Source organism: Eptesicus fuscus, chromosome 23 (assembly GCF_027574615.1).
Source record: "Eptesicus fuscus isolate TK198812 chromosome 23, DD_ASM_mEF_20220401, whole genome shotgun sequence".
In the NCBI taxonomy this organism is placed as follows: domain Eukaryota; kingdom Metazoa; phylum Chordata; class Mammalia; order Chiroptera; family Vespertilionidae; genus Eptesicus; species Eptesicus fuscus.
Genome location: NC_072495.1, coordinates 13,273,695 through 13,549,389, shown reverse-complemented (window position 1 = coordinate 13,549,389; position 275,695 = coordinate 13,273,695). Strand labels below are relative to the sequence as shown.

The 275,695-nt window shown below is 55.8% G+C and overlaps 10 protein-coding genes, 1 long non-coding RNA gene and 1 other non-coding gene across 26 annotated transcripts in view; 6 read left to right on the top strand and 6 right to left on the bottom strand.

Moving 5' to 3' along the window:
• The window catches only part of RANBP1 (RAN binding protein 1), an 8,012-nt gene extending 5,912 nt beyond the window's left edge, over positions 1-2,100 (bottom strand). The window contains exons 1-2 of the mRNA XM_008142593.3: positions 1,930-2,100; positions 543-679 (exon numbers count right to left, since the gene is read on the bottom strand). Coding sequence (XP_008140815.1) covers positions 543-679; positions 1,930-1,944 — 152 coding nt within the window. The 5' untranslated portion in view covers positions 1,945-2,100. The remainder of the gene's footprint in view (positions 1-542; positions 680-1,929) is intronic.
• A 244-nt stretch (positions 2,101-2,344) lies between these two features.
• On the top strand, positions 2,345-8,794 carry TRMT2A (tRNA methyltransferase 2 homolog A). 2 transcript variants are annotated; one of them, XM_054712829.1, is made up of 13 exons: positions 2,345-2,755; positions 2,939-3,498; positions 3,769-3,877; positions 4,121-4,302; positions 4,505-4,619; positions 4,717-4,832; positions 4,908-5,019; positions 5,640-5,762; positions 5,950-6,025; positions 6,350-6,466; positions 6,623-6,719; positions 6,828-7,095; positions 8,589-8,794. In XM_054712829.1, the coding sequence occupies exons 1-12, from the start codon at positions 2,717-2,719 to the stop codon at positions 7,057-7,059; spliced, it is 1,878 nt and encodes a 625-aa protein (XP_054568804.1). In that variant the 5' UTR covers positions 2,345-2,716; the 3' UTR covers positions 7,060-7,095; positions 8,589-8,794. The 2 variants fall into 2 exon arrangements, with proteins under 2 accessions (XP_054568804.1, XP_054568805.1); XM_054712830.1 differs by lacking the exons at positions 3,769-3,877; positions 4,121-4,302.
• DGCR8 (DGCR8 microprocessor complex subunit) lies at positions 8,208-34,699 on the bottom strand. Of its 5 annotated transcripts, none has more exons than XM_028146992.2 (15): positions 34,582-34,698; positions 30,126-30,340; positions 28,711-29,708; positions 28,109-28,268; positions 25,844-25,986; positions 25,407-25,689; positions 22,161-22,358; positions 21,798-21,899; positions 20,944-21,042; positions 18,978-19,060; positions 14,064-14,164; positions 13,635-13,741; positions 12,342-12,469; positions 10,940-11,053; positions 8,208-9,975 (listed from the first exon to the last, which is right to left on the bottom strand). In XM_028146992.2, exons 3-15 carry the CDS (start codon positions 29,428-29,430, stop codon positions 9,892-9,894), a joined length of 2,322 nt encoding a protein of 773 aa, XP_028002793.1. In that variant the 5' UTR covers positions 29,431-29,708; positions 30,126-30,340; positions 34,582-34,698; the 3' UTR covers positions 8,208-9,891. The 5 variants fall into 5 exon arrangements, with proteins under 5 accessions (XP_028002793.1, XP_054568801.1, XP_028002798.1 ...); XM_054712826.1 differs by lacking the exon at positions 34,582-34,698 and adding an exon at positions 32,770-32,852; XM_028146997.2 differs by lacking the exon at positions 20,944-21,042 and having other exon boundaries at positions 34,582-34,699.
• A 6,978-nt stretch (positions 34,700-41,677) lies between these two features.
• TANGO2 (transport and golgi organization 2 homolog) lies at positions 41,678-61,741 on the bottom strand. Of its 4 annotated transcripts, none has more exons than XM_008142596.3 (9): positions 61,722-61,741; positions 53,649-53,745; positions 53,005-53,093; positions 50,635-50,754; positions 49,663-49,777; positions 49,003-49,073; positions 46,196-46,349; positions 44,724-44,828; positions 41,678-42,808 (listed from the first exon to the last, which is right to left on the bottom strand). In XM_008142596.3, exons 2-9 carry the CDS (start codon positions 53,702-53,704, stop codon positions 42,688-42,690), a joined length of 831 nt encoding a protein of 276 aa, XP_008140818.1. In that variant the 5' UTR covers positions 53,705-53,745; positions 61,722-61,741; the 3' UTR covers positions 41,678-42,687. The 4 variants fall into 4 exon arrangements, with proteins under 4 accessions (XP_008140818.1, XP_054568809.1, XP_054568807.1 ...); XM_054712834.1 differs by lacking the exon at positions 61,722-61,741 and adding an exon at positions 60,902-60,921; XM_054712832.1 differs by lacking the exon at positions 61,722-61,741 and adding an exon at positions 55,114-55,243.
• MIR185 (microRNA mir-185) lies at positions 56,493-56,568 on the bottom strand. Its single transcript, NR_129142.2, has one exon. It is a non-coding gene; the product is annotated as a microRNA mir-185 (primary transcript).
• Positions 61,742-66,429: 4,688 nt separating the features above from the next.
• Positions 66,430-89,857, top strand: LOC129148141 (uncharacterized). Its single transcript, XR_008555323.1, has 3 exons — positions 66,430-66,629; positions 72,246-72,299; positions 89,698-89,857. It is a non-coding gene; the product is annotated as an uncharacterized LOC129148141 (long non-coding RNA).
• A 4,613-nt stretch (positions 89,858-94,470) lies between these two features.
• ARVCF (ARVCF delta catenin family member) lies at positions 94,471-115,333 on the top strand. Its single transcript, XM_054712825.1, has 17 exons — positions 94,471-94,680; positions 103,281-103,439; positions 103,629-104,161; positions 105,193-105,692; positions 106,254-106,437; positions 107,287-107,404; positions 107,793-107,964; positions 109,667-109,738; positions 110,973-111,100; positions 111,426-111,576; positions 111,789-111,987; positions 112,063-112,174; positions 112,277-112,367; positions 112,737-112,790; positions 113,266-113,351; positions 113,944-114,063; positions 114,483-115,333. Exons 1-16 carry the CDS (start codon positions 94,471-94,473, stop codon positions 114,049-114,051), a joined length of 2,877 nt encoding a protein of 958 aa, XP_054568800.1. The 3' UTR covers positions 114,052-114,063; positions 114,483-115,333.
• Positions 115,334-116,150: 817 nt separating this feature from the next.
• COMT (catechol-O-methyltransferase) lies at positions 116,151-139,833 on the bottom strand. The gene is made up of 5 exons (XM_054712507.1): positions 139,773-139,833; positions 122,846-123,125; positions 121,809-122,002; positions 121,317-121,448; positions 116,151-116,960 (listed from the first exon to the last, which is right to left on the bottom strand). Exons 2-5 carry the CDS (start codon positions 123,123-123,125, stop codon positions 116,760-116,762), a joined length of 807 nt encoding a protein of 268 aa, XP_054568482.1. The 5' UTR covers positions 139,773-139,833; the 3' UTR covers positions 116,151-116,759.
• Positions 139,640-186,486, top strand: TXNRD2 (thioredoxin reductase 2). 3 transcript variants are annotated; one of them, XM_054712506.1, is made up of 18 exons: positions 139,640-139,716; positions 142,963-143,028; positions 145,752-145,808; positions 146,313-146,457; positions 147,438-147,512; positions 148,925-149,003; positions 149,376-149,438; positions 154,302-154,372; positions 163,016-163,035; positions 163,830-163,921; positions 166,226-166,400; positions 177,067-177,203; positions 180,211-180,306; positions 180,757-180,849; positions 182,481-182,552; positions 182,727-182,824; positions 185,032-185,240; positions 186,201-186,486. In XM_054712506.1, the coding sequence occupies exons 4-17, from the start codon at positions 146,372-146,374 to the stop codon at positions 185,153-185,155; spliced, it is 1,281 nt and encodes a 426-aa protein (XP_054568481.1). In that variant the 5' UTR covers positions 139,640-139,716; positions 142,963-143,028; positions 145,752-145,808; positions 146,313-146,371; the 3' UTR covers positions 185,156-185,240; positions 186,201-186,486. The 3 variants fall into 3 exon arrangements, with proteins under 3 accessions (XP_054568481.1, XP_054568480.1, XP_054568479.1); XM_054712505.1 differs by lacking the exon at positions 139,640-139,716 and adding an exon at positions 139,841-139,955; XM_054712504.1 differs by lacking the exon at positions 139,640-139,716 and adding an exon at positions 139,841-139,955 and having other exon boundaries at positions 142,960-143,028.
• Positions 186,487-195,964: 9,478 nt separating this feature from the next.
• GNB1L (G protein subunit beta 1 like) lies at positions 195,965-246,763 on the top strand. Of its 4 annotated transcripts, XM_054712818.1 has the most exons (9): positions 195,965-196,152; positions 196,417-196,514; positions 203,528-203,645; positions 222,964-223,097; positions 223,564-223,689; positions 226,779-226,941; positions 231,100-231,198; positions 233,979-234,194; positions 246,212-246,763. In XM_054712818.1, the coding sequence occupies exons 4-9, from the start codon at positions 222,985-222,987 to the stop codon at positions 246,461-246,463; spliced, it is 969 nt and encodes a 322-aa protein (XP_054568793.1). In that variant the 5' UTR covers positions 195,965-196,152; positions 196,417-196,514; positions 203,528-203,645; positions 222,964-222,984; the 3' UTR covers positions 246,464-246,763. The 4 variants fall into 4 exon arrangements, with proteins under 4 accessions (XP_054568793.1, XP_008140826.2, XP_054568792.1 ...); XM_008142604.3 differs by lacking the exons at positions 195,965-196,152; positions 203,528-203,645 and having other exon boundaries at positions 196,469-196,514; XM_054712817.1 differs by lacking the exons at positions 195,965-196,152; positions 196,417-196,514; positions 203,528-203,645 and adding an exon at positions 212,608-212,659.
• On the top strand, positions 198,081-200,012 carry RTL10 (retrotransposon Gag like 10). The gene is given in 9 exon segments (XM_054712847.1): positions 198,081-198,099; positions 198,837-198,943; positions 198,945-198,989; positions 198,991-199,062; positions 199,064-199,315; positions 199,318-199,624; positions 199,627-199,802; positions 199,804-199,869; positions 199,947-200,012. Coding segments are annotated over 9 exon segments (1,110 nt in total).
• Positions 246,764-262,911: 16,148 nt separating the features above from the next.
• Positions 262,912-271,160, bottom strand: TBX1 (T-box transcription factor 1). Of its 2 annotated transcripts, XM_054712815.1 has the most exons (9): positions 270,977-271,160; positions 270,301-270,420; positions 268,731-269,106; positions 266,705-266,806; positions 265,708-265,879; positions 265,037-265,192; positions 264,323-264,390; positions 264,139-264,239; positions 262,912-263,797 (listed from the first exon to the last, which is right to left on the bottom strand). In XM_054712815.1, the coding sequence occupies exons 2-9, from the start codon at positions 270,332-270,334 to the stop codon at positions 263,328-263,330; spliced, it is 1,479 nt and encodes a 492-aa protein (XP_054568790.1). In that variant the 5' UTR covers positions 270,335-270,420; positions 270,977-271,160; the 3' UTR covers positions 262,912-263,327. The 2 variants fall into 2 exon arrangements, with proteins under 2 accessions (XP_054568790.1, XP_054568789.1); XM_054712814.1 differs by lacking the exon at positions 270,977-271,160 and having other exon boundaries at positions 270,301-270,904.
• Between the last annotated feature and the right edge of the window lie 4,535 nt (positions 271,161-275,695).

The window sequence follows — 275,695 nt, the reverse complement described above, 5'->3', positions numbered from 1 at the left end:
AGCTTCTCACTTAGGGTACCAAGAAGCACATTCAGAGTAACTTTTAAAAAGTAACCTCAGTAACTGTAACACTTCCCATTTTCGTTTGTAATTCCAGGCATTGTTTTGTGCATTAAACACAATGAATCAAGGACTCACAAGCTTCAGAATGCTAAAGTCCATGTGCAAAATAATAATAATAATAATAATAATAATAAAAGATAGTAATAATAGTAGACTCCCTGCTCAACCCAGGGAAAGGGGCTGTGGGAGTCGGCAGGACAGGGGGAGATGCACCTTTGTGGATAGAGGAATAGCCACAGGACACCAGGGAGTGCCTGTGCCCTCCACAGCACTGGCCACAGAGCAGCAGGGGTACCCAGTAATAAATGATGTAACAAGTGGATTGCAATAGCAGCCTTGATTAGTCATCACACAATCCCAGACCCTTTCTTCAGCCTCGGTCCAATTATAGGTCAAGCCAAGGCCTGGGCACCCATAATAAGCACAAATTCCGTCTTAAACAAAAGATATCTACTTCTGTAACAGGATCAGTTACTTACATTTTGAAAAGTTCCTCTTCATCTTCTTCCAGGGTTTTAATTTCTTGCTCAGGAAGAGAAACTATAGGCTCAAACTGAGGGTCGTGGTTGGATTCGTCTGCATTCTCGGTGGAGGTATCATGGTCCTCATGGGTGTCCTATGGAGGGAGGTGTGGAGAGTTGGCGGATGGCCTGCAAGCCAGGGCTCACCAGTGTCCAAAGTGGGCATCCCCACCAGCGAATGGCCTCACCACAAAGCAAGAGATTACGCCTACAGCCTTTCACACTAGGAAAGGTTTGCATGTCCGCCCAGCACAGGGTGAGACTCGCTGGGCTTCGGCACCCTCCCCTAGATGCATCAATCACATCTGACCGGGGTTCCTAAAACTCAGCCACCTACTAAACAAGTGGCCTGGGAGAAAGCGCCCCATTTCTTTGAGCCTCAGTGTCCTCGTCTGTAAAATGCAGATACTAATATCTCCAAGTTTAGATTAAAGGGCACAATGATGGACTGAAGAGGACAGTGTGACAAGTAAAGCAAAAAGCAACCCGTTGAGTTTGTACTGGTTGAGAAAAATGTGTGCTCTTGCCTCCTAGACGAAAAAGTTGGGACTGCCAGCTTTTACAAGGAATTCACAGTTCTGTCAGAAACTTTATCTTGGTTCGGAAATTAAAGTCAAAAGAGCCATAAAATTCTGGTCCACTTTAGATAGGACACAAAGGATCGTATCTTAGGTACAGAACACGCGGCTCTGATCCACAAAACTGTGAGAAACCCGGACACTTCATGAACAGATTGAAGCCGAGAAAGAAAAGATAAGCCTTTGCTGCTTTCCTTGGTTGGGCAGCACTGCGGCTCTGCCGCGGCCAGCTCCGCAAAGCCGACAGCCGCTGCCAACAAAGCAGCCCCCACCCTGGGTCCGCACGTCCAGGACCCCCCCCCCGGACCGCGAGCGCTTCCGCCGCAGAGGCCTGTGGCCGTTCGAGGTTAGGCCAGAATGAATGAAGTGCTGCGTAGACCACAGAGGGAGGGATGCACGATCTCGGTGGCAAGCCCGCATGTGGGCCGAGCCGGAGGAAACCGGCCTGCGTCCTAGGAGAGCGGTGAAGTGAACACGAGACCAATTAAGATTGGGCGGTGGGGCCGCCCCAAGGTCGCGTAGACACCCGCAGACCCCGGGCCCGAGCCCGCAACCCCAGGCCCCGCGCATCCTGGCTCCGAATGTCTCGAGACCCCAGGCCGCAGTCCCCACAGCCCGACCCCGCGCCACGGCGACCCGCAAGCGCCAAGATCGCAGGCCAGCGGGGGTTGGCGACAACGGCGCGGGCCGCCCACGTGGCCGCCGGTAGCGGCCTCGGGCCCCAGGCCCCCGCCCATTACCCCCCCCCCCCCCAGGCCCAGCCGCACCTTGGCGGCCGCCATGGCGGCGCGGCGGCGGCGGCGGAGCGGCTGGCTTGGTCGTTGCTGGCTCCGGGGCCTCTCGGCGGCTACTCGTAGCTCTTTCACTCCGCGTCTGGCGCCGGCGCCTCCCGCCCGCCCGCTCTTCCCTCCGCCCAGCGACCCGAACCCTGACCCCTGACCCCGGAGGCGGGAAACGCGCCGCGATTCAAAACCAGTGCAGCTTTATTGGCTCAGGCGACGGACATTATCATTGTCCGGCCCGCCCCGTGCTTCCCGCCAAAACGCCCGCGGCGCATGCCCGGCCCTCCCGGCAGCCCAGAGAGCGTGCGCTCCCGACGGCCCTCGCGCGCACTTCCGCCCCTCGGCCGCGCGCGGTCTAGGGCTCTAGAAAGCGGGAGCCAGACGCTGGAGTCGGTGCTGGCGCGTGGCGATGACGTAGCCGGAAGCCAGGATGATGGAGGCGCACCGCCTAGTCTGCATGCGCTAGCCGACTGGACAGGGGCCGGCGAGGCGAGCCACTAGCGTGAACCCCTGGCCGGCGGGCGGTGCACCCCATTCCCGAGACCGGGACCTGAGCCCCGAGGGTTGGAGCCTCGCCCTCGGGTCGGAGCTGGGAGGCGGGCTCAGAGTGCCAAACCCACGCTCTGCGAGCTTCCCGTGCGCCAGGCCCAGGGTGAGGCGGTGGAGACGGCCCCTCAATCCAGGCAGCAGGACGGACCGTCCGGACGATGACTGACAAGCTCGACCACGAAGCAAAGTGAAGGGAGATCCCGGCTAGAGACGCGGGGCGGCGATGGCGGACTTCATGAAAGGAGATGGAGATGGGGGCGCGGTGGGAAACCACTGGGGATGGGGGTGTGAGATGGGAGAGAAGGGATTGGAGGGTGAGGATGATAGAAAGGGTGGGGCTGGGTGTAGGAAGCACTAAATGGAGGGCTAAATGTGAGGCGATGAAGCCTGGACGTTCAGGACCCAGAGTCCACCCCTCATCCAGCCCCTGCCTGTCTCCACACAGGGCCCTGGGCCAATGGATGGCTGCGGCCAGGACAGCAGCAATGCCCTGGGCATCTCTGCAGCGCCAGTCCCCCACGAGAAGGAGGAGGAAGAAGGAGGAGCTGGGACAGCTGCAAAGTCAGGCCCTCAGCCAGGGCTCTACAGCTACATCAGGGACGACTTGTTCACTTCAGAGATCTTCAAATTGGAGCTGCAGAACGTGCCACGCCACGCCAGTTTCAGTGATGTCCGACGCTTTCTGGGTCGCTTTGGCCTGCAGCCCCATAAGACCAAACTCTTCGGCCAACCTCCTTGCGCTTTTGTGACATTCCGCTGTGCCGCTGAGCGGGACAAGGCCTTGCGCGTACTGCACGGTGCCCTCTGGAAGGGCCGCCCTCTCAGCGTGCGCCTGGCCAGGCCCAAGGCTGATCCCATGGCCAGGAAGAGGCAGCGTGAGGATGAGGGTGAGCCTCCAGCCACATGTGTGGCTGATGTAGTGACCCCTCTTTGGACGGTGCCCTATGATGAGCAGCTTGACAGGAAGCGGCTGGAGTGTGAACAGGTGCTGCAGAAGCTTGCCAAGTGAGTGTGAACAGTCACCCCCTTGACACCGGAGCTCTGTTCAGCTCCATGCTTGGTCAGACCTACCTGTGCTCTGAACAGACCTCCTTGGCATCTGCACAGACTCTTGGGGAGCTAGCCAGTAAGGGGATAATGAGGGGATAATGTGTTACCAGTGGGGATAATGAGGTACAAAGTGAGGGTCCTAGGCACCTAGGTGTTTGGAGAGTAGTTGGAGATGGTTTGGGGGCAGCGGGCTGAGTCTAACCCTGGTCCCACCTCACTCTGCAGGGAAATTGGGAGCACCAACCGTGCCCTGCTGCCCTGGCTGCTCTCACAGAGGCACAAGCACAACAAAGCCTGCTGCCCACTGGAGGGGGTCAGACCGTCACCCCAGCAGGTCAAGCCCACAAACCTTTACCCCAGGCTCCTAAAGAAAACTGTCCTCACCCACCCCTCTTGCTTTGCGTTTACTACTCATGTTGGTCACTAGACTGCTAGCTGGATTGCCACACCCTCTGGGGAGCTGGGGCTTCTCACACATTACCCTCTCCCACTCACTGCGGTTCCCTCCATGAACAAGTGGTGGGCTGCCAGGTTAAGGTCCGCTGTGTCTCTCTGCCTCCCTCTGCTCACCTTGCAGACCGAGTATCGAAACAAGTGTGAGTTTCTGGTGGGCATCGGAGTGGATGGAGAGGACAACACTGTTGGCTGCCGGCTAGGAAAGTACAAGGGCGGGACATGTGCTGTGGCGGCTCCCTTTGACACTGTGCACATCCCTGAGGCCACCAAGCAGGTGGTGAAGGCCTTTCAAGAGTTTATCCGGTGAGGGCTTGCAGCAGGGAGAAGGTTCCAGAATGTTCTGTATTATAGCAGAGAGCCTGAGTCCTGCTGGGGAAAGGTGGGGGTGAGGGTCCTATGATTGTGGTGGCCTGGTGAGTGTGGCTAAAGGAGAGAGCAGGAAGGTTGCTTGCCCAGTTCTGGTCAGGAGATGTTGGGGACTCAGGGCTGCTTATCGCTCCTACAGGTCTACTCCGTACTCGGCATACGACCCAGAGACGTACTCAGGCCACTGGAAGCAGCTGACCGTGCGCACCAGCCGCCGTGGCCAAGCCATGGCCATTGCCTACTTCCATCCTCAGGTCTCGGGCTGGGTGGCCCTGCTGGGTGAAGGGGTCCCAGCCACAGTGGGTTGCATGCAACACAGCCTCACAGGGCCTTTTCTACTGTTTCCTCCAGAAACTGAGCCCCGAGGAGCTGGCAGGGCTGAAGGCCTCCTTAGCGCAGCACTTCACAGTGGGGCCAGGCAAGGCCAGCGGGGTGACCTGCCTCTACTTCGTGAAGGAGGGACAGCGGTGAGGAGCCTGGATGGGAGGGTGGGATGAATCCTTTCGAGAGCTAGCAACACTGACTGGCCTCACCACCCACAGAAAGACTCCCAGCCAAGAGGGCCTGCCCCTGGAGCACATTGCTGGGGACCAGTACATCCATGAAGATCTGCTGGGGTTGAGCTTCCAGATTTCCCCTCATGCCTTCTTCCAGGTAGCCGAGTGCCCTGGGGATCATAAAGACACACGGAGGGAGGCCCGATGTGATGCCAGGACATAATTGGGACAGTGGGCTAGAGTAGGTGACAAGTGTTCGCCTGCAGAAGTTTGGGGGAGAGCATTCAGGCAGGGGAGCCAAGAGCTGCGAGGTAGTAAATTTCACTAACTAGACCTTTGTGATAACCCTGCTGGAGCCACATGTAGGGAGTGAATCTGGGTGGTGCCAGGGCTCTGGTGAGAGTTCTGAAGTCTTCTGTGCCTGACGTTGATGGGGGAGGGTCCCACACACCCATCACTCAGAAGTTCCTAAGTTAGGGATGTGGGGGGTCAGCATCAAGTTGCTTTTAAAGTCAGGGCCCTGAGTGAGGTAGCCCAACATCTTGTAGATGGAGGAGCAGTTGGACCACTAGCTCTGGGGTGCTTCAACAATTAGAGGTGGGGAAGGGGTGGGATCAGGCCTAGAAAAAAGATGAGTGAGCCAGGGACTGGCCACAGGCCTTAGAGAGGGGGAGTTCCCTGGGGGATGCAGGCACTTGGTGGGGCGCTGCAGGGGGGAGGCAAACTTGGGCAGTGGGGCTGCTTTGACATCCTGGGTCGTGCTGGCCCACCCTCCAGGTGAACACCCCAGCTGCTGAGGTCCTCTACACAGTCATCCAGGACTGGGCCCAGCTGGACATGGAGAGCACAGTGCTGGACGTATGCTGTGGCACTGGCACCATCGGCCTGGCCCTGGCCCGGGTGAGCCTTCCCACCCACCCCAGCTGAGGATGCCCTCTCCTCACCCAACCCTCCTGCTATCACCACTTTGTGACCCCCCTAGCCTGTCCCAAATTCTCTTCTCCTCCCAATGCCTCCTGCTACTCTCCACCCCAAGCCCCTGGGGAGGTGCAGGGCACCCTCAGCCTGTACCCTCTCCTTGATTCAGAAGGTAAAGAGAGTTGTGGGGATTGAGCTGTCCCAGGAAGCTGTGGATGATGCCCGGGTGAATGCCAACAACAATGGTGAGAGCCAGTGTACCACACAGTGGGCAGTCCCCACCGCTACATACCTCAACACCACACCTAGAATCCATTACATGGCTTGGGGGGGGGGGGGGGGAAGGGGGGACACGTGACAGAAACTGCAGAAGGCACAACAGGACCCCTAGTGTGCACCCCCAATGCCTGCCTGGGGCTGCCTGATAGGGAAGGAGGGTGAGCAAGCTCCCTGGCCAGTGAGTTTTCCTAAGGCATCTGGTCAGGGCCTTCAGGACACACCAGGCAGCTCAGCGGGCCCAGTGTGGCGGAGCATCCTGGATCCCAACAGGCTTGCTGTACCATCTGCAGAGTTGAGCAACGTCGAGTTCCACTGCGGGAGGGCCGAGGACCTGGTGCCTGCCCTGGTGAGCAAACTGGCCTCCCAGCAGCTTGTTGCCATCCTGGACCCACCCCGCGCCGGCCTCCGTGAGTAAACCTCCATTTGGGGGTGGTACAGGGAATGGAGGACAGTGGCGTCTGGGTGGACCACCAGGCTGTGCAGCCTCAGGCCTGATGTCCACATCCATTGGGCTACCCCTTCTTTGAGGTGGGAACCTTCCCTTAAGGAGTCTACCTCCTCAGATTCCAAAGTGATCCTGGCCGTCCGCAGAGCTGAGAACCTCAAGCGGCTCCTGTACGTCTCCTGCAACCCCCGGGCGGCCATGGGCAACTTTGTAGAGTGAGTTAAGGTGGGGGCTTGGGGTGGAATGGGGCCAGCACCCAGCCCCATGCCTCCCACAGGAGCCCAGCCATGTGACTAACCTGGACTACTCCCTTCCCACCACAGCCTCTGCAGAGCCCCATCTAATCGGGTGAAAGGCACCCCCTTCCGGCCAGTCAAAGCTGTGGCTGTGGACCTGTTCCCGCAGACCCCGCATTGCGAGATGCTCATCTTATTCGAGAGGGTGGAGCACCCCAATGGCACAGAGACCCTGGAGCCCAAGGACCCACCAGCTCAGCACTCATCTGGGCCCCCAGATGACACCCAGCAGGAATCTGGGTCCTCCCCTCCTTCCTAGGCCCTGGAGCAGTGGAAACCAGCCTTTCCAGAACAGGTCTAATTGGCATCACAGGGGTAGAAACCAAGTGGCTCCTCAAATCCTTGCCTCACCCCAAAACACTGAGGTAGTGCTTCCAACAGGACACAAGACCCAGCTGTCCTGCCTAGGGCCTTCCCATTACTGTGGGTTACAGGCTCTTGCACCCTGCACACAGGTACACACACTCATTCTTTTTGGACCACAAGGGCCAGAATAAACAACTGCTAAACTACTGATGTTTCTGTGATGAGAACCCAGAGCTTCGGTATACAGGGGTTCTGCCCCCTCACTGCAGTGCAAAGGGACGGAGGTAAGAGGGCACCTTGGGGATAGGTCTAAGCCTGAGCCTCATTCTGCTAGCACCCTGCCAGCCCTGCGTACAGCCAATAGACCCAGCTGTGTTGGGGCAGTTCTCCCAGCCCCTCCGAACAGCAGGGCTTGGTGTTTTATGCTTAACTCCAAGGAAAAGCAGATTCAAATTTCAAAAGCCAAGTGTAGGGGGGGAAGGGGGCATGAAGAGCACAGGGCAAGGGGCTGGCCTTGCCTGTCTACCGCGCCCGCCCCCCCCCAACTTCCCTGCACCAAAGGGAGGACCCTCAATTTTGTTCCACCCCCAAGTGAGCCCTGAAGAAGCTGGGCTGGGATGCTGCTCAGCTACTATGGGGAGCAGCTGTGTCCAGGCAAATGCCCTAGGCTCGCTGGGGATTGCTCCAGAGAGGTTCTGGCAAACTGAGGGTCCACAAGACCTCTCCCACAGCTGGAAAAAAACACCAGTCAGAACCTTTGGACAGTTTTGTTTTATGTGTCCAAACAATCCAGGCTCACTGTTACAGCCACGGCCCAGCCACCATCTAGGAAGTATATGATGCACAGAGGTGGCATCATCAAAGGCTCTCCCTGCCCTCTACCCCCACAGCACAGCTGTGCACACAACACGCACACCACACATGGGAAGAGAAAGGATGTGGTGGGGCCACAGAGGCTCACCCACTTCTAGGAACACGTGCACAAAGCTTTGGTTCATAATGGCGCATCTGGCTGTTTTAAGGGCAAACCGTCACAGTCAATTATTCATTGCTGCAGACAGGAAGCAAGACAGAAGCAAGAGTATAATTACAGCAACAATCTTGATTGAGGATTCTGTTTTATAAAGGTCAACACAGAAGCTAACCTTGGTCACATGGGTGCTGAGGGAGGGATACACTGGGTGGCCCACAAGGCCAACATTGTCTTCCCGGAAGCAGATACCACCAATTGTCTTCCTGGAAACAAAACACCATCCACAGGGGATGTGGTGGACAGGCACACCCAAAGAACGTAACAATGCAACCCAGTGCTGGGCTCCTGTATCTGGCAGTGCACCATGAGTGTGTGGCAACCTGTAGAGGTGCTGGGAACAAGAAACCAATGGCTAACCACCACTACCTTACATGTGGGGACAAGCAAGGGCCCCTCACACCCCCTGGGACTCAGGACAGGGTCACATCTAACCCTGCACCTGTCCACAGGGGCCACCTGGAGAGCACAGGCTGCTGGTCAGAGTGAGCTGGTTACCAGACCTGGCTGCACAGGGCGGCTGCCTTGGAAATCCAGTGAAGCTACCATCCATGTGCTTGCACCAAATCTGGAGAGGAGTGCCAGTTTGTGATCAAGAATGGATTGCACTAAGGGTCCTTGTTCCCTCTTCTTAAATAAACCCACGTGCTAAAATTCATTAATTGTTTATATCTGCTACATGATTCCAAATCTATCTTCTACACACTGTAAAAGTTTCTTTCCAAATGCTAAAATATCATAAAAGCTTTAAAAACTGAAGGGTGGACAGAGGGATTTGACTGTGCAAAAATCTTTAGTAAAAAGTTGCCAAAGGCCAGTGAAGGCAACCATCCTAGGTATCTAAGGTGTGTTTTTAGGGCATTAAGACTTATTCAGAAGGCCCTGACCGGGTGGATAGCTCAGTTTGTCAGAGCATCATCCTGATATGATATGCCAAGTTTGTGGGTTTGATCCCTGGTCAGGGCACATACATGAATCAACCAATGAATGCATAAATAAGTAGAACAACAAATTGATTGTTTTTCTCTCTCAAATCAATAAAAAATATTTAATTTTTTAAAAGACTTGGAAAAATGGATCACAACCCAGCTCAGAGCTTGGGGAACAAGCCAGGCAGAAACACACTGGCTGAAAAATAATCACCTTGATGATTTACCTGCTATCTCTGAAAAATAGTTCTGATACTAAAATTGTGTTTATTTTAAACCGAAAAGGTCTGAAATACTCTTTCCTGTTATATCATTTTCAGAAAAAAAGGGAAAACACAGGAGGCAGGAAAGGGGATGGTGTGCCAGCATGCGCCTTCTGACCAGGTCCCTGCAGTGGCCTGCAGAAGCCCTAGGCACAGGGCGCCATAGCACTCGGCCATCACTTCTCATTTCATCTGTCATCCAACTATCATTTCTTGTCAGTGCATGTTACATACTAAAATTCATGAAAATATTCGTAAAACCAGTCTGCAGCAAACCTGTAAAAGCATAGGTCATCTCCAAGCTCAGCTTCCACCTGCACAGGCAGGATGAGCTGATGCTTGAACACGTCCACTCAGACCTGTGGGTGGCCCACAAGGAAACGGTATAGTAGAATGTGGCCCTGGCTGTCCCCATACACTGGAGCCCCACCCCTCTGGCCCCAGCCTCAGACATGTGGCTGCAGGGGAGGAACTTAGATTGGAGATGAGAGGCTGCAGAGTGAGCAGTGCATGGTCTTCCTGGCAACAGAGCTGGCAGCCCCCATGCCTGGTCCACCACCTCCTCACACGTCCACAGTGCATAGAGGCTCGCCACCAGGCTGAGCAGATGCCACAATAGACATCTTGGGCTTCTTTCGCGTCTCCTCCTAGAAAAACAATGAAGGTCAGAGATGCCAGTGAGGTGGGAACATGTTGCAGCCCAGCTTTAGGCAAGAGGTTCCAGAGGGAGATGGGTGGGTGGGGAGTGAGCCCAACAGACTGGTGCCAGGCAGCCTCTGGAGCAGGAGGGCACCCGTGCTTTGCGATTTCAGGCTGGAAAGAATAAAGACCTGAGGAGTGGGCCGGTCAGGGGCCTGGATGGGAGGATAACCCTGGACACCATCAGAGTACATGATTCCCTGGGTATCAGGACAGTAAAAAATGAAGAACCAAGGAGGTTACAGCCACCAGGGATACGCCCCTAGTGGGTCTCTCGCCTCACCCCTACCTGAGGGCAGCAGTGAGGCATCCCCTGGACCCAAAAGGTCCACAAAGACAACAGACACCTCCTTCAAGGTTTATACAGGCCCAGGCTGATACCACAGCTGAAAAGATCTGAGCCCAGAGGCCCCCTGAATGGGTGGCTTTAGAAACTGCATGGGGACTGAGCCCTACCTGCGTTCTGTGAAACATACTCCTTCCTCAGAACTGCTAAGGACTCCAAGAGGAAGAGGTCCAGGATGGCAGCCTGTCACCCACAAGGACCCTGAGTGTGTGTGGGGAGGGGGCAGAGGGCTGGCCAGTGCACTCTCCCTGCCCTCAAACAGCCAGCACTGGAAGTCAGTGTACGAGAGGCTGGGCCCTTCACAACCACTATCAAGCCAGGGCTGCCAGCTCTCTAACTTAATTATATAAAATAGGGATTTAGCATAAGTATCAAGAATGCTGAAGCTCAAGGAAAAGCAAATCTAATCTGGATGGCTTTTCAGGTGCCTGGGCACTGCCAGTGATTGGTTCCTATGGGACAGCTTCCACCCCCCCTCCCCCCCGCAGTTGCCATAGTGTGACACATCTTGGTACCCTCCCCTGCCTTGGGGGCAAGGGGATGGAGGAGCCATGGCCTGTGCTCACCCTCTCCTCGGCGAGCCTCTTCATCTCCTCTTGCAGCTTGCTCAGGATGTGCAGGTTCGGCTTGTTCTTCTTGGCATACTGCTGCAGCTCGATCACACTCTTGTCTGAGGTCTCCTGGGGAGCACAGTGCCTCCATCTCAGGTCTGCCCTGGATCCCACACCAGCTGCCCCACCCTCAACCTGTGCAGAGAACATTGTGCTGCCCCCCACTGCCCCATCCTCAGTGGACAGAGAGCCACAACCTGCTCTGGGAAAAAAGCACCTTGGTACACAGCTGTTTCTACCCCTGTCCAGACCCAAGGAAGCTAGACACTGCCTTAGATACAGCAATCAGCCAGACTTGCTGTGCCCAGAACACTCTGACTGAAGTGGTACCTAGGCTGGGAGGCCATCAGCCCCAGCCACTGAGCTCTCTGCATGCCCTAGACTTTCAGTGCAAGATCCAACTGTCCTAAGCCCCTCCATCTCTCAGGACAACTACTGTATCTGGGGTGCCAGACCCCACCTGTCTTCCAAAAGCCGCATGCTGGGCTGTTCCCAGGCTTGACCCCTCGCCCTCCAGCTTAGGAAAGGTTCCCACCCATGGGCCAAAGTGGGCTTTCCAAACTCCTTCAACCTTAGCCCGAGAGGATACACAGAAGGCGGGCATATATAAAAGGCAAGGTAAGTTTCATGTGCACTGCATCCAAGTTTTCTCAAAAACACATATCCTGGGGATCCTCTAAGCAAGTTGGGGACCCTTCACCTCCCTCACCCCGCCTATCATGCCCAGAGCAAGAGCATCTTCAGGGATGGTCTGAGGGTCTACCTTATGATCTTTGGAGTCACGACCTGTAGTTCCCAACTCTACACTGACCATCCCTCTACTTACTGGGGTGCTGATAACCCAGAGCGTTTCTATAAACATCAGGGGGGGAATTAAAAATGTAAACACTCACCTCCTAGTACTTCCCTCCACCCAACAAAGCATCTGTCATCCAATTATCTGCGATCTACCTAAAGGTATTGGTTTAAATCTCAAGATCTTGGCAAAAGTAGCAGAAACAAATGACACACAGGCTGTTGAATTAAAGCTCAGTAACTGTGTTCATAGCCAAGAGAGCTGCCCTTGCATGCTCACTCTCCCTCAGCCACTGTGTGGCCTCAAATTAGCATAAGGCCTCCCATCACTAGACTAAGGTCTCAGGGCTGGCAGCACTCACCATCTGCACTTCTGCTGCTCTAGTCTCCTCCCCACACTGCCAGAGCCAGGCCCAGTCCCCTTGGGCAGGATGACCCACCCCAACAAAGTCACAGAAAAAGCCCAGCAGAGAACCCAAGAAAGGTAGCCATGAACAAGTGCAGAGCTGTGACAGTGGGACCCCAAGCATGTACTCCAAGGTTGGGAGAAAAGTCCCGTTACCTGTTTGACCATCTTGCTGCTTTCACGGCCATACATGCGTAGTAAAGACCCCCAGTTCTTGACATGTGGGTGCAGGAGCTGAAGGATTTTCTGAGAGGCTAACTGCTTCCCAACTCTCTTATTTTTACCTGTGAAGAGGGGAAGGATACGCAGAGAGGGAGTCACAAACATCCAGCTATCCGTAACAGTCACCTTGCCTAAAAAGGAGCTCATCTGCCCCCGCCCCCCGCCCCCGCGAGCTGAGAGCACGTTCTACAGGAAGTCGATGAGAAGTGCTCCACCAACCAAGCTGAGCACAAGCACCTCACAAATTCCAGACCAGGACCCTCCCCATCTCACTTCACAGAACAGCCCATCAGAGGCTCTAGGTCAGGACACGATCAAGCACACAGTTCAAGAGTCCTTCCTCCCACCACAACCCCATATTTCCAGACACACTATCAAGCAGCAATGAGGTGTCATGAAGCATGTGGCCTCAGGTTCCTTGGAGGAGGCAGAGGAGGAGGGTTTTCCCCGAAGGCCCAGGCCAGCCACACTTTCAGACAGGGCTTCCCAGCTTGGAGGAGAGAATCCTGGCACCAGGATCCCTCTTCTATTTCAAGCTCCACCCACCTGCTTAGGAGCACTTCTCAGTGGGACCGGTGTCTGCTGGAGTACAAGGCACACCAGGTCTCAACGTGGTTCTGAATTTTCCCAGGGTCAACTTGTGCACTACCTTCTAATTTATACAGCATTGGTTTTGTGTATATAGTAGTAACACAAATTTTTCTTTTAAAATAAAGTTATATTTTAAAAGGCAGTCATTCCAAAACTCACATTAGGTAAAGAGCACAGGTAGTGCACACAGACCAGAAGGCAGAGGGGCAGCACACACCCAGCACAGGAATGCAGAACATAGCAGGGTGGAGACTCTGCTGCTGTTTGAGCAGCATCGACCACAGGGACCAAGAACTGTAGGGGGCAGAGATGGCAAGAGGGGAACACATGGCCTAACCAGAATGACCAGTCCTAGCCCAGGAGAGAGGACAGAGACAGCACAGACAGGACTACCAAAGTCGAGCCTCGGGCTGACTGTGTTCGAGATGTTGACGTGAGATGCTGGTGGACAAAACTGGAGGCAGCCAGTTTCCACAGCTGGAGCTCGGGAGCAACAGTAGGGCAGTGACTGGGGACCAAGGCAAAGGAGCTCAAACTCCCAGAGAGACCACAGGTCGGGGTGGCAGCAAGGCAACATCCCCCAGTGGTCATGTGCCAGCATGGTGGGTGGCAAGGAGGAGAAGAGGGGGTCCTTACACCAGCCGCGCACTGTGTGCTTGCCGCACGCCATGACATATTCACTCTTCTGGTTTTTACCAGGAACCACTTCAAACTTGATGGATGTGTCACCCATTCCATGGTTTCTAAGGAAAAAACAAAGACAACAGGTGACATCAGCTGAGGAGGAGGAAACAGTTGCTTCCAGAAAGTTAAGGGCTCTCTCAAGACAATGCCAACCCTTTTCCCAAAACTGCTTCTCAGCTGGAGAGTGAGGTTCTCCAAGTACACCCAACCTGATCCCATGGGCTCTCTGATGGACCGCCAGGCAGAAGCTTCTGTGCACGCAGGGAACAGGCTCTCGGGCTTTAGCAATGCTTTCTGAGTCAGGATCAACAGCCAGTAAGGATGTTGGGCACCCAAACAGAAGCCCCCGACCAGACTTAGGACGGGAAACTCCCACCCTACCTTTTAAGGCACTCGTGGAGGATCTGATAGGGAGACAACAGTCCGGCCTTGCTGGTCAACTCGTAGACCCGCGAGTCCTCGATACTGATGTGGTTAAAATACTACAAAACAAAGCAGCCACTCCTAAGTACTGGCCTGGCAGAGCTGCTCCCCATGCTGTCTGCTTCCCCCAGAGGCTTACTGTCCTCCTTATTACCTCACAGAGCACCTCGCACCCCCCACTTCACTGCCCAGCCGGCCCTCTTGAGACAAGGACGAGTAGCTGCCCTACACCAGGCTGGAGAGAGGGCATGGGTGGGGTGAAAGACCCTGGTGCAGTGAGAACCTGGCTACATAGCTAGCCAGCCCACATAGCCTTTTCTGAACCTGAATCTTCAGACTTCACATAATTAGTCTGAAATCTAAAGATAAATAACCTTTGGAGAAAAACTTGAACATCATCATAAGTGAGATTATAGAAAAGAGAAGGTAAGCAAAGCAAAAGCTACACTCTAATTCTCCCCGAAGGCTACCAAGTGCCAGGTCGGGCTCTAGTCATAAGCACAAATGTCGTCCTGGATTGTAAAGTGATCACTGCGACCAAAGAATAGAAAGGTTAAAGAAGGGTTAACAAGAAACCACTTAACCAATCAAGGAAAAAAGGAAAGTTCTGCACAACAGAGACAGGAGCCGCCCCGTGAATGGATGCCACTCAGGAGCAAGGCTCACTGCCCCAGTGGGGGCTGTGTCAGTCTCCTGGGGCTGCCATAACCAAGTACCACAAACTGGGTGGCTTAAAACAACAGAAATTAACTTTCTCTCACTTCTGGAGGCCGGAAGTCAAGGTGTCAGCAGGCCCTGCTCCTTCTGAAGCCTCCCAAGGCAGAGCCAGCCTTGACTTTCCCAGCTTCTGGTGGCTTGTGGAAGCAGAACTCCCATCTCCACGTGGCGTTCTCTCCATCTCCCTCCCCTCTGCTCTGAGCAAGGAGGTGGGGTTCCTCTACCTCCACTTCCTTCAGTGAGGACACAGGCTCACTGTGACTGAGTAGAGGAAAGGAAGGCACTGTTTCTGAAGAGTATTGTTGATTCTGTGAACAGGAAATCCTCTTGCTATCATCTGGCTGCTTGTTTTCTCACAGGTCCCCACAAGACGCCTCCATCTCAAGTGCCCATATCATTGTGGATCAGTTTCCAGGAAAAGTTACTCACCAAGATGTAAGGCTCTGGGGCCATCCTTAATGGCTGGTCAGGCAGCCAACACATCAGCAATGTCTGGTTTTCTCATTCAGCCTGTGAGGACTAACTTTCTAACCAGTAGTCAGCACCTGGGCTATGGACCTGTAATGAGGCTGAGCAGGCGGAGAACTTACAAACCCTACAGCTCCAGGTTCCTCCTGACAGAGCTAAAGCCAACACACACACACACACACACACACACACACACACACACACACGCAAGCCCACGCTAAGAAGCCCCAAAATACCCAACAGCCTCTGCCAAAGGTCAACACCCCAATTACCAAGTAGCCATGGCCACATGTTACTGATGGTTAACCTGCCAGGGGAGTGTAGGTACTCCAACTCAAGAAAGCAAAGGCAAAGGGCAGAAGTGACCCAATGAGAAGAGCAAGAGCCCAGGTACTGGCCCAACGGACAGTGAAGAACCATGAGAACCCAAGAACACCACAGATAACCCAAGACCCATAAGTTTAAAAATTTAGATAAAACAGACCAATCCCTGAAAAATGCAAACTACCTGCATTGCCCTATTCCAGCGATTTTCAACCTTTTTCATCTCATGGAATACATAAGCTAATGACTAAAATTCTGTGGCACTCCAAAAATATATTTTTTGCCAAATTTTAAAAAAAAAGTATGATTTTAATTCATTCACACTGGAGGGTGATTGTTGTATTGTTGTATGGCTGTTGTCATTTTTTTATTTGACAATCTATGGGAAAAGAAGTCAGTGCCCCTGACTAAATAATCAGGTACTGCATGTTTTAAAAATTCTTGCAGCATACTGTTTGAAAATTGCTGCCCTAAAAAAAACAACTGCTGCCCTAATTCTATTTCAGAAATTGAATTTGTAGCTAAAAACTTTTCCTCGAAGAAAACTCCAGGTGCAGATGGCTTCATTAGTGATGACTACCAAACATTTAAGAGGAAAAAATGACACTGATTCTATAGAGATTCTTTCAAAAAATCTGAGGAGGGAACAATTGCCAACTCACTTTATGATGCTGAGCAGTAGTACCCTGATATTAACACCAGATCATGAACGTACCAGAAATTAAACTGAAATCCCTCACAAACCAGGTGTAAAAATCCTAAACGGTATTAGCAAATTGAAATCATTAACATAAAAAAAATGTATATCACACCCAAGTAGGACTTATCATAGGAATGCATTTTTAAATTTTAAATCTCACCCAAGGACACGCTTTTTCCTTTGATTCTAGAGAGAGAAGAGAAAAACAACAATCGACTGCCTCCCTCATGCATCCCAACCTGGATATGTGACCTGACGGGGAATCAAACCTGCGGCCCCTTGGTGCATGAAACAATGCTCCAACCAACTGAGCCACACAAGCCTGGGCCCAGGAATGCATTTTTTAAAAAATCAATCAGTTAACATAGTCCACTATATTAACAAAGAAAAACCTTATGATAATGTTAACAAATACAGAAAGGAGATTTGACAAAATCCAACACCCTTTCATGATAAAAACACTCAACAAAGAAGAAATAGAAGAGACCTTCCTTGATCTGATGAAATGACCTGACAGCTAACATCATACTCATTGGCAAGAGGTTCCCCTAAGATCAGGTACAAGACAAGGGTGTCCACACTCCCTACTGCTATCAGCACTGTACTCAAAATTATAGCCAAAATAATAAGGCAAGAAAAAGAAATATCAATGAGTTACATAACCTACATCAAATTTAAAAATTTCCAGAAAGATACAATGTCCCAAAACTAGCTCAAGAAAGAATAAAAAAACCTGAATAGATGTATAACAAGTAAAAAGATTGAACTAGTAATTAAATAACTTCAAAGAAAAGTCTAGGCCCCAGTGGTTTCACAGGTAAATTCTCTCAAATGTTTAAAAAGTTAATACCAATCCTTTACAAACTATTCCACACAATGGAAGAGGAACACTTTCTAATTCATTCTTTGAGGCCAGTATTACCCCATACCAATACTAGACAAAAACATACAGGAAAACTACAGATCAGTATCCCTTCTAAATAAATATAGCTACAAAAAGTCCTCAATAAAATACTAGCAAGCCAAATCCAGCGATACATAAAAATATGGTAATTATACATTGCCCTGGCTGGTGTTGCTCACTGGTTAGAGTGTTGACCAGTGCAACAAAGGGTCATGGGTTCAATTTCCCGTCAAGGACACGTACCTGGTTGCAGGTTCGTTCCTGCCCCTAGTTGGAGCATATTAGGGAAGCAACCTGTCAATGTGTCTCTCCCACATCGATGTTTCTCTCCCTCCACCTCCCCTGTCCCCACTTCCCTTCTAATCTCTCTAAAAAAATCAATGGAAAAAATATCCTCAGATGAGGATTAACAACAAAAAAAGATACATCATGACCAGTGGGATTTATCCCAGGAATGCAAAGTTGGTTTAACATTCAAAAATCAGCCCAGCCGAAACCGGTTTGGCTCAGTGGATAGAGCATCAGCCTTCAGACTGAAAGGTCCCAGGTTCGATTCTGGTCAAAGGCATGTACCTTGGTTGCGGGCACATCTCCAGTGGGGGATGTGCAGGAGACAGCTGATCGATGTTTCTCTCTCATTGATGTTTCTAGCTCTCTATCCCTCTCCCTTCCTCTCTGTAAAAAATCAATAAAATATATTTTTTAAAAAACAGCCCAGCCGGAGTGGCTCAGTTGGATGAGCACTGTCCTGTGCAACAAAAGGTTGCCGGTTCAGTTCCCAATTAGGGCACATACCTGGTTGCAGGTTTAATCCCCTGTTGGGGCATGTCTGGATGTTTAAAAATAAATAAAATATAACAGCTTAAAAAAAAACACATTCAAATATCAATGTAATACATCACCATATTATTAAAGTAAAAGACAAAACACACACAATCATCTCAATAGATACAGAAAAACTATCTGAGAAAATCCAACTTCTATTCCTGGCAAAAACTCTTAGCAAGCCAGGAGTAGAAGTAAACATTCTCAATCTAATAAGATCCACAAGTAACACAGCATGTTAAGTGAAAGAAGCCAGTCACAACGGACCGCATATGTGATTTCATTCCTATGAAAATGTACAGAATTGGCAAATCCAGAGATAGCAACTGGCAAATCCAGAGACAGCAAGTATATTAGTGGCTTTTAATTAGTGTTGAGGGCTAGGGAATGGGGAGAATTGGGAATCATTGCTAAAAAATTTTAAGGTTAGGTTGTTGTGATGATTATATAAAAAAAGCACTGAACTGTAGTTTAAAAGGATAAAATTCATGGCATATAAATTATATATCAATAAAGTTGTTAGCTTCAAACTCTTCAGAGTTTGAAAAGCCCTTGTTACAAATCACATTAACAGATTTACCAAAAAAAAGTTCACAAGTAGTTTTACATGGTTCTTAATATAAGACTAATTTAACTTTTGTAGACCCTGCCTCAAAGGTTCATTCCCACCACAGATCTACTATAAGGAGAGAGCTGATTTACTTCCAAATACATTTATTGCTCACAAGCAACTTCCTGCTACCAATTACAAGACACAGGGGACAAAAATGACATTTCTTTCCTGTGCTTGCACAAAGATAAGCAAGTTTCCCCTTTTATAAAATATAAACAAACAGTATCACCTTGAATGATTAAATCATTGAGCACACCCTGCACTGACAGGGCAGGCTGAGTTGAGAACTGCAGTTCCAAACAGGGCAGTCATGACACTCACCTCAAGCTCTTCACTGTCTTTGGGCTTCTCCTCAGAAGTCTGTTTAACAAAATCAGGGATGAGGATTTCCAGCGTAGCTCGAGCTGTGAAAAGAAAAATCTTGAGGATGAGGGTTTAGGCCCAGCCTGCTTTCCAACTGCAGAGCAAGCTTCACACTGGCTCCTCTGCAGGACCAGGGACCCCACGACTCAGGGGAGCAAGGGCCCTAGGGAGCAGCAGTACTTTTAGAGACAGAGACAGCAGAGGGTGGAAAAGAGCACATCCTAAGAAAAGCAGGCGGTGACAGAGGCAATTTGGCCCTGAGGCACTTGTAGCAGGTTAGGGAGAGATGTGCATGTCAAAGGATTCGTGTGACATGGAGGCAAATGGCTCAGCAAAACCTGGACCAAGTAGGGAGAACTGCAAACTGAGTAAGCTACATGTGTGTGGCAGGGAGAAGCAGCCAGACCAGATGGATTTTCTGGAAAAACCGTCTGCAGGACAGAGCACAGGGATGACTCCATGTTGAGCATAGGTGCCAAGTGAGCAAGGCTGCCACTCACCAATGGCATGGGAATGTGGGGCACTGAGGGAGGGGGGAGGGATGTGTGACAGTCTGGTCCTGTAGGGTTATAGTACTAGCAAGATATCCAAGTGCAGCTGTCTAAAGAGAAGCTAGAGTCTGGGCAGAAAAAGTGGGTCCCTGCTCATGGGGAGGAGTGCAGCAGGGTCCTGCCACCATAATGTCTCCACCCCCCATGCTGGACCCTGCTCTATGTTAACTGCTCCATGACTTCGGTAACACCCAGCCTGTTGAGCTGAAAAAGTCTTTTGGGCCCAGCCGGTATGGCTTAGTGGTTGAGCATCAACCCAAGGGCTCGTACAGGAGGCAACCAATCCATGTGTTTCTCTCACATGGATAGTTCTCTCTGTCTTTCCATCTTTCTTCCGTTCTCTCTAAAATCAATGGGAAAATATCCTTGGTTGAGGATTTAAAAAAAGAAAAAGTCTTTTGACAGAATTTCTCAAAAATGGACAACAGGCCTTCCTAGAGAACGGGGCGCACTGTATGAGCCCAGCACAGCCTCACAGAGGAAGGACAGACAGTAATGTATTATTCCAATTGTATTCAGCATACACCATCGAAAGAAAGCAACACCAAGGGAAACGCTAAGTCTCATGAGCCAAAACACTTAAACTGACCCAAGACCTAGTGAGACTTGAACAAAACTGACATACGTCACATTCTGTGAAGGGCAGAGCTGCTCTAGAAGACAATGGGAATGGTAGAAACCTCAAGAATCGGCCATTGGGTACCAGAGTCTGGGGTGCACCAACACCTACCCTGCAATGTGGGCCACTCCTAAGAGGCCAAATAGCCCTGAGCTGGGGCAAATGGCTTCTGGAAAAGAATGCCAACAACTACTAGTGCTGAGCACAAAAGTGAACAGCACATACACGGTCAAAAAGAGCAATGGGTTTTAACCAGAAAAAAAGCTTTCCCCTGGATCTACTGTGTTCAGTGAGTGGCAGACCCAAATGTGCAGTTTGAAGGACTCAGGAAATCGTCCTCACAAATGTCAAAACCACTCAAAGAGAATGCCAATAGCATGCTGACTCACCTGTTTCTCATTTCCTAGCATGCCCACATTTTGCTCCATTTAAATACAAACCCACCCTACAGCATGTGCCTAGTGCAGCCCAGTCAGCTCTGTGAGTAGGGAGGAAAAGGGTGGGAGATTTCAGCCTGGCTGCCAACGAGTTAAGAAGGGACTTTCTACTTTTATTTCTCAGGTTTTACTTTCTATGTCTGAATCTTTCCCAATGAGCGCATATTTTTTAAAAATCAAAATAGATAATTACAGAAATAAAATGGATTTTCCCCAACCACACCACTCCCACCCCTGTTGCTCAGCCCTCCCCAACCAAGAGGAGGAGCAAACACAGTGGGTAGCATGGGGCTCTGACATCTAAGCAGGCACATTACCAGCTTTATTCTTCGCAAGTTTTTTGCTGCTTGCAGTTCCAGATCCATAGGTCACACCATCAATGGTCACCGAGGCGCCAAAAGGCTCACTTGGATTCTCTTAAAATTAAAATTACTGTTTTAAAACACACTTGCCAAGACATTAAAAGCCAGCGTGCACACGCACACAAACACACACACACACACACACACACACAATGTGCTCACACCAGCAGACAAGATGGGGCCAAGACTGCTGCTGGAAGACAGAGACCTGAGGACTCCCTGAGGCATGAGATGGGGCTGAGATGGTCAGCAGGCAGAGAACACACCAGGAAAATTTCAAGGAAGGGGAACCACGGGATAGTGAGCTGGAGGTCAGAGGCAGAACCACGAGGAACAGGGACCAATGTCTGTGAAAGACTGAGTACTGTGAGGGGCAGGGATGCACAGATGTAGTGAGCCACAGAAACATGAAAAGCAATGAGTAATTCCTAGGTTCTGGCTTCCAAGGGGAAGAAAAATTGGTTTTCAAGGACGTGACAAGGATGGACAGGAGACAGCTAATAGGAAGGGCAGGCCTGAAGCTCCTTCATCCACCTCGGGGAGCCTGGAGACAGTGGGAGGCCTTCCTCAACAAGCAAGGAACAAAGGAAGAAGAGGGAGGGTGGAGTGTGAACAATAAAAGGGGAAGCAGAGACAGTAACCCTTAGTCTGGACACATTCCCATAAAAATGAACTGCCTATCTGCAATACCCTTCTCCTTGTCCTTCCCTTTCATTTCTATCCCAACTAACAGCCAGTTCCCATCTCCCCAGCCATGACCAAAGTGAGGTGTGTGACTTCAGTACTGAGACGAGGAAGGTCAAACTTACCACATTCAAAGAAATTATAAACCGGGCGGACCTTGAGGACACGCTGCATGTACTCGTGCAGGATGCAGACCTCGGATTTCCCATTGGGGTTAATGACAAATTCTGTGACAAGAAGGACCATCTCAACAACAGTGTGAGGACCCTACTACAAGCTAGCACTCGGAACCTGGCACCATCCAAGTTACCAAGTCATTCAATTAGAGGCTCACTGCCATGAATGTGTTGGAATTCTGCATTCATAGGGTAAACATAAGCTTTCAATTAAAATGCAACTCACACACAAGGTATACATTTTAAGAACATCAAATGAAAAATAACAATATAACCAGTCTGCCTATGTTACAATTTACAAGCCCCACTCACCTTTCTTGGTGGGTGCATCTTGCACAGATAGAGTAATGAGCTTCTGATTGGCCGGCAGGATGGGCCTCTCAGACTCCGCCTGTTTCCGTTTCATTTCTCGGTTAAACTGCCGCCGCTCGGCCCAAGTTCTGAATTTCTTCACAGTAACTTGCTCAAAGTCAAAACGCTTCTCCAGGTAGCTCCGAAATTCTTCAAGATCTATATAAGATTTACCAGCGAACCATATTACTAATGTTCAATGTAAGTCGTTTCCTCTGTCCAGTGAACTGGACAGTGATGGGCTGTCCCACCAGACAGGTCCCACCATGCAATACCCACTGCTCTTTCCGTGTTCCTTTTGAAGGGCATGGAAAGCAAAGAATGGGGTCCCTTCACGCAGCCAGCTCAAATTATTCTGAAAGGTCCTTATGAACAAACTCCTGGGATGTTCTTTTAGTTAATTTGGAGTAAGAACAAGGATTTAAAAAAAAGAAAGCTTTAAAAAAAATCAGATGGCCTTCAGAGCCCATCAAAACAGGTACCTAACTGCCAACAGCAGGCAGGGGAGCCTGGCACCCACCACCCATCTTGCTTGCTCTCCCCTCCAGCCACGCTGGCAGCCTCCAGATTCAGTCACACACCCAGGCAGCTTAGGTCTGGATACTCAACATGCCTCTCCCCAGTTGGTCCCTGGCTCAGCCCCACAGCTCATGCAGGTGCCTTGCCACAGCTGAGTACTCTACCCACCCACCCCCCACCCACCCCCGCACCATTCAATGAAGTTTCCAGGGGCCTCCCACTTTTATTGTTACACCTACTATTATCCCCTTCTCCCCTGGACTTCCTAGAGGTTCCCAGCAGCCTCAATAGTTTCCTTACCTACCTCCTAGCACTCAAGTATACCATGGCTCATGCCCAGACCTAAGAGCAATGCCAGCAGAAGGTGGAGAGAGGGGTTCCGTGTAGGAAGATTGAGATGTACACTGAGATGTAGATTTTTAAAACAAAAGGCTACAAAAAACATACTTGCACCTACTTAATTATAAACTGAAACTAGTACTTCTTTGCATACGAATGCAGAGAAGTGAGTCTGGAAGTACCAGTGGTCCCCTCTCACAGGAGAATGAGGTTAGAAGTGGGAGGGAGGTGTTTTAGAAAAACAGAAACACAATCATTTACACGTGCATAAAAGATAGTACAAAAAAAATAAAACACTGTCTCAAAGGGAGAGCTCCCTTCCAGCTAGGTCCCAGAGAAAAGCCTTGACACGCCCACAGAAGACAAAGGAAGCCGGCTTGCATGAGGGAGGAAGGCAACACCAGACAGACAGGTTGAGGGGAGACTGAGATCCATCCATCGGGGGAACCCGGGGACCACTGAGACTCTGCCTTTCCCCAGATGTCCAAGGCTCTAACCAGCATGCCGTTTCTCCCCCATCCCCCAGAAGCCATCTCCCTAGCTCTTCTAAGGCTCCTTACATGGAATAGTTATGAGACAAGCCAGGCAGCAATACACACAATCAGAAATCCTAAAAAGGCAAAGTCCTCTTTGAAAAAAGATTCAACCCAACCAGTGTGGCTCAGTGGTTGAGCGTCGACCCATGAACCAGGTCATGGTTCAATTCCAAGTCAGGGCACATGCCTGGGTTGTGGGTTCAATCCCCAGTAGGGGGCATGCAGGAGGCAGCCAATCAATGATTCTCCCTCATCATTGATATTTCTATCCCTTTCTCCCTCTCCTTTCCTCTCTCTGAAATCAATTCAAAAAACATCAAAAGCCCTAACTGATTTTGTACAGTAGGTAGAGCGTCAGCCTGCAGACTAAAAGGTCCCAGGTTCGATTCCAGTCAAGGGCACATGCCTGGGTTGCAGGCACAATCCCCAGTAGGGCAAGTGCAGGAGGCAGCTGATCAATGATTTTCTCTTATCATTGATGTTTCTCTCTCTCCCACTCCCTTCCTCTCTGAAATCAATAAAAATAAAAAATAAATACATCAAAAAAAAAAATTCAGCAGGTGGGCTAAACAGTTTGCCATGACTAAAGAGACAACTAAGACTTGAATGGGTAGCCCAGCTCAAGTGGCTCACTTGGTTGAGTGTTGTCCTGTGCATCAAAGGGTTGTGGGTTCAAACCCCAGTCAGGGCACGTACCAATTGATGTTTCTCTCCCTCCCTCCCCACCTTCTCTCTCTAAGCATGTCCTCAGGTGAGGATTAAAAGTAATAATAAAAGTCCAACAGGTGTTGCTCAGTGGTTAAGCATTGACCTATGAACCAGGAGGTCATGGTTCAATTCCTGGTTGGGGTACATGCCCAGGTTTCGGGCTCCATCCGTGTGGGGCCTTCAAGAGGCAACAGAGCAATGATTCTCTCTCATCATTGATGTTTCTATCTCTCCCTCTCTGAAATTAATCCAAAATAATAAAAGGCTAATACTCAAATCAACTGAACGGCAGAACGACCAGTCACTATGACGCACACTGACCACCAGAGGGCAGAAGCTCAACGCAGGAGCTGCCCCTTGGTGGTCAGTGCACTCCCACAGGGAGAGCGCCTCTCCCGTGAGCCTAAGCTGTCAGTCAGAGATCCCCCGAGTGCTCGGACTACAAGAGGGCACAGGCCAGGCTGAGGGACCCCTCCCCTCTCCCGAGTACATGAATTTTGTGCACCAGGCCTCTAGTAAAAATGTATCTTTTAAAAAGTAATAATAAAAATTTGTTTTAATTAAAATGTTAAAATTTGAATGGGTGAAACTAAGCTAAAAGACAGAAGAGATAGTGAAAAACACCAACACACCCCCACAATTGCAGGATTTAAGTGTGAAATGCCCACAGAATAGTGACAGTTTCCCAACAATGGGTCCGTGGATTGAAGCAGCCAGTTCTGAGTACATAAAAGATAAATCAAAACGCCACATCGAATACATCCTACTAAAAAAAGCAAAACTTCAGGAAAGAACATAAAATGACTAGAGAAAAAGGTCAGCCTGCACTAACAGCCAAAGCCATGAGAGCATTGGCCACATGGGCCCCACAGAGCCCAGGAGCAGGGGCCTGGAGTGGGCCCTAGGCAGGTTCTCCAAAGAACAGGGAGATGGGCCTTTCCAGCCATGTTGTGGGTAGACAGAGGTCCCCAGCAGTCCCTTCCTCACAGACATAACTAAGAACAGATGGTCTTCAGCAGAAGGAAGGGGACTCCACGGAATGTAGTGGCATCCCTGCAGATAGTACAAGGCAGCAAAACGGAAAGAATTCACTCTGGAAACTTACCAACTGATTCGTCTTTGCACACCTCAACTTTGGCCTTCACCTGCCCCAGGGCCCCAGGGGCAGCCTCAGCCCCCAATGGGTCCTTCTCATCTGGGGGCCCCGTGTCGGCCCCCATGGAGTCAGGCTCTTCCAGGGGAAACTCCAGCTCTGCAGATCGACTGAGGGGCTTGACAGGGGACACCTCCCCACTAGGGGGAAGCTCACTGTTTTGCTCCCTTTCCTCGTTGTCCTTCATTTTCTTGTAATGCAGACAGGGGATGCTACTCAGAGGAGGATCATGTTTCTGTGGATAGTAAAATTGTAATAGATTATAAGGATGACTCCAAAAGTGTGAATTCCGATGTCTTTCACCTGCCTCAGCTTGGCTATGATGCAATGTGTGCACATTATTATCTGCGAATTTGCAAGACTAAATTCAGGACTGATGCATCCCATACCCGTATGCTTCCCGTTCCCAAGAAGTACGGCCTGGACCAGGTGACCACCCGAGACTCTCTGTGTAGGTACACGGGGACTCCGGAGTTATGGAATGTCATGATCCACCCATCAGGCAATGGTTCTGTAGGTGGGCGGCCACGACCTGCATAGAAGAATATCCTACAATCACTTGAAAAACACAAAAACTGTTGGGATTTTTTTTTTAATTATGACATAAGGCAGGTAAAAACAGTAAAATGGACCAAATATTGAAAAGAACCTCTAGAACTAAGCAAGTAGGGAAGTGCCCCATCTCCAGACAGAGCCTATCCCAGCCCTGTCTGTTGCTTGGCACCTCCCAGCACCTCCTGGACAGCTGGTGTCAGGATAGCCCCTGGAAGGGAGTATTGCAGGTCAGAAGTGCACAAACCCTATCAGGCACTCTCCCTGGTGAGCCAGGCCAAAGAGCTGCCTTACATCAAATGAAATACAAACCAAGCACACTATGGGACCACAGGTGCATCCAGGCCACTCATGTATAACAATGAGTGGTCATAAAGTTGCACCGGCTGTCTGAGAGCTCACATGCTGCTCATATGCAGTCTGTAAGCAGGAGGAGCAAGCTACAACTCCTGGGCGGGAGGCACCACTGCCAGCCAGGCTGCCAGGTGGAGAAGAATGCAGAGGGAAAGCCAGTGCCCCAGCAGGTAGGTAGAGTGGCCAGGCATACTGCTGGCCTGTGCACTGCTCAGGACGGACACAACTTTACCTGCTCAGAATGAGGCTGCTGAAGCCACAGAAAGAGCACAAAGCAAACCTGCCAGAGGCACCAAGGTGAACACTGCCCCTCAACCCATTCTCAGAAGCTGACACCCAAGTTCATCTCCGTCTGCAATCAGTGAACCTAACCTATTCCAACTACTAGTCAACATGGGCAGACACACACCTGCCCACCACTGACACATCCACTACATAGCCAGAGGAGACTGCATACAACCTACCCCTCAATTTCCTCCCATCACACCTCATCACCTTGTGTACCATGCACCTCAGACTAAGGTGTCACCTGTCTGCCCACCTGAGTCCCCATGCATCTCTTCCGCCCCTCTGCTGTCCAAATGCCCAGCCCTACATCTCCACCTGAACACTCAGAGGTGCCGTCAGGACAGAAACTGACAGACTCCTCTCAGACTGGCACTGCATTGGCAAAGCAGCTGCGCGAACAAAACTCTGGACGTCTCCCTACTGCTCTCCACCCTGTCCTCAAATCCAAGTGTAAATCCTACTGCCTGCACCTTTAGAACAGCTCCACCTGTACACCAGGAGCTCCCACCCTGCCTATCTGAAATACACGTGCCATGCTGCAGCCACAGGAGCTGTACTTTTAGATAAAAACTGTGTAACAATATCTGTCTGCTTTTTTTCTCCCTCCAGCTACGAAGATCCTTTTTTTCCAAGTTATCAGCATCCTTTTAACCTTTAAAAATATAACATATTTCTAAAGGAGAAAAAAACCAGCCGTGGCCAGGGTATCTCAGTGGTTAGAGCATCATCTCGCACACCAAGGGTCGAGGGCTCATACCTGGGTTTCAGGTTTGCTCCTCACCCCATGTCCGGGCGAGTGCAGGAGGCAACCAGCGGATGTGTCTCTCTCATATTGATGTTTCTCACTCTCTCTTCCCCCCTCCCTCCCTTTCTATTCTCTCTGAAAAATTATGGAAAAAATATCCTAGGATGAGAATTAAATATAAACAACAACAAAAAAACCCACAAATTAGATTTAGCATTTTTACTGAGAGCAATTATGCCACAATAAGATTTATTCTACCATGTTTTGTTTTGTTTTGTTTTGAACACCTGCTTGTTTCTAATGACTACTCCCGAGAGCAACAGAGTCTAGAACTTGGACCTTGACTTTCACCTACCACCATGCTGAGCACCCACCTCTGGCCTCGACCTCCACACACACTGGTTGCCTGTCTTGTCATCTCCCAGAACACACCAATGTCCCCTCCTCAGGGGTCCACTCCCCACCCCATCAGAAGTCCCTTCCCAGTTCCTCTGCAAGACACTAGCTTCTCTGTGGTTTCCACAGCACACACCACGATCTGCACCTGGGTGGTAGTGCTTCTGGGTGCGTCCTTGTTTCTTGTCTGTTTCCCCTTCATCAGACATGATTATCTTGCCCTCAAAAGCGTGCCGAGACTGTCATCTGGTATCCAAAAACCTCTCAAACCTGCTCTTCCGCTGCCCTGCACTCACTCACTACTTTTTACCCAACTTACTTTTGAGCACTGTTTTAATCTTGGTCATCATTGGCTGCACACTTGTCTCTCCATCCGATGGATGGTCGCTGTCTCCTCCATATTTCTCATCCACTCTCCTCTTTTTGGGAGCACAAAGGCCCTCTTCCAACAGAGCATCAACGTCGTTGTCAAAATCATCCTGCAAAACATACTGTTCAGACACTACAGCCCCGGCACCTACAGTCCTGTACCACAGGCAAGTTTAACAACACTAGTGAGAACGGACACAGAAATGAGGCACTCTCGATGGGACCTAGATGTGCCTTTATGGTGCATGATCATCTGAAAAACAAACGGGACAAAAAACAAAACAAAACTGAAGCCAAAAGGCTTGGTCCAGGCACACACACCATCAGGGAGCACATCTCAGCAGCACTTTCCAACTCAGGTTGGTAAAAGGCTGACGTGTCAGCCAAACTTTTCATTAGTTTAAAAATGTGCACTCTTTATAGCTACCCCTTTTCCACCTCATATGAACTTTATTTCCTCTGCAACATCAGCTTACAAAAGATGCTGCTGTTCCCAAACACCTCTCTTTGGGTTTTGTTAAGAGGACTCCAAAGGAGAGGTCACCGACATACCTCGTAGGAGAAATTCAAGGCCTCTTCATCCACTCTGTCTCTTTGCACGATTGCTTTAGCCGTGAACCCGCCTGCTCCTTCTTCATCTAGCTCCAAATTGTCAGTAAAATCTTCTAACTCATCGAGCACTGCATACTCCACTCTCTTTTCCTGATCCAGATCATTCTCCTCATCCTTCTTATCAGCACTCTCACCCCCTATGCCTACCCCATTACCAACACTCCCGCCAAAGGGACAAGCATGCATGTCTCCACTGACAGGGCTAAGGGCCAGACTGCACTCGGCGCGAGCGTCGCGCTCCACTCCTGTGTACAGCACCTTCCTGTCCTTACTCCTGCAGCTCTCGGTAAAGCTCACACTAATCTTTACATCCTTAAGCAACTTAAGGTCAGGGGAGAACTTCCGGACCGCAGGTGCGTGCCGGGCGGTGCGCGGGCTGTAGCCACTACAGTTCGGGTCTATGAGGAGACGGGCTTTAGAGAAGGATCCTTTGGAGAGAAGAGAAGCTCCGTAGAAGTTGAGTGGGTCCTCAGCAGGGGGTTCGGCCTGTCCATCACCACCAGAGCCAACGTCCATTACCTCTGCATCACTGGACGTTTGCAGGGGAGGTGGTGGAGACTGTTCACGGGGCAGCGCTTGGAGGGGGCAAGCACGTTTCTCCATCACCACTTCTCCTGCGGGCTCACGCGGGAGAGGAGAGGGACTCTCATATGTCTCCATAGTAAAAGTGTTTAAGACTATGTTAAAAGACCAGTTTTTAAAAACCTTACATAAATCTATACTGCTAACATGCACAAGTCCGTCGAGACCCGGTGCCGTCCTGCCCGCGCTGCACACACTGGCGGCTTAGTCAAGCTGGCCACATTGCTCTTTTCATTAATGTAGACAGCTTTTAGAACCACTGCCTCAATTATTGGAAATCACAATGCACTCAGCTTAAATGACTGACGACTAAGCGAGTCTGTCTTCATGCCGAAGTGGCACCTTTCTTCTTCTACCTGCAAAGAGATTTAAAAACATCGTCACAAATGACAGAAACCTTCCGCTTCCCTGGTACCAAGAGTCAAGTGCTTTTAACAGTATAGCAAAAAAAAAAAATACTGCCTAAGAGAACCTTTTAAGCTTTAAAACAAACTACCTTTACTTTATTTCTTTATAACCTAAATGATAGTAAGCCCAAAGTTAAATATTTTATTAATTGTCCACTGCAGTTCCTATTTCAGAAGCATAAAAACAGTATTTAATCTTAAGGCTCAAAAGGATTAAAAAAAAATATCTACACTAAACTGCACCGCAGCATTCTACTAACTCAGTTTATTAGGTAAGCAAGCACGTGGTGTAAGGCTGCCCTTTCCAGAGCACACATAAGGTGTGTGGCCTCCCTCCGGCCTTCAGAGCAACATCAATCTACTCACCTGCTAGGGCTGGGTCAGTCAGAGGGTGAGCGCGAGACCCTCAGCTCAACTCTGCAGCACTAGGGCCTCAGAGGTACGGCCGGGCGCTCTGCTACCCTGGAACCCCAGGGCTCTCCTGGGCCCACAAGGTGGCACGTGGACCGGGACAGTGATGCAGCGTGCTGAAGTCGCCAGAGGTGGCGTGGTTCTGTTCCCAGTAGAGGAAGGGGTGGTGGCTGTGGGAAGGGAGCCAGGCCAGGGTTGGTGGGGCAGCTGCAGGAGACAGCTGGAGCCAAGGCACAGGGAGTTCTAGGTACCATCTGGAGCCTGGCTCCATCCTGAGGGCAATGAGGAGCCACACAGGGTGAGTTGACTCTCATGCCACAGTTTAATCCTTATTTGAGAAAAGAGACTAACCACTGCACCAGGCACAGTCCCTGTGCCCAAGGGGTAGGAGTCCTCTAGGCCAGAGGGCCAAGGCGTGAAAGAAGAACAGGAGCCTTCAGGAACAGTGAAGACACCATACTAACCACTCTGCTGACTGGGTAGAAGTGGAGAGCACAAACAAGAGGGAAGTGAAAGCAAATGAGGCTTTCCCTGGAGGGACGCATGTATTTCAGCATTCGGGCAGGAGCCCTGTCCAACAGGTGCTGAGGTCACCGCTCTGGAACTAACTGGTCCTGAGAATACGGGCCAGAACATTCGAGAGGTGGTAGTCGTCAAAGCCACAGAAGAAAGGCTGCCCAGAGAGGGAACACAGACCAAGAACAAGGTTGAGGACGCAGCTCTGAGACGCTTCACTCCAGAGGAAGCATGACAAAAGGACTGGTATAAGGCTGAGAAGGCAGCTCAGAGGGGCAATCCAAAACCCAGAGGTCTGCAGGAGGCCTGAGCATCAGAGCAAAGCACATGCAGGCGCATACACCGTGCAGACAGTCACACACATAAATATGCCATGCACAGGGTGCAGATACGCATATGCATGCCTATATATGCACAGGGCAGCATGACTGGTTGCATAGACAGGAATCAGCAGACAGCACATGTTTAAAAAGTTTGTGGTGAAGGGACTGAGTATGGTGGTTGTATTTTGAAGGTGGCACAACATAAACACCAGAGACTTGTTTAATCAAGTCTTTGAACAAATACTGGCTGTCTACTCTGAGAAAGGCACTACCAAAGAGACAAGGAAAGTTCCCACCATCTGGACACAGCTGGAAGGGCAATGATCACCATTGCTGTCACTCTATTTCCAAGATTCTAAGATGTCCTTACTGTTCTGGTTTCAATGGTAATTTAACACAATACCTCCCCAGAGGTGTGTCTGTCAAAGGTGCTAAGGATGAAGGAAATGCAACACATAGATAAGGACAGATAGACTGAACTGCAAGTGAACACTGAGGAGGCTGCAACCAGAGGCACCAGGAACACTGATTAGAGTAAGACCAGTTTCCTGGCAACCAAGAAAGATCATTTTAAGAGAAGGACAAGCAGGTCAGCATGCCCAGTGCTACAGAACACAAATCAGACCAGGACCAAACCCCTCAGAACCTGGCAGGTCTCGATCCAGACTTGAGCTAGGGCCAAATGTGACTCTTGAGGGGGAAAAAAAAAACACTAAAATGAAGAAGACATAAGGAGATGGGGGGATTGAGGACAAATGGCTATAGGAGAGGGAATGCCTACTACCATATTAAAAGGCTAAGAAGCAGCCATGTAGAAGCACAAAGCCAAGATGACAATGATAATAACTGAAGGAGGCCTTGAAGAGGTGCGTAGGGTGAGGTTGGAGAGCTGTGGAGAGAAAATGTGTGCTCCTTGGAATATCAGGAAAACCTGCCCAGCCCAAGGAGGCAGCAGCTCAAGGTGCAAAGCCCCACAGTGGGGCAGCTCTGAACAAGTTCCTTACTTTCCCTCGGCAAGCTTTCACTACTCATTCAACAAGTGTTTGCCGAACACCTTCAATGTGGCACACACACTATCCTAGATGCTAAGGACACCAGACAGACAAAATCCCTGCCCCACAGAGCTCACGTTTTAGCAGGAGATGGTCAAGTAACAACTAAGAAAAACTGGTAAGTACTCAAGAGAAAATAAAGCGAGGAATTGAGAAAGAGAAGGCAGCTTCAGAAAGAATGGACAGTAAAGACCTCACAGCCATTGTCCATCTGAAGGGAAGGAGAGTGTCAGGTGGGTAGTGGGAGTGTGAGGAGGGGACATTCCAAGCACACAAAGAACAAGGCCCTGGGGTAGGAGTGTGGTGTAGCAGGTGAGAGCAGTGTGCTGAGGGGAAATGAGAGGAGGCCAAGTCTGTGAGCGCAAGCAAGACCAGGACTCTGGCTCTTATCTTTGAGATGGGCCACTGGACAGGAAAGTCCAAGCAGTGAGGTCACCTGATCCAAGGACAGCAGTGGCAGCCAATTCTCAGCTGGACCCTTTTCTAAGCCTCTCATGAACTTATATTCACCAGTGCTCACACAGCACTGAGAAAGGTTAAGCAACTTGCTCAAGGTCACACAGCTAGAAAGTGGCGGAGCTGTTTTACCACCCAGACAAGCTGGCTCCAATCTGAACTGCCTCAGTTTTACGTTATCTTGCAATGTAAAAGAATCATGAGGAGAGGGGCAAGGGTGAGAACAAAAAGAAGAATTAAGAGGCTTATTACCAGACTTAAACCGGAGGTGACAATAAATGGTCCTGAAGGTTGTATGGAGGCCTGAGAAGAATCCAGGTGGCTCCAAACTCAAGAACAGAGCTGTCATGAACTGAGGTGGTGAAGGCAGCATGAGGAGAGTTTTGGTGTAAAGATCGGGTGTTTAGCCCTAACTGGTTTGGCTCAGTGGATAGAGCATCAGCCTTCGGACTGAAGGGTCCCAGGTTCAATTCCAGTCAAAGGCATGTACTTTGGTTGCGGGCATATCCCCAGTGGGGGGTGTGCAGGAGGCAACTGATCGATGTTTCTAGCTCTCTATCCTTCTCCCTTCCTCTCTGTGAAAAATCAATAAAATATATATTTTTTTAAAAAGAGATCGGGTGTTTAAGTTTGCACATGGCTACTTAGCATCAAAGTAACAGAGAGATGTGGAAGAGGCAGCCAGAAAGCTGAGGCTGCAGCTCAGATGGCAGGCTGGGGCTGGAGATGGAGATGTCAAGGAGAGATGGCATTAAAGCCAGGAGGCTGGATGAGATCACCACGGAGGGGAGGGCAACTACAAAACAGGCCATGACTGGGCAAACCAGTCAGATGTTTGCTACCCGCAAGGCCATGGTTAAACTATAAAACAACATTGGGGAACTGTCCCACACAGTGCCTGACCATGGAGAACTCAAAGGATGGTTCATCCTGCCGCGGGCCTCACCACTGCTTCCGCTGCTTGAACACATGCAAATCGTGCTTGCCAAGTGGACAGTAAGCCAGCAGCAGACTTAGAGCAGGCTTCCCCGAATACCTGACACGGGGATAAAACCAACACACTTGGACAGCACCCTCCGCTTACTGGGCTGGCACGGAGGCACAGCTGTGGTAAGTTACAATGCTGTGGCTGCTGCCTTTAGGTCAAGCCTCTCCTGCTGCGGCTTCCCGCCCAACCCAGCAGCAGTATGACCTCATCCATTCCTTTTGTCATCCTCCAATGGGCCTCATCCTGTACTCACAGGCAGCACCACCGACTGACCATTCACTCCCTCTGGTGAGCGAAGGCCCGTGAGGGGGTTGCCCATAGCCCGGTGACGGAGAAGTCCATTCTGCTGCCAGGAAACGGCGGGTCCCGTCCTAGTGGTTGGCCTCCCAGTCACCAGCACTAGACTGGACTGCCGAGCATCGAGCATCGGGTAACGAGGTACATGCAAGCATGCAACAACGGTTAAATCAAATTCCTACCATGAGCAACCCAAGTCCATGAGATACTTGACAGATATCACTGTCAACAGGTTGCCACCTGACATTCATTTCTACCACGATCATTGTTATAATAAAACCACATCCAGAGTATCTATGTGATACCCAATCCGTGAGTATTAAGTGGAGAAAAAGACTTGGGCGACTTCTCAGATTTCCCGCAGGGTCCTAAGCAAGCACTACCATGTTCATACCTTTCCCGCCTGAAAGCAATGCTAAGGCTTCGGGCCCACAGGGTGAGGGGTTTCTTTACACTCGGACTGTTAACCCGGGAGGAGAGCGACCGACCTCGGCGCCACCTGGTCCCGGGGCCCGCCCCCCAACCGCAGAAACTCACCGTCCCACTCCCCCGCCGTGCGGGACCCAGCCCCACGCTCTCCCAGGCCCTCGTCCCTAATACTTCACAAAGGCCAAGACTCCGCGTGGCCAGGCCCGCCTCACGCACACCCGCCCCGCCCCGCCCCGCCCCTCCGAGCCTCCCGGCCCGCGGCCCACCGCCCGAGAGAGTTAAGGGCGCACCCTCGCGCAGGCCGCAGCGCCCGCCCGGCCCGCGGGGCGCCCTTCGCGCCCAGCACCTACCTATGGCGCCCGCGGCCTGCCCGAGCTGCCCGCAGCCCGACCACAATAGGGAGACCCTCACGGCCCAGCCGCCGCCGCCGCCAACCAGAAAGGCCACCCAGGCTCTCCCCGGTCGGCGGGACCCGCCTGCCGCGCGGGCGAGCGGAGGGCGGGCCTTGGCGGTGCGCGGCCAATCCCTGGGCGCGGCCGCCCCGCATTGGGGAATCCGCGGAGCGGGCTGTGGAGGCCGCCAATCGGCGGCGTAGGGCTCTCGAGGCCTCGGCGTGCAGCCCAATAGCGCAGCTGCGTGGGCGGGACCAGAAACTGAGGCCGCGGCCGCGCTAACCGTCGCAGCCCGGGCGGGGCTTGCCGCGCGGAGGGCGATCGCCGCGAGGAGCGCCGGGAACGGGGCGCGCGGGGAATGCCGGGAACAGAGGAGCGCGAGGAACGCCGGGAATGGGGGGCTTGGGGCGGGTTACGGGGGATGCCGGGAATCCGGGAGCTCGGGAACGCCGGGAGTTGAGGGCGCTTGGATGGTCTCAGGGCTCCGTCCGTCTCCAGTCTAGGCAGTGCGGACGAGAGTGTCCACACAGAAATTTTCCAATTAAAATCATTAAATGTAATCATTAGGGATAATAGGACAAGTATCCTCAATTGTCTGGCAGTTTTCCATTTGCCAATACTGTATCAGGAGCCTCAAGAAAGGGAGGATACAGTATAGGAAATGAAAGGACCGTTCTTCCTTAGTTAGACCAGAGTTCCAGTAAATAAATGTAGAAGGAATGATGGAAATAGAAAGTATCCCACTTGGCAGACAGCACTTTAACTGCTTCAGACATTCATGGATGCTAAAAAAAAAAAACGGTGGGCAAGCCTTGACTGATTTGGCTCAGTGGATAGAGCGTCCGGCCATGGACTAAAAGGTCCCGGGTTTGATTCTGGTGGAGCGCATGTACCTTGGTTGCAGTCTCGATCCCCAGTAGGGGGCGTACAGGAGGCAGCTGATTGATGTTTCTCTCTCATAGATGTTTCTAACTATTCCTTTCCCTTCCTCTGTAAAAAAATCAATACAAAAATTATTTTTTTAAAAGGTGGGCAAAAGTATGAGAAGCTGTTGGTGGGGTGTGTTTTACAGAGGTGCAGGTTCTTTCCCAATTGCAAAGGGAAAATAGTAACTTTGCAGTGGAAAAACCTGAGAGACACCACCTTAACAAAGTGATCAAAGTCACCAGCAAATGTATACACATCCAAACTTATCAAGTTATACACTGTAAGAATGTGCTGCTTGTACATTAATTAGCCTATATAATAAAGAGGTAATATGCAAATTGACCATCACCCCAACACACAAGATGGCTGCCCCCATGTGGTCAAAGATGGCCGCTCCCATGTGGACACAAGATGGCAGCCACAAGATGGCCAGCAGGGGAGGGCAGTCGGGGGGGACCAGGCCTGCAGGGGAGGGCAGTTGGGGGGGACCAGGCCTGCAGGGGAGGTCAGTTGGGGGGACCCAGGCCTGCAGGGGAAGGCAGTTGGGGGGGGACCAGGCCTGCAGGGGACAGCAGTTAGGGGCAACCAGGCTGGCAAGGGAGGGCAGTTAGGGGTGACCAGGCTGGCAGGGGAGGATAGTTAGGGGCAATCAGGCCAGCAGGGGAGCAGTTAGGGGGTGATCAGCTGGCAGGCAGAAGCGGTTAGGGGCAATCAGGCAGGCATGTAGTCGAGTGGTTGGGAGCCAGCAGTCCTGGATTGTGAGAGGGATCGGCAGTCGGATATCCCCCAAGGGGTCCAAGATTGAAGAGGGTGCAGGCTGGGCTGAGGAACACACTCTCCCCCCCCCCCCCCAAGTGCACGAATTTCATGCACCGGGCCTCTAGTACCCAAATAAAACTGAAGGGGGAAAGAAGCACCAGAAAAGGGAAAAATTGTGTGCCTCCTGAGGACATGTATCACTTGGTATTTCTGCCCAAAAGGCTAACCCTGAATGTAATCATGAAGAAAAATCAGACAACCCAACTGAGAGATATTCTACCAAAAAACTGGCTGGTACTTTTCTAAAGTATCAAGATCATGGAAGTCAAAGACAGACTAAGGAACCATCTTTGATTAAAGGAGACACAACAAATTGCGATGTGGGATCTGAATCAGAGATTGGAAGCTGGATTAGGAAAGGGATATTAGTGGAGCAATTGGTAAAATTCAAATAAAGTCTGTAGATCAGTTAATAATATTTATCAATGCTAATTTCCTGGTTGTAATCATTTTATTGTAGTTAGGTAAGGTGTTAACATTTGGGGGAAGTGGATGAACGATATTGGAATTCTTTGTTCTGTTAACATAAAACACACACACACACACACACACACACACTCAAACCTGTAAAGAATTTTTGTGAGTAATTTAAGCCAAACTATTGACAATTGCCGGGAAACAAAACCTCAATGTATTGGTATAATGCTCCGGAGAATGGCAGGTTTTTACCTTGTTTTTATAAACTACCATCAAAAGAGGAGCCATAAGTGGGTTACAGTACTTGAAATCCATTGGTGATAGATTAGGGAGGTGGGAAAAAGCAAAGCAGTTGGCGGGTGGGGGGGGGGGGGGGGGAGCCTCTGGGATTAGATAAAAAGTGAAATGATGGACACATGCTTCTTTTACATAGATGGGTACGGAATAGGTAACAGTCAACAATTAACATGATAACAATAACAATAGGGGATTTGTGGTCTCCCCTGGTGCCATTTTTGGGCCCCGAGGGGTCCTGAAAAAGGGAAGTTACAAGTTACCCTGACATTTCACAGGTATGTTATTTTAGATGCAGAAAGACAATAGGCTCAATAAAGATCAGAAGTTGATCTTTGTCCGGGGAAATACTGGCCTAGGAAATGACTACCTACTATAAACTGCTTTTAGTTAAAATTTTAATTTCAGACCATCCTTGTGGTTACTTTTGGTCTTGGAATTTGCAAAACGGCCATGCAGGCCTTCCCTGAACTAGTCAGGTTAGCATGTGGCCTTTTATTTTTTTCCATCCATAGTTCTATTTTTTGAAGTTTGTAGCAAATTGAAATTCCTTCAATGGAAAGGTTAATAAAAGCAGGGAGAGAGAATATTGCAGGTGAAGAAACAGGAAGCCTACACCAGTCCCTTTCCTCCCTTCCTGCCCCCTCCCATTCACCTAGCTGCCAGCACCAGGCACCTCACAGTGGGCATTGAGCTTCATGAGGTTCTGGTTCCTGGACTTGGTCAGCTGCTGACCTTGGCCCAGTGCAGTCAGGGCCCATGGGACTCTTGCCACACCACCATTCAGCCTTAGTCATCTCTACACATTTTATTGCTTGGTGAATTGGGAACTCCACCTGCCCCAGTTAGACTTGAGACCTCATACCTGCACCCTATAGCCAGTTTTCCACAAGGCCAGGGACCAACTGGGTGACGGACAAGGACCCTCACCACCAGCCCTCCCCTGGCTCCAGCCTCAGAATCGCAAAGATTGAAGCCTGGAATCTGGAACTCCAGCCCAAGTGGGGGTAGTCAACTTCCCTCTGGGCTTGTTTTCACCTCAGCCTGGCCACCCATGAGCCAGGTCTCTGCTGAAGAGCCTGGATGATGCCATCGGCTGGCACCTTAACCAAGTGATCATGGTCACCAGCAAATGTAAACACATCCAAACTGTGAACCCTGAGAAGAAAAAAAAAAAAAAAGATATCTACTAAGAAGGGCTCCTGGTAGCTAACTGGGCTCAAATCTTAAAAAAACAGTCTAGCAGCCATTTCTGCACATGAGCCTGTCACACAATCTGCACTTCACAGAGAAGCGGCTACTAAACTCCCTTCCTGCACTGTGTTTTTGCAGGTTTTATGAAGGAGTTCGGAGAATCCTATTTCAACCAATAGGACTGAGGCTTTCCCTGTCCTATTGGAGCTGTGAAGTTCCAACCAATCAGAGTGGCCTTACTCTAACCAATCAGGACTGCCTTTGGGACCAACCAAACTGCAAGGTTTAGAGTCCTTGCAAGAGGACAGACCAATGTGGGGACCAGGAGCAGGGACTTCTGTCCTTATAAGCCAACTCCCTTCTGGCTCAGAGAGCACACTTTCCCTTTTCATCAAAGACTGAAGACTCTCCCTGGCTGAGCAGAAACACTGGAGATGTCTTGCAGGGCACAGCAGAGCGTCTTGCAGGACAGAGCAGAGCTGTCCAGTTGGAGAGGGGCCTGGCCCCAGAGCTGCCCTACAGCTGTGCTGTTTTCCCAGCCACACTGTGTCACAATTTAGCTGTTTTGCACTGAATAAAGTTTCCCTGTCACCACACCCCAAATTGGGAATTCCTGTTGGCATTGAATTAGCACCAATGACCATCAGTTGACAAAAATTGTCAAAAGATGGGGTGTCGCCCTAACTGGTTTGGCTCAGTGGATAGAGCGTCGGCCTGCGGACTGAAGGGTCCCAGGTTCGATTCCAGGTCAAGGGCATGTACCTTGGTTGCGGGCACATCCCCAGTAGGAGGTGTACAGGAGGCAGCTGATCGATGTTTCTCTCTCATCAATGTTTCTAACTCTCTATCCTTCTCCCTTCCTCTCTGTAAAAAGTCAATAAAATATTTTTTTTTAAAAGGGAAAAAAAAGATGGGGTGTCATGGGCAGTCTCTGCAGACCTGCCAGGACAAAGCTGAAGATCAGGCTGCATTCCTGAGCTGGTCATGCTTGCTAATAGACTTGCCTCTGCATCAGTCAGCTCCACACCTCTAGCCTCCATGTCAGCATATCTCAACTTGGCTGTCTTGGAGCCAGAGAGTAGGAGAAGCTCATCCGGGGAAAAGGGCATCTGAGAAAGGGATGAATTCCCCCCTTCACCCAGGAGAAGAAGACCCCTGTTGGGGAACTCAGGGCTCAAATGCATCTGGTGGCAAGCGGAGAGGACTGGCGAAGCCATGCCAACATCAGGCCCAGGACTTCCTGGATGGTACGCCCAAAGTGCTTCTAGAAGGCATCAGATTCCTATGGTCCTTGTACCCTTCTAACAGTACAGGGGTCTCACTAAAAGGCACTCAGTAAATGGAGGCTTGAGCAACATCAGCACTATATCCTTGATTCAAGGCATCGGGATATAGCAGTAGGCGAGAGAGGAAAGGTCCTAACTTCCTGGAGCTCTCCTGACAGGGAAACCCATAAACAATCAAAATACATAGTATGTCAGACAGTGCTAACTGATACAGAGAAAGACAGAGCAGGGAGCAAGGCAGAGACAATGGCAAACTTAGATGGGATGCCCCTCCCAAAAAACACTTTAGCAAAGGTCTGCAGAATGTGATGGAGAGTGCAGTTGGGATACTTGGAAGAGGAGTTATTTAGGCGGAGGAGACAGTGAATGCAAAGGCCCTGGGGCAGGGGCAGTGCAGAAAATAGGGCCATAGCAGTGGCAGGGGCTTGATTCAGTGAGGTGAAGGTGGGAGGGGTGCCAACAGCAGGATGAGACCAGTGTGGGAGGACACTGTGGGCCTACAGGGGCAGGCACACACCTTGTCCTCTTGATGCTCTTTCCTAGCCTCATGGCTCTGTCTCCCAGTTGCTCTGGGGACTGAGGGACTGTCATAGTGCATATCTAAGCCTTGGTTGTCTCATCTGTCAAGTGAAGGTCACAGTTATATTATTTTTCTAGGACTGCCATGACAAAGCACCACAAATGAGTGGCTTCAACAACAGAAATGTATTCTCTCACGGTTCTGAAGGCCTGAAATCTAAGATCAAGGTGACAGCAGGGCCACGCGCCCTCTAATGGTGCCGGGAAAGGATCCGTTCCAGGCCTTTCTCCGAGCTTCTGGTAATTTCTTGGTGTGTGGCAGCATAGTCATCGTCTTCATAGGGCGTTCTCCTGTGTGCATGTCCAAATTTCCCCTTTTTTATAAGGACATCAGTCATATTTGCTTAGGGCCCACCTTAATGGCCTCACTTGATCTTGATTACCTCTAATACGGTCCCATTCTGAGGTCCTGGGGTTAGGCTTACAGCATATCTTTTGGGAGGCACAAAATTCAACCCCTAACAATCACAGAATTACACCTTGAGCTGCCTCTTCCTCCAGGGACCCAGGCTACTGGGAAGCCCTGACCAGGCTAGACACAGAGGAGTCCATGACACAGGTGGGAAGTTTTCCCTTGATGCCCACCCTTAGGGTGGAGGTGAATACCTTTGAAGGCTCTTCAGTGGCTCTGCACCCAGCCCGGTGGTGCCTCATGAGGGTGGGCATGCCTGGCTAGGGTGGATGCTGGTGTGGGCATTGGTCCACGCTGTGGGGCAGCCTGCTGAGGCAGATAAAGGGTGTCGGCACTAGCAGTGCCTGAGCTGGAAAGCCTGGGTCATCTGGCTCAGCCAGACACGGCAGGGACTTGGGGCCAGTTTCCTCTTGGGCCTGGGGGCATGGGCTGTGTCACCTATGCAAGCCCCCTCCAAGCCTGGCTCTGCTCAAGCACTTTTCTTCTGAGTTCACAGTGAGCCAAGGAGGGCATCAGACCCCTGAGGGCTGAGGAGGAAGGACTGAGCAGCCCAGTCGGGCCTGATGCAGGTCCACACCCCATAAGCTCTCATTTCTCTGCGAAGGCCAAGTTGGGGGTCGGCTACGGAGGCAGGGGGAAGCCTGGGTCCTGGCATTGGACATGTGGGACCCCCTTATGCTTGGCCCCAGATGGGGGATAGAAACTCCTGAGTGCTTGCCCAAAACCCTGGTCCTGGGGTTGAGACAGACTCCATTCCCCTCTTACCTTGAAACCCACTCCACAGTCCACACCAAGTGCCGTTCTGACCACACTGCTCCCTCAGGGGGTCCTCAGGGGCTCCCCACTGAACCTGGATAAATCCCTGGCTCCTCGGCTTAGCTCAGGAGGCCCTGTCACTGGCACCTACTATATCCCATATACACAGGCTCTCTCGTACCCCGGCATCAGCCCAAGGACCTGCATAGTGCTCTCCTTACCGCGAGCAAAGGAGAAAGTGGAAAGAGCCCTGTACTAGCATCTACGCCGCAGGAGCTCCTGCAGGCCGGAGAGCAGCAGCCACCAACCCCTCGCATACAACAGCTCCATTTGGCCCCATCACACAAGTTAAGCACGTGGAATGCATGGACTCACCATAGCCTCAGAGTTTTATTGTCAACATCTCACATTCAAGTACAGATTCCTGTGAAGTTTGATTTGCCTAAGGAGGAGGGATGGGCCGGGGCTGGCTGTGTCCCCTCGCTGAGATGGGCCTGCCCAGAACCTACAACCAGTGGGCAGGCAGGGCCTGACAGGCTGCTGGGTGCCCAGCACACACAGGACTCCAGTCACAGGACAGTCCCATGCACACAGGGCCACTGGACTCACCAACCAGACTGTGCTTCTGTTATGAGAGAAGGTTTTCCTTGGTTCTTTCCCAGGACCCAGGACTCAAGACTCCAAGGACATGAGCACTTATGAGCTCAGTGCTAGGAAGGCTCTGCTGGACCTGAAAATGCCTGTTTGTCCTCCAAGAGCCGGTCTGGTTGTCAGGAACTGGACTATGTCCAGGAGAGAAGGGGACACTTCTAGACAAAGGTCTACTACTGTTGTTTTGATCAAAGCCAAAGACCCACTGGCCAGAAGTGAGGGTGGGTGTGAGAGGCACGCCTCTGACTGTCTGGCATAAGCACATGTGTGTGTATGCCTGGGAGCATGTGTGTGTTCCAGCATGTGTGCACACATCTATTGCTTTGCCTGTGACTGTGTGTGCCTGTGTGTGTGTGTGTGTGTGTGTGTGTGTGTGCCCCATGGGTGTACATGTGTGCCTGTACACCTGTAGGCATGTATGTAAGCATGTGCCTTGCGTGGGTGTCTCTATGCGTGGGGAGGGGGCAGGGCCAGGTGCATTCACACATGCACGGCACACCTGGACCTGCCCCTGACCTGGCTGTGGGACTCTTGCCACTCCCGCTGGCGTAAGGATGGACTTTGAGCTGGATACGGGGACACAGACAGATCACACACAAATCAGAGGGCCCTGGTCCTGAGGGATGTGGCCAAGTCACACACAGGCAGTGCATGTGCTGTGGAAGGTTCCCATCCGGTCCTCAAGGCAGGGCCTTACAGGAGCCCGCTGGCTGCACTCAGGGGTCGGTCTTAGCTCTGCAGCCTAAACTCGTGGGTCCTGGTCTCCCAGCGGGAAGGGTCTTTGTCTAGCATGCTGCGCTCTGTGAAGGTCACGTGCCCATCCACGTCCACGAGGATGACCGTGTTGGTTCTGAAAGAGAGCACAGGGCCCATATTCAGCCCGCTGCCCTCAGCCCCTGCCCGCCTGTCAGAGCCCCAACTGGGGTCAGATCTGAGGCAGAAGGGGCAAGTCCACCACACCTGGGGCCTGTGCTGGGCACTCAGCACGGCTAGAGGCAGGTCACAAATGAGCAGCAGCCTTGGGAAGTAGAGTGGCCCTCCGGGGTAGCTGGGCACTGAGCCTGGTGGGGCCTGGAGCTCCCTGGCTGACCCCCCAGGACGAAGCTTGATGACTCCTGTTGCCTCCACTCTGACACACCCCCAGCCTTCCCTGCCCACCCTCTGTGGTACAAGTTCCAACCAGCCACCACTCTCACCAGGGTGAGCCCTGGGCTCTCAGGCAATGGCCCAGCACAACTGTGGACATTCGGCCACACTCAGCTCTTCCAACTGGTCAACCTGTCAACTATTTGGGGACCAGGCCTCTTCACCTAGAAAACTCCTGTGTGCCCTCCTTCGCCCCGCCCCCCCACTACCCTGTTCCAAATGCTCTGGCCCTTCCCACAGTCAAGGTGGGACCCAGCAGCCAAGTGAAAGGGAGTAGACCTGGCATTCTGCCTCACATGCCAAGTACACATGAGCACATGGTTTAGCAAAAAAAAAAAATAATAATAATAAGCCTATGATGGAGGAGGGCTTGAGGGAACTATGCCCCTGCCAAGGAAAAAGCCGCCCAGCCAGAAAGAATGCCATTCAGGCGTGCAACCCTCCTGGGCCCTGGGAGCTTAAGTGCCAGGCATTCACACCATCCACTCCCCCAGCCAGAGGGCTTGAAACGGTCATTTCCTGGGGGACAGAAGACTCAGAGGGGCCTGCCACTCTCTCGGTAAGCTGGTCACCAGGACTTCACATGCCCATTTCCCTGCCTGACGCCCTCAGCATCAGCAGAGCCTCAGCCATGTCACCATAGCAAGGTTGGCACACATCCTCCTGGGAGGCAGCAATAACCCAACCTCTCCCACCTGCGGGGAAAGGAGGGGCTTGGCTCACTCAATCTCAAACCTGAATCCAAAAACCAGGTATACGTGTGACCTCACCCTGACATTAGTCAGTACTGGTCACGGCCTGAACGCCTCTTCCCTGAGTCCTTGGTAGCCATGGGCCCCCAAGGGCACGGCCCATCCACCACAGTCACTGCAGGTCCCCGGCCTGACACAAGGCTGGTGCCCCTGGGGCCTGATGCCAGCTGAGCCTCGGCAGATGTGGCTTGCCCATGAGGCTGTGCTCCACCTCCAGGCCAGGGAGCCAGGCACGTGGCAGCAGCACTCCTAACGCATCTGGCTGGACCCCAACCTACCCTCCTCTGTGCATCCCAGCCACCTCTAAGTGCAGCATGTGGGCTGCCCTCTGATGATGGAGCCACTCTGATGATGACTCCCAGCCTCACACCCAGGAGGGAGGAAGACAAGAAAGGAATTCAGATACCCATGCCAACAGCTTCTCCCTCCTGGACATTATCATCTTGCGGCTGAGACCTTTTCACCTTTCCTGGGATACGGCAACATCCCAGGCTGAGGTGACCGAATCCCGACCCTGGTCACGCAGAGAACATACAAGGCCCAGGGACACAGGCAAGTGAAGGGAAGAGCCAGACAGTGGGACCTCCAGGCTGACAGGGGTTTGCCCAATGCCATCTTGGCCCCCTTGTGGCTGTGTAAGAGGGTAGGGGGCAGCCTAGGACCCCCTCTTGGGAAGCAATGGCAGCCTCAGGGGCCTTGTGCCTGGTCTGCAGCACCCCTGGGAGCTGGCATCTGCTCACCCCACAGCCCCCCGAGCTGAAATGGCATCCATTTCTAGATCAGGCAGAGGCTCTGGGGTCCACAGAGCTCGGGGAAGGCCAGGTTCCCGGTGAGACAGGACCAGACGCACCCAGCAGCCCGCCGTACCTGGTGCCGTAGCCTGGGCAGCGCACGCACACAGCCGCATACTTGCTCAGAATGGGCTGCACGTACTCCCTGCCCTGGTCCTCGATGGCCGGGTCTGGCAACTGCCTGGAAGGACAAAGGTGGGGTCACCTCCCCCACCCCCACTGCCCGCCCGCAGCCTTGTAGTGCCTGAGGAGCTCGCCAGCCTTGGAAGGTCTATTTTGTGCACTTTTCTGCTCAAAGGCTCAAATCGTGGTCAAGACTTTCACTTGGGACTCCGTGGCTGGGCCTAGGCGACCAGACAGCGGTTACTGGGACAGCGCCCCCTGCCAGGGCCACCAGCAGCTTTCCCAGGACCCAGGACCCAGGACCCAGGACCCAGGACCCAGGACTCAAGACTCCGAGGACATGAGCACTTATGAGCTCAGTGCTAGGAAGGCTCTGCTGGACCTGAAAATGCCTGGGGTCTGTTGGGTCAGAGCTGTGCAGGGTCCTCTGCAGGGGGGCAGAAGCCACCCTGGGAGCAAGCGTGCCTCCTCCTCTCAGTGGGGCCTGGATCCGTGGGGGCGCTGCGGGCAGGGGCCAGGCTGAGAGATGCAGTCACCTGGCCACACATGCTCCTGCTTATGCCAAGAGGTGCCCTGTGGGCATCTCTCCACATGACAGGAGCCCACTCAAGCCCTGCAGCTTGCTGGCCACCACAGCTGTCAATAAAAGCAGCCAGGGCCTCTCATGGGCCAGCAGGGATGACAGGCAGGGACCAGGCCGGCCCAGGCAGGGCTTCCCGGAGGGGTCGGCTGTGCTGAGGCTGTGCCCTGGTTCATGGTTCAAAGAGGAGAGGGAGGGGGAGCCGGGGCAGAAAGGGGGCTGTCGGGGAGAGGAGCGAGAGGCAGGCTGTGGGCGGCTCTTCTAAGAGGCCATGGGCATCTGGGCAGGACACTGGCCAGGCCTGAGTGGGGTAGAGGAGGGATGTGCGGGCTGTGTTGCTGCGTGGGAGGAAGGTAGCGTGGCCAGCACCTTGACACACACCCCTTCCCCCACTGGGATGGCTGAAATACGCCACTCCATGCAGAGACCTCTGAAGTGCCTCAGGGAAGTTGGGCCGGAGACAGCTTCTCCCCAGGTAATATCTGGGTGGGCCTCTACGCCACAGCTCCTGGGGGCAAACAGAGGGGAGCCTCCAGCTCCTGTGAGCACCACCCAAGCCCACATCAAGCTCTGAGAGCACCGAGCTTCCCAGCACCCTAGCCCACGACTGCCCCGTCTCCCATCCTCAAAGGCCCCCGTCGGAAACCTTAGCTGTCCACAGGGACAGGTGGGAGGGGGCAGAGGACAGCGTGTCAGCATGTCCGTCAGGTTCTCCTTCAGCTGAGGAGCTGGCCCCAGTCACCTCCACGGGCCTCACAGGGCAGCAGAGACTGCCTGCCTCTCTGCCCCAGGGCCGGAGTGATGGGGAGACACTCTGCTCACCCCAGCAGGACCCACCCACTCACGCCTCCTCGTTGTTGAGCACGTCCAGAAGCTGGGCCACGAGGACATCCTTGGGGAGTGCCTGGCTCCGCTCCACAGCCTCCAGGAAGAGCCGCTTCCCAAAGCACAGCTTCCTCCAAGGCGTATCCAGTAGCGCATTGCTCAGCCCATAGGTCCCTGCAGGGAAGGGGTCAGTCCACCAGTGCAAAGGCCCCACTGTCTGAAATTAGGGTAAGCTCCCGCCCACCTACCCAGCACCAGGCAAGGTGCCAGGATACAGCTGGGGGGCACTGAGGCCAGGCCACCCCACATGCCAGCATCTTCTCTATGGGTATTCCCAACCATCTGCATGGCAAGAGGTGGAAAACTCAGCATGGTAGGGCACCAAGAGGAGACTGCAAGGTACAGAGGCCAAATGGCCTTGACAACAAGGAATGAACAACCTGAAATCCAACTGGGCAAAGGAAAGGGGGAAGCCACCTCCCCATCTCACTCTCATCCCTCCCTGAGCTAGGAAAAGGCTTCAATGTGTGGGTCCACCTGAGCAGGTCAAGGGTGGGAAAATCACAACCAGAGGCCAGGAGGGTGACTGCCCCAAATCGGTCCTGGCTTAGATCAGCAGGTAGAGAACCCACCACATCACGACAGCTCCCCCTCGTGGGCACGGGCAGGGCCTCCTCTACATGCTGGCAGGGACCCTGGCTGGGGGAGCCTTAAGGTCTTGACACAAGTTTCTCAGAACAAGTTCTCGGTGGTTAATAGAAGGCATCACACACACGCACACACACATGCACACACACACTCACACACAAACACACACACACACAGAGAGAGAGAGAGAGAGAGAGAGAGAGAGAGAGAGAGAGAGAGAGAGAGAGAGGCATGGCCTTGAGGTGGAGAGGCTACAGCAGGTAGCAGGGGTAGTGGAGCTCAGAGTCATGCATCCTGAAAGAGACACACTGAGGACGGGGAGTCACCACCCTCTCCAGCTACCAGACTTTCCAGGCAAGATCTTGACTAAGTATGGCCTGACTTACCTAGGCCATGTTCAGCAACTTCCAAGGAAGACAGCCCTGGCTTTGCCAGGCCCCCATAGCCACGCCACCAGCCAAGAGTACCACTTGCGCTTTATCTATCAGGAGTGACGGGAAAGGCCACTCATCAGTGGTACTGGGCATCTGGGCAGCCACATGCAGAGAAGGGAGTGGAACCCCTACCTCACACCATATACAAAAATCAATTCAAAATGTCCCAAAGACCTAAATGTAAAAGCTAAAACTCTTAGAAGAAAATATAGGGGAAAAGCTACACAACCTTAGATTAGGCAATGATTTCTTAGCTATGATACCAAAAGCGCGCACACACACACACACACAGAAAAGAAAAAATATAAAATGGACATCATCAATTTACAATAATGCACTTTAAAACTTTCTTGATCAACAAGAAAGTAAAAAGAAAACTCACAGAAGGGTAGACCATTTTTGTAAATTATGTATCTGATAAGGGACTAGAAGCTACAATATATAATGAACTTCAACTTAATAATAAAAATACAAACAATCCAATTCAAGATCTGAATAGACATTTCTTCAAAGAAGATATAAAAACGACTATCAAGCACACGAAAAGCTGCTCAATATCATTAGCCAAGAGGAACATGCAACTCAAAACCACAATGAGACACCACTTCACACCCACTAGGATGGCTGTAATAATAATAAAAAAAAAAACCCACACAAATAGACAATGACAACTTTTGGCGAGGATGCGAAGAACCTGGAACTTCATAGACTGGTGGGAATGTAAAATGGTGTAGCTGCTTTGGAAAACAGTTAGCAGTTTCTCAAAAGATTAAACAGTTACTTTATGATCCAGCAATTCCACTCCTAAGTATATACCCAAGAGAAATGGAAAACATGTGTCCACACAAAAACTTGCAACAAATGTTCCTAGCTGCATTATCCACAATAGCCAAAAGGTAAAAAAACAAAACAAAAAACCCAAATGTCCATCAAGGGATGAAGAGAGAAACAAAATGTAGGATATACATGCAATGGAATATAACTCAGCCATAAAAAGGAATTAAACCTAATTCATGCTACAACATGGATGAATCCTGAAAGCATGCTAAGTGAGAACAGGAAAAGCCACAGAGACAGGAAGTGGTTGCCAGGGGCTGGGGAAGAGGAGGAAGGGAGCAACTACTAATGGGTATGGTTTCTTTTTGAGGTGATGAAAACGTTGAATAGCAGTGATACTGACAGCTGCACAACTTTGTGAACATATGAAAATCCACTAAATGGTACACTTAAATGGGGGAACTGTGACATGTGGGTTATATCTCAATGAAACTGTTATTAAAAAGACAGTGACATGGACCAGGCGAGGGCAGGCTCGGGGATGAAACAATAGGATGTAGGTGAAAAGAATTTCCTCCAACCAACAATTCAGCAAAAAAAACAAGCATCTCTAGTCACAGAGTCGCTAGCACTGAGAACTGAGGGCAGCACGGAGACGGTTTCCAGATGCTTCCACAAAGGCCTCTGGGCCAATGCGTAGAATTTGGGGGTGGGAGGGGGTGGCACTCTCTGTCCTTTTGTGCCAGCCTTTTAGTTTCCCGTTTTCCCAGGGCAGTCCCAGGCTCAGCGCTGGGGGGAGGCGGCCTAAGCTGAAGGCAGCCTGTCATGTAGGCCATAAGGTACACAAACAGCCAAAAAGCAGTCCCAGGAGAGAAATATGACCGGGACCTGGTCTCTGAAAGGTACAGAGGTGTCCCCACAGGAGCAGCGTCCACCCTGTCACCACCCACCAGAGCAGGCAGGCTCACCTGGCGCCAGGACAATGGGTTCGGGTTGGCCCTGGTTTCCGTAGTAGCAGAAGACATCTCCCTTCTCTGTGCTGTGAACAGGAGGGCGGAGAGGGTCGTACAGGGGCCACGGATCGTGCAGACCCCTCGCTGCCTGGCAATCTCCACAGCCCTATCCCCAGGGGGTCCCAGAGTGCTGCAGGACCACTGCCAGCTGTGCTTGCACCTTCCTTCTCCAGCCTGGGGCACCTCTGCCTCCCAGAGAGCAGTGCACGTGAGGCATGGTCCCAACACAGGGGGCTCCCCAGCCATAGGCATGGGGAGAGGACAGGGGCCGAGGGGCGGGTGTCGGCCGGGGGCATGCCCTGTACTAGGAGAGCCCTGCAGTCATGCTCCAGTTCCCCGGTGGCAGGAGCCAACAGCCCTCACACCGTCACAGGAAGCCCCTCTGCGAAGCTCTGCTTCCCAAGTCCCCACGGCAGTGGGTCTGGGAGGGGCTCAGCCCTCAGGACGCTCACCAAGCCGACTCCGAGAGGCTGCCACAGATGCCACCATGGCACCCGAGCTGAGCAGCGGGGCAGGCACCCTACTCCCTGCTGAGTCCGGTCCCAGTCCTGTGGGGGCACCCAGTGGGCTGCCACCACCCTCCCCCCACTCCCCACCCTCCCGCAGCAGACTCACCTCAGGTCGGCTGCTAAGAGGTTGAAGCCGTTGTACAGGTGACCCTCGGTGGAGACCTTCTTCAAGTAGGAAAAACTGTCCATGTCTGTGGTCAGAAAGTGGGTCACCAGTTCACCTGTGAGCAGGGAACAGACGTGGCTGAGGCAGCAGGCTTAGCCCCCTCCCTGGGGGAGAAGGACGGCCCCGCGTGGGCTGGCTACACCTCACCGACCCCACAGCCAAGGAGGTCGACGTAGAGGACTCTGCTTTTATTGGTTAAAAAAAAAGTTTTCCTGCCCTAGCCGGTTTGGCTCAGTGGATAGAGCGTCGGCCTGCGGACTGAAAGGTCCCGGGTTCGATTCCGGTCAAGGGCATGTACCTTGGTTGCGGGCACATCCCCAGTGGGAGGTGTGCAGGAGGCAGCTGATCGATGTTTCTCTCTCATCCATGTTTCTGACTCTCTATCCCTCTCCCTTCCTCTCTGTAAAAATTCAATGGAATATATTTTTTTTTAAAAAGTGAACATTTGTGGTATGGAAAATAAATCCTTATAAAAAAAAAAAAGTTTTCCTCCATTATGCCCCCATATGGAAGTCCAGCATGAGGGGGAAAGTCTTTGGTAGGGACAACGTGTGTCCCTGCAACTATCCTCCCACGGGCATCTGCTCTGCAAACATTGAACAGGTGGGGACAATGACACACAGCCAGAGTGACACATGGCCTGGGGACAAGTCTGAAGCACATTCCCCGGGAGACGTGAAAGGTCAGTGTCATGGGTGTCATGTGGGCCAGACTAAGGGTGGTGCCCACAGGGACTGCCAGCCAGCGGGTTACAGGACCCAGGAAACATGCCCTCTTCCCCGTTCTAGCTCCTCCTCCTGTCTCTGCACATGCCCAAGGAAGCCCCCACCCCAAGGCCCACCCCCCCAGGCCAGCCCCTGCTCCCCTAAGCTAGCCCCCAGCCCCCCACCCCTGCCCCCCGCCCCATGGTACCTCGGCCCCTGGCATCTGGGTCCTGCCGCGGCTGCAGGTAGTTGGTGAGCGCTGCCAGCTTCCCGCGAGTGCTGATGCCCAGCCATGTGCCTCCTTCCTTGCCTTCCTCCATGTCGAGCCCTGGACAGACGCCAGCATCACCACCAGCAGTACCCACCCCCTCCCTGCGTCCTGGCAGTCGAACCTCATCCCACAGCCCTGGAACAGGGGATGTGACTCCACAGGGCGGGGCAGCAGGACACTGGAAAGACGCCCTCCCCATGCTCCACCCCGCAGGCCAACTGATGCCAACAGCATCCTGGAGCTCGGGTTGGCCCTGGGCCGGGAGCAGAGCCCCAGCTCCATCACGGAACCTCATCCTGCATCCGGGGCAAGGGTGGCTGGCTGTCCTCCTCTGGCAGAAAGCGCAGGACGCTCACAGTGAGAGCTTCATGGGGAGCCCGGTGCACATCCAGGCCTGCAGCGCACCCACCCACCCGGTGCACATCCAGGCCTGCAGCGCACCCACCCACCCGGTGCACATCCAGGCCTGCAGCGCACCCACCCACCCGGTGCACATCCAGGCCTGCAGCGCACCTACCCACCGCCTGTGCCGTTGACTTTGCTGTGTTTGCCCCTAAGCTGCGTGCAGCGGCCCCTGGGCCCACCCAGCACTGTGCTGCAGCTAGGGCACCCTTCCACTGGGCAGGGGCTCCTTATCAGCACGCCAGGGGCCTCCTCCAAATCACTACAAAGGATGAACAATTTGGAGTGGCTGCAGCTTCCCAGCCAGGACTGGCACTGATTCAGGCGCAGGGTGCTGGCCCAGGTACCGGGGTAGGATGGAGCCCAGCTGGCCAGGATGGCCCAGGCAGTCTAAGCTTTCATCCAAACCTCATCTACAGAAATCCTGGAGAGGTGCCTCCTGCCCCTCTACCCCAAGGCAACAGCCCCTCACCCCATTCATCCCGACAAGCCCCCCTCAACACACACACACACACACACACACACACACACACACACACACACACACACCAGCCTCCCTGTGTGCAGCAGCAACACACACAGCCTGCCCTATCCCATAGCCCCCTTCTGTTCTATCCTAGCCCAAGATGGCCGGGACCCAGCCTCTCCTCCCTCTTGCACTCAGTCATCCTGAGTCCCCACTCACAGCCTCTCGGCAGCTTTCCCCACCACCTCCGAGACCTCCTGCCCAGGACAGCACCCTGCCCCGGTCCCCCCCACTCCTGTCCTCCTGTCACACCGCACCAGGACAGTCTAGCAGTGCTTCCCTCGCACCACTGCCCAACCCTCGTCTGCACAGGAAGCTCCACAGCTGAGCTTTCAGACGCTGCAGGCGGAGCAGAGCACACGCTGCCTCCCTGGGCCCGCGAGGCCACCTGCCCAGCACACTGGGCACCCTGTCAACTCTGCCAGGCTCCCTTGTGCTTGCCTGGCACCTGGCTCCCAGGCAGAGGGACTCCCGGCCTAGCCAACGCCTGTCTGCGTGCCCTCCAAGTAAACCCCTGCCCACCCCATGGGCGGGAACTGCTCCCTGTCCGAGTGGCTCCGGGAGGCTGTCGGCTGCGTGGGCAGGGGACCTGGCTGTCACCTTCATTTCTCCTCCACAGGAACCCCTCATGAGGCTCCCACCCAAAGGTGCCCCAACCAAACCTCTGCTCCCCAAATTCAGACCAGCTCTCACTGGAACAAGGGTGCTTGTATGTAAACAGAAACGTGTGCAGAGATAAGCACATGTGTGTGCGCACACATACACACACACGTGCGCACACACACACACAACTATGATGCTGCACAGAGTGACAGAGGGTGGACTTGGACCTCATACCAACACAACTGCATGTCCACAGGGAACATGTGGATCCAAATAAAACCAACTGATCCTTCCAGCTACTTCTTCTGGGGATCCGCAACACAGGAAGCCACGGGGACAGTGCGGGGTGGACAATTCCGGGGCTGGTCAGCCCAACCCTGTCCCGGGACCGAGACTTTGGAGCCGACCCCATTAGACCCACGAGTGTCCACTTATTCATTCCGAATTTACACAGGGAAGCAGCACCATAACTGCTAGAACCGTCGGGGGCTGGCGCTTCCTGCCACGCTGTGGCCACCCACCACGAGTGAAGACTCACAATGCCCTGACCGGTTTGGTTTGGCTCAGTGGATAGAGTTTCAGCCTGCGGACTGAAAGGTCCCAGGTTCGATTCCGGTCAAGGGCATGTACCTTGGTTGCAGGCACATACCCAGTAGGGAGTGTGCAGGAGGCGGCTGATCAATGTTTCTCTCTCATCGACGTTTCTAACTCTCTCTCCCTCTCCCTTCCTCTCTGTAAAAAATCAATAAAATATATTTTTTTAAAAAAAGACTCACCACTGAGGATCTCGTTGTTGCTGCCCCAGAAGTCTGCCACCTTGGACGGTCGGTGGTAGAACTCGTCCCTGTTGGATGCCAGGATGAGCCTGAAGAAGAAAGCACGACTGAAACTCTCAGGTCAAAAGAGAGAAGCCGCACTTTCCTCTCTCTCGTAAACAAAGAAAATTTGCCTCAGTAACAACATGGGCAAGTCCCAAAGAGAACAGGAACCCGCACCCTGACTACATGACCCAGACCTCTTCCGGCAACACGGACCAGCCAGTGCAAGTGGGGCTCCCGCACCCCAATTCTGCTGCCCCCTGGTCCTCTGTCAGCCCACGGGGATGTGCCGCTGCCTGGACCCACTTCACTCCTCCGTCCTGCCCACACAGTCAACTTTAGAGGCTGAGTCTTAGTATATTTGTACAATTTGTACATCGACTCAGGGTCCTTACGGCCGAGAGGTGTTCCCTCCAGCACCCATGCTGAGGGACCACTGTCTGAGAGGCACTGCCGGGCCTGGGGGCTCGTCCCAGGGCCGCCCTCTCCCCTCCTGGGCAGCAGCAGCATGCCTCTCCTGCTTGGGTCACCTGCATGGGTCCTGTGGACTGTGGGGCACCCGAGGCTGAGCGGATGATGGCAGACTCAGCGTGAGGGGTTACCTGTACGCATTTTTGGAAACAGGGCGAGGATCGAACTTAAAGAAGATGATGCACATGGGTCCCTGAGGGTGGCTTTGCTCACACAGGGTTACACAGTCTGTGGGAAAAGGGGGAAAAAAAATGATTTGAGTAACCAGCAGATAACAGAACCACACCGTCCCAAACCTGCAATGGTCATTGAACAGAACCAGCTCTTACTGCCCCTGGCCTTCCCTAGACATGCCAGTCATGTGCCCAACGGCATGACGCTCACCAGCACTGCACAGCCGTCTCCCTGCCAGCACCCCATGGGCAGGTGGACGGGCAGCAGGGGCTACAGCCACGGAGTACAGAAGAGACAAGGGGGGCCAAGGCCCCAGGCTGTCACCACGAACACAACCTCAGCTGAGAGCCACTCTGAGGCAGCCTAGCTCCTGGGACCTCCTTGCGGACAATGCCAGGGTGTTCCCACCACTCCACTCACTTCTGCTCACTGGTCTGGCTGGGGTGGGAGGTGGGAGCGGGGCGGGGGGGCGGACAGGAGGGAAGGACTGACTCCACTACTATCTCCACTGGTTCCCACAAGCCCTGGAGGGACCCCCAGGACTTGACCCCCGTTCCTCCTGGCCCCTTCAGGCGTGGGCAAAGGCGAGGGCCTCAGGGGAGCTACCTTTGCCCTCAGTAAAGCCTGTAGCTGTGCAGGTGAGGTGTCGCCATGGTGACTAGCAGAAGTGCAAGGTCATAGCAGTGGTTCTCAACCTTTCTAATGCTGCGACCTTTTAATGCAGTTCCTCATGTTGTGGTGACCCCAACCATAAAATTATTTTTGTTGCTACTTCATAACTGTAATTTTGCTACTGCTAATGAATCATAATGTAAATATCTGTGTTTTCCGATCCCACAGGTTGAGAAGCGCTAGCAGGGTCGCCTAAGACCATCGGAAAACACAGATATTTACATTACGATTCATAACAGTAGCAAAATTACAGTTATGAAGTAGCAACAAAAATAATTTTATGGCCAAAACCGGTTTGGCTCAGTGGATAGAGCGTCGGCCTGTGGACTCAAGGGTCCCAGGTTTGATTCCGGTCAAGGGCATGTACCTTGGTTGCGGGCACATCCCCGGTGGGGGGTGTGCAGGAGGCAGCTGATCGATGTTTCTAACTCTTTATCCCTCTCTCTTCCTCTCTGTAAAAAATCAATAAAATATATTTTAAAAAAAATAATAATAATTTTATGGTTGGAGGTCACCACAACATGAGGAACTGTATTAAAGGGTCGCGGCATTAGAAAGGTTGAGAACCACTGTGCTAGGGGATGTACAGCCATAGGAGATGGGCTGCTGGCCACCAGCCTGAGCTGACAGGAGCGGGCTGGGTTCCCACCCGTGGGCGCCCTGACCATCCCAATATTTGTGGGCAGCCTGATGGAACCAACATTCTTGGTAAAAACTCAAAATGCTTGAGAGAATGTGAAAACATCTTACCAGCAGCCAAGAGCTAGCTGGTCATGTAGAACTTAGCCAACATCTTGGAGAACGGAGGAATCCAGAGATGGGAAAAACAGAGCTTGGGGCATGCCTGCCCTGGGGCACTGACTCATCTGGGCAAACCTGGCTCTGGTGACCCTGGGAGTGAGGGACAGAAGACAAAACCCAGGACTGCCTCAAGACGGACCTCGTAGGAAAACCCCCCCCCCCAAGGGAAGCTGGAACCCTGAGGAGCAATGTTCAGAGGGCGAGGGTGGGCTATATCCACAGCCGCCGGGGGCGACGGGGGCGGCCTACAAGGGAGGAAGTCCTTGAGACGCTCCGAGAGCGGAGCCAGGGCCACACCAGGGGTCCAGGAACCCTCAAGCCAAGACCTGGTTTGAGGAGTCCCACACTGGCAGCGCCCCTGGGCACCTAGCAAACCAAAGTTCTCATCTTCACCCCAGACCTCCAACAAGTCTCCCAAATAATTTCTAGGACAAAGCAGTACACAGTCAGAAAGAACCGCATAACAGAGCCAAGCACCAAGCACAAGAACCAGCAAAAGGAGATCCCCCCCACGCCTCGTCAGCTAACCACACCCTGACTGCAGCAAAAAGGGAGCTTGGGAATATCCACAGAGAAAAAGGGGTTCACAAAGCACCAGATAGAACTTTCCCAAGTGGGAGGCATAGATGACCGTGAACTACAACTCAGCAATGGACTGAACAGCAGGTTAGACACAGCTTATGATATGAGTCAGCAGAATCATCCAGAACATAGTGCAGGGAGACAGGAAGCATGCTGGGCCTCCCAGGACCCCAGGTGTCCCGCCCACCAGGTACAGCTGACAGGGTTCCCAGCATTGCCACTGGATCATGGTCCCACACAGAAGACACAAGTCTCCTCACCCCAGAGGAGCTGGTCTCTCTCAGGCATAAGAATGCCCCCAAGCAAGGCCGGCTGCTGGTGTCTGTGGCACCCAGGCTGCCACAGTCAGTGGTAGGAGCCCTGCCAGTCCATCCCTGCTGAAATCCCACGGGCCCAGAGCCCCACGGGGACAAAGGGCTATTCTGAAGGCTGTTTCACTAAGGATGTGCCACTCCGGACTGTCAGAGGAGGAGGCCATCATGTCTGCCTGGACCTACCGTGTCCCTCCCTGAGCGGCACGCCTGGCCACTAGGTGAGGCCACTGATGCTCACAGGCCATATAGAGACTCGGCCGCAGGACCCCGCTGTCCTAGCTGGCCCAAGTGAGTGGCAGGTCAGCCTCCAGATGGAGCAGGGAGGGTTCTGTGGTCTAAGGAAAGGCCCACCCATGGGTCTCCAGGCAGCCTTGTGCCAGAGGTGTGGGCACAGAGCGCAGGGCTGCAGCCTCGACGAAAACGCAGTCATTGGGAGGGAAGGACCAGAGGAAAGCCAGCCCCTGGGGAGGGGACCATCAGGAACTGCCTTTCTCTCCAATCCCTCGCCCCCCCCACTCAGCCAGGCCCGCGGCCCACAGGCCCCTCCCCTTCCTTGCTCCACTTCCCACCTGCAGCTGGGGCGGATCCACATGTGTAGAGCAGGGCTAGCGCTTCCCCCGTGCACCGGGGGTCCCTGGGGACACCTCTGAAGTGGGAAGCAAAAGGAAATCACCCTCTTCAAACTAAAGCCAAGAGCTTCCCATCCTGTCCGAGTGCAAGTCTTCCCAGCTCACAGCTCGGCGAATCTGGCTTTGCCCTGGTCTCACCACCTGGTAATCCGGAAGCACAGGAAGGATGGGGTCGCAGATTTGGCGCTGGTGCTGGCTACAAAGCACAGAAGCTTTCTAGGCACTCACAGCCCATCTGCTGATAGCGCTTTTGCGAGTTCTCCTGGCCTGCCGCGTCCTGCTGCTCACTCCCTGCCTCTGAATCACCCCCTTCCAGCTGGCGCCTCCTTCCTCCTCTCCTGCCTCAAGGAGGACCCACAGGGCCGTTCCCAACAGCCACGTGGAGCCAGGTAAGCTGCCTCTGGCAGAAGGCTCAGGCTCTTCAACGCGTCAAGCTTCAAACCTGACTCGGTGTGGCGTCTCACAAGAGCACAGTGAGAAAATGACAGGCAGGCAGGCCTTGGCCAAGTCAGGTCAGAGTAATATGGCAAGGGATGCAGCGATGACTGCAGTGGCTCAGGCGAGGGCCACGGGGAACATAACCGGGCGCCGCGATGGACTGGTCCACAGCCCGCTGACCAATAGTGAGGATCTACTTCCCTGCTCCCGCCCCCCCTACCCCCAGCACCTAGCACAGACAGGTGGGTGAAAGGCAAGGTGAGCCATCAACCTCATGGAGGCCACTGGGAGAGGAGGCGAGAGGGGCCGAAGGGCCACCGACAGGGCCTCGTTGTCACTGCCAGCCCGGATGGAGAAGGACCCAGCAGGGGGACCGGCAGACCCCAGCACCGCTGGGGGTGGTCCAGTCCCTACCTGGCTGCCCGCCTCACCATGCGGGGCGGCTAACAGCGTAACGCACTGACTGCTGCCACCCACCCGGTGCCTACCAGCACCACCTCCTGCAGCGTTTGCACCAAGGGCCTCTCCCTTCCCCTTCCTCCCAGCACGCCTGTCCTCTCACACCCGAGGCAGGCTCACTGGCCCAGCCTCTCGGTACCCAAGCCCCAGGCTCCATACCTCCTGCTGGCACAGCCAGCAGCTCCTGGGGGCCAGCGGGGTCTGTGGTTGTGGTTCCCACTCCCGGGTCGCCCGGGAACACACTCTCATCTGGAAAATGGCCAACTATGCCCAGCCAGCAAAAGCCCCATCTCCGGTCAGCTGCGTGCTTTCACATCTCTCTCAGCCAAGTATGACGTACAGGGTTTTCTCACAGGTGGGATTTCATTGCCCATCTTCCCCATGACTGGCTGTGCGGGAGACTGGGCAGGCGCAGACCCAGCCCTGGCTCACATTGCCTCAAAACAGGGACCACGCACTGCTGGGCTGCTGCGACTTCTGCACAACAACAAGCTGACACCGAAGTCACACCAGGTGTGGACGGGGCCAGAGGGGTGAAGGGGACCTGCTCCCTGATGGGGATCACTTCCCTTTAGCAACTAAAAAGGCAAACAGGGCATCTGGTCGGTGGGGAGATACTAGGTCAGAATGTAGCAATGAATGGTAGGGACGAATGCTGGTGAATGACGAGGTATTTTTGCCACAACACAGAGCCAAGGGGGCGAGACACTCAGGAAAGTGAATCTCCCGGGTCACATCAAATCAGCATAAAAAATAAAATAAAATCAGGCCCTAGCCAGTTTGGCTCAGTGGATAGAGTGTTGGCCTGTGGACTGAAGGGTCCCTCCTGGGTTTTATTCCAATCAAGGGCACATGCCCGGGTTGCAGGCTTGAGCCCCAGTAGGGGGCGTGCAGGAGGCAGCTGATCAATGATTCTCTCTCATCATTGTGTTTATCTCTCTCTCTCCCTCTCCCTTCCTCTCTGAGATCAATAAAAATATTTTTAAAAATCAGTGTCCTGCTCTAGCTGGTTTTGCCCAGTGGATACAGCGTCAGTCTGCGGACTGAGGGGTCCCGGGTTGGATTCCAGCCAAGAGCACATGCCCAGGTTGTGGGCTCGGTCCCCAGTGGGGGGCATGCAGGAGGCAGTCCATCGGTGACTCTCTCTCATCATTGATGTTTCTATCTCTCTATCCCTCTCCCTTCCTCTCTGAAGTCAATAAAAAATATATTTTTTAAAAAATCAGTGTCCTACCCAGCTGCACATGCTAAGGCTCTGGACAGAGGTTAACTGGTCCCTGGAGTCAGGTCCAATTTCATTACGCCGAGCACTTTACACACTTGGGAATACATTTTTAAGTCTAGCCAGCCTGTCTATCTAGTCTTGAGGAGCCGTGCAGAGGATGGGATCGCTCAGGCTTCACACATGATGGCTGCAGAGCCAGGCACCTCCTCCCCGCCCTGTAACAGCTCCCAGGGGCAGAGCTGGAAAGCACAGGCTGGCTGCTCTTTTCACATGCACATGCCTCCTGAAGTCCTCCTAGCGGTTGCCAGCAGAAGAGGTAAACACACATGGGAACACAGTGTCGCTGTTCCCAGGCCTTGGCTCAGAAAGCCCTGACGTCTGGAAATATTCTAAGCAGCCGGCCCGCTGCAATGCTCCACCCTCCTCACCACTCAGGGACGGAGGACTCCTCGATCTACACTTTTGTCGTTTTGCCTGTGAAGTGGCGTTTCACCGTGACAAATGTTCTACAGTGATACGCTCTCCTAAGAGATTTGAGATGTTTTAGGAGCACTGATTCAGCCTCACGCCACGTGTCACTGTCCCCTCACGGTTCAAAGAGCAGCACAAAGGAGGGACAAAGGTGAGCACTGAGGAATGCTCCAGTCGTGAGGTGGCCCCTGCACCTCGGCCTCTCCTGCGGGAACACTCGCTTCCCCACAAGCCAGCCAGGCCTCACAGTGGCCCCTGTGGCCTTCATGGTTAACACAGGAGGAAGGGGCCACCTTCCCCACCAACCCTTCAAAAGAGGACGAAAGCAAGCACTTAGAGTTGGCATGGTCCTGAAGACCCCAATAGATGAACCCACGTAGAAGCCGTCACCAGGAGATGGGGTTCGGTTTTTTACTTTCAAGTGTGCACATATTATTTTGCAACCTAAAAAGAAAGTTGAGCCCTGCTCAGTGGTTGAGTATCAATCTATGAACCAGGAGGTCACGGTTTGATTCCCGGTCAAGGGCACATGCCCGGGTTGGAGGCTCGATCCCCAGTGTGGGGCATGCAGGAGGCAGCCGATCAATGATTCTCTTTCATCATGGATGTTTCTATCTCTCTCTCCCTCTCCCTTCCTCTCTGAAATCAATAAAAAATATATTTAAATAAATAAATAAGTAGAAAGTTGATAGAGAAAGGAAAAAGCTGCATTGGTAATATGAAAGGGCAGCTCAGTAGTTCTGGGGTGACCTATTTTCATAGAACCCATCACCAAACTCCATGGTCCAGACCAACAAACGCCAGGCTCTGCAGTGCTGTCCTCACGTGCCGAACGAAATGTTGGCAAAGGATGGACTCTGTTCTCAAACTGGAGTATCAGTGTCAACGTAGCCCCACTTCTAGAAGCCTCCCAGTTTCCCTGCCCCGGGGCTGTTTCTCTCCAGACAGGCTCTGGGGTCCCCTCATCTCTTCACAGAGGTCCTCAGCGGCACCACCTGCAGTGCCCTCGGAGAGCCTGCCCTTTCTTACAGAGGCCAGGTCCGAGAACACGGCACGCGGCTGCACCCATGGGCAAACAACCAAAATGATAGTCATCAAATGGCTGGGCCGCCGAACAGAGGGGCTGGCCTATTGCCTTCGTTCAGGGAAGGACTATCATCACCACACGCTGGAGCAGGCAGTGGCCTGGTTTGAAGGTCCTGCAGTCTGTGGACACACATGAGAACATGAAGCTGCAGGACTGGGGTAAATAGTCAGGGCCCTGAGGGTGGGAGCCCCAGAGCAAACCACCCTGTCCCACGGGAACGCTGGGATCCTGGAGAAGAGGGCTGGAGGGGGACACAGGCTCTGCTGTGTCCACCTGCCTACACAACGCAGCCATCCTCTCCAGTTGTCACCTGACAGGTCACGTGATGCGGGAAGGCTCCTGGGAGAGAGACCCAGAAGGAGCAGCGGCACTAGGAGCCAGCCCCGACTCCATGTGACCTTGGGAACACCATTTGCCTCTCAGCCTGAGTTTTCTTCATTGTGGTCAATGAACACTTGCCCCCAAAGGTTGCCCAGAGGACCATCAACCAAGTGTGAGAAAGCACTTTCAAAGCACTACCAGCTGGAGACACCTCTTACAGCTGCCACCACATCACATCTGCCTCACAGAAGAGGGTGCCGAGCCCAAGCAGCAGCAGCAAAACAGTGGTCAGCAGGTCTGGAGCAGGACAAGCCAGGCCTGTACCCAGCATGTGATATATCCGCTGGAGGATGAGAGCCCAAGGCTCCGGGACCTGTCCAAGGGCAGAAGGTTCCCTCTAGCTGTGGCCCAGAAGGCAGCCAGGAAGCATGGAAGGTGCTAGGGTGGGGAAAGGGATCTCAAACGCTAGCAAAGGGGCCAGGCCTCGCCCTGGGTGCAGCTCTACCCGGCTCCCACCCCTGATGACCTGGGGGAGGGTCTGACCACCAGAGCCACCCCAGGAAGGCCTTGTCCAGGCGAAAGGATAACCCAGCATTTGCTGCCTACTCAGACATGCATCAGCTGTCACCCCGCTGGCCCCGCAGCGGGACGCAAGGAGGCAGCAGCGTGACTCAGGGCTCCGTAGCTGACCGACACCGTGACCACGCAACTCCCAGCACGGACAGTCTCTCTTCCCTGCAGCGAGACCAGCCCTGCCTGCCAGCAGGCCCCGCATCCCATCCTGGCGGGGATCCCTAGAGAAACGCCTTTCAGTTACGCGCGGGGCCCTCCGTCAGCCGGGGTTGGTTTGGTCTCCCCGGATCTGCCCGCTTGATTTCCACTCCACGCCTCAGGAAGGGGACACTGAAGCAGGGCAGGGAGGTACGACCCCGCCCCTCTGCACCCGCGCATCCAGAGCCCAGCGCCCGGAGCCCAGGCCCGCCCCGCGGGGAGCTGAGTCCGCCAGCCCAGGCAGCCAGCCGCACACTCACCGCCTCCGCCGCTGCCGACTTCCGGGTGCCGCGCCCGCGCGCCGCCGCCACCGCCCAGGTCCCGCCTCTGACACCATTTGCGCGCTCGCCATTGGGTTGTCTGGTGAGGGGCGGGGCAGTGCGCTACACCCTGGGGTACGGTTGGCTATCTGCGCTGTCGCTCCGGGACTGCAGCCTCCCGGCGCCCCGCCCCCAGAGCTGCGCCAAGCCTCAGGTCTGCGCGGTGTCTGGGGATCTGTGATCTCCACGGCCTCCCAGCCTTCTACGCATCCCGGTCCTGGGGACGCCCGCGGGAGTTCGCAGCTGCTTGCAGCCGCCCCCGAGCTCATGCCCGCGAGGACCCGTGGGGCCGCGACCTGACCTCCAGAAGCTTATGGGCTACCTATCCACCCGAAGGCTCGGTGGAAGCACTACAGGGATGCTCACTTCCGGACCCGCCCCTCAGGCTGGGTCCTTGGCGTCCTCTTCCCCACCCCCACCCCCAGGTCCATCCATTGTGGGCCCTGGACCTGGCCATCCTCTCCACTGCAATCCTGATACCCTGACATCCCTGCCATGTTCAGGACAGACCCTGGACTGGGCATCCCAGTCCCACCCAGCCACCATAGCCTAAGAGCCCACCCTGGAGGCTGTTCTGCAGTTCCAGGCCCCAAGGATGAAGGGCTAGCCCAGCCTGATCTGTACTAGGTGAGCCAGTGAGCAAAAGGCCAGGAAAGGGCACTGAATGGGGCCTTCCCAACTGGACAAAAGCAGTCACTGGGCTCCCTAGCCCCACTGCCTGGGGCACCTGAGTGTAAGGAAAGTGGAGAGTCAGAGGCCTAGGGCAGCTTGCTCCAAAGTGGGCACTCGCACTTGGCAAACTATGACAAGAATGGCACTTATACTAAGAATAATAACAATGTGCTAAACACTCTAAACCTAGTGTTTCAGTACACAGCTTTCATTCATCCCATTTTACAGATGCAGACACCAGGACTCAGAGCAGTTACGTCGCTTGTTTGAAGTTTAAAAAAGGTGGTAAGTGGCAGTGGCTAGATCAGCTCCACAGCCCAGCATTAAAGATCTAGGCACCTTGATCCTGACTCAGCACTGATGCCCTGTGGAAAACTGGAACTCAGAGAGGGCAAGGGTCTGGCTGATAATCAGCAAAGGCAACGGACAAAGCCAAACCTACATGGCATCCCCTAAGATCCATTGCACCCCACTCTTTTGCCATCTCATTTATGTTCCTCCTGGAACCCTGCAAAAGCCCTTGGCAGACATGGGAACTGAGGACTTCAGATGCCCAAGGACATAGTCTTCCTTCCTGTTCTGTTACCACTGACTCCAGTTTGGATGGCATTTGGTGTTAGGGAGCAGGCAAGACCAATGAGATGGGTCAAGGTGGACATCTGAGCCCTGAAGTCTCAGGGCTGCAAAGGGGCTCACTACCACCCCACTTCTAATTACATCATCCCTGGACAGGAAGCTCACTACCTTATGTGGCCATGCGTTTGGTGTCTGAACATCTGCAACTGCTGGAAAGCTCTTCCTGACATCTATCTGAGACCTTTCCCTCCCTGTAGTTTTCCTCATGTGCCCCCGGGATGTCATTCAGAGCTGGCCAGTGCCTGAGAAGAGAGAGTGGGAGATAGAGCGGAGACTTGGTACTCAGCCCTGTGGCAGTGAATGAGTGGTGGAGTCCATCTCTCCTGCTCTCTGACTTTCTGACCCCCACCTGCAGTTTGGGTCATGGTGGGCCCACTACTGGACAGTGGCCAAGTCCTCTTGGAACTGTTGGTGCCCACCCTGATCCTCTGTATGTGCTGGTGATCTAGTTCAGGGGCAGATGGGTCTTTGCAACCCTGTCAAGAATTAAGGGGGAGCCAAAACCGGTTTGGCTCAGTGGATAGAGTATCAGCCTGCGGACTGAAAGGTCCCAGGTTCGATTCCCATCAAGGGCATGTACCTTGGTTTCGGGCACATCCCCGGTGGGGGGTGTGCAGGAGGCAGCTGATCGATGTTTCTCTCTCATCGATGTTTCTAACTCTCTATCCCTCTCCCTTCCTCTCTGTAAAAAAATCAATAAAATATATATATATTTTTTAAAAAAGAATTAAGGGGGAGAGAGGTGACTGCTTGGGCTGATTTAGGTGAGTAATCTCAGCAGAAGTCTGTCCAGCCCCTTTTGCCACCATGAGCAAGTGTGTAGGGAAGAGGTGATGCTGGACCACAAAGGTCATTGTAAGAAGAGGGGATCCAGAAGGATCAGGGCCCAAGGCCCTTGGTGAGATCTAGAGTGAATGTTGGACTAATTAAATCCACTCCTAAATGCCCCAGCCTATGTGGCAACTAGGCCAGAATGTCACTGATTATGTGGCTCCGTGGGAAAAGAGCTATCTTGCTAAACAAGGCCTTTGTGTTCCAGAGAGGGACACTTCATTCTGCCTGCCCAGAGCTTTGAGCAACATCCTTGTGCCAGGATGCCAAATGGCTGTCCCCCTGATAAGGGTTAGCTAGCCAGCTTAATTAGGCAGACAGGAAGGGGGGGGAGGGTGTCCAGGGAGGGTGGAGGCACTTCTGGCCTGAGCAATTAAAACAGCCATAAGGGAGATCAAAAGCAACCCTGACCTGAACAGATAAGATGAATACGTGAAGGGCACCACGTGGGCTTTGAGCTTTGAGACTAATACTATATAGCAGAATGACCAATGAGGAAAGTAGGGGGGCCCTAAATTAAGGAAAGGTCCAATTAGAAAGGGTCAGGTTCAGACAACTACAGCCTTTATAAACCCGGAGACAAAGAGACTCAGTAGATAGAGATCTTAGATTTTTGGATTTATATTTTTCCCATTAGAGAGAGAGAGAGAGAGAGAGGAGAGAGCAGGCTTTTCCCATTTGGGGGCCCCTCCCCAGGGGGACCCCTTTGGGGACACTCCTGCCCAGCTTGTATATGCTTCCAATAAACTTGTACGTTTTTATTAAAGAAGCCTTTTTGTCCGCAGGTTTATTCTTCACACGTTGTAGGGCAAGGACTCATGGGAGAGGAATCTGCACCTGAACCCCACATTTCACCCTTAAGTGCCAACTCCTGTTGATTGGTGGTGGCTGCCTGGCTCTGAAAGGCTGCTGGGATCAATTTGCCTTATACAGGCCGAAACCGGTTTGGCTCAGTGGATAGAGCGTCGGCCTGCGGACTCAGGGGTCCCAGGTTCGATTCCCGTCAAGGGCATGTACCTTGGCTGCAGGCACATCCCCACTAGGGGGTGTGCAAGAGGCAGCAGATCGATGTTTCTCTCTCATCTATGTTTCTAACTCTCTATCCCTCTCTCTTCCTCTCTGTAAAAAATCAATAAAATATCTATTAAAAATTTTTGCCTTATATGCCAAGGCACATGGGGACCCAATGGTGGTACCAGGGGTGAGTTCTAACCTCAGGTCATTTCCCTGTCTTTGTTCTGACTAAGAAACTATTGGGTGAACACTCTGGCCTCTGCCATGGGTGGATAAGACACGGTCTGGTCCCTCCATTAGCGGTGCTGCGGGCAGTATAGCTCCCTGGGTGGCCATGGGAAATATGGTGAGCTGAGGATCTACCTGGTCATCATCTCCAGGTGCAACCAGGACAGGAAAGGCTTAGAACCAAGAACGAGTTTTCTGAAACAATCCCCACTGGGCAGCCTCCCCACTGGTGCCTCCCCCACCACAGAGTTAACTGGAGTTGGCCTAGGGCTATAGTCCCATTCATGGTCACATGTGCGCCCTGTGTCACTGCAGGGACCCAGTGGCTGCTCTCCACCTGGCAGGGAAATACAACCTTTACTAAACTCAACCCAGGTGGCAGAACCCCATAGTGTTCCTCTGTGAACCCAGGGAGGGGTGGAGGAAGTGGGACACCAGGAAAGGGGAGTCATAAAGGCACAAATTCCTCTGTGGCAGTGGGATGAGGGATGTGATGAAGGGTAGTCCTGAGGAGCGCCGTAAGGTGGGCTGAGCCCAATGTGTCTGAAGACTCAGGCCTGATAGTAGAAGAAAACCCCTTGCTCAGCGAGGGGGTCCCCTCCTGCCCTGGAAACCCTGCAGGACATCACCCAGGACAGCCTCTCCTAAGCCTGCTCCCTGCCTTTGCTGTGGGAACCCTGGAGAGATGAAGGCGGGGGGAGCCCCAGGGCCCAGGGATCAGACGGACTGAGTTTGAGGCCCGGTGGCCTATAGCAAGTGAGAACTTTTCTGAGTCTGTTTCCCAACCTGCAAACGGGGATGGCAGCAGAACTCTCCCCCGCGGGGTGTGTGAGGACCACAATTCGATGTGGACAGGAGAAGCGCTTGGCAAACAGCAGGTGCTAGTGAAGAATACCTACGAAGTGGGGGTGGTGATGGGGACAACGCGGCCGGAATCCGGGGAGGGGGCGTTAGTCCTTCCAGCTCCTGCTCGGGGCCGGACGGTCCGGGGACGCCCTCGAAGGAGGGAGGGAGGGAACGGCCTCGCGGCCCCGACCGCCACCGCAGCCGCGGTCCCGGCAGGTGCCGGGCCTTCGCCGCTCTACAAGGGGACCGGTCTCGGTCGGGACGGACATTAAGATGGCCCAATGGCAAGCTGGCGTCTTCCCGAGCCTGGCCAATCGACGCCGGTTGCTGGGCCGCGCCGGGCCTCCTGACCAATGGGAAAATTTGCGGGCGGATGGGGCGGGGTGGAGAGCCGCTGGCTAGGGCCGCTTTGCGCACGGGCCACGCGAGGGGCGCGCGGGCTGTCCCGGGGGCTGATCGCTGGGCCAGGAGGGTCAGCCCCCTCACGCACCCAACTCTGGGCCCTGCGAACGGTCCCTTGCCGTACGCCCTGGGGACGCCGCGTCCCGCACGCTCAGGGACCTGGGGACACTCGCCTGGGGGCGGGGGCCGTGCTGCGGAGCCGCCCACGCCGAGCTTCAGGTAGGCTGGGCCGGAGGGCGGGGTCCGCAGGGAGCCCGAGGTTGGAGCTGTAGGTGAGGGCCCGGCCGGGGCTGGGTCGGGGCGGGGTCTTTGGCTGGGAGTCCAAGTCTGGACGGGGTCGGGGCTGGGGATCGGAACCCAGCTCCACCCCACCCGCACATCCTCTGCGCCACGGTGTGCGAGACCCTCGACTGGCGGGGACAGGTCCCTTTGTGCGTGGCCTCCGGGCCCTGCCCCCGACTGGCCTGGGCCCCTCCCTGTACTGCACGACGCCGGGCGCCCCGTAGCCAGGGCTGTGCATCCACGGAAACTTTACAACCGCCGGAGGGGCTACGGGGACAGGGAAGTTTCCTGGGGGCGGTGCGCCGCTGGGAAGCGCTGGGGCTCGTCGGGGGCCAAGGGGGTGTCTCCGCATCCCGTTGCTTCCGCCGCCTAGAGGACCAGAGGGAGGGGGCGGGGACGCTGTCCTGGGTTCACGAGTGGTGCCCCGACCTGGGCCCGCCCCCTACCTCCCACCTTCATCCCCCCCCTGCGCCACCTCGGTGGGACCCCGGGGCCACGAGCAGAACCGCGTCCTGTCCACTCAGAATGCTACCCAGCCCGGGTTCGCTGAGGTGTCGCCTCGGACAGGCAACCTGGCATTCCCAGCCTTCCATTTTAATCTTTAAATGATTAAATATCGGGGACTTATGACCAGTCACCGTTTCTAACCTATGCAGAGTGTATTGCTTTGGTTCCGATGCAGTTTAGATCCAAACATGTTTGTTTCTAACATGAAAGAGAAGCACCTGCTCCATGGGGTTTGATCGTTTAGGATAGACTGTAACCTCTTGCTCACGCCCCTTCCCCTTATCATGTTACTGTGCAGGGCACACACCAGGTCAGGACTTACACATTCAGGTGCTCAGGGGAGGAGCAGCTTAGTGCCTATGGGGGGAACCTGCCCCATAAAGCCGGCACCAGGGGCACGATCTGAGCCCCTACACTTCCTGCCTCCACTCCCAGATCCAGGCTGCCACCCGAGGTCTGCCTGCCCTGAGCACATTCTGCCTGCCCTGTGCTCGGTGTATCTCTGGGACGGGGCTGGACACAGGGGACAGTGAAAGCCCATGGCCTTTCAGTTCCCGAGCAGGTGGTCCAGGCCTTGAGTTTGGCCACAGCGTGTGTGGCCGTGAATCCAGAAGGCATGCTTTCTCCCAGCCTTGCTGTCTTCCATCTGCTGTACCGTGTCTGTCCCCTGTTGCCCCTGCAAGTCTGTGGTCTGCCAGCATCTAGCATAGAGCTGGGCACATAGCATTCCTTTTTGCCGGGGACTCTCATCTGGCCTGGGGAGGAGGGTCATGGGAGTACAGCCAGGCCAGCCCCACCCTGCTCTTCCTCACTCGCTTTTCCGCAAGACACTGGTATCTGATGACCAAGTCCCTCCTGGATGAACTGGCTCAAGCCCTCAGCCTTCAGTCCTACTAAGTCAGAGCTGGCCCCATTCCCCTGTCACATCTGGACTGTAGTGCCCCCTCCAGAGGTAGCCCCTCAGGTCTCTTCCTAATCTAGGGGTTCCTTTGCATCTCCTTTCCTGTTTGTGTTGGGGGCAAGCAATGTGGGATACAGGGAGGAGGGTTGGAGGGCACAAGGGGTTCTGGGAACTTCCCCAGTAATGGCTCAAATGGGGGGAAGACAGGTGTTCTTTAGCTGCAGCTTCCGTCAAGATTAGGATGAGGTGTAGGGCCACTCTGCAGGAGCCCCTGAATTAGAGAGTAGCCAGAGGGGGGACCTGGGGTCAGGAATCCTTTCATGGGCCTTCCCAACTGGAAAGGGCAGCACATCGTGACCTACTTCACAGGTCAGAAGATGAGCCCTGTGCTGGTGGACAACGACCTCCCCTACATGGCTCCCCTTTCCCCTCCCCCCACCCTGCGTCCGTCATAGGCGTTCCTCCCCCCCCCGCCCCAGTGGACCCAGAGGGGCCAGCAGCCTCTAGCGCACGGGTGGGGAACCTTTTTTCTGCCAATGGCCATTGGAATATTTATAACATCAATCGAGGGCCATACAAAATTATCAGCTTAAAAATTCGCCTGCTATATTTGGTCAGACGTTTAATTAACTCACCCCTAATGCCTTGGGAGGGCCAGACCAAATGATTTCTCAGGCCCTGTACTGCCCAGGGCTGGACAGTCCCCACCCCTGGTCTAGAGCAAAGCAGCAGCACGCTCAGTGCGGCCACCAGAGGGCACCAGGGACCACCATGCCAGGCAAGACTGGCTCCACCCAGGACCCCTCCCGAGGCACCCTGTAGGGAGACCAGAGCCCTGCGTTCTCTAGGTTGCCTGTTCTGGGTGCGGGGCTGGAGAGGAGCAAGGATCCCTGGGACAAGCCCCTTGCTACCCCTCAGAGCCCCTCACCACCTTAGGTGCCGGCAGAGGAGACCCAGGGTCTGGATGGCAGGTGGCTGAGCACCGTCTTGGGCAAGGGCAGTAAGGGACGGCCCCTGCACCTGCACAGCGCTGAGAGTGAGGACTCCTTCAGGTGAATGCCCCAGGCACCGCCCTGCTTCCATAGGCTGGCCCTGCCATCACGAGGGTTCCAGGCAGGGACTCCGAACCAGCCACTCAGGGCGGGGCTGTGCCTCTGTGCCTCAGTGCCCTCAGCTATACAATGAAAGGGTGCAGCCAAAGTGGGTGCCTTTTCATGATGCACCGAGTTACCAGATTGACAAGCGGCTTGGAAGAGCTCATCAGGATTTGCTGTGGTGCAGCCGGAGGCTCTGGTGCAAAGCGGGCTCTCCCACAGGCCTGCTGGACCCTCACCTGAGCTCCTCACTACCCACTGTGGCCCCAGGTCACCTGCCCAGCCCTCCCAGCCCTCCTCTGGACTCGGTTTGTGCCCACGGGAACTGTCTCGTTGTCAGATGTCTGCGGGTCCATAAGCTTGCTGTTCTGGCCTGGTGGCTGGCCCTTGAAGGCTGGGCTGGGCTTCTGCCTCAGCTGGAGACACAGCAGGCCTTTCCAAGGCTGGGGTGGGTCTGATAAGGGGTGTGGTGACTCCCTTGACCTTGAGGTTCTTGGTAGAGGGTCCTTGGCCTGGCAGGTGACCCCAGAACCTGCAGACCAGTTCTGAGGGGGTGATGAGAAGGGCTCCCCATGACAGGTACCCCCTGCCCTCACATCACAAATCCCATCCCTGGTTCTACCTTCATATCTCAAGTCTGTTCATCTGTTTGTCCATCCGTCCACGGCCCTGGGACTCCTGTTTAGGCTCTGCCCCGCCCCGACCGATACAGCGCTGCTGTGACAAGGATGCCCTGGGAGTGGACACCCACGCCTCCCCCTACCCTCCCGCTCCCTCTGCTTCCACCCTCCACCGTGGGAAACCCTTCCTTGGACTCCCTCCCCCGCACAGCCCTGCAGACGTTCCCACCCCCACACTAGTGTTTACTGCTTGGTCTCCTCTGTGTTTGTGGAGTTCATGGCCTGGCAGGAGCCCCATGAAAAGGAGCACGTTCTACTTGTGACCGCACATTCCCAGCTCAGTGGGTGAGTTGTGGGAGTCCTGGGGGCAGGAAAACCTCCTGAGGTGCTGGCCCAGTGCTACCTTGCCCAGACCCAGTTTCCCCGTCTGTAAAATGGGGTATTGGGTCGGCCCAAGGTGTCGAGTGAGCGTCTACGTGGTGATAGTGCACAGCCAGCATTTAAAGAGACTGCTCATCATTGAATAGAGCGTTGGCCTGCAGACTGAAGCGTCCCGGGTTTGATTCTGGTCAAGGGCACATGCCCAGGTTGTGGCCTCGATCCCCAGGAGGGGGCATGCAAGAGGCAGCCAATCAATGATTCTCATCATTGATGTTTCTGTCTGTCTCCCCCTCTCCCTTCCTCTCTGAAATCAAGAAAAAAAAAAGAATAAAATAAAATAATAAAACCTCCACCATTAAAAAAAAGAGGCTTCTCATGAAGCCAGTGCTGGGGAGAGGCTGGTGGTTTGTTTGTTTGTTTGTTAATCCTCACCTGAGGATATTTTCCCAATGATTTTTATTTTTAAAGATTTTAAAAAAATATATTTTATTGATTTTTTACAGAGAGTAAGGGAGAGGGATAGAGAGCTAGAGACATCGATGAGAGAGAAATACCAACCAGCTGCCTCCTGCACACCCCCCACCAGGGATGTGCCCGAAACCAAGGTACATGCCCTTGACCGGAATCGAACCTGGGACCTTTCAGTCCGCAGACCGATGCTCTATCCACTGAGCCAAACCGGTTTCGGCCCAGTGATTTTTAGAGAGACTGGAAGGGAGTGGGAGGGACACAGAGAGAGAAACATCGATTGGTTGCCTCCCACACACGCCTGGACCAGGGCCAGGGATTGAGGCTGCAACCGAGGTATGTGCCCTTGACCAGAATCGAACCCAGGACCCTTCAGTCCGATGCTCTATCCACTGAGCCAAACCGGCTAGGGTGAGGCTGATGGTTTTCAGGCCTGAATAAATAAATAAAAAAGGTATGCAGTTCTCTGGGACAAGCTCTATATATGAACATTTAAGCCCAAAACTGAGGTGTCCCAGAAATGTCACATTCTGAGCAAAAGCTGATCCTTGAGCCTCAGACCTAGGGACAGGAGCAGCAGCACCTGGGCTGTGAGCAGGAGGGCATCAGTGGGCAGGTGGACTCCTGACCACGCCTCCCTTCCTTGGTGCACAAGCTCGTGTCTTCACATGCATGTGCGTGCCCAGCTTGGGTCCCCGTGCTCCCCTGCCTCAGGCCCCATGATCCTCCCTGACTTGAAGACCCTACCTTTGATGAAGGGGCTGCAGTGAGGAGGGAGGCCCACCCTCCAGGCCCCACATGGGCCACGTCCACAAAGGAAGATTGGACATAGGTGGAACAATCTGGAAGATACCGTGGAGTGAGGGAGAGAGTTTCTGATCTCAATCACGCCTCCCAGGAGATAGCCTCCCCTCTGGGATCCAGACCCTCCCTGCCTGTCTCTGCCACCCTGGCTTTCTTTTTTCATGACACAGACACTCTCTGGCAACATCTCCAGGCTTGATATGAGGGGGAATGTTTTCCCAGGTTGTTGGTCAAGACAGAAGGCCACGTGGGTCCTCCGTCCCCACTTCTGCAGCATGTGAAGGGCGCTGGGCCATAGCTCCAGTCCTTGGGGCCCAGAGACCAGGGAGCTGGGTTGGCCTGAGGGAGCCTCAGGACAGGCAGGGGGAGTAGGGCCCAGCAGGGGGTGGGGACAGAGCCCTGGGCGGCGGGTCGTGACACCCTGCATGGGCTGGACACTGGTGAGGGAGTTCTCCTTTCCGGGCCTTTAACACAACCAAGCACACCCCGCCTTCTGGAAGGGGGACAGATGTTATCATCAGCTCACAACCCAACAGTCACACTTTTGAAGAATCGTCACAGCGTTAGGAACACAGGGACCATGGTATTCCAGTGCCCACTGCAGATGTGACGGCCCCAGTCGAGTGGGGACAAGAGTGCTCACAACTGTGCATGTCAGAAGCTCCATAGATGACCTCGGGATCAGGGATGACAGTGCCCAGCCAGGAGACTGGCCACATCCAGAAGAGACTTAGCCTGGCGGGTGGGCCTCACGAGGTGCCCTCTGGTTTCCCTGCAGGAGCTGGAGTCGGCAGGATGGGTGTCGGGACATGCTGATCTCCCCGTGAGACAGGTAGGTGACCCGGGCTTGGCCTGGGCACATCTCACACAGGACAGCAGAGTGTCCTGGTGGGCTGGGTCAGTGTGGTCCACAGGGATGGACCGTGGCTCTGAGTGGTGTGTGCTTCCAGTCAGCCTCTCGCTGGGTGGGCATAGCACCCTGGACTGGACCTGGGGCCCCCTGCCTGGATTCACTGATGGCGTGAGTGTGGACAGCAGCCACCATTTGACATCTGGCTTGAGGGATGAGCCTGCATTCGGGCCAGCTGACCAGGACGTTAGCTGGGCTGTTCTGCACCACCTTCACGTGGACGTCTGCCACGGCCGTGTCTGACATTGGCACAGCCCGCCCCGCTCTGCTCTTAGCTCAGGGTGGTCCCTGGTGCCAGGGGAGACTAAAGCCGCCCGCTGCGGACAGGCAGTGGGCCCACAGGCCAGAGTGCCAGGAGGAGGGCACCAAGGCCAAGCAGCAGGCTTTGCCGGGCCCAGAGAGGAAATGTTTCAGTTCTGCCGGCCGTAGGTCTGCCACTCACAGCCACACTGGTCTGCGCTGTAGAGCGAAAGCTGCCACGGACGACAGTGCCCTGAATAGTCTGATGACATGTGCGGGCCCAAGGCCTTGGGCGGTATCTGTTTTGTGGGTTTCTCTGTAAATCACAGCTCCAGTGGGATGGGCATGGTGCCGGTAAGTGTAGCAGGAGGCTGAGTGGTCCCTGTCTCCCCGAGGACCCTCTGAATGGTGCAAGGTGTGCCCTGCTGGCACCCCAGGCTGCCAGAGTTTACTGCGGTGGCGGCTTTCATAGCGTGGTGGTGGCTGGTAAGAATGCGCCCAGTCACTCTTCTCCGTCCAATACAGGCTCCCAGTCCCCAGCCCAGTGATCTGCCCCCGACCCACCGGGTGCCGTCTCTGTAGGAGGCTCAGCCGACCAGCTCTGTGGATCCTCAGCGTCACTGAGTGTCCAGTGTGGAGGGCCTGGCCCAGTCAGTGCTCAGGGGGTGCCGAGAGCCCTTGGATCTCCAGATGCCTGAGTGTCCTGTGCTAAGGGCTGTGCGACGGAGGAGAGGTGCGAGGAACCCCCCTCTTTTCTTGTCTCTTCCCCAGAACCTCAGTTGTTGGAGGCTCACAGCTGGGCTGGTGGGAGCCAGGCATCCACAGCTACCTGGCTGCGTGGGAGGACTAAGGTCCAGCCAAACATCTCGGTGGCTGGACTGGTAGGCCTTGCAGGGGCTCTGAATTGGGTTAAAGAAGCTCAGGCTGCCGAGCTGGTGTGGCTCAGTAGTTGAGCATCGACCTATGAACCAGGAGGTCATGGTTCGATTCCCATTCAGGGCACATGCCCAGGTTGCAAGCTCAATCCCTAGTAGGGGGCATATAGGAGGCAGCCGATCAATGATTCTCTCTCACCATTGATGTTTCCATCTCCCTTCCTCTCTGAAATCCTACCTAATAAAGATGGAATATGCTAATTGACCATCACACCCTCACAAGATGGTGGAGCCCACAGCCAATAAAGAGGGAATATGCTAATTGCTGCCATGCCTTCACAATATGGCGGCACCCACAGCCTCAAGATGGTGGCGCCCAGTCCCCTCAGCCCCGCCTTATCCATCCAGAGTCCCCCAGTCCCCTCAGCCCTGCAGGGGAAGGCAGTTGGGGACGATCATGCCGGCAGGGGAGCAGTTAGGCATCAATCAGGCCAGCAGGGGAGCGGTTAGGGGGCTATCAGGCTGGCAGGCAGAGTGGTTAGGGGCAATCAGGCAGGCAGGCAGGCAAGTGGTTAGGAGCCAGCAGTCCAGGATTGTGAGGGGGATGTCCAACTGCCGATTGGGCCTAAACCGGCAGTCGGACATCCCCCGAGGGGGTCCCAGATTGGAGAGGATGCAGGCTGGGCTGAGGGACACCCTCCTCCCCCATGCATGAATTTCATGCACTGGGCCTCTAGTATATATCTATATAAAAATAACAAATAAATTATATATATATATATATCTTATTTGTTATTATTTTTTTCATTTCCATTTGCCTAGAAGATAATTTTCCATCCTTTCACTTTCAGTCTGTGAGCTCCTTGTTCTGAGGTGGGTCTCTTTTTTTAACTTAAAAAAAATATATATTTCTTTATTGATTTCAGAGAGGAAGGGGGAGGAGAGATAGAAACATCAATGGTGAGAGAGAATCATTAATTGGCTGCCTCCTGCACGCCCCCTACTGGGCATCGAGCCCATAACCCAAGCATGTGCCCTTGGCCGGAATCGAAACTGGGACCCTTCAGTCCCCAGGCTGATGCTCTATCCACTGCGCCAAGCCGGCTAGAGCTTGCTTTTTTTTTTTTTTTTTTAAAGGAGCTGGAAGGTGGTATAGAGGGTGATGGTGATGCCAGGCCTAGGCAAGATGTGTCCTGAGGGACATGTGTGTTCTTCACTGCAGCCATGTCAGCACTGGTACCTCCTCTCCGAGGCCACCCTCAGGTCGGCCTTTTATTTCCCCTCCCCCCACCCTCACTGATTTTCAGAGAGTGGAAGTGAGGGGACAAGACAGAGAGAAACATTGATGTGAGAGAAACACAACGATTGGTTGCCTCCTGCACGTGCCCCAGCTGGGGCCAGGGAATCGAACCTGCAACCGAAGTACGTGCCCTTGACCGGAATCAAACCTGAGACCCTTCAGTCCTCAGGCTGATGCTCTAACCACTGAACCAAACTGGCTAGGGCTCAGCTCGGCTTTTGTGGTTGAGCGAGGCTGCACTTCTGTGACCACTGGCCCCTAGCCAGGGTTTCTTGAGGTTTTGATGTGTTCCTTAGCCATTGGTATGAGTCTTGACGCATTACGGAATGAATTCTCCCCTTGTCTGCCTGCCTGCTGCAAGTTTTTTTCAGCCTTTTAATTTTTGTTTGTGATGGTTTACATATTCAGAAATTTTTCGTATTTTGTGGTGAAACCTGCCGAGTTTTTTTCCTTTTTACTTATTCCATTGTTCCATGCATTGTCCTCCCTAGCATGTAGCCAGATAAATTCACGTGGATCTTTTCCTGTGGGTATTTCTAGCTTAGTGTTTTTTCACTCAAGATTTCGTTCATCTAGAATTTACTTTGTCATAAATGTGAGGTGAGGATTTAACTTTTTTTAAAATATTTTTTAAAAATTGATTTTAGAGAGGAAGGGAGAGGGAGAGAGAGATTAGAAACACCAATGATGAGAGAAAATCATTGATTGGCTGACTCCTGCATGCCCCCTCCTGGGGATCAAGCCCAACCCAGGCATGTGCCCTTGGCCGGAATCGAACCCGGGACCCTTCAGTCCGCAGGCCAACGCTCTATCCATTAAGCCAAACCAGCCAGGGCGGATTTAACTTTTTTTTATACGGTTGTATCTGAACTGTTTCTTTTAAATTTATTTTGAAAGTATGTTTGTTAAGGCTGGGGACAGCAGAACAAGGAAGGGCTGAGGGTAGAAGAAGCAACAAGAAAGAGCAGTAGGGCGGCTGTAGCTCTCTAGAAACATTATGGGGAAGAAGTGAGCCAAGGCAGGCTGCTCTCGGATCGCTGGAGCATCAGAAAAGGGGGCCTTGGGGACAGGTTCAGGGGGCTAGCCTGGGAAGAGCTGCTGCTGCCCATTGCTCCCCTGGTTGCAAGTCTTGTGGGATCCCTTAGAGTTTAGGAGATGCACGAATTTGGGGGAAGAAGAAGGAGAAGGGGAAGGCGCAGGCGTGCTCTGGGGAGGGGGAGTGTGCTGAACGGGGTCTTGTTGTTGTTGTTGTGGTTAATCCTCACCCGAGGATATTTTTCCATTGATTTTTAGGGAGAGTCGAAGAGAGAGAGAAAGACAGAGAGAAACATCGATGTGAGAGAAACATTATCAACTGGTTGCCTCCTGCAGCCCCGACCAGGGCCTGGGCCGGAGAGGAGCCTGCAACCAAGGTACATGCCCTTGACTGGAATCGAACCCGGGACCCTTTGGTCTGCAGGCCAACACTCTATCCACTGAGCCAAACCGGCTCGGGCTTCTGAACTGTGTCTTGACTAATGTTTTCTGTCACCAGAAATTGGAAATGTCACATCATGTGTCCTTGGGTTTGTGGTGCCCTTGGCCAGAGCCCAGTGGATCGTTAAGATCCGGTCAGGGCCTCCGGTGACCAGCCCTTGTTCTCAGAAGCCCATCCCTCTGTGTGTTTACCTACAGGGACATGTTGGGTCCACTCTGTTGGGACCTCCCCCCTCGTTGGAATCACAGGCTCGCACTGCTGGAGCCCGCTGGCCCTCCCTCTGTGGGTTTGTGTCACGTGCTGTCCCATACACATCGTGCCTGCTCTGTTTTCCCTGTGTCTTGGGCTCGAAGCCCCTCTGAGCACCCTTCATTACTGAGAACAGGTCCCTGCCATGGTGGGGCCCCCTCAGAAACCCCACAGGTGACCGGGTCCCTTTGTGGACATCCAGGCTTTGAATGCTATGTGCTACCTATGGCCAGGGACAGCCCTTACCCAGGCGGCTTTGTCATGCTGGGGGAGTGAACTGGCCTCTTTCTCAAGGGTCATGAGCCTGGCATCCGCATGCCCGCAGTGGGTGGCACCACCTGGCCAGAGGCTCACGTATCCTGTTTGTGTCTCAGCCTCAGGGGCTGGTAGGCTTGTGGTGACCAGCCAGTCTGCCTGCCACGCAAGGATCTTGCCCTCATGGCTGGAAAGCCTGGTTCAGGCCGGCCAGCTGCCCTCTCCCCTGTGGGCTGTCCTAAGCCAGGCATCCAGGGGCCTCAGTGATTGGACTTGTGGGTCATTCCCCAGGTGGGCTCTGTTAGAGTCGCCGAAGGAGGAACGCATGAGGCTGAAAGTGGTAAAGAATTATAAATTTGCCGAAACCGGTTTGGCTCAGTGGATAGAGCGTCGGTCTGCGGACTGGAAGGTCCCAGGTTCGATTCCGGTCAAGGGCATGTACCTTGGTTGCGGGCACATCCCCAGTAGGGGGTGTGCAGGAGGCAGCAGATCGATGTTTCTCTCTCATCGATGTTTCTAGCTCTCAATTCCTCTCCCTTCCTCTCTGTAAAGAATCAATAAAATATATTAAAAAAAAAAAGAATTATAAATTTATTAGGTCATCTGGCGAGACCAGATAGGCTGAGCCTCAAAATGGTGCCTGCCCCCCAGGGAAGGGGAGTCAGATATTTTAAAGGACTCCAGGCGGGCTTTTTCAGTGGGGAATTCTCTGGGTGGGTCCAGATCCTGGGCAAGTCTGGAGGGGAAAGTTACTGGTCTTAGCAAATGGAATGTGGTCTAAGCGAAAGGGAATGTCAGACCTAAAATTATTTAAAGGTCCGTTTCCCAGGGGAGGGGGTATCGATTCAATTATTTGATCAGTCCTAACAGGCTCGATGTGAGGAACAGGAGCCAACACCACAGCCCCAGGTCCCTTTCCACCCCCAGAACCCATGCATCTCAGGGGAGGCAGAAGGAAGGACACTTATGCGCCAGGACTTGGGTTCGGACCCTGGCTCTGCTTGCCCCACAGGCCGCAGGAAGGGCTCCGTGCCGGCCACTGCGGTTGTGATGTGAGTGCCATGCCAGCTTCCGGCTGCACCATCCCTCGCTCAGGGTGATTCACAGCCCGTGGCGTGGGGGGTGCAGTGGGGCCAGCTTAGTGAGGCCAGGCAGCCCCTGCAAGCCCTCAGTGGCTGTTGTGGTGTGTTTACCCTCACCCCCCAGCCCCATCACGCTCCTCCCAGAGCCCCCCCTGCCCCTCTGCTCTTCTCTTATGGCCTCCCCTGGGGCCTCTCGCTGTCACTCTGGCCAGAGTCAGCTTTGGGCTCTTCCCTGGACTTGTTCTGCTTTGTCCCCTTCTTGTACTGTCCTTGGGGGAGCTGCCCGAGAAGCCCCCTAGACCATCAGGCTGCTGAGGGGCCTCCGTTCCCCCAGGCCCTTGGGTGCCCTGCCCAGCATGACTCTCAGCCGGAGCCCCGGGAGTCATCAGCTCTGTTTCTCTCGCCCACGGAGAGGGCATCCCGGTGGGGGAAGCCAGAGGCACCCCACCCCCATGGCGCATCTTGCCAGGTTGATGTTTGCAGTTGATGAGTTTGGTATTTCGAATATGCCTTTAGTTAAACTTTTTCTTTTCAAAATATTTCACTCTCCTGAAAACCTAATTAGGCCATTCACTCGTCTGAATGTACTTGCTGCTCTCTGCATTTTGTGAGATAATGAGGCTGTGGAGATGCTGCCAAACCTATCCTGGGGGTAGGGGGAGGCTTTTGCTCTGTGCCCTGGAGGGAAAGGTGCCCCTGTGGCCTTTCCTGGCCTGTGGGATCTAAGCCCCAGATCGGGGATGGGGAGTGGGGTGTGTGGGGGTGGTGGTGCCAAGTTTATAGATGGGGAGATGTGTCCTGAGGAGGCCTCGGTCACTGAAGAGTCTGGGATGGCATAGGTGGAGGGGTCTCAGCCCCGGCAAGGCCCACCCTTCACAAATCATCTCCTGTCACCTCTTGTCACACACCCCTGCCTCCCCCCTACCCCCCAATCACCTCTCACCCTAGGCCCTGGGTCAAGGCCATGGCCTCAGTGATGCTAGGGAGGTGCCTCCTACATCCCCTGGGCCAGGCTCCCCTGAGGGGCTGAGAGCCAGGGAGAGGCCACAGGACCAACCCACAGACGCTCAACGACAGTGGCACCAGAGCCTTTTTAATAAATTATAAACCAATATGTGCTTGTCTATAGAAAATGTAGAAAAAAAAACCAGAAAAGGGAAAAAAAAAATTGCTGTCACACCCCTGCATCCTGGCACTGGCAGTCCTTCCTAGGCTCCTGGGGGTGGGGGCCGGGGGGGTGGTTTCTGCATGTGCAAGTTTAAGCTGCTGGGGTTGGGACTCCGCTTCCCCTCACCAGCATCTTCTGTGTTGATGCTTTGCCAACACAAGAGAGTGGGTGCCCTTCACTCTGCTGGCCCTACCACGCCGCTCCTCTGACCACCTGGCTATTCCCTGCCCCCTCCCCACCACAGCCTCAGGCCCAGCTGGGTCCAGGGACTTGGGTGAGACCAAGACCACCTTGCCTCTTGAGCCTCCCAGCATGGGTGTGAGAGATTATGATGGGGAAACTGAGGCTCAACAAGCAGAGTGGTGGTGGGGGAGGGGGGTTACTCCCAGGCCTGCCCCAGACAAGTACATCTTCCTTTTTTTTTTTTTTTAACAGAGAGAAAGGGAGAGGAATAGAGAGTTAGAAACATCAATGAGAGAGACTCATTGATTGGATGCCTCCTGCACGGGGTGTGCCCGTTGACCGGAATCGAACCCGGGACCCTTCAGTCCACAGGCTGACGTTCTATCCACTGAGCCAAACCGGTTAGGGCACATCTTCCATTTTCATCTTCCTGGTAACAGTTCTCTGGCCTTTGTTGTCTGCAGAAACCTATTGTTCGTGATGAGGCTAATTCAGAACATTTGAAGAAATAATTCCAGACGTTTATTTGCCAAATCGTTTTAACAGGGGCATTCGTTAATTTTTAATCAAGCCTTTATGCTTGCAGACTTTGTCTTTGCAGAACCAGGACTTCCAGAGGTTTAGTGTTGCTAGCGGTGGAGGTGTATGATGCCCCAGGGTGCAGTGCGGGGAAGGAGGCCATCTGTGACCTGTGACAAAGGCAGTAGCTGCGTACCCTGGAGGAACCCTGGGCCCAGCATGCAGGCTGACATGTCCTCTTGCTCCTGGTTATCCTCCCCTACCCTGACCCAACCTGTTCTGCTCCGTTAGCTCAGACTCCTCCCTCTGTCGCCACCAACTGGTGGGCAAGAGGAGTGAACCTCAGGCCAGATACATGGAGTCTGAAGACAGCAGCCTTGGGCAGGGGAAGGGAGCTGGGTGGGAGTGAAGAGTGTCTGCCATCCCCTCCCCTGAAGCTGGTGGTGGGGCTGCTTTGGCCAGGGCAGGGGAAGCTCCTGAGCTGGGTCTGGTTCTCTTGCCCCAACACCCCCCTAGAGATGCTTCCCCATCACCTTCAGGATAAAGGCCATACCCGGTCCCTGTGATACCACCAGCCTCACTCCTCGCCACACCCACCTTCAGCATCAGCAGGCTCTGCCTGGGTGAGGTCTCCGTGCCCACTGCCCCCTCGTGCCATTCTAGACACAGAGGCACTCTCTTCAAGTGAGTGTCCCTCTGAGCCCTCAGGAGCCCCAAGGCAGCCCATCTCCTGACATTTCTCCAGTTTCTTGCAAAAATTGGCCTCCGTATACAGCACATGCTCTGACTCTGCAGGGCAGCCCAGGCATGGGAGTCACAGGGCTCTGTTCACCTGGGCACTATACTGCAGCTGCTCATCCTTTCTTCCTTCATGCAGCAGAAATTAATTGAGCACTGCTGCATGCCAGGTGCTGTGCTGGTTGCCACTCAGCTCTGGCCTGTAATTCAGTAGAAGATGAGGTGATGGCTGTCCCCGCCCACCTGCGCCTCCAGTTCCATTTGAGGCAGCAGGTGAAACGTTAGATTTGTTGTTGTGTCTGCCTTGTTCGTACAGAGGCTTAAGAGCTTAGGGAGGCATAGCAGTAACTTCACATTGTGATCCTAGCTAGGTTCAGAGATTAACTTTGTCTGTCTTCCTTCAGTCCTGCTAGGTTCATAGGTTAATTTTCTCTATTAGAATTTTTTCCATTTCTGGCATATGAAAGGTAGTCAGTGAGAGATGCATTGGTTATTTCAATGAGAATCTTGGTTTGGGGACTTAGATGCCTGTGTGCTCATTTATTTTAGATTTATCCATATTAATTTTTTATTTTTTAATTACAAAAGTAATTAAGGCTATGAATTTACCTCTGAGAACAGCTTTAGCTATAACCCATATTTTTATTTCCAGCTTTGTTGAGATGTAATTAACATATAATACTGTGTAAGTTTATGGTATATAATGTGACGATTTGATACATATATATATTGTGAAATGTTTACAACAATAAGATTCGTTAACCCATCCCTTCACCTCACATTATTACTATTGTTCTGTTGTTGTTACAGTGAGAACATTGAAGTTCTTCTCTCATAGCAACTTTTAAAAAATATATATATTTTATTGATTTTTTTACAGAGAGGAAGGGAGAGAAAGAGCGAGTTAGAAACATCAATCAGCTGCCTCCTGCACACCCCCTACTGGGGATGTTCCTGCAACCAAGGTACATGCCCTTGACTGGAATCGAACCTGGGACCCTTGAGTCCACAGGCCAACACTCTATCCACTGAGCCAAACTGGTTAGGGCTCTCATAGCAACTTTTAAGTACAGTAAGTCCTCACAACATTATTAGTAAGTTCTTGGAACTGTGGCAAAATGACGTATAATGAAACCAATTTTACCACAGGTTAATTTATATAAACGAGTTAAGTTCCTATGGCATCTCATCAATGTTATAACGAAATGATGTTGAACAAAATGATGTTATTAAAGACCTGCTGGCTAACGTTCCTGGGTCTGGGTGAGACCATGTGTCCCTGGATCCGGGTGAGACCTCGTGCACCTAGGCCCGGGTGAGCCCAAGTGGCCCTGGGTCTGGGAGAGGCCAAGCGTCCCTGGGTCCGGGTGAGACCATGTGTCCCTGGATCCGGGTGAGGCCTCGTGCACCTAGGCCCGGGTGAGCCCAAGTGGCCCTGGGTCTGGGAGAGGCCAAGCATCCCTGGGTCTGGGTGAGACCATGTGTCCCAGGATCCGGGTGAGGCCTCGTGCACCTACGCCCGGGTGAGCCCAAGTGGCCCTGGGTCTGGGAGAGGCCAAGCGTCCCTGGGTCCGGGTGAGACCATGCGTCCCTGGAACCGGATGAGGCCTCGTGCACCTAGGCCCGGGTGAGCCCAAGTGGCCCTGGGTCTGGGAGAGGCCAAACGTTCCTGGGTCTGGGTGACACCATGTGTCCCTGGATCCGAGTGAGGCCTCGTGAACCCAGGCCCGGGTGAGGCCACGTGCCCCTGGGTCTGGGAGAGGCCAAGCGTCCCTGGGTCCAGGTGAGACCATGCGTCCCTGGATCCGGATGAGGCCTCGTGCACCTAGGCCCGGGTGAGCCCAAGTGGCCCTGGGTCTGGGAGAGGCCAAGCGTCCCTGGGTCCGGGAGAGACCATGTGTCCCTGGATCCAGGTGAGGCCTTGTGCAACTAAGCCCGGGTGAGGCCACGTGCCCCTGGGTCTGGGAGAGGCCAAGCGTCCTTGGGTACGGGTGAAGCCAGATCCTGGGTCCGGGTGAGGCCGTGCGCCCCTGGATCCATCCGGGTGAGGCTGGGTCCCAGGCCCGGGTGAGACCACGCGCCCCTTGGGTATGGGTGAGGCCACGTGCCCCTTAGTCCAGGTGACGCCGTGCCCCTGGGATCGGCCGAGACCAAACCAGAGGGAGTCAGACCTCCATTACCACCATTTGTCCACCATCCAGAGCTGAGGGGTCAGTGCTGACATGTACACATAAGGAACTACTGGACATCGAAATTGGGTCTCAAAAGAACTGTTGGTCCAGGGGGAAGCTCGCTACAGATTGATTCATTTGCCTGTCAGCATAAATATTATTGCTCGTCTCACATTCAGTTCTTATTAGTATATATCTAGTGACATTTGATCTCGTTCATCTAGAGGAAATGAGGAACAACATAGACTGAGGAACAAGAACAGAACCAGAAGCAAGGAGGCATCGATCGGACTATCGGGCCTCAGAGGGAGGATAGGGGAGGGTAGGGGGAGGGTGGGGGGAGGGGGAGAGTTCAACCAAAGGACCTGTATGCATGCATATAAGCCTATCCAACGGTTAAGTTCAAAGGGGATTGGGGCATGCGTGGGGAGAGGGGTGGGATGGGAATGGGGGGATGAGGACAAATATGTGACACCATAATCAATAAAGAAAAAAAAAAAAAAAGAAAAAAAAATTAAATTTGGAAAAGATTGGCAAAAGTGAAAATAAAATCACAATACATTGTAAAAAAAATAAAAATAAAAATAAAGACGTGCTGGCCGAAACCGGTTTGGCTCAATGGATAGAGCGTCGGTCTGCGGACTGAAAGGTCCCAGGTTCGATTCCGGTCAAGGGCATGTACATTGGCTGCGGGCACATCCCTGGTAGGGGGTGTGCAGGAGGCAGCTGGTCAATGATTCTCTCTCATCGATGTTTCTAGCTCTCTATCCCTCTCCCTTCCTCTCTGTAAAAAATCAATAATAAAAAAAAAAAGACCTGCTGTACATAATACAATGTTATTAACTATAGTCATCATGCTGTATATTAGATCCTCAGAATTTAGTCATCTTATAACTGACGGTTTGTATACTTTGACCAGCATCTTCCCATTTCCCCTTCCCTTCAGCCTCTGGCAGCCACCATTCTACGATTCATACATGTTTATGTATGATATGTGAATATATTTTTTCACTGTTTCTAAATGGTCAGCTCTATATGCTTAAATTTTTATCTTTTAAACAAATTTTTATTTATTGATTTTTTTAAGTGGGGGCGGGGGGGGGGAGAAACATTGATTTGTTGTTCCACTTACTTATGCATTTATTGGTTGCTTTTTGTATGTGCTCTGACCAGGAATCAAACTTGCAACCTTTGTGTATTGGAACAACACTCTAACCAACTTACCCACCCAGCCAGGCCCCTTCTTTTGACTCTTAAAGCCACAGTCCAGGGTCCTGGTGAGCCATGTTTGCTGCCTCCCGGGAAAGATTCACCATGCAAACGGCAACGTGACTTTGAAAATCCAGAAACTTCACCATGAAGTCTGCTTAAGGTAATCTCAGAGCTAGGTTAACCCTTTTATTTTTTTTTTAATATTTTAAAAATATATTTTACTGATTTTTTACAGAGAGGAAGGGAGAGAGGGAGAGAGAGTTAGAAACATCGATGACAGAGAAACATCAATCAGCTGCCTCCTGCACACCCCCCACTGGGGATGCGCCCGCAACCAAGGCACATGCCCTTGACCAGAATCGAACCTGGGACCCTGGAGTCCGCAGGCCGACGCTCTATCCACTGAGCCAAACCGGTCAGGGCAAGGTTAACCCTTTTAAAGATCTCGAATTAAGGAGGTGAGGTTCCCGGTTTGTTCTTAATAAGGCTGTCAGCTATTTTTTTTTACCAAAAAGAGTGTCTGCAACATGGGAGGTGATGAGTGGGCAGCGGATGCTGCAGCTGACATCTATGAATATCCGGACAATGGCCAGGGCCGTGGGCAGCCTGGTGGAGAACGTGAGCCCAGACCTCGGTGTGGCCTGGGGCGCCAGCCTAGGCAGGCCTCCCTCCCACACTGCAGAGTGGGCACCACATGTTCAAGAAGTCCGAGGAAATATCAGCCTAATGAGAGTGAATCGTAAAACCCAGGGAACAGACACGTCCACAGCTTTCTCAGCTTCGACCTGGACAATGACAGCCCCGCGAGAGGCCTTCTCTGTGAGGCGGTTTCTGACCTTTTCTTTGGGTCCCATGTCTATTTTTTTCTGCCTCAGAGAATCCCTGTTATGTCAAAACTTGGCCCGGGTTTCATTTTTCCACATCGCCTGTCTCCCCTCTTTTATCAGCTCTTTAATCGTTTTCTGCTGGTCTGGAAGGACTGCCTCCAGTTTGCTTTCTGCTAACTCACCATAACCTGGTTTTCTGCTCGGCCCTGCCTGCTCTTTGCTGCCTCTGCCATGTTTTCCTGTAAATCTCTACAGGAACCTCCTCACTTATGATTGTTCCTTTTCATTAAGGTCTGTTCTCAGTGCATCTGTTCAACGCTGTCTTTCGCCATCTGAGAACACATGCCAGCTAGTCTGTGCTAATAAATGCACTAAACACGGTTCAGCATAAGGCTCTCCGGTCTCCTAAGGGCACAAGATCTGCCCGGGGGTGTGGGGTGCTGCAGGAGGTCTGTGCATGCTGGGTGCTTCTGACCAGGGTCCATGGCCCAGCCACCCCCATCTGTCACAGACAGACCTTAGTGTGGACCAGAGGCCTGGGGCTGCCTGCAGACTGTCTTGTCAGGCACAGGTCTGGCCTCTTGGTCGGGGACAGCCTTGCCTGGTGTTCAGGACAGTAACGGGGTCTGCCCAGGACCTCTGGTCCTCACCAGGAGCCATGATGGCTAAGGAGCCATAGTTTTACCTTCCCCTCCTCACAAGGACTGCCAGGCCACCTACCACCCATTTTCTGGTGGGGCAGGAGCAGCTCCCTAGGGCAGTTATGGTAAGTTCATTAGCAGCCACACAGAGCAGATCGTATGCATGCGTGTGTATGCATGACTGTGTGGGTGGCTGCACGCAGGTGCTGCAGGTGAGTTTGAGGAAGTCCCAAAATAGTCAGCAAGCCTCTGCAGTGTTTCTTCCTCCTTGTGGCCAGCCTGGTTCCCAGCAGGCTCTCGTGGTATATTACATATGTGTGTGGGTTGGGGGAGCCAGACAAGGACACTCACTGCTGGGCTTAAAGTCTGTGCTGGGTGGGGGTGGGGTGGAGCCCCCTGCCCAGTCCCACTGGGTTATTTGCATATGAAAAGCAGGACTCTGCTGTTGGCTGGAGATTGGTGGTGTCTGGACTTGTTGCCATGGGCACTCAGCGCTTCAGAGCAGCAGAGCTGGTTCCCAGGAGGAGGAGAGCGGTGGGGAGCAGCAATGCTGGCATCCAGCTCAGTTTCTCGGAGGGAAGTGCTGTCCCTGGGGGTCCCTCCAAGGAGCCAGAGCTGGCCAGAGGCCACTTGGGACTGTGGGCTAGAGCAGACCAGAGGGGACCTGGCCCTCGGATGCAGCAGGCCAGGATCAAGGCTGGAAGTGCCTGGAACCTCCCTCCCCAGGCCATGCCCACCTCCGATCCATCCAGAATCAGGCAGCCACGGCCACTCTGCCTCTGCCACAGCAGCTGGAGGGGCTCTCACACCGGTGCTGCTGTAGGCCCTGTCCCTTTCACTGAGCTGTGAGTGCCGTGCAGGTGAAGCCACGTGGAGTCTCCCTGCTTGGGTCCCCAGTGCTGTTTCCTGATGAGGGAGTGAGGGCCAATTCCCCACACATCTCACTCTTCCCGGAGAACCTTCTTCTGGGGGCTGCGGGTGATTCAGCTGAGCCCCAGGCCCCATCTCCCCTGGGCTATGTTGGGGTCCCCTCCCCCCTCCCTCCCGCCCAGAGCCATGGGAGGATTGACTGGGTATATTGCTGCTGATGGTCCCTGCAGGCACATCCAGCTGCCTGGAAGTGTCAGCAGCTCGCAGGAATGCTGAGAGAGCTGGCCAGGTGGGTGGAGCAGGGGCCAACATCGGGGTGCAGGGGACGGTTGCTGACTTGCAGGGGCACTAATGTGTCAGGGCGGCCCTCCCTGGGATCTGTGTGGTTCTGCCCACAAAGGGAAAAATCTGTCGTGGGGCCATTACCGCCTCATGCTGCCCCCTGGGCCTGTGATCCCCACCCCCACGCCAGGGGCTTAGCAAAGCTGCAGTGGGTCAGACTGAGGTCACTTGGGGAGGGCCAGCCCGGCAGGGGCCCAACATGCAGGGGCACTGCCAAGTGCCTGGTCAGCAGCAGTCAGGGTGGGAGGGACCCGTGGGCTAGGATGGGGAGGGGCTCTATGGCTAGGGCCACCTCCAGGGTGGCGGGGACTCTGTTGGGGTGAGCCTCCCTGACTGTGGAGCTGGGGCACAAACAGGACAAACATGCTGGGGTGGGGTTGGGGGTGGGGACTCCACGTTTCGTCCCTGTCACTGTGCCCTGGACCTCAGTCCCATCTCCCTAACGCTGGAGCAAGCAAGGCCTCAGTGAGGTTCCCTTATCCAAGCCTATTGCAAGGTTGTGGCTGCAGCAAGTCTGCTCCGGGCCACACAGCGTGGCTGGCAGAATTCTCAGGGCAGACAGGCAGAGATGGGGGCCTCTACGGCGGGGGAAGCCAGGCTAGAGAATCAAGGGACGGTGAACTGGGATGGACCGGACACTGCGCGCAGTCCCTTCAGCAGCCCTGGTCCCAGGCCTCCTATTACCTGCCGGCACCCAGGACTTCCCTGCCTGGTTCCCAGGGAGGTGGGAGTTCCCCTGCTGCCTGTGCCGTTTCCATTTATCTGGGCAGAGCACGCTGCTTGTCAGAGGACGGGGGAGACAGCGGGAAGCCCCCCAGCCCCCAGCAGACAGCCACTTCCAGGTGCCCCGATGTTCATCCCAGGGACCCCTAACCCTCAGGCTCTCCTGTCCCAGCTTCCTTGGCTCTGTAATGGGGGGCAGGGGATTGAGGGACCCTGTCTCATCATCTCCCAGGGGCTGTAACCCCACTGCCCCTCAAAGAGGCTTTGTACCACCACAAAGAGGCTCTGTCCCTCCCGGAGAAGCCTGGGTGTTGCCATGGTGACAGAGGGGGCCTGGAAGAAGGGGGTCCACTGTGTGGGGGGAAAAGAGACATTCCAGGCAGAGGGCACTGGTGTGCACAGGCCAGTGGCTAGTGTGGGTGACGGCTGCACTGCCAGGCTTCAGCCCTCGGCCTGGCTAGACAGCTGCCCGGCTGTGCCAGGTGGGGCCGTCAGAACATCTCACGGATCCCTTGGCCCCTCAGTAGAGGCTGGGCTCCCAGGCCCTGGTTGCTGCGGGGTCTGTCTGGGTTTGGTCCCAGCCTGGCTGTGAGCCTCAGTCCCTGTGATCACCTCAGTGGGTTGGGTCGCTGAGCCTGGGCCTTTGTATCTGCACCCCACACACACATTGCCCTGCTCTTCCTGAGATGGAAGGCTGTGGTGAGCAGGGCTCTACTGAAGGGGTTGGGGGAGCCACACAGGGTGCCTTGCAGGCTGGGTGCCTGGTGGGGAGGCAAAGGAGGCAGAGGGCCAGCTGATCCCACACAGTGGGGCACCTTGGAGTTCAACCCCTCCTTCATGCCTCAGTTCCCCTCTCATGGCTGGAACTGGAGTGGGTGGGCTGCTGGTGCAGGTGGAGAGAGGACTGTGACTGCCAGCCCCCAGCCCTCTCTGCCTGGAGCCCCCGGCTCTCCAACCCTGGGGCCTTGAGGTGCCCCCAGGCCGGGTGTTGCAGGGACCACAGAGAGGGTGGGTCCTCGCTGCCCATACCCACACTTGGAGCTTGAAAGGCATAGCCCTCGGGCCTAAGGCTGCAGCTGCAGTCTGGGTCAGGTGCAGGGCGGGCAGTGAGAGGGCTGCCCGGAACCCCAGCCTGGGGGACTGCGGTGCATTTCCATCCCACGAGTCCTCACAGAGAGGCGGGCCCCAGGGAACCAAGGAGACGTGAGGGGTGCCACAGTGGGCACAGGGAACGCAATCTGTGACCGGTCCCAGTGGGAGTCTCAGGCCAGACCCTTCGGGGGTTCTGGCAGTGGCTCCCTGTGGCTCAGGCCTCCCACCCCCGGGGGCGTGGGGGTGAGGGTAGCAGCTGAATGCTCACCTGCCCCTGCCTGTATTGCTGTGTCTGACCTGCAGTCACCTGGTCACTCCCCAGGCTCTCTGTGGCTCTGGCCTCCCACTAGGAGGGGCAGCAGTTGGGATGCTCACCTGCCCCTGCCTGCCATTGCTACATCTGACCTGCAATCTCCTGGCCACTCCCCAGCCCCGCCCCCGCTCCAGGCTCTCAGCTCCTCCGATGTCAGGTTCCCTGGGCCCCAGGAGTGTCCCTGCCTGGATCTGACCCTGAACTTACTGCATCATGCACACCCCCCCCCCCCCAACAACACACACACACACACACACACACACACACACACACAGCCCCAGTTCTTCTGGACCACCTGCCAAATGGCCCCCCTGCCCGGGTGCTGACCAGTGCTTGACCTAGGGCGCCCCCTAAGTACAGGGCAAGAACCTCTTGGGAAGCACACCCCTAGATTGTCTCCCCGCATGTAGGAGTTGTCTTCCATGTGATCATGGGATGGGTACTGCTGGGGGTCCATGTGGACAGACAGTCCTGGGGCAGGAGGAGGTCACCAAGGGGCCGCCCCCCCATGGTGTATGGTCCAATGCAGTAGGCGCGCCTCCTCTGCTGGGGAAATCTAATTTCCGGGATGAATGCAATTACGGCTCTGCCAGCTCCCTGAAAATCCTACTGCTTCCCTTGGGCAGGCAGTGCCCAGGCCCTGGGGGAGCTCAGTTCCCCAGCTTCTTCACCCACTTGGCTGCCAGCTGGGCGGATGTCTGTTTTTCCCATTTCTCTCTTAGGGTCTGATGGTAGCAGAAGCTTGTGCTCCTTCCTAGAACATTGGCTCAGGACCAAGGGGCCTGGAGCTGCTGCGGCCAGAGGCGAATTCCTTCCCGTCTTTTTTCTGTGTACGCGCTTGCTCCCGCTCTCCTCGCATCTTCTCTGTCAGGCCACGTCCCTTGTTTATGACCTTTACCTACTTTGAGTTGGGGCTTTGGTGTGTTTTTTATTGATTTATAAGAGCACTTTATAGACAAAGGAGATACTTTACCGCAAGGACTTGATCCCAATGTGTCGATTGGCTTTGGGTTATCTTGATGTCTTTTTCTCCTACTTTCTAGTATGGAAAATTACAAACGCACAGGAGTGGAGAGACTGGTGTGACGCATCTCCACGCACCCTCACCAGCTCCCACCGTGAAGTCACAGTCTAGAAGTAGAGTCGTTGTCTTCCATCTGTAACCTTCTCTACATGTGCTACTGTAAATGGTGTCGCCTTAAAAAAAAAACCTATAACCAAAATACATGGCTTTTATTTTTGATGTACAGAAATGTCTCATTCTCCCAAAGTTAAGCCGGTTTGTCTTTTCTTTGGCAGTTGCTTTCTTTTTTTAAAAAAATATAGTTTATTGACTTTTTTACATAGAGGAAGTGAGAGAGAGAGAGTTAGAAACATCGACCAGCTGCCTCCCGCACACCCCCCACTGGGGATGTGCCCACAACCAAGGTACATGCCCTTGAAGGGAATCGAACCTGGGACCTTTCAGTCCGCAGGCCGACGCTCTATCCACTGAGCCAAACCGGTTTCGGCCTTGGCAGTTTCTTTAAGGTTGAGAACAGCCTCCTCCTGTCCAGGCAGCCCAGGCCCTGCACTGACTATGAGTGACCCAGTGGTCCTGGCTGGGATGGATGGATGGATGGATGGATGGATGGATGGATGGATGGACAGACGAGGACTCCACCCTTGTGAACCTCATGCCCCGGCCTCCTGTTCCAACCTTGACCCCAGCCTTGGCACAGTGTGCGTCCCTGTAGGCTGACCAGAAGCTATCCCTGTGGCTGTAACCACAGCAGGGGGCGACAGGGTAAAGATGGGCCCCCACAAGGCCAGAGGTGTAGGGAGCAAGTCTCCCTGCTGGCAGAGCTGAGGGGACATGGCACCCCCTGGCAGAGAGAGCTTCGGCACCACCAGACCTGGGTTCTGCTCTTCTTCTGCTCCTGCTTGCACCCTTCCTCCCCATCCAGATGGGTGGGGAGTGGGGTGTGGAAGGAGGTTCAGTGAGACCCCTCTCTCCACTCATGGGGGACAGGATACAGCTGGCGGTATACTGACAGATGGCCGGTGAGAGGTCAGGATCGGAGCCCAAGCCTCCTGCCTGCCTCCCCCTGCTGGCCTGACCCTTAGGAAATTCCTCTAATGCCTCAACCCAGATTGGACTCAGGCCCCATAATTTGATTTTCTGGAGCAGGGTTTGGCTGTACTCCCTGTGAGGAGGAATGTCTGGGTCAGCAGGAAGACAGCAAATGTGGGCTTAGGCCCTGACCGGTCGTGCTCAGTGGTGAGAGCGTTGGCCTGTGCACCAAAAGGTCGGGGGTTCAATTCCCAGTCAAGGTTGTGGTTTGCACCCCACCCCCGGTCGGGAGGCAACCAATCGATGTGTCTCTCCCATATTGTCTCTCTCTTTCTCTCTCTCCCTCTCCCTCCCTCCCTCCCTCCCCTCCCTCCCTCCCTCCCTCCCTCCCTCCCCTCCCTCCTTCCTTCCCTCTCCTCCTTCCTCCCTCCTTCCCTCCCTCCCTCCTCCCTCCTTTCCTCCCCCACCCCGCCCCCCATCCCTTCTAGTTTCTCTAAAAAGGCAATGGAAAAAAAAATCCTCTGGTGAGGATTAACAACAACAACAAAAATGTGGGCTTAGGTTTCGGGGAAAGGTTCAGCATCTCCCCCCAGTTCCTCTGATGGTGCCTTCGGTTTCCTGATGGAGTGCAGCGTCTACAGTTGTGCCCCAAAAGGCTCGGGGACAAGGCCCCTCCTCCCAGCGGTTCTCAGAGCCTCATTCTTGCCCACCTGCCCACTCATTCATCTGCCCAACTGTCCATTTACTCATTCCTCCAGCCAGCCTCCTTGTACCCACGCACCAACTGCCTATGTAGCCACCCACCCACCCACCCACTCCTCTGCCCCCATCCTCTCATACAGTGACCTACTTATTCCGCAATCCACACATCCGTTTACTCGTTCGTTCCTTTCCCCTTCCATCCAGCCTCTGTACTTTCACCCCTCCACCCTCCCACCAGTCCATCCACCGGGGTACGCTCCTGGGTGTCCAAGCCTGGCCGGGCTTTCCCCAGGTCGAGCACCTCCACTCCTGCCCTGAGACAGGCAAGACTGTCTGTGGACGGCCTGTTTGTTCCTGTCTTCTTGCTCCATCACCTCCGTGGGCAGGCGGGCGTGTGTGTGTGTGTGTGTGTGGTGAAACAACACATGCAAAGGTGCTGCCTGGGGTCAGGGTGGGGATCGTGGTAGGTCTGCCCTGCAGGCAGGGCAGGGCCCTTCCCCGGTGAATGGCTGGGATGATGTCAGTCAGTGTGGCACCTCCCTGCCTGCCCCCAGAGCCTCCCGGGTCACAGCAGGAGTGAGTCTCGTGCCTACCACTACCCAGGATCGGAGCTCCACCCCAGGGCCAGCTGGGAACACAGCTGGGCAAGTCTCATGGTTGATCTCATGGTTGTGCCCACCTGGGACTTAGGGAAGCTACCATGTCAGGAGAGTGGGCCTGTGTCTTCCCAGCTTCCTAGATGCCCCCAGCCAGCAGTCTGCCTCCTGCGCATGCCAGGGCTGCTCTTGAGGCCACCAAGGTGACAAGGTGGCAGCCTGCAAGGTTCAGTGCCCTCAGCCACAGGCAGACAGAGGGGTGTACCCTCAGACTGGAGCAGAAGGCATGGGCCCCAGACCGGGGGTCTCTGTTCTCCAGTAGGCAGCTGTGGGGCACTCTGCCCTCAAGCTGGCTGGCATTTGGGAGTGTCACCTGGGAGACGCACAGCCATGTAGCTCCAGCTGAGAGAACTGGGTAATGGAAAGGTCAGTGTGGGGTTTGGCCACCTTCTCACTATGGGCTCAGAATTCTGGGCCACTGGCCAGCTCCCAGCCAGAGCAAGTGGGCCCCCTTCAGAGCTGGGGCCTGCTGGAGGGCTCAGGGCAGGGAGGCTGGAGGCTGAGGCGGCCCCCTCGCCTGCTGTCCCAAGGTCTGGGGGAGGGGAAGCCTGAGGTTAGGCAGGAGCCCATGTCTCTGCACGAGGAGGGAGGGAAGCCACCTCCTGGCCATGAGGCCAACAGCTGTCCCCTAGGTCCTGGTCATCCCCTCCCGGGCACACCTGGCCCTCCTGCGTGTGGCCCCGGGCTCAGCTGTGCTGTCCAGGCATGAGGCTCAGCTGAGGCCGCCCTGCTACAATCAAGGCTGGCTGCAGGCTGGCCTGCGTCCACCTCCATCCTGCCCTGTGCTGCCCCCGAGGGAGGAAGGGCCCATAACACCCACCTGGGCAGCCAGGTTTCGTTGATGTGTGCACAGGGCCTGGTGGCCACCATATGCAGGTGTGTCTGTGACCCCTGCACCGGGGGCTGCGTGCCCATGGCTGCGTCCAGGCCGGCCTGTTTGTCCCTTATCCCCTGCTGGCCCACTGCACCCCCACCTCGCTGTGAGTGCCAGGACCTCTCCCTGCAGGAGTTCAGTTCATTCTTCTGCCTGTGCTGACCTCATCGGCCCTCCTCCAGGTCACACGGACAATTTATTTGTGTGACTGGTTCTGGGGAAATGAAAAACAGCTCTGGGACCTATGCTGGCCTCTTTTCCTCTCTGGGCCTCGGTTTCCCCAGTTGTCACGGTCGATTGGACTCTGTGGTGTTCTTTAAACTGGAGGTGCACCCATACCCCCACAGTGTCCCTGGCCCAGCCAGCATCAGGGGGGCAAGCCTAGCACTGACCTTCCTCTAAGGGCTCTGCCCCTGCAGCTGGACCTTCTCACGTGCTGCCCACTGTGCTGTGTCTCTAAGCTCAGGCCCTACACGAGTGGCCAGCGGAGGCAGCCTCAGTGGCCTGGTGCTGGTCGGATCAGGAGGATGCCCTGAGCAGCACTGGCTCCATGGGGCACCCTAACTGCCTGGCAGTGTGGCCACATGGCCTGCACCCCATGCACTCCTATGCGGCTGGGTGTGAACTCCAAATACTCCTCCTGCATCTTTTTGCCCATGAAAAACACACTGAGCAGCCAGGGAGCATGCGGTGAGGAACAGCGCTGGCTTGTCATTGCAGCTGCCCAGCTCTGCCACCCCCTCCCCATCCCCTGGGACCTGTAGGGGAAGCACTGGGCCCGGACCCAGGCAGGCCTGGCCCTCCTGGCACACTGGGCCTGGGTAGCCTGGGCCCCCTACCCTCAGCCTCCTCCGGATCCAGTATTCATGGGCCACTTTCAGGCACAGAATCACAACCACGCTGTACGCGGCTTTCACTGCCGTGTGGGTAGACATCACCCTGTTCCAGCCAGTGTAGCTGTGAGTGGAGGCCAGACCGCTGGTCTGAAGGCCAGTGTCACCCCTGTGCCTGCCTAGCTGTCCCGGGTACACCTGGTGGCTGGGGAGTGACACCTGACGTCCTGCTCACTGGTACATTGGCTCTGCCACACCAGCTGTGTGGCTATGGACAGGTCCCCCAACCTCTCTGGGCCCCAGCATTCACCTCAGTGTGAGGAGCGGGTGAGTTGGCATGTGCTGTGGGCAGCAGAGGGCCTGGGAGGTCTGAGTGCTGGTCACACCAAGCTCTTCTGGCCCTTCCCTTCCAAGTGGGCTCTAGGACCCCCAATAGTCCATGGTTCTGCTGCGCCTGCCACGGAGCAGAGCCCCACACCCCACAGGGAAGGAGCCAGCTGCTTCCGGCCAGCCTCAGATTAATGGCTTTTAATTTAGAATTTAATCAATGTGGCTTCTCTCTTGAGAGCTGGATGCTCCAGTGTGGGAGTGAGTTGTGTGATCTGTGAGTGGGGCAGGCAGGGGGCCCATGGTGCCCTCTGCCTCGGCCCTACCTTGACCTTGCTCTGCTTTGCCTGCAGCCAGCAGGCGTCCTGGTCATGGAGGACTGCAACGTGCACTCGGCTGCCAGCATCCTGGCCTCGGTGAAGGAGCAGGAGGCTCGCTTTGAGCGGCTGACACGGGCACTAGAGCAGGAGCGGCGCCATGTTGCCTTGCAGCTGGAGCGTGCCCAGCAGCCTGGTGTGGGCAGTGGTGGCGTGGGCAGTGGGCAACCCCTGCCGATGGCCTGGCAACAGCTGGTTTTGCAGGTAACAGCCCAGTGACTCAGGAAGGGTAAAATGGTCAAGTGGGAAAACAATCAAGGGGTCTTAGTGGACCACATGCCAGCATGCATTGGCTTATTGCAAGACCTCCTGGGGTCTATGGGGGAGAGGCGAAAGGTGGGATCCCAAAGGGACTAGAAATCCCAGGTGGGTGTGCAGGGCACCATGCGATGAATGGGCAGGACACAACCTGACCCTCAGAACAGCACCCTCCACTTGAGTGAGCCCCCAGAACCCAGGCAACTGAACAGGGTCTATTCTGGGCACCTCGGTGGTCAGCATGGTGACACTGAGGGTTTTGCCAGCCCTGGAGTCTCCCTGCCATGGTGTTCTTCCTAGCATGCACCAGTGGGTCAGCCCCATGGGAAGGCTCCAGCAAGGCCTTGGGCTCTGCCTGCAGCCCAGAGGATAACCTGGGGGTTCAGTTTCTCCACTGGCTGTTACCCTCAGACTGGTATCTGGCCCCTGATCAGCCCCCAAGAGGTGTGCAACCCTGTCCGCTTTGTGGCCAGACCCTGATAACTCTGAAGTTAGAGGTTCATGGTTAGGAGTCAGGCCACCTGGACTCCTCCCGCCACCCACTGTGCCCCAGTGCCTAACCTGCAGACTAGTTACAAAAGCACCTCGCTCACGGGATGGTAGGGGCAGGACAAAGAAATGTGGGAGTCCTGGAGTTTGGCAAGGTTATTTTGGTTCCCATTATTAACTGAGGCATGGGGTGGCGGACAGGCAGGGTGGAGCTAACCCGGGAACGTAGGGAGAGCTGGGAGTAGGGTCCCTGTGTGGGGATCCCACCCTGCAGGCCTCCCACTGTGCCCCTTCCTCACCACTAGGCTCACTGGCCGCGGGGGGCATAGGCCTGAATATTCCCCTGGGTTCCTCGCAGTGACCCTGGAGGCCCTCGCCGTGGGCTCGCCAGTTTCCTGGGCAGAACAGCAGGGTTGCTCTCCTAAGCTCGGTAGCCGGAGCTCCTCCTGATGTTTCCCCAAGCACATGCACATCCTCCCTTCTCTGGTCCTGCCGAGCCTTCCAGAGGTGAAGCCTGTACCCCCAAACTCAAGGAGGGGCAGAACAGCCTAGCTGGACCACATGGGGATAGCAACAGCCAATGACCCCAAGGCGGCCGCTCAGGCGCCGGGAGCTCTATCCAGCCCTTCCAGGCCGGAAAAGGCTTGGGCCTTCAGCCCAGAGGGCACCGACAAGGGTTGATGCCCCCGAGGGAAGAGGGAAGATGTTCCCATGGCCCGGAGCTGCCCTGGCTTCCCGAGGGCGGTGCAGGGGAGACCTCAGGCCACCACCCCGCTCTGCCCACCACCCCTCCCCGCACAAGGCTTTCCCAGCCTGCCCTCAATGTTTTCTCTCTTGGGAGGATATGGTTTTCTCAGGCTGAGATTGGGAGAGTGTGTTCCCAGGGCGGTGGCTAAACTGGCAGGGCAGAGGGGGTTGTGGGGGAGTTGCAACCCCATCTGGCTGTCCAGTCCTAGCAACCTCAATGCCAAACCTGCTTTCCAGATCCATCTCAGCATGAGGGGGCCTAGTGACCTACCTGCTGAGCCACAGAGCTACCGGGAGCTGGTCCTCAGGGTCAGAGCTGGGCTCTGCACCGCTTGGGAGCAGGTAGCTGGGCCAGGGTGCTGAGAGGCCAGGGGCTACTGCCGCCAGGGGCTACCCCCACCCCTAGACTGTGCCACAGTCCTGGTTGCCTGCCCTTCATCCTCCAGCAGGAAGAGTCCCCTCCTCCAGACACCTGGCTGGAGCAGGGCTGGCCCTCACCAGTGTGTGTGTGTGTGTGTGTGTGTGTGTGTGTGTGTGTGTGTGTGTAGGGGGTTGGATGGAGGGGGGGCGGTCATCACTCGGGACCTACCCAGCTTCAGGCTGGGGCACAGGCAGCTGGTGTGATTTGGGAGTAGACAGAAATGAACCCAATGTAAGCATCCTGGCCAAGAGACCTTAGGGCAGTGGTCCATCCTCCTGCTTCTGCCCCAGCCCTCTTGCTTCTGCTCCACCTAGCGCTGCCATGGATTGATGCTATAGGGGCCAGTGGTCAGGTCATCTCACCCCTGTGCCAGTGGTAAAACTGAGGCTCAGAGGGACATGCAGTGGACACCCTGAGTGCTCGCGCATGCTGGCTGCACGGTCTATGTACGTGGCATGTTGTGGAAGAAAAGAGGCCCTGTGGTGGCTCTAAGTGGTGCCTGTGGAAAAACAGGTAGGAGATGGGAGGCCGGGCCTCCTCTCCTTTCTGACACGCTGAACCTCCCTGGGCTGGCCCACTTTGTGCCTCCCAGAGCCTAGTTAGGTTACCCTGATTATAATGCAAGAGCCACTGGCTTGTTTTTGTGGGCTATGACCCAAGGGGTGGCCCAGCCCAGCCCTTTTCTTGTCTACATTTCTTTCGAACAGAGCCAGACTCCCCAGGGTGTGGCTTCACCTCACCAGGCTTCTGGGGGGAGGGGGGAGCGTATCCTGATTAACCCACTACTCTGACCACCCCCCCCACCACCACCACCACTTCCTAGTAGATCAAAGACATGGAGGGGAGAGGGTCTGAGGCAACTCAGCCTCAAAAGCTTTCACCCAGGGTCACCAATAATCTCCCCTTCCCCACCCCCCTCTTTGATCTGCTCTGACTCTCCTTAGAGGGTGGAGAGATCCTGGGCTTGGGCCTTGAGGGAGAAAACCCAAGACAAAGTGGGTCAGTGCAGGTCCCTTTGCCAGGTCTTCGTTGAGCTCTGTGGGGACGCTTACTTGGGGGGAGGCCTTTTGGGGATGGGCAGTTGGCCTGGAGCGGGATCTGAGAGACCTTTGCAGCACTGCCATGGTAGTAACTACTGTCTTATCGGCCCCCATTTCACAGCAAGGGGAAACCGAGTCGCAGCCAGGATGAGCAGTCGTGCCGTTGAGAGTGGCCTTGCACTCTGTCCATAGCCACCCTGGATCCTGCACTGCCCGAATTGTTTCCTCAACTCCACCGGGGGAGGGACGTGTGAGCTTTTTTACTGGGGACAGACCTAAGCCCGGGAAGAGGGACTGGGCTCTTCTCTGGGCAGGAAAAATATCACCCTCGCGGGGAAGTGGGGTGCAGGGAGGGATGAGGAGCCCGGACCCATTGCAGGGGAGACCGCTCCCCCCCCCCCCCCCCCCCGCCTCGCCCAGGCTGCAGAGCTCCGCCCTGCCCGGCCCCGCCTACCGGTCCCCGCCCCGCCCCGCCTGGGCGCGGCCCCGCCCGATTGGCTGCTCGCCGTGACCGCCGCCAGGTCCGCCCCCGCGGGGAGCGAGTCCGCGGAGCCCGAGCACCAGCGACCGAGGCTTCGGAGCCGAGCCCGGACCGGCCGCTGCTGCCCCACCTCCGGTCCGCGCCTCCCCAGCCGGCCCAATGCCGGCCGAACTCAGACAGGTTGGAGGGAACTTGGTCCCGGGACCAGCGGCGGAGGGCGGGGCGCCGGCCTTCCCGGGAGGACCCGCTTTTGTTTCTCGAAGCCGGCGGCCGGAGGCGGCTATTGTCTGTGCTCCGGGCCGGCGCATCTGGCCCGGGCGGGGCGGCGGAGTGGGCGCGCCTCCCGAGGCTCTGCCTGGCGCGGGGCCGCGGGGTCTCCGGGGGCCGGGCGCGGGGGTCCCGGGCGGGGCGACCCTGAGCGGGGAGCGGGGGGGGTGCACCCCGGGCCAGCGCCCAGGACAGGTGCCGACGACAGGGACGGAGGGCGAAGGCCTTCGGGAGCAGCCCCTCTGTGCCAGCGGGATGCCGAGCCCGAAGGGGGAAGCCCAGCCAGGCCTCCTGTTCCCAGGGCACGCTGGGCCTCTGCTCCCTTCCCCTCCGTAGCCCCAGCGCGGGTTCAGGCTCTGGGGGACCCGCGAAGGAGATTCCGGAGGGAGATTTAAGGGAAGCCCTGTCTGCGGCGGCAGCGCACGTGAGGGGAGGGGTGGGGACGGCCCTGCCCACGTGCAGAGGCGGGTGGGGTCTCCGAGGAAAGCCGAGGCTGTCTGCCTTCCAGCCCTGGGGCTGGGGGAGGCCTGGGTGCAGCCTGCACTCTTGCCCAGAGTGGGCGGGGTCCAGTAATAGACCCCAAAGCAGGCCGAGTGGAGGCACAACCGCGGGGCACCCCTTGTGCGGTCTCCCCCACATCTGCCTCCTGGGACAGCCAGCCAGTCTCTGCCTCCTCTGTATCCCTGATGTGGTGGTCCCCAGGGTCTGGCCACTGACTGCCCCAGAGATGAGGTAGTCATTGGAGGAGTTGGGGAATCTGGGCCACAGTGTGGCCAATGGGTGTGGGCTGGGTTTGGGGAAGTTGGGATGAGTGACAGCCAGCTCTGCTTTCTGTGCCCCACAATCCTGCTCCCCCAGCCTGCTGGGCACCCCCCTACCTCTTGGCCTCTCTGCCACTCAGCGTGAGGCTGTACCCTGGCAGGAGGACTGCTGCTGTGGAGGGCTGATCTCCAGCCTGGCAGGGCTGGGCAGAGGCCATGGGCACCAAGGGAGAGAGTGTCTGTGGTGGCTAAGGGTTTGCTCCCTGATGAGAGATGCCAGCCTGGCTTTATCCTTGAGTCCAGCTGGGATGGCCCTGTTGGTGGGAGGGGGCTGTCACTCCTCCACCCCTCTGTTCATTCATCAGCATCCATCTTATGCCCTCTGGGGGCCTGGCCCGGGGGAGGGGGGTTATGGGAGCCAGGGGTGGGATCCCAGCATTCCCTGTGTTTGCTAACGGGAATGTGGACAGAGTGGGGCACCTGCCCCTTGGTTCATTATTCATGAAACAGACCACGGGTGCTCATCTGACAAGTGCAGATGGTGCAAGTAGATCCATGCCTCTGGGACCCCAGTCCAGCCTCCCCGCGCCCCCCCCCCCATTACAACTTAGCTTGTTTCCTCGGTCCCCTCCCTCAGCCATTTGCAATGCACCCCAGAGGCTATTGTGGACTTTTGGCCAGGTGGCGACCCCTCTGCATTGTCCCACATCTGGCCACAAAGGTGGACTGACAGTATCTCCGCCTATCCCACAGCCTTGACAGCTCGGGTCCTTCCTGTTTCTGTGTGAAGAAGCCAAGCCCCTCCTGTGTGAAGGGGCCCAGGGCCCTCGTGCTGTGATCAGCTCTGTGCCTCTAGGCATCCTCTTGTGAGCATTACCTTTCTGGGGAACTCCAGCCCCCACTTGGAGACCTGGGCCAACCCCCTTCCCCATAAGTTCAAGGGAGCTCATGGGAAACCCCAGGTTTGGGCAACAGCCCCTCTCTGGGCCAGAGCCCATAGGCCATGGACCAGGTGGACCATGGATAGGTGTATCACAGGGTGGATTTGGGCCCTGGAGGTGGGTGATGGGAGGCTGGGCAGTGGTTCCAGTGAGAGCTGCAAGGATGAGGCCAGGTCTGGAGAAAGAGTGCCAAGACACAGGTGACAGGACTTGACAGGATTTGGGACATGGAGGAGGGCTGGGGTGGTGTGTCCATGCAGGTGCCCATGTCTGGGGTATAGCGGGGTAAGGGGGGGAACTGGGGCTGCAGGGCCAGGGGTTCCTGAGGGTGGGCTGGCCTGGGTAGGTGGACATGGGTGGTACATGGGGCCCTAGAGCAGGGCCTTAAGACCAGACCAGGACCCAGGCCCACTGGTCAGCTGCCTCTGTTGAGCACCAACTGTGTGCTGGTCATCAGCCCATGATCCCATGTCCCCAACCCAAAGATGGTGGACAGTCCCAAGCCATGGATAGACCTTGGGCTTCTCCCTACCCTAGGCCTCAGTTCCCCCATCTGCTTCCAGCTCTGAGACTCCTACAGTGGATGCCTGGGTGCTGGTGGAGGGAGTCTGGCCCATGGTGGAAGACAGGAGGTGGTGGGGATGTGTGCACACCTCTGCGGGTGGTGGGCACTGCGCACTGAGTGCTGTTAGAGCACACACACTGATTTCCTCAGGCCTGTGGGCCAGGCTGGTTCTCGTGCACACGTGTGTCCCTTTCAGAGGGATCAGGTACATGCACACGTGTGACTAGGTCCCTGTCTGCATGCGTGTGCCCAGGCATATGGAATGGGGGCCAGGCCTTTCCATGATCTCCGGCTGACTCAGGCTCCTGCCTGCCTGCCCGCCTGGGTGAAGTCATCGCCTGTTTTTAGCTCCCTGAGGTCATTTGCCAGGAGGGGCTCTTGGTGCTACAGGGCTGCCTGGACTGGGTGTTGATGGGTGGTGCTGCAGGATTATCAGGCCCTGTTGGAGGGCCCTGGCTCCCCTGGACACCCCATCTCCTCACCCTCCTGACTTCACTGTGTCAGAACCTCACTACAGGTCGGAATGAAAAGAATAAGCTAGACCACAGAATAGTATTGAGATCTGAAATGTGCTTCCCCCAATCCCAGCCAGGGAGTAGGGGCTCTTCTAGGAAAGTGATAATGTATGCAAATGTATGCAAACTTACTGAGGGGCCATATCCCACTGGCAGTGTCGTGTCCTGGGCAACAGTCCTGATCCCTCATGTCAGTCTTGCTTCTTGCCCCGCCCTGATACTTGCAACCACCAGTTCCAGGCCTGAGGCCCCTCCGTGCCTGGCCCTCCGCCTGGCCCTCTGGAGCCCAGCAGAGAGAATTCAGTCCCTGCCACACATCTGTTCCTGTACGTGCTAAATACAGATGGGGCACCCAAAGCCCCCGCAGTGACAGGCCGTTCCTAAACCTTCTCCTGTTTCAGAACTCTCCTGGCTCCCCAGTGCCCTCCAAGAAGTGCTCAGGCCACCCTGCCCGGCAGCCCATCCGCATGTCCCTACTCTGGGCCTCAGTTTACTTCTCTTTCCCAGGGGACAGTGTTCCTCCTTCCTGGCCAGGTCTCCAATAGGCACTCCACCTGCATCCCAAGACTGAGAAAGTGACAGTCAAGGCTGTGGCCCACAAGGGGTGAGGTGTGGCTAAAAGGCTTTGCAAAATTGCCTTCTGTGCAAAGTTGTCTTCTATAAAGATGCCTGAAATCCCCCCATTAGCAGTTTGTGAAGTTCTGGGTAGAGCTTTTCCCCTTTGTCAGGCCTCAGTTTCCCTTTTGTAAAATCACATCTTTCCTCCTGCTTGGGGTACATCCTGTGCCTCTTCCTTCCTCTGTCACCAGAGCCCGAGGGATGCACCTGTCCTCTCATGATAGTTTAGGCCCTTCCCTGGACCCCTGACGAAGTTACAGGGACCCAGAACCTCCACACTACAGGCAGTTGGGGGGCTCAAGCATTCCTTCAGGACCGGACGCCGACCTGGAAAAATGTCACACCCTGAAGGCACCTCTGCCTACCTTTCCCTGCATCACTCCGAGACCCAGGGACAGGAGCTGAGGAGGCCTCTGATGCCAGGCAGACGCAGATGGGAGTTGCTGGCCTTCCCTGGGCCTCAGCTCCACGTCTGTGCAGGCCTTCGGGGCCTGGGGCCCAGGCAGGGGCCCCATCCTGCAAGGCATGGGGCCTGGGCTGCAGAGCAGAGCCTGTGCTTCTGCTGGCCCTGGCTGTCCAGGAATGTGCTCCCCATTACCCACCCCCTGTACTGGATTTCAGCCCCTGCCCATCCTGGCCAGGTGCTGATCCTGAGACGTTGGTGCTGTGTGTGGAATTCATGTGGTCAGAGATCCAGGGGTAGATCTTGGTCCCTGTGCCACACAGCACAGCAGGGGACTAGCCAGTTCTGCTATGGGCTGGCCTGTCCTCTTAGAGCCCCATTTCCCCACTGGCCAGAGGCATATGGGCCTTTGAAGAGCCTCTGTCCAGAGCCATCTTGCCTGGAATTCCACCATGGTCGTCCCCTGCAGGGATGAAGGTGGGGAGAAGTGTGTGTGTGTGTGTGTGTGTGTGTGTGTGTGGCAGGGGCGGGGACAGGTTGAGAATGAGGCAGGTGTTCGGGAGCTGAGGGCCAAGGTTGGGAGACCTGGGGTGGTGAACAGAGGGGGGACACTGGTGTTCTTGTCAAGGACAAGCCGGGCCCCCTTGGCCTGAACCCACTCTCTGGGCTCTCAGGCTCTTAGCGATGGTAGGACTAGGCCTTGCCCACTCAACACCCTAAGAGTGTCTGTGCCGGAAGGAGTGTGAAGATATTTTGGTCCTCTGAGTGCCCAGGGCCTTCTGGGAGCTGGGTATTTCTGGTCTGCGAGGGTGTCTGGCTGGCCTTAGGGACAGGGGAGCCTCGGTGTGGCCACGGCGAGTTGGTGAACACTAATGGAACTGCCACCTTAAGGCCTCTGTACTCAGCATTTGTGAGGTGGGGCAGGGAGGTGGCCCAGGACACCTGGAGGACATCCCGTGGGTCCTGCCTGGCCTTGGGCTCCCAGGAGCCTGCTGCAGTCAGGCCTCACTGCGAAGACACAGGACCTTTTCTGCCAGCCCAGCCCCAGGAGGCCCTGGAATAGGGGCCAGCCTCTGGGGCCCCCCCCTTGGGATGGGGCAACAGGGCACGGTCAGCCCCTCGGCGTTCAGAGGCAGGCACATGCTGTCCTCACCAGCTGGGGCTGAAGCAGGCCCTCCGGTCCGTGGGTTCTGAGGGTGGGGATGAAGTCATTCCTGGCATCCAGGCCAGCACCTACCTGCACTCTAGGGCCAGGTGAGCATTGGGTCCTCCCACCCACACCCACACCCCTCACCCAGGAGCAGAGCCCGGGCAGCCAGGTCTCACTGGCCACAATGCCGGAGGCGCCTGAGGTGCTGGAGGAGACCGTGACGGTGGAGGAGGACCCCGGCACGCCCACCTCCCACGTGTCCATTGTCAGGTCAGAAGATGGCACTACGCGGCGCACGGAGACCAAGGTATGGCTGGGCCCACGTGGTTGGCAAGTGGGCTCTGTAGCCCCAGTTGTCCCATGTGTAGAGTGGGCGCATGTCCCAGCTTCCTCGAGGCCACTTGTTCGGGGGGAAGACTGAGGCCACTCGGGCCCTGTGGGCAGTGTCCGGGCCTCTCAGGCTGCCCAGCCCATTGGCTGCCTACTTACTCACCAGGTCACCAAGATGGTCAAGACAGTGACTACACGAACAGTGCGCCAGGTGCCCATGGGCCCCGACGGCCTCCCCCTCTTGGATGGTGGCCCCCCGCTAGGACACTTCGCTGATGGCCCCCTGGACCGGCACTTCCTGCTGCGCGGGGGTGGCCCGGCGGCCACGCTGTCTCGAACCTACCTCAGCAGCGGGAGTGGCTTTCCTGACAGCCCCGAGCCCCGTGACATCCCCAGCTACGGCAGCCTGTCCCGTGGGCTGGGTGTGCGGCCCCCACGTGGTGGCCCTCTTGGCCCCGGCCCCGGCCCCGGTGATGGCTGCTTCACACTGCCTGGCCGCCGGGAAGCCTTCGCCGAGGGCCCAGAGCCTGTGCCGCCGGCCGGTCGCTCCCAGCCCGAGCGCTTCCAGGCAGAGCCATACGGCTTGGAAGACGACACACGCAGCCTGGCTGCCGATGACGGGGGCGGCCCGGAGCTGGAGCCTGACTATGGCACGGCCACGAGGAGGCGGCCTGATTGTGGGCGGGGCCTTCGCCCGAGGTGAGCACCCTGTGCCCTGCCATCACACACAGGGCGTCTGCCTTCCCCTCGCCCACCGGAGAGTCCCCCACAGGTGGTCTAGCTGCCGGGGCTAAATCAGCTAGTCACGCACACGTCCGTTTGAATTGGCCTCTGTTCTTCTCAAGGACAGCAGCAAGGATAGGCTCTGGGATGGTGGAAGTTGCACTGGGTGCCCTCCCTGCAGGTCTGGGCACGAAAGAAGCTGGTCATAGTGCCCAGTACCTGCTGCCCCTGCTCTAGGCAGGTGACCCTGAAGACAGGAACGCAAGAGGCTCAGGGTGTTTCTCTAAACTTGAGGCCTCAACCTCTCCCCAGGCCTCATGCACAGATGCAACTGGAACCCAGGAACTCCCCTTCCCCCAGACCTTCTCAGCGTAACCCCTGGATCTGTTCCCTCTGCCCTCAGTTTCTCTATCTGTAGAATGGGAACATGAACACAACCTGGGTCTGGAGTATGTTGCACGACCATGGGCAAGACCCCTGGCTCCTCCTAACCTTAGTCCCTCTCCTGGGAAGTGGGTTTGATGTTAAAAACCCACAAGGACATCTGTGCCCTGGGGGACTGGTAGTCTGTATGCCCCTTAGATGGGCCCACCAGGGTGGCCATGTACAAAGAAGATCACCTCCCCCCACATCCTGGCACCAGGCAGAAACGGGCCTCAGGGGAAGGTGGGACTTCCCTGTCATGGGCAAATATTTCATAGAAAGGCATTTAGCTCCGAATCAGGGGACACTGCCTGGTGATGGGAGGGAGTGAGCTCTGTCCGGGAGGGATGCAGTCCTAATGACCATTGGCTGGGGTTGCTTCTGTCATTGGTTCTGAGTCGGTTCTTACTGGGCTGGGGTATGACTCTCAACACCCATGTGGTGCCTGGGGCCAAGTACCAACACTCCAGGCCCAGTCCCACCCTCCGTGGGTTCACGATTCCCTGGAGGTCTGTTGTGGGCAGCTCAGGGGCAGGGCAGGCAGCCGCTGAGGACGTGTTCGTGTGCCCTGCTCATGTGCACAGGGCCTATGAGGACGTGGCAGACGATGGCGGTGAGCTGATGGAGGAGAGGCCCCCATTCCCAGCCACAGCAGCACCCCTGGCCCAGCCAGAGCGGGGCAGCCTGGGCAGCCTGGACCGGATGGTGCGGCGCTCGCCCTCTGTGGACAGCGCCCGTAAAGAGCCACGTTGGCGGGACCCTGAGCTGCCCGAGGTCCTGGCCATGCTGCGGCACCCCGTGGACCCCGTGAAGGCCAACGCAGCTGCCTACCTGCAGCACCTGTGCTTTGAGAACGAGGGTGTCAAGCGGCGTGTGAGGCAGCTGCGGGGGCTGCCCCTGCTCGTGGCTCTGCTGGACCACCCGAGGGCAGAGGTGCGGCGCCGGGCCTGCGGGGCACTGCGCAACCTCTCCTACGGCCGAGACACTGACAACAAGGCCGCTATCCGGGACTGTGGCGGCGTGCCCGCCCTGGTGCGCCTGCTGCGGGCCGCCCGGGACAATGAGGTCCGAGAGCTCGTCACAGGTGAGTGGCACCTGGCCGGCCCCGCATCCCCCGGGAAGAGACGAGAGCGAGGCTTGGCCCGGGAAAGCACCCCATTCAGTCAGGAGTCCCAACTTCTGGGGGCAGGTGTCAGGCTTAGATGCCATGGAAGGTCCCCAATCTTGACCTCTGACTTTGCTGCCACTGGTGGGGCTGGCACCGGGCCCCTCCCCACCCGGTCCCACTCCCAGTGGCCAGGCAGGGTCACATGACCACCTTTCACTGTGGCCCCAGTTGTAGGCCTACCCACCCGTGTGTCTGGGAAGGGGTGGGGAAGAGAAGGCACCTGCTGTATCCAGCCCCAGGCTCCCTGCTCTTGTCCTAGCCCCTTGGGCCCTCACCCCCTCCTCAGTGGGAGCCAGTGGTAGGTGCCATATGCCCCAGCCAGGAGGAGCATTCAGAACCTCGAACAGCTTTGGTCACTTCCTGCCTTCTGGCCTGAGCTGGGGCATGATGGATGGTGCGGCAGGTCCTGAGCAGTCACCTGGGAGGTAGGGAGGCAGTGCCCATGGTCAGCACTGGCTGGTCAATGGTGCCCCACAGGCACACTCTGGAACCTGTCATCCTACGAGCCCCTGAAGATGGTCATCATTGACCATGGCCTACAGACACTGACCCACGAGGTCATTGTGCCCCATTCGGGCTGGGAGCGAGAGCCCAATGAGGACTCCAAGCCACGGGATGCCGAGTGGACGACTGTCTTCAAGAACACATCAGGCTGCTTGAGGTGGGGGTGGGGCCGGGCTCAGGCACCCCCTGAGCAGCTGCCCTGGGCTGTTCTTGGTCAAGGAGGCAGGAGCCGGGCACCAGAACCTGCATGCAAACAGCTATCCTGGGAGAGCCATGTCCTCCTGTCCCAGATAAGCAGGAAGACGACTAGCTGCCCGAGTCTTAGGGATCAGCCATGTCCCAGTTCCTGTCCCAGTCCTGAGAATGGGGCCCGGTGGGCTTATACTGACTCCCAAGGGCCGCCTCTGGACCAAGCCTGCCACCCTGTTGTGTGGTACCCCATGGCCCTATTCCTGCCCAGCTTCAGCCCACTCTTCCATCATCATGACATCCAGGGAATGGGGAGCCAGGACCCTCCTCTTCAGTCTGCCTCAGAGGCCTCATCCCACCTCCTGTGACCTCTCCCCCACTCTGGGGGGGGCCTGCAGAGCCCACAGGCAGTCCAGTGTCCCCACAGTCCTGACTGTTTATCAAGATGTGGCCCCATCCTATAGGATCCTGACCTTAGGAATAGTAGAGCTGCCATTGGGGCAGGGGGAAGCCAGAATGGTCTGTGCACAGATCCAGGCGTCTGGACCCACTCTGTCCCTTTCCAGGTCAACTGGGAGTCAGGAAAGCCTCTCCCCTGACCCCCGCCATGGAGATGCCAGGTTAGGGCTCCCTCCCCCGAAGGAAGGCCAGCCTCACCCCCTTCACTGCTGCAGGCTGGTGTCAGCTGCCGATCACCTCAACAGGGCAGCGTTAGTGTCCATTTTGTAGATGGAAACAAACCCCCCCGAAGCCAGGTGGGGGCCCGGGGAGTTCCGGCGGGAGCCAGGGGTCATGGGGCTTGCTCTTGGCTACCCAGGAACGTGAGCTCAGATGGCGCAGAGGCCCGGCGGCGACTTCGGGAGTGTGAAGGGCTGGTGGACGCGCTCCTGCATGCCCTTCAGTCAGCCGTGGGCAGGAAGGACACAGACAACAAGGTGGGCGGGGTGAGACAGGGTGGTCCCAGCAGGTCCCAGGCAGGGGCAGCAGCCTCAGCCTCCCACAAAGGGTCAGGGAGATGGACCAGAAACGGGGCCCAGGGGGCTTGAAGCATATGGGCGGCACAGAGGGGAGAGGCCCGCACATCTGGGGCGGCACGGGCCACCCTGTAGTGACCATCCTGTGCAGTGGGCCTGCCACAAAGCCCAGCTGAGGTCCTACCCGAAGTAGGGGCTCTACCCTTTTCCTCTCGGCCCCCGCCTGAGGGTGCTCGCCCGTGGGGGCCCCCCTGCCTCAGGCCTCCGTGTTTACATCCCCGGTCCTCTCAGAGGTTTAGCGTCCCCCATGCCCACCCGGCCGTACCCCACCAGCTCTCCTCTCCCACAGTCGGTGGAGAACTGCGTATGCATCATGCGGAACCTGTCGTACCACGTGCACAAGGAGGTGCCTGGGGCCGACAGGTACCAGGAGGCCGAACCTGGGCCCCTGGGCAGCACTGTGGGCTCCCAGCACCGGAGGCGGGATGATGCTGGCTGCTTTGGTGGCAAGAAGACCAAAGGTGTGTGGAGGTGGCCTGGGTGGGGTACCACTTTAGAACCTCTTCTCTCCGTCCCCCCACTCTCTCCCCCACACACACAGGCTGAGGCGCTCTATACCCATGACATTCATGGCCAGTGGGGAAGCAGGGAGCCAAGGTAGGGGGGGGGGCCGCTCTGGGGTACCCATCCAACAGGCCCAGCCTTCACCCCTCTGCACTGTGGGGACCGCAGGGGAGGGCAGGAGAGAACCCCTGTGGCGGGCCTAGGCCCTTAGCTCTAGGGAGGGTTCTGTGGGCCCAAGTTTGGAAAGCGCCGAAGATGATGCCACCTTCTGGCATTGATAGAGCACCTCCCTGAAGACCCTGAGAAATCGTGGGGGCAGCACCCCACCCCACCTTCAGGATGCAGGTTCCAACATCCCCCAGCAGCTGCCAGGTGGAATCTGTGGATCGCCTTCACCTGTCCCACCTGTGTGGGCCTTTGCTGACCCCCGTCCTCCTTGTGGGCACTCAACCCCCAACCGTAATTGGGGTGAGATCCCACAGGCCACCTGTTTAGCCCAGGGTGTGCAGTGGGAAGTTGAGGCTTCCTGGGAGGGCACGGGGTGGGGGGGGTGCTGCCCGCTCAGGCTCGTCTCCTTTCTCCTGTGCTTCCTCCGGCCGCCCAGAGGACTGGTTCCATCAAGGTGAGTCCCTGTTCGTCCTGCCATCCAGGCCTGGCGGGTGCAGTGGGCACCAAGGAGGCACAGCCCCCTCCCCTTATTGCTCAGCCAGTGGTCTTCGAAACTGCAGGGCTCTCCAGCCTCAAGGTCCTGCCCCACCCCCAGTCCCTTCTCTGGGCAGCCATCTCCATGACAACGGCAGGAATGTCAGCCCTGGACTAATTTGGAGGCGCAGGGGCTGTCCCTCTGTAACCTCAGACTTTGCTCCCCAGGCCGGGCTGGGCCTGGAGCTAGGACTGGGGCAGACCTGATGTCCTCAAGGCCTGGGGGTGTCTCCCCAGCGGAGGGGGGCATGTGTGGCTCACACAGGGACACACAAAGGCCCCAGAAGGCCAGGGATGGTGGGGGTCCCAGGTCATCTAAACCAGCGGTCGCCAGCGGGTGGTCCGTGAGGTCCAAAAGGTTGGCGACCGCTGAAACTCAGCTCTGCTGCCTTCCAAAGGAGAAACTCCTTCATCGGAGGTGGGGATGGTGGCCAGGAGGTGGCGATGCACCCAGAGGTGTACAGGTCGAGGCTGACAGGTGTTAGTTAGGTGGAGCTGCTGCAGGGGCTTGGCCTGTGAGCAGGGTTTTCCTGGCCAACAGAGCCTGGGACAGGGTCTAGGCCCCAGACGGGCAAGTTTCCCCCTGGGTAGGACTCACTGGCCACAGCCCTGCCTTGTTGTGTAGCCAGGCACTTCCTGTCCCTGCCAGGCCTCGGCTTCCCTGTGTGCACCTACCCACCACCCAGCCACTGGATCCCTCATTGCACACACCTGGCAGCCACAGGGAGGCCATTGGGCAGGTCTCAGCGCAGCTCCCAGCGCCTGGTGGGAGATGAGTCCTGCCTGGGACATCCCTAGGCCCTGCTGCTAACTCTGCTCCCCTGGTCTCTTGGTGCCTAGTCCTGGACATGGGGGTGCTTTCTGGGCTCTAGGCAGGAAAGTGCTGTGCCCAGCCCCCGTGACACACACCTTGCCCCCAAAGGGTCCACCTCACCTCCCACTGTTCTTCTGTTCCAGGGAGGAAGGATGGTGAGATGGACCGGAACTTTGACACGTTGGACCTGCCCAAGAGAACGGAGGCCGCCAAAGGTGAGTGGGTGGAGGTGGAGTCCAGGCTCAGGACTGTCTGGTAGTGAAGCTTTGTGCCACTACGGAGGCCTGAAGGGCCTTGCGGATCCAATATGGACACGGGCCCACAGGTGTGGCGTTCCCCAGAGGACCTAGTCCCTGGGCACCAGCAGAGGGTTAGAATCAGAGTCGGTGCCACAGGTCCCAGGATTGGGGGATAGAGAGGCCAGGCTCTTGCTGGGTCTCAGCTTTGGAGTGAGGCCCTCAGTGAAGGGGCAGGGGCTGGCTGGCAGGGCCTCTAGTGACAGGTTCGCTCCGAGGGGTTTAGGTACCGGGACGGTACAGTCAGATTCAATACGGAGGCTGGGCCAGATCACCCTGATTCCTGCAGGGGCAGAGTGGTTTGTGCTTCTAGTCCCGCGTCTGTTGGAACCCTGCTGGGTGCTGGCATTGTTCTACGCAATGGGAATCCAGCCCGAGGGAGAGGGATTCCAGGCCACAGCCCAGCCTGCGAGACCAGATGCTCCCAGGCACCACGGAAGGAACCAGCCACAGGAGATCTGGGGGGACCCCACAGGCTGAGGGATCAGCCGGGGCCAGCACCTCAGGGGGCCACGTGTTCGGGGAATTGGAAGCCCAACTAGGCTGGTGTGGAGGGAGCATAGGACATGAGGACTAGGGAGGGGGTGATGATGTGGGGGGCAGAGGACAGGGGACAGGGAGGTATGTCCAGGAGCAGGCAGAAGCCCCAGTGTGGGTACAGTAACCTTGGAAACTGCTCAGCCCCTCATCTCTGGAACACTGGCGGAGCGCTGCTGCCAGGCCTGGACCTCTTGGAGGGATGGGCCCTGTTGCTAAGGGCATGACCCTGGTAACACAGCCTCCATTATATACGGGAGCTGGGCCCTGTTGCTAGGGGAGGTGGGTCTTGTTGCTAGGCCCACCCTCCAGTTGCACAGCCCCTGTTAGCTACTGGGAGGATGGGTTTTGTTGCTAGGGAGTTTGAGTCCTGTTGCTAGGGGAGAGGCCCTGGTTGCCACCTTCTCTCCACTGGTAGGCCTCCCTGAGCCTCTGTCGGTTCCTCTGTGAAGTGGGACTGCTTTTTCTCTGGGGTAGCCATGACATTGTTAAACATTTCCCAACTGCACCACCCCCATCCCTGGGTCCCAGCTCAGCCTTGCCCTGGGAGGAGGAGGGAGAGGCGGTGATGGAGGGAGGTCTGGGCGACCGTAGGCAGCTGGTGCTCTGTGCCCAGGCTTTGAGCTGCTGTACCAGCCCGAGGTGGTGCGTCTCTACCTCTCACTCCTCACGGAGAGCCGGAACTTCAACACCCTGGAGGCTGCGGCCGGTGCCCTACAGAACCTCAGTGCTGGCAACTGGATGGTGAGAGGCCACGTCTGGCAGGGAGGGGACAGAGAGGGAATCCCCGTGTCTCTGTTGGTGCCTGCTCCTGCCTTTGGCCAGGCAGGAGGGAGGGGAGGAGCCGCCCCAAGGTCAGAGGTTCAGGGCGCTAGGGCTGCAAGCAGTGCGCCCTGGGTGGTGGGGTGTGGAGGCTTCTGGTGGAGGGAGACTGGAGCTGCTGGTGTGAGGCTTTGTCAGGAGCACAGCTCAGCTGAAGGAGTGGCCGGGGCTCAGGGGGGAGAGTGTCCCTCCTGTGTGGGGTGCTACTCTGTGTGCTGAGCGTGCTCCGCCTTCTCTGCTGCCGCAGTGGGCCACATACATTCGCGCCACGGTGCGCAAGGAGCGCGGGCTGCCGGTGCTGGTGGAGCTGCTGCAGTCCGAGACCGACAAGGTGGTGCGCGCTGTCGCCATTGCCTTGCGTAACCTTTCGCTGGACCGACGCAACAAGGACCTCATTGGTGAGGACACAGGCGGGGCTGAGCCTGGAGGGGAACCGGGTGGACGCCTGGGCCCCATCACTCTGTCCCAGCCGCTGGAGCGCCAGTCTTCTTCACGCTGCCTGAGCCTAGTCCCCTGTGCACTGGGACCCGTGGGCTCCTCTCTCCTGAACCCCGCTTCTCCCCACGGGGGTGGGCAGAGGCGTGTCCTAACACCCGCCCCCGCCCCTCAGGGAGCTATGCCATGGCAGAGCTGGTGCGCAACGTGCGCAATGCGCAGGCCCCGGCGCGACCCGGGGCCCGCCTGGAGGAGGACACCGTGGTGGCCGTGCTCAACACCATCCACGAGATCGTGTCCGACAGCCTGGACAACGCACGCTCGCTGCTGCAGGCCCGCGGCGTGCCCGCGCTGGTGGCCCTTGGTGCCTCCAGGTACGCGGGCGGGGAAGGGGGAGGGAGGTCCGGGGGTGGGACCGGACATTGACCCCGCCCTGGGCCCGGCCACAGCCAATCGGTGCGAGAGGCGAAGGCTGCGTCCCACGTGCTGCAGACCGTGTGGAGCTACAAGGAGCTGCGTGGTGCCCTGCAGAGGGATGGCTGGACCAAGGCCCGCTTCCAGGTGCGGCCTGCACAGCCTTTCCTCCCTCACGTTGCCAGGCCGGGTCCCCTGCCGGAGTGCCCCTGACCCCCACCCCTGTCTGTTTGGCTCTCTCCCCTCCAGTCAGCTGCTGCTAATGCCAAGGGGCCCAAGGGAGCGCTGAGTCCCGGAGGGTTTGATGACAGCACGCTGCCGCTGGTGGACAAGAGCCTTGGTAAGGACGGGCGGGGTGGGGGTGTGGGAACCCATCCCTGAGCTAGAGGAGCCTCTCCACCCGGTGCATGGATAGTGACAAGGCTGGTGAGGCGTGGAGGAGGGAGGTGGGCCTTCTGACAGGAACATGGCCTCAGGGTGGCCCCTTTCCCTGTTTGCAGCCTTCTACATCCTCTCCACCCGTGGTACTCACACGGGTGCCAAGTTGTGGGAAGAGGTTGGCAATGGGCAGTGACCCAGCAAAAGGGTGCAGAGATGTTAGTGATGAAGGGTACCCAGGGTCTCTGAGACCAGCCCTGCCAGGGGTGTATCTGCCCTGGTCCCCCCACTGCTGCTTGCAACCAGCCAGCCCCTTGCTTATGCCTTTTAGATGGTGAGAAGCCAGGCAGCCGGGATGTGATCCCCATGGAGGCCCTTGGCCCAGGTGAGTGCAGGGACAGTGCTGCGTGCCTCCTGTGTGGGGAGGAGGGGGCGTGGGCCAGGTGGTTATGCTGTGTGTGTGTGTGTGTGTGTACGTGTGCATGCTCATATGTGTTGTTGGGAAGGCCCAGGAAGCAGTAGTTGAAAAAGAGAGATTTGGATTAGGGGTGCTCAGGGGGTAATGGGGTGGGGCCAGGAAGAGGTCACTGCCCAGCTAGGGTCTCTGGTCTGTCAGCTGAAGGGAGGCTGGGGGTTCCTGAGCTGCCAAGGGGAAGCAATGAGCCCCTGCAAGGCCTGAGCGGGTGAGGCAGGGGATGGTGAGAGCCGGGAGGAGGAGCTGTGGGAAGACCTGTCCTAGGCCTCCAGGACGGTGCTGGGGCAGGGAAGCTGGTGCCCTCTCCAGATGCACCCTGTCCCAGCCGAGAGGGAGATCTGCTCCGTGGGACCTGCCCCTCAGGATCCCCCTTGTGTCCCCACAGATGGATACTCCACGATGGACCAGAGAGAGTGGAGGGCTCGAGGCAGTGCCCCCGCAGGGGAGACCTCTGAGAAGGAACCGTTGAAAGTGAGTGGCTGTGGCAGGTGCCCAGGGAGGCGGCATGGGTAGTGGTTGCCAGGAGAGGGGCTCAGGCAAGATGGGGCCTGGCATCCACCTGGGGGGGGGGGCTCACCTGTAGGGCAGCTGGGCTGGGAGATTGGGCCCCGGGAGTGGCCCCTCCGCCTTGGGAACCTCACATCAGAGTCAGTCTGTGGGTGCAGCTGGTTCAGAGCTCACACTCAGAGAGGGAGGGGGCACATGACCGAGGGCACGGCCTGGCACAGTGCACAGGACCCCAGGAGTCTGAGCAAGTGTGTCTACCCCCTACCCTACTCTGCATGTGTGTGTGTGGGCAAGGGCCCATTATGTTCCCACTTCCAGGGCAGCACCGGCCCCCCGCTCTTTGCCAATCCCCTGGCTTTGGGCACAGGCCTCGTGCATCCACTCGTCACTCTGCACCTGTGTGAGCCACATTAGCCTGGCTCCCCGCCCCCTCAGCCCTCCCCTCCTGTGCACCAGCATGGGCCCTGCCCCTCTGACCAGACCAGCGCCCAGAGTCAGCTCTGACTAACCTGTGTTCTGCCTCTAACACGCTCCCGCCCACGCCCATCTGCTGCAGCCTGACCCCAGCAGGAAGGCTCCTCCTCCGGGGCCCAGCAGGCCCGCGGTCAGGCTGGTGGACGCTGTGGGGGACGCTAAGCCTCAGCCCGTTGACTCCTGGGTCTAGCTTGCATGCCTGGTACGTTCTCTCCTCTGGTTGTCTGTCCGACCGTTTCCCGTTCTCTGGGCGGGGGCTTTTTCCGTCTCTGCTGGCTGCATGCTCTGTGCTCCCTGCGCGCTCCCTGGTGGGACCCCCTCCCCGCTCCACCACCTCGAGTCCAGCCGCCTGAATGCCCATCTTAGGGAAGGACAAGCCAAGTCAGGGCCCCGAGGAGATGGGACCAGAGCAGGGATGGCCCCCCTACACCTTGAAATTCCCCAAGTGCACGGCCTCTGAAGAACAGCATGTTGGGATTAGCTCTGGTGGTGAGACCCTCAGGGTCGTCCTACAGCAGCTGCCTTTGTACTCACCTCCACCTGCCTAGTCTGCGGAGGCAGCCCTCCCCTGCCACCCTGCCATCCTGCCACCCTGCTCAGCCTTTGCCTCTCCCTCCTCAGGGCCTGGGCCCAGCTTTTCATTCCTAGGAATCTGATCACGGGAAGAAGGGAACTCCAGGGCCAGCCAGCACAGACCCAGCCTCGGAGCTTGGAGCCCCCTGGTGGCAGGGGTCGGCAGTGCCTCTGCGCTGGAGCCAAGGCTGGACTTTCGGGACGTGCCTCCCTTCCCACCCCCTCGCTCCCTCCCTCCTAACTCCCTAGGCAGAGTTAGCTGTTTACTGACATGGTGCTGTGTGCATGGTGCTGTGTGCAAGTGCGAGAGAAGGCTGGGGGGGCTGCAGGGCAGGGTCCAGGGAGGCGGCAGGAGAGGGGGCCTGGCTTTGCTTTGGGGTCGGAAGAATAGGAGAGTGTAGTGCCCCAGAAGAGCTGGGCAGCTGGCCCTGGGAATAGGCAGCTGGGCAGGGAGGGGGGCTCAGAGGAGTTTGACTCTGAAGGGTGGAGGGGATCCCCTGGGTTTCCACTCCTGGGCCTCCCCCCTATACCCCCCACAGGCCAGCCACTGGGCTGCTCTAGCGGGGCTGAGCCCAAAGAGAGGATTGGAGACAGCGAGATGGGGGTCAGGCTGTTCTAGCCCCCACCCTGGCCTTGGCTGCGTGGAACCCCCGTGCAGTAGGAGCCTCCCTAAGTGACACTGGCCCTGGCGCAGCCTCTGCGCCGTCTGCCAGAGCCCGGGACTGACACCGCCGGACTGACCCTCCGCAGCAGTGGGGGCTGCTGCTCAGTGCCTGCTGTCTGTGACTTCAGAACAGAAGAAAAACACTGACAAAAAGCATTAAAAACAAAACCAAAATAAGACTGTATTGGTAAACACGTAAATTTTTGTAAGAAAATTAAAAAATTAAAAAAAGCAACCAAGGAACGTCTTTCATGGCTCAGATCTCTCGCCACAAGCTGATTGCTCCTGTTTGCCAGGCAGGGAGTGGGGAGGCGGGGTGGGCCCAGGTGTCCAGAGGGATCTCAGCGCTCAGGCCCCTGGGGGGTTCCCACACACATTCTCCCAGACTCGCTGCGATCCCCTTGCTACATACAAAGAGGGGTGGGCTTGCTCCTGGGTGGTTGGCTGGGCCCTGAGCCCCAGTGTGGTGTCCTGGGACAGGGTGCTCCCCTCATCCAGGACAGGGTGCTCCCCTGAGTTGACCAGAGGTCCAAGCAGTCTGGGGGTTGGGATTGGAGGGACAGGGGCCGGGGCTGGAGGCAGCTATGGATTTAGTGGATACAAATCAACGCTACCTCATTACTCACCAGCTGTGCAGCCTGGTCTGAGCCCATTGTTTCTCGCATAAACAAGGCTGAGTGGGCCTGGGGAGGTGCCTCCACTCAGTGCCCCCAGGGGGGGGGCGGTCCTGGGGGACCAGGTGCCGGAGGCCATGCCTGGCACTGCTGTGGGGCCGAGTCTTCCATTCCCCAACACCTGCTTGGCCAGAGATGGGCATGAAGGGTGGCCCGCTGCCCTGTCCTGGTTTCCCAGGTGAGACAGCCTGCAGCCATCCAGGTGGGGCTGTGACAGGCTCCTGGCCTGGCCACTGGAGGAGCAGTGCTGGGGCTGGGAGCCCCTGGGCGTATGGGCAACATTGGCATCCAGTCAAGGGGAGCGCTGTGTTCGGTGCCAACATGGAGGGCGCCAGGGGAAGGAAAGAGCAGCGCAGTGGTTGGAAAAAAAACACAAAGTTGACCTCTTGTATCTAAATACTTAGATCTTTAATTACTATTTTAGTATCTTTTAGTCGTGATATCAATATATAAAATGGTTAACAGTCGGCCAGTGTTAGTGAAGTTGCATTTCCTTCTTAAAAAGGAGAAGAAGAAACTCAGAGGAATCAGAGGTGTGATGTGTTGTTGGTCACAGCGCCATCGCTGAGGCATTGCTGCCGCCTGGTGACTGCAGGGCTTGAGGACAGACTGCAGGGCTTGAGGACAGACTGGGTGCAGAGCACCAAGTTTCCAGATGTTCCCACCTTTCCCCTTTCCTGGGTCAAGGGCCTGTCCGTGTAAGAAACCCTGCTGGAATGCTGGTAACAGGGCTGAGTGAGCCATGGCCACCCCCTCCCCTGGTTTGGTATTCACACCTAACTTGCCGGATCGATTGCAGTGATGGTGCATGGTGAGCGGGTTGCTCTGGGGTGGGTTGGTGTGTGACAGCCTGGAGCCATGTGCAGGGGGGCCAGTGTGGCTGGCCTTGGCATTGAGGACAGAACTGCAGAAGCAGAGTTGGCGGCAGCATACCCATCATGACCTTCCTAACCAGGCTTGGCGAGTGACCCAGAGGAGTGTAGGCGGTCAAGGCCGTGCCGGGCTGCCCGGGCCCATGTAGACGGCCTTCTCCAGGCCGTCCACCGTCTGGGAGTACTCCAGGAAGGAGGAGAAGTGTGTGCAGTTAAAGCGGCTGTTCCCGCGCACGTACGCCAGAAACTCCGGCGACCCTGGGCAGATGACGTTGTCAGCCAGCAACACCGACCCCTTGCGTAACAGGCCGCACTCCTGCAGGGGGCAAGACAGTTGGAGGGGGTGAAGGTCAGGGGTGCCCATCAAGTTTGCTCCAAACCCCGGGTGAGGCCTCGCGCTCCTGGGTACGGGTGAGGCCGTGTGCCCCTGGATCCGGGTGAGGCTGGGTCCCGGGCCCGGGTGAGGCCACGCGCCCCCTGGGTCCGGGTGAGGCCGTGTGCCCCTGGATCCAGGTGAGGCTGGGTCCCGGGCCCGGGTGAGGCCACGTGCCCCTTGGGTCTGGGTGAGGCCACATGCCCCTGAGTCCGGGTGAAGCCGTGCCCCTGGGTCCGGCCGAGACCAAACCAGAGGGAGTCGGACCTCCGTTAGCACCATTTGTCCACCATCCAGAGCTGAGGGGTCAGTGCTGACATGTACACATAAGGAACTGGTGGACATTGAAATTGGGTCTCAAAAGAACTGTTGGTCCAGAAAGAAACTCACTACAGACTGATTCATTTGCCTGTCAGCATAACTATTATTGCTCGTCTCACATTCAGTTCTTATAAGTATATATCTAGTGACACATGATCTCGCTCATCTAGGGGAAATGATGAACAACATAGACTGATGAACAAGAACAGACCCAGAAACAAGGAGGCATCGATCTGACTATCGGGCCTCAGAGGGAGCATAGAGGAGGGTAAGGGGAGGGGGGAGAGATCAACCAAAGGACTTGTGTGCATGCATATGAGCCTAACCAATGGTTAAGGGCAACAGGGGGTTGGGGCATCCGGGGGGAGGGGTGTGGGATGGGAATGGGGGGATGAGGACAAATATGTGACACCTTAATCAATAAAGAAATTAAAAAAAAAAAAAGTTTGCTCCAAACCAGCAGGACAGGTGCACCTGACCAGGTGGGGGCTCCATATGCTGGCCTGACCCCTGGGTTAGCCCCCTCACCTCCTGGGGTCACAAGAGTGCAGCCCTCCTCCCCAGCATGTCCCCTGCAAGGAGGCTGTGCTGAGTGCAGGTCCCGCCTCCAGCCCATCAGCCCTGAGGATCTTTTCCTCCGTTCACTCCTGCATCCTGGGCCCCTGGAACTGTGTGCAGTACACACAGGGGCTCACTAAATGCTGGCAAGATGCCTGGAGGTGATGACGGGGCCGGGACTCAGGTCTCGGCGCTAAAGCCAGTGGGTCCCTCATCACCCAGGGCCAAGAAAACGCAGCTTCTCCTGGTGGGAAAAATGCCTGGGGCCCCCGTGTGTGGCTCTTGGGGTGGTCACTGGAGGTGCACTCTGGCCTGACCAGGATGACCCTGCAGTGCTAGGGGGGCAGTGGAGAGGCAGATCTCCCCACCCACACGCCTGCCCCTCCGGGATTCGCTTTGGACATCACCAAGCCCCAGCATCCGACATGACCCATCAGCCACTGGGCCCTGGGCGGCCAGCTGGCATTCCGGGCCTGGCTCTGCAGGAGGAAGGAGGAGCAGCTGGCCACAGCCAAGGTCCTCCGGCGCTCACAGCCCTCTAAGCGGAGGGAGGGGCTGCTCCGATTACAGGAAACAATAGAATGGGAAGCTTAAGGGGGGATGTTTACCTTGGGGGACAGGTGGACTAGGGTAAAAAAAAAAAAAAAAGGCAATCCAAACATGGAAAACAGGTGACCCCAGGTGTGTCTGAAACTGCCGACAGGACCACACACGTGGGGCATCTCCAAGTGACTGAACATCGGACTGTAACTCTGCACCCCTCCAGGGCTGTGCCCTAGGACAGACTTACTGGGGTCCCAGCCCTCCTGGTGGTGCTGGCTGCGGTTACCTCCAGCCTGTGGGCTGTGGGGGAGCCGAGGGCCCTCCAGACAGAGCTCCGGAAATCACGCACGTGTGAGGTCACGAGGCTGGGGCAACCCACGAGGCAGAATTTGAACAGAAAGGATCATGATGAATCATAGAGTGTTTTCTCTTCCAAAAGAGAAGGAACAGAACTTTTAGCCTAAAAAGACCAAAAAATGAGCACCCAGGGAGGAGGTGTCCCTGGCCCAGGCCCCAGAAGGGCAGCTCAGGCGGGGGGGGGAAGACAGGAAGCGCACAAAGTGAGCTGGGAGCAGGGGCTCCAGCCCCGAAGGGTCCCGCTGAAGGACTCAGGGCACCCCTGGCACTGAAAGCCACCCAGTCAACCAGGAGAGAAGGAACGGAAGGCAGGAAACGTGGCCACCTGTGGAGGAAGCTGGTCATGAGGGGGAAGACACGGTGCCTGCACTGCCTCTTCCCAGACGCCAGCCTCCCGACAGGACACAGACCCCTGGAGACGTCTGGCCAGAAGCTCAGAGTCGGAGCAAGCCGGCTGTGCTAACTGCCTGGGGAGGAAATGGTGTGTGAGCACAGGGTGCCAAGTGTGAGGTGATTTTAAAACTGTGTCCACAGTTCACAGACCTTCCAGGGGTGGACGTGGGCTGGGCTCCGAGACTGGCTTCCAACAAAGAGAAGGCAGAAGCCCCAGGGCGTGGCTTCGCAGACTAGGTCACACTCGGCACCCAGCCCCTCCTTCTGTCTGTCTGTCTGTCTCTCGCTCTCTCACCTCTGGCTTTGGGGGCAGCCAGCTGCCACGTTGTGAGGACACCTCAAGCGGCCCCGTGGAGACACCCCCGTGCCAAGTGACGGAGGCCTCCTCAAAGTGGCCCTCCAACTTGGAACTGGCGCCCTGCCAGCTCCTTATTCCCAGCGGAGGGGAGGGGCAGCTGGCCCTGCCCCGCACCAGCCAGGAGCCTGCAGAGCCACAGGTGAGGGGCGGCAGACACGCTGGAAAAGTACAGCTGGTCCCATGCGTGGCTTCTCTTTCGAGAGAATTCCCAGCCTTGAACAAGGAGCACTGAGAAAACGATCAGTCTCCTGGTTACTGAATGGCAGGATTTGCTGCTCTTCTGTAAATGCAGGCCCTGTAATTGTCACCACACCCAAGCTGCTGAAATCCTCCCACGCCCTGTGACACAGGCCCAGCGGGGCGGCCACCTGCTTTCTGCCCTGAATACCTGATTTCCAGGTTCACGCCCCTCTGCCTGGTGGACCTCCCCAGGCTCAGGAGTGCTTTCTGTTCAAATTCTGCCTCGTGGGTTGCCCCAGCCTCGTGACCTCACCCGTGCGTTGTTGTCCGGAGCTCTGGCTGGAGGGCCCTCGGCTGCCCCACAGCCCACAGGCTGGAGGTAACCGCAGCCAGCACCACCAGGAGGGCTGGGACCCCAGTAAGACTCTGTCCTAGGGCACAGCCTCTCCCCCCACCCCACGTCTCCTTGTCATCTCCCCATTGTCCGCATGTCTTAGCCAACACAGGACCCGTCCAACTTCTAGTCCAGGGTCCCCTCCCTTTCCACCACCAGCACTCACTGCCTCCCTGAGGTTCGGGACATCGGCGCCCCCTCCTCACGGCCATCCCTCCCCACTCTCTGCCCGCCCAACAGGGATCTTTCCTGGACACTGACCTCACCCGCATGTGCTGAGAGCTCTGTGCCCCCGCCCAGGTGGCAGTTGAGGCCCTCCACACGCAGCTCTGGCCCTCTGCCCCAGGTCGGCCCACACCTGGAACATTACGTGCCCGTTCATACCCACCGCAACCACTGGGCTCCAGGTGCTGCCCAGTCTTCAGCCGTGGCTCCTGTGCTCCCAGTCCCTGCACTGGGCAGAGTGTCCACGCCGTGGGGGAGCTGAGGTGGGTGAGCACGGGACAGATAACATGGGACAGCGCCAGGCTGGCCCTCGGGCAGGGAGGCTGGGGTGGGACAGAGTGTCCCAAGCCCTCCTTGAGGGCCCAGATGCTTCTAAGAGTCCTCTTGACCGCCCAGGGGGGCCAACGCAGTGGGCACCAATATGAAGCGCCACGTGTCAATTCCTTACAGGTCCCAAGCTCCACCCTCCTGACAAGGCAGCCCACTGGTCACCACTCTGTGCTGGCTGAGCAGCTGGCACCGAGGGCTGGGACAGTCTGGCGGTGGGGACATGGGGGGGGCGGGCGGAGTGCTAAGCAAGGAGCCCCAGGAAGAAGGGCAGGAGACGCTGAGTTCCCTAAGCAGCACCGTCCAGCTGGGAGAGCCAGCACGGCCGCCAGGCTGCTTCCCTCCTGCCTCCTCTGCCCTGTGCCCTCTTGGACCAGACCATCTGGTCCAGGAGCTCCCCACCTGCTGCCCTGGCACAGGCCGCCGGAACCCTTTCTTGGTCTCCATCCTGCCCCAGGGCCTCCTGCAGTCCTCTGAGCTCCCTGACCTCCGGCGGCCAGTAGGAGCCACCTGTGGCCCCCAGAGACCCCCTTGGTGGGGCTACGCTGGAGCACCTGGCTCTTCAGAGGCTGAGGCCCACCGGCCGGACAGCCCGTGCGTCCTGGCAGCCAGCGCATCCCGACTGGGAGGGGGCACAGCTCACCTCCAGGAGGATCGTGTCCGGAAGGTACCGGTCCTTCCAGTGGTCTAGGAAGACCATGTCCAGCGTGTCCACGTCATATTTCTTCTTCAGCTGGGGGATGATGTCCTGGGACGCCCCAATGATCACGGTTACCTGCAACAGCGCTCCATCAGTGCCTGTGCCCACGGGGGTCAAAGAGACCGCCCCACCCCCCACCCCCTCCGGACTCCCTCCCAGGCAAGTCCATCGACAGTATCTCTGCGGTTCTGGGGACACAAGTCTCCACTCTGCCCCTCCCTCTGCGGAGGTTTCCTGCTCTGAGGGATGGGCAGTAAGACGCCCTCACGGAGCTGCTGGAGGCCCGTGAAACCTGGCCCAGGAGGCTCTGAGGCCTGGCTGCAGGGGGACAAATGTGGTCCTGAACCATGCGGGGCAGGCCCCAGGCCTCCCCCTCCCATCCACCCACACCTGGCTCGTCAGTGTCCACGTCTGTCACTGGGGGAGGTGTCGCACCCTGTCCTGCAGGCCGGCGAAGTCCAGCATCTGCTGGGTGATGGCAGCGTAGTCAGGGTTGAGCTCGATGGTGAGCAGGCGGGCGCCAGGTGCCAGCAGGCGGCCCATCCGAACGGCCGAGTAGCCGCAGTAAGCCCCCAGCTCCAGCAGCACGGAGGGGCGCTGCTCCCGCACCACCGCGTCCACGATCTGGCCTTCAGGGGTGGACAGGGGTGAGCGCAGGCAGGAGGACACCCACGCCCAGTCCTGGCCTGTCCCTTCTGACTAAGCGACAGCCTCTCCCAGGGCCTGGCCCCCAGCCCTCCCCCAAGGCCCCATCCCACGGTACAGACCCCCCCAAACCCCCATGGTACCTTAGGCCTCTGCCTTTCCACACACTGGCCCTTCTCTTTCCATGTTCCCTGGCTGACTCGTACTGGCCCTAACCCAGAGCTGCCCTCTGTGGAAGACCCCCCACCCCCACCCCACCCAGGGGCCACTCTCAGTCCCTGGAGCCAGACAGTAGCTGTCACGTTTGTCCTCAGGGCTGGACTTCAGGATGTGCAGCACAGCACATTCCATGCTGGAGTCCGAGGTCAGGAGGCAGCCAATGCCCGGGCTGGGCAGAGTCCAAGGAGCTCTTTGCACCCTCATGCCTGGCAGGGACACCTAGGAATCCACTGCCCACCCTGCATCAGCCGGGCTCTGAGGGATGGCGTGTGAGTATGGGGCCTCATGGAGCCACTGCTGTCCCCTCTAATACTGGCTGTTGGTCTGTGGCAAGGGGGGGACCCTACGCAGTGGCCTCCTGGGTGGGGTGGGGGTGGGGGTTTACCAAATGCCCCTCCCTCCCCACGGGGACAGTGCTATGGGTGTTAGGGTCTCTGCACAGCCTTGGCCCCTGGCTGGACAGGTGGCTCGGGGCCCCAGGGCTCCGGATGAGCACCCTCCCCAATACGCAGAAATGGGGTGACAGTAGGCCCCTCGTGTATGGGCTGTGCTGCCTGGCCTGGGGGTCCCCCTTCCTATAGTCCCTACCTGCTGGCCAGGCCACCCACCTTTCTTGTCGCCCACGTTCATGGCCCACTCCTTCTGTGAGCAGTAGGTGTCGATGGCATCCAGCACGCTCTGCGGGTCCCCGGCCACGGCATGCTGCAGCACGTAACGCAGGATGCGCTGCTCCTTGCTGTCACCCATGAGCAGGTTGTAGATGGGCTGCAGGACGAACTCGTTCCAGCCGATGAAAAGCAAGCCACTGCGTCGCAGGAAGAACAGCAGCCCCAGCAGTGATAGGCCCAATAAAAAGGCTACCAACAGCAGGGGTGGGGCCTCCAGCATCTGAGATAGGGCGGGGGGGGGGGGGCGGGGAGGGGGGAGGAGGAGAAAGAAGGAGGAGGGAGTCACGGGGAGGGTGGCCGGCTTCAGTGCTTTGTGGCTGGCCAGGCAGTCCTGAAGCCAGCTGGGGGGCTCAAGTCTCCCCAAGTTAGTGCAGACCTGCCCTCCTGGCTCTCCCACCTTCTCCTCAGTTCGTTGGTGCTACTGTTGTGGGCAGTTAGACGTGAGCAGAGCAAGGAGGTCAGGTACAGAAGGTCATCAGGGCGGAAAGCCCCAGGTGCCTAGCAATTTAGGGTGGGACCTCCCCCGCAGGGTGACCTTTTCTCCCCTAGCATACCCTGGTCATGAGGTTTGGACCCCTTGACCTTCCCTCCCTAGAGATAATAACATCTAGGCCTCAGTTGTTTTTCAGCTCCAGGCCCAGAGAAGCAACGGAACCAGCCGTGGCTGACCTCGGGACCAGCTGCATGGAATAATGACCCCCTGGCCTGGTGCCGGCCAATCAATCAGTGGAGGCCGCTGAGTGGACACACCTGGAAAGCTACTGAATATTCTATGAAGCTCTTCTCCTGGGATCTCCCCTAAAATCGCAGCCCTTAAAACCCTTAGGATGGCGGAGCCAGGGAGCTCCCCCTCCCAGGAGTAATCCTGTCCCTTCCTCTCTGCCCCCCTCCCTGCCCCAGGCATATTGCCATCAGCTTCCTCATTCCCAAGCTCCGAGGGCCCTTCCTGGACTCCCATAACTAGTTTCCTGAGCCCCTTTCTTCTAGGAATGACTTCTTCTCCCTCTGTGATTTGCCAAATAAATGCTCTCTTCCCGCTGGGGTCTTGCTCTGAATTCTTTCCTGGCCAGAACCCAAGTAACTGAGGTTGCTGAACCCAGGTCTGGTCTGACCCCACCGGTCTAACACCTGCTGCCGTTCCTGCCTTCCCACTGCCCGCCTACAACACTACCATTGTCCCCCTTGTGCTGATGGGGGCCCAAGGTTCAAGAGTTCGACCAAGCGCCCCAGTGCCAGGGGAGCATAGGACCAATGCCCCCTGCTAAGAGCTTCTGGCTAAGGACGGATCCTCAGGCAGACTGCCCAGGTGTGTGTCTGACAGGCCTGCCTGGGGGCCTGCTGGTCACAGTCCCCCTCTCTGGGCACTTTCCCAGACAGCCTGGGACCAGCCACTGCCCTAAGGGGGGCACAGCTGGCACAGGGGAGGTCCTGTCCTATGTTCAGCCCACGTGGGTGCCCACTCAGAAGAGTCTGGGATCTCATGTAGTTCTTTTTTTAAAAAAAATTTTAAATTAAGGTATTATATGTGTACATTTCTTACCATTGCCCCCCCACCCCACTCCCATACATGCCCTCACCCCCCAGTGTTTTGCGTCCATTGGTTATGCTTATATGCATGCATACAAGTCCTTCAGTTGATCTCTTATCTCCCCCACCTCTCCCTAACCTTCCCGCTGTAATTTGACAGTCTGTTTGATGCTTTACTGTCTCTGTATCTTTTTGTTCAAGTTTATAATGTTCTTTATTATCCATAAATGAGTGAGATCATGTGGTATTTTTCTTTCATTGACTGGCTTATTTCACTTAGCATAATGCTCTCCAATTCCATCCAGGTTGCTGCAAATGATGAGAATTCCTTCTTTTTTTATGGCAGCATAGTATTCAGGTAGTTCTTTAAGTGAGTTTCCAGATAAGGACATAGGCAGTCCTCAGGCCAGGCACAGGGGGCGAGTCTATCTCCTTTTTCTTTTCTTTTTTTTTTCCTTTCGAGGATTTTTTTTTTTATTATTAAGAGAAAGGGAAAGAGAGAGAAACATCGATGTGAGAGCGAAACATCAATAGGCTGCCTCCTGCACGTCCCCTGTCGGGGATTGAGCCAGCAACCCAGGCATGTGGCCTGACCAGGAATCAAACTGGCAACCTTTTGGTGCATGGGACACCCAACCAACTGAGCCACACAGGCCAGGGCTCAAGGCCATCTCTGGACAAGGAAGGCCAGCCCTGCCGCCTGCACCCCAGTGTAAGCGAGATGTGCCAGCTGTATCCGCTGCTACAAGTGCCTGACGGCCTCCCCTGGCTTGCCACCCCGCAGGCAAGTAGGTCAGGAGCCAGCCACATGGAGCTGGGCCAGGGCCCCTGGAGACAGGGCAAGGCTGGGTTAGCCCCGAGATTTCAAAGTGCGCAGGGTGCATGCTCGGATTTCGGGCTGGAGACCTCACCATGTTAAAGGACGAAAGAAAGAGGATTATGGGAAGCTTCCTCCAGGGGGGTGGTCACTCACAAGGAAGGCCCTTGGAATCTTGGCAGCCACGCAGGACCCTGCTCTCCAAGAAGTTCCCGCTTGGAAAGGCACACCCAGGGGAGCAGGCAGGCTGAGGGCCTGGGAGGGGAGACCCTCTCAAGAACAGCTGACGGCCCAAACCCCAACGCCCTGGACCACGAGGAAGAGGGGGCTGCGGGATGGACATCGGAGAATGAACGTCATAGCTGAGACTCCACCCAGGGGCGTGTGGACACCAGATCTCTAGGTTCCCTCAGGCCACATGGCCTATTTACACAAGGCTGAGTGCTCAGCAGGTCCAAGTTTGCGCAACCAATGGGCCCAAATCCTCGCTCCACACCCCTGCTCCCAGCACCATCCCGACCTTCAGAGCAGATTTCCCAGCACGCCCTCCACTGGGGATCCAGCACGCAACCTGGGCACGTGCCCTTGACTGGAATTGAACCCGGGACCCTGCAGTCCGCAGGCTGACGCTCTATCCGCTGAGCCAAACCGGCCAGGGCTGGGGAGTTCTCTTGCCTTGAGATAATCACCAATGGAAGCTGTAACTTGAAAATGGCCAGGGTCCAGGTATCTGGGCCCACCCTGGGAGCCAGTCTTGCTCTCCACCTTCCCTCCTCGGGGGAAAGAGCACGGAAGGCCTCAGAGAGGCGACAGCCCGGGAGACGAGGGACAGTCCCTCTGGGCCTCGCCGGGGTTATGAGGGCACGTGCACCCGTGCCTTAGGAAAAGCAGGAGAAACGAATGAGCCACTCTGCTCAAGGCCTGTTTTCCAGGATAGCAATTTTCAATCTAGAAGTGCCATGTAAGACCAAAGGCCAGTTACAAAGAGCACATACCAATCAGGGGGGAAAAGATGAGTTAAGGCAGCAAATACGAAGCTTACAGGATTCCAGGAGCCCCGAGCAGACACGGGAAACAGGGAAAGGCCTTGGCACCAGCGTGGGGTGACCCTGGGCCTCACCAGCCTGACAGACTGTGAATCAGGCTTGTTTCTGCATAAGTTCCCGGGCCCCCATGGGACAGGACACACCGTGCAGGTGAGGGGGTCACGTAGGGAGAGGGCATGATGGATAAGGACAGTGCCTCTCCTCTAGGGCTCGGATGACAGGGAACAATGGCGGGAGACCTGCTCCACCTGAATCCCCAGGACCGCTCACTGAGCTCCTGTCTGCTCCCAGCCACACCTGTGCTTCTTTATTTATTGTTACTATTGTGACTAGTGTGTTTGGGTGGTGAGATCCTGGGCCATTTTGTTTTATTCTCTGTATTTAAAAAAACCTAGTATTAAAGGAAAGAAATGGGGGGAAAAATAGATACAGAGGCAAAGAAGCATTGAACAGACTGCCAAACTACAGCGGGAAGGCAGGGGAGGTTGGGGTGGGGGGCTGTAAGAGATCAACGGAAGGACTTGTACGCATGCATATAAGCATAACCAATGGATACAAGACACTGGGGTGGGGGTGGGGGCAGGTGAGGGCATGTACTGGGGGGTAGGGGAGGCCGGGGGGAGGCCAATGGGGGGAAAAAAAGGAGACATATGTACCACTATTTGAAATACTTCAAACAATAAATTTTTTAAAAATGTTAAAAAAAATAAAAAAACCTAGTAAATGTTAGAAATAAATATCTTAATCAAGAAGGAATATTCTGCTTAAATAGTGAATTACTTGGCAAACTCTGGGATCGTGGACTGTACATTTCAATCCCCTTAATACTCGAATTGTGTAAGAATCTGGCTTTTAAATCTCTACCTCTAGGTCTGTCTGTCCATAACTCTGCAGAAGGGTGCAGAGAGGGGCCCCACCTGTGGGGTGGCCTGTAGCCCCACCCCTTTCCTGTGAGGAGCGGGTGGCATGCCCGACAGGCAGGGCAGCTCTAAACAGGGCAGAAGTGGCCCCGCCGTGCAGGGGCTGTGTCGTGCTTCCTCATCGCCTGTCATGCCCACCTCCCACTGGCTCTCCCAGGGCCCCCTTGGGCCAGGGGCATGGGGCTCAGGGAGACACTCAAGGTCCTATCCCCCACCCCCATGCAGTGCCTAGGGGAATGGGCTTCATGCCCACCTCCTCTGGTCCTCCAGCAGCCCTAGAGAGAGGGACTCGTTGCCCCTGGCCACCAGCTGAGCACGGGTGACTGGCCACACTGCCTCCCAATGGACACCTCCCCTTCTAACACCGAAACCCCACTAGACTTCCCTGACCGCAGGGCCACCCTGTTCCTAAACCTTCCTGCTCTGAGTTGCCCAGCAGCGCTGGACGAGGTCACACCCACCCAGCCCTGGGAGAGAACAGTCCAGGTCCGCCCAGAGCTTTGCAGAACAAAAGGGCGGAAGTGTGAAACAGAGTCATGCCATCTATAATAATAAAAGCGTAATATGCTAATTAGACCGGACATCCTTCCGGACTTCCTTCTGGACGAAGCCAGGACTGCGAGGGAAGCCCGGGTCCCGGGTGCCTGCCAGCGGCCAGAGGGAAGCCCGGGTCCCGGGTGCCAGAGGGAAGCCCGTGCCGGCAGCCGGGGGCAAGAAGGCCTACTCTTGCACGAATTTCGTGCATCGGGCCTCCAGTTAAAAATAAAATCACACAGACACCACAGGGGAAGCCATCCAGAGCCTGCAGATGTTCTGACCTGGGATTTTGCCCTGTGAGTCCTTTGTGGGGAAATTACTAGTAAACACAGGAGCTCCTCTTGTTTTGAGCCCTGGGTCCTGAGTGCCTGCTGCTCTGCCCTTGGAAAGAGCTGAGGGTGAGGGCAGTCTGCTCCCGGGAGACAGCCTCAGCATTATTTACAACAGCCAAAGCACAGAAACAACCCAAGCGTCCATCAGTTGATGAATGAATGGAAAAGAAAATGTGGTCTATCCACACAATGGAATATTATTTAGTTACTAAAATGAATGAAATACTGATAGATGCTACTCCATAGATGGGCCTTGATGACATTATGTGCCCAGCCAGAGTGGCACAGTTCGTTGGAGTGTTGGCTTCAGTCCTGGGTCAGGGCACATACAGAAGGGAACGATATCTATCTCTAACTCACTCTCTCTCTCTCTCTCTCTCTCTCTCTTTCTCTCTCTCTCTCTCCCCCTCCGTCCCTCCCCCTCCCTCTCTCTCAGAATAAACTCAGGTGAGGATATAAAAAAAATAAAATAAAGACATTATGCTAAGTGAAATAAGCCAGACACAAAAGGACAAATATTGTCTGATTCCACTTATATGAAAAAGAACAGGCAAATCCATAGAGACAGAAAGTAGAATAGAGGTTGCCAGGGGCTGGAGGGAGGTGGAATTACTGCTGAATGGGTACAGAGTTTCTTTTTGTTGTTGTTAATCCTCACCCGAGGATATTTTTCCATTGATTTTTTTTTTTTTTAGTGTTTTTTTTTAGAGAGAGTGGGAGGGGAAGAGACAGACAAAGAGAGAAGAGAAAGAATCAGTGTGAGAGAGACACATTGATTGGTTGCCTCCCACATGAACCCCAACCAGGGTTGGGGATCGAGTCTGCAACCGAAGTATGTGCCCTTTGACTGGAATCGAACCTGGGACCCTTCAGTCCACAGGCCGACGCTCTATCCACTGAGGCAAACCCGCTAGGGCCAGAGTTTCTTTTTGGAATGGTGAGAAAGTTCTGGAAATAGTGGCAATAGTTACACAACAATGCCACTGAATTATACACTCAGAAACGCTAAAATGGTAAGTTTCAGGTTATGTATGTTTTACTCCGGTAAAAAGAAAACAGTGGAAAACCGATAGCACAAGCAGTCCTGCCTCTGGCACTCCCTGTCCCACAAAGGGACGGGACATGCCATTCCCCTAGGAAGCAGGATCGAGAACAGCAGCCAAGCTCCCCTCTCCCTGGGGGACCAGACACTCAGGAATGCCTCTCTGCCGCCCGCTGCCTGCCCATGATCCATGCCTCTCTGCCGCCCGCTGCCTGCCATGATCCAGACTCCCGCAGGCCTGCACGCACCTAGCGGGACACCTGCCTCCAGGGTGCACGCTCACCTCCCCTCTTGGAGGCAGCAGAAAGGGGTCTTCCTGTCTCAGCAGAATCTGCCCACCCCACACGCTTCCTTTCAGCGTGCCCAGTGTGTGCATCCAGCGTACATCTCAGACGACACAGACAGGGGCGAGGGGCAGGCCAGGCCCTTTCCCAAAACCACAATAGCACGCACCCTCCCCCCCGATAAACTTGCCTTATATAAGCCCATTCTTATGTATTCTCCCTGCAACACCTCAGAGGTAGGGGCAGGCAGATGGGTGACTGACACCCAGAGCCATCAACCCCTGGACCTTTAACTCTGTAGTTCTTTGTGACAAAAGTGTTTTGCCACATCCAGCTCGACGCACAGTTAAACTTCACCCATGTCCAGCCCCCCGCCCCCCGTCTCCCACCATCTGCATGTGGGGCGCTCCACTCGCCCCACAGGCATGCCCCTCTTGGCCCACGGGCTCCTGAGGCTGGGGTTGGGGGTACTTTGTGCTTGGTAGCCAGACAGTTGATCACTTTGTCAGCTAGTCAGTATTCATTTTCACATTTCACACATCCTAGATGACACTCATCTTTCCTTAAAAGAAACGGAAACATTTTTCATAAATATGTTGCAAGTAAGCACCTGTGGATGTTACTGAGACTCTAAAAAATTCTCTAAAAAGATGAACTGCCCAGCCAGCATGGCTCAGTGGTTGAGCGTCGACCTACGTACCAGGAGGTCATGGTTCGACTCCTGGTCAGGGCATCTGCCAGGTTTTGGGCTCAATCCCCAGGTTGGGGCGTGTAGGAGGCAGCCAATCAATGATTCTCTCTCATCATCGATGTTTCTCTCTCTCTCTTTCCCTTCCTCTCTGAAATAATAATAAAATAAAGATGAACTAACTATATGACCTGGTTCCTAGGTTCATTTAAAATACCTGTAAAAGATCACTAGAAATGCCTTCGGCCCCTTTGCAAAGATCCCACATTGCCGACACCTCTTCAGTCTCTGCCTCCCACTCGTTCTGGACACCTGTGGGAGGGGCAGGATGTCACTTATCCCGTTGGCTGCAGGAGTGACAGAAGAAAGGTCCCACCTCAGAATATAAGGGACAATCTGGGGGCAAAAGCGGGTGGGCTGGCCAGGATCCTGTGGTGGGGACAGGAGATGCCTACCAGGGAGGGATGGTTGGCCATCCGCCCTGCAGGCCGGCCTGTATGACAGAGCCCAGGAGCCTGCTCTGCTGGGGAACTGGGAGCAAGCTTTCTGGCAGCTCCTGGGCACCTGGAGCAAAACCCCAGCAGGTGTCTGGTTGAGCCCTGTCCCCTTACGGAAACTGAACGAGACTCCTTACTTCCCGCCTCAGGCTGGAGGGCGGCACCCACGGAGATGTCTTATCTCCCCTGCTATTCACTTTGGCACCTTGTGGTGACTTCAACTCCTGACCCAGGGCTCCTGACAAAGGACAAATGTCTGCTGCAGTGCGGTGAGGACAGGTTTTGGTTCTGATTCCGAGTATACGCTCTGAAGCTGGGTGAGAAGCCAGGTTTCCTCTGGAAGGTTCCTCGGGGCTGGAAATCCCTCCTGGCTCCTGGGCAGGCCTCTGTGTCTCTGGCTGATCCTGCTCCCTCCATGGGTGCTTTTCAGCTACTGTGCCCCCTTCTTGCACCCTTGCTGACTACATCCGTCTCGGTGCTAACGCTGCCCGCTCCCTTTCTGGTTGGCATGGCTTTACTAAGGCTAATGTGGAACTTCAATGGCTTCATTGGGAAACTGCAGATCTCTCCAAAGTGGCTCCGGTAAGACCTCTCCTTCCATCGCCTCTGCTCCTCCTTCCCCCTGTGCCATCTCTGGTCCTCCCTCCAGAAAGCTTGCATCCTCTGTGCTTCATGTTGTCACTTCACGTCCTGTCATTACTAAGGAGAGCCCAGTCTTCTCACTGTGCAAAGAGCCAAGGTTATTTTACAGTTGTTTGCTCTTATATTTACTTTTGAAGTCTTTTATTGCCACTTTGGTTAACCAGATAACGAAGTACTGTTTCACCATGACCCGGGATCCTATTTAGAAAAAGGCTCAAAGCTTTTGGCATTTTTGACAACGTTCCCTTTCTAAAATCAAATTCTAAATGAAGTCTTCTTGATCTCAAACTGACTTTGGGATTTTACAGAGGGTCCCTGGAAGATCTCAAAGGATTTGTTCTTTCCCTTATAAAGAGAGATGTTAAATGAATTAGGTTTATTTGACAGGTGTTTTCTTTTTCTTTCTTTCTTTTTTTTTTATAAAATATCTTTAAAAATTGATTTCAGAGAGGAAGGGAGATGGAGAGAGAGATAGAAACATCAATGATGAGAGAGAACCATGGATTCGCTGCCACCTGCATGCCCCCTACTGGGGATCAAGCCTGCAACCCAGGCATGTGCCCGTGACCGGAATTGAACCCGGGACCCTTCAGTCCTCAGGCCGACGCTCTATCCACTGAGCCAAACCGGCTAGGGCTCTCCCTTCCTCTCTTTAAAAAGAATATGTCCTCTTTGTGATAGGACATAATTAAAAACATTGGTTATATTACCAAGGAATATCCTTTGAAAAGGATGTATAGAATCAGACCTTGCCGAAGCCGGTTTGGCTCAGTGGATAGAGCGTCGGCCTGCGGACTGAAGGGTCCCAGGTTCGATTCCGGTCAAGGGCATGTACATTGGTTGCAGGCATATCCCCGGTAGGGGGTGTGCAGGAGGCAGCTGATCGATGTTTCTCTCTCATCGATGTTTCTAGCTATCTATTCCCTCTCCCTTCCTCTCTGTAGAAAATCAATAAAATATATTAAAAAAAAAAAAAAAGAATCAGACCTTTGTCAAGGAAGCAACGAAAAAAAAAAAAAAAAAAAGGAAGCCACGGGCCTTGACAGTTTTGAGGAACTATGGTCGACTTCATGGAGCCAGTGCCTCACAAAGCCCTCTGGAGAAAACCGTCTGGTACCTGGCTTAATAGGGTTCCCAGTCTCCTGGTGAGCCAGGGAGGTCACTTCCTGGCAGGCCCAGGAACCATAGGACATTTTGGAGACCTTGAGAATTCACGCAGATCTCTAGGGGAAGTCTGATGGTAAGTTTTTGGCTTGGCTTCCTAGCCTTGAGAGGCTTTTAAAAGTCTAATCTGAGCCCTAGCTGGTTTGGCTCAGTGGACAGAGTGTTGGCCTGCGGACTGGAGGGTCCCGGGTTCGATTCCAGCCAAGAGCACATGCTCGGGTTGTGGGCTTGATCCCCAGTAGGGGGTGTGCAGGAGGCAGCCGATCGATGATTCTCTCTCATCATTGATGTTTCTATCTCCTTCTCCCTTCCTCTCTGAAATCAATAAAAATATATTTAAAAAAAAAAATCTAATCTGAGATGCCCATAAAAAGTTCCACAAAGAACACTTTAAAAGGCCTATGTGGCCCTAACCGGTTTGGCTCAGTGGATAGAGCGTCGGCCTGCGGACTCAAGGGTCCCAGGTTCGATTCCGGTCAAGGGCATGTACCTTGGTTGCGGGCACATACCCAGTAGGGTGTGTGCACGAGGCAGCTGATCGATGTTTCTCTCTCATCGATGTTTCTAATTCTCTATCCCTCTCCCTTCCTCTCTGTAAAAAAATCAATAAAATATATATATTAAAAAAAAAAAAGGCCTATGTGGTCAATTACCATATAACCTGGTTCCTAGGCTGGTTTCATGCACTTGTGGATGAGAAAGTGGTCCAGTACTAAACCTGACAAGCTCCAGGGAGGCCTGAAGGGCGGGCCTTACAAACTCCGAGACGGAAAGTAACCACGCAGGATGGTCTGAACAGAAAAAAATTCCCAACTAAAAGTGAGTCCTGGCGGGTAGTCAAGGCCGGTAGCTTCCTGGACAAAGGTCAATCTTTATCTTGTCTATCTTGGTTTTGCTTTTTGCCTTTAAGGCGACATGCCTTTGAAATATCAGCGTAATCTTCTTTTTGAGACCCCTCAGGGCACCAGAGCACAAGCCCTCATTGTTATCTGGTTTCCCACGCACCCTCTCTAAGTGCTGTCAATGTTAATTATAGCTGTGCTGTAACCACCAACGGAAAAGAGATGTGTGTCTCTCCGGTTTACTTTTTAAAAAATAGTTTACTGATTGAGAGAGAGAGAGAGAGGGAGAGAGAGAAACATCAATGTGAGAGTGCAACATTGATAGGCTGCCTCCTTCACATCCCCTGCTGTAGAGGGCCGCCTGGGAAGGCACATGGGCATTTCTTTAAATTGTCAGCTCAGCCTAGGTGCCCATCAGCAGATGACTGGATCAGAAAACTGTGGTACATCTACACAATGGAATACTATGCTGCCATAAAAAAGAAGGAATTCTCATCATTTGCAGCAACCTGGATGGAATTGGAGAACATTATGCTGAGTGAAATAAGCCAGTCAATGAAAGAAAAATACCACATGATCTCACTCATTTATGGATAGTAAAGAACATTATAAAGTGATGAACAAAAAGATAGATACAGAGGCAGTAAAGCATCAAACAGACTTTCAAAGTACAGGGGGAAAGTTAGGGAGAGGTGGGGGAGATAAGAAATCAAACGAAGGACTTGTATGCATGCATATAAGCATAAACAATGGACGCAAAACTCTGGGGGGTGAGGGCATGTATGGGAGTGGGGTGGGGGGGGCAATGGTAAGATATGTACACATATAATACCTCAATAAAAAAAACCAAAAAATAAATATAAATAAATAAATAAATAAATTGTCAGCTGAGTCTGAGACGACTGGCAGAGCCGAGTCTAGGATACACATTTCCCCAAGATGGCGGACAGTGTAATCAGCTTGGCCTTCATATCAGCCCAGGTGTCGGCAGGGGCGGGTCTAGATACATAAATCCAGTCAAGCACCAGGAATGCTAGGGCCTCCTTAAGAATGCAAATAAGCTCCTTTGATCCTAAGTTCTGGTGTTACTTCCTGGTATTGGGGGTTTAAAATAAATGTGCTGCGTGGCTCAGGGTCATAGTCCTGCCGCTCCTTCAGAGAGAATGGCGTCCCACCCAGCTCCCAGCTTTAAATACATTTCTGCGTCTTCTTTCTTTCTATTATTTCTCAATCCCTGGCCGCCTCCACTCAGAACCGGTTCGTTCATCTCTCTTTCCGTGCTGGACACGGAAAAGGGAGATCCCCACCATATCTGGCCCCCGCACCCTACCGGGGACGGAGCCAGCAACCTGGGCATGTGCCCCTGACCAGGAATCCAACCTCCCAGTGCATGGACGACCCCCAACTGAGCCACACTGGCCCGGGCTCTAGTTTACTTTTTATCGAACCCCAGAGATTTCCCGCACCCCTGCTTTGCTTTCTCTGGCCCCCTCAACTAAGGCGACCAGACGTCCCGCTTTTGGGGGGACAGTCCCGATTTTTAACAATTTGTCCCGCGTCCTGCGGCGTTTTAAAAAAGTCCCGATTTTTGGAAAGAATGCACGACAAGCTAGGGAACTTGACAGTTTTTGGAAAGAATGCACAACAAGCTAGGGAACTTGACAGGCGGGAGAACGGAAAGGGAATATACGGTTTTCGGCGGCCATGTGGCTATTTAGCCAGGATATGAGTTTTATATTATTTTTGTTAATTTTATAATGTTAAACTTTAATAATAACAAATAATTGTTGAGAACTGATTATCGAGAACTGCTTATCAAAGTTCGCATTGTTGATCAGTTGTTAGAATTCGACCACCATTGTTTGGACTTAATGAACAATGGCATTTTTTGGGATTGGCAACGACGAAAACATTTTGTAACTGTCTCTCAGACGATACACATTGTACTGTGTGCTAGTAAGCTAGTTAAACAAGTGATGTCATTACAAACCAGCTATTCAGATAATTTAGGTAAGTAATTTATTTATTTATTTCATAAATACATAAATTTTCTTGAATTTAGCAGACAGTACTCGTATGATTTATATTTTATAGTGGCGGCAAAACGTCTAGCGCCGGCCTTGAAAGTGACACTTACGACTTATGTTACAGCAAATTCAGAGGAAAAATAATACAAGTTAGTATTGTTATTTAGAAAGAAATATAGAATTAAAATAATTTTTAAAATATAGTTACTTTATAACAATCAAATTAATTTAATTTATAAACTAACAATAAAATATGTTCATGTAATTATGTACCTACTTACTGTGTTTTTAAGCAATATTTATATAATAATTTATAATTTTAAATTATTTCTTTTAGATTTTTAACATAATGAGTAAGAAAAGAGGATGCAAATTCAATGATGATCTAAGAAGTGAATTTCCTTTTATTAAGAAAACCAAAAGCGATTACAACATAGACCAAATTTTTAATCAAGAATCCGCCCCCTGCCCCCCCCCACCCCGGGCCGAAACCGGTTTGGCTCAGTGGATAGAACGTAGGCCTGCGGACTCAAGGGTCCCAGGTTCGATTCCGGTCAAGGGCATGTACCTTGGTTGTGGGCACATCCCCAGTAGGGGAGTGTGCAGGAGGCAGCTGATGGATGTTTCTAACTCTCTATCCCTCTCTCTTCCTCTCTGTAAAAAATCAATAAAATATATTTAAAAAAAAAGACACCCCCCCCCCCCCATCAATGGTGTCCCGCTTTACCAATGTTAAAATCTGGTCACCTTACCCTTAACCCTCCTTACATCACTTCCTTTCATTCTAACGTATAAAATAAGCTTCCCAACTGCCCTTCACGGGAGCATTTTCTCAAGCCTGTGAGGCGTTGCTCCCGGGCAACTGGCCGTTTGGCTAAAATAAACTCATAAAAATTCTCTACAGGTTTGGACGTTTCTTATACCAATAAATCAGGCCAAGTTTAATGACACCAGAATTATTTTACACAAGAATAATTACTCTGGTTATCTTTTTTTTTTTTTTTTAACTCTGGTTATCTTTGATCAAAAAGGAAAAAGTGACTGCAGAGATAAACTTCTCAACGGAGAAAAATAACACACCCTGAAGATACCAGTCCGTTCACCGTCTTCGAGATTTTATCACCTACAGAGGAAGGAGGCGGGGTCCTGCCATCTTACACATATGGTCAGCCTTTACCAAACCATTTTGTAGTTTCCTTCACTATCTGGCTCCGACTCTCCCAAGTGATGTTTCCATTCTACTCCCTCCCTCCTGACTTAGCATCCGAAACGTGACTGCCCAGACCCTCACTGGGACTCGGGGTGTGTTGCAGCTGCCCCATTTTCCTTCAGGACCTGAACGAGCCCCACAACTTGAAATACATTTCAAAGCCAGGCCAGTGTGGCTCAGTGGTTGAGGTTGACTCATGAACCAGGAGGTCCTGATTCGATTCCGGGTTTAGGATACATGCCCGGGTTGTGGGCTCAATCCCCAAGCATGCGGGAGGCAGCCGATCAATGGTTCTCTCTCATTATTGATGTTTCTCTCTCTTTCCCTTCCTCCCTCTGAAATCAATAAAAATATTTTTTTAAAAAATTCAAAGAACTCATCACCACAACAAATCATGTACAGGCAGCCTCCGTACTGGAGTGACTGCTGCAGGGGCCACTCGGAAGGTCCCTGGGAACGCCTGCGTCTTCCAAGCTCTGCTCCAGGATAGAACCTCGCCTGTGACACTGATGTCTATGCCATCGCCACAAGCTTTCAAACTACACACCAGGAACCCACTGGATTGCGACTGCCATCCTCACTCCACCGCCTAGAGACCCTTAGAGCTCAAATCGAAACTTTTCTCAGCTGTCTGCCCTCAGGACTCACAAACTGGGTTTACAGTCAGTTCCTCTGCTTTGCTTCCTGCTTCCATAGCAATGCCCCTCACCTGAGCCCTGGCCTGGTGTGGCTCAGTTGGTTGAACATCATCCCATGTACCAGAAGGTCGCCAGTTCAATTCCCCACCAGGTTGTAGGCTCAATCCCCAGTAGGGGGCGTGCAGGAGGGAGGCAGCTGATACATGTTTCTTGTAATGATGTTTCTCTCCCTTTCTCCCCCTCTCCTTTCCTCTCTCTCTAAAATAAATAAAAACATTTTTTTTTACATGCCTGATGGCTTGCACCATCCAGCAAATATCCTCTATTACCAAGTCCCAAAGGATGGTTCAGCTGTTCCTTAATGAACAAAAGATGACCAAACAGGCAATGGACTTGATTTAATTCTTCTTTCCTTTAATGAGAACAGGACTTGATAAGGACTCTCTCCTTGACCAAACCCTACCCGAGCCTTCTTCTCAACTAGGCCTCAACCTTGGCCTATAAAGACTTGAACAAATACTAACACAGTTTCTAACAGCTCAAGGCTGCATCCACCCATCCCCAGAGGACCCCATCCCTCCCTTAAGGTGCCTGCCTGTTCCAGCCAATACCTGAGGACACACCCGTCTCCCCGCCTCTGAGGGAGGGGAGGAACCTAACTTCCATAAGTGTCAGTTAGCAAGCTAGTAAGCCAGGACAAGCAGCAGAGGGGAAATGAGACGGATAGTTCAACTGCCGCTTGCAGCCATCTAGAAAATCTAGATGCCAAGCAGTTTCTAGACACCTAGTAAATCCTATCTCCCCTAAACCAAGCACGCTTAGGAGCCAATGGTTTGCACTTCATTCCAACCAGAGGGAAAATAGCTTAAATGCCTTACTTAGGGAGACAGCAGAAATCCAATTAGTGCCATTTGCCAACCACACCCAAGGATAGATGAGGTTAAGAGAATAAACCTCATTTTGGTACATCAGCATAAAGCGGAGGAATATTCTATTGAGATCCTCTCCTAAGACCTCCCCTAAATGCCCAGATTTTAAAACCCCTGAGAAGGAAGGTCCCAGCGGGTGCTTGCACACCCAAGCCTTCTTCCCTTTCTTTCTCCACAGGGATGCACCTCCTAAACTCTAAAGTGACCCCACGAGGCTTACAACCAGAGCAACCACGGTCAGCGGCCATTCATCCCGGGCAAACCTCCTAAACCTGCCTCCACGGCCCTCCTTTCTCTGACTTCCTAGTGAGCCTAGGCTCCTTTCCCCAGCCCTTTCTGGTTTCACTGTCCCCAACTGTAACCAGCGTCCTCCAAAATTCACCTGGACTCGTGACATGTTTCCTGCACAAAGTAAAAAACCCACACACTACCGACCGACTGGCCTTCGGTGGACCCGCCCAGGGCCAGGCCCCCTTTCCAGTAAGTGTCCCGTGGACCAATCCCCCATTCTGCTTTTTGTAATTTTTCACTTTCCTGACTCTCTCAAGCCCCCATACCCTGACTCCCACCCCCCCCCCCCATTTTATTCTCCCTTTAAAAACACCCAGTTTCACCCAACCGGTGTGGCTCAGTGGTTGAGTGTTGACTTATGAACCAGGTGGTCAAAGTTGGATTCTGGGTCAAGGCACATGAGGGCTGGATCCCCGGTGGGCAGCGTGCAGGAGGCAGCCGATCGATGCTTCTCTCTCATCATTGACGTTTCTACCTCTTTCTCCCCTTCCCTTCCTCTCTGAAATCAATAAGAATATATACAAAAAAAGACATCCAGTTTCCTCTGAGCATATCAAGCTCTTTCCCCTGCTCTCAGCAGTCACTGAATAAAATTCGTCCTCACGGCTTGAGCTAGTGTCTGGCCGTGTTCCTCTATGACACTGCCCTCCTCACAGGACGCGCCCCTCAGAGTCCCGCTAGGAATTGGGAGGCACAGGCACTCAGGGCAGCTCAGTCCCAGGCAAAGGACACAGACGTCCCTGGCTGGAAACCCCCAAAAGTTAGCAGGTCAGGCCTGGGGCGACTTCCCTTTTCTCTACAGCCTTGGGCTACTGTCATGGCCTCCCTGGTGGGGCAGCCAGTTCCCGTGAAGGGAACGGCCTGGGGTACCCCAAGGCCTCCAAGAGAGAGCCTGTTGGGGACATCCCCGACCCCCCCCCCCCCCCCCGGGCCTGGGCCCTCACTATCCCGCTTCCCAAGGTTCCGATCCAGCTCCAAGGTCAAGGGTGGACCCTCTCACGGGGAGTCAGGACCTGACTCTGCCATCAGTGACCAGGTCAGGGCCCTCCCCAGGCGGCAGGCCCCCCCCCCCAGGAGTCTGGATCCCCCATGGAAAGTGGGAGACCCCACCCCAGTCTGGACCCCGGTCCCCAGGTCGGATCTTGCCCCACAGCACAGAGCTCCCACTCCCTCGGTGAAGCCTGGCTCCCCCCCCCACCCCCCAACTCCTGCCCAGAGACCCCACCCAAGGTCGGACCCCATCATCCGGGTCCGAACCCCCCACCCCTCCAACCGAATCCCCAACTCCGGTCCAGAGACCCCCCGCCACCCAAGGTCGCAGTGCCCCCGCCCGGCCCGGATCCCCGTCCCAGGGGGACCAGGTCGCACCCCGCGGCAGGTCGGCTCCGCCCGGTGGGGGGGGGGTGGGGGGGGGCGGCGGCCGCGCGCACTCACCTCGCCCCGGCGGACCCCGGGCGGCGCAGGCAGCGCGGCGGGCAGCCCGGCCACGAGGCCCCGCGGCGATGGCGGCGATGGCGGTGCGGGCGGCGCTGCGGGGACTCCTCGGGCGCTTCCGGTGGCGGACGCAGGCCTCGGTCCCGGCGGGCGGGGTGCGGGGCGCGGCGCAGGGCGCAGCAGGTAGGGCGGGGCCCGGCCGGGGGCGTCCACGTGGTGGTGTCCCCGGGTGTGGCGGTGTCGGCCGGGACGGGCGTCCTCCAGCCGCCGGGCGCCCTCGGACCCTTTCCAGAGGGAGCAACAGCTGGGAGCCCTGCAGAGGTGCTGCTGGGGCGCCCCCCGCGCTCGCGCCCCCTCCCGCTGCCCAGTATTGACTATGGATCCCAGGCGGAGGGCGGCTCAGCTCCTGAGGTTCCCGGGGGCCGTCCCCTCCCCGAGGCCCTAGCGCCCCACCCAGCAAGTTCTCAGCACAGGCACATGCGGGAGCCCGTGAGGGGTGCCAGGGAGCCGGGGGGCGGGGCTGGGCACCCGCTGCTCTGCAGGTGCCCTGGGCTGGAGAGGACTTGTGGCTCAACCTCCTGGAGCCACTAAGGGACACTGACCAAACCAGGACCGCGATCACAGACCCACAAGTGCTGGCGTGCCACCAGGGTCCCGAGCAGGGGCTGGCTGCTCAGGAGGGTGTGAGGGAGTGTGCAAGGGCCTGAGCAGGGGCCCGGTGAGGGGCCCTTCACAGACTTGGGGCTGCGGGAATCGAGTGGTGGCCCTTGGCCAATGGGGGGCTGGAGAGCAAGGGCTGACTGCACGTGTAACTGGGCAAACGTGTACTTTGTGGCCTTGGGGAACCCGGGGCGGGGGTGGGGGGCAAGGAAAAGATCTGGAAACAGGAGCTGCCCCTACAGTTCAGGGTCATTTTTTTAGGAAGAGCGTCACACCAGTGGCCTTGGGATGGAGTCTTTAGTTCCCAGTTAGGCAGGAGGCAGTGCCCCAAGAATTCTGCATCTCCCCCCCCCCCCCCCCAGCTGTGGTGATGAGCAGATAGGGCCAACCCCCAACCAGGACACCTGGTCAGATGTTACACCGTCTCCTCCATGCCAGCCTTGCGGCGTCTCTGAGAGGAGAAAGAGGCCGGCTGTGTCCCAGGCTTGTGGGGAGGCTGTGATGCTTTCCCTGCACAGGAACCAGCATGGCAGTGCTGCTGGGGTCCCCTGTCCCCTAACACCCACTGCTAGGGTCTCCCCAAGGTAGTGCCCCAAGCTGCCGGGCACACCTGTGGGCCACTTGCCCTCCCAGAACAGCACGCTGTTCACTCAGCCTTGCCACCCTTGCGGGGCCCCTGTGCCGGGCACCGTGGTCAGAGAGGAGCAGAAAATTAAAGGGCAATGGGCTAAGACAGGGGTCGGCAAACTCATTAGTCAACAGGGGCCAAAGAGCCGCATGTGGCTCGAGAGCCGCAGTTTGCCGACCACTGGGCTAAGAACACAGAGGCCAGACAGACCTTCCTGGGCCAGCCCTGCCTGCTGTGCCCGGCTGAGGTGGGGAGGGCGAGGCTGTGAGGCAGCCCGGGGCCTCTAGGTAACCCTGCAGAGTGGCTCCCCCCCCCTCCATCCACTCTGGGGTCCTTCAGGGTCATTCCTCCCCAGCAAGCTATCGAAACCTTCCCATGAGTTTAAAGGCAGATTTCTCTCCCTTACCGAAGGCTGCACTGCCGGCCTCTTCCAAGTGGTTATCAGGCTCAGAGGGCTCCTGGGTGTGCGCAGTGAGTGGGGAGAGCAAACCGCTAAAGATAAGCCCATAATCCACATGGCCAGTTGCTCTTCCTGCCCTCTGCCTGGTAGCTGGTCGGATAAAGGGGGGCGGGGGGTGGGGGGCCACCGGGCTGGGAGACTCAGCAGGGACCCTGCTGTGGTGGCAGGAAGGACGAGCACCTGCAATGGAAGGTAGGGGTGTTCTACTGGGTCAAGCCTCCCCCTGTTACCCCTCCCCGACAGGCAGCTGGAGAGATTCGGCCACGCCGCAGGCCTGAGTTCCTCATCCGGCGGTAGCTTTTCTCCAACAGCAGTTGGTTTGGGGTTCTCTAGGGCTCATATGGAAGCCATCAGAGTGACTGACAGCAGGTGAAGACCCCGTCAGAATCTCTGAGTTGCATTTGGAATTGGGTCCACTTTGGACTGGCTGTTTGAACCGAGTTGTGGCTCCATTCGATCCCTAAGAACCTGTCCATGCATCTTAGGTGCCCTCCTGCTGGAGGGAACCGGCATGACCCTGCTGCTTGGCGGGCACAGCTGCGGGTCCCCATGGGCAGGCTGCCTGCGGGCCGTGGACCGAGTGCCTGGACACAGCTCTTGGCCGCTGCTCCCCAGGCTTCCTCAACTGCAACCCAGGGCCTCCTCTAGGCCCGAGCTGCTGTGTCCCTGAGGAGCATAGGTCCGGACTGTGGCCTGTGGGGCATCTACTGAGCTCAGGTCCCTGAAGGGCCTGGGACTCTGCGTGTTTTCTCCACAGCCAGGGAGGTTACGTGGCTGCAAAAACAGCCGCACTCTTCTCACGGAGAGGCCCAGGCTCTGAGGCTCACTGGCCTTGGGTAGCAGACCCACGGACTGATCATTTCCTGTTATTTCTTCCTTCCTGGTGCTCTGGGCTCACATGGAAGCCATGAGAGTGACTGACGGCAGTTTAAGACCTCTTCAGAGTCTTTGATCCCATGCCTGCGCTGGCGCATCCCCAACTTGGGTCCTGGGTTAGAGCTCTCACAGGCTGGCCATCCCTAAGGACACTCTCACCTACTCACTCCATTCCCTTTCCCCATGTCTTCTTTTTGGCTGTCTCTTGACTGCCTTCTATGTCAGTAGTTTGCAGAAGAGACGAGCAGTCCTCTGTGCTGGGCGCGGGAGTGGAGGCTGCGTGCTGCCTCTGAGGTGACACCACAGTGAGCCCCAAAGGCATTTCAGGGAGGAACTCAGGGCCGGGGAGGAGCCTGTATGTGCCCTTGACCGGAATCGAACCCGGGACCCTTTGGTCCGCAGGCTGACACTCTTATCCACTGAGCCAAACCGGCTAGGGCAAGGGCCTGTGCCACTTTTAACAAGATGGCTGCTTGCCCTTGGGAAATTATGTGTTACCTGCTGGGATTGCTGCCCCAGGCTTGTCCTGCCCCTTCCTTCTTACCCCTGTCCCCTTACTCCAGCAGGACGACCGGACTACGATCTCCTGGTGATCGGTGGGGGATCCGGCGGGCTGGCCTGTGCCAAGGAAGGTATGTGTCCTGTGGCCTGTGCCCTGATGGTGTCACCACGTCTTCAGCGCCCCCCGGAGTGGGTGGTGGTGCTCTCCAGGGCTGGGTGGGGATGTGCCCTGAGAAGCCAGGAGCAGAATTCATTGTCTCCACAGCTGGCCTCCAGGCTCCTATCCCTCTGCCAGGATCACCCCAGCCATCTTGTCACTGTGCCCTGCTCCCCACTGTACCCCAGTTATCTGTGCAGCCCACGGCAGCCAGGTTGGAACCCCACGTCCGAGTCTGCCCTCCTCAGCACCAAGCCCCAGGCCTCACGGGATCTCCCCACCTTGGGATATCTCTCCCACCACCCACGCCCTCCCTCACACCACTCGGCCCCCTGCCTCTTCGCTGTTTTGCAAATGCTTCCCTAGGTCCCTGTGGCCTGGTGCCATGCCCTGGCGGTTGCCCTTCGTAGCCTGCTCTTCACCTGCTCAGTTAGCTGTGGGGCTCACTCACCTCCCTCCAGTCTTTGTTGCCGAGATGGCCTTACTGCGAACTGTACCCTCCTGCATGTCCAGTTCCCGTCCCTGGCTCCGCTGTCCTGGTTCCTAGCCCTGGCACCGGCCCGCGGACATCACGGTTTGTTGTGCTGGCTGTGTCTTGCTCTCCAGATGGGCCCAGGCCCCAGGGGCACTTCGTGAAGAGGTGTGCCGGACACGGGCTGGACCCAGAGGCACCCTGAGACATCACGCCTCTCTCGAGTTGCAGGGTGCCGCTCCCCCAGGTGGGGACAGACGGCCAGGGTTTCCCTGTAGACCCTGGGCTCTGCTGTAGGAGCGCCCAGCAGTCTGCTCCCCCGTCTAAATGACAGCGGGGAAGATGTGGGAGAGTGAAGGGGAGGAGACGGGAGAGAAACAGGGCCCAAAGCAAGAGGGGGTGGAGCAGGCACCCTGGCCATGAAACTATGGCTCCCTCGTGGCAGATGCTAGGTTTTAGAATCTCAGATGGCGCAAAGGAAATTCACTCTCCACTGCTCTTGCTCTGAGGGCTGGGGAAGGGGACCAGCCTGCTCTGAGGGCCAGGAACCTGGGAAGTCTCCTGGCTGATTTGGGGGCTCACAGAGGGACTTGGGGGCTTCACTCCACTGGACCACTGAGTCACCCCAGGAAACAAACTGCAGTTGTCTGTCCCTTATAGCAGGAGAAAGCCCTGGACCTGTGTCCGCTCCAGTGTCGTCTCTCTAGAGACATATCTCAACCCAGAATAGTTCCCGGGTCTGTCTGTGGCTTTTGTAACAGTGGCATTTTTTTATACCTTTATTGAGATATAATTAACGAATCGTATATATTTAAAGTAGACAACCTGATAAGGTTTGACGTACATACACACCTGTGAAATGGTACCACAATCAAGATAATGAGTCCGTGATCACCCCTGTATTAGTGTGCTGGGGCTGTCGTGACCAAGGTCATAGACCGAGTGGCTTAAACAGCAGAAATGTATTTCCCTATAGTTCTGGAGGCTGGGAGTCTGAGATCACGGGCCAGCAGGGTCCGTTTATTCTGAAACCTCTCTCTCTTTGGCTTGTACCTGGCCGCCTTCTCAATATGTCCTCACGTGGTTGTCCCTCCGCTGGTGTGAATGTCTTTTTACATAAAGATACTAGTCAGGTCGTATTAGTGCCTACCCATACGACCTCATTTTAACGGACCACCCCTTTAAAGACCCTGTCTTCAAGGAAGGCTACATTCTGAGATTCTGGGGGTTAGCACTCCAATTTGGGAGGGACACAATGCAGCCCATAACAACCCTCAAAGTTTCCTCAAACCCCGAGAAGTCCTTCCTGCTCCCCCCTCCCTGCTGTATCCCCTGGCAAGCCCTGATCTGTGTTCTCTCACTATACATTAGTTTGCATTTTCTAAAATTGTGTGTAAATGGAATCATGGTATATGTATTCTTTTCTGGCTTCTTTCACGTAGCAGGATTGATTTGAGATTCATCTTTGTTGCTGTATATATCCACAGTCCATTCCTTTTTCTTGTTGATTAGTATTCTGAGATATATATATATATATATCACATTTTGTTGGTTCATTCACCTGTAAATGGACATTTGGCTTGTTTCTAGTTTGGGCTATTGTGAACGGTGCTGCTATGAACTGTGTGTGTGTGTGTGTGTGTGTATGTGTGTGTGTTTTTAAAATATATATATATTTTTTAAAATATATATTTATTAAAAAATATATTTTATTGATTTTTTACAGAGAGGAAGAGAGAGGGATAGAGAGTTAGAAACATCGATGAGAGAGAAACATCGATCAGCTGCCTCCCACACAACCCCCACTGGGGATGTGCCCGCAACCAAGGTACATGCCCTCGACCGGAATCGAACCTGGGACCTTTGAGTCCGCAGGCCGACGCTCTACCCACTGAGCCAAACCGGTTTCGGCCTTAAAATATATTTGTATTGATTTCAGAGAGGAAAGGAGAGCGCGAGAGAGAAACATTAACACATCGATGGCGCTAGGCTTGTGCTGAGTGTCTTGGGGTGGGAGGCGAGGGAGAGCTGGGCCCCGAAGAGGGTTCCCGCCTGCGGGCGGCACAGCGGGGTGGCAGCAGGCAGCGGGAGACCCAGGTGCAGAGCTGGTGGTGCCACTGGCCCTCGTCCTTTCCCATCCTCTTCTGGGTCACCTAGGCTCTGGGTCCCCAGCCCCAGAGCAGCTCCCAGTTGTGCCCACCTGCCCTCTCCTCTTGTCATTCCAGCCGCTCAGCTGGGAAAGAAGGTGGCCGTGGTAGACTACGTGGAACCGTCCCCGCAAGGTAGGCAGCCCCCAGCCGGAGCCACGTGTCCTGGGGAGGCGGGTTGGGAAGGGCAGTTCCCGGTACAGAGGGCAGCTGAGCCACCAGGCACCCTGCTTTCCAGAGTCTCCAGAGAGTGCCCTGTTTCCCGGTAAACCGCCATTGCTTTAAAGTTCCTCGTTCTTATTTAAGAACGACTCTGGCCCTGGCTGGTATAGCTCAGTGGTTAGAGCGTCGGCCTGCGCCCCCTGAGGGTTGCAGGCCTGATTTCTGGTCAAGGGCACATACCTGAGTGGCAGGTTCGATCCCTGGCCCAGTCAGGATTAACAACAACAACAACAACAAAAACCACACTGAAAAAGGACTCTGAACACAATTATACAGAGCAAAGCAGTAGGGCAGGGTCACCTGGGCCATGTATGAGCTACAAGCCACAACCTAAAGGAATTCTAAACGGTAGAAGAACAGGAAAGCCTTCGGCGTCACCTGAATATGAACCTAAATGTGCTCTTCTCACCGTACCAGGCACCCGGTGGGGCCTCGGCGGCACCTGTGTGAACGTTGGCTGCATCCCCAAGAAGCTGATGCACCACGCAGCGCTGCTGGGGGGCATGATCCGAGACGCCCCCCACTACGGCTGGGAGGTGCCCCAGCAGGTCCCGCATGACTGGTGAGGAGCCCGGCTGTTCTCAGTGCTTTTCTTTCTTTCTTTTTAATTTTTATCTATGGTCTAAAGCAGTGATGGCGAACCTATGACATGCGTGTCAGCACCGACACGCGTAGCCATTTCTGATGACACGCAGCCCCTGAGGCGGCCGCATGCCGAGGATGAAACATTTGCTGCTCCTGAGGATGAAACATTTGCGAAATAATGTTTTTTCCTCAAAGTGACACACTACCCGAGTTATGCTCAGTTTTTTGGCGAAGTTTGACACACCAAGCTCAAAAGGTTGCCCATCACTGGTCTAAAGTTTTACATATGTCTCCTTTTTCCCCAGTTGACCCCCCTCCCCACCCCGGGCAAGCCCCCACCGCCCCAGCCCAGTGCGTTTCTGCTACTCCCGGAGGAGGCGGAGGTTTATTCATCTGTTAACCTGTCGGGGACCATGCTGTCCCATGGGGCTTCTCACCCAGGGCAGCCTTGGACCCCAGACATGGGGCAGTGTCTGGAGGCATTTTTTGGTTATCACCAGAGGGGTGGGGGGGATGGGCGTGCTGCTACATCTACTGGGTAGCACCCTGGGATGCTGCTAAAGGCCCTGCAGCACACAGGACACCCCCATATAGGATGACCTGACCCCAAAGGCCAGTGTTTCGGGGTGGACGCCATTTTAGGTTTAGCAGGTGGCACCTGGTCCACTGAGAGCCACCCTCAGGCCCCTTCGTGGTTCTCGGTGACCTAGACGCAGGGCTGCTGCCCGGTCCTGACCTCTGTGGACCAAAGCCCTGTTTCCCATGAGGCCAAAGGTCCACAGCCCCGAACCTGGGACAGTGGTGGTGGCCATGGGGAGGGACATCATGTTTGACCATGTTTAGAAACACCTCTGTTTCTTGGTGTTCTGTTAACGCACTATTTGCATCTAATGGTTTGGGACTCTATAGCTACCACTTCTGTGGTGGCTTTTAACGTTTTGTTTTGTGCAATAACAGGAGTAAGATGGCAGAAGCCGTTCAAAACTACGTGAAGTCGCTGAACTGGGGGCACCGGGTCCAACTGCAGGAGAGGTACTGAGCCTCGCCGCCCCCTGGCCTTCCCTGGGTCATCTCAGACCTCGACAAGCCCTTACTCCTGGGGGCTCAGCGGCAATGAGATGAGAGTCCCTGCTCAGAGGGTGGAGCGTGCAGATAAGCAGCTGGCAGGCGAGTGCCCTGGGGAGTGGAGGCTGCCCTGCGGGGTGGCCCAGCAGAGCCCGGAGCAGCAAAGCGTGAGGTTCACAGTGTACAAGGTTCAGCAGGCGGCCCCTGTTCTGGCTTCCGGCTCCCTGGGCACGGTGACGAGGCCTGGCGCTGTGCGCGAGAGCAAAGGCCTGATGTGATCGCTCCGGCCTGAGCCCACCAGGGCCCATCAGCCCTTTGGGAGCCCCAGCCCGGATGCTGACATTTCCTCCCACCGAAGCATCTCCCATCCTTAGGGAGAGGTGCCTGACACTGTACTGACCCAGGCTAAGCTTTGCTCCTTGTCCAGTAGTTCTGCCTTAGGCCATGTGGGTCATGGAGGGCACCCACTCCCTCAGAGGTCCGGTGGCCCTCATCTGAGCACCCTTAGCTTGGTCCCAAGGGGTCTTCCTGGCCGTGCCGTAGGCAGCTGTTTTGTGCCCTGTTACCTAAGAAAGCTGAGCCGGGAGGCTGCTCCCCTGGCTTCCCCGGGGTCCCTCGGGGAGCTAGGCCACGGTGTGTCATTTCTCCTCCGAATGGGGCTCGCTGTTCCCCAGTGCAGTTTTCTGGAGGCATCAGGCTCTGCCATCTGTTCTGTCTGACGGCGGGTGGGCACCCAACAGGCCAGGCACTGGGCTGGCTCTAGAGCTGCTCACCGAAGGAGGCTGCTGTGGAACTGGGTCTCTGTGTCCTGCAGCTCTTAACGGGCCGTGGGTGAGCGAGGACTTCTGTAGGGGCTTCAGGTGGGACAGGAGGCACAGGGCTTGGCTTTGGGGAGAACGCCAGGTTGAGGTGGCGGGGAAGGCTCCCCAGAGCCGCCCGGAGCCCACACCACAGCACAGCCTGTGTGATCAGAGAGGGTGGGTTGCTTCTGCGCACCCTGCTCCCAACCACCCTTGTGCTCCCGTGGGACCCATTTCCTGGTCTCACTGTCCCTAAAGGTTGGGGGTGCTGCCTATATTCTGGGCTCTCTTCCTTGCCAGCGGGAAATTGGTGGTTGGGATGTTTTGGGGTAACTGGGTGCACATGGGGGTCTCTTCTTGGTGGAATGTGCCTGACCCCTAGGGGAGGCCGGGCTTCTGCCCCTCCCCCGTGCTCCCCGGCACTGTTCTCTCCGCTTCCCCACCTGGACTGGCGGTGGAGGCTGTTCACTGTGGGCCCGCGCTCACATTTTACCAGCCACACAGGGCTCTCCCGGTTTAATCCCACAGGTGATGCCGAACCTGTAAAGGAAATGTTTGAAAATTCTGTTTATTTTGCAGAAAAGTCAGTTACTTTAACATGAAGGCCAGCTTTGTGAATGAGCACGTGGTTCGCGGGGTCACAAAAGGTGGGAAAGAGGTGAGTCCCGGCCGAGCCGCGGACCGAGGTGCGGATCCTGGGCGATTCACGTGCCACGTGGGCGACGCGTGATGAGGCCATGGGGTGGGTGATCACACCCTTGCGCGGTTTAGTGGGAACGAGACCCCCGCAGGGTGCTTTGTAAGCTGTGAAGGGCTTGGAGTTAGAACAACTCCCTGTCCTCTTCTGCCTGTCCCTGGACCCTCATGGGCTCCCAGCTCCACAGGCCTCTGAGCTGCTGCCCACAGGGTCCGCAGTGCCGGGCAGGGGTTGCATTAGAAGCGTGGGTCTCTGCCCTGGGGTCCCTGCTGGCAGAGGCGTGGGTGACCACCATGTATCTGTCTGACCCTGGCTTCCTTGGTTTCTTCTCAGACTCTGCTTTCGGCTAAGCACATTGTCATCGCTACTGGAGGGAGACCGAAGTACCCCACGCACGTGAGTGTCCCCGAGCACAGCCTTCCCTGCCGCCCTGCATGTCCACGGTCTCTGGGCTCATGCGATACGCTGTTTACTGTGCTCATGCTTCCCACCCCAGCAGCACTCCCCACTCTTCCTCTTCTTTAAAAAAGGGTTTTGTGTGCTTACCGTCGTTACTTATCGTTACTTTCTAGTTTCCAATTCTTTCTTGAATCCACTCTGCTGAATCAGGTCACCAGGACCCCCACACTGCTGAATCCTAAGTCATTCTTAAAAAAAAAAAAAGTTTTTATTGATTTTAGAGAGAGAGGAAGGGAAAGAGATAGAGAGATGGAAACATCGATGAAAGAGAAACATCAATTGGCTGCCTCTTGCACGCCCCCTACTGGGAACCAGCCCGCAACCTGGGATAGAACTGGGGGCCCTCTTGGTTCATGGGTCGATGCTCAGTCACTGAGCAACACCGGCCGGGCTCAGTTCATTCGCCAGCTGGCATCTGGGAACCACGAGACCTGTTCTCCTTTATCTGAGGGCCACTTGTTCTGTCTCCTTTGTTGGTTCTTCCTTTTCTCTTCAGCCTCAGAACATTGGAACATGCAGGACTTAAACCTTGTTCTTCCTCCTCCAAACCCAACTCTTTTTTTTTTTTTAATTGGCAAAATTCACATACCATGAAACGTACCCTTTTAAAGGATACAATGCAGTGGCTATTTCACAGAGTTGTGCAACCATCAATCACCACTACTTCATTCCAGAACATTTTCTTTTTTTTTTTTTTTTTTTATATATTTTATTGATTTTTACAGGGAGGAAGGGAGAGGGATAGAGAGCTAGAAACGTCGATGAGAGAGAAACATCGACCAGCTGCCTCCTGCACACCCCCCACCGGGGATGTGCCCGCAACCAATGTACATGCCCTTGACCGGAATCGAACCTGGGACCTTCCAGTCCGCAGGCCGACGCTCTATCCACTGAGCCAAACCGGTTTCGGTCAGAACATTTTCATCACCCAAAAATGAATCCCTCTACCCCTTAGCAGTCACTCCCCATTCCCTGCTTCCCCAGCCCCTGGCAGCCACGGGCCTGCTTTGTGTGTCTGTGGATTTACCTGTTCTGGACATGCCACATACATGGAATCACACACGGTGTGGCCTTTGTGACTGGCTTCTGCACCTGGCGTAACATCTTCAGGGTTCGTTCCTGGTGTAGCCTGTATCAGAACTTCATCTCCTTTTACGATGAGTAATAGCGCATTGTATGTGTACGTCACATTTTGTTTATGACCTTGTCCATTGATGGCTATCTAGGTTGTTTCCACTTTTGGCTTTTACAAATCATGCTGCTATGAACATCTGCGTAGGAGTTTCTCTGTGGACTTAAGTTTTCACTTCTTTTGCGTATATACACTGAGTGGCCAGATTATTATGATCTCTGAACGCATAATAATCTGGCCACTCAGTGTGTGTGTGTGTGTGTGTGTGTGTGTGTGTGTGTATTAATTAGAGGCCCGGTGTATGAATTAGTGCATGGGTGAGGTCCAGCCAGCCTGGCCAGGGGGAGGGGACATGGGCGGTTGGCTGGCCTGCCTGCTGGTCGAACTCCTGGTTGAGAGGACAATTTGCATATTAGCCTTTTATTATACAGGATATGCACTGAGTGGTCAGGTTATTATGCATTCAGAGACCATAATAATCTGGCCACTCAGTGTATATACCTTGGAGTGGAGTTGCTGCGTCATATGAACTCTATGTTTAACCTCCTGAGGAATTGCCAGACTGTTTTCCAAAGCAGCTACACCATTTCATATTCCTACCAGCAGTGTGTGAAGGTCATACTTCCTTGTTTCTTTGCTTGTCTTAAAAATTTTTTTTGATAATGGAACTTTTCATTCTTTAAAAAAATATTTTTTTATTAATTTCAGAGAGGAAGGGAGAGGGAGAGATAGACACATCAATGATGAGAGATCATCACTGATTGGCTGCCTCCTGCACACCCCCTACTGGGGATTGAGCCTGCAACTCAGGCATATGCCCTGACTGAGAATCAAACCGTGACCTCCTGGTTCATAGGTCCATGCTCAACCACTGAGCCACACCGGCTAGGCAATAACAGAACTTTTCAAATTAAATAATATGCTAACTCTGGGAATCAGAGTCTCTCTCCACTGTAGGATTTTGTGTATTGCTGTTGGATGATTTTTTCTGAACTGATTTTGTAAAGTCTTTATTCTTTGTTGTGTGAGGCCACTGAATTCTCTGCTCAGTTAGCTTAGTGGTCAGCTAATGACAGAGATTTCCTTAAACACCTGGAACCAAGAAACCTCCCGTCTCTGCCGAGGGCCCCATGGACATTTTGAAGCAGACCTTCGACACTGAGCCAGGCACGAGGAACTGCCTTAGCGCTCACTTCCTGCTGGGCCAGAGCCCGAGGTCAGCCAGAGGCCGAGAGCTCAGTGCCATTTCAGGCCTTTCCCGGGCATGTGCGCAGCCCAGTGCCGACGCCTGGCCATCTAGGTCCCAGGAAGACGTTGGAGTTTTTGAAAGCCCCAACGGACGCCTCCTGCCCCAGCTTTTCCTTTCCCGCTTTTGGTTAGGCTGTTGTTTGCGTCCATTGTTATCCATCACTGGAGGCAGCCGTGATGTTCCGTCACTGGGCAAATCCTCCCCGGGGAGCGGCTTTCAGCGCTGGGCGAGTTCAGGGGAGGTCAGAGGAAGACCAGCCTACTGAGTGGGGTCTTTCAGGGAGCCCCCGGCAAGGCCTGCCCACGGCTGCTCCGGGGAAGGAGCTTTGAACAGGCTCCAGCTCCGTTCTGCTCTCTCCGTCCGGACTGTCATTTTTCAAGGCTGCCACTGAGCTGGGGGATGGGACTAGAGTAAGTTAATATTCCACAAAACTTACCATTCTTACCAAGTTTCGGCCATTTTTCTTGACTTAATGTTCCCGGTGTTGCCACAAGCCGTCGGTTAACTTCCGGAGTTATGAAAAAGTCGAATCTGACCGCTTTTGCCAGTTCTTTGGCTGTTTTTATGGAGGGGTGGACCTTGGGAGGCCCTCAGTCCACACCCTTTTTGCTGACGTCACCTCCTGGCCCCCGTCGTACGGGTGGGGGCTTCTCTGTCCTCCCTGCTACCAGGCAGAGGCCCCAGGTGGGGTGAGGCGGAATGGGAGGCGGGAAGGGAGGACAGAGGGGTTTGCTGGAGCCACATCCTCGAGGGTCTCCCAGGGTCCCCAGGAAGTGGGTGCTGCAAGCCCTGAGCCTCCACATGGGCCGCAGCAAAGGGCACCGGCCCACAGGTCCCACGAGCCTGGAGGACTCCTGCCTCCTACCGAGACCCGGATGGAGCATGGATGGAAGAACAGGGGCTGGTCCTGTTTCCTCTCAGACACCTAAACCCCGAACCTCCAGTTTCTGTTTTGTGCTTTCTCTGGAAACGGGGCACCGAGGGACAAGCACACCTCTGTCCTCAGAGACCACGGGGCCTTCCCTTCTGCCGCCAGGCCAGCAGGGGCAGCCTCGGGGGCCGGGGTGGGGGGAAGCTTGTGCTCAGGGCTGGCCCTGGGGCAGGCTGCTTGGCTCTGTGGGACGGCAGGCCGCTGTGGTTCAAGGTAGCTACAACAGATGGGGGCAAAGCGGGTGACTGTCCGTGACCCCTCACCCAGCCTGGAGCCCCAGGAGCCGGATAGTCATCTCAGCTCCTTTGAGGCCCAGGGCGGAGCTGCGCACAGCCCCACACCAGGGCGCCCTGTGGAGGGCACTGGCCCGGCTCCACCATGCTGGACCTCGGCTGGGCAGCTGCCCATGTCTCTGCCCAGAGGGAGATGAGGCCGGAGCTGCGGGTCCTAGTCCTGGCTGTCCTGCTCTCTGACACCTCACCCGGGATGACCCTGCTGCCCACCCCGCTGGGTGCCTGCCAAGACTTGCTTGTGTTTCAGTCCCTTTGATTTTCAGACCTTTCGGTTTCCCTTCAGCAAACCCAAGAAATCCCTGACTTTATTTTTTTTGCCAGTTGGAATCATAAACTGTTTGAAATCCATTTCCTCTCCACCAGCACATCTTACTCTCACAGGCCTGAGGGAGTGCTCGCCTGGTGTCTTTTTTTTTTTTTTTAAGTATTCTTAAGAAAAAAAAAAATATATATATATATATATATAATTGATTTTTTACAGAGAGGAAGGGAGAGGGATAGAGAGTTAGAAACATTGATGAGAGAGAAACATCTGTCAGCTGCCTCCTGCACACCCCCTACTGGGGATGTGCCTGCAACCAAGGTACACGCCCTTGACCGGAATCGAACCTGGGACCCTTCTGTCCGCAGGCCAACGCTCCTTCCACTGAGCCAAACCGGTTAGGGCTCGCCTGGTGTCTTTCCACTTGCTCGAGAGCCCCTCACCAGGCCCCGCTGCGATACAGGAGGACCCATGTAGTTCCTGAGCACGGCCACCTGTGCTTCCCCTCCAGGGTAGCGACCATTGGGCCTTCCCCTCCAGCCTTCAGCCTGGTGCCCTTGGAGATGGCTTGCTCCCCCACCCCTGCCTCGCCTCTCCCTCCCCTCCCCATAGCTCTGGGTCTGGAGGAAGTTGGGGGTCCTGGAGAGCGGAGAGGAAAGAGCTGCTGGCCGTGCCCTGGCTCTCTGGTCACCTTGCACAGCCAAGGAGAGGCAGTGCTTTCATGCTGGGCAGATGGCACACCGAGTTAGATACAGACAGGTCCCCTGTCCCTAGAGCCACAACCTGAAGAAGGCTGTGGAGCAGGAAGGTGCACCCACGAGTGGGCTGGGTGGGTCAGGTTGTGTTGTGTCTACAAAATGGGTGTCCCCTCTGAGGAAGTCTCTAGGACGGGTCCAATGACATTTTCTCACATTGATCCTTTTTTCTGGATAGATTGAAGGTGCCGTGGAACATGGGATTACAAGCGATGACATCTTCTGGCTGAAGGAATCCCCTGGAAAAACGTGAGACCTGATACATGCCCGAGTGGGGGTCCCTTTTGTTCATTTCTTACACGTCAGGGCCGTGTAGAACACTGCGTGGTCCTCTCTCCTAGTGCGTTGCTCCCATCTCCCCGAGAGGAGGACACAAAGCCCATTATTTGAGGGTTTGTTGACACATCCTGTGACTACCTTGGAAATGATGGCACATGTGTCACCAAGTCAATCGAATATTGTCTAGGGCAACGGTCGGCAAACTGCGGCTCGCGAGCCACATGCGGCTCTTTGGCCCCTTGAGTGTGGCTCTTCCACAAAATACCACGGCCTGGGCGAGTCTATTTTGAAGAAGTGGCGTTAGAAGAAGTTTAAGTTTAAAAAATTTGGCTCTCAAAAGAAATTTCAATCGTCGTGCTGTTGATATTTGGCTCTGTTGACTACTGAGTTTGCTGACCACTGGTCTAGGGCAATGGTTTTCAAACAGGGTTCCCTGGAGCCCCAGGGTTCCAGTGGGTCCTGTCAGAAACATCAGAGAGAGGAGCATTCAAGCAGGGAAAGAGGGTCAGGTCATCAGGAAAAGCCCTCAGCCCCTCTGGCCTCAAACTTTCCTACTTTCACCTGGTTCGCACCTTGGACTTCCCTGAGATCTCGCAAAGAAGGTTCCAGAGGCCTCAGAAACCACATCCCGGTTGTGGAAATGAGATCTGTGAAGCATGTGAGTGGTTTTATATTTCCCAAGCAGGTGAAAATGCACTAAGTTCATTCCCTGCATCCACAGAGCTGTTCTAGGTCCATAGAGCTCCTGCCTGTCTGTAGGTTACGGAGGGGACTTCATGCTCTTGTCAACCAAAAAGACCACCAGAGGGCGACAGAGGCTTGGTCGTGAGCAGCACTGGGCTGCCTTGGGACTTGCCTGCAAGGAAATGTGGATGGAAAAATGTGTCCAGAGGTGGATGCAGGCATGTGTGCACAAGCATACATGTGAGGCGTGTGTGTGTGTTGTGTACATGGGGAGTGTGTGTGCTCACCATCATCATTTCCCGTTCACCAAGCATCTTTGTTCAGGGCAGAGGCTGGATTCCCTTGAATGGATATATTGTAGTTTATTTTATCTTTTCACCATTCTGGATCAACTCAGTAGTTTCTCTTTTTCATTGTTATACAATGTTGCAATGGAAACCTTTGGTGTGCATCTTATATACCATCATAAGTACCACTTCTTTATTTTTTTTTTGTTAATCCTTACCTGAGAATATTTTTCTATTGATTTTTAGAGAGAGTGGAAGAGAGGGGGAGAGGCAGAGAGAGAGAGATGCATTGATTGGTTGCTTCCTCATGCGCCCCAACCAGGGCTGGGGATTGAGCCTGCAACCAAGGTATGTGCCCTTGACCAGACTTGAACCTGGGACACTCTATCCACTGAGCCAAACCGGCCGGGGCGTAAGTGCTTCTTATGTGTAACATATACCTGAGGGTGTTTCACAAGTAGAAACCCGAGGTCCAAGGCAGATGCCCTTCACACCTTCACACATCTGCTGACATGCGTCCTCCTGGCGGGCTGCTCCCTGTAATACGGGCCCTTCTGCCTCCCGTCTCCCTCCTCATGTGGGCACCAGCTTTTCCACAGGCATACAGATGAAAGGAGCCTCTCCTGCCCCCATCAGGGGGGCACCAGTGGCTTCTGCCCGAGGCACGTCGGGTCCCTCCCAGATCTGCGCTCAAGCTCATGCAGGTTTGTGTCCCTCTGTCCATCACCTTCCACAAGCACCCCCAGGCTGTGGTTTGCCTTTTGACTTAAAGGTAGTTAGTTTTTCATGCAGAAATTTTTAATTTTTATGTTGTCACATTTATTCCTTTTTTCTCTTTACGCGTAATTTCTGGGTTCCTGTTCTTTTATCTTGGACTGTCCAATAGGTTAAACATGACCTGGTTTTATTTGCATTTGCTATTATTAGTAATCCTTTTTGTGTATTTCTCGGCCATTTAAATGGAGTATCTGTGTGTGAGTTTGTGTGTGAATGTCTGTGTGCCTGCGCGCGCGCGTGTGAATTGTTAGCTTGGTCCTTGGCCTGCTTTCTATCTGGTTTTCTTTTTCTTCTCTTATCTCTTATCTTCCAGCTGGTTTGCATATTAGGACTGTGATCCCATGTCGTTTATGTTGCAGACTTTCTCAGCTTGTCATGTCTTTTAACTTGTGCAATGTACAAATGTTTTTTTTAATGTAACTTAGATCTCTTTTTACACTTAATGGCTTTTAGATTTATTGCATGTTCAGGAAGGCCTTCCCTACCCCCAAGATTTTTTTTTTTCCCCTTAAAAAAAAAAAAAGTAGCTTCTGTATTTTCCCTTAGGGCTTCCACCCTTCAGCTTTGCCTTTGTGTCCGGGGTGTTTGCAGTTCATCTGTGGTGTGGTGGGGTGGTGACCCGGCTGCTGGAGTGCAGCCTAGCTGGCCGCTCAGCCCCTCAGCCCAATCTGAAAGCTTCATCCAGGAGTTGAGTCCCTGTCCTGCCCTGGCTCTCAGCTCCGCTCTTCCTGTGGCATTGGCGAGAGTGCCTGGCATCGTCTTCAGAGGGGTAGGGTGGGAGGCCCGGGTGCAGTGGGCACCGGCGGCACGCGGCGAGGTGGTCCTGGCTTGTACTGCTCCTCTGTGGCCGTGTGCTGGGGGCCGTGGCCCATTCGGCCAGGAAGACACGGCCCCAGATACTTTGGTCGGGAAAGAAACTGTAGTGTTTATTTTCTTCGTTAAAAAAAAAAAAAAAATTTAGAAGATTTTTTTTTTTTAAACAAGCTCTTTCGTTTAGAAGGAATCTAGGTATGTTATTGTTTAAGAAAAAAAAAAAAGTGTTTGCAATGTATCAGTCACCCGTTTCGTTCTGAGCATGATTTATGTGAGGAAATGGTTTTTTTAAAAAATTAAGCTGGAGATATATCCCTGTACGATGCTTCTGTGAAAATGCAGCTTTTGTCCGGTGCTGTTAATGCAAGTTGTAACAGTGTGATATGGGAGTCAGTGTTTACATGTTACATTCCTCCGCGCAGTCAAAATAAGCCCGCAGGGTCTACAGTAGCATTTCTGTATTTTATCAGCTTGGGCTGGGGCTGAGGGGGAGGCCTCCGCTCACACTTGGAGGGGCTGTTTCTGCCAGATTTATTTGCCTTATAAATATTCCCCGTGTTTATTTTAACTCGCCTTTAAAATGGAGCTGAAATTAATATGGACCCGAGGGCTGCCCCCTGGCCCCAAGTGCCTCCCGTCACCGGCCGGGACGTTTCTCCTTGGCCCCATCAAGGAGGCCAAGCTGGTGGCCGAGGGTGCCCGAGCGCCTGGCCGCCTCCTGCAGCGGGTACTGTGTCCTCGGAACAGCTCCCCAAGGCCTGTCGGAGGCTTTGGGTGGCACGCCAGGCCCCAGCTTTCTCATGGATTCTGCTGCATGTACAGGCCTCCCTCTCTCCTCCTCCGGTGATGGGGCCTGGGCAGCACGAGACCCTCTTCCATGGCGCACGATGACCAGTAGCTTCAGATCTGGCACGTGGAGCCCACGGTGGGGCCTGCGGCTCTCAGCCTCCCGCGTTCGCTCCACCACCTTTGTTGCTCTGTGGACCCCCCACAGCCACAGTGGTGTCCTAGCCTCAGGGACATGTGAGGAGACCCTTTCGTCCTTTGCTTGTGTCCAGGTCTGAGGAGCCCAGGGCTAATAGATGGCAGAGGGGGTGGCCCAGCCCGAGCCCAGTCGGAAAACAGAGTCGACACCCTCACCACACAGCTGGGTACCTGATTTGGACCTCCTGGAGGTGACGCATCCCAGGTAGAGGACTCCAGCAAGTGCAGCGTGAGTTCCCGAGTTCATGGGCAGGACCTTCGGAGGCCAGGCGGGCTGGGCCAGCACGTGCGGGACCTGCGGCAGGCTGTACAGGTTGGCATCTTCAGCTCTGCCGCCTGAATGCCAGCATTGTGTCCGGCTTGTGTCCCTTTTCCATTCTTGTTTCTTTCTCTCTCTCTCTCTCTCTTTAAAAAAAATTTTTTATTGATTTCAGAGAGCAAGGAAGAGGGAGAGAGAGATAGAAACATCAATGATGAGAGAGAATCATTGGTTGGCTGCCTCCTGCAAGCCCCCTACTGGGGATCAAGCCTGCAACCCAGGCATGTGCCCTTGACTGGAATCGAACCAGGGATCCTTCAGTCCATAGGCTGATCCTCTACCCACTGAACCAAACTGGTTAGCAGGGGTCCTCAAACTTTTTAAACAGGGCGCCAGCTCACTGTCCCTCAGACCGTTGGAGGGCCGGACTATAGTTTAAAAAAAACTATGAACAAATTCCTATGCACACTGCACATATCTTATTTTGAAGTAAAAAAACAAAACGGCAAAAACACCCGCATGTGGCCCGCGGGCCGTAGTTTGAGGACGCCTGGGTTGGGGCCTTATTTCTTTATTTTTGTGTGGAAACCCAGGATGGGTTGCAGATGCATGGATGATTCTGGGGGAAGGAAGGGGTCCTCTGGGCTGGCAGGAGCCCTTCGGGAAGGAATGGGCAGGGGAATAACGGCCACTTTGGGAAGCTGTCCCCAACCGGTGGAGGGCGTAGGGGCACAGAGGGGGGTGTACAGCCCTGCCTAGGGAGGCCCAAGCCCTGCATGGCCCAGTCATTCAGCTGGGCAACCCCCGGGCAGGTGGAGGGAACATGGAAGGGGAGAAAGGGGCCCACTCCCCACAGCTCCTGGAAGGATGCAGGTACTGGGGTGTCTACACCCAAGTGCCCCTGAGGCAGCCGGGCTCCACCTCCATCCACGGCCCCAGGATGTTTGCTTGTTCACATGGAGGGCCATCTCCCCTTAGAGGCCTTTTGGCCCCAGGCAGCCTGGTTGGGACTTGGGCCCAGCCACCCAACCTGCTCAGGCCCAGGACCATCTGTTTGTGTGCCTTCCGGGCAGGCAGGCAGGGTCACTGTACTCAACCCCCTTGGCTTCCTGGCCCAGCTGCTCAGCCCTGCTGCCTGGGGCTCGCTCCGGGCTTGAGGTCAGCTCTCTGCAGACCTGGCTCTGAGCAAGAACTCTCGGCTGACGTCAGCGTCAGAACTTTCTCTGATGGCAAAGAGGACTCGAATGAGACCGGAGCCACCTGGGGCGGCTCTTCTCCCGTGTGGGACCCACCAGGCAGCAGAGTTGCCATGTCCAGATGGGACCCAGGACCCTGTGTTCCCACTGCCACTCGCCCGCCTAGGTCTCCTTGAGGGTCTGCAGCGGGAGGCGCTGGCCGGCCTGCCCCGCACAGCCCAGCTCGCTCTCCAGCCGGCCTGTGCGCTGCCCTGCGGCTGCCCCACAGCCTGACCCCTGTCCTTGGGCCCCAGCGAGCGTGAAGCAGAACGAGTCTGTGACTGGGGCTGCCTGTCGGAGGAGGTCACGGAAGGAGCTTTTGTGTGACCCTTGTTGAGCTCAGAAGCTGATTAGGTACTGTAACCGCTTTTCTCTCTTCCTAAGAGCAAGAGAGAAGAATGTAAATTTTATTTTGCGAAGCACCACAGCCGTTCATGTAGGAAAATTCACTGCAGCTTAACTTTTCATTTTCTGCCTCACTTCCATGTTTGTTTAGCGTGAGCATGACATCCTTACGTCCAGCAAAGGGAGGTGAGCCAGCAGCGTGGACCTGGCTACCAGCTGGAAAGCCCTGCTGCCCATCTCCCGGAGCGTGTCCCCGTGACTAAGTCGTGGAGGGCTCAGGGGCTGAGGAGACGCCTCCTCAGGGCGGCAGTAGTTGTGGGGCCGGAGCCTGAGATGGCGTCCGTCATGGGGCCAGAATGTAGAGAACCGGGCCTGGTGGAGTGGGCCCAGCAACAGGCCCTGAGGGTGGGAGGGGGCTGGCCCACACGGGGGAGGAGGCCTTGGGTCCCCCACCCCACCCTCCCCCCCGTGCTGCCTCCCTAAGGGCCTGTTTGGCATTTCCTGCGCTGGCAGGACTGCCAAGGGGCCAGGTGCCTGCCGCGAGGCCCTCACTTTGTGTGGGTATTCCCCTTGGGGAGCAGATCAGGGGCCTTCAAACTCGAGAGGCAGGTGGAGAGCTCTTTAAGCCAGGGCTTCCCGGGCCTGAATTAAGGCTTTTGTTTCTGTTTCCCCCCCGATTCAGATCTTGAACAAGAAAGCCTGCCCTGTGATTAGGCTAATCCCGCCGTAGCTATACCTTCGTGTAAAACGTTTGCACACAGAGAGGCACAGAGAGTAGTCAGAGCAGCAGGGAAATGGAACCAGGGCCTCCGAGTGCAGGTGGTGACTTCCGGCGTGGGCTGATGGCCTAGTCCTGGGCCTCCTAATGCAGAGATAGGCAAGTGTCCAGCCCGCAGAAGCTCACTCCTCCCGCCCCAGGTGCAACAAGCCGGCCCCCGACTTCCGCTGCCAGCACTGCTGTCCTCCCGTGGCCGGCCAGGGCCGGCGTTGGCCACTGTGACGCGGCACCCGGGCTCAGCCCCATCATCCTCAGGCCCCCATGCAGGCCCAGCATGTCCTCGGTGGCCAGAGGAAGCTGCTCTGCAGTTTCAAACTTACCAATAAAAACGAGATGGCGCCCCTGCCTCCTGGCACTCTCCCCACTCATGACCTGGAGGCTCCGCTTTGGCTCCATCCCGTTCCTACTTGAGTCCATTTGAAGGGGTTCTCTGGCTGAGTTCTCGGACCCTCCATTCTTCAAAGAATAAGCATTATTTGATAAATTGGGGTACCGGGTGGAGTGAAAACCAAGGTGGTTGATAATCCTGCCTCATGAAGGCAGGAAGAGGCCCAGAGCCACCCTGGGCACGTGTGGGATGCCCGCTTTGGTTTGTGGGATTTCAGCCGCACACATTTGGTCAAGGACATCCCCTTTGGAAAGGCCTGCCTGGCTCCTGCCTCCTCCCAAATATGCCCCCCTGTTGTCGACTCGGACCTGATGGTCCTGGGGTTGGGGGCACCGTGACTTTGAGGGGGAAGTGGGAGGCCCAGCGCACTAAGGGGTGTCTGTGGGAGGAGCTGGGGATTCAGCGCCTGCCTGCCCTGTCTCCATCCAGCTCCCCATCTTTAGTGCAGGAGGGTAGGGAGGAATGTGGGGGCTGCAGAAGCGTAATGTGTTTGCCCAAATCAGGAGACCATGTATGTAGCCGTGTTGTATACAATGAGGCATGAGTACCTGGAGCTGTCCTGTAGGCCACGGCTGTGGACAGTCCACTCCGCAGGACGGCCCACTTTTACAGAGACAGGAAGGCTCGGAGACAAGCAGGGACAGGCCATTTGGGGGACAGAGGGGCTGCCCTGGCGGTCGGCACACGCCATTGCCGCCGCTGGAAGCAGGGAGCAGAGTGCACTCGCTGTGTGTTCAGCAGTGATGCCATAAATCAGCTTTGTTCTTGTGTTTGGGGCAGGGTATTCAAAGCAGCTACAGTCTGTTTGTATCAGAATTTCATATCTTAAAGAAAGGCTTATCCCTCTCACCATATAATCAAGTCCCCCCCAAAAAAGTTAGATCTTTTGTTAATTTTGAAAATGTACCTGTGCGTAGACATCTATGTGACACCACACGGGTGCAGGAGTCCCCTCGGCTTCCCCGTGCACTGAGCTCGCTGCAGTCGCCCAGGCGTGACTCCATGGCTCTCTCCAGCTCCTGAGAGGAAGTCATGTGCCGGTTGCTTCTCACAGGGCACCTGCACGAGTGTTCCCCGGGATCCGCCACTTCTTGAAGCGGAATTATATCATTAGTACCTGGCGGGATTAGAGCTGACATTAGGCTTAGCCATCCTTACATCACCTCCTCTTGTTCAAAGGCTGAAGGAGTGATCTGACAAGCCCACCCACACATCGCCTCCCAGGCTGGGAGTTTTCCTTCTGCGTTGGGTTCCGTGCACGTGTGCATGTGTGAGCATGCGTGCAAGTGTGTATGTGTGTGCATGCCAAGCGTGGAGCTGAATTGCAGGAGAGCATTTATACTACTATGGCAGATACTTTTAAATGATTCTGCTGGGTCCCTGTGACCTGTGCCTGCCTCTTCTCCCAGGTACCCTTCTCCTTGCTCAGAGAAGCTGGCTCTCCAGGCCCTGGGCCTGCGTGATCTGGGGCTGGACAGGCAGGTGTCAGCCTTCCGGCCCGGCCTTCCCTGGTCAAGAGTGTTCTGCCCATTGACGATGCTTTCCAGGAGCCCCCACCCCACGGCGTGGTGCCCTCCCCATTCTGCCAAGTGTCCTTGTTGCCACCCTGGCTGCAGGAGGTCCAGAGAGACCCCAAGGCAGAGCTTACCTGAGGGAGAAGGAAAACCCTTCTGTGTCCTCGGACTGGGCTTTTCCCGCCATGCCCCTGGGTCCACGCGGGTCCCACTTCCAGGGCCTTTCATGGGACATGTGCTGTTTTGTCACCGGCCACTCACATCCTTCACCACCAGGCAATTTTCTGACCCAATGACACTGTTTGTCATGTTGTATTTCACAGCTGCAGCCTCGGGGAAGTGGGTTTTGTACCCTGGGACGAGCTGTTTGAACACTCGGCCTCAGCTGACGCGCCCGCAGTCACCCGTCAGCTGACTGAGTGCCTTGCGCGGAGGCTGAAGGGCCCCGTCCCCGTGGCAGAGCCCCCACTTGGAGCAGCTGCTTGTGTGTGGTGGTGGGCCACGTGTGAGACTCACCCCTGTTCTTCTCTGTGCTCATTCCTCTAACAGGTTGGTGGTCGGAGCCAGCTGTATCCTTTGATGGCGTGCAGGTGACCAAGGGCCGCGCCTGCGTCCCGAGAGGGGACGCTCAGGGCCCCGAGCCCTCCCCCCTGCCCTCCCTCTGCCATCGAGTACACTCGCTGCCTGGAAGCAGGCACTTAAAGGGCCACTCAGAGTGGATGACCTGTACTCAGGGGACAATTTTAGGCTGACCTTTGAGTCTAGGGCTTCCGGAGGCTTTTCCTGAACCACACACTGAGCGGCTGAGGCAGCCGGGCCAGCTGGACGCAGCCGTGAGGCAGGTGATCCTCCCTGGAGAGCAGCCCCGCTCACTCAGGTCCGCTCCTTTAGAGGGAGCCGCAGAACCAGGGGGGTCAGGCGAGGAGCCACAGGAGGCCCCGGGGTCAGGAAGGGGGTCATTCAGGGGAGATGAAAGTGCTGGGGCTGCTAAGCCCCGAGCGCAGGCCAGAAGCTGCTGCCTTGTGTCTTTCATGGACGGCGTGTTTCCTCTCCATCACCACTCGGACCCCACAGAGTGGGCCTCATCCTAGAGGCCGAGGTGAAACTCCAGGGAGTCTGGACAGATGCCCCGTGGAGGCAGAAGCCCCCTGGCCCATGGGTGCTGGAGGGAGCCCCTCCCTTGTCCCGCACGTTTGAGAGATGGGGGTCGGGGGGGTCCCCTGCGGCTGGTGTTGGGAGACTCCTTTGGGCCGGCTGGGGACTGGTGGGAAGTGGGCTGCTGGTGTCGGGCCCTGGGGATCTCGCCACTTGGCTCCCGATGTCCTGATGGGCCAGCGGGCACTCCTTAGCTTGTCTCTGGCAGACGTGGCCCTGGAGTGCGCCGGCTTCCTCACCGGCCTCGGACTGGACACCACCGTCATGATGCGCAGCATCCCCCTGCGGGGCTTTGACCAGGTACAGCCCAGGCCCCGCCCCCACCCCCACCCTGTGGCCCGCTCACACCAGGTGTGGGCTGGGAGCCTCAGTCTTTAGAAGCTGGCCCTTGAGTTGAATGAGGAGGTTGTTCATAAAACATAAAACACCTGCCAGAGTGGAAGCAGGATCGTCACGTAGAGCGTGTGGCAGCCCTGGGCACGCCGGGCCAGCCTCCCAGACCTCGGCCGTTCCGTCAGCAGGTGTATGTCAGCCGAGGTGCGAGCCCCGCCTCCTTGCTGGCGTCTGATGAGGGTACCCCCTCAGCAAGGGGAGCGCCAGGCAAGGAAGCAGGTGGCAGACTGGCGAGGCTCTGGGCAGCCACTTCAGCAGACAGCAGCTCCTGGCCACAGGACTGGCCACCTGCCATAGACTGAAAGACGGGACCCGTGCGCCCCGATGAGCACTCGGCTCCCCGGCCGGGGGCAGTCCACCCTGAGCACTCGGAGCATCAGCATAGCCTCTGAGGCCTCATCGCTCACATGCCTTGTACAGGGGACTCCTGACCGCTGTGTGGCAGGAGCCGAGGGCCATCTCACCTGTGCAGGTTGTCCTCACGAGTGTCCGGGACGCAGACACCCATGTGATGGCAGATGCACCCATGTGAACAGCTTGTTGAATGTTTTTAACTAAAAACTCTCCAAGGAAAGGCCACCTGTTAAAACCCAAGTGTGGGGTTGTGACGATGGCAAACCCTCCATGCCTCCCCAAAGAAGACAGACAGCCCCTCATCACACAGTCCCACCGGCCCTCAGTCCACCCTCCGCTCCCGGGCCTGCCCTGCCCTGCCCGGTGATGCAGAGACTTGCCCCACCACGGTGGGCCCACTATGTGCCGTTTGCCCTTCTGCTGCCACACTCTTCGGTCACTTCACTCAGCACAGAGGCCCTGAGTGCCTGCTGTGGGGACAGGCCTCTGAGCCCCGGGCTGTGGGGAGAATGGACCAGGCAGCAGGCAAGAGCCACAAGGAGGCCACACGGAGGATGCAGCAGAAATGAGGCAGGAGCGGCAGAGGGGGCTGTGGGGACCAGGGCTGCGGGAGGGCTGGCCTTGCACTGAATGGAGGCAGAAGCTGGGGACAATGGGAAGGGGGAGCAGTTCCCAGAGAGGAGCCATTGGAGGGAAGGAGAAGAGGCTGGATCAGGCCTCCTGAGGGGCTGGAGTGAGCAAGGCCGGGCTGGAGGGCCAATTGGCAGTAGAGTTCCCTGGAGGGGAGGTGGTCTGATGCCTGGGTACAGTCGGATTCGTCCCACTTACAGACAGTGGGATCACCCCAGGGAGGGTCGGGAGGGGAGGGAGCAGGCCCCAGCTGTGCCCTGGGGGAGGGACAATGGCAAGGCCAGGTGACCAAGGCCGCGCTTCAGCAAGAAGAGTCCGTCAGAGCTCCTCACTGCAGCCCCAGTGGCAGGCCCGGGGACGGTGGAGCTGCGCCGTAGCTCAAGGGGTCCAGCTGTTCCCTTCCGACTGAGACAGGGATGTCCAGGCGGTCAGGAGTCCAGAGGGCTCCAGGAAGGGCAGGCAGCCTCCCTGCCTGTTCCTGTGACGGGGGCGACAATCCCAGAGAGGCTTCCCCTGGTGTTCCCATCCCTAAGTGAGCTGGTGTGTCTGAGCAGACAACAGAGCGTTTAAAGTGACTTTTACTTTCTCCTGAAAGATGAAGCTGTGGCTGACTGCGCCGTGGTGACCAGCCCCACGATGGCTCCAGAACTAGGCTCCCGTCTGCAGCCTGGGGGCGCGGGCTGGGAGGAAGGAGCCCTCTCTATAGATGACCCGCCCCCCCAGCAGCACCCACTATCCTGCATTTCTTGGTGGGGAACAGAAGGGCCCACCTACTGTCCCAGCTCCCTGCTCCATGAGGGAGGGCGGGGAGCCGAGCGCCACCTCAGGCAGGGCGGAGCCCCAGGAGAAGGGTGCTTCTCTGTCTTTACTTTCAGTGGAGACAGTTCATTAGCATCTAAAGAAGAGCCAGAGGTCAAGTGCATCCTAACTGAAGGGCTCAGGGTTCTCTGGTTTAGAGCTGGGGGCTGGGGAAGGGGGTGCCAGATGCTCTCCTGGCTCTTCTTTCAGCTCCACAGAGAACAAGGGGGCCCGGAGGTGGAGGTGGGGGCGGTCTGCATGGGGCCATGTAGAAGAAAACCTGAACCTTCTATTTTGAAGAGACCCCTCTTACCCCCACCTCGGGGCCTTTGCAAGGAGGCAGGCGGCTGGGTCCTCTCCTCCTCAGTCATCCGGAGCGACATTTTCACGGCCACCTGGTCCTCACAGCATGTCCTCTGTGCTTTGCAGCAAATGTCAGCTTTGGTCACAGACTACATGGCTTCTCACGGAACCAGGTTTCTGAGGGGCTGCACCGCCTTGAGAGTGAAGAGGCTCCTGGACAACCAGCTTCAGGTCACCTGGAAGGACCTCGCCTCCGGCAGGGAGGACATGGACACCTTCAACACCGTCCTGTGGGCCGTAGGTAAGGGGTGTGAGCCCCGCGTGCGCGGGCCTGAGTGCACACAGGTGGGGAGCGTGGCACCGCCTCCCCCTCCCGCTGCTTCCAGGGGCTCCCTCATCCTGCTGGCTCTTAGGTGGGTTGGCGCCACAGTGCGCCTCTTGGGCCGTCGTAAAGACTCGTGGGGTTGCTCCTGATAAACTTCCCAGTGGGTTGCTGTGCGCGCTCTAGGTCATCACATGCTACGGGGGCCCTTTTACCGGCCTTTCCGGCAGTCACACTGCAGATTTCCAAGGACAGCATCCAGGGACAGGACAGAGACCCGAGGCCTCTTCCGGCCAGGCATGGGCTGTGTTCTCATCCTCCAGTGCTCTGAGAGGCCTCGGGGCAGCTGTTGGTAGGGCAAAGGCTGGGCAAGTGTGGCTGCTCAGAACTCGCCCATTGCCCACCTTGCCGGACACACACCCTCCCAGGCGGGGCCCTCCCTGCACTCCTAGGCCACCCCTGGGGAGGAGGCGGGGAGTGGGTGTGGCGGGGGAAGATCCTTGCTCAGGGCCTGGACCTGGGCTGACTCGGGCGGGGAATGGGCTTTGAGGAAAGGCCTGGAGCTGGGTAGGGAGAACAGGGGGCCCAGACACCACGCCCTCGGGAGCCTGGTCTCTGCTGGGACGCTCCTGCTGTGGCTTCTGGGGTTAGACTTGGTTTCCTCGTCACCCGCCAACTTGCGTGTTAAATCGAGGTCTTGCTCACTCTGGATGTGTTCCGTGTGAGGGGTTTTCTCCGCCTGGTCAGTTGTCCCTCTTCGGTGAACCCGGGCTCGAAATCCTGTGGCTAACAGGCTTGTCCTGGGCTCGTGTCCATGAAGCGCGTGGTTACCGAGCACTCAGAGGGGGTCCTGCCGGTGCTGGCTAAGGCCTGGTGGCTCGGTCCCCGTGCTCCTTGAGGTGGGGCTCCTGGCAGGAGCAGGTGTGCATCACAGAGCAGTGGATTTCTGAAAAGCTCAGAGTGATCGGGAATCACAAGGTGAACTGACCTCCAGAGGAGTCAGGGCTCTTCACTTTGGTGGTCAACATGAGCGGATCTGAGGAGCAAGGAAAAGGATCGGAAATGCCCCCGAGTGAATTTAGTGCCTCTTCATCAAAAGCCAATAAGTTACCAAAGGAAATACTCTTGATCCACTTGTAAAAGTAAATTTTAAATAGGTTTATGCTGATGAACATGAAAGATTGTATAACTGTTCAGGCCCAGAAATGTAAATTGACCTGTAACACCTTAAACTCCGCTCTAAACTGGGAGGCGGCATGTTTCCCTTTCCCATTTGTACCCCAGCTCTAGCCCTTCGTCTTCTGGTCTCTGTGCCCACCACGTCCCTGGTCTCCACCTTCGCACCGAGGCGCAAGCCTGCACCCAGCGCTACCTGCTGAGGCCACGCTGATGGCAGCAGCTCAGAGGGCAAGGGTCTGTGCCCTCGGAAAGCTTTAGGGTCGCCCAGCTTCCAGACGGGGCCTGGTGGCTGACAAGCAAGGCCCCCCAACATGCATGCCTGCCCTCCCCCACCAGGAGTTCATTTTATTTTTTGTGTGTTTTCAAAAAGAGCATCCCCAGACAGTCTGCCCGGCATGATTGATGCTGGGGGTGTAAGCTTTTCACAGTCCTTGGCCTTTGACCTTGCTTCCCCAGGCGGCGCTGCGGTGGCGGCGGTTTCTGGCACGCCTTCTGGGGCTGCACGGGCATGTGCTGACTTTGCTGCTCGCTCCTGGGCCAGGTTTTGTAAACATCAGGAGCTACTTCCCAGTTTAACAACTGGGAATGTTTTCTGCCGGTTTACTCCTGTAAGCCTTTAACCAAAGCTCTATTTCTACTTGCAATAAAGGATGATCCGATCCAGGAGGTTAAAATAAAACGCCCTGGGGGCCACACGGCTGGGGCAACGGAGCTCTTGGACCGGACATCCCGCCCCAGCAGCGAGCTGGGCTTTGACATCAGTTAAGAACAGAAAAGGGAAGGATGTCCCTCGTGCCCCGTGGACACGCGCAGGGGGCTGCCGGGAGCTCCAGTGGGGCTGAGTGCCGGCCCAGCCCGGATGCCCCTGATGCCTGGGCCACAGCTGGTGAGGACCGTGCACGCAGGGATGGCGAAGTCAGCCCTGCAGTCTGGAAGCCAAGGAGGACTCCGCGCCTCTTCCTCCGCGCAGCCTTGATCTCCACGTGGTGGATTAAACACATTAGCAGTTAAAGCAGTTAATTGCTGTGCAGGGGGCCCTCTCATTGTTTGTCTCTGAATCACCCACCCACACCAGGTGTCTCAGATAATAGACTGGGAACTCGCAGCGAGGAGGATTTCCTGTCTGCAGATGTGCCGATTACAGTGCTGAGTGAAGACAGTCAGCCTGCGCTGCCGGCTCGAATTCGCCCTGCACAGTTAACCAGTTGTGGCCTGAATCCCCGCGGTCTCGGGGAGCAGGCGCAGGACGAGTGTCAGGAGTGGACACTCGGAGCATCAGTGCTTCTAGGCTGGTGGTCAGCTTTTTAGTTCAGCTGAGGTTTTGTTCTAAAGGGCGGACGGAAGGGGTTTGGATCGCAGCCTGGAACGTCACAGGCCGGCACCCCTGCCCCTCAGCATCTCCAGCCTCTCGGGAAGATTCTGTCCTCCACTCAAGGGAAGGGTGAAGGCCTTGGCGCCTCCATCCCTGGGCCATGGCGTTCTGCTTACTCTTGGAAGAGCCAGCTGGCCGTGTTCTCAGCGCCCATGGTGCCGGGAGGGCTGTTCCAGACCCGCCTCGGGCGCCCCCAGGGTCTGCTGGGTGAGACCTGGGGAATCAGCCCTGAAGCCATTTCCTTTTCTCAGGCTTCGTCCCAGCAGAAGAGCTGTGGTCGTCCCCCTGTTAGGTCACTCCGAGCCCCTAAGGTGGTGTAAAAGGAGCCAGCAGGCCCTGGCGCTGAGGCACTGGGGGCCCAGCGTTCCCGCTTCCATCCAGCCACCGTACTGAGGCACCCACCACGAGCCACTCTTGAGGACAGCCCACCCACGCAGCATGTGCACTTGGACCACGGCCAGGGACACAGGAGGGGTCCGGGGAGCCATGCTGGGGGCCCATGACGCCCAGAGCGGGGAGCACATCTGTCCAGGGTGGACTGCAGCCTGGAGCTCTTCTCTCTCTGCCCCCGGGGATCGTGTTCCAGTGCACACGGTAGCCGTCCTTGCTCAACTGTGCTCATCGGATGGCGCGGCCACACTGCACACACGGCTCCCAAAGTCCCTGAGGAATTTCCCTCACGGTGCCAGGCAGCAGGAGAGGGGGCAGGAGGCACGACAGAACTGAGCCCCAGGGCTGGGGATTCCTGGGTGGGAGTGCACCGAGTCCAGCAAAAAAGGAAGAGGCAGCCCAGGGCTCCGGCTCCTCAGGGCCATCGATGTTGGGGAGGAGCTTGTGGGCTGACCGGGGATGCAGCCTGGTTTGGAGAAGCCCGGGTCCAAGGCCACCGGGCCTGTTCTCTGGGACCGCATGTTGCTGTGGCTGTAGGAGAGCACGTGCCTGGCTGTCTCCTTTCCGGAGGGGACTCTGCAGTGGCCTGGCTGTGACAGTCACATACAGAAGACCGCTCTGTGACAGATACCTCGATTCACCCAGTGCCCACCCTTCCCTCTCTCAAGGTGGAGCAGCTGGCCTTGAAGAATGAACTACTCTTCTTCTGATATTCTAATGCAGTGGTCGGCAAACTCATTCGTCAACAGAGCCAAATATCAACAGTACAACGATTGAAATTTCTTTTGAGAGCCAAATTTTTTAAACTTAAACTTCTTCTAACGCCTCTTCTTCAAAATAGACTCACCCAGGCCATGGTATTTTGTGGAAGAGCCACGCTCAAGGGGCCAGAGCTGCATGTGGCTCGCAAGCCATGGTTTGCCAACCACTGTTCTTTTTTTTTTTTTTAATATATTTTATTGATTTTGTACAGAGAGGAAGGGAGAGGAATAGAGAGTTAGAATCATCGATGAGAGAGAAACATCGACCAGCTGCCTCCTGCACACCCCCGACTTGGGGATGTGCCCGCAACCCAGGTACATGCCCTTGACCAGAATCGAACCTGGGACCTTTCAGTCCGCAGGCCGATGCTCTATCCACTGAGCCAAACCGGTTTCGGCCCGACCACTGTTCTAATGCCTTTTTAGGTCAGTGCAAATGTCAAGTTTGTAATTACTGACATCAAGAGAGACCCAAATCTGCTTGTGTCTGTGCTTTGCTTTTGGAGGAAAAGAAGACATTTATGGAGCTCACACCTATCGGCACTTTCACAGGCCAGGGGAGTGGCCACAGGCTTGCCTACCACACCGTGTGGCCGGCAGTGCACCCCCGCTCCTGAAGCAGCGCCATCGGCTGAGCCCTTCATTTCCCTCTGCCCCGGCTTGCAGAAGCCAGGAGAGGGGCAGCGGGAAAACAGTGCCCTGTGCTCCCAGACTGGCCTCATGCCCTCTGCTTGGGGTGAGCCACCAGCCAGGATGGAGAGCTGTGCCAGGTCCGCAAGCCAGCTCCTTATGTCAGGGTCACCGTGCCCCCCTCAGCCACCAGAGCCAGCCAGCCTTGTGCCCACGGGGATCAGATGGGGTCTCTTTACCAAGTCAAATCCAGGATTTCTGGTTAGAACTTAGTAGAAACCAATTAGGACAAAAGGCAAGAAAAAAACACCCCACCTTTGTGAAAGTTCTCCTAGAGATAAACGGGCACCACATTCATGTGCACCGTCTAAGTCTGCACGCGCTGCTCCGAACAGCCGACAGCGGGGGAATTCCATCTCTAACTGTTACAGCCATAATGCTGCCTGCCATGGAGCACGTTCCTTCCTGCGGCCCCTGGGACCAGGCTGTCGCTGGGACTGAGCTGGAGATTCCGCTGAGTCCGTGGGCTGCCTGCAGGGCCAGTGTGGCTTTTTTATGCGATGCTAGTGCTGGCATACAGGCCTAGACAGGAAAGACCCACACACAGTCTTCCAGATGGACTCTGGCCAACAGACATGTGCACCCCAAGGGGTAAGCTCTCCCCACTTGTCCAAGGAGCCTTCCAGGTAAGAGGCTCCCTCATGATGGCCTAGGAGGCCCTGGTGGGTGCTGGTGGTCACAGCAAGCAGCCCACCTCAGGTCACACTGAGGCCCAGGGCCTCACTCATTCATTCAACAAACATGGAGCCCTGCCTGGGAGGCTGAGGCCAGCAGGATAGCAGCTCTCTGTCCTCGGCGGGCTGGCAGCTGTGGATCGGCCTGGGACTCACTGAGAAGGGGCCATTTGAGAAAATAAAAGAAGCCCTTTGCTGTTTTTATCATTTTCCCTTAAGTCTGAAGGATGACGAGACACATATCATACATTTTTGAAAAGTAAGTCTCCGAAAATCCAATTGGAGGCTCCGAAGGTGTGAGTTCCCGTTTGTGCCTGGTTCAAGGTGCTGCACAGGCCTGGCCAGGGGGGAGTGGCCAGCCCTGGGGGTCCACGTGCCCCTCAGGAGGGTCGCTTGGGGGGGCCCTCGATGAGCCTGTGTGGGAAGCTGTTTCCGGGCCCTCGCCCACGCTGTCTGTCCAGCCTCCTAGACTCCCGAACTCCCAGCACTGAGCCTCCAGCTGCTTCCTGTAAATCCTTGCTGCATCTCTCTGATCACAGTCCTCACTCACCCTGTCATACTCCTGCTGGCACTTAAATCTTACCTCGTTACACGGATTGCCCTTCACTCGTCAGAACATGTGCTCCAGGCAGGCGTGAAATCGGGGGGAATGCCTGTCTTCCCATAATGGATGGAAGAGGCACGTGAAGCTGCCTGTGCCCGGTTATCTGCGCCCCCGTGCCCGGCAGAGCAAGTAGTAATTGACCAGGGGCTCTTGGGGGTCTCAGACTTGGCTTCTCCAGCGGCTGTGTGGTGTGGTGGCCAGTGAGCAGCAGCAGCTGTGGGCATCCGCGGAGGGCTGGCCCAGTCCGGTTGTACCGAGAACATCTGGGCTGAATGCTGATTCCGCCACCACTTCAGGGCCCTGGAGTCCCCTGGGTGGTGGGTGCTGGGAAGGAGGGACTGTTTCACCTCAGAGACACCGGGGGTCACATGGTCCTCCAATGGACCAGGCTGGGCCTGGTGAGGGAGGCAGCTCCACGGGCAGAGAGGTGTGGGGCCCATTCACACATTCATGCCGATGGTTGTGGCCTCTGAAGAGGAAGGGAGAACATCTGTTTGTACCTGGAATTTTAATGTTCTCATTGTTTGCTGTAACAACGGCAGAGTATCATACGTGTATTCCCTAAGAAGCGCTTACAAGGCCAGAAAGTCATGAAAATGTCTGTAAGTGAATGAGAAAAGGCAGGAACTGACAATCTGCAAGAGGAAATAGAGTTAATGTGTGGCCAAAAAATAAGTTTACTAGTAAAGATCAGCACTGAGAGCGCACCGAGCCCTCAACCTCCCTGCCCCCCCTTTGGGAAGGAGCAGAGCCCTTAACCCCCTGAAGCAGCCATGGGGGTGCGGCCTCCTGCCTGGCCCCGCGGTGAGGAAGCCCCACCTGGCCCGTGGCCCTCTGCTGAGGACCTGCCCCGAGGAACTAAACTGACATGTGGACATATGGCCACCTCCAGCCCGGGGGTGTCCAGGGAGCAGGACTTGGGAGCCTCCAGGAGTCCCACCGGGGGAGCCATTCAGCGATACTTGGACCCAAGCTGGTGCCAAGAGCCCAGGCTGAAGCGGGAGAGATTCGGGGGGGGGGGGGGGCGGGTTGGGGGGTGAGTATTGTGTGTGACACGCGGGGTGATGCAGCCCTGGGCACGGTGGGGGCTCCCCTCTTCCCCCAAATCCTTTGAGGAGTAGTACCTTTATTTATTTTTTTAATCCTCACCGGAGGACATGCTTATTGATTTTAAAGAGTGGGGAAGGGAGAGAGAGAGAAACATTGATGTGAAAGAGAAACATCAATCAATTGTCTTCCCATACACAGCCGAACCAGGGATCAAACTTGCAACTTTTTGGTTTATGGGATGATGCTCCAACCAACAGCCATACCGGCCAGAGTAGTACCTTTGTTTTTGCCTAAGATAAAAGGAAAATGGTCAAGGAGATGACTTGCCCGCATCTTGCTTTGTGCCATTTATGTGCAGCCTGGGCCTAGGCTGGGCGTTGTCCGTGTGGTAGAGCTGCCCTGCTTGTGCGGCCAGCCACGGGGTTCCACCCGGGCACCCACTCTCCCCCCTCTGGGCCTCCGGGGGTCCTAAAAATTCTGCCTTCAAAATGGACTGTAGAGGCAACCTGACTCATGCATTTGTATTCATAAATTTGTTATTTAGTAACAAATTTACTACTTTTAAATGTATCTTTATAGTAGTCCCCTGTTATGCATGGTTTTGCCTTCTCCTATTTCAGTTACCTGCAGTCAACTGAAGTCCAAAAATATTAAGTGAAAATTCCAGAAATAAACAGCGCATGCGTTTTAAATTGCATGCTGTTCCGAGTAGAGGGATGAGATCTTGCATGATTCCACTCCATCCTGCCTGGGACAGGAATCATCCCTTTGTCCAGGGTCTCCACGCTGTCTCTGCCTCCCACCCATTAGTCACTTAGTAGCCATCTCTGTTACCAGATCAACTGCCCAGGTATTATAGTGCTTGTGTTCAAATAACCCTTATTTTACTTAATAATGGCCCCAAAGCAGAAGAGTAGTAATGCTGACAGTTCGAATATGCCAACGAGAAGCCATAAAGTGCTTTCTTCAAGTGAAAAGGCATGCATGTATAACCGTGACTTTCAACTGCTTTGCCGCAAGAACTTTTAAAGCATGCAATCCCTGACTGCTTAGCCAGGGGCACTGACCTCTTTTCCCTTGGATTGTCAAATGAAAAAATGACAACAGTCATGTAACAATAGCCGTCCAGTGTGAGTGAATCAAAATTATACCTATTTTTTTTAGTCAGATTGGCAAAAAATGTACTTTTTGGTGTGCCACAGAATTTTAGTAATTAGTTTAGGTTTGCCATGAGATGAAAAAGGTTGAAAATTGCAGATGTATAAGAACAAAAAGTATAAGTTTCAGTACAATGCACGGTTTCAAGCATCCACGGGGGGTGTTGGAATGTATCACGTCCGTGAATAGGGGGGATACTCTATATTTTCTTCAGGACCTCGGATGTGGTTTGCTGGCATCTGCAAGGTGTGTAGTTGCCATGGTTACCACGAAGTATGTGAGGAAATGCTCTTGGCCTCCTGTGACTGGCCAGGCAGGAGTGCAGGAGAGAGTTGGGGCACAGCGTGGTCAGCATCAGAGCAAGTTGGTCTGGGGCACCAGCTTGCCCCAGCCCCCAGCAATCCCCAGGAAGTGGTGGGCATGGTGAGCTGCTGTATGCTGTGTTCCCCAGAACTGGGGGCCTGGGGAAGAACCAGCGCGCTGAGCTGTGAGCCCTCTGCCTGCAGGGACCCTCAGCCTACCCTGCCAACCCCCTCCAGTTCTGCCCACGGGGCCCAGCTCCTTCCTCACTGAGGCATAGCATGTTTCAGTCCCTTCCCAAATGCACGAGGGTTCCTGGGTGCCCACTGGTTCCAAAAGACCAATCTTCCTTACTTGGGAGTCAGGCCTGCCCCCCCCCCACCCCACCCCAGGCCATCTTGTCCAGGGCAGGACACTGGCTGCGGTGGCATGTCCCACTCTGCATTCTCACGGGTCTCCATTCATACCACTCTAGTGCCGTCAGAATGCAGGGACCTCGGAGCCTCTTGTTGCCTATGTCCGGCCTGATTGGTGATAGGTGCCAGCCTGCCTGGCACCCGATTCCTGTGGCCAAGCAGAGTGAAGAGGCTGGAGCCGGCTCCCCATGAACTTGAGAAGCACGGCTTAGCCAAGTCTCTGTTTTGACTTCCCGCTTCAAGAGAGCAGCTGGAGACGAGGTTTCCCTTTCACACGGCTTGGTCCTCCAGATGTTCAGATTGGCACCACCCGCTACCCGACCTCTTGTGTGTCTGAGCCACTGCGAGTTGTGGGAACTGTGCCTTAGAAATCATTAGTTTTTGTCATTAGGGGATCATCCTGAGCCTCTGGGGGCCATGAGCTGCCCACTACCCTCTAAGGGTCGGGCAGGAAGAGCTGCCTTTGCCACTTGCTGCTCCGTGAGGCCACATCGACTAGATGAGGGGAAAGGGGACCCGTGCTGACAGCTCAGCTGTGATGACGCCCAGGCTGTAGCATGTGGAGCCTGGCAGGGAGGCAGCTGCGCCAGCACCCCAGGGACCACTGTCCCCTGCCCCTCCTGGTCTCTCTGCACCCAAGAGCAGGATTAACCAAGCTGACTGCACCAAGGGTGGGTGTGGTGTGCTCTGCCCCTGGGCCCAGGTCTGCTCTCAACTTTGGGGGTCTCAAAGCTGGGGCTGCCTGCTGGGCAGGTCATGACACCCAGAAGTGGGGGAGCTGATGTCTGCAGCATGGAGCTGCTGCAGGAACCGCCTTCCCGCCCCCTAGAGGGGCTGTGGGGCCTGCCCTGAGACCCTGAGCAGCGCGTGAGTTTGTGCATTCTCGCTGCTTGCTCAGGTTGGCTCCCCTTCCTGTGGCCCCTGGGGCACAAGGCCACAGCTTATCCACTCAGTCAGATGGCAGGATGGAAGCGTAAAATCACCATGAAGTGCTGTCCTTGCCCCAGTGCGACCCGTCAGGAGGAGCATGGGGAGCCCTGGGGTCACAGAGAGCGGAAGGGAGGTCATATGGGGACTCACGAGGCCGTCAGCTCACCTGAGGCCCACCGATGGGCTCCATAGAGACCTCAGTGGAAAATGCACGTGCAGGACAGGAGCCACGGCTTCTGTGAGGGGCCTGGGGATGGAGAGTCCGTGTCTTCCCCGGGGGGCGTGATGTCTTTAACAGCTGCATGGCCCTGTCCCATCATGTCTGTGACTGCTCTGCCATGTCCAAGGCACCCAGGCCGGAGTGGGCTACGCCAGGATCATGGCCCCTTCATGGCGGAGGGGTTTAGTGATCACAGGCTCGATGCACATCGCCTTTGGGTCATCACTGCTTCTAGGCCTTTCTGTGGTAAGAACCAGGAACTTTATATTAAAAAAATAATAATGAATTTCAAATTTAACATTACGAGGTTTTAACTGTTCTCTGTGACACACAAGCTCTGTTTGCAGCTTTATTTATTGTTAGGACATAACCCTCTGAGGATATTCAGTTAAAATGTTGGTTCTTTCGGTTCTTGAACAAATCATCTTTCTTTTGCTCTGTTACCAGCTGCATACACACTCAGGCCCCTTTGTTTCAGGTTATTTATAGGTCATAGGGATTTCCCCCATTTTTAATTTAAATTTATTTTTTAATATGTAATCATATAGATGATTAAGAAAACAAAATTGTATCACAGGATGTGTTTAGAGAAGTCCTCTTCCTGTCTCTGTCCCTTCCCCCTGCTTCCTCCCTTTCTGAGGCCCACTGTTTCTGCTGGTCCTGCCTCATCCTTTCATTGATTCTTTGTGCAAATAAATGTAAGGGGTGTGTGTGTGTGTGTGTGTGTGTGTGTGTGTGTGTGTTTAAGGCCGCGGAGGCCAGGAGTCCCCCGACGATGTTTGTGTTTGATGTTTTACCAATTCTATAGGCAGTCTGAGAAGTGTTTCAAATAAACCAAGGGATCTTGGTCAGAACGGCTAAAGAAAACAGCAGTAAATAAATTGCTCTTTCTTTCCTTCAGGGCGAGTTCCAGAAACCAGAAATCTGAATTTGGAGAAGGCTGGAGTGAACACCAACCCTGAGAGTAAGAAGATCCTGGTTGATGCCCGGGAAGCCACCTCCGTCCCCCATATCTATGCCATTGGAGACACAGCGGAGGTATGGCTAGTGCCCGATGCCTGACCCCCCTCCCCCCGGCCACCTACCCTGGCCAGGCCTTGGGGAAACACATGGCCAAGTCCCAGGCGCCATTAGACTTGAGTTCTGGGAGGAATCGGGCATCAGCCTCTGCTCTCTCGAATGCTCTTCCTTGCCGTGGAGGGCAGGTGGGGACCCTTACCCATGGCTTAGAGCCCCGTTAGAAGATTCCTATTGCAAACCTCTGCGTCAGCTCTGAGGCAAGGGCACCTGTTCACTGCCGTGGCCGCCTCAACCTCCCCGCAGGTGGGCAGAGGTGCAGGCCCTGGAAATGCTGCCATGTTGGCCCCAGAGCACTGGGTCTGACCTCCTTGCCTCAGTTTACGCTCTGATCTCTGGGCGGGTCCGTACTCTCCCTGGGCTGGCAGATGGGAGATGGGCAGGGCCTGAGGGCCCTGGAGCCTGACAGCGTGTGGGCCCAGCCCCACTCAGGCCTGCCTGTTCCCTCCTCTGGAAAGGAGGGCGCACACCACCTGCGAGTCCCTGGTGGAAGCCCTGTCCCCCTCACAGGCTCCTACAAGCTGGTCAGTTGTGGGGCCCCTGCTCCCCCAAAGCCTCAGGAGCAATCAGCCTGCCCCACACGTGTGCAGCACATACCGAGGAAGTGGCTCAGGAGAGTCCCTGGTCAAAGGGGACTGAGGGGCACCAGGCACCCGGACCCCAGCAGCCTCCTGGCCTTGAGACCTGCTGGCATCATTGACGTGTATGTTAGTTTCCCAGGGCTGCCATCACAAATCACGCAGACGGGGTGGCTTAGAACGATGGAAGTTTACTTTCTCTGGTTCTGGAGCCTGGAGGTCTGAAGTCTCCCCCTCCGAAGCCTCTAGGGGAAGGACCTTTCTGGCCCCTTCTAGCATCTGATGGCCCAGCCAGTCCAGGCTTGGAGCTGCAGCTCTGCAGTCTCTGTCTCACGTGACCGTCTCCTCCAGGGGGCTGTGCTCTTGCTCATCTCTTGGCAGGACCCTCTCATTGGATTTAGGGCCCACCCTAATCCAGTATGACCTCATCTCCATCCTTACCTTAATCATTTCTGCAAAGACCTTTATTTCCAAATAAGGCCACATGCTGAGGTTCCAGGCAGAGGTGAATTGGGGCGGGGGAGGGGGGGAGCTATTAAACATACAATGATGTGCTAATTTACATTCATTCAACGTGTACTGACTGAGTGCCCGCTGTTCTGGTACCAAGCACTTTTCTGGGTTCTGGGGCCACTGCAGGAACAGATAAAATCCCAGGCCTCAAAGAGGTAACATTCTGGTAGTGGTCACAGGTGACAAATACATGAGTAAACTATTTCCGATTCAGAAGATGCTTAGTTATTGGGGGTCAGGAGAGACCTAAGGGGGGGGGTGGGGGAGGGGGCAGTGAGGGAAGCCTGGGCTGGAGAAGAGCTAGAAAAGGCACAGGGGAGCTGAATGAGGATGCTTGTGCCCAGGTACCCAGGGAACCCACTTTGGGAAATGCCTAGGGGTGGGGAAGCCAGTATCTAAGGTGAGTGGGTCCCTAGGTGGGGCATCCTGGAGCTGAGAGGCAGTTGTCACTGATGCTATGGGACCATCCTTCCCTCAGCGTCACCTGCCAGCCTCTGCTGTGGTCATGATATTTGGGGGCCTTCGGGAGAGCTTGGACACATGGAGACGGGCCAGGACAGGTACATGCAAGGCTGGGCCTTCCTGTTGTTCCTGAAGGGCCAGTTTTCCCATCCGGCATGGGGCTTCGGGGACAGCTCAGCTGGGGCGTGTGGCCAGAGCTCTGGTCAGTTCCCCTCCAGGTCAGCTTTGACCATCTAATCGTCCTGTTGTGTGAACGGAAGTGTCCCGTGGACCCAACCTGCATAGCCAGCCACAGTTGCTCAGTGTGATCTCTGATGGCCTGGAAGTGGCATTCGCTGCTGGTGTCCATCCTGTGAGCTGTGCCCTCAGGTAGTATCATGGTCTTGGGAGAGAGCCCAGTTCGAATAAGACGCGCTCTCTATGCACCCCAGGACCTGAGTGAGTTGGAGTTCCATCAGCTGCAGGGCTTGTGCTAACATGGCAGAAACTGTTAATATTTTAGACCAGCGGTCGCCAACCTTTCGGTCCTCATGGACCACCAGTGGTTCGCGGACCACCGGTTAGCGACCGCTGTTTTAGACCACGTGGCCAGGAACATACGGCACACACAAGGCATTATTTATTCAGATATTAAATTTGCTTACTTGGAAAGGTCATTCTGAGCAGGCACAAGGGTTAACACCGCAATGGTCCGGGTTGGGGGGGGAGCCATTGTTGAGTGCGATACCGTGCGCGTGCGCCTGGAGGTTTCCGCAGCTAGCCAGGCTCAGTGGAATGCACAGCCTGCTCTCCTGAGTTATCTCTGTGGATCTCCATTCATTTCTGGAATGTCAAACAACATCTGCATTTCCTGCTGCTGCAGGGGTGATTGGCAGCCTGTCCCAGGCCTACCCGTGCAGGAACGCTGGGGGCTGTGTCCCCCACTCCCCACCGCAGGACACACACTGGGACAGAGGGGACCCCAGGAGAGCGGCATTTTCACTTTGGGTTTGTAATGGGCTGTGATGAGCTGTGTCAGGAGCACACAGAATGCTTCCAGGGCCCCGTTTAGCCAGAATCCCAGTTCGCTGAATGGCTGAGTGGCAGCAGGATCTCCTGAGCTTTGTTGTGCGCTCAGCTCTGCAAGGTCACTGACATGAAGAAGGGGTGCAGTCGAAGCCACAGGGGAGCCTGGCAGGCTGGTTAGAAGCTCACCGCTCTGCCGGGGAAGGTGTGATCACCCAGAGCAGGACAGAGGGAGTGAGGAGAGAGCCACAGGCTTGCGGAGGGCCTGCTGTCCCGCTGCAGAGGCCCCGCAGCAAACAGCGTTGGGGAGTTTCTGAAAGAGAGACACCTCACCAGGGAGGTGGAGGGCGATGGAGGGACTGCACAGACTCCCTTACAAGACATGCTTCACACTTCTCCTTCCTCGTCAGGGGCGGCCTGAGCTGACACCCACAGCTATCATGGCAGGGAGGCTCCTGGCCCAGAGGCTCTGCGATCAGTCCTCAGACCTGATGGACTATGACAATGTGAGTGCTCACTGCTCTTCACAGGCTAGCTTCAGCCTGAAGTGTGAGGGATATGTGTGCGTGTCTGTATGTGGGGGTGCACGTATGTACACATCTGTGTATGTGCATGTGGGTGTGTGGTGTGAGTACATGCACGTCTCTGTGTACATATATCTGTGCATTTTGTGCATGTCTTTGCATATGTGCATGCATATTATGGGTGTATATGTACACATCTGCATGTGCGTGCGTGTGGGGGTGTGTACATCAGTGAGTGGGTGCATGTCTGCATGTTTATGTGTGTGTGCATACGCGTGTGAAGTTTAGCTCTGTGGGTGGGGCCCAGGAATAAGTGAGTGAGTCTGCCCACTGCTTGTGGCCTGCCAGCCAGCGTGTCTGGTGACTTGGCCCGGTGAGAACCTTCCATCTTGGGTCCCCAGCAGTGTGCCTGACTCAGAACCTTCTTTCCAGGTCCCCACGACCGTGTTCACCCCGCTGGAATACGGCTGTGTGGGGCTGTCCGAGGAGGCGGCTGTGGCACGCCACGGAGAGGAGCACGTGGAGGTAAGTCAGGGCCCCGAGCAGAAGGGGCTGCCACAACGTGACACCTGTGGCACTCGTGCCCTCTGACACCCCCTCCCTGAGAGGCCCCGCAGGCAAGCAGGAGAGCTGGCTTTCCTGCATCCCAGGACTGCATCTTTGAGGGCAGGAGCAGGGCGGGGCATGGGGCCCAGGACCAGGGCTGTGAGGCTGTGATGTGGCTGGAAGGGACATGTGAGTGGGAGTGTTAGAGGGAGGCCTCGGGAGCCTTTGGGGTGTGGCCACCTCACAGGGGACACGTGTCTCCCTAGACCTGGAAAGGCTTCTCCTGCACTCTGACCTCTAACCCTCGTCCCCTATCCTCCTGCCCCAGCCTGGCCCTGCCCCCAGGTACCTCAACTTCCTGCATCTCCCCAGCTCCCCTGTGGTTCCTGCCGTCTGTGACCCCTCACCCCACCCAGCCCCATGCCAGCTTCTGCCTCTGCTCCTCTTACGAGACCCTCCTAGTCCCCGCAGGCCCCCGGCAGCCCAGACTCGGCCTCTCATCCCAGAGGCAGGGCTTTCCTCAGACAAGGCTGCTCCTGGGGTCTGCTCCGACGGGCCAGCTGTGCCTGGGCTGGCACAGCGCGTGCCCAGGCAGCCTGGCAGGACGCGGGGACACTCTGGATGCTGGAAGCCTTCAGTGTGGCTCCCTCTCGCTGCAGCAGCCTGCAGGCGGGCCGATTAGAAACCAGACCCCATGTGGCCGGCACAGCAGGGCTTGGTGCCCTCTGGGAATAAGGCACTGGACTCCAGGGCCTGCCCCTTGCCCCAGCGCCCCAGTCCCCTCCATCAACAGGCCAGGCTTGACAGGCCGGCCTTCCCCTCAGCACTTTATTTGCTATTTTTGTTTGATTCATCGCAAGTACACTGGGACATATGTTCATGGCATTTTATAATGTTGTTTTATGTTTCACAATGTTGAATGGCCAAATACCCTTTGTTTGTTTTTTTTACAATTCTGTCTTAGTTAGAACAATATTCTCTGAAGCTCCATTAATTAATAATGGCTGTGCAACACATGTGAGGGCCCTGCTCATTTTTTACTCGGCCGCAGCCCTGAGCGCGCTGTCGGTCCCTTCTCGGGTGCTGAAAGCCTTTGTCCGACAGCTCCGGTGTGGGCTTGGGGGGTGCCCTGCGCCTGCCCCCTCCTCCCTGCTCAGTGAGGGCCCACCAAGCCCCAGGGTGCCTGAGGGAGGCCAGATGGCCACCCGCTAACCCGCTCCTGTCTCCCACTGCCTCAGTCACCCGGTCACTCTGCAGCGTCCACTCAGACTGCCCTCCTGGGTGGTTCCCATGCCCTGTGCCGAGCTTTGGGCCCAGTGACCAGTCACAGCGGGTGGCACTCACCTGGCGCCTGCTCTGCTGCTGTGGTTCATGGGGACCTCGGCCTGAATGGGAGAGGCCTGCCCTGCCGTGTGGCTCTGGCCATAGACTGTGTGTGGGAGAGAGGTTGCTCTTCAAGGCCAGCCAGCCACGTCCTGGCCCCAGACCACAGCCACGTGGGAGATCCCGAGCCCCTGCTGTGTTCGCACAGCCTGTCAGAGCTGGAAGCAGTCCAGGGGGCTTGATGGGCTGCAGCCACTGACTCCAGGAATCGGTATCTTGTCGCCCAGGTTTATCACGCCTATTATAAGCCACTGGAGTTCACAGTGGCTGAACGGGACGCGTCCCAGTGTTACATAAAGGTGAGTGTCCTCGGGGGCCAGGCCGGGGCATGCCAGGGGGTGAGAGAGAGGGAAAGAGTGGGCCCTGGGGGTGGGGGAGCCCCCCATGGCCACACATACACTGGGTGGGGGTGGTCCACAGGCAGCCCCGGGGTCCCCCCTCCAGCCGATGGCAGCTGCCAATGTGGCTTTCAGATGGTGTGCCTGCGGAAGCCCCCAAAGCCGGTGCTGGGCCTGCACTTCCTGGGCCCCAACGCAGGTGAAGTTACTCAAGGATTTGCTCTGGGGATCAAGTAAGTCCGGAAGAATGCGGCTGTTACTCGATGCTCCGACGGGTGTCCCTCTGAACGCTGGCAGCGCTACAGTGAACGTCCGCTGCGTTGACGTTGCTTTCATGTAGCTTTGTCTGCGTTCTCGGCAGAACGTCTCCCCCGATGGGGCAGGTTCAGCCAGACAAGAGGCAGCTTTCTTCTCCAGCCAAACCCAGTTAAGCCGGCCACACTGAGCGTGTATGGCTAGGCCACTTGGGGAGCAAGAGGAGAGCATCATGTCCTTGGCTGGCCCTCGGGCCGGGGGCGGGGTGGCACTCTTGGGGTCTTCTCTAACTCAGAATGAGCAGGGTTGGGGCCCTTGTTCATGGGGCCCAGCACCCAGGTGGTCATGAGCCAGGTCTCAGCCTCAGGTGTACTGTGAGCGCCAGCCCCGCTGGGCAGGCACTTGTCTGCTGGAGCCCCAGCCATTGTCTGGGTCTTGGGCACAGGCTGTGCACTGTGGGGCCCCTGCCTGGAGCCTTTGCTGACAGAGGTTCTGGGTATGAGTGGGTTGTCTAGGGCAGTGAGGAGGTTGGGCAGCTGGGTGTGGGCCTGCCAGAGGCCGGGGAGGGGGGGAAGGGGGGAGAGGGGAGGGGCTGGACTCATAAAGGAAGACATGTACCTCCCGGATCCCCACGGATGCTTGGGGTGTGTGGAGGTTCAAGGAGCAGGGTCGATACCCAGAAAACCTGATGATGGAGGGCTACAAAGGCGAGGGTCTAGTCCAGGCGTCCCAGGGACACCCCAGCCTCCGCATGGGCCCTCAGATGGGGCACCCGTCACAGGGCAGCGAGCCTCAGGCCTACCATTGCCCTCCTAGCCCTTCCCACACACGTCCAGGTGATCACTGGGTTGTGGGGTCAGGTTCTCCCTGGAGGGGAAGGGGAGCTGGGCCTTGGAGGAGAGGAGGGTGGGCAGGGCTGGGTCCAGGACTGGACTAACATCCTTGGAACGTGTGTCTGTGGTCCTTAATCACGGGATTCATCTTACATAGAGTGACCATTGGAAGGAGGACCGTGAGCCTGGTACAAGGCTCTGCTGAGCCTTGCCAGAGCCCACTGTAGGGAGGGCAGTCCACCCTGGGCACAAGGAGAACAGCTGAGGGTGCCCCCTGGAGCCCAGCCCCTGACCTGTGTGAGGGCTGGCAGGCCGGCTTCCACAGCTCCAGCCCAGATCCCTGTGGCCGCTGGGACACGGAGAGCCACAGCTCTTCCCCCGAAGCCATCTCCATGCTCCGGCATGTGGATGCTTTTGCCAGGACTGTCACTCAGCTGGAACAATTTCTGGAAACTCAGCCTTTTTAATAATGCAACTGCAAAGGGCTGGTTTGTTTCATATGCAAAGAACTCTTAGAAATCAACAGTAATTATAGTGCGAATCCAATAGACACGAGAACACGAATAGGCAATTCAGAGGAAGAGAACATAAAAATAAGGAGAGAGCTGATGTGTCTCAGTCAGGATTTTAAAATGTGATTGAAACACCAAGAAACCCTTTCGGTGGGGAGGGCGTCCAGCACACCCATTTCCAGCGTCCGCACGGTGGAGACGCCGAAGCTCTGAGCAGGTCAGTGGAGCCATGAGAACGGTGTGTCCGTCAGTCGGGAGGAAGGCCCTCTGTCCACATTTGAAATGAACACACTAGTCATTCATGGCAGGACTCCTCCCACCAGACAGCCATTCCAGCACGCGTGTGCACAGACAGGAAGAGCCGTGCGACGGGAGTGCCCCGTGGGGTGCCCACACACAGCGTGCCCGGGAGTGCAGTGCGTGGGGAGGGGTTGTTGCTGAGCGTGCAGGCGGCACTTGTGTGATAAGTGCCGGGTGCTGAGCAGCAGGGCAGGTGCAGGCTGCGGGAGTGAAACGTGGGCTCAGGCAGACTGAGGTGGAGCCACAGCCCAAGCGGAGCTGGGTCTGGTGGGCGGCGAGCAGCAGGGGGCCAGGCTGGAGCAAGTGAGGGAAGGTCAGGTGGGAGGCGGGCATTTTCTTGGAGGGAGATGCGATGGGTCCAGCTGTTGTTGGCAGGTGTTTCCGGCTGCTGGCGGGAGGAGCGAGGGTGGGGGCCGGGGTTGGGAGGAGGTGAGAAGACCAAGACTTCTGAGGTGCCCTCCTGTGTGCCACCTTCCCGGGGACAGGGTAACATGAACACGTCTCCCTGCACTGCCTCACGGCCCCTCCCCCTGCGTGTAGGTGTGGGGCCTCCTATGCGCAGGTGATGCGGACAGTGGGCATCCACCCCACTTGTGCCGAGGAGGTGACCAAACTGCGTATCACCAAGCGCTCCGGCTTGGACTCGACCGTGACTGGCTGCTGAGGTTAAGCCGCCATCCCTGCCAAGCCCAGGGCACACGGCACACCTGCTGCCCCCACAGCCAGGCCCTTTGGGGCTTTGGATCCAGGTACGTGTGGGGCGGGCTCCCAGTAAGGATAGAGCAGTGACAGAAGGGGGGAGGGTGCCACTGTGAACCGCCCTCCAGGTGCCTGGCAGGCTGTACCTGCTGTGCCACCTCAGAGGGGAGCCCTGGGCCCGGGCCATAGTAACCAAAGACACAAGGATGGGAAAGGAGGCCACTGGGGGCCTTACCCCACCCTCCCCACCCTCCCCAGGATGCCCCGGACCCTGGCCTGGCTGCCGCTGCTCCCACAGGCAGGAAGTGTCTTGAGGCTGGGCTCACACCCACCTCGGGTGGCTGTGCCGGGTGGGACACGGGGTGTGGAAAGCGCCCCCAGGCTGAGCCCCGTGGGCCGCTGGGTGGGCGGAGCGGGCCTCCCTCTCCCGTCCTGCTCCGAGCACCCGCTCGTTTCCCTCTCGCCCAGAAGGTGGAGGTGCTGCCTTGCGCACAGCTGCCGCCGCACAGCTGCTTCTGCTAGAGCTGCGCAAAGCCGGGCCGGGCCAGCCGCGGCCGGAAGCCTCTAGCTACATTGTTGCCTCCAACCCTCCTCTGAGGAGGAAGACATTAGCGAGACCCTCCCTGACCCCTGCCAAAGGGCTGCCTGTGGTCAGAGCCTTGCACCTCTCAGACCCAACATCCTCCGGCCTCAGCCTGAGGGGCCGTGCAGTGGCTCAGGGCCTCTCCAGGGGCTCCGTGGGCACCTGCTCCACCAGGTGCCCCCGTCAGGGCTGCCTTCGATATAGACAAACACGGGGCATCCTGAGGGAACTCTTACCTGAGGGTCACACCTAAAAGACGATAAAAATTTTATCATCGCAAAGTAGTTTTCACAGTACAGTGCCCCCAATGACTCATCCCGGGGGTACATCTGCCCTGAGAGGGTCCCGGCGTGGGGGCACGAGAGTCGTGGCCACGGGGATGCGGGGATGGTGTGGCCCTCTCGTGCTGACCCCCCACCTTTGGCAGGACACTGAAGGCCCAGCCCAGGCGACCCTCAGCCCAGCCTGGAGAGCCCCGGAGGTATCTGGCGTGGGCGGCGTGTCTGGATGGACTGCCCGTGTGCCCTGCAGGGATGGCTCCCGTGGGACGTCAGCCCCCACACCTGCCCTGTTGCCCCTCCTGCCCGGGCCGGCCCTGCCAGGCCCCCGATGCCAGATGATGACGACCTGCGCAGAAACCCACCCCGTGGGCTGCCCACGTCTGAGCCCCCCTGGTATTTCTGGAGTGCAAATAAAGAGGGTGTTTTCCTGAAGTGTGCCCTGCCTCTGGTGCCCCCGATGTCCCCCCACCAGCCTTTCATATCCCCCCAGCCCTCCGCATCACCTCCCTTCATCATTTGGGAACTGCTTCCAGATGGTTCTGCAACGGGAGCTGGGTGGCATCCCTGCGTTCCTAGCATCAGTGCCTCGGAAGACCCTGACCCTTCCTCCCCGCACGGATCTCGGGGAACCCCTCCCGGCACCCTCTACGCTCACAGGTACTCTGAGCTCCCGGTAGGTGAGCATCCTGCCAGCAGTGTGACCCGGCGACAGGAGCGGGCAGGGGTTGGAGGCTCTCTGTCCCCTGAATGTCAGGCACCTCATTCGTTTTCATGGTGGCCTCCAAGTCAGCTTGTGTGCTGTGCTCCGGCTAATCCTGCACATTGAGGCTTGATGGTGCCTGTCAGTCACCGCAGACAGATAGGCTGACAGCGCCGGGCAGGGCCTGGCATTGTGCTGGGGCTTTAGTGGCGGTTAATCTCATGTCTTTCTTAAGAAAACATCACTTAGTCTGCCGGCCCGGGAGCCTTGGATGGGACCCTGCTTGTCAGCAAACAAAGGAATGTCTTTGCACCTTAATGGGCCTACGGGAGCCTCGGCTCTGTGTGAAGCGTGTGCAGGAGCTCTCAGACGCCCAATTAAGATGCCAAGTGCTGGGCTGGGCCGGGCCCTCTCGACAAGTGCAGCGCGAGATCAGCCGTGTCCCATTTAACGCACGGCTGGCGGCGCGCCCCATGCTGGATCCTGCGAGGGCCGCCTCTCCACGGGGAGGGGGTGTGCCCCTGTCGTGGAGGCAAAGGCGAGGTCTGCAGAGGTCAGCTAACGCGGGCTGCCAGGGCAGCAGGAGGGGCCCTCTCGGCAGGGGCTTCAGATTCCTTGAGCCGGATCGGTCTCTGCCTTGGGGCAAATGAGGAGCCTGAAATGGGCTTGTTGCTTCTGGTGATGATGGAAATGATGCTGCCTGAGTGGGAGCCCTCGTGCACACTGGGCACCTCTCTGGGGCGAGGGTCAGGATCGCCCACCACTGGCTGCCGGGGTGCTCCCACGTGCCTACCCCCAGCCCCCCCGGTGGTTTTCTCTGCACGCCCCTTTCCGCAGTACCAACCTTGCACCTGCCGTGTCTGTAATGCCCACTCTGTGCTGTCTGGCCTGTGCCATCACCTAGGAGAGAGCAATGCACCCTCGGTGCTGGGCACCGCCAGCCTCACTGTCCAGTCCTGCGGATGTGAGCACAGGGCCCGCTGGCTCCCCTGCATGGGGTTCACATCTTTTCGGTAAATGGTGGGCAGGGGCCTGGCCCAGCTGAAAGCCTACCACAGAGGGCCTGGCCTTGGCGACCGCCATCGCCGGAGCCACCTTTGAGCCGCATGCTGTGTCAGTATGCAGTTGCTGCCATGGTGCCCAGTAACCTGGACTCCCACATGGACTCCCTGCTCTGTGGGGCCTGGGGACCAGATTCTGGGGTCCCAGCTGGGCAGGGTGTTCTGACAGCTGCTTCCCTGAGTCAGGGCTCACTCTGCACGCGGGTCTCAATAAGAGCACTGAGCAGTGTCATCTGTCCAGCAAGCCGCTTGGCTCCAGGCTCACAGTATGGCCTGAGGCCCCTCTCTAGGCCCACCCCTGCCCTGTCCCCTCCTCCTAGGGATGAGGGAGGGGCCAGAGCGCCACAGGCCAGGTGCTCTCCACCTGGCCTGAGGGCCGCCTTCCCGCCGCCTTTGCATGTTTTTATGGTGCAATGAAAATATGATTTTAATTCCTCAGATTGTTTGGTGTAACCTACAATTACCCTGGGTGATTCCTGCACACTTCTGCTTACGGCTCAGATTGCACAACCCCATGGGCGGGAGAGGGGCTGCGCTCAGGGGCCAAGCCACCCCCTCCCGGCCTCACCCTTAGCTCGGAAGCTGGGTAAGGCACCTCCAGCGGCCCCCACTCCTCTTCCTTTTCCAGCCGCTGAGGTGCTGTCCCCTGCGGTCCCATGGCCCCTCGGGAGGCAGGGATACAGAAGAGGGTGACAAGCAGTTTTGGAGGGCTGGATGGAAACTGAAATAGGCAAGGCAAGGGAGGGGTGGGCCTTGCCGGAGGAGGGGACTTACTGCAGGGGTGCAGAAGGGGACATCAGCTCAGGGGAGGTGGCCAAGGTGCTTGGCTGCGGTCCCCTCCAAACCACAGGCTGCTGGTGTCTTCCCAGCATCTCACAGCCCGGCCAAGACGCCCAGCTTTTCTCAGCAGTAGTGGGGAGCACCCGCCCCCATGCGTGCTTCAGCCATGCTTTCACATGGCGGGGAGGTGGGGGCATGGGGAGGCCTGGCTCAGGAAGTGCCCACCTTGCTGAGCCAAGGGCCCTTGCAGGCAGAGTTGCCGCGTGAGAAACAGGTCCGCATCAGGCGGTGCTTGTGCTTCAAGGTGTCTGTGCCTGCAGCTTCAGGTTCGAGCTAGCCCCTGAGGACCCTGGGGTGGCTTGTCCCGTAGCGTCTCAGCTACACGCCTCACTTCACCTAGCCCAGGCAGCAGCTGGGAGCCCCAGCCTGCTCCACAGCCTGGCGCAGGCCTGAGCCCCTCACCTACCGCTCTCCACTGGGTGCAGAGCTGCTGCAGTGAGAGTGACCCTGAGTCGGCCAGACAGGGCCTGTGCCATCTTGAGAGACCCATGGCTTCCAGGCCACATCACTGAGCCCTCCGGACTCTGTTCAGGCTCCAGATGCTCGGGCCACCCAGGTGAGGGGGCTCCTTGCATGGCCTCAGTGCCCTGTGCTCACATCACTGGAAGTGCACACATTGGTGTCTGGCTCTTAACAAGTACATCAGGGTCCAGGCCAGGGCACAGAAGGGTGGCCACCAGGAGCCACTCCTGCCTCCCTGAGTTGTTCACAACCGACTGGGAGCCACTTGCCCTCCATTCCCATCCCAGGGGTCCCCACTAGGCAGGAAGGGCTGAGTGACTTTAGGAGTGATGCCCCAGGGAGGGGACAGGGTGCACGGGGTTTGGGCCTATCTTACAAGATGCTGCTTCCTGTTCCATGTGCACTTGGTCATGGGATGGCCAGGGCCCAACCTTCAGACCTGGAAGTAACATCTGCGGGAGGACAGTCGAGGGCTCTCCCCTGCAGAACTGCTCTGAGCAGGCCTGACCTGCTGCCTACTCTGCCCTGTGCCCACTCCTCCCCCATCTGCCACCCCAGCTCCCAGTAGTCTCTGGGATTTCTTGTACCGCCACTGTGGACCCCAGGAGCCCTGTACATGCTGGTCCTTGGCCAAGTGCCTGTGCCTGCAAGGCTAGCAAAGAGGTCACTGAGTGGGCCCCAGGGGGCCCAGCAAAGCATCTTAGAGCTGAGCTCACCTAATCCCAGCCCCAACATGCCATGGTGCTCGGGTTTCCCTAATCCCGAAACCCAAACCAGGGCCTGCAGCCTTCCCAGGGCCATCTGAGTGGGCAGCCAGAAGACCCCCTCCCGCGTGCCTGTTCTGTTTAGAGCTGAACCCCCTCCAGGACAGGACAGGGAGCCGGGCACCCACAGGGTGAAGATCCAACCTGATGAGCCCCGGTGAGCTCGGGAAACAGCTGAGCCCTCGGCTCCTGGCTGGTCCAGGCAGGGATTCAAAGCCGGTGGCGACAGCAGAAATGACGGGCAAGGCAGGCCCACCTCAAGCCTGCCGAGGTCCTGGCCTCTAGGGTTTCATGGGACAGTGATCTGGCCATGAAATTAAGCTTTTTTCCCCTAATAAAACCAGGATCTTTTTGGCTTACCACTGATGATCAAATAACACCAAATGCTTGGGAATAAAGGGGGACCATAAACAAGAGACCGTGTGACCTTGTTATGTACCAGCTGGGGGTCAGGAGCCAGCTGGGCCCAGCTCTCTGCTCTGACCACTGACCCAGTCAAGGCTCCCAGGGGACTGGGCACGAGGCACATGTATGTGAACACCCCAGCATGGGGCACCCCACAGGCTCCCTTTTTATAGTCCCATTAGAGAGGCACGCAGGCATGTTGTGTGAGAACAGTTAATGGCACCTAGTGGTCTAAGCATGTTCGAAGAATTTTCATACCTACAATTTCCCCAGAGCAGATGCAATTAGCTCCTGAACTACCAGGGTCGAGATAGGAGACAGAATGTGAGATCAAAGCAACATATGAATGTGTGGTGTGTGTGTTTTTTTTGGGGGGGAGGGGCCTCCCACTTCATGAGTGAGAAAACAGATGCCCAGACTCCCCAGAAGTCCCCGTGGGGCACAGTGTGCAGCCACACTGCCTCCTTGCCCACCAAGGCCTCAGTGCCAGGCCTTTGCCTGTGGGAGAGGGTGATGGGAGACAAGACCTCCAAAGGGCTTTAATGACTCCTTGTTCAGCCCATGGTGGCTGGAATTGGGCGGGTGATTATAATAATAAAGTCCTAACAATGAGCAGAGGTTGGGTTTCCATGGCTGGGGGAGTGTTTGATTTTCAAAGTCTTGGGGAGAAGGTGTATAAATGGAGAATGTGGTTCACATCAGCCCACTCCTTGCAAGTCAGAGTCCCAGCCAGCACCTTACATCTCTCAAAAGGTGTGTTACCCGTCAGCTCCCTGGTGCCTGAGCACATCAGGGCGGGAGGCTGCCCCAGGAGGCCCAGGCACAGCGGAAATGAGTATTGCCTTCACCAGCTCAGACAAGCTCTGACCCCCCACCCCCACCCACCCACCCACCCACCCACCCACCAAGGGCCGCTGTGAGGACCTGCTGCCTGAAGAACTTCCTATAGCAGTCCTTATAGTGAGAGTACTTTGATGAGGAATTATCGCAGCTGTCATTTATCTGAAAATGTCTTCATTTCTCCCTCATTTTAAAATATTTTTACTGTACATAGATTTCTTAGTTGACTTTTTTTTTTTTAAATTTGTATTGATTTCAGAGAGGAAAGGAGAGGGACAGAAAGAGAAACATCAATGATGAGAGAGAATCATTGATTGGAACCATTGATTGGATGCCCTGCACTGGGGATCGAGACTGCAACCCTTCATGTGCCCTGACTGGGAATAACCGTGACCTTCTGGTTCATAGGTGATGCTCAACCACTGAGCAATGCTGGCTAGGCACTTTTCTTTTCTGCACCTAAATTTTGTTTCTGTTTAGAGCTGAACCCCCATTGCTTCTGATCTATGTTTTTTTCTAATGTGAAGTCAGACATATGCAATGTATTTCTCTGGCTGTTTTCAAGGTTTTCTCTTTATCTTTGGTTTTCAAGAGTTTGACTATGACATGCCTAGGTGTGTTTTCTTCATGCTTAATACTGCTTGGGATTTGCTGAGATTCTTGGATCTGTAAGTTGATCCAAAATTCAAGAACTTTTAGGTCATTATTTCTTCAAATATTTTTTTTCTGCCCCATTCTCTCTCTTTTCTTTGGAGGCACCATTATATTAGACTTTCTAATATGGTTTCTCAGGTTCACATTACCTGTAGCTTTACTCTCATATTCTTTTGATTGGATAATTCTTTTTAAATGTGTCTTCAAGTTCATTGACCCTTTCTTCTGCCATCTCCAATTTGCTCGTAAGATCAGTTAAAATCCACCCAGTTACCTTTACATTTGTTGTTGTATTTTTTGGCTCTAGAATTTTCATTTGGTTGTCTTTTCCAGTTTCCATTTCTCTGCTTAAATTCCCTCTGTTCATTCATTATGACCACTTTTTCCTTTAAGTACTTAAACATATTTATAGCTGTTAACAGAGCCTGCAAGCATTAAAAAGACAATAAGGCACCCTACCTGGTTTGGCTCAGGGTATAGAGTGTCGGCTTAGGGACTGAAGGGTCCCAGGTTCAATCCTGGTCAAGGGCACATGCCCGGGTTGCGGGCTCAGTGCAGCCAATCAATGATTCTCTCTCATCATTGATGTTTCTATCTCGCTCTCTCTCTCCCCCTTCCTCTCTGAAATCAATAAAAATATATTTTAAAAAAAGATAATAAGGCAATGTTATGAACAAATTTAATTCAATACATTAGACAAATTAGAAATGGGCAGATTCCTTTACTTTTACAAGAAGAAGTAGATAATATAATATGAATAGCTTTACATCTCTTAAAGGAATTAAGTTCTTTATTAAAGGTATCCCATAAAGAAGACTCCAGGCCTACATGTTTTCACTGATGAATTTTAGCAAACACTTAAGAGATAATGCTACCCCTACACCAGTTATTTCAGAAAGTAGAGGAGAAAAAACACTTCCCAAGTCAGTTTATCAGGCCAGTATTACCTTGATTTCAAAACAAGACAAAGATGTTACAGGAAAAGAAAATAACAAACCAATATCCCTTAAGTAGGTAGACCAAGGTCCTTAACAAAATGTGAGTGCTCAAACCTAGCAATACATGCAAATAATTCATTATGGCCAAGTGGGGTTTATCCCAGGAATGCAAGTGGTTTTATGTTCAACACTCAATCCTTGTAATTTGTCACATTAATAGAATGAACAAAAATATTGTGATCATAGCAAAGATGGAGTAAAACCTTTGACCAAATTCAACACCCATTTATAAAAAAACAAAACTTCTGCAAACTAGGATTCAAAGGAAACTCCCTTAACTGAATAAAGGCATCTATGAAAAACATTGACAGCTAACACCAGACTTCATAGTGGAAGATCAAACACTCCCCTTCTAAGATTTGGAATAGGTCAAGGATGCCTACTCCTACCACTTTTCTGAAAGTTTTGGCTACTGCAACAGGCAAAAAAAAAAAAAAAATCATACTAGTTATGTGTGTGTGTGTGTGTGTGTGTGTGTGTGTGTGTATATAAACATATATGTATGTATACATATTCTATATAAATATACAAATGTTATATATATAAAATAAAGAAGGACAATTGTCTTTATTTGTAGATGGTTGTGTATATAGAAAATCTTAAGGAATCTATAAAACAACTACTAGAAATATTAAGTGAACTTAGCAAGAGCATAAGATAAAATGTCAATTCTATTTTTATATACTAGCAAAGAACAACTGGAAAATAAATATATTTTAAATACTATTTACAATAGTATCTAAACCCTTAAAATGTTTAGAGATAAATTTAACAAAATCAATTTTTAAAAATCTTAATAAAAAAAGCAGAAGAGAGCAAATGATTGTGAGGATATGGAGAAATTAGAAACTGCATTGCTGGTGGGTGCAGCTGCTGTGGAAAAGTTTGGTAGTCCTGAAAAAGTTAAACATAGGGTTACCATATGATTCAGCAATTCCACTTCTGTGTATATACCTAAAAAAAGTGAAAGCAGGTACTCAGATATTTGTACACCCATGTTCATAACATCATTAGTCACATTAGCCAAAAGATGGAAGCAACCCAAGTGTCCATTAACAGATAAGTGGATAAACAAAATGTAGTGTCTACATATATAAAAGCCTAAGTGACCGATTGACCACTCAACGGGTCCCCATGACACGCACTGACCACCAGGGGGCAGATGCTCAATACAGGAGCTGCCCCCTGGTGGTCAGTGCACTCCCACAGCCAACCTCCTGCTTCAGGCCAACCTCCTGCGGTCCCTCCCCCAGCCAGTCAGCACCCCCATCAGCCCCGATCTCAGACCAGGCTGAGGGGCCCCACCTGTGCATGAATTCGTGCATCGGGCCTCTAGTGTACACATAATGGGATATTATTCAGCCTTAAAAAGACACAAAATTCTGATAGATGCTACAACATGGATGAACCTTTAAACTATTCTAGCCCTGGCCAGAGTGGCTCAGTTGGTTGGAGCATCATCCCATACACTGAAAGGTCGTGGGTTCAATTCCCCATCAGAGCACATACCTAGATTGCAGGTTCAATCCCTGGTTGGGGAGTGTACCAGTATGTGAGGCAACCAATCAATGTGTTTCTCTCACACTGATCTCTCTCTCTCTCTCTCTCTCTCTCTCTCTCTCTCTCAAGTCAATAAACAAATTCTCGGGTGAGGATTAAAAGCAACACTATTCTAAGTGAAATGATAATGTGTGATTCCACTTATTCAAGGCACCTAGAATAGGCCAAGTTAATATAGACAAGTAGACTAGAGGTTACTAGGGGCTGCGGGAAGAGGTGATGTTGAGGAGTTAAGTGTTTAATGGGGACAGTTTCTGTTTGGGGTGATGAAGTCCTAGAGCTGGATAGCGGTGAAGGGCTGCACAACAATGTGAATGTCATTGGTGCCACTGAGCCTACACATGGTTACAATGCTAAATATTATGTTATATATTCTACCACAATTAAAAAAATACATATACTTAGATGGCCTGAGTGGGGGGGAAACGCAATTTGGACCTAAACAGTTGTTTTCTGATGGCTTGGCCCGGTTGAATTCGTCTTTCACACAAGCCTGCTGATGGGCCCTGCGTTGGCCTTAGCTGCCTAGTGCCTGAGGTAAGCCAAATTGTCGGAAACTCCCCCTCTCCTTTGAGGCAGGAAGTTTAAATTATCAGGTCAATTAGGAAAGATACAACCGAAAAATACAAGTTTCATTCACGCTTCAAGGAGGCGTTTCCTGGCCGGGTGCCACTTTTATTATTTTTGGCGGAGGCTGCTGAAAGCCCCGCAGACCCGGGGAAGGTACAATGTGATCTTTGATTTGCGTCTCAGAGATCAAAGAGACTGAGTTTGGGTGTAAATGCAGATAACATTTCAGAGACCCTTTCATGAAAGGAGTCACTAGACCAGGGCAGAAAGGGAGCTGATGTGTTACGTGTGTTCGCCTTGAGAAAAAAAAATCATTTTTTCCAGTGAATTCGGCTGTCCCTGGCCCCGGTAACCCCTGGCTTGCATCCAGGTCCTTGGCCCACGGGACGTCAGGTCCTTGCGCTGGGGGCTGGCACCTTCTCCCGCCTCTGGTCCAGGCACCGTGAGGGCGCGGGCAGGAGGCATGCGCCGTGCCCGTGAGGAGCCCCCATCCCGTCCCCAATGTCCCTGGGTGCTGACTGGGCACGCCACTCCGGGGCTGCCTTGGCAGCCTGCCCTCATTGTCCTCGGCTGGGGTAGAGCAGCATAAACCCACCAACGATGAGAAACCCACAGGCCCCGCCTGCCAGCCCGCAGGTGGAGGGTCCTTGGGGGCAGAGCTGCCCGCCCAGAACCTGGCCCTTTTAACACGGGGCACCGGATGGTGAGAGGGGCTTTGCAGAGGAGCGCTGCGGCCCCTCTTCGCCCAAACCCGCCCTGGTGCCCGCAGCCCCCAGTGCCCCGCCGATTCGAGGTGGTGAACCCGGGCTCCAGGGGCATCAAGAACAGCGTCTCTGCGGGAGCCAGGTGGGCCGCCCGCTAGCGACTCGGTCCTCCTCACGTGTGCTCCCCGCCCGCCCGGGCTGCACCGCCCGCCGTAACCCCGCCCGCTCCCGCCACTCCGCGCCTGCGCACGCGGCCCGCTGTGCTCTCGTGGCACTTGGCGCGGCGTAGGGCTGAGCGCGATCCCATCAGCCCTCGCGCCGCGCTGCCTCGCAGGCGGGACCTGGGAGCTTCCGCGCGGCCGCGACTCCAGGGCGCACGGCGCAGGCGCGGCCCGGTGGGGCGGCCGGCGTAGGGTGGGCCGAGCGCCGGTGCGGCGACGTACGGGAGGCTGTGCGCACGCAGGGGGTGTGGCTGCACAACGCGGTGGGGCCCTGAGGTCCTCACGGCTCCGAGTTGGAGTCACTATCTTCGGCTCTAGGGTCAGTGGGGCGGCGAGAACCCGGGCGACCGGCATTGGGATTCCGCCCTCCGTCCCTTCCCAAATCCCCGTCCTCGGAGACGCCCTCGGAGTCCCCGGACCGGGTCCCCGCTGGCCTTCCGGCCAACGGGCCTCAGTTTGTCCATCCGCGCCGGGGCTGAGGGGGCGTCTGCAATCGTTTTTCGGGTGGTTCCCGCCGTCTGCGTCCCCAGAGGTAGTCCCCCGCCTCGCCTCACGGCGGCCGATCTTGTTCTCCACTTTCTAGGTGACACTGGGACTCTCGGCCTTGGAGGGAGACGCGTTCGCAAGGTCTCTGGCTGCAGATTCGTGGACCCTTTCCGTGGGCGCCTGGCGTAGCCGTAGGTGGGTCGGATTCCTATTGTGGTGGAGCTTGTGAGCTCAGATCCCCGCGGTTTCCTGCATGGCGGTTGCAGGAGGGCCGGGCCAGTGGTCTGCCCTGAAGTGGAGGCACTTGCTATGGGGCTTTGGGCAAGTTATTCTACTCTTGGGGGCCCGGGGTCTCCTCGGAGCAGAGGATGTTCCAGTGTCCCAGGCGCTGGCTCTGATCTTTGTGGGAGGCAAGTGCATGTGAGCCGCGGTACCCGCTCCTTGATAGAGCGCTGTCCAGCCCAGGAGAAGGGCCCACATTCCTCAGTGCCAGGCATGGTGAGGATAGAAAGGAGAGAGACCCACAGATGGATAGGTGTGGGAGAGCCAGGGTTCTTTCACCAGGCAGGCCCAGGCCTAGGAAGGTTCCGGCCCATGCAGGGTTGGCTGCTTGGCGCAGAGATGCTTTCTTCCTGAGGTTGCAGAGGGCACACAGGAATAATGATGAATTGGGAGGGTGACAGCTAGGGTTCTAAGTAGGGATGGGAGGTCCAAACTGGGAGAAAGGGAGTGCATTGGCTCCTGGGCCTGGGATGTGGTCTCTGTGGGCGACCTGGCACCTAACCTCAGGTGGGTGATAGGAGCTGCGATGTGGTTATTGCTTTTCAGAGCTCGGTGAGGGACTGGACTGGACTCTTGAGTGTACTGCATTTGTGTGCTGCTCCTTGGGCCACTGCTGTGGCAGGCCCTAGAACATTCTTTCCTTGTATTAGGATGGGAAGGGCTTTTACGGGGAAGACCACCCCCAGCGTAGGGAATATATCTAAGAGGTTCTGTAATGCTTGGGTGGCAGAGGTAGGTGCTGGTGGCCCTGGCAGCTTCGAGTGCTGCAGGCCACCCTGGGAGGTTCTGGGCAGAAAGACCAGTAGAGCTGTGCCTTCCTGGAGGAACTCACTCTGATGGGGGCCAGGTAAACATACAGGAAACTGCACACGAAGGTGTGTGCAGGCCGCGGTGCCCTAGGTGTGGAGTGCTGGGATGTGAGTGGAGGGGTTGTTGGGAAAACTGCACAAGGAGGGGTGAAGCAGAGAGTGCTGCAGAGGCCGTGCGTGGACCTCCCTTTGCAGAGACCGGGGAGGTGGCTACGTTAGTCTAGGCAGTGTGACAGCCCTTGGGGAGGGCTCCTTGCAGTGGAAAAGAACTGTGCCTGCTGATGGCTGCAGCCTCCTTTCCCTGAATACTCAGGGTTGATGATCACTGCTCTCCAGGCCCTGAGCAGGAGTAACTTTAGGGAGGTGAGAGAAGATGCAGCAAGTGGGATTGAACTTGAACTATCAGATGCTGGGTTTTCGACAGGGAAAGGAGTGCAGGGCGGTGGTGTTCAGGGTCGGGGTGTCATTGCCTGTAGGCTGTACTCTGAGTGGTGAAGTGAGTTCTGGAAAGCCTCGTGCCTAGAGACAGAGAATAGCAAAGCCCCGGGCTCCTGTCACACACACGGGTTCCTGTCACACACACAGACAGAGAATAGCAAAGCCCCGGGCTCCTGTCACACACACAGCATCAGGGTACCATGCTCCTGATGCTGTAATGTAAGACAATCGTATGACCATCTGTGCCACAAGTTAGTGTTAGTGTTTGGGGCAGCTAGAAGACTCCTAAGCAGGTTGTAAAGTGTAGTTCATAATTGGTGTGGTGAAGTTGATGGTTAAGGGTTTGGTCTCTAGAGCCAGGTTCAGCTGCCTCTGCCACTTACTGCTTGGTGTGTGGCTGCAGACAAGCGACGTCACTCACCACTCTGCCTCGGGGACCATAATAGTACCAGCCTTATGAGAGGGTCAGGGTGTGGTGTGGATAGAGCACTTAGTAAAAGGTTGCTACTGTCATTCTGAAATTCTCTGATAGCCAGGCTGTTCCAGGAAGCCCAGGGGGCGCTGATCTGGCCCCCTTTCCTTCTGGTACTGACAGCATCTGCCATCACATCTTGCCCTTGAAATGTCACAGGTGGCCTTTGCCAGCCTTCTTGGACATCCCAGGCCTTGCTTCCACTCAAAACTCCTGGTGGGTTAGCTAGGGTTTGTCTCCTTGTTGCCTCCTCCTGCAGCCCCTTGGTGATGGTTAGGCCTAGTTTCTGCTCTTCCCCCACCTTGTGTTTGGACAGAATGCCTTGGATGGTGACCTGCGTTTGACAGTCCTATGAGCTCTTCTCAGCTCCCCTGACCCTCAGCACTTGCCCGGAACACCTGGGTTTACCACACCCATCTCTAGCCCATCTCTGTCCTGTTGTGTCCTGTGTGTCTCTTCTGACCACCCGCCCCCCTTCCTGTGCCATCTCTTCCTCTCTTTTCCCCTTCTTTTTAGTTGTTGGTGCAACAGCCTCCCTCCACTCCCAGCATTCCTTGTGGCTGGCGCTGGTGGAGGGTCCTTGCAGTCCCATCTGGGCTGCAGCCAATTATGCCAACGCACACCCCTTGGCAAGAGATTGACTGGGCCTTTCCTGGGGCTGCATATGCCCCCCCTAGTGGATCCCTGGATTGAGCAGCCCTGCTGTGGGGATCCTGTGTGTGTGTGTGTGTGTGTGTGTGTGTGTGTGTGTGTGTATGGCCATGGAGCAGAAGAGCACAGTGAGTTGTGAAGCCACAGGAAAGGGTTACCTCACTGTGCACATGCCCAACCCACGACCCCTCAGGGTGGACTTCCACTGGGTGCCAGGCTCAGACCCAGGCACCTTGGATGGCTCCCCATGGCTGCTGCACCGCTTTTTGGCCCAGCTGGGCGATTGCATGTCTTTCCGCTTCGAGCACTACCAGGACAACCTCAGCTGTGTCTGCAAGACCCTCAAGGGCGCCTGACAGACCCCGCTTGGGCGTGGGCAGCCCCCTACCTTGACGGGGACCTATCCCTGCCTGATGATTATGAGCTCTTTTGCCAGGACCTTGAGGAGGTTATTCAAAACCTGAACAGTTTTGCTGAGTACCGTGCTGCAGCCCTGCCCCTTGTCCCCGCCTCAAGCCAGCCACCAGCGGCCCCGCAGCTGCCTGTGGTGAGGCAGTACTTAGCCAGGTTCTCCGAGGCCCTGGCACTCAACATGGGTGCTACCCTCAGGCCTGTCCCAGACATTCTGGCCACCCCTGCTGTTTCTAGTTCTGATGGAAAAATCCTCTGCCTGAGCAGCAGCTGGCCAAGGAGAGCAGCCCTGGGCCCACTGAGCCCCCTGCTTGTCCACTTTTGCAGGATTGTAGCACCAATCCTGTTCTGGTGGGGCCAGCCTCCTCCCAGCCAACACAGATGGTCCCCAAACCTGTCCTTGTGCCTTCAGAATCTGCCTAACCCCCCTGCCCAGCAACCAGATCCAGCTCACCCAGCGGGGCCAGAACCCCAGAAGATAGGGGAGGTAGGTGGCCCACAAGGGGCGGTAGACACCCCAGAGACCCCAAGAGCCACCTTTTTCTCCTGCTCTCCACCCTGCAGCCCTGGATTCTGAACAGGTCCCAGGCAGGTGCAGCAGTGCTCCTCGTGATGAAGTGGCCTGTGTAGCCAAGGAATCCCACAGCTCCCCCCCGCCCCCCCACCCCGGACCGAGTGGCATTGCCAGATGACTCTAGATGTGGTGCTGCCAGGTGTGGCGCTGTCCACTTGCCCCATTGCTGGGCAGGAGGTGTACTCATTTGGACACTGCCTTTGTCCTTCCCCTTCCCCCACCACAGCAGACCGCTGGCCTCTGCCCTGTGCTCCTCATTCTCTGACTTCCCCGATGGCACAGAGGCTGCTTCCTGCTGGGTCCTGCATCCCCACACCTGCCCTTGGAGTGCCCTCTCACCTGGGTTTGTTCCCACTAGTTGGACAGAGCTCTATAGATCAGTCCTCATCATATATTTGCACTGTCTTTGTAAGCCTCCCCCACTCCCATACCCCCCCACACACACACACACACACAGAACCCCCTTCAGTGCTGGCCGCAACTGGACTGGTTTGCCACGCCAGCCTTTTTGGGATTTGGTCCCTGTATGGTCTTTGCTTTTGCCCCCCACCCCTATCTCTGTTTCCCGTGACCTGTCCTCTGGGCTGGAATTTAAGGAAGGTTGCATGGAGGAGGTGGCCACTTTCAATGTTGAGTGTGAGTCAGATGGTGTCTTGGTAGAGAAAGATGCTTTTCTGTGGGTTTAGCAGCAGCCCTGGTCAGCTGGGAAGGCTCAAATACAGGAAGGTAGAATGCAAGCTACCTTTCAGTCTCAGCTCTGTTCCAGGCATTTCCTTCTGTGTTAACATTCTAGTCACCTGGTTTTCTTCCATTTTTCTATCTCAGTGCCTTTGCCCCTGATGCCCTTCCACTTTCTGCTCTTCAACAGTCATTGCCGTTTTGCCCACTCTTGCACATGCTGATTCAGCCTGAACCCAGCACCACATGACTGGTATATCCTCGTAGACTGTGAGCCTCTAGGGCAGGAGCTCCATCTTAGCTCGTGTCCCTGATACACAACCAGTGCTCATTAAATGTGCGACGGATCCATGGCTGAGCCTGTGGCGTGGTGGCTGCCCACAAGCAGGGTCTGTTCCATTGGCAGGAGCACTGTGCCCATTCTGTCAGGAACAGAGAGGCCAGGCCCCGGCCCCAAGCACCCCAGGTCAGTGTTGCATGTATGGTTGGGAGCTCTGAGGACTGGAAGGGTCTGGTTGAGGGGTTGGGCTGAATGGGTGGGAGTGGGAGGCCTGACAGGTGAAGTGTGGCCTTGAAAACTGACTTTTCTAGGAGTAGAGGTGAAGTGAGGAGCAGGCAGCAGATCTGAGTTGTGAGGCCCCAGGGGGCCAGAGGATTGGAATGAAGAAAGACCTGTTCTGCACAAGGATGGGTTTTCTAATGATGAGCTGAGCTGGGACGCTCCCTCAAGCTAAATTTAACGTAGGGTTGGTACAGTGCACCAATCAGTGGTTAGGCAAGAATTTCAAGCCCCTTTCAGTTTTACAATTGTGTAAACAAAGGAACACCTTCCTGGAAAGAAGAAAAAGTAGAAAGAAGAAATAAGTGGAAATGGGAACTGCAATTAAAACTAGTCATTTTAGGGAAAATTATAATAAGCAAAACAGCTGATAAAAATTTTTAATCACATTGTTGGGATTATTTTATTTAATAACTCACTTCAAAAGGCTCTGGGTTCAGATGGTTTTATGTGTAAGTTATTTTAAGGCACAGATAACTTGCAGGTAAAACAGTTGCAAATCTTGGAAATAGGTGGGAAGCTAATATAACCCTAAAAGCAAAACAAGCAAGCTGACAAAGGAAATCATACTCAGCCTTTCTGATCAGATGTGGAAAATCCCAGAATGTTCTAGGCAGCCCCAGTCCCTCTGTGTGGGATAACACTACTGCCCCTCCCTGCTGTTGCTCAGGTCCAGGCCCTCCTTTTCAGGCACAGTCTGACTGCTCCCACCCACTCCAGCCAGCCTGTCCCTAACACCTCCGCAAGCCTGCCAGACCAAGCAGCTTTCAGGAGCACCCTCCTTGGGGTCGCCCGCCTGTGTGTGGAGAGCTGGGAGTGGCGAATGCTCAAAGGGCCCTCCTCCCACCAAGCATGACAGGGCCTCCTCTCCTGACGCTGTGTTCCTGTTGCCCCACAGAGTGGGAGAGCAGCTAGGTCGGTGCCAGAGGAAGCTATCACTTTGCAACACTGTACACACTGCCTGTGTGGCAGGCCAGGCCAGAGCCCCCCCCATTCTCTCCTGATGCCACTCAGGAACAGGCACCTTGCCATCACCAGTGAGGTCCTGTCCTCTTCTCCTTTGCTTTCTCCAAATTAAACAGGTCATCTGGCCTCTCCCCCAATCCCCTTGGGCCTGCCTTGGCAAAGCTGGCCCTCAGGAGAGGTATGTCAGATGGTAATCCAAGCCCACAGGAGCTGCCTGGAGCCCGAGGGAGGAAAAAACCCAGGGGGTCGGAAGGGAAAATGCCAATCTTGAGCTGAAGGAATTCACTCCAGGTCCACTACATGGAGACAGGAAAGGCGGTCTGTGCAGAGGCCAGCAACATAGGGTGTCAACGGGGCCATCCCCCCAGAAAGCAGCTTTAGGTTCTACTGCCAGAGCTGTCCTGCCAGCTCAAATGAGGGCCCTTCTAGATCACCATGCCTGTCCCTCACTTCTTGGAAATACCTGCAGACTTAATTTCTTAAAGATAGGACACAGCGGGCACTATGGGAGGGTTTTTAACGAATCTGTCTCCAAGAAAGTTCTAACGCCGGAAGTATTGAGGGAAAGGTCCTATGAGATACTGAACATTTTATAAAGCTGCAATAATGAAGGTGCTTGGAAATTGGTGTGGACAGATGAACAGAGGAGAATAGAGAACTTTGGAATAAAGCCAAATAGGAATTTAGTCCTAGAGGTGTTTCAAATTAATGGGAATAAAATGTATTATTCAGTAAAAGGAGTTGGAACAACTGATTAGCCATCTGGAAAATAGTAAAACTGCATACTTTCCTCTTCCTACTAGCCTATACTCCAGATGAATTAAAGATTTCAACATTTTAAAAATCATTAAAGTAGTAGTAATCCAGTCTGTGATTCCAGAACTTACTTTAAAAGTCTTAGATACCCAGAATTGCTGAAGGCATGGAGAAACAGACTTTTTTTTTAATGCTATTGGTTAAAGTGTCCAATACTACAATTTGCCCATGTGACATTTCTAGATGCGTAGACGCTGATCACTTGCCTGCATATGTTTGGTCATTGCTCATTTCTTGGTGTGGGGCTTCAGAACATGGACTTGAGCTTGGTCATACCTTTCCTATTACACTTGGAAGCGGACAGCCCTTGGTGTCACCTTGACCTCTGTGAGCTGTAGTTTATCCACACAGGACAGGGTGTGGAAGGGTTGAATGAGAAAACACCTATGCAGTGGCCTGAGCCCTAGTGACTGCCAAGTGAGCCTCACTGCAGCAAAACGAAACAGCCCAAAGGTCCAGCAGTAAGGAGGGAGGTAAATAGAGCTGTCATCCATTGTGTCAGTCAGGATGTGCCAGATTGTGCTGCAGTAACAAACTGCATCTCCGTCACAGATCAACTGGGACACCCTCTGCCCTTTGTAGTGCCTTAGGGACCCATGCCAACAGGAGCCCCACTGGATGTGTTTTTCTACGAACACAGAAGGAGTGGAAAGACCACAGTGCACCACAGGTGATACATGTCTCCCCTTCCATTACCGATTGCCTGGCCAGAGAAGCCACACCTGAGTTTGCATGGATGAGAGCATCTGATCCTCCTGAGGGGTAGGGTGGGGCGCTCAGCCTTGAGAAGAGCAAGCATCCACTCAGCACGACTCAAGAGTGCAGCAATTGAGGCAGTGGTTGGCGTGCTGCATCGTTACCCTGGAAAGATGCCTGCGTGCGTTTGTAGGGCTGCATGGCTTAAACCAAAAACGTTGTGTGTGTTTTCCACAGTTCTGGAGGCTAGAAGTCTAATGTCAAGGTATCTACAGGGTGGTTCCTCCTGAGGCCCCTTTCCCTAGCTTGTGATGGCTATCTTCCCGTCACATGGTGGTCCCTCTGTGCCTGTCTGTGTCCTGATCTCTGAGAGGACACCAGTCATATTATTAGGGCCCACCCATATGACTTAATTTAATCTTAATTAGCTCTTAAAAGATCATGTCTCCAAATAATCACATTCTGAGGGGCTGGGGGTTAGAACTCTGAATTTGGGGGGACACAATTATACTGCCCAAGATGGATTTCTTTTTAAATTAATTTATTTGCAATTTTTGGGCAGTACTGTCATGAGAACCCTTCTGAGTGTCACTGAATGCCCTGTGTAGAGCCCCTCGAGCAGGAAGTAAGTGCCCAATTGTTTTGTATGCAGGACTCTCACTTCCTTTTTTTAATTAATATTTTTAACATATATATTTTTATTGATTTCAGAGAGAGGAAGGGAGAGGGAGAGAAACATCAATGATGAGAATCATCAATCTGCTGCCTCCTACATGCCCCACACTGGGGATTGAGCCCGCAACTCAGGCATGTGCCCTGACTGGGAATCGAACTGTGACCTGGTTCATGGTTTGATGCTCAACCACTGAGCCACACTGGCTGGGCCTTCTTTGTTTTTTCTTAACTCTTCACCTGAGTATATGTTTTTATTGATTTTAGAGAGAAAGGGAGAGAAAAACATCAATGTGAGAGATAAACTTCAATCGGTTGCCTCCTGTACGTGCCCTGATCAAGGATCGAACCTGCAGCCTTTTTTGGTGCATGGGACGACACTGCAACCAACTGAGCCACCTGGCTGGGGCAGGACTCTTCTTAAGAAATATCTCCCTGAGGGTCAAAGACATTACACTGTATTCCCAAGTTTGAATGCTTTGCCTTTTGCATTGACTGTGGAGTCTGTAATGGTGTGGTGTGCGGAGGCGTCTGCTGCTGGCATCAGAGAGCCTGAGAAGAGTGGTTTCTCCACGCACCGGCGCTGAACATGTAATAGGAATGAAAATAAACATTGAATGTGTGAAGCTACTGAGTTTGGGGACTTGTGTTTTCCACAGAATGACCTATTCTATCCGAACCGATAGCGGGCCCCGTTTCACCTTTCCCTCAGGGCAGGTGACTGTCAGCCTCCAGTGCTGGATGCCATGCTGCCCACACCTGTCCATGATGCCATCTCATACACGCCTGGCTCTGGTCTGTTCTATCCCTCACTAACGATCTAGCTTTATGGTACGTCGTCTTTATCTGGTAGAGAAACGTCTTCCCCTCCCTGGTTCTTCAGATTGTCTTGGCTAGTTTTTAAAGCACATTCCATCACAACACAGAAGTAGGGAGGATGGCACAGTGGACCACATTGTGCCCATCTGGCTCCAGCAGTGGTCCTCACCCTGGGGTTCTGTGTTGGTGGACTGCTGGCTGGGCATGCTCTCTGGAGCAGCAGGAGTCCTGAGCTCACTTTATCTGTCTTTGAGCAGTGGTGTCCTCATTTGCAGATGGGTGACATGATCTCTGTTAAAGGGGTGTCAAGGGTGGGCCTGGGAGGAGCCCCTGGGCTGCAGGGTGCCCTTGGCAGCCAGTTCCTTCTCTCCTGGCCTCAGGAGTACATAGCCAGGGCTGGGACCTGTGGGTCATGAGTGTTCATCCACTTGCCAGGTGCTTCTGTCTCCCCATTGGCAAAACCATCAGATGGTAGAGGGATGTCCCTGGGCTGCTTTCTACCTGTGGTCGGCACAGGGACACCAGCTGGCTGCTGGGAATGCCACATCTTGCACTCCCCATAGTTTAAGTGCATAGCGTCGTCATTCACTTTGACATTTCCACCATAGCTAGGCTTTCTAAAGGCTGTGGGTGGGGAGGTGGGTGACCTGGGAGGGCCTGCAGGATGGAGGATCCAGGATGCGTTTGGTCAGGCACCTGATCCAATGCACTGTCCCCTGGGGCACCACAGCCTCCCACCACCGAGTACCTGTATTCCTCCCCTGAAAATCAGTGTACAAATTGGAGCCTTGGGGTGATGGCAGCCAGGAGGTGATCCAGAGCCAGTGCAGTTCTGTCCTGTCCACCCCTCCGCTCCAGGTGCACACTTCATAATGCCCACTTCAGCCTCCTGGTCCTCGTTATTGTCCCCACTCCCAGCAAGTTGCTGAACTCCTCGACCTGTAAATTAGAACTTCTGCCTCCCATATGCCTGGAAAGTAGCAGGCCCCTCAGGGCTGCAATCACTGTCCCTGACCCTTCCCTCCCTGAGACTTCCACCAGGCCCTGCTGGCAGCCGTTCATGTGAGTGCACACGTGTGGGGGGGTGCCCCTAGACCTGCAGCCCATTGTGAACATGCAGTGCATTTGTATGCTTGTTATTTGAGGGTATGGTAGGCAGATCCCTGGAGGGAGTCCCCCATTCGCTGCCACAGGAGCAGCCACATGGATCCCTGTCAGGAAGTGCATCACCATGGTTGGGGTCCCTCTTCAAGTGGGATTGGGTTCCTAGGAGCTGCCTGGGCACGAGCCTGCGGGGATCAGCCCCCTTCCCATGCCCTAGGTGAGTGTTGTCTGGGCGCTATCATCAGCACTGGGCAGCTGGCCGCTGTGGACCAGACCTCCTGGCAGAGGTGTGCCCCAGAGGCTGGCACTGGCACAAGGGGATGGTCACACTTCTTGTGAAACAAGCTTTTCCATGTGTTCACCAGTGACAAAAAGACTGGTGGCCTGTCGCTGGCCTGGTTCCCACCTCTGCCCGTAAGTGCTTGGGGGCAGGTTGGCTGAAAACGCCCCTCAGTCAGGCTTCCTTCCTGCCATCTCAGGGCTCCTTGGACCTGCTCCTGGGGGTAACGGATGTCCTCAGCTGCAGCTTGAGACGCCTGTTCGTGGAGAGGCCCTGCCCGCCCATCCTGCCTGCCCCTGCAGCCCAGCCGCCCCTCACCCTGGCATTTCCTTCCTTTCAGCTTAGTCCCCAGGAGAAGTCTGCGAGACTCTCGGCCTCAGCACCCACAGCTGTGGGAGGCCCTTGCTGGCTGTGAGCAGACTGGTCATTCACACCACATACCTCCAGCCTGCAGGCTGTAAGACATCGCATGCCTTTCAGACATCACCTTGCCTTTTTCTCCTGAAGGCTGCCTCCTGCTGCCCCCGCCCAGCCTGGCCCTGCCAGTGCGTTGGCTCTGACGTGGCAGGGAGAACAGGCCGAGGTGGGCTGGGGGGCTCACCTCTGCCTGGGCACCGACCACACCAGGCGGGCCTTGACTCCAGCAGAGGATCTGGTCCTGGGAGGCTTGGCCATAACTTGGCCTGTTACCGTCTTCCCCAAACACAGTGGGGCTCATCTGGAAAAGGGGTGCTTTTAGACCTGGTGGGGTGAGTGTCCAGGCACTGTGAGGCAAAGCCTAACTCACTGCAGGCCAGGAGCCCCCCTAGGCCTTCACAGGAATCAAGGGGCCTGGGATACTGCCCCCAGGGAGGTGAGGTCAGTGTCTGCTCCTGCCTGAGGCAGCTATTTTGCTAGCGGTGGTGGCTGAGCTTTGCAAGAGCAGAAGGTCCAAGTTATGGAGCAAGTGACTCTTTTCTTGGATGGAAGGAGAGGCTTCAAGCCAAAGGCAGAGGTGGGGGCTTTTCTAACCCCAGGTCCTTCAGGAGTGTGACACTTGGCTCCACCACAAAAACCTATGTCTGTGGCTGTCCCCTGAGTTACGTTTTGGGGACTCACTGGCTCATGGGGGGATGCCCTACCTGCAAGGGTGCCCAGGCTGTACACGAAGCTCAGAGGGGGCTCCTGGCAGCGGGGCTCGGCTGTTTTCCCTGTGCACTCACAGAACAGGGCCTTGCCCAATCTTGGGCCCAGCTCCATCAGTCAAGGCCAAGGCCAAGGCCACTGCCTGCTGCTCCTGGGAGACAGATGTGCCAGAGGCAGGCAGGCCTGGGACCAGCTTCAGATCCTCTAGGGAAAGGGCTGTTGGGGGTGTGCCTGTCACTCCCGTACACACACACACACACACACACACACACACACACACACGCAGTTATATCACTCCCCTGGGGAGTTGGGAATGGCTGTGGTTGGATAGTGTGCACTTGCTGCCGTGGGGGAGGCGGATGCAGGGGTAGTGCTGGGCTCCCACCTCCCCACTGGGCTGTGAGGCCCGAGGTGTGTAGGGCTGGGCTGCTTGTGGCACCAACCTCCCTCCTCCCTCCTCTCTCCTCTCCCCCTCCCTCCCTGGCTCCCTCCCTCCCTCCCTCCCTCTGGGGCAGGGTTGGCCAGGCTGCATCCCGGAACCCTCCCCAGGATCTGCATCTTTGAAGCCATGGATACTGACAGAGGATTCAATGAATCCAAGGTCGCCAGCCGAGTGTTGACAGATGCCCGGCCATGATACTATTTCTGATTTAATAACCGAATGGGAGGCTGGCCCTTGGTAATAATTAGGGCTAATTACTGAGGAGGTGTTGACAGAAGGGCTGAGAGGAAACAAACTACCTTTATCCCGGGGCTTAGAGTCAGATTACCGGCCGTACTATCTGCCTCTCAGAAAGTAGACGCTTCAATCACTCACCACGGCTTCAAAGGGGCAAGGGCCCTGACAATGCACGGGGTTTGGGAAGGAGCTATGAAGTGCGCCTTTGACTTCAACTCACCAACGGAGCCCCATTCCAGAAATGGTTTCTTTGTGAAGTCTGAGTTACCCTGGGCAAACCTGCCTCCCAGCTCGGGCGGGCTGGGGCCGCGGCTGGCCCGCCCACCTGCCCAGGTCCTTCCAGGGTGGCGTTTCCTTGGTTTGGGAGTGGGTCCAGTTCTTTGTATGGCTGAGAGCCGCAGGTAAGGGGATCGGATCTTGTTATCCCAGCAGGCTGTTCCTTCCCTGGCCTTAGCCGGACACAGATTCTCTGTAGCCTTCAAGGGCAGGTCTGGCCTCATTGCAAGAGGGCCTGCTTTATGGTAGGACCACCCCTTGGGGCCAGGTGTCACTCATGGGGCTGCCCCACCCCCATCTTGAGCGAGGAGCCAATGTTGTGGACAGGACACTGACCCCCAGGGGTCTCAGCGACTGAGAGGTGAAGGGTTGTCCCAAGTCACAGATGTATTGTATGTGAACCTGATGACCACCGTGGATCCCCCTGCATCTCAAAGACAGCGTGGGGGCTGTGGTCAGACCTCCACTTCCTGATGAGAAGCAGCAGCCCTGGGAAGTTTCCCAGTATCTTGGCCTGGACCGCAGGCCACTGCATCTGTGGTGCAGCTTTGAGGGTGAGGTGGCCGGCTAAGGCCATCGTGGCTGAATGTAGGAGTCTGTTGTGGGATTCTGGGCTTTGCTATGGTCTGTCCTGACCAGGGAGGTGGAAGGGCGAAGAAGCCTCACTCAGGACCAACCTGTACAGAGAATGTCTTTTAGGTTCCATCTGTGGCCTGGGAGGTGCAGAGGGAGTAGGCCGCTGTTCTGCCGGCCTAGGGACCGGCCAATTCAGAATTTTCCCACGAGGCTGGTTGTGCTACTTCAAAGAGAGAAGGAGTAGGTCTCGCTGGTGGAGAGCACTCTTGTTAGATGACTTCTTCCTTTCCCGGGCATGCTGCTCTGTTTCTAGAAGTAACGAAGATGATGACGACATTAAAGGTCACCCACTAATTTGCTTAACTCAATACTGACTACCTTGTATTGGGGACATTATTGATGAATTTAAATCTATTTATATTAGGGCAAAAAATAGAATGGTATTTTAAATAGGAGAAGCACTTAAAAATTGGCATTAAATCTGCTTAAAGTCACCTTGAGTAGAATTAGAAATTGGCTCTAAATCTGAAAGAATCTAAACAGGAAACTGGGTTTTTATAATATGTTAGTGGTGAACTAAATGCCATTACTTATAGCGTGAGAAAAAGTAGCACAAAAATATTGTACAATGTATTTTATTTGAAAAAAGCCCCCCCCACCCCCGAAAATGACCTAGGGTGTGTTACCTTGGACACAGAAGCGTGCCTGAGCCCTGTTCCCTTTTATTAACATCTTCTATTAGCATGGTACAGTTGTCATGGCGATGAAACAACATAGATGCATTGTTATTGACTCGAGTCTATACTTTATTCAGATTTCTTGAGTTTTTACCGAATGTCCTTTTTTCTATTCCAGGATCCCATCCAGGATCCCAGGTTGTATTTAGTCATCCTGTCTCCTTAGTTTCTTCTGGACTTTCCTTGTTTTTGTGGCCTTCACAGTTTTGAGGTCTTTTGTAGACTGTCCCTCAGCTGGGTTTTGCTGTGTGTTTTTCTCATGATTAGATAGGGGTTGTGGGTTTTGGGGAGCCAGACCTCAAAGATAAGTGCCACCTCATTACATCACATCACTGGCGCACGCTGTCACCATGACATCACTATGGATGTTGACTTTGGTCCCCCGAGGTAGCGGTTGTCAGGCTTCTCCACTGTAAAGCTGCTGCTTCCCCCATTTCCAGACTGTGCTCTTAGGAAGGATGTCACTTTGCCAAGCCACTCATCAGGGGTGGGCATTCTGCTCCGACTCCTTCTGGGCAGAGCATCTACATTATTTGGAATTCTGTGTGGGAAATTTGTCTGCTCTCCTGTCTTTGCATAAGTATGAACTCATGAATATCTTTTATTAATGCTATGATTATTGTGAAATGTACTTACAGTGAGTCTTAACACCTGCCCACACCAGCATCCCACAATCCGGATACCGAAACTGTCTCATTAACTCAGAACCCTCCCCCTGCTGCCCCTTGGTAGTCAGCCCCTGCCCCTCCTCCGGACCCCTGACAATGGGCCATTTGTGCTGTCTGCCTAGTTTTGCCTTTTCCAGAATGCCATATAATTAGGCTCACATAGTCTATAGCCTTTAACTTACCATAATTCTCTGGGTATTCATCAACGATGTTGTATTTATTAGTAATTTGTTCCTTTTTATTGCTCAAGAGTGTGCCATTCACCCATGGATATCATTTGGGTTATTTCCCATTTTGGACAATATTAATACAGTATAACTGCTATTAATACAGCAGACTTTTGTTTGCTCATAAGTTTTCACTTCTCTAGAATAAATATATAGGGTAGGATTGTTGGGCAATATGATACATGTATAGTTCCTTTAATAAGAAACTACCCCACTGTTTTCCAGAATGCTTGTACCATTTTGCATTCTCACCAACAATGTACGAGAAGTCCAGTTGCTCCACATTCCAGCCAGCACTTGGTTTTGTCAGTTTTTTTCCCTTTTTCTTTTAGCCATTCTAATAGTCTGTGGTCTTCAGTTCCATTTCATCTAAGTTGTTGAGTGTGTATGCATTGAATTGTTTATAGTATTTCCTTATCATCCTTTTAGTGTTTGTGGTGTCTAGTGATAACCCTTCTTTCATTATTATACTTTGTTTCCTCTCTCTTTTTTTGGTTGTCAGTCTAGCTAGATTTATCATTTTTATTGATCTTTTTAAAGAACCAATCTCTGGTTTTGTTAATTTTTCTCTATCGTATTACTGTTCTCTCTTTCATTTCTATTCTAACCTTATTTCCTTTCTTTGGCTTTCATTGGGCTTACTTTGCTCCTCTTCTTCTAGTTTCTTAAGATGGAAGCTAGGTCATAGTTCTCTTCTAATGTAGGCACTAGTGATAGGAATTTTTCTCTAAATTCTACAAGTTTTGACTTTTTATTTTTTATTCAGGTAACTTTTCTTCTAATTTCGCTTAGGACTTCTTTGGCCCATTTAAAATAACTCATTAGTTATTTAAAGTGTGTCACTTATTTTCCAAATATTTGGATATTTCCCAGTTATCTTCCTGTTATTAATTTCCAGGTTAATTTTATAATCTAGAGAACATATTTTGTATGCTTTTTGGGTTCGTCTTCATTTTTAAGGTCTGTTTTATGGCCCATGATATGGCCTAACTTGATGAATGTTCCACGTGCATTGAGAAGAATGTTTTTCTGTTGGGTGGAGTGTTTTCTTAATGTCACCAAGGTCAAGTACGTAGATAGTATTAGTCAAGGCTCCTGTGTGACTTTCTGGCCACTTGCTCAATAGATTACTAAGGAGCAGTTTACATCTCCAGCTATAATTATGTATTTGTTTATTTCTGCTTTCAGTTCCACCAACGTTTTCTTCATGCATTTTGTTGTTAAATGAATACATATTTAGGACTTTTATGTTTTCTTGATGAATTGATGCCTTATGTTTTTATATATCCTTCTTATCCCTGATGATACTCCTTGCTCTGAGGTCTGTTTTGTCTGATTTTAATATATCCACTCCAACTTTCTTTTATTGTTTGTATATCTCATTTCTTTACTTTTATCTATCTTTTTAAACTAAAACGGGCTTATTCTAGATAACTTATAGTTGTTTTTTTATAATAGCTTATAATTGTGGGCTCTTATAATTTATATGTTGAGAGTATTTACATTTATTTTAATCATTGATTATAGTCTTATTTTGGTTTACCATTTTGTTTTCTCTATTTCCTCTGATTACTTGTTCTTCTCTCCTTTCTTTTTTTAATCCTTACCTGAGGAGTGAGGATATTTTTTTCCATTGATTTTTGTTTGTTTGTTTGTTTGTTTTGTTAATCTTCACTTGAGGATGTTTTTCCATTGATTTTTAGGGAGAATGGAAGAGAGAGGGAAAGACAAAGAGAATAATGGATGTGAGAGGAAACACATCGATTGGTTGCTTCCTGCACACTCCCTGACCAGGCCCTGGGCCAGGGAGGAGCCTGCAACCAAGGTATGTGCCCTTGACCAGAATCAAACCGGGGACCCTTTGGTCTGCAGGCTGATGCTCTATCCACTGAGCCAAACTGGCTAGGGCCTTTTCCATTGATTTTTATAGAGAGTAGAAGGGAAGGGGAAGGGAAAGAGAGAACCATCGATGTGAGAGAGAGATACATCGATTGGTTGTCTCTCACATACACCCTGACTGGGGCCCGGGATATAACCTGCAAACCAGGTATGTGACCTTGACTGGGGATTGAACCTGAGACACTTCAGTGCTCAGGCGGACACTGTAACCATTGAGCAATGCCAACCAGCGCCATCCCCTCTTCTGCCTTTTGGATTACTTGGATATTTTAAAATAGTCTGTTTAAATTTTTCTATTGGTCTTGTGGCTATACCCTTTTCTATTACATAAAATGTTTTAAATGTTTGCTCTAGGGATTATAGTGTACATACTTAACCTTTGACAATCTTCTTAGGGTTAATTTTTTTTTTTCATTTTAAGTAAAATATAGAAGCCTTACAACCATATGGGTCCCCTTACTCTTCCACCTTCATGTTATTGCTGTTACATTGAAAAACCCACCAGTGTTATAATTTTAACAATATACATGTTCACTTAAGAGGTGAAAACTTGTATTTTATGTTTGCCCGGGTATTTACCATTTCTTTTACTCTACTGTCTTGAAATTCCACATTTCTTTCTGATTATCATTTCTTTTGAGCTGTATAACTTCCTTTAGTATATATTTTGGAGCACATCTGCTGGCAAGAAATTCTCTTTGGTTTTTTTCATCTGAGAATATTTTTATTTTGCCTTCATTCACAAAGGACCATATGCTGGATATAAAGTTCTTTTCTTTCATTACTTTAAAGGTGTTCTGCTGTCTTCTGGCTTCCACATTTTCTGATGAGAAATCCACACTCATTTAAATTATTATTTCCTTATGTATAATTTGTTGTTACTGTCAAGATTTTTTTTTATCATTTGTGTTTGAGTGTGGCTTTATCTTGCTTCTTATTCATTTGAGTTCTTGAATCTGTAAATCTTTCTTTTCCCAATTTTGTGAAATTTCAGGCACTATTAAAGTAATTTTTGTACTTCAATCTCTTTCTCTTCTTCTCACACTCCAATAACATGAATGTCAGACCTTTTACTGTTATCCCACAAGTCCTGGATGCTGTATTTAATGTAATCTTTTTCTTTTGACCTTATATTAGATAGTTTCTATTGATCAGTCTTCATGTTCATTGACTCTCTCCTTTGTCATCTCCCATTCCATTATTAATTTTTTTGGTTTCAGATATTTTATTATTCAGTTCTGAAATTTCCTTTAAAAAATAATTCTTATATCTCTGCTGAGAACTTTCCTTCCATTAAGTTCCAGTGTATTTACCTTTGCTTTATAGAGCATAATCATGAAAGCTGTTTTAAAATCCTTATCTGATATTTCCAGCATCTGAATCAGCCTAAGGCTGGCATCTGTAACTTGTTTTTTCCCTTGAGAATTGGCGTCATTTTCTGGTTCTTGGAATGTTGAATAATTTTGTATTGTATTCTAGACATATCCTGGATTGAGTATTATGTTGGGTCCTTTGGAGAATGTTGGGTTTTGGGTTAGCAGGTAGTCAACCCAGTTAGCTTTGTATCACAAGTTCTGTCTTGCCCTCCACGGACTATGGTGTTCATCTCATTTTAATTTTCAAAGCTTTTGAGATGCTGCTTTGGATCTGTCCCACACATCAGCCACTTGGGGGTCTGTCTGAGATTTGGGTGGTGGTTTAAATCTTAGTCCACATCTTAAAGCTGGTGCTGCTTTGGGCCTGTCCCAGGCATGTGCAATGCAGGAATGAGCCTGGGACTTTTGTGGCTTCCTTCACAAAATTAAGGGACCCTTTCTTTATCTCTGCCTCTCTTCAGTCCCCCCGCCCTCCTACACACACCCGTTCTACCCACAGTTCATTTCATCCTGGTTCCCCTAGATTACTCAGGCCAGAAAGACAGGGGTTTCTCACAGAGTCACTTCTTCCACGCAGCTCCCTGACTAGGGCCCATCGCTGGGACAGCACCAAGAGAGAAGAGACAAACACACCTCAGGGATTGATTTCCTCTCACATTCTTTAGACTTCTTTGTACAGAAATTAGGTGTTTTGCATTGTTGTTTTCAAAATTTGTGATTTAAGTTTTTCCCCTTTCACCTAAAATTCATTTAATAAATATGGTTTAAAATTTTTAGTTGCAAGGATCTTTTGGGTTTTGTTTTGTTAATCTCTGGTTTAATTGCACTATAGTTATAGGATATTGTTTATTATATTTCATATTTATGGAGCTTACCAATGTTTCTTTTTGTTTTTTAATCCTCACTCGAGGATGTTTTTCCATTGATTTTAGAGTCAGTGGAAGAGAGAGAGAAAGACAGAGGGAAGTATCGATGTGAGAGAAACACATCGATTGGTTGCCTCCTGCATGGACCCCTGACCAGGGCCTGGGCCAGGGAGGAGCCTGCAACCAAGGTACGTGCCCTTGACTGGAATCAAACCTGGAAACCTTCAACCCTCAGGCTGACGCCTTATTTACTGAGCCAATGTTTGCTTTGTGACACCCAGTATACAATCAGTGGTTTTTAAATATATATATACTAGAGGCCCGATGCACAAAATTCGTGCAAGGGGCTTGGCCCCCCCGCCGCCACAGCAGCCGCCTCTGCCTTGGCCCCGCCCCACCCCCACGGTTTCGTCTGGAAGGACCTCCCGTCTAATTAGCATATTACCCTTTTATTATTATAGATTTTTATTGATTTCAGAGAGGACGGAAGAGGGAGAGAGATAGAAACATCAATGATGAGAAAGATATACTGATTGGTTGCCTCCTGCTTGCACCCCGACCAGGGCCAGGGATCGAGCTTGCAACCTAGGTATGTGCCCTTGACCAGAATTGAACCTGGGACCCTTTAGTCTGCAGGCCGATGCTCTATGTGAGCCAAACCAGCTAGGGCTACAATCAGTTTTTACACATGTTTATGTGCTTTTGAGAAGAAGGCTTAGTCTCTCATCAGTGTAAAGTTCCATATAGATCCACAATATCTTTCCTGTTGAGTCTTCTCTCTCCTTACTTATTATTATCTACTGGACCTGGCTTGTACTAAGAGCCATTAGTGAGTTTTTCTGACTCCTTGCATCTTCCGTAGTTTGGCTTTATATAGGTGGTACCTCTGTTTAGTATATAGGTATTTATAAGTGTCATATATCCATTGTGAATTTCAGCTTTTAGTGTTAGAAAGTGTCTGGCTTTGTCAAATTTAACGCTTTTTGGCTAGAATTCAACTTGGTTGATATCAGTATTTCAATCTCTGCTTTCTTATTGTTTCCATTTGCCTGATATAACTGTCTATCTAACTTTAGCCTTTTGGACTAACTTTAACATTTTGTTTCTTATTGGTTTTTACATTCTGAGTATGAATTCTTTATCAGATATATTTTTGTGAATGTTTTCTCCCTGTCTGTTGCCTTATTTTTATTATTGTCATTTTGTAGCCTGGTTTTTACTTCTTTACTGTCTCTTGATGAGAATTGTGATATTGAGCTTCATCCATGTGAGATTGGAGTTTATCCATTTTCAACTTTGTGGAGTATTCTATTGTATGAATGTACCACATTTATCGCATTCTGCACATGATGGCCATTTGGATTGTTTCTAGTTTTTTGTTGTTTTTTTTACTATACACAATACCACTATAAACACTCTTGTACAAATCTCTTTGTGTGCATGTGTGAGAATTTCTTTAGGATGTTTATCTAAGAGTGGGGTTGCTGAGTCATATAGTGTGCAAAATAGTCCCAGATTGTTTTCCAAACGGATTGTGTCAGTTTATGCTCCCTCCAGCTTGGTAAGGGGTTCCAGTTGTCCCACATCTTGGTCAACATTTGACAGACTGTTTAATTTTTTACTAATTTGCTGGAAGTGTAGTTATGTCACATGGCAGTTTTGACAGGCATTTCTAAGATTATTAATTAGGTTAAACATCTTTTCATATGTTTATCAGCCACTTATGTTTCTTGTGAAATATCTGTTCAAGTCGTTTGATCATTTTTCTTTTTTGGTGTTTTCTTTTTTTATGGCATTTAAATTTTTTTATTTTTCCCCCATTGGTTTTTTTAGAGAGTGGAAGGGAAGAAGGGTGGGAGGGAGGGGGAGAGAAAGAGAGACAGAAGGGGGAGGGGAAGAAACATCGAAGTGAGAGAGACACATTGATTGGTTGCCTCCTGCATGAGCCCCAACCAGAGCCAGGGATTAAATCTGCAACCCAGGTAAGTGCCCTTGATTGGGAATCGAACCCACGACCCTGTGGTGTGCAGACTGGTGCTCTAACTACTGGGAAACACTGGCCAGGGCTTTTTTATGGTATTGATGTGTGTGATTTTTATGCTTCCCCCTCCACTAGTGTGCTTTTATATTGTTAAACCTCCAGAAATGTTACAAGTATAGTATATAATGAATACCTAGGTATCCTTCACCTGTGATCACCAAATGTTAGCATTTTCCCACATTTGCTTTACCATTCTACCTATATACTTATATGTACATAGAAATAAAGAAATTTTTTTCTGAAGCATTGGCAACAGATTCCAGACATCATGACATTTCACCTCAAAAATATAGGAATAAGGACAGTCTTCTACATAAAACACCATTATCCTTCCCAAGAAAATTAACACAATTCCATATTATCTGCAGTCCATATTCAGATTTCCTCAGTTGTCCCAAGCAATTTCTCTGTGGGTCCCCTCCTTTTTTAATGTGTTTTTTGTTGTTTGTTGTTTGTTTGTTTGTTTTGTTTTTGTTTTGTTTTTTACTTTTAGAGAGAGGAAGGGAGAGGGATAGAGAGATAGAAACCTCTGTGAGAGAGAGGAACATCATCAATTGGCTGCCCCCTACTGGGGATCAAGCCTGCAACCTGGGCATGTGCCCTGACTGGGAATCGAACTGGCGTGTAGGTCCCTCCTTTTTGACCCAGGATCTCATCATGATTCCCGTGCTGCATTTGATTGTGATGGTTAATTTACAAGAGTTGCCCTGCTTTTTGCTTTTGTTGTTTTTCTTGACCGTGACCTTTTGATAAGTCCAAGCTAGTTGTCTAGTCCCATAATCTGGATGTGTCTGCTTGTTTCCTGCACGTTGTTGGCATGGGCATGCGAGGATGGCGCCATGTCTTCTTGCATCACCTCAGGCGATCAGTGATGTCAGTTTGTTTACTGTTGGCAGTGCCAGTTTTGATCAGATGGTGAAGGTGGTGACAGCCAGATGTCTCCATTGTAAAGGAATCTTTTCCTTTTGTGATTAGTTAATAACCAGAAGAGTAATACCTTGGCTCTATGCAAATCACCTGTTTCCCAACAACCTTTTTAACCAGTTGGATCCTTTTTCAAATCTGACTGGTGATTTTTATAGTCTTTTGCTCTCTACTTGTAGTTTTAGCTCCTTCTTTTTCTTTTAAACCATTAAGCATTCTTATTTTAAATATACCTGAATGCTCTGCTCTGGAAGTGTAGTTCTGCTTCCTGTTGTTTCTTATGGCTCTCACTCATGGTGCCATGTTTCCTTATTTATTTTTATTAGTTTTTTTTTTCTTTTTAAATATACTTTTATTGATTTCAGAGAGGAAGGGAGAGGGATACAGAGATAGAAACATCAATGATGAGAGAGAATCATTGATTGGCTGCCTCCTGCACTCCCCCTACTGGGGATCAAGCCGCAACCTGGGCATGTGCCCTTGACCAGAATTGAACCTGGGACGCTTCAGTCCCCAGTGCTGATGCTCTATCCACTGAGCCAAACCGGCTAGGGCTATTTTTATGAGTTTTGACTATAAGCCTGCATTTTGTAGGGCTGTATCTATGAATTCATTGAGGTCTGAGTTGAAGGTGAGCTCCTTCTGAGAAACTTCACAGACTGAAGTTTTGAGGACCTCCCAAGGTGGTGTGAATTCGGGCTGAAACCTGAGGGCTGGCTTTGTCCTGGCACCTCTGGGTGCAGCTTTAGTTCTGTTTCAGTCTAACACTGAGAATATTGCCCGGGGGGTGGGGGGGCGGGAGGGTCTCATCTTTATGGGATGCTCCTTTGACATTACCAACCTCGGGCGTTTTGTCTTTCGTGGGCCCAGAGGCCTTGAGAGCACACATTCTAGGTCACTGGTACAGCAAATGCCCTCAGGGCAGGAGCCAGCTGCAGGCTCCACAGACCGCATTAGATTTGACTTTTACTTAGTGTTTGGCCTCTGAAGGTTCCAGATATTTTGGAAAACAACTTAGTGATGTATTGAAGATTTTGTTTTTTTAAATTTTATCAGCATTTGAATTTGCTTTATTGCAGAGGGGGCCAATCGGGACATTCATACTGCTGGAAAGTGGTGCCTCCCTAGTCTGAGCTGGCTGTGGAACGCTCAGGGTCTTAGGGCCGGCCTGCTAAGGTGGTTCTGTGCCCTTGTCTCATGCAGGCGTGGGTTCCTGTTTGAGCTACTTCCAGAATCCCATTCTGCCTGTCCTTGCCCTCTCTCTCTCTCTCTCTCTCTCTCTCTCTCTCACACACACACACACACACACACACACACACACACACACTGTCAGTGAGGCAGGACCCAGTGGGCTGGGGCAATGCCCAGCATCTCTGGGTGGTGGCTCCTCCACATTGGCTCACTTCTGGTGTTCTTTCTTGATTTCCAGGCTTCTTCATGGAACAATGGTTCTATTGCAATGAAAGGAAAGGGCCCCATGACTGAGTGTAGGGCAGGTGCCCAGGGCAGTCCTACAACCTGTTGGTGGATCAGACCATGGGGTACACAGAGGTATGAACCCCCAGTAGCACAAGAATGTCAGGTGGGACCTGTGGTCTCTGGGCACCAGCCCCTCCTCTAGCCCCGCTTCCTCTGCCTCTTGAGTTGCATGGGTTCTGCCTGTGATGCAGCCCCCGGGGCTGGGGCAGGTTTCCACCAGCACCCGGTGGGTGGGGTACATGCTCCTGCCTCCACCTTGGGGGGCGTCCTTGAACTCCTGTGGCTGCTGGGCCTGCCCAAGGCATGTGACCTTAGTGGGCGGGGGAGGGCTGGGTTCGGCTCAGCCACCCACTGCTCCCCACGCCCGGGGACAGGCTCCCTTCCCCTCTCCTGGACATAAGCCTGCCAGGCTGTTGCCACTGAGGGGACACAAGGGGACGCTGTCATTGTTCATCTGTGGGCTGAGGGCCTGCGGGGCTTTTGGGGGCATTTATAGCCTCGGTTGGAATGGCTGTCAGAGTTGTGCAAATTGTGTCAGATTGTCTTTCTTTTTAATTTTTAAAAGAATGTGTGTCTCGCTTTGACATCTTGAAGAGCAGGCAGAATCCGAAGTTGTGCTCGGTGGATTAAGTTTCATGTTCCTTTGCCCTCCGGGAGGGAGAGACAAGTGATAGAACAGGGAACAGAGGCAGTGGTGGTGGCCGTATCGCACATCAGCCTTGCGCAAGGGCTGCGGCCTCCGCTCCGGGCCGCTGGTGCCAGGGGAGATAGGATAATGCGATTATTCTCAATTAGATTAATAAAGAATAATTAGATGTCATAAATCAAGTAATCATAGGATATTGTCATGGGAAAAATATGTAGCTAGAATTAATTAGTTTTCAAATAAAGCATTTATTTTAATTGCTTGAAATGATGGAGCCCTTAATTGCCGATGCATCATTTTGGCCTGAGCATTTTGGTTGTTGTAACAACGTGACGGGTTTGTTCCCTGAACTTCTGGGGAAACAATAGAGGAGAACTTGATTTCATCACCTCCGAGCGAGCCTTGTGCTGGGGAGGTTCTGGAAACTCCTTTCTGGCCCCAGGCAGGTGGCGAGTGTGGGCTGGGCTTCAGCTGGCACTGCATGTGTATGTGTGTGTGCATGCATGTGAGCACATGCCTGTGTGTGTCGATAAGCATGTGCATGTATATGTGTAGGTATGCGTGTGTGAGCACCTGTGCGTGTATATGTAGCATGAACAAGGTGGGAGTGTACCTGTCAGGACTGCACAGTGGGAGCCTGCAAAGGTGGCCTGTTGGACTCTGTGGCTTGGACTGAGTGGTGGGGTGCCTCCCCATCCTGAATTGGGGCTTTTCTGCTGGGTTGAGGTGCTTTAGCAGGCTCTGCATTCTTGGGTTTCTCTGAACCTGGGGCCCAGCAACCCTGTGCCAGTTGCTGACCAGCTGTTCTTATGGGGTAGGCACAGCCCAGACAAGCAGTGGTTTCTGAGGGCCCAACAGCTGTTCCCCGGAACTTGTCCACCAAGCCCGCCTGCCCCAGGTAGCCCTGCGGGGTCTGCAGCCCTGGCCTGGCAGCATCTTAGGCGGCTTACCTGTCCCATCCAGAGCAGAGGCCGTGGGTTGTGAGCAGATGGGGTTATGGGCTTGGGTCCCTTTGCTCCTGGCTGGAGGCTGTTCTTGTGTTTGGGAAGAGTCAGTTGGCCTTTAGCCAAAGGCGGGGCAAATTTAGAGAGAGAAACAGATACACACTTGGCCATTTGTAAAGCATGTTCCCAGGGAACCCCTCCTTCTCTTTGAAACCCCGTGATCTAGTGGTAGAGCGGCCGGTCAGGGTGACTGTCTGCCCTGGGGTCAGAGGCTGGGGCCACCCCTTCCTGGGCCTGGCTCTGTAGTGTCGCTCTGGTCTTTTAGGATCTAGGACCCAGCCCCACTTGGACTTGCTTCATGGTGGCCAGACCTCAGGGGGCCTGGGCGCTGGCAGTGGCCTACCACTGGTCCCTGTGTCCTGGTCCTCCCCACCCCCCTGCACAGCCCCTGGTGGTCTCCAGGCTCTGGTCGCTGCTCACCCTCTGCTCTCGGGTGACCTAGAGTCCCCTGGGGTCCCCAGCTGCTTCAACAGTGGCATTTCTTAGGTGTTCTCCAGTCAAACTGCTCCTGCTCTCTTCTGAAGCTAGACCAGAAGGAAAGGGCCTGGGATGCTTTTGAGGAGAGGAGGTGCAGGGCTTGGTGGTTGAGGGCACGGCTGAAGTGGCCTGGACCCGCGCCCACACCTCTCCTGCCCGTGCATATGCCCAGCTTCAGCCTGCAGCCCCTCCTGCGGGCCTCTGTCCTAGGTCTGGAACCCCCTCCAAGCCCTGGCATCAACCTCCTGGCCAAGGCTTCCTCCTGGAGGAGGCCTTTCTGTCCGGTTCCTCGGGTGACTGTGGCTGCCATAGTGGTGGGTCCGCGGCCGCTTCCTGCTCTGTGTGCAGGCTGGAGGTGGGGGGGCTGGGGACTGTCCCAGAGCCTCGCATCCTCAGCGCAGCCCGGGCCTGCGGGCAGACAGATGTGTCCCCCGACTGTTGGAGCACGTCACTTCTGGTTCTGCCCCCCCCCCCCCCCCCACACACACACACACACCTATTGAGACCAGCCACCCCTGCACTGTTGAGTCCCTTGCAGCCTGTGGGACTGAGGTGGCATGAGAGGACACAGGCTCCCAGGGACTCTGCAGGATTGAGTGGCTGGGGGAGGCTCAGTGGGGACACCAGGCGGATTCTCCTTTGGGGTGAGTGGGCCCCACAGGCCTTAAACACAGGACCAGTGATCTGAGGAAGGGCCTCCTGGGTAGTGACAAGGTGATTCACACACTGCCCGCCCACCCGCTGCTGCGCCGGCCTCTCTGCGCCTTCTGGCTGCGTGCAGGCCTGAGCCTCAGGATCCTAGGGCCGCTCACGAGGCTGTTCCTTCCCCGACAGTAAAGGTGCTGCCTCCTTGAAGGATGGCAGCGGCAGTTAGCAGTTGCGGGTGTTCAGGCCCGGGACCCAGTGGGCAGCATTTGCAGCGCAGACGCAGAGGAAGTGGTTCCTCTCCATCTTCCGGGCCTGCTCACTGTTTGGCACCCAGGGCCCTCGCGCTCGCTGAATTTTCTGGGCGGGCTGGTTGGGGTGGGCTCCCGGAGGGAGAAACTGGAGTGAGGCCTGGTCAGAAGCAGGACTCAGCCAGGCCTGCAGTCAGGGCGACCCCTGCGCAGCCTGGGCGAGGAGGACCTGCCGGGCCTGAGTGGGACGGCGCTACAGTGGCCAGTGGGAGCCAGGCAGCCAGAAGGCGTAGCTGGTGTGGACCGGAGTTCCTGGGGACCAGCGGAGGGCTCTGTGCCGGGCCAGTGTGGCTGAAGGAGGCTGTGGCCACTGCTGCGCCCATGTTGGGAGTAGGGTGGTTCCACTTGGGTGCAGAGGCCATGGCAGATGGAAGACGGGATGGGCAGCATCCAGGGAGGCCTCCCACTGCGTTTCTGAAGGGGGACAGGTGGGTCACTCACTGCCCTCCCTCGGTCCCCAGGTGGCTGCAGCCCCGCCCAGCATGGCGGCCCCACCAGACCCCCAGTTTGTCCTCCGGGGCACCCAGTCGGCGGTGCATGCGCTGCATTTCTGTGGAGGAGCCCAGGAGCAGGGGCACCAGCTTCTCCTCTCAGGGTGAGTAGCTGCTGCTGGCCCGCCCCCGGGGGCTAGCCCAGGGAAAAGTTTGGGGGGCTAGCAATGAGCCTGGCGCTTGTTTGGGGGTCCTGCTGAGCAGCTCAGGCTGCCTGTCACCCGGGCACACTTTTAGAGCCCACTCGACATACTGTCCCCTTGGGGCTCACCCCTTGGGGGAGGCGGGGACACACGCCCATTCTGTTACAGGTGCCATCCAGTTTGCACTGTCAACGGCAGCCCTCCCTCCCTCTGCTGAGAGGCAGGCTCTGCCTACGGGGCCCTCAGAGGCCCCCTTGGAAGAAGAGCATGTGCCACTTTACCTGAGTGCGTGTTCAGAGCTGTCACCTAAACTAAAGGCTCAGGCAGCTGGAACCCTGGTCCACCAGACTGGCCCTGGGGAGCGGGCTGGACACGGCCACCTCCTCCGACACCTCCTCCCGACCCTGCCCTGCACTCGTCTGAACAGGTCCCTGAGTGGGCTGGTGCACATCTGGAGCCTGCAGACACGGAGGGCCATCGCCACCCTGGACGGGCACGGGGGTCAGTGTGTGATCTGGCTGCAGACACTGCCCCAGGGACACCAGCTCCTCAGGTATGTCTCAGTGGCAGTCCCAAAGGAGCCAGGTTGTGCAGCCTCCCTTAGACACTCAGGCTGCCCCACCCCCAACAGCAGAATAGGGTGTGACCCCTGCTCTCAGCCCATCCTGAGGCAGTGTGTCTGGGGTGTGCTGTCCCGCTGTGCTCACTAAGAAGGGCCTAATGAATGTATAGGACGGCTCTGTCCATAGCCCCAGCCGCCAGTGGCTGAGCAGAGCCCGCCTGGCCTGCTGCAGCTCCCCAATGGTGGGAACTGGGGTCCCCGAGGCTGAGCTTGAGGCCTCTCGTGGGAGGAGCCTCGCTTCCCTCCTGCAGGCCCTGGTTGGCCTTATCCCTGGCTGTGCAGCCACCTTCCCGCAAGGTGGCGAAGACGGTTGCCAGGGCAGCACTCAGAGCCTGAGCCTAAAGCTCCCCAGGCTGGTCAGAGAGACGCTCCACAGCCCGGTGTGGCCGCCTCCAGGGCACTGGGAGCACCACCCAGGTGCCCATGTCCGGGCACTCAGGGCTGGCTAGTGAGGGCTCAGCAGGAAGTGGCAGGAGCAAGGGCAGCCGGCACTCCCAGTGGAGAGTGGGTTTGCCGAGGCTGTGGCAGGCCCAGCTGGGAGTGTCACAGGGGCCATGAGGGGCTGGGGGCTGGGCAGCGGAGTGGGGAGTGGTTCTGTTCTGGCACTGCCATCATGGCTGTGTGGAGGTGACAGGCTGGGGACTCCAGGTGAGGGCTGGGCCAGGAGGCAACAGGAAGGGCAGGTGGGTGAGACAGCAAGTTGGAAGGGGCTTCCCTGCTTCCCATGGGGAGCGGGAGGGGCAGGGCACAGACCAGGAGTTTGCAGGGAGCTGGGTACCTACTTGGCTGCCAGAGCTGGCCACTGTCTTGGGCCATGCTGACATCTGCCCCCACTCAGGAATTGCTGCCCCAGCCCAGGAATCTACCAAATCAAAGTGCTGGCCTCCTGGACGCTCTGCCCCTACGCTCCAGGCCTGGTCTGTTCTCCTGCTCTGGGCTTCAGCCTGGACATCTGTCTGTGTGCTGTGGAGCCGGTCCCCAGAGGATGAGGCCTGCTGGCCTCCACTGGTCTGCAAAGCACTGTTATGCCAGACTCGTGGCTCCCACCACCCTGAAGGTGACTGAGAGGTGTCCTGGAAGGCTGTGGCCCTGGACGTGTGTGCTTGTAGAGCGCTCACAGGCCTTGTCTCCCTTGCCAGGCTGGCCCAGATGTCACCCGCCCACACTTGGTACTCAGGGCCCTCACAGTCTCCGTCTTTCCCTGACAATAGAGTAGGTGTCATGTCTGAACACCCCACTAAGTCACTTGTACCAGGAGCTGCATTTGTAAATGTTCCTGCAGAATTTTCAGCTGAGGTGTAGGCGCTCTGGGCCTCCTGCTCTCTAGGGCCCAGGCACCTTGGGCTGTCTTCTGGGAACCCCTGGCCGCGAGGGCTCGGGCGCCTGACGCCTTGCTCTGAGGCTTCAGGCCACGGAGATCTGGGCCAACGCGGCGTGGTGCGGGGTGGACAGCTCCTGGTGTCACCTGTAAGGATGGCACCTCTTCTTCCAGTCGTGGTGGCCCTGCGGCAGCCCCCCTCCAGGCAGGGGCCTGCGGGTGAGGAGGTCTACAGCGCAGACCGTGCAGGTGCTTGGAATGCGCAGGTGCGTTTATGTTGCACTAGAGGCTGTGCGCCCAGCTGTGTTTGGAAGTCAGGTCTCTCCAAAGTGGCTCTTGAGGGAGGAAAGTGAGCTTTCATGTCGAGGAGAGTCTGGAGGACAGAAAGCGAGGAGCCAGAGGCCCCAGCCCTCACCAGGCTGTGCAAGGGGCTCCAGGGAGCCCAGGGGCAGCTCCACAGACACCCCCACCCCATCTACAGGCTCGAGGACACACCTGTGCGGGTGTGCTTCCTGCCTTTCATTGTGAGATGAAGCATACTCACAGAAGAGCGCGGAGAACAAGTTTGCAGACTCTTGTTCTGTCACAGAGTGGACACCTGTGTAAGCGCCCCAGCAGGACCCGGAGCTCTGCAGCCCTGCTCCCTGCCTGTCCCCGGGAGGCCGCCCCTCGTGCCTCACTTGTGTTTACCACCGGAACGTGCATCTCCAAAAGGCAAAGACTCATTTTGTCTGTTTTTTCTGTTATTGTTCTTTACTTAAAAAAGTGGAATCACCCAGAGCAGCTTCCTGTGCATCTGACATTTTTCACTCAGCTCTCTTTGCGGGGTCCCCCACGGTGCGCGTGGCTGCAGTGCACGGCGCAGGCTTCTCCGGGGGGTGTTGCCTGGATGTGTGCACCCAGGTGACTTCTGTCCTGCTGTGGGTGGAGGTCTGGGGTGTCCACCTGGGCCTGCTGCAGATAAAGTGGAAGAAGGCTCTCGGCCAGGCCTCCTGGGGATCCTGCACCTACAGGTAGAACGTTCGAGCACATTGGGCTGCTTGGGAGCACCAGGCTGCACTCGTCCCCGTGCAGTGAGTGCCCCACCCCCACTGCCACCTGGGCCAAGGAGCTGTGGGTGTGGCTGTCCCTGTGTGCGGATCATCTGGGGTGATGGGCGTCAGGCCAGGACAGAATGTGTGCAGCGTTAGCAATTAGGTGGCGGGTGAAGGAGGTGTGGGAGGCCTTCCTGCTGTTCTCACAACTGTTCTGTGAGTTCGAAACAAATTCAGAATAAAAAGCTACTTGAAAACAGGCCTGTCCTTGCTTACGGCATGGCTGCCATCTTGACCGTGAGTCAGATGCCCTCCGTGTGTGAGCATGTCTCTCCTGCGTTAGGCTCTGGCTCGTCCTTGTGTTAAGGACACTGCCACGTCTGTCTCCCTCACAGTCCAGCAGAGCCCAGTGTCAGCCCGTTCCTTAAGAGAGCCGCGTGATTCTTAGTCCCCCAAACCCTCAGGCGTGAACAGCAGTCTGGACACAGACTCCTCTGAACGCCAGGGCTCCCCAGCCGATGATCTGGTGGTAGCTGAGGTGCCCTCTGGCAAGGCCCCTGCCTTCCTTCGGCCTCAGGTTGGCCACAGCACGCCGGCATTTGTCCAGGCGGGACGTGCAGACGGCTCACCTGGGAGGCTCATGGCCTGTCTCTCCTTGGTTTTGGCAGTCAGGGCCGAGACCTGAAGCTGTGCCTGTGGGACCTGGCGGAGGGCAGGAACGCCGTGGTGGACTCCGTGGGCCTGGAGAGCGTGGGCTTCTGCAGGGGCTCCATCCTGGCCCGGGGTCAGCAGCGCTGGATGCTGGCTGTGCCCGGGAGAGGCAGCGACGAGGTGAGCACCAGCCTGCCCAGCCCCCTGTTCACGAGTCACTGGAGACTCAGTTTCCCTACGTGGGCATGGGCATCCTTAGCATTGGGTTGCAGGAACACTGCTCTCCACCGGACCCGGTGAGCTGTGGGAGGTCTGGGTCTGTCTGCTGGGTGCAGCTCCAGGGGCCTCGGGATGGGCCTTCGTCTGGTCACCGGGGAGATGTTCCTGGTGGTGAAAGTCAGGAAGGAGGCCCACAGGGTGACTGGTGTCTCTGGGAGGACCAGGCGCCCAGCACGCTGCAGATGGACGAGTGGCAAGGCCTGAGGCATTCAGGAGTCCTGGGGAGACCACTCAGACAGGTCCTCAGAGGACTTAGGAACAGGCATGTGTGCAGGGAAGTCCCCAGCAGTCCGGCAGGAGGTGGTGGAAGGCAGACCAAGGCCCTGGTGAAGTGGCAGTGGGCCTGGGAGCCAGGGCAGCAGGGGAGGGGCAGCCTTTTGGGGAGCAGAACCGGACCCTGGTGTGAGAGGCCTCGGGTAGGGTTGGGTCTGGGGGTAAGGGCTGGCACTGGGTGGTGACTGCAGTGTAGAGGGACACCGGTGATTAGGGGAGCGTCAGAGGATGGGGCGGGAGGGTGGGGTGGGTGTGACAGAGCCTCAGAGGTCACTGTCAGATGGGCTCATGCCAGAGCGGCCAGCAGTGGTTGGTGGTGGCAAGGACTGCACAGTGGTGTCCACAGCCCGGGGACAGAACAGGCAGAGTCCCCCACGGGAAGCAGCGCCCAGCACGTGGGGCAGGTATCGGGAAGCCTGGGAGAGGGGGAGGGTGTGGCTGTGAGGGAGCTGAAGGGAAATGGGGAGGAAACCCAGGAGCGGTGATTGGATGGAGGAGAGGTGGGGTCCCGCCTCCTCGGGTGGAGCGGGTCATGGGGAGGGAGGGGGAGCCTCTGCCTACCGCCCACTCCCGTGTTCTCCCAGGGAGTCTGCTCGGCTGGCAGCGCTGGGCAGGGACCTGCGGCCTGTGCACACGGGAGGCTTGGCCCCCGCCCAAGAAGAGCCGTTTGTCTTCAAGCAGGTTCAGTTCATAAATAATGAGATAGGAACAGGCATTTATTTGTTCATGATGGCATTTAAATCACCAATTAGGAGCTACATACACTTTTCTTGCCAATTTGCCAAAAACCTGTTAAAAGTTTTATTAATGTGAAAAGAGAGAGGTGTGTTTCCTTCGGGAGGGCAGGAGCCGGGCAGCCAGCCTTCCCCCTGCGTGCACACGCAGGGACGGCCCAGGGCCGAGCCAGCTCCCACCGGGGCCAGGGTGCTGTGTGCTGGCTTCCACCTCGGCCACCCCGGGACTTCTGGCTGCTCTCATCCCTCCTCCTGCCCTCACCCTCCACCCCCCACCCTCCTCTCCCAGGCCTGGTCCCTAAGACCACTCATGCCTTCTGCTTGAAGCTGTTTTAACCCACCTCCTGGCTCCCAGCTCTGGCAGCATCTGTGTTTTTCAGGAGCCGCCAGTCCTGGGACCTCGTGCGCTCATCCTGGGAAAATGGTTATTTTCCATGTTCCCACCTGGAATCTGCCTGGACTAGGCCCTGGAAAAGCATCGCTGGCCTGTGCCCAGACAATGCCGGGGGAGGATGTACTCCTGCCCCACTTGGCCGTCTGGGTGGCCACGCTTGCTCAAACCAACATTTTTCCTTCTGGAAATAAAAGTTGCGGTTGGGTGCCAGATGGAAAGCTCTCCAGTGTCTGCAGGAGGCTCTGGGCACAGGCCCCTGGGCTGCCCTGGTCCTTGGGCCACGGCTCCTTGTTCTCCTTTCCCCGCGCTCCCTCCCACGGCACCCAGCTCAGGCCTCAGGGCTGCCACATTCCCCCGAGCCCTTCCCCTCCTTACCAGAGCAGACTTGCTGGGTGACTCCTGAGTCCATATGGGTCTTCCTGAGCCCGAAGACCAGGATGGGCCATCCCTCATTGACTGTGGACCTGTGTGCCCAGCCATCCAAGGTGTGGACTGTGCAGACCGTGTCCAGGGACATCTGCTTCCTCCGACATTCCTCTCCCTGTGGCTTCTCCTCCCCCTCCAGCCACTCAGCATCTTGAAACCAGCCTGTCCTCCTGATTTGGTGACAAAAGGAACAAACCTCATTTTAAGAAACCTGAGTAATTCAGGAAATAGAACAGTGCACGGAGTAGGAAATCACGTGTCCTGCCCCCAGCAGCGTGGTCAGTGTCTCTCCAGGCCATCCCTCACCTTACAGTGCGGGCCGGCTCACTGGGACGCTATAGCAGTGAAGGGGGCCCTGCCATTCGGCCACAGCCTGCTGCTTTGCACTGTACGGTGTTGGGGTGCGCAAGGCGTGGGGACTGAGCAGAGCGTCTCTCTCCGCCTTGGGTGAGCCATCCTGGCCGGGTGCTCTGCCTGCCTCTGTTGCCGGGGATGAGTCTGTCCCTGAGTTGGTATCACTCACTACAGAGACAGGAGGACTCCAAGAGCCCTCTCTACTTTTCTGCATTTTTGTGTGTTTTTTAATTTCTGGTTCACACCTGTTGCACTGGGTCTTGGTTGTCGCACATCTTCTTTCTTATATTTCTTTTCATTTTGCTGGAGCTTCTCCTCGGGCATCTGGGCTGCTCCAGGGTCCTTTTTCTGGCCACCCTTCATTTCATGACCGTAACACAGTTCATGTCACTTCTGTTCTTTTCCGGCTCCTTCGTGGGCAGTGAGGGCCGATCCACCTGGTGTAGAGCCTGTGTGTCTGCGTGTGTGAGTGCGTGTGGGTTTGTGTGCGTGTTCACACCCGGCAGGGGCCCCAGGACTCACCCTTCCTACCAGTGCTGGGGCTAGGACGCTTTGCAGGCTTCCATTGAGAGCTCTGCCCAGAGCACACCCACAGCCCCAGCTTGTGGACGTGCCACCCGAGCATAGAGGCAGGCATGGGGTGCATTGCAGGGCCTCGAAGCTGACAGGACCAGGCCACGACACCCTCGGGCATGGCACCAGCACACATGTGGCAGAACTGGAACTCAGACCCGGGACTTAACTCTGGGGCTCGGGCCCTTCTCCCGTGTGTGTTAGCGAGAGCTCAGCCGTGCTTGCACAACTCGAGTTCAGCCTGGTTCGCCCCGCTGGCGGTTCTGTGTTCTGGGCCTCAGACAGTAGGCCAGCTGTCCCCTCAGCGTCCTCGCCTCCTCTGAACTCAGACTCCTGTCTGCAAACCAGAGCATGCCTCCGTGTGGGCGAGGGGTGACGTGCGGCTCCACAGTGGCTGCCCATGGTTGCTATGGTGTTGGTGGAGCTGCTCTCACCAGGGCATGGGGAGCTAAGGGCTGGCCGAACCCCCAAACATGGAGCAGTGGACCTGCATCTCATGGGATCCCCTCTCCTCTTCTGAGCCCTGCAGGAGTGGCACCCTTATCCCTGCTTGGCAGATGAGGGAGCTGAGGCAGGAGGGGTGCAGATGTCTGAGAGCCCAGTTCCAGTCTATGGGGCTCCAGCTCCTGAGCCTGCTCCTTTGACTTGGGCTGTCCCCTGCCGACAATGCGGGACCCAACCTGGCCCAGCTCAGTGGACAGGCCCGGGTCTGAGCTGTCTGTGCGGGGCAGCGAGGCACGTCTGCCAGCCTAGGCGACACAAATACAGCCACGACACCCAGGGTCAAGGCACGGGCACCGGGCCAGGCTCTACACAGAGCTTCCCCTGGTGCACGTTGTGGTTATTTCCTAGGCCGGGTAGAGGGTCCCCACGTGGTCCCTGTGCCAGTCTGTACCATTTGATATGCTGAGAGCGCAGTCATTCCCGTAAAGCCCACAGCAGGAAAGGGAAGCAGGCAGAGGCCAGGAGAGTGGGCGCGCCAAGCAGTGCTTGGTGAGCCAGGCCTCCTGCTCAGCAAGGAGGTAAAACTGGGGAGAGGCCGGAGGCTGCCCTGGGCAGAATGCTACGCGAGGGACGTGCCCACGGTCCCTCAGGAATGACGCCACGCACGTTGTTTCACAAGGCTCGTACGTAGCACTCGAGCCCACGAGCCTGTGCGGCCTAATTAGGCTGGGCTCCCAGGTTCCTACTGGGAGCAGACAGAAACTCGCAGCAGTCTTAGCTAATCGCCTTAAAAGTCTCTTGTTTGTATAGAACAGACTCGACTTGGCGCCGGCCCAAATCAACTTGTTTTCTTACTGTCAGATTCAGATTCTGGAGATGCCATCCAAGACGTCAGTGTGCACCCTGAAGCCAGAGGCAGATGCCAAGCCAGGCATGCCCATGTGCCTGGAGCTGTGGCAGGTAAGGCCCAGTGCACGCCAGCCACGCCCTGTCAGCCACGCCCGCCGGGCCGTGAATCATGCCCCATTCAGGATTCGGTTTGTCGTCAAACCAACAGGGCAATTAGCCCCTCGGGAGAACTGTGCACACCACTTCCACCACAGCCTCCATCCCGGGCAGCCCCTGCTGCCCTCCTGCTGCTTCGAGGGATGCTCCTGCACACTGCCACACGGCTTCTGCTATCCCCTGCAGGCTGGGCTGCGGGTAGGGGGCACCCCCTGCCAGTGCAGTGAGGAGGGACAGCTGGGTCAGCTGAGCTGGCCCCCACCCAGGGAGGATCCCCTTATCTCTCCCCACCCCCGCTCCCCTCTCCTGGACCTGCCCACCTTCACCAGAGGCCCTGACTTTCCTTGATGCACAGTCCCCCAAAGGTCAGAGGTCAGCACTGGCTCCCCGTAAGCGTACCCATGCCTTGGCTCACCGTGTTCGGCACAGCAAAGCAAATGGATGGTGTGTTCACTTAGAAGGAATCCCGGGTGGCGTCTTGGCCGTTGCAGAGACTGTGGGAAGCAGGTCACTGAGCAGTGTCCATCTCAGGAGTGCTGCTCAGGCCATTTCCTCAGCTGCTCTCAGTTCCCCAGCACCTTCTGAGGGCCGCCCCGTGCCCGCCCAGGATCAGGAGCTGGCAGTTCCTGCCGCGTGCCTCAATGCCTGTTGGAACTCTTCCTGAGAGTTAGACCGATGGGCTCAGGCAGCTTGGAGACGATTGCATGACCAATAGGATTCATGGGGACAGGCAGCCCCAGAGACCCTGCCCCGAGCCGTTGGCCCCTCTCAGGACCAGGAAGATTCCCTGGCCTTTCTAGCAGTTGGTTTCCTCCTGCAGTTTCTTAACCAATGACTTTCCAGTTGGAATTCCGGATCCCGGGTGAGGAGGTGAGTGAGGCTCCAAGGCTCGCTCGTCTGGGTGACAAAGCTCGTGGCGCCAGCAGGTTTGCGGCAGACGCTTGGTGGGAAATACCCCCGAGGCCATGATGCTGCGGGCGTGGTGTGGCGCTCACAGGCCCCGGGCAGGGCGTCAGGGGCTACATCCGCTCACACTCCACTCCCTGGAAATGCTGTCATTGCGTAATCATGTAAAAATTCCAGCAGAAAAATGTGTAGAAATGGGATGTACTAACTTGTTAAGGTAATTAATATAGTTGACAGAAGGACAAATCACGTTTTTGTTAGTTGATATGGATCCAACACAAAAGAAAACTCTATGTTAATCTTAAATGTCCCTTTTTTTCTCTCCAAACATGAAGGCCCAGGCTCCACTTTATTAAGCCTGAAGTGGCATTTTTTTCTGAAGTTTTCAGATGTAGTCTCGTTTTATTCCTCAAGGAGGCTGACCTGCGTTGTTATGGTGATTATCACATAAAATGTCAGAATCAAGAGTCAAGCCTCATGCAGAGTTAGTCACACCCCCTTCAGAGCAATGGGCCCCACCCGAGCCGGGGGCTCCCCACAGGACCTCGAGGTGCCGTGGACAGGGCCTGCCTGCTGGGGTCCCTCCGGGCCAGGGGTCGCGGAGCAAATCCTCACAGTAACTCCAGGTTCTCACCCCATGGAGGTCAGCTTGGCACTGTGGGTGTGGCCCCCAAAAGCCTATGGCCATTGGAGCACTGTCCTACCGGCGGTCTGTCACTGGGGGGCCCACAGGAACCTTGCATGCTGGGAAAGGAGCTGGAGAGGCCTGCAGGGCAGGTGGGGGTAGAGGCTGGAGCTCAGCATTTGGCCCCCTTGGCAACTGCGGGGTGAGCCCCTGCAGGCCAGTCTGCCCTGCTCTGGCTGCCCTGTCAGTCTGTAGCCCCTGAACTCGTTGAGGTGCTCAGAACCCAGAGGCACAGGTGACCCAGGAGGCAGTCTCGCTGACCAGCCCCCCTTTCTCACCGTTCCCCATCAGGGCTGAAGGCCAGGCCGGGTCAGAGCTGGAGGGGATGTGCTCAGTGATTTCTCACACTCACGTGGGGCCATCCCCAGGCCCTTCGGTGGGGACTGCTGAGACAAGTGCAGAGATAAGGCATGGGACAGAGGAGTCCCGGAAGCAACCTGGGCACCTGTCCTGGAGGCGCTTCCTGTTGGTAGTGTCTGGGGACTGGGCACCAAGGCTGGTGTTGCCACTCTCGGTGCCAGGGTGACTTGGAGTCCTGCACTGCTCCCTGGAGTCGATGCAGAGGCGAGATAAACGAGGCGTCTGCCCAGGGTGCGGGCCCTCTGACCTGTGCCCTCATTTATCACAATAGCTCAGCGCCGCCGCGGCTCACCCAGCCTCGGGATTGGGGGGGCTTCCGCAGCGACGTTGACAAAGCACAGAAAGTTCATTTTTCATTGACAAAGAGCTCACAATTTTCTTTGGTTGGTGGTTGTAGACAGGTGACTGGCCCCGCCAAAGGGTGGTTGGGAGTCTCAGGCCTGCGGAAGGGACCCTGTGATCCTGGCAGGACCTGGGCTGGCAAGCAGCGGCACAGCAGAGTTAGGTGGGGGCGTGCTAAGCTCTGTGCCCTCCAGTGCCGGTCCCTGGGGTGCCCCAATACCAGCCCGTGCAGGTCCTGTACCAATGGCATCATCCATCGGGACGGGAATGGGGGGGGTGTGTGGAGCCTCCGTACTGTCACTGCCGTGTGAAGACCATGGGAAACGGCTCCTCTGCTGGGCCGCCCCCAGGAAGGCAGGAGAGACAGCCCATTTCTAGAGTCCCCTGTCCCCAAAACGCACCAGGACCCCTCAGAAGCTGACTGCTGTTCTGTTCCCCGCAGACTGACTCCAGCCCCCGCCCGTGCCTCCTGGCCGGCTATGAGGACGGATCGGTGGCCCTGTGGGATGTCTCCGAGCGGAAGGTGTGCAGCCGAATCGCCTGCCATACAGAGCCCGTCATGGGCCTTGACTTTGACTCCCAGAAGGCCAGGGGCGTCTCGGGCTCCGCGGAGAAGGCGCTGGCTGTCTGGAGCCTGGATGAGCAGCAGGCCCTGCAGGTCAGTGCGCCAGACCCGAGGTGTCATTTATCCTGCTCTGCACTAACAGTCTGATAGGCTGAAACAATATTTAGGCATGAAGAGGAGTTGTTGCAGATCGCTGGCTAATTAATCACTCCGAGGCGGGGTGCAGGCGGGCCTGTCTGTGGGGCCAGCGCAGGAAGAAGGGGGCGTGGGCGTTTGTGAACCGTTCACATGGTTTGGGTTTCTCTCAGACCTTGGGTTAATAGCAGTCACGTCTTGTCCATCTAGAGAAAAGGCATGTAGAGTCCAGGAGTAAGTACGCCAGCCCATTTGCAAAAACTCAGAGGAATTTGGTCAGTAAGGAACTGATTAATCAAAAAACAAAAATAGCCCGATGTGGAGAAATCCACGGAGTCACGCCCGGGTGGCGGTCTGCAAGCCGGCCCCAGGGAGGCCGTTCCTCACGGGCAGCGGGGAAGGGGTGTGAGGCCTCAGGGTGGAGTGGGGAGTTGCTGAAAGCCTTCCCCTAATGTCCCAGTAACCCTCGTAACGTCCCAGCGGACTTTTCCATCCAGCCCGCCTTGCGGAGCACCTGGGGGCCACGTCTGGGCTGTGCCTGGTGCTCCACATGGGTTGGCCTAGCCCTGTTTGGGATGGGAGGGATGGAGTTTGGGGGTGGGAGTCCTCCTACCCAGGCCTCACTCTGGTGCAGGTCCCAGGAGCTACAGGCCATGGGGGAGGAGATGCTGCTGGGTGTGTCCTGTACCTCCCGGCCCCCAGAGGGTCACCTAGGTGCACACTGGCTTCTGGGGGTGGGCGAGGAGCCCCCATTGGCCAGGGAGTCTTGGACTTGACCATAGCCAGCAAGTAGAAGCTTCTCAGAAGGGCAGCTCTGTGACCCAGGTCTGGGGGGAGCAGGACTCCAGGTGGTGGCAGTAGCAGCAGCAGCCCAACTCCTGACCTCACTGGGCTTTCATCACTGGAGTGCTGGAGAGCAGGGCCTGGGCTTCCTCGGCCAGGCTGTGGTCCAGGCTTCCCACCAGAGATGGGAGGGCAGAGACGAGGTGTCTCTCGGGGCCCCTCTCCAGGTGGGGAGCCTTGCCCAGCAGCCTACCAAGCCTGCCTCATACTTGCCCAGACCGGACCCCCACAGCAAGGGGAAGAGGCACGCCTGGGCCCCTCAGGCACATGGGTGGGGTGGGGGAGGGGTGGCCCCAGGTGAAAATCAGAACACACTGTGGCACCCAGCAGGCATCACCACACTCTGGCTGTAACCTGGGGGTGTGATATTGTCACCAGGTCACCCCAAGAGGAACAGAGCGAGGACAGCCAGGACAGGAGGGGGTGTCCAAGAGAGCAGTGACGCAAAGGTCTGAGGATAGACACTGAGGTCAGGCAGAGTGAGACTGGGAGGTGCCCTCCCATGTTACAGCTGAGGGGGCCACTGGCATCCCAACAAGAATAGTCCTGCTGGAGAACCAAGGTTAGAACCAGAGCAGGTGGTGGGTGGCAGCGGGGATAGGGCCATGCCAACTGCCCAGGTGTGAGGCTGCCCCGGACTCTGCAGGGATCTGAGGGTCTGTCTCGAGCTCTGTGGGTCATGAGGAGCAGCGGTCAGAGCCCAGCACGACAGGAGGAGGGGTCACATGTCATGTTTGGGGACAGGGCACATGTTCATACTTCTTTGGCATCACTCCTCCCAATGTCCAACCATCCCTCCATCCTTCTGTCATCCCAGGGAGCCACAAGGCCCTGAAGGAAGGGGGTCAGACAGGCCTCCCAGTGGGGCCAGGCCAGGCACTGGGGGCTGAGCTTCGAGTGCCTTCATCCTGGAGGAGGGCCCTTGTGGACCTGCCGGGGGTGGGAGTGAAGGTCATAGCGATGGCGGCCATCTTTAGAAGGGAGCGGAGCCACTCCGGTGCTACATCTCCATGTGCTGGGTCCTCAGCAGTTGAGTCAGCCTTGCTGAGGACTGAGCCCTCCGCCCTCCATGGGCAGCAGGGTTCTCCCTCACACCCTCCCCTCCGGCTCCTCGAGCCTTGTAGAGACCCACTCACTGTGGAGTCCAGTGCTCCACCCCACTGCGCCTTGAACTTCATCAGCCTGACTTCTCCAAGATCTCAAGACTCAGGCAGCTTCCCTGAGGACCCTGCCCAGGCTGCAGCGCTCCCGGGTCCTGGGTCCCGGGAATGGGCCCTCCTGGCTCAGATCTGCCTGGTCTCTCCTGGCTCCCTCGAGAAACAGCTGCTGGAACTTAAGACTTAAATTTATGGGGCATGTTGTAGTCCAGAGATGAACTTTTACTGTACTGATGAATTGAAAAGTTAAAGCAGAGGGCATTATTAATGAATTGGAAAGTTCTAGCAGACGGTGAGCAGGCTCTGCAGGATGGCTGTAGTTGGCGTGATGGCGGTGCCTGGGCCGGGGCCTCGCTCAGCTGGGGAGGGCTCCTCCCGCTGAGCACGCCACCTCACCCAGGGACAACTGGGCATCATCTTCAAAGTTAGTTCGGCCCGGAGGCCCTGGAGACTTTCGGGCTGTGCAGGCCTCTGAGGAGGAAGCATCTGGGGGTCCCCAGGCCCTCATCATCCACAGGCGTCCTTGCCCCAGGGCCCTTGGTGCACTGTGCCCGGCCCTGCGGTGAGCACTGTGATGTGGCTGCCCACTGGCCCACAAGCCACGTGGGCACAGATGTGCCTCACCTTTCGGCCTGCTGCTGAAGTCTCTAATGAGCCCAAATCAATCTCTCCCAGGCGGGCGCTGGGCGCGGAGACGCAGATGAGGTTTCCCGCAGCAGAGCGTGGGTAATGGGAACCAGATGGCGGCCGCGCCGCGTGCACATTCCTGGCACCTGAGGTCATGCGCTGCAAGAGCCACTGGTGGCCAGGGATCCTTCCCAGAGGGGCCTGGTCCAGGACAGGTTTGGCCAGGGCTGGGGTAGTGGCCAGGAGTCCTCAGTCACCTGCATCAGGATCCTGCAGCCTTGAGGACGCGCTGTGACGCCAGGCTGCTCACCTGCCTTCCCAAGGTGGCTTTCCAGGGCGCCACCAGGAGCTCCGGCCTCTGTCGTCAGACACAGGTGGTGCACAGACCTGCTCCTTCCTCCCACACTTGGGGCAGGGCCCACGGCCTTGAAGCAGGGGCTGATTTACGGCCAGCAATATTTTTAGGCCTTTAAATAATAATGAGCCCCCCCCCCCCCCCAGCCAGCCAGGACTGGGAAGCAGACTAACCACACTCCCCCCTCACTGTGCCTGAGGCTGGCCAGGTGTCCCTGCTGCGTGGCCACTGCCCTCCCTCTCCTGGGCCCTGCAGGGGCTTCTCTCCAAAGTGTTGGCAGCAGGGCGTGTGGGGCAGGTTCGGGGGCGCCCACAGGACCCTGACGGAGCATGTTCCTCCTGACTTTATAACTGGAGAAAAGAGCTGTGGCACCACCCGGCCTGTTGTACGCATCTCAGGAACACGGAGGGAAAGGGCTCTAGCCATGTTCACCATGAACACCCGACAGGACTCCTCTTCCTGAGAACACACCCAGCACGGGGACAGCGCTCTCCCCGTGTAGGTCCCCATGAAACTTCATTGACTTCTCATTGCTGCTGGAGAGCTGTGAGCCGCAGGCCTCAGCCTCGCTGCTGCTGCTGCTGCGCTTCCAGGAGGAGCTGCGAGGGTGGCAGGTGGGAGTCTCATAGCTGACCCCTGGGCAGCACTGGGTACCTCAGCCCCTGCCAGGGGGCGATGCTGCCGTGGGGGTGTGAGAACGCTGGTGGCCGGGGGGCGAAGTTCACAGGAGAGAAGGGTGGGGGACCGTGGTGGTCAGCCTCTCATGCCTGTTCCAGCTGCCAGCTCTCTGTCCATGGGACTCAGGAGGGGCTCGGGCAGATACGCCTCCACACACGGGCACACGCGTGGAATTGTCTTCTCACACCGCCATGGCCCTGCCCCAGCGTGTGCCCATCTTGGCAGCCTGTGTGTGGAGCCGGGAGTGCAGGACATGCTGAGTGGAAGCAGGAGCCACCGCAGGCGTCCTGGCCATGCCGCTGGTGGGATGGGAGAGCCGCATTGGCTGTGTGGTTTGCAAATCTTCATTATCGGGCTAGGTTCTCTCCCACTCCTGGCGGGGAGGGACTCTGGATCATGAGGCCTTGTTGGGCCATCAGATTCATGGCTTTTCTTCTCAGATCTGATAATCTAGTGAATTCTATTGTTCGGTTTCTGATAACATTGCAACAATTGCACAGCGCTAAAATAACCCGCTACATAGCCTGTCCTCTGAGGGGCTCAGTTGGAGTTGTTCAGGGCCGTCTGTCAGTAGACTGAGCTGGGCCCCTCTTCCTGTCTCCTCAGCTGCTTATTGTGTCGGGGTGCCAGGAGCCCCAGAATCAGGAGGCAGGCATCCCCTCCTCTACTGGTCTCTGGACACGTTGACAGGGGCCTGTTTCTGGAGTGGCTGTGGGTCAGTCCTTGCCTGTTCCTGGGGGCAGGCGAGTTCCCCGTAGGGAAGGTCTGATTTTCTTCTGGGACTAATTTAGGTGTCTTGATTTTTTGGGTTAGTTTTGTTTTCCTATAGGCATAAAAGTCCTCAAGGTATTTTCGTATTGACTTTTTCGTAGGCGTTGGTAAGGACTGAGTAAATTTCTGCTGTATTTGCAGGAATGTCCCTTTATTATTCCTGATCAGCCTTGTCTTTGTTGATCTTTCTTTTTCTCTTCCAGCATTTCTGCTCTGCTCTTCCCCTGCCTCCCTCCCGTGCTCCCTGGGCTCGCGCTGTGGCTGACTGAGCTGGGTGCATGACGCATTCATTCCCGGCCTTTTCTCAAGGCAGCTGAAGTCTGCGTCCCACATTGTACGATGTCGCCGTCTTCATCACCACTCACTCTGGGCGGACCTGATTTTTATTTGTTCTCTGACTGCTGAGCTGATTAGAGTGTTTTTATGTTTCCAAATGTTTGATTTTTTTCCCCCCAGTTATTTTTTATTTTTCATTTTCTCGTTTAATTCCATTGTGGTCGGAGAAGAAGGTCTGAATGATATCAGCTCTTTGAAATGTGGAGGCCAGTCCAGCCTCATGAGTGCTCCACATGTGCTTGGGAGGGAAGTGCTTCTCCCTGCGAGACGCACGGCTGTACCTGTGCGCACTGGGTCCGAGTGGCACCCCCCGTGCCTGTGACCCGCGGGCCTGGAAAGGGTCGGGTGGAGCCTCCAGCTGCTGCACATCTTGCTAACCTTTCCTGTGTCCTGTGCATTTTGCTTTCTGCTTTTCGAAGTCGGCTTACGGACATACAAGTTCAGAATGCTAACCTTCATGGGGAATTGAACCTTTTCTTTTTTTAAATGTTTTTATTGATTTTAGAGAGAGGGAGAGGGAGAGAGAGATAGAAACATCAGTGATGAGAGAGAATCGTTGATCGGCTGCCTCCTGCACGCCCCACACTGGGGATCAATCCCGCAACCCCTGCATGTGCCCTGACCGGGAATCGAACCGTGACCTCCTGGTTCATACATAGGTCGACGCTCAACCACTGAGCCACGCCGGCCGGGCTGAACCTTCCCTTTAGTCACCCTTGTTATCTCTGGAAAGGATTTTTACCTAAAGGCCAAATTTGCCAACTGTTAACATGGCTCAGGCCATGAGTTTCTTCTGATTATACATCCTTTTATAGCTTTTACCTTTTTAATCCTTTCGCCTTCCCCCTTCCTCCAGATGTCCTGTCTCACGCAGATTGCATCTCCTCGTTACCATTTTGTGCCATGAGTGTTGCCCACATTTTTCTTCGCAAGCCCTCCTTTCTAGAAATTGAGGGGCTGTCCTCAGGAGTCCTTTAGCGGGAACCCCTGAGTGCGAGACGCATGTTGACGGTGCCCACAGTTGTAGGTGCCCCCGTTGCCCCTCCACCGGGCCACGGAGGAGTCGGCTTCCAGTCTCGCCACCAGCCTCTGCGGGTCTGTCCCACGCATTTTGATTTATGGTGTCTTCATTTTTATTCAGTTGAAAATTCTTTCTATTTTCCCTTGTGATTTCTTCTTTGATCCAGTGGTTCCTTAGAAGTATATTATTTAATTTCCAAATATTTGTTGAATTTGTGGATATCTTTAATCTCGGTTAATTCTGCTGTCAGTGAAGGTGCCCTGTGCAATGTCAGGATGCAGATATTTATTGAGGCTTGTGTTTTGGCCCAGCACATGGTGTATCTTGGTGAAAGCGCATGTGTTCTGCAGTTGTTGGGCGGAGTGTTCTGTCAGCCCGACGTAGGTCGGGGTGCTCGGTAGTGCTGTTCAGGCCTTCAGGATCCTTGCCCATCTTTTTGTCTAGTTTTCTACCGGGTCCTGCGTGAGGGCTCACCGTCTCCGGGTACGGATCCCGCCGGATGGCCATTTTATGAAATGTCCTCCGTGTCTCTTGTAACATCCTTTGTGCTCAAGTCGGCTTTGTTTGATACTAGAACTGTGGCATGAGCTTTCTTCTGTTTCCTCTTTGCACGATAACATCTCTTATATTAAAAAAAAACAATCTTTATTGTTGAAAGTATTACATATGTTCCCCCTTTCCCCCCATTGACCTCTTCTAGCCCACCTCCACCCCCAACCTTCACCAACATCTCTCTTACTTTTAACCTGTCTTGATCTCTTTGTATTTAAAGCATCTTTTGTAGTCTTGCTTTTGGACCCTTTGTGACAATCCCTGTCTTTTAATTGGGGCATTTAGTCTGTTTGCACTTATTATAGTTAGTGATGTGTCTGGCATTAAGTCTACCCTCTTGGTATGTTTTTCACTTGCCACCTCTGTTTTTGACCTTCTTTTACTCCTTTCCCCCTTCTTGTGTATTAATCAGGTATTTGTTTTTTAGCATTCCACTTCATTCCCTCTCCTGGCTTCTTCACTGTACAGCTCTTGTCTACTTGGTGTTATCACACTGCCTGTCCTGTGTCACAGCCCTGTGCCCACCCTCCCATGCTTTCTGCTGTGCTGTTGTATATTTCACTTTCACACTCACTGTAAACTCCACCTTACAATGTTACTGGTTTTGTGTTAAAACATTAGTTGTGTCCTAGCCGGTTTAGCTCAATGGGTAGAGCGTCAGCCTGAGGACTGAGGGGTCCAGGGTTCAACTGTAGTCAAGGGCACATGCCCAGGTTGTGGACTTGATCCCCAGCAGGGGGCGTGCAGGAGGCAGCCGATCCATGATTCTTATCATTTATGTTTCTATCTCTCTCTCCTCCCCCTTCCTCTCTGAAAGCAATAAAAAAAATTTTTTTAATCAGTTGTTATTTCTTAAAAATCACAGGAAATAAAAACATATTATTACAAAAGTTTCATTTTTTAACATTGTAGGTTTCAGATGTCATAATCTCTTTTTTTTTTAATCAACTTTATTGAGATGTGCTTTCCATACAACAGAAGTACATAGTTGGAAGAGTTTTTGTTTTTTTAAATATATTTTTATTATTGATTTCAGAGAGGAAGGGAGAGGGAGAGAGAGATAGAAACATCAATAATGAGAGAGAATCATTGATTGGCTGCCTCCTGCACGCCCCCCACTGGGGACTGAGCCTGAAACCTGGGCATATGCCCTGACTGGGAATCGAACTGGTGACCTCTTGGTTCCTGGGTCGATGCTCAACCGCTGAGCTACACCTGGCTGGGCAGATGTCATAATCTCTTGAATGCCGGCGCCTCACCCAGCCCCGGTGAACTGCCCCCGGAAGCCCAGAGAGCCCCTTGGCTCCTGGGTGAACCCCATGTAGGGCCATCCCAATGTGGTTGTCTGCAACCGATTTTAATAGAAAAATAAATCAGATCCTTGTCCCCTGGGGACAAATGTGATGGGTGTGTTAATTTCATTAACAAGAATGCAGCCAACCAGAAAAATGAATAAAATCAGCTTTATGCAGCTTAAACACTGACATTTGAAACAAATCATTATTGCATTAGCTGTCACACTGGTAACTCTAGAATCTAAGGGAAAAATATATTATGGATGTTTTTATAAACCTTTGCAAATGCGCTGATAAAATAATTTATGATCATTTGAAAACATGGTTGGGTCCTGGTATATTTGCTCTCTAAATAAGGCTACCCTATTACCCCTGGCACATTTTACACCCCTGTGCCATTCCCAACCCTAACCCCATCTTTCACGATGGAGACAGCGGAGGCTCTTGTATTTATTTATTTACTTATTTATTTTTAATTTCTTAAATACATTTTTATTGATTTCAGAAAGGAAGAGAGAGAGATAGAAACATCAATGATGAGAAAGAATAATCGATTGGCTGCCTCCTGCACGCCCCCTCTTGGGGATCAAGCCCACACCCGGGCATGTGCCCTTGACCAGAATCGAACCCGGGACCCCTCAGTCCGCAGGCTGATGCTCTATCCACTGAGCCAAACTGGCTAGGGCTGGAGGCTCTCTTTAAACAAACCTGATGAGCATGGGGTCACTTCTTCATTCTGGCCTGACCCTGCCCTTGAGGTGGAAGACTTGGTGCAGTGACAGACTCATCTGAAATGTGCGTCTGGTCAGAGGCTGGTGCTGCCGAGCGCTGAGAGTCAGGTAGCATCAGTTTCCAACTTTATTTTCTCCTTTTATACTGTGTTGGCTATTCTGGGTGGTATATATATATATATATATATATATATATATATATATATCTTTAATTTCTCTGGTAATAGTTCCTATCTGTTCATTCACCAAGACAGTTCTTTTTTTTGTGTGTGTGTGTGTGTGTAATTATATAATGCATTTCCTTTCATGTTTTCTTTAAAAACGTATTTAAATAGTTGTTTTAAAATCTCTGTCTGATATGTTCAACATCTGTGCCATTCTGGGTCAGTTTCTATAAACTGCTTTTTTCCCCCCTTGACTATGGGTCAGAATATATTTCTGCTTCTTTGCATGTCTAATAATGTTTTGTTTGTTTGCTGGACATTGTAAATAATATGGGATAGAGACTCTGGATGCTATTCTTTCATTTTGAAGAGTGTTCACTTTTGTTCTCGCAGGCAGTTCAGTCACTGGCTGTTCACCTTGAACTTGTGTGGGTTTGGTTTTGTGCTCGTTAGGGCAGGTCTGTGGGAAGCCCAGAGTCATTCCCAGGTTCCTCTAATGTGGTGGGACCCACTTCCAAACTCGTAGGGCCTGGTTTCCAGCTTCGTCACAGTAAGTCTGGAGTGGGCCCTGCCCGAAGGTGTAATCCTCATTCTTGAAGCCAGGCCATGTGGCATCTCAGTGAGTATTAGGTTGTCATGCAGTCTTTGCACTCGCGTCCCGGCTGGACCTGAGATCGCTGTTGGTCTCTTGTATCTGTAATGTTTAACCCTGTAGCAGCCACTGTCTGGTAAACGTGGGGTGGTACCCTGAGCATGCAGCCTCACACAGAATTCCTGGGACCACACACGCCCTTCAGTCCCTCCACCAGCCCTCTCTATGCCGCTACCATGCCCCAGCTTTCAGCTGCTCCAGCTGCCCCACACTCTGACCCCTGCCTTTCAACTTCACAAAGCTGCTGGGCTCCACCTGGACCCGTGGCTGGGACATTCCCTGGGCAGAGAGCTGCTGGGGCATGTGGGAGATTTATCTCATTAGCTGCCCTTCCGTCCTGTTGTCCGGTATCTGTTCATAGTTGCTTAGTATATTTTGTCCAGTTTGATGGTTGTTTACAGCAAGAGGATGGGTCTGGTACCAGTTACTCTATCATAGCCACTTTCCTATTATTCTTGCTTAAGATAAAACTGTTCATTTGTTGATCGATATTCATAGCTCTTTATTATGACTTGTACCTTTATCATTGTTAAGTATGGTACATAGTCTGACTCAATGCTTTTCGCTCTCAATTCAGCCTTTCTTAATAAGATTGGACCCCTGTTTCTCTTGTCTGTAATCTCCTAGTATATCTTTGCCAATCATTGTGTTGGCATCTCTCTCATACGTAGCACAGATTTGTATTTAACTTTGGATTCCAATCATAAATCTGTTTTTTAATCCTTTGTGGAGAAATACAAGGGCAAATGCTAGGAAACAAAGGTACCTAAAGTCTGGGGTGGTGGGGCAGAGGAAATAATGTTTTGTCATTATTTACGGAGTATCAGATAATCTCTCAAATAAGAGGTTGACTAGTGTATCTTTTCCCCAAATGACAAAAGATGGGCAAATCGGTAAACTTAGCATCCCATCTCTCTTGCTACCCTCCCATATTTCTGTTAGTTACATAACCGGTTCTATAGCCATAATCCCCATATTGTTTTAGACCTAATCCTACAGGTAAGTCGATTCCGTGTTCTCTGCCAGGCCATTTGCTGCAGTTCTCCAGTTCTCTTAGGAGACTGGGGTTAATCTCCTAGTCCTTCAGGAAGAGCTTATGGGAGCATATAACTTTGAGTTCTTACATGTTCAAAAATGCTTGTCTATTGTTTTTATACTTGAGCGACAGTTTGGCTGGATATAAAATTCTTGGGCCCTGCCTCCTCCACAGCCTCTGCAGGCATCACTCTGCCGTCTGCTGGCACGGATGTGGCCTGGAACGTTCTGAGGACAGCCTAACCCTTACCCTCATAAACTGACTTGCTCTGTTTGCCTGACTACCAAAGGGACTTTTTAGCTATTATGTCCAATGATTTGACTAGACATATCTTAACGCTGACTATTCTCTTTGTCCCCTTTCATTTTGCTCACTTTGTACCATTCCTGCCTTCACTGTCTTGTTACGAGGCTCCGGGTCTCCGTCTGCTATTTGCGATTCCCCTTCATGTCTCTGCATTTTCCTTCCCCCTCTTCCTGCGCTCTGCCAGTGCGTCGCCTCCTCTCTTGCGCTGCTTTGGGTTTTTGTTTGATAGAGGTAACTGCTTCATGAAGTTTTGTTTGTGAATTTAAGGCTGAAATGCTTGCTGACATTTTCTATTGGCTTCCAAGGAATGTTGCCATTTCTTTTTCTGCATTTCTTTCCTTCATTTCCCTGTGTTATCTTTGAAGAAAGGAGTGATTCTCATCTAGGTCACTGTGGCCCCATTGGGAGGTGAATCAGGAGAAAAGGGGGTGCTGGTGTGGGGTGGCAAGGTGACTTCTGGGCAGCGAGAGCTCGTGATACACAGAGCGCGGCCAAACACAGGAGCAGTGGAAGGAGGTGGCCGAGTGGGGTGGTGACAGTGACGGCCAGGTGCCTCTGTCATTTAGTGTCGGGGGGACAGAGGTGCCAGGTGCCCTGCAGAGCTCAGCACAGTCCTGTGTAACCAAGAGCAGCGTGACCTCGGGCAGCGCCGGATGGAGGAGGCAGCTGTCGGGGACGGGTCATCACCGGGCACTGAGGAGTATGGGGGTGTCAGCCCTCATGGTGGCTCCACACAAACGGATGTGCCTGCGCAGCTCCTTGTTTGTGCCAGCATCGCCTTCTTCTGGGACCCAGGCTGGGGACGAAGGCTTTCCCGCGGCCTTCGCCATGCCCTGCAGCCTGTGGTCAGTGTTGTCCTCCATTCGCCTCGCCCACATGCTGCTCGTTCCCACTCTTGGCGGCCTTCAACCCCTCTCGCCTTTTGAGGTTTCACTTACTCTCGGTTTTGCTGAAGGTGGACTTGGCGTTGGTTGTACTCCTGGTGCTTTGGGCGGGTGTGAGGTTTCTCCAGAGGGAGAAATGCCGGCTTCGTGTTGCCGTCAAGCTGGAAATGTTGCCGCTCACCTGGACACTGGGTGCAGTGGTGAGGGGCCCCACGATCCGGCCCACTGAGGTTTTTCCTGAGGGCCTGATGGGAGGGACTCGGAGCCCCCAAATTCCTAGCAGACCTCGTGCAGGGGGCTTGTGCCGGGGGCAGCTCTGTGGGGCCTCGGGACTCTCTGAGGGAAGGTCCCGAAGTCCTCCCTCATAACCCCAGGGTTTGGCTAAGGGCAGGGGTCAGGCCGCTTCCCTCGGCCGGCCTGCTCCCGGGAGGAAGGGGTAAGTTTGCGAGCAGCCCACGTTTCCATCCTGCTCAGCTGCTGGCCGGGGTGGGCGGGATGTTCGCGATGGGAGCCTCTGTGACGGGTCTCAGAAGCCCCCTAACGACTCTGCCTCTCTCGATGCTGTAGGTGCGCGGGACTCATGAACTCACCAATGCTGGGATCTCTGACGTCAAGATCCGGCCTGACCGGAAGATCCTGGCCACTGCGGGCTGGGACCATCGGGTTCGCGTGTTTCACTGGCGGACGATGAAGCCACTGGCCGTGCTGGCCTTCCACAGCGCTGTTGTCCACTGCGTGGCCTTCGCTGCAGATGGCCTGCTGGCCGCGGGGTCCAAGGATCATCGCATCAGCATCTGGTCGCTCTACCCACGCTCATGACTTTCCCACTCCCTGTTCCGGACACACAGAGGACAGGGAGGTGCGCCCACACTTAGGCCTGACCCAGGCATGTGGAAGCCGTGCTCAGGCCCCTGCGGACAGCAAGTCACCACTTCTCCTCCTCCGGTCTCAAGAAGAGCTTGGTCCGTGGAGTCCTCGCTTTTTGCACGCGGCTGTTTCCTCCTGTGAAATAGGGCATCTGTGCAGCCGTGACTCTGCAGTTTACAGGGTAACTGGGCAGACACCTGGGCATGCGTCACCTGGGTAAGAGGCCATGGGGTGCTTTACAGTAAAATTAAAGTTGCAGGCTCGAGGTACGAATTCTCCAAGGCAACCCCCTGCCCCCCCTCCCCCGCTCCCCGCAGGGTCAGAGCCAAGACCCTCCACTGGGCTGATGGTCAGCCTGTATCCAACATTGGACACTGAGTGTGGTCCCCAGGACCTGCCGACTCCACATGGCGCCTCACCCCAAGGACAGCCGGGAGCTCTGACGCACAGTCCGAGGCCAGGACAGTAGAAGGAAGTGACTGACGAAGGAGGCCAGGCAGAAAGAGGGCGCTGAGGGGGGCGGCGAAGGCAGCTGGGCAGAGAGACCGCAGCTGGGGCAGGATTAGTGAGAGGAAGGGTGAAACCAAGGGTGGCTCAGGCCCATGTCCGGGGCGGCTTTGGGGCGGGAAGCACAGCAGCACATGGTGACAGGCCAGGCCCCCAGCAGCCAAGGCACAGCCCTAGCCTGCACCACACACCCAGGGCAACTGGGAATTAGCAGCCAAATCAGGCATTGCACCCAGAGCCTCCTCACATATGTGGCCGGGCCCCACGTCAGGGCGTCTTCTCTTAAAGCTGAATCATTGATAGGGAAGAAGTACGATCCTTCAGATGGGGTAGGAGCTACGGCAGATCCCGGCGAAGCCGGCGGTCTCAGACCCCTTTGTTCTGCCGGATTCTTTGCCAGGAGAGCCCCCTTTGGGCCCTCCCTGAGGCGGTCAGCCCTCCTTTACCTGAAGCACCTAGAATGGCCTCCCATAGGCAGGGGCCTTGCGGGACACTCAGGGTCCTCAGCCCGCCCCACTTTGCTTATAACCAGACTCAGGCCCAGCAGGCCCCAAGGGTGAGGAGCAAAGTGTGACCCGTGAGGAGGTGGCTCTGCTCCAGGAGAGCTGCGTGGTCCTCCCAGCTCTGCAGGCGGAGATCTGGAGCGCACGTGTGGGGCCCAGGTGGCAGGAATATGAGATGCATCAGGCGAGTCCACTGAACAGGTCCACTGGCAGGATCTGCGCTGGAGCCGCAGCGCCGGGAATTAGAAAGGCCTGAGGTCTCGTGGGTCGTTTGAAACATGGACCACAGGCAGGCACATAAGTGGGACTGAAAGGCCAGACCGCCTGGGGTGCGCAGAGGGGGGATCTGAGGGCTTAGGGAGATTAGGGTGTTTAGGCGACTTACCAAGTGAGACCTGCTCACCCACTGCGGGAGGGGGCGCGCCTGTCCCACGACTGTGGGGACCACATCAGTGAGGGCCTGGGCCCCTTGAAGGACTGCATCGCCCTTCTCCACAGGTCAGAAGCTCCAGTGGGAGCTGCTGCCACAGAGCAGGGACCTCTAAACGCGGGGGGTTCCCGGGGTGGCAGGGCTATTGGTGGCGCTCAGGTGCTAAAGGCAGGGTGGGCATGGCTGCATGGTGCCTGGTGGGGGAGCAGCCCCAGTCAGCAATCTGACGCGCAAAGGGGCAGGCACGGCTGGTGATCGTGGTCCCTGGAAGTGAATGGAGGGTCAGCCAGCTGAAGTCTGACTTGGTCCATGTGAGCAGAAGGGTCGTTTCTAGGAAAGGACATCGGACCTGGGCTACCAAAACAGAGGCCCGGCCGCTCGATCACAGACCCAGGCCCCTTGAGGAAAGACCCCACTGCACTCCGCCCAGCCTCCCCCAGGGCCTCTGGCCACTGCCCAGGAGCTGAGCATCGTCCTGGAAGGCAGTCCTGGTCCTGAGCTATGGATCTCCCAGTGCAGGGACTGGCCTCCACGCTGGCCCTGTTGGACAGAGGCGCTGCGGGAGACCTGGCACCTTAGGGAGGGACCACACAGGCCCCGAGTGTCCTGTAGCCAGGTCACTGGGATGCTGGGGACACTTCAGAGGGATTTCCACAGCAGGAATGTCAGTGAGGAGTAGCTGTTTGGGCTGCAGTGTGAGCCTCATGAGACGTGAGGGAAGCTGCCGGGTGAGCCGTGCCCTGGGGGCTCGTCCAGGGAGCTGCCAGGTCAGGGACGATGGAGGGTGACCTCACCAAGCCACAGCCTGGCCACGGCTCCCGCAGGAGGCCACACGCTGGGGCAGCAGCCAGAGTCGGCGAGCCACTTTAGAACATCCATCATCTGCCTCATCTCTGCAGAGGCTCCGCCGGCCACACGGCGAAGGCAGCAGGGAGCCAGGTTGTGTGTTCATTTCAGCACGAACCTCTTGCTGGTCCTGCCCATGGCCGGGCTCACGAGTCTCGCACACCTCCCTGACCTCCGGCAAAGCTTCCACGCCATCTCCAGAGGTGCTGACCGCCATGGGCTACTGCCAAATAGCAAAGGACTGTCAGACGAGGCTCCAAACCCCCTGGCCTCGGGGAGCAAAGCCATGGAACACAGGCAAAGGGCAAGCGGCAATGTCCCTCCTAGGGTGCTGGGGAGGTGCCGCCACAGGGAGGGGCACCTCATCAGTATTCTGCGCCCTCCACGGCCCTGCTTGAACCCACTGCTGTGCTGGCCACCCCTGTGGTGTTCCCGCCTCAGCTTGGACTCCGAGGCGCCGGGCGCTGGGCTGGGCATTCAGGAGGCAGAGGGACTGCCCCTGCCCCTGTTGAAGTCCACGTCGCCAGCTCCTCAAGAATCTCGATGACGCTGTCCTTCGTCAGCATCGCTGTATTTACAGAAATACCATGGAGGTGTGAGGTGTGTCACAGACCAAGGGACGGACTGCAGGTCAGCGTGCGGTGCTGCCCAGTGCTGGGGGAGCCGTGCGTGTTGACTGCCAGCATCCCACGCCCAGACACGGTGAAGAGTGGGTGTTGGTGACGCAGACCCGTGTCCGTACCTGGCCCTTGCCTTCGTGCTGAAGACAGGAGAGAGGCACAGAGCATCACAGGCAGCTGGTGAGCAGTGTCCCGGGGACATCTTGTGGCCAAGCTCAGTGTACGGGGACCAAGCCAGGCTGTGACAGCCCCCGCGAGCTCCCCGCCTGATGTGGCGTCCTCCGTGCAGAGCGGGGCCTGTGCCGGGTCTGGGTGGATAAGGGAGCAGGTTCCTCAGCCTCCGAGGCTTAATGGATGGCTGAGAATTCTGTGTACTCAGCTGAGCTGCCTAGAACAGCAGTGACACCGCCTTACCGGAAGCATTGGTTTCCGCAGCAGCGGGGCCCTCCGGGTCGTCCTCAGGGCTCCTCCTCTGCACCCCCTATGGGACCCCAGGCTTCGCGCAGCACGGCCTCTGCATCAACAGGGCCTGGGGCATCAGCCAGTCGCCACGAAGCTCCCACGCCATGAGGCGCAGGCCCTGTTCCAGACACCCGGCCTGGGGAGGATGCTTCACGTTCGCAAAGCTTCAGATTGTCAAACCTGAGCTAGTGCCGGGAGCCAGCTGAGCTCCGGGCCAGGGGTGCAGGGCCCTGCCATCTGCCCGCAGCTGTGTAGCCCCCGGTGGAAGGGCTTTCACCAGTTTCCCTGACCGTCCAGGGTGCGCTGCAGAGCGGGCACAGGTGCTGTCCCTGCGTCTCACGTGGGACAGGAGGGGCTCTGCAGGAGGGGCCTGCGCAGCGCCGGGTGGCGCCTTGCGGGAGGCCCAGTGCCCTCAGCCAGTCCCTCGGTGTGGACTTGGGGCCTCTACATCTGGGATGGCTTCTTTTTTTCCTTCACATGAATGTTCATAGCAGCTTTCAAAACTAGAAACGGGGCACGTGAATGGAGGTGCAGACGGAGGCCTGTCCATACCATGGAGTCCCTCCAGCCATAGAGAGGCACCGGCTGGGCCCGGGGATCAGGGCGGAAGGTGCAGCAGTGGGCAGTCCGAGGAGGCCACCGCGGGCCAGAAAGCTGTCAGCCCCATCTTCCCGGGCTCTCCAGGGTGTCTGCCCAGGAGGGGTTACCGGAGGCGCCCCTGGGCACCCCCTCGCAGAGGCTGTTCTGGGCCCTCCGGCCTCCACGCCAGGCCGTGTGGGAAGCCCAGTCCTGGTCACACACCTGGGGGCTGGCAGCGCCGGCGCATATGCTCAGTGTCTGCCTGACCCCAGGGGTGGCTGGGGCTGGGCGGGGGGCCGGAGGGCAGTGGCATCCAGCCATCTCTGGCCCCGCAGCGCCCACGGGCCTTTGTGTCGGGCGTTTCCAGCAGGACCCGCCCTGGGCCCAGCACACCCAGCCTCTGTCTGCGGCATCGGGGTGGCTTCGCAAAATCAGCCCCATGATCTTCTCCCTGGTTCCCAAGTGCTTTTCTGGCCACTTTAGCTGTTAACTGAGCAACTTCTTTGGGACTTAAATTTAAGCATAGTTTCATTCAGGCGTCATTTTAATTTTACACAGTCCGCATGGCTAACCATGACAATTCTGTGCCACAGACATCAGCGTTATTTTCCCCGAGGTCAGCCACTTCCTGTGAGCTGGCAGGACCTGGAGGAGGGCTGTGAGCTGGCAGGACCTGGAGGAAGGCTGTGAGCTGGCAGGACCTGGAGGAGGGCTGTGAGCTGGCAGGACCTGGAGGAAGGCTGTGAGCTGGCAGGACCTGGAGGAGAGCTGTGAGCTGGCAGGACCTGGAGGAGAGCTGTGAGCTGGCAGGACCTGGAGGAGAGCTGTGAGCTGGCAGGACCTGGAGGAGAGCTGTGAGCTGGCAGGACCTGGAGGAGAGCTGTGAGCTGGCAGGACCTGGAGGAAGGCTGTGAGCTGGCAGGACCTGGAGGAGGGCTGTGAGCTGGCAGGACCTGGAGGAGGGCTGTGAGCTGGCAGGACCTGGAGGAAGGCTGTGAGCTGGCAGGACCTGGAGGAAGGCTGTGAGCTGGCAGGACCTGGAGGAAGGCTGTGAGCTGGCAGGACCTGGAGGAAGGCTGTGAGCTGGCAGGACCTGGAGGAAGGCTGCACAAAGGTACCAAGTGGAGGAAACAGCTGGGCGGAGGCCCAAGTTTCCCCAGGACAAGCACGAGGGGAGGGGACACGTTGGACAGGCATCGCTCATCACATGTCCTTGGGTGTCCTTGCGCCCTCAGCAAGACGTTTTCCAGTCCAACCAACCCATCAGCTGAGAGATGCAGAATTTGTTCACCTGCCTCCCAGGATTCTTCATTAGCATCCTGTTAGGTCGTGGTGAGGCTGCTCTCAACCAGAGAAAACTTGCATTTGGGGAGAGCGATAGATGCCTCTCCCGTGCGGTTCCAGCTGGTCAGCGTGTTCTGCTGTCCTGTCCTTACTGCAGTGTGGGCACAGTGTGGCTGGGGTCTCTGCTCAGGGCCTTACGGGCTGCAGTCAGGTGTCAGCGGCGTGGGCACCTCTCCAGCCCTCATGGCCATCGGCAGAATCCAGAGCCCTGTGTCATAGGACTGAGGCCTTGGCTCCTGGAGGCTCCAAGCCTCTTCATGGCCAATAGAAATGACCTTCCATGGCCCAGTGTGGGATCCAGTGTTCCACCATGAAGTCAAGGCAAGGAGCCCTTCTGATCACAGGACCGCCAGGGCTGCAGCGGGTACCCTCCAGGCCACCTCCTCTGGAAGGCAGGCAGCTGTGCAGGGAGATGAGAAGGCCCGGCGGTCCTGGCCAGCACAGGCAGGTGAGTGGCCCAGCCTGGTGAGAGAGGGCATCAGAGGAACCTGCTGCCCACCCTCTTCCGCCTCGTGGCCGCCCTGCAAGGGGGTCCCACAGTCATCTCCCCAGCAGGTGCACAGCCCTCACCGGCATCCCACAGCCCTCACCGGCATCCCACAGCCCTCACCGGCATCCCACAGCCCTCACCGGCGTCCCACAGCCCTCACCGGCGTCCCACAGCCCTCACCGGCGTCCCACAGCCCTCACCGGCGTCCCACAGCCCTCACCGGCGTCCCACAGCCCTCACCAGTGTCCCACAGCCCTCACCGGCATCCCACAGCCGGTTGGGTTCTTCTCAGAGGAGCAGGAGGCTGACGGCAGAGCAGGCAGGGACCAGGGTCACAGCCTGAGGCCTTCAGCATTCACCGCCTTTCCTGTGCCTCCCGAGTTTCACAGACGGGATCGTGTCAGAAAGCCGTGTGCTCTGGAGATATGCAGACCAGCCTTGTGTGGTGGTGGGAGCCCCGGAGAGCTGGGTGCTGAGGATGACCCTGGGAAGGGCCTGCGGGGGGCAGCAGCCCGGGATCCCTCGCTGCGCTGGCTCGGCAGCCTGGCTTTGTGCTGACGTGCGGTGCGTGTCTTTACACTCCTGAGTGAGTGATGTTCAATCAGGTGTTTCCCACCTGTGTCTCTGCCAAGAAGCCACAGAACACCCTCCGCACAAAAGGACTGTTTGCACAAAGAAAAAACATTCCTTCAGGGGGTTCTTTAGAAACGCTTGATTCTCAACTAGCTATAACTTCATGGGAAAGCCTGGTGTTAAAGACAAGCTGGCACGGAAGAGACCTTGAATCCGAGCTTGCCGTGCACCTGTGCGCCGGTGCAGACGGGCCACCTCCCCTCCTGCAGCCCCACATGCAGCCTGCACCCCCTCTCCTGCTCAACTCCGCCTTTGCTCTGGTTTTCATATGTGTCGGGGCCAGCTCAGCCCTGCCTAGACTCTGCCTCCCAGGCCAGAGAGCAGCGTGTCCAGGAGGCCCATTAGGAGCCAGGGAGGAAGGAAGCACCTGGCCGGATGGAGCTGAGCAAATGCAGAGGGCGAGGCAACTGCAGCTGAACAGGGCAGACACACACCTGACCCACCCAGACAGATGCCCGCCAAAAGCAGTTCCAAAACCATGCCTGGGGATCCACGCGGAAAAGCATCCGAGTGGGAGATACACCCACATGCCATAGGCAGCAGGGCATGCCCACATGGTGTGCTCAACTGAAAAAACATAGTAAGCGCTCATGGCTTGCACCCAGCTCGGGCTCTGAGACCCTTGGGGCAGGTCAGGGAAGTACGCCCTGCATGTTGTCAGCCATCATCCTTGCTCCATGGCGTGTGGGACCTCGGACCCGCAGAGCCAGAAGTACTCACTGCCTGGCCCTTCACAGGAAAGCGTGTTGGCCCCTGCCTTAAAGGGTAGCTGCTTCCGGGGCACGGGCAGAGGTGGGGAATCGCTGCTGCCACAAAGCTAGGTTGTGTTCAGAGGTGCCAGAAGCAGCACTGAGGGTCAAGGGGCCTCCCACACAGGCCTGGGACGAACAGGCGAGACTCTCATAATCCAAGAATTCTCATTGACACGCAAATAAGAAGTTACCAGAACGCATACCAGGAAGGAGGGTATTGTGATAAGGCCAACTGTGCCTGGAGGCTGCTATGGTCTGAAGGTTTGTGTTCCCCCAAATCCATAGGAAACCTGCCCCTCCACCCCCCCCCAGGTAACAGTATTAAGAGGTGGGGCCTTAGGGAGAAGCTTGGGTCATGAGGGTGGAGCCCTCAGGAATGGGATTAGTGCCCATAAAAGAGATTCCAGAGGATTCCTTACTCCTTCCACCATCTGAGGACACGGAGAGAAGACAGCCATCTACGGGCCAGGGAGCAGGCCCTCACCCAACACGGACTCAGCCTTGAACCGGGACTTCCAGCCTCCAGAACCGGGAGACGTGTATTTCTGTTGTTCATAAGCCACCAGCCTGGTATTTTGTTAGAGCAGCCTGAGCAGACTGAGACAAGATGCTTACATTTTTATTGTTTAATTTATTTTTTAAATTTATTTTTTATTGAGGTAACACTGATTTATAGGATTATATAAGTTTCAGGTGTGCACCATTATGATCGACATCTGAATGTACTCCATCATGCCCACCACGAAAGTCTAGTTTCCATCTGTCGCCATACGATTGAGCCCCTGTACCCATCTCACCCTCCTTGCTTTTTAAAGATGTGGAATGGTGAGTAATCGAGTCGTTTGCTCTCATCCGGTTGTAGTTATCCGTTGCTGCGGCAATAACCAGCCCAAACTTAGCCTCTGTGCACGTAGAGCCCATGGGTCAGCAATCTGGAGGGGCTTGCTGGACTGGGGGGCCCCGAGAGGGCGGGGCACGGAGTACCGTCGATGGGAGCCCCTCAATCAAGAATGAGTGACAGAATGGGGGATGAGGACAAATATGTGACACCTTAATAAAGAAATTAAAAAAAAAAAAAAGAATGAGTGACATTTATCTTGATGAGCACAGACATCTGAGACTCCAGAGCTGTGGGGAAGGAGCTGGGGGCAGCCGGTCCTCCTGCCGGTGGGAGTGTCCAGCCTCCCCGCCCTCCGGCCACGCACACGCAGGCCCCACTCAGCCCTGCCGGGTGTGATAGAATGCTCACCGGGAAGGTCGCTCATCTCGGCACACCAGGGTCTTATCTCCAAATAACAGGACGTCGGGTCAGGACTTCGCACCTACAGGAAACTTAGTGAATCCCTCATCTCAGGGAGAGAAGCCAAGGGTCGGGAACTGAAAATAAATACGAAAGACGGGGCTATAGTTACGAGTTCCCCGATCTGTAGGGAAGTTTTGTTATGAAGAGAGGCTCAGTCTGAAGCGGGGCGGCCGGCCTCACCGAAGGGCAGCACCAGGCCCTCCTGAGGTGCCTGGCCCCGAGCTGAGTTCCCAACGACCTGATTGGCAGGTCGAGCCCGTGGGTGCTGAGAGCACACCGCTTCTCGGACTGTGTGTGTGACTTTCCTAAGATGTTAAGACATTTTTAGAAGTGATATGTTAGGCTTGTCGTTTCTGTTAAATATTTAGAAGTGTTTTTGATAAATTTGCAACCAATGTTTAAACATTGGGGTAATTTTACTTTGTTATAGCCATGAATTTGGATTTATCAACTGAGTAGGAGTGGGGCTATATAGAGAATTATTTATTACACAACAGACAATTTGTTAATCTTAAGAATTCATTGAATACTGGCTTCCTTCTCTCTCTCTTTCTTTTTTCTTTTTCTTTTTAAATTTCAACCACAGACCAAAGTGAAGGGGGAAACAGCTATCGCGGTGTAGCCAGCACCCAGCTTCAACGTTAAATAGCCGGGGCGCAGAGAATTAAAAAGTCGGCCCTGGCCCATGTGGCTCAGTTGGATGAGCGTCATCCGTGCACCGAAAGGTTGCTGGTTCGATTCCCGTCAGGGCACATGGCCAGGATGCGGGTTTGTTTTCCAGCTTCCAGGTCTGTGCTCCTGGGCAGTGGAGCTCGCAGCTGCTCCTGCAGCACACGGGGGTGACAGCTCCAGATAAGAGAGGACAAAGCACTTTACCAAATGCGTCGCTTTTTCCTTGTAGACTAGACTGAGGTCAAGTCTGAATGTGTGGATGGGCGGGAGGACTGGACTCTGCTGGGGCCCACAGCCACATGGGCCGCTCAGGACAGCACACACCTTCCTTCCCATGACCCGTGGAACTTGCCCTCGCTCTCACCTACTTGGAGAAGTGAAAAACAAAAACATGCTGCTTTGTTCACTGAGAATAACAAATCCTAAACCATTCCCAGGACACCATTCAGCTAGGGAAGGGGCCAAGAGGGAGGAGGAGGGAAAGAACAGACACCACAATGGGGTCAAAACAGAAGAAAAGGCAGGTTCTTTATATGTGAGAGCAGAATTAACACTCACTCTTTAGCAGATGGTTGTGTGAATGGTGACAACTTTCTACCACCCAGCACTGCCATCCTGCCCTTCGTGGTGGCCCTGCACAGCCAGCCCGGCGCGCTGGTCCATTTTCGGCAGCTTCGCCTTCCAGATGCTGTAGATGGACTCACACAGGGCACCGCCTCCGGAGCCCTGCCATTCGCTCACCTGACGCCATTGCCATCCACTCTGTGTTCCTTCCTCTTCACGGCGGGGTCCTACCCAGCGGAAGGAGGAACCACAGTGCTTACCCACCCACCTGCGGGGGCACCCCAGCCTGTGTCCTGGTTCTGGCCACACCCACTGCTGTTGACATTCGGGTGCAAGTCTCTGCTTCCCTTCCTTGTGGGTAGATGCACTCACTCGAAGCTTCGCTCAGCCAGCCTGATCATGCGCAGTTCTACAGTTTGGGCCCAGTGGTTGCCCCTGAGAAACAGTTCCTCTCTCCCAGAGTCACCCCCAAACGTGGGAGACCCTGCCCAGCCGGTGTGGCTCAGTGGTTGAGCTTCGACCTATGAACCAGGCGGTCATGGTTCTATTCCCGGTCAGGCACATACCCCGGTTATGAGCTCGATCCCCAGTAGGGGGCGTGCAGGAGGCAGCCGGCCAGTGATTCGCTCTCATCCTTGATGCTTCCATTTCTCTCTCCCTCTCCCTTCCTCTCAGAAATCAATAAAAATATATATTTTTTAAATATGTGGGAGACCCCATTCCTGAGCAGTGGGGTGGGGGGAGGTTGGACTCACCACCCACGTGGTCTTGCTTCTGTAGAACCTGCCCTGAGCCCCTGGGTCCCTCCGCAGGGAGCATGCCGGCCACCCACCACCACAGAGGCCCTGGCATTCCTGATGGGGTCATCGTCCCTCCCTGCAGGAACATGCTCCCTTTGGAGCAGAAACTGTCTCAACAAATACAGATACTCCTCAACTTCCGATGGGGTGACATCCCAATAAACACATTGCAAGTTGAAAATATCGGAAATAAAAAATGCACTTAATACAACTAACCTCCCGAACATCATAGCTTACTAGTAGCCTGACCTCACTTAAAAGTGCCCCAAACACTTGCATTAGCCTACAGTTAGCAAACCATCTCATCGCTGCTGCCCAGCATCAGGAGAGAGAATCGTACTGGATGCTGCTAGCCCAGAAAAAGATCAAAATTCAAAGTACAGTTTCTACCAGAGTGGACAAGAGGAGAAACCAGAAAGAGCCCTGTCTCCCTGGGGTCAGGGGTCAGAGGTCAGCACAGGCCTAAGCTCTGCCTTTCACTGAAAGAGCCTCAAGGACTTCCCAGGTTCTCTCAAGGGCACCAAGCAGGTCCCTGAAAACTCACTCCAGCCACGCCTGCCTGGCACACACCTGCTGGGGCACCTGCTGGACTGGACTTGGAGGTGCTGTCTCCCAGGGGTCTTGACCTGCCCCCCCACCCCCCGGCAGGGCTGTCACAGCCCTCTGAGGGCATGGGACCCACTGTGTGGCTAGGGGCTGGACTGCCTGCTCATGGGCAAGTCTGGGTCCCTGGACACTGGGGAAGCTTGTGGAGGGACCTGGGTGAACTTGACCCGGTGGGAGTAGAACCAGGAGAGTGGCTCCTACGGGAGGGGCGCCTGCTCATCCAGCTGCCACCCAGCTACATGCCAGGCAGGACATGGGGCTCAAAACACAACTCTGGGACAAAGGAACCTCGGCGTGCTAAGGCTGGGAGGGTGCCTGTGTCCCAGCTGACGGCCCGAGACTGCCCCTTGCCTCGAAGGAGGGGACGGGAGGGGAGCCCCGCGGCGAAGAGCCCGCCATGCCCCCTAGAGATGTACTACCTGATGGGGAGGGTCCAGGCTGTGGTCATGTGCAGCCAGGCAGCCTCCCTGTCCCTGGTGCCATCCCCACCTTCACTGTGATGCAGTCGTCCTGGGGAAGAATCTAGAAAACACCTTCTGGGATAAAGATGTGTTTGGAGATGGGAAACAAATCGAGATAGGACTTGAGGCTAAGGTGACACCGAGGACAGGGAGGGTGGCGTGTGTGTATCCAGCCTGGAGGGCAGGGCCAAGGTGGGGTGAAGTTTGGGGCCTGGTGCCTGAGGACCCGGGAACTGATTTGCAAGGTCTCCCAGGGTGAGATGCCAGCACCCAGGTCGCTCGGGCTCCCGGGCTCAGCAGGCACTCACAAATGCATGGCTGAAGGGGTGACCACATCTGGGCCCCATCCACTAGAAGGGGCACCGCACACTCCTGCTCGGGCCCCAAGGAAAAGGCCTCCGGTTACACTGTGAGCCCCTCCCATAGAGACGTGTCCCCACTTCAGAGCTGCTGGGGGAGAAGGCAGGGGGAGGGGGGGGGAAAGGGGGAGCGGGTGGCAGCCGCTGGAAGGAGGGGATTAAGTGCTTACTTTGTGCAATTGAACACTGATAGATAAAGGACGTTGCAATGCCCTCCCTCTTTATAATTAAGATAATTTAATTACTGCTATTAAAACCTAAGCTTCTCCCCCACGTGAGCTGCTTTTAACAAAATACCCCTGGTCCTGCGTCTCCCACACGCAGACCTGGCGGCGGTTAAACAGACGCTGAGGCTCCGGAGCTCCAGCCCGTGAGCCATCTGGTTTGAAGCAGTGCGACAAGCAGGAAAGGGAACCGAATCAAAGGCACGGCTGGGCGTTTTTTTCAAATACAGAAAATGTGTGAGGTAGACCAGGAGACCACCCTGCCTCCCCTCTCAGGACTGGGTGCCACCACCGGGCCGCAGGGCCGTGACCCTTCCTGCTCCCTGGCTGGACACAGAGGTGGCTTCGAGGGGTGAGGGCGGCCAGGAGGAGGTATGTGGGGTCGGGAAGGGCAGACGCTTCAGATGCCTGCTCCCCTGCACAGGGTGGGTCAGCACCACCGCATTAAGGGGAAACCGAGGCACTGAGCCACAGAACCAGCACGCATGCTCTCCCTCACCCCCAGGTCCTGGCTGGGCCGCACTCCTGCCACCCCTGGAATCATCCCTTCGGTCCTAGAGAAGCCCCTCGCCCCCACCTCCCCTCCGCCTGCCTGCACACGGCCCTGCTGGCTCTGCCCTCAGCAGCTGTGGCCCCGGAATTCTCCGGTGCGCGGGCGCTTTGATCTGCAGCACACCTGGCGATCAGGGCCTCACGCTCATCCAGCCACAGTCATATGGGTCCCACACACTCCGTGGACTTCCCCAGCCAGAGGGAAGGGGGGCTGGAGCTCCCCGGGGTGGAGACTGGAGCCCTACAAGCACTAGACTCCCCCACCCCCACCCCCCCTTTTCAACTCCAGGCTTCCGGCTCCCCTCATTCCGTGGCCAAATGTCAGTTCATGGCCTCTGCACCCCAAATGCTTCCCGGGGGAGACTGCCACCAGCCTCTCCAAGGGACCCGTGCCCCCGTCTGCAGTGCCATACGGTGCCCGGCACGCTGCCTTCTCTTTGTCCCGATGAAGGTGTGGGCGTCACCAGCTTTACTTGATGGCAGTGCAAGGGAGGGTGCTGGCCCAGAGCCTCTTCAAACCGTATGGGTGTGGGCAAGGCCCTGCGTCCTGTAGGGCCTCAGAGCGCCCACATCTCGGCTTTTGTGAGACTCGGGTGCGAGGAGGCAGCGGCTGTGAGCCCCAGGGCGCCTGGAACTGCTGAGTCCTCCCCAAACTCCAGGCGGTTGTGTTGGGGTGTCCTCACCAGCAGGCGGAGTTTCCCAAGCCCCCCTGGAGCGGGAGTGGTTAAGTCACAGACGGAGGCTCCACAGCCGAAGGCAGGGGTGCAGTGGCTCTCGGCTGGTCTTCCTCCTCCGAGAACAGGAGCTGGGCTGCTGGGGGGTCATCCCACCACCCCTCAGGGTCCTGGGGTTCCCTAGTCCCTCATGTGGGACCCAAAAGGGTGAAGGGGAATGGGCAGGCCCACCTCTCCTCCCCCTACTTTACACATTGGGTGTCTAGTTTTCTTGAAGGGCTTCAAGTGGTCAGGAGTCTGGGGTCCCTGGACCCGAAGATCTCGGAGGTCCTTTCGAGTCCAAACTCCTGTCCTCCCAAGTCCTGGCAGCTGGACACATGGGGACAGGCAAGGGGCCTCTGGGCCGACTGGGAGACCCAGGGGAAGGTGCTGTGGAGGCATCCAACAGCTTCGGGGTGAGCCCATGAGGGGGCAGGTTGGACAGGACCCCAAGCCCTGCAGAGCACAGTGGGTCACAGAAAGGGCAAGCCAGGTGTGTCTGCAGAGGAATCCAAAGCGAGGGCCATGGAAGCGAGGAGGCGACGGTCACAGAAGGGAAGCTGCTGCGACTCCTGCTTCACAAGAAGTCAAGGACTGTCCAGGGGCAGATGCCCAGTTATGTCAGCCCCACAGCAGCGGCCAGACAGAACCTGCAGCCGGGGGCGCTCACCAACCACCCCTCTCAGGAACGAATGACCGAGAGATGCCCTGGTGCCTTTCTAAAGTGGGGAGCCTCCCGTAGAAGCCGGGTGACCCGGATGAGCCCTTCGTTCACCGTCCCCACCCCAGGGTGCAAGGCAGGGCGACAGCACCGTAACGTGGTGAGGTGACGCGTGGCCCGCACACAGCAGGCTGCCCGGAGGAGCCAGCCCCGCCCTCGGCGCCGAACGCTGACGCATCCTCCTGTACCAACCAGGTGCCCTTCACAGGAGAGGGGCACTGGCAGCACTGAGAACTGCCATGGCAGCCTGGCGGCACGCCGTGAAGCAGGAGCAGCCGGCCCAGGCCCCCCGCTGCACGACCCCGTTTCTGAGAAGGCCTCCGTTGGGCAGACTCATCCCTGGGGCAGAGGAGAGAAAACCACGCCGTTGGGGGCTGTTCTTCAGGGCAGGGCACGCCCTCATTTGTAGTGTCCAGCACTCGGCACGGAGCCTGTGAGGAACCCAATGTTTAATTGTATTCTATTTTCCTTCATTAAAATGCCAGTGGCCCCCGATGGCTCGTGGCCACCGTGTTGGCCAGCAGCGTGGCTCTCCACGTTGAGTGGTTAGGATGCGGGAGGGGTCGTGTGCACGAGGAAGGCAAGCTGCACATCCAAGATGCGAGCTGCTGCGTCCTCTCCTCGGCAAACGCCCGGCAAACACCCGGCACCGTCATTCGTTCCAAGGGGCACGTCTCACTTTGGCTTTGAAAAAAAGCAAAACGGAGATCTCCCCAACTGAGGTTCTCACCCCCTGTCCCCCGCCCCACACCCCATGGCGCATGTGCAGAGAGGAAGGCCTGAGGATCACAGTGGGCCCTGGAGGGATGCCCAGCACCCGCAGGGGACACTGGGTCTGCAGGGCCAACCACGGCCCAGCACTCCTGCAGGCCTCCCAGGACAAGGAAGGGTGTGGGTGCATTTGTGGTGCAAATTCAAAACAGGCTGCCCTCAGAGGGACATCTGCACTGGGGGGCAGGGCTGGACAGGTGTCCACAGGGTGGTGTCCAGAGCTTCCCTTAGGAGTGCGTCCCTGAAGCGATGTCCACGGAGCCTGCTGGCCACTTGAGCAGAGGCTGCAAGAGTCTTCACACCCTTGGAGGCTTTCGGGGTAGTGGGGGGGCGGGGGAAGCTCTGGCTCCAGAGCTCACCCCTCAGCAGCCTTGGTCACTTCCCAGACCACTTCACGGCACCAGTTCCTGCCATCCAATTTCTAAACCCTCGGCCACTTCACGCCCCCCAGGGCAAACACATCTGGGCAGAAAGCGTCCAGTCCAGGGCAGACATCAGGAAATGCCTGGCCATGCCCTCAGAGAGATGGGATCAGGCTGCCACCGCCGTGTGGCAGCGACGGTCACAAACACTAGGACAAAACCTCAACCGCTTGCATTTCCCGTTCATTCTGTGTCCAAGTGAGCAGCCTTGACATTGACTGGCTGTCAGCTTTTCCTGCCTGGACTCAGGAAGGGCGGGATCAAAGGGTTCCCCTGGCCCATCCCTGGTGTTGAGTTAAGGGGGAGAGGTCCCTCATCACCTGGCCTGGGAAAAATGCTTCACAGACAGGTTTCAAGATGACTCATGACCACTGTCATTGTGCCCCCTGTCCAGGTCACTCCGTGGGGACACTCACAGTGAACAGAGTCAATAAACAGGGGAAACGCAGGCTGGGCCAGCAGCGGGGGAATGCAAGGAGAGCAGAACTGCCTGTTTTTTCTCTCCTTCATCAGAGTCAGGCTTCTCCCGTCCCAATCCCCAGTGACAGTGCTCTGTCATGACCGTCATTCCCAGCTTCCCTGGAAAAAAGCACGCAGAACCGGCAGCGTCGGCCCTTGAAAACAGGACCTGGGCGTGGGTCCAAGTCCTAGAAGAGGGACAACTGCCCGGGCGAGGGAATTTAAGTAAAAAGGCCGGATGCACACCTGGGGCTGGGCGGAGCCCGGGGACCCACAGCCTGGGGGTGAAGCGGCCAGGTCCCAGTGGGAAAGGGGCGCGCGGGCAGGGTCGGGGAAAGGCCGGGAGGGGGCGGTAAGAGCAAACCCGACCCCGGCCTGACGCCGAGGGGGCGGGGAGAGGACGGAGAGAGGCGTGGCCGGGAAGAGGCTCTAGGAAGGGGCTCCAAGGGCACGGCAGGGACCCCCGGCTCCGCCCAACGCCCGACCTGCGGCCTTCGGGGACTGGAGCTGGGCAGACCCTCAAGTCCCCGAGTCCAAACGGATTCGCTGTCCCTGAGATTCCCCCGCGCGATCTAACTGTTCTCAAATAAATGGACACGCAGGCAGCTTCCAAAAGAGGCGAAACCGTTTATCAAGTCGCTGAAGGCGCGATATCTACAGTATCTACAAATATCTACACGTATCTACACCGCCTGCAGACAGGGCTCCCGGGTCGTCTACGCTGCCGCTGCTGGGCCGGGCCGGGGGCGACGCGGTCCCGCGGAGAACAATAAATATCACTTCCTTCCGCGCTGACCGGGCGCTTTGGCACTGGCGGCGCGGCCCGTGGCCCCCCGGGCTGGGGAGGAGGGGGGCCGCGGTGGCGCCCGGGCTGGAGAACCAGGTCTTCCGACAGCGCTCGGGCGGAGGGCGGAGGACCCCGTGGCTGCGAGGCTGGAGAAGGGGGGACCCGCGGAGGCCCGGGGCTGGGGCGCGTTCCCTGCCGGCCTCAGGGCTGCCCGGGCCCGCGGGGGGACGGCCGCGTTATCTGGGGCAGTAGTCGTAGGAGCCAGGCGGCGCGGCCCCCGCCGAGTACATGTTGGCGGCGGCGGCGGCGGCGGCAGCGGCGGCGGCGGCGGCGGCCGCCGGGCTCACCGGGTGGTGGTGCGAGTGTGCGTGCGCGTGGTAGCCGTGGCCGCGCAGGCCGGGCAGCGGGTAGGGCGCCGGCCGGCTCTTGGCCCCGAGGTAGTGGTCATAGGCGGCAGCCGGGTACTTGTAGGGGTGGTGGTGCAGCGGCTCCGACGCGCCGGGCGCCTCCAGGCGCAGCTCGGGGTGCGGGGGGCTGGGCCGGCCTCCGGGCGCGCCGGGCAGCGGGACGAGGCCACCGGCGCCGCCAGCCCCGGGCAACGCGGGGCTCAGCACGCGCGCCAGCAGCGGCGGCGGGGGCGCCGGGTCCCCGAGCACGGCCGGCCCGCCCGCATCGCGCTCGAATTCTCGCCGGGCTTCGGCGGCGTCTGCGAGAAGGGCCGACGGGTGAGCGTGGGGGCCGAAGCGCAGAGGGGACCCGCCAGAGTCCCGCCGGCAGGATGAGGCGCTAGGCCACCCCCCGCTTCTCTCCGAACCAGCCCGAGACCCCGGCCCTCCCCAGGAACCCGCGCCCCTCCGCGGGCGGCAGGGCGAGGCTCAGCCGTCGGGCCGGGCGGGCGAGTGCGCGCTTGCCCGCCGCCACGGCCGTTGTGCAAGCGGCGGGAAGGCCGCGAGCGCCCCTGAGGCGCAGGCAAGGCCGGGCACAGCCGCCTCCCGGGGGCGGAGCGCGCGCGGAGCCGCGGCCCGGATCCCACGACCCCGGCCCTACCTTTCTCCGCGCCGTTGGGCTGCCCGGGGGAGGCCACCGGGTTCCGCGAGCGCGCGAAGGCGGTCATGAGCGGCAGCGCGCCGGGCCGGTGGTTTCGGGGCCTGTGGGAGGGAGGCGGGCGGTGGGTCGGGGGATGCCCCGTGCAGGCGCCCGGTGGCGCTCGCTGTCTCCTCGGGACACTCACCAGTCTTCGGGGTCGCAGTCTCGGAAGCCTTTGGCGAAAGGGTTGCTGGCGATCTTGAGCTGCGTGATCTGCGGGGAAGAGGGCGCGCACTGAGCCAGCGCTGGAGCCCTGCGCAGGGGGCTGTTGGACCTCCGCGGAGACTTGGGGAGTGTCGGGGAGCATTGAGAGGGGCTGCGCCGGGAAGGGCTCCTCTCCTCTCCTCTCCGCGGACTGAACCGGCCCACAGCCGCCCCTCCCCCACGGAGGTTGTGCCTCTCTCCTGCGGCGGGATGTCTGCGGAGCCTCCCTTCTTGGGAAGGAGCCCCTTTGGGGACCCCAAGTGGTTGGGATGGAGACCCTACACCCCTGGCTGAGATGGGAATGTGGTCCCCTCCACCCCCACCCCGCAGGGGAGAAGAGCGAAGGGGCGCCCTCGGAATCTGGGTAAACCTCAGATCTGGCCCCTGATGGGGAGTTTCCGGAATGGTTTGGAAAACAAACTTTCAGGCCACATTGACAGTTGCTGCTTGAAAGGTCAACCTGATAGGAGGCCGGGACGTCCTGCAGCAGAGGGGAGGGGGCGGCTGGAGGCCCTTGGGGGTGGGGCTGCAGGCTGGTTTTGTTCCACGGGGGGCCCATCATTTGCAGGTCCAAACCTTCAGTTCCCGAGGCAGGGGCTGAAAATCTCAGCCCCTCCCAGAAGAGCTGGAGGTGCGGTCCGCAGGCCTCACTCACCCTGTGGTTCTGGTAGGCAGTGACGGCCGTGAAGCGCGTCTCCTCGAACACAAAGGTTTTGAAGTTCTCCTCGGCGTATTTCTCACTGTCTTTGCGCGGGTCCACGTAGACCACGTGGAAGCGGGGCTGGTATCTGTGCATGGAGTTGAGAATAATCTGGAAGACAAGGTGGCGAGGCCGGAGCTAGGAAATCGGCCAAGATCTTAACAGGCAGCGAAAGTCCCAGAGAATTCGGGCAAAACCCTTATCTCCCCAAATGAGGCCTGGCCAGGGGGACCCAGGGGGACCCTGTGACCGACGGGGGGGGGGGGGGGCACCAGGAAAAAACGCTCCTCCGAGTGGCAAAAGATCGAGGCTTAGATTCTCTTTCCTTATGTCCTCGAGAACTACTGCGACCCATCGCCAGCCTGGACTCCAAAAAGCCTCCTGCACCTACCCCCACACCCGGCACCATCCTTCCCAGTTAAAAACCTCCAACAAAAGATGAGGCACCCTCTCCCAGGCCTGAGGCCCACCAGACCCTGTGCGCCCCTGACCAGAAGGGCTGCTCTCTGCAGCTTGTCCCTCATCCACACCCCCAACCGCCCCAGCTCTGCCTCTGGTGTGCAGGGACGGCGGAGGGCCCGCAGGGGTGGGGACCCCGTGGGAGCCGGGGGAAGGGGGTCGCTCACGTGGCCGTTGTCGTCCAGCAGGTTGTTGGTCAGTTTGAGCTTGTCAAAGGACACGATTTGCTTCATCCACTGTGCGCCCTTGGCAGGCGAGTCCGGGTGGTAGTGCACGCGGCCCGGAGTGGCAGGGTCTGCCTTCCCCGCCACCAGCCAGGAGGAGCTGTGGAAGGCGTACCTGGGACAGCACCAGGGCATGGGTCACGTCATGTGGGGGGCGAACCGAGAGGGCCTTGCTGAGTGAACCCCGAAAGTGCCTCTGATGAGCTTCCCCACCGGTGAAGCTTTGGCTGCCACACAGGCTGGGAGCTTTTCCGAGGGGAATTGCAGAGAAAACAGAAAACTCCCTGCAGTCCCAAAACACAAGACAGCAGGAATCCGCACCGAGGGGGGGAGGGGAGGGGGAAGGAGGGAGGCTGAGCTCCCGGTGCCACATTTCGCTGCACGCGGGTCTGCCTGTTCTGGGCTTCCCTGCTGGCCTCCAGTGTCGCCTGCTCAGCGGGGCGCCTGGATTTGGCCACGAAGGCTGCCTGGGGCCCAGGGCAAACCATGTTCTCTTTATTAATTGCTGTTAATTGTCCGGGCAGCTAAGGCCCGCCCTGCATAATCTCTCCCGGTCACCCCACCTTTCCTGCCCTGCTTGGGGGGGGGGGGGGGAGAGACAGCATTCCCTGGGGGTGGGGGAAGGGGACAAGGTGTTCACCTCCTGGGAGGAGACAGGAAGAAGGGGGGCTGTGTGCTGCCTTGGGCCTAAAGCTGGTGGGGAGGTGACCAGCCTGTGTGACCTCCTAAGTGGAGCTCTGGAGAGCCTCTGGGGGCAGGATGTTTGAGAGTCTGGGGTCCGACAGAGCGGGAAGGGAACAGGACACAAAAGCTGGCGGGGAAGCTGGCACAGATGCCTTTGGCCACCGAATTACCAATGTGGTGGGCTGTCCCCAAGGCATCACCAGGCAGGGACCCGTGGCTTCCCAGGGCACCCTCCCGGGTCCGGCTGGGCGCTCACCGGTAGCGCTTGTCGTCCACGGGCACAAAGTCCATGAGGAGCATGTAGTCAGCCATGGGGTCCATGCCGAAGAGCTTCACTTGGAAGGTGGGGAACATGCGCCTGGGGACAGGACGGCAAGGAGGCAGGTCACCTTAGATGGAGAAGGGCAGGGTCGCGCCACCCTAACCAGCCAGGGAAGGGCTGCCTCCCCGTGACTGCTGAGTGTGGTGTGGGGGCCTGGTCCCTCCTTCTCATCTCCCCTCACTCAGCTGCTCTAACCCGACCAGGCCCCTGCCCAGCTAGGGTAAGAGGAGCGGCAGGGCACCCCCCTGCCCCCGTTTTTTAAAGCATGAAAATGGCTAGCTCAACACTGGAGCTGAACCTCCACGCCCTAGCCTTGGCCAATCGCTTCTGTCACCCTTGCCTGTGTGGACCCAGCCTAGCAATAGCCGAGCTGGCCTCCGCTGGCAACACCCCAGCCACATGATCCAGTCCCAGCCCTCAACACAGCCACCCCAGCTCGATCTCAGCTCCCGGCTCAGACAAAGTGAAACCGGGGTATTCTGTGAGATTCCGAGGAGTCCTGGTTGCCCTTTCGCCTGGGCCTAGGCTGTCCCCCAATCCCTCGGTAAGGCCTAGGCCTTGGAGCCCACAGCCTCCACTGTGACCCATCCCTCAGGCCCTGCCTCCCGCCCAGTGCCGGGGTCTCCCTACCTTCCGTGGGGACACATACAAGCCCCCACTCCCCCAGCTGCCACCATAACCCTAAGGCACAGCTACCCAGGGCAGACTTGGCTTGTGCCCTCATGGTCTCTAACTCTCCCTCCCCCGGGCTCCAACTTGATGACCAGATCAGGCTCTTGAGAGGGCATTATGCCACTCCAGGATGGGCCGCTGGCTGCGGGCCGGCCCTGCCAGCCGAGGGGCCCTGGAGCACAGCTCTAGGCCTAGCCCCCAGCCCTTTCCTACGGCTTCCCCTCACTCCCTGCAGGCGGTGGGCAGAAAACAGATGACACTGAGCTGGCCCTCCTGAACTGGCCTGCCGCCACCACCACCACCACCACTCCACCTCTGCAGGCTGGAGGGTGAATGCTGACTCCTGGTGCCAAGACCCTTGCTGGGCTGGCCTGGACCAGAGGCTGGGGCACAGATCTGGGGGAGGGGGGTGCCCAGGACAGCACGGAGAGCCTGGAGCAGACCCACTGAGCTGGAGCTGAGCATGGGCCCCAGGCTTTCCAGGGAGGACGGCCTCAGCAAGGAAACAGAAACCACCAGAAGGCTCTGCAAACAGGCCCTGAGCTCCCTTTGGCCAGGCGGACTCGGAGCTGGTGTCTCCGTGTGTACATTAGACACAGCCCGGCACTCGCCTTTGTCTGTTGGTCAAATCCGTTGCATCGAAAAACTCGTTCCCCTTCTTCTCTCTGGGCCCTTACAGCAAATAGAGGCCAACTGGAAGACGCGGGCCCCAGCGGCAGAGCCAGGCCCCACAATCACCGGGAATTTAGGCCTAAGACAACTGGGTAGCACTCTCCACGGAACAGAACACACTGTTTTTAGAGTCTTAATTCCCCCCTAAAATGTTCCCGACAATTGCCCAGCGGCTCCTCTTTAGCCGGGATAGACTGAACTAAAGAACCAAAGACCGAGTTTCCTTTGAGGTGGGAGCCGGCGCCGGCTGGTGGCAAGGCCCCTCCCAGGCGGCTGCCTTCGCCCCGCAAGCTCGGTGTGCTCTGAGCCGGTCCGTTTCTGGCGGTGCCAGGTCCTGGGGCTGCTGGTCGGGCGGCAGGTCCGCAGGGTTTCTTTCCGCCGCCTTCCTGGCCTCCCGAGCAGTGCCCTCCGCGGCCCGGCGCGCCAGGCGGCTGTCGCTAGAGCCGGGTCTCGGAGAGCGGAGGAGCTGGCCCGCGCAGAGAGGGACCCGCAGGTGGCCGGGCCGCGCCCCCCACCCCGCTTCTCAGTCTCGCTCGCGTGGATCGGGCCAAAGCCCGCCGCCCGAGACCGGCGCCACGTGGGGAGAGGGTCGCAGCGGGGAGAAGGGCGCCCTGACCTGCCAGCCTTGGTGACGATCATCTCGGTGCCCAGCTGATTGAATTCGTCCCACAGAGCCTTCATCTCGAGCTGCACGCTCACGCTGGCCACCTTCGCGTTCTTCTTCACCGGCGCCTTGGCGGCGGCCGCGCAACTGGCCCCGGGGCCCTCGGGCTCGGCAGCGGCACTGGTGGCGGCCCCGGCGGCCGGCGCGAACGGGTAGGCGTGCGGCGGCGGCGGCGGCGGGCCAGGGGCGCCCGGGGCGGCGGCGGCGCACGGGTCGTAGCGCGGCGGCGGCGGCGGCTCGCGCGGGCCGTATGGGTCCGCGCCCGGCGACGCGGCGCCCGGGAAGCCCCCGGCGGCCCCCAGGCTGCTCAGGCTGCTGGCCGTGAAGGCTGCAACGTCGCAGAAGTGCGAGAGCTGCGTGAGCCACGGGCTGGACACGGCGGAGATCATGACCCGCGGGCCGCCGCCCCCCCCGCCCCGCCGCCGAGGTGAGCGCTACCCCGCGCCCCGGGCCGAGTGGCGGGCGCCGCGCCGCGCCCGGGGCCGCGCCGCCCCACACCGCGGGCCGGCCCCGAAGAGGCGCCCCGCCCCGCCCCGCCCCGCGCTCCCCACCCCCCCGCCGAGACAATGCCTCCTTCCCCTCCCCTTCCCGCGCCCCTCCTCCGCCCCTTCCCCCTCCCCGGCCCCCAGCCCGCCCGCCGCGGCTGCTCGGCCCGGGCCCCCCGACCGCCCGGACCGGCTCCCCAGAGCGCCGGCCGTCCGCCGCCCCTCGCTCTGCCGCCCTCCCGTGTTGCACTTCTCCCTTCTCTGTCCAGGCTCTCTTTCCAGTTTATTTATTTTTTTTACCTTTGTCTTGATCATTTAAAATTTCCCTCCTATTCGTCTTTCCTTCCTCCACTATCTCTTTCGTTTCTCTTTATTTCTGCCTCTTCCTCTTTTTCCTGTTATGTCTTTTCTTTCCACTTTATTTTTCATCACTCTTTTTCTTTTCCGCCTGCCTTTTCCCTCTTGTTTCTGTATATCTTTCTTTGTTATTCATTATTTTTTTCTCTTTTTTAACAAAATTAAAACAAGTTTTTCTCTAACTTTTTCTTTTTTTAAATGACTTTCTGAAAATGTCCTTCCCTTTCTTCTTTTTGTTCTTGCCCTCTATTTCTTTTTCTTCTTTCTCTTTTTCCCTACCCTCCTTTCGGGTTTTCTGTTCTTTTCTCAATTTCTCCTCCTCCTGGCTGCCTCACCTCTTTCTCTTTCTCCTTTTCCCTTGTTCCTTGCGCTTTCATCCCACCTCTGCCCCTGTCTCTGGTCCTCCTCTCCTGTCCTTCCCGCCTCCACTCACCTCTTCTGGGCCTGCGTCTAGCTTTGTGCAGGTCTCCGTAGCTGGGTCCCCAGGCGGGAGGGGGCACAAGCTTTGGGCAGGATGCCCGCCCTTTCTCTGCCCCAGAGTGGAAGCTGGCAGCCTGGAGCCCACCCAGCCAGAGGTCCCCTCACACCCACTCCGTGCCCCGGCCCTGCCAACCCTCTTCGGGGCAGCAGTGGCAGAGGACCTGGAGGGCGGGCGGTGTAGACGCTGCGGGAAGGCTCACCTTCCATGTCCCTGGTGACGGTGCTGAAGTGCATCCCGCCCGGGGATTCCAGCAGCCGGTGAAGCTTCGCCCGGTTGGAGGACCCGGGGCCCAGGCGGGCGGTACGCTCTGCGGCCTCTGCTGCAACCAGAGAGGCGATGCTGAACGCGCTGGCCCGGGGAGACAGCGGGCTCCGCGCGTCCATAGGCGCCCGGCGGCCTGGCCGGCGCCGCCTCCGACTGCGTGCACCCAGCCGCACCGAGGCCGGCCCAGCCCACGGGAACCGGGGGCGGGAGCCTGCGGTGCCACTCACAGCCGTTAGCCCAGACCCAGGGGATTATGGCGTCACGGCCCCCCACTCCCGACCAGTGGCAGCCAAGGGGCCCAGCCGGGCGGGGCGCCCTGAGAGCACAGGGCCCTTCTGCTTTTCAAGTTCCTCGCCCCTCGCCTCTGCTCCCAGGGACCTCCATGGCCAGGGCCCCTCGGACATCCCACTGCTCCCACTGAGGCCAGGGTCCTCTCCGTCAGCCTCCACAGCCCCAGGGGGAAGGTGATTATACCGGGAGCACTCAGCCCCAGCCCAAGGCAGTGGAGCACGGATGAAACGCCAGGGGCCGCCTGGGCCCAGCCCAGCCCCTGCCCCTGCCCCTGCCCTCAGCCCCTCCTGCCTCCTCCTCCTCCCTGGCTGCCCCTGCACCTGGGTGAGGAGCGGGCAGTTCGGGCTCCAGCACGGCCTCTGCGAAGCAGGACAGTACCCAGGCCAGCAAATGCCCCTGGCCCCCTTCGATGGGCTCACTGTTGTGGCTGGGGACCCCAAGTAGAGGGACACGGCCCAGGCTGCGCAGCCCGGGAGTCCCAGCGTCACGCGCAACCCGCGTACACCGCCCGCCTCTGGCCAGGACGCTTATACATCCGGAGGGTGGGCAGTGCCCGCTCCTCTGACCTCCCTGCGCACCGGCCAGGCGCAGGGAGGGCCGGGGGCGGAGCCTGGACTGGCCGAGGGAGCGGAGGACACGTAGGGAGTTCAGGCCTCCCAGTGCGGTGGTGTGCTGCCCCTCGCTGCATCCCACTCCACCGGCAGCCTGCCCGCCTGGGGCAGTTAGGCCCAACACAGTGAGGCAGGGCCTGCCGGAGGCCTCAGGGCCCTTAGGCACAGGCATCTGGGATGGAAAGGCCTGGCTTAGCTTGTGCCTTCTCCTACCTACTGCTTCTGGGGCCTCCTCTGGCCCTATCAGGCATCCACGGCCTTCCAGTCCAGTGTCTCCCTAGCAAGCCTCCGTGCCTCCCAGGAGCCTCTTGGTCCTGCACTAAGGCTCTGGCAGCCAGGGCCTCCTTTCCAAGGCCTCTCCGCCTGCAACCACGTCATTTGCCTGTGCTTGTCTGGATGGGGGTAGGGGGCAGGCAGTCTCTCTCAGGGTTTTTACAATCCCAGGGCCTCAGACCCTAGGCGGCAGGGGTTGCTGGCTGGGAGGCAGGGAAGGCCCAGGAAACTGGGGACCAGGGATTAGGCTCCAGTGGGAAGCGACTGACTTTGGGGCCCGAGGTCCAGGAAAGAGTGTGAGGCCGGTGGGTAAGCATGTGGGTAGTGCTGTGTGACTGGGGTGTGCTGTGTGTGACCTCATGCACAGCGAGCCCCTTGCACTGCCCGCCGCCCCCCCCCCCAACCCCCAGGCTTTATGGGCTGTGGAAGTGAAGGGGAGCTGTTAGCAGGGCATGTCCCCAGCCCTGAGTGGTCGTTCAGGGCTGTGACAGTGACAGCGACCTGTGGGACCTAGGGCCAGGTCCAAGGAGGAGTGTGATACGGGACTAGCCAGGCTCCCCTATCCCTCCTTGATGAGCAGGGCCAGCACCCTGCCTCCAGAACCGGAGGGGAGAGCCCAGCTGGGAGGGGACACCAGTGGGGCAGGTCGAGTAGTGTTGCAGGAGCTGTGCCCAGTGCTGTCGGTTCACACCCAGAGATGTGCAGGGCCGTGTCGCCGTGTCACCAGGGGGGACCTTTTGCTGGTAGCTATACCCACCCACCGTTTATGTGTGGGTCCCCATGTGGGGGCTCAATGGGGTGGGTTGTGAGTTGTCCGGGATGCACGTTGTCCCAGCACATGGTGGTGTCCTCCGAACCTGGGGGAGCCTTCCCTGTGTATCTGGGCGAACACCTGAAGGCAGCGGCCAAATGAGTCCCAGGGTGACACCAACACTGAGAAGTGAAAGTGAAAAACCCTGGGTCTTCCTGGAGACTCTGGGTCAGCCCTCTGGGGCGCCATCCTGAGGTCCCTGACCCTCCAGGGCAGAGGTGGTGGAGGGGAGCGGGGGTCCTCCCAGCCCTCATTAACCCCTTCCTGCTCAAACTGGGACCTGCCAGGGGCCGGCTGTTTTGTCAAAAGCTGCAGAGCCCAGAAAATTCTTCGTGGTCCACGACAGGGTGCTGGGTAGGTGTGAGGTGCCCCCACCCGGGCTGCTCCGTTTGCCGAGCGACTCGCTCCACGCGCTGCCGATTCTGACCCCGCGCGACTGCATAACCCCGGACCCCGCTGCTCCACGCGCGGGCCCGCCTGGAGCCCTCGACTCGGAGGAGCCCAAAGAGGCCGGAGGCGCGAGGCCGCCCGAGCCTCCAGCCCGCGGCGGAGCCGCTGCCTCCAGCGCCCACCGGGGCTGCGCTCCTCCGACCTCCCGTAGGTCCCTCCTGGGCCGCACCGCCCTCCCGCTCCGCCACGCTCCCCCGCCCGGCAACCCGCCCCAGCTCCCAGCCGCTCGCGCCGCCCACCCCTCCTCTAGTCCAGGCCGCAGCGCAGAGGGGACGCGCCCGCGAGTGGCCCGGCGCCCCGCGCACCCCGTCCCGCGCGCGCGCGCCGTGCCGCTGCCTGCGGGAAGGCTGCATCCCTCACCTGGACGGGCCGCGGCTCCCTTCCGCCTCGCTCCCCCTGCCGGCCGCGCCTCCATTACGGCGAGGCGGGAGGCCTGGCTGCGCGGACCGGGAGGGCAAATCAAGGCAGGGGGTCGTGAGCTGCGCGGGGTCAGCCGGCTGAGAGCGCGGCGCGCGGCGGCGGCCTGGACTTCGCGGCGCGTCCCTCCGCCTGGGACGAAGAGTGAAGACCAGACCCGCATTTCGCCGCGCCGGGCTGGCTGGCTGCGAGGTAGGCGCTATGAGACCATTTTACAGGCCGTACAACCGAGGCCCCGGCTTCGGCTCCCAGAGTGGAAGCCAGCAGTCTGGCGGAGGGCAGGGGGCGGCAGGGGCGGGCGGGGGCCGAGGCCGTGGCCCCTCCGTGGCCGGGACAGGACCGCAGCCGCGGCTTCTCCCCGCGCAGGGTCCCACGTGGGGCCCCGGCACTGTCCCGGGAGCCTTGCGCCTCGGCTCACGCACTGCCGCCTTCCCCCGGCATCTTCGGAGTTTCGACTAAAGCGAGCCCCGTTTCCAGCCCTGTTTCGGATGTTTTCTCCCCAGCGCGCGGGAGGCGGCCCCTGGAGAGGCTTGGCTGACTCGTTGCGCGCCCAGCTCCGCCTCCTCGGAGCGCACCAAGTCGGGCACCCTCACATTCTTTTGGCGGGGACCCCTCTCCTCACTCTCCGTCCATTGTAAGCGCACCCCCCGCCGCGCCGCGTTCACCGCTCGGAGTTCACTCCGGCCTCTTTGTTCCCGGCCTCGGAGGGACCCGCGCACCCTTACGCGCCTCCGGCAGGCGCCGAGCCCGCTGCGCCTCGCCCTGAAGTGCCCCCTCAGACAAGGTGCGCCCCCCCCCCCGCGCCCCCCGCGGGTGCCGGGCCATCCGGGGCAAGAGCAGCGCAGACGGATCTGTGCAGGCGGCCCACAGGATGTGAGTGCGTGGTGCGCTGGGACCCCCCTCCCCTAGGAATCAGAGAATGGAGCGGAGGAGAACCAGGTTGCGTCACCCACGGCTCAGACAGAGGGGGGGCTGGGCTTGACTTGACCCCATTAATTCGTTTCAGGATTGATTAGCCGGGGACTGCCTGCGTCCAGCGCCTGCCTGGACTCGGCCTCAGGGGTCTCCCAGGGAGGCCCCGCGCCAAGAGCAGCTTGTACCCCGTCAGTGGCTCCTCGCCGGCCCGCAGCCCTGGGCCTTGGGGCGGCCCCCGTCTCAGCGGGGCAGCGCAGGGGGCAGGAGGGGAGCTGCCTTCGCTGGAGCCGGGCTCGGCAGCGGGCTCGGCAGCTTCGTCCTCCCTTCCCGGCTCTGTCCCCACCTCTCGGATCAGGAGTGCCTGGCCCCGCTGTCCCTCCATTCAACCATGGTGCTTGGCCCGCGATGCCTGCCCATGAACGGGGCTTTCTGGGGAGCCCTCGTGGGCGTGACGGGCGGGTGGGGACCGCCGTGCTCCCTGTCCTCGGGCCGCTGTGCTGAGCCCTCCCTCCGCTCCGTCCCCGGTCACAGAGCATTCAGAAGACCCCGGGCTGGGGCTCTGCGCGTCGGGGGAGGAGCGGGGCGCCGCTAGCGCCAGGTCTGCGTCTCAGCCAGAATCTAAGCCAGAATGGGAGTGGAAGCTTCCCTCCAGCGCCCAGCGGGCACCTCTGAAGCACGGCCGTGCTGACCTGGTGGGTGCTCTGTCAGCAGTGGAGGCCTGGGGAGCTGGCCGCGTGGCCAGGACTGGGGCCACCCTGGGGGCGTGGGGCAGAAGCAGTTTTCCTGCTCACACACCCTCCCTGGCACAGGTCGTGGGCTCTTGTGACACCGCCCTGCAGAGGTGGAGGAGGCAACCCTCTCCCTCCCCGCCCCTTGGGGAGAGCAGTGACCCCGCTGGCCCCTGACTGTCCCCTGGCCCTTCCCTCCGGTGCCCCCCTACTGAAGCAGTGGTCCCTGCCAGCCCCCCCCCCCCCCAGGCGTCCTCCTTGGTGTTGGGCCCTTACACAAACCTTGGGCAGGGGAACGGCCCAAGCTCTGTGGAGTGTGGCAGAGAGCAGGCAAAGCCCTGAAGGGAGTCCCAGGGGCACAAGGGTGTGCACAGGAGTGGGGGGTCCACACGAGGGGGCCTCAACTCCAAGTAGATTCCCAAGTGAGGCCGGGCAGACAAGCCCAGTGGAATTCTTGAAAAGATTCAGGAGTTAGAAACAGCCTGGTGTGTGCACTCTGGCGGCTTGGAGAGGGTGGGGTGGGAGTGAGCTGAGCGATGGCCAGGGAGGAGCTGGACACCTCCCCCACACACACACTTCTCCCAAGGCTTCATCTCAGACTCTTCCTGGACCCCAGCGCCACCTGCACCTGGTGCCGGGACAGGGACATCTCAGAGTGCTAGTGCCTGGACCTTGGGGGACTAATGACAGTAGGGTGAACAAAGAGGAAAACGAAGACATTGAGTGGGAGTGACAGGCGTGGGATAAGGCAGGATAGAGAGGCACACTCCCCAGTGACACCGGTCCCCTCAGAGCTGGGAGGGGATGGACCAGGGTTCGTACAGCCGTGCACAG

Bases quoted from the DNA above. Each gene is read 5' to 3' on its own strand.
- TXNRD2 (XM_054712504.1), top strand. From the start codon at position 139,841: ATGGCGGCGATGGCGGTGCGGGCGGCGCTGCGGGGACTCCTCGGGCGC. The intron at 180,850-182,480 runs GTAAGTCAGGGC...CTTGTCGCCCAG, and splicing joins ACGGAGAGGAGCACGTGGAG to GTTTATCACGCCTATTATAA. The intron at 182,553-182,726 runs GTGAGTGTCCTC...TGTGGCTTTCAG, and splicing joins CGTCCCAGTGTTACATAAAG to ATGGTGTGCCTGCGGAAGCC.
- TBX1 (XM_054712814.1), bottom strand. From the start codon at position 270,484: ATGGACGCGCGGAGCCCGCTGTCTCCCCGGGCCAGCGCGTTCAGCATC. The intron at 265,880-266,704 runs GTGAGCGCCCAG...GTGCTGTCCCAG, and splicing joins GTGGACGACAAGCGCTACCG to GTACGCCTTCCACAGCTCCT. The intron at 263,798-264,138 runs GTAGGGCCGGGG...CCCTTCTCGCAG, and splicing joins GCCCAACGGCGCGGAGAAAG to ACGCCGCCGAAGCCCGGCGA.
- ARVCF (XM_054712825.1), top strand. From the start codon at position 94,471: ATGGAGGACTGCAACGTGCACTCGGCTGCCAGCATCCTGGCCTCGGTG. The intron at 94,681-103,280 runs GTAACAGCCCAG...CCCCTCACCCAG, and splicing joins GGCAACAGCTGGTTTTGCAG to GAGCAGAGCCCGGGCAGCCA. The intron at 104,162-105,192 runs GTGAGCACCCTG...TCATGTGCACAG, and splicing joins GGGCGGGGCCTTCGCCCGAG to GGCCTATGAGGACGTGGCAG.
- DGCR8 (XM_028146992.2), bottom strand. From the start codon at position 29,430: ATGGAGACATATGAGAGTCCCTCTCCTCTCCCGCGTGAGCCCGCAGGA. The intron at 28,269-28,710 runs GTATGTCGGTGA...TATGTTTTGCAG, and splicing joins CCTTGAATTTCTCCTACGAG to GATGATTTTGACAACGACGT. The intron at 12,470-13,634 runs GTAAGGACCCCC...CCCTCTTCACAG, and splicing joins GCACACAGTGCGCGGCTGGT to GTAAAAATAAGAGAGTTGGG.
- TANGO2 (XM_008142596.3), bottom strand. From the start codon at position 53,704: ATGTGCATCATCTTCTTTAAGTTCGATCCTCGCCCTGTTTCCAAAAAT. The intron at 53,094-53,648 runs GTAACCCCTCAC...TTTCTTCTTCAG, and splicing joins GTTTCCAAAAATGCGTACAG to GCTCATCCTGGCATCCAACA. The intron at 44,829-46,195 runs GTGAGTGGGTGG...TTGTCCTTCCAG, and splicing joins GTGCTCAACAACGAGGAGGC to GCAGTTGCCAGACCCGGCCA.
- COMT (XM_054712507.1), bottom strand. From the start codon at position 123,125: ATGCTGGAGGCCCCACCCCTGCTGTTGGTAGCCTTTTTATTGGGCCTA. The intron at 122,003-122,845 runs GTGGGTGGCCTG...CCACCCCTGAAG, and splicing joins GAACGTGGGCGACAAGAAAG to GCCAGATCGTGGACGCGGTG. The intron at 116,961-121,316 runs GTGAGCTGTGCC...TGCCCCCTGCAG, and splicing joins CGGACACGATCCTCCTGGAG to GAGTGCGGCCTGTTACGCAA.
- TRMT2A (XM_054712829.1), top strand. From the start codon at position 2,717: ATGGCGGACTTCATGAAAGGAGATGGAGATGGGGGCGCG. The intron at 4,303-4,504 runs GTGAGGGCTTGC...TCGCTCCTACAG, and splicing joins GCCTTTCAAGAGTTTATCCG to GTCTACTCCGTACTCGGCAT. The intron at 4,620-4,716 runs GTCTCGGGCTGG...TGTTTCCTCCAG, and splicing joins TTGCCTACTTCCATCCTCAG to AAACTGAGCCCCGAGGAGCT.
- GNB1L (XM_054712816.1), top strand. The intron at 226,942-231,099 runs GTGAGCACCAGC...TCTTACTGTCAG, and splicing joins CCGGGAGAGGCAGCGACGAG to ATTCAGATTCTGGAGATGCC. The intron at 231,199-233,978 runs GTAAGGCCCAGT...TGTTCCCCGCAG, and splicing joins TGTGCCTGGAGCTGTGGCAG to ACTGACTCCAGCCCCCGCCC.